The sequence below is a fragment of the Mobula hypostoma genome, chromosome 2, assembly GCF_963921235.1.
Source record: "Mobula hypostoma chromosome 2, sMobHyp1.1, whole genome shotgun sequence".
Lineage (NCBI taxonomy): Eukaryota > Metazoa > Chordata > Chondrichthyes > Myliobatiformes > Myliobatidae > Mobula > Mobula hypostoma.
Window position 1 is genome coordinate 191,283,786 of NC_086098.1, and position 288,358 is coordinate 191,572,143.

The window sequence follows — 288,358 nt, forward strand, 5'->3', positions numbered from 1 at the left end:
CAGGGGAATAAAGAGTCGATGATTTGTGAGGGTCTCAGTCCGAAACATTGACTGTTTATTCCTCTCCACAGATGCTGCCTGACCTGCTGAGTTCTTCCAGCACATTGTTTGTGTTATTCTGGATATCCAGCATCAGCAAAATCTCTTGTGTCCTTTAGTGGTCTTGCTTTCTAGTTTGCACAGCTCTGATCTTTAACACTGTTCAATCAAATGGAGTGCATACAGTCAGTGACTGGGCCCAGAACTATACAGCATTTCCCAAAAGGTTATCATCTTATGGCATCTCACTGAAGTTATTTTTCTGGTTAAGTAGTTTTCTCTTTTAATAGCTCTTCATCTGCTTCTCCATTAGCTCAGCGTTATCTTGATATCACACCTTGTGGAATTAAAAGAAAAACAGCTGCAGACGCAATAAGTTTGAAATAAAAGCTAAAACTGCTTGTAAATACTCAGCACTCAAAGAGCCCTAGATCCCACAACCTATCCTCATAAAAATGCTCTCTAGTCCAGGTAGCATCCTGTTAGATCTCTGCTGCACCCTCTCTAAAGCTTCAACATCCTTCCTACAATGAGGCAACCAGAACTGATCACAATACTCTAAGTATGGTCAAACCAGGATTTTATAGCAGCGCAGCATTACTTCGTGGCTCTTGAATGCAATCCCCTGACCAGCACACCATACGCCACCTTAACAACCCTATCAACTTGCTTGGCAGCTCTGAGGGACCCCAAAACCCCTCTGTTGCTTCACATTCTAGGAACGCTGCCATTAACCCTGTACTCTGCCTTCAAATTCAACCTCCCAAAGTGAATCACCCCACACTTTTCTGGTTTGAACGCCATCTTCCACTTCTCAGCCCAGTTCTGCATCCTATCACTGTCCTGTTGCTACCCACAACAACCTTCTACACCATCCACAACTCCACCAACCTTCATCCAAACTTACTAACCCACCATACCACTTCCTCATCCAAGGCACTTATAAAAATCACAAAGAGTAGGGGTAGCAGAGCACATCACTGACCTCCAGTCTGAATTCGCTCCTTCTACAACCACCCGCAGCCTTCCATGGGCAAGCCATTTCTGAATCCACACAGTCAACTTTCCCCTGATCCCATGCCTCCTGACCTTCTAAATGAGCCTCCCATGGAGAAACTTACAAAAGACCTTACTAAAATCTATATACACCACATCCATTATTCTACCTTCATCAACCTACTTTGTCACATCCTCAAAAAATTCAATCAGGCTCGTGACCTGTCTCTCACAAAGCCATTTCAGTGGCCTTCAGATCACCCATCCTAATTACAAAAGACTAACCAGTTCTTGTCTCAGTATTCTCTTGCTTCATAATTCCTTCATCTACAAATAATTTGGTACTCTCAATTTCTTCTCGTTTCAGATGGTAAATAGGTACATTGGTTTATTATTGTCACATGTACTGAGATGCAGTGAAAAACTTGGTATGGATGTGGTCCATACAGATAATTTCATGACAATTGTCTTAAGGAAAGACAAGGGAAAACAAGAACAAAATGCAAAACAAGGTGTTACAGTTACAGAGAAAGTGTAGTGCAGGTGTGCAATGAGGAGCAAGGCTATTACGAGGGAAACTGAGGGGACAAGAGTCCATTTATCATACTGTTGTTCAATGGTGTGGAATGAGCTGCGAGCACAAGTAGTGCATGCAAGCTTGATTTCAATGTTTGAGAGAAGTCTGGATAGAAACATGGGTAATGGGGATATGGAGGGCTATGGTCCTGGTGCATGTCAGTGTGAGTAGGCAGTTTACATGATTTGGTATGGATAAGATGGGCCGAAGGGCCTATGACCCTATGACAGATCCATCTCATTTTGTTCTCATGATTTTCCTCTTAAGAATATTCTTAATCTTCAGAATATTTTTTAAATTTGTTGTTCTGCACCAGCAGTGCAAAGCAGGACATAAAAAACTACTTAAGTTACTAAAGTAAAAGTGCAAAACACAAGGTCGTTTTCATATGCCTCCTCCCCAATGGTAGTAACATGAAATGGGCACATCCTGGATGCTGAGGGTCTTTAATCATGAATGATTCCTCTTGGATGTCCTCAATGGTGAGGACCATTGTGATTTTCTCAATCTCAATCACCTAAACCCAATGCATGCTTCATTTTTTCTTGACCAGACCCCCAACAGCTCTCTTCAGCCAAGTTTCCCTAAACTTGCCAGGTTTACCTTTCACCCTAACAGGATAGTGACACTTGTCTGGTTCAATCACAACCCATCTATCTATCCTAAATATGAGAAAGTATGATAATCAGGGAAAATGTTAATGGGCACTTGGTAAATTTGAATTAATAAAAGAGTTGAGGTATGTCAGCTATTGAAGGTATCAGATATAAGGTAATGTACAGAATATTTATTGGATGAGTTAAACATACAAACTTAGGAGGTCATATGGAACTGTATGTTATGTTAAACTACAGCTGATGTACTGTCACTCCTCCATAGGAAGGATGTGATTACACTGGAGAGCAAGATTTTAAGATCCAGTTTTTTCTTTGTCTGATCATTGAAAGAGGTAGAATAAGGGGAAATTTGATAGAAGTTTACAAAATTATGAGGAGAATAGATAGACTTCTTTCACTGAGTTTCAAGTTTCAAGTCATGGGTTAAGGGTGAAAGATGAAATGTTTCAGGGGAACGCAAGGGGTATCTTTTTCACTCAGAAGGCGGTGAGAGTGTGGAACAAACTGCCAGTGGAAGTGGTGAATGTGGGTTTGATTTCAACATTTAAGAGAAATTTGGATAGGCACATGGATGGGAGGTGTATTGGGGATTATGGTCTGGGTGCAGGTCAGTAGGACTAGGCAGATTAACCATTTGCCATGGACTAGAATGGCTGAAGGGCCTGTTTCTGTGTTGTAGTGTTCTATGACTCTAATAGTCTTATAACAGCAAGGTAGAAGATGTCCTTGATCCTGGTGGTTCATACTTTCGGGCTTTTTTTCCCCCTTCTGCCCAATGGGAGAGGGAAGAAGAGAAAATGAGTCTTCTGCTTTACTCTCTAACATAAACCTACACCTATATAGTTGTGAAGTTTAAAACCTGTAATTTTTCCTAGTTCAAGGAGAGGAATACTCATTTTTTACTTTTTAATGAAATATTTTATTATCAATTTTAACCTGTTGTAATTAACATCTTTATACTTGCTATGAAATATACACATGACATTGTTTACTAATGTTGCATTTTATCACTTTCTCAGAGCCACAAAAGGCCTGCTGCATTTATTGTCACACAGCACCCTTTACCGAATACTGTGACAGACTTCTGGAGATTAGTGTTTGATTACCATTGCTCGGCAATAGTCATGTTAAATGAAGTTGATGCTGCACAGGTATGGAAGATCGACTAGATTTGTCATAAGTATACATTCTGGTCCTACTGTCTTCTGTTTTATTTTCCTCTTTAAAGCAGAAAGGACTTTTGATAAGATACTATTCAGAACGGAGCAGAAAGGTAGGGTAGTGGAGACTGATACTCTCGTCCATATTCACCTAATAATTATCACACTGACTCTTAATGTTAAATAACCAGCTTCATTTCTATGATGTGGGTAGACTCCAATTTTCCCTCTAATTTTTTTTTTGCAGCTGTGCAGACCAACCATTGCTCTGAACAGGAAATTTTTACGTAACCTGAAAACCGAGCAGCACATTAATAAAACATTACTTAAAAGAAAATTCCAGCTGCGCAGCGACATGGGCTCTATGCACGGAAGCATTTCAGTTACTGCATGGCTACATACCTGCACAGCTTAGAGGGAACAGTGTAGACTCCTGATCTAGAATTGAACCTATATTACCTTGGAAATTGTACATGAAGTTATAGATGAACTTAATGAAAACAACGGCACACAAGGAAGTAAGAGTGTTGGAAGGTATTACTTAAATCATATCTAATTTCCACATAAAATTTCTTTCAGAAATGTCAACCATTTTAAATAGCAGATAAATTATTGGCTAATTTAATTCAGAGTATTAATCTCCCAATTAGTTTAAGGAACTTCACCTTTAATCTGATATAACTAATTGCACCAAACAACTTTCATCCAGAGTTCAGCACAAGAGAAGATCTGTTTGGACCAAGAGGCTGTTCAGAGATTTGCTCATTTAAAAAGTGCTTATTTTTAAACCCAGAAGTAATTCTGTATCCTGACAGTGACTTTAATGAAACTCCATGTAAAACCTTTGAGTCTCAGTTTCTGTGTCAGTCTGCATAACTGATTGTGTCTTTTAACCAGCTCTGTATTCAGTACTGGCCAGAGAAAAGTCTGTGTTGCTATGGTCCTATTCAAGTGGAATTCATCTCAGCAGACTTTGAAGAGGATATCATTGTCCGGGTCTTTCGGATCTACAATATGGCACGAGTAAGGCTCAAATCTCAAGAGTTATAATGTCTATTAATTCTGACCATTTATATAAATCTCATCAGAGACCAAAATATAGCAATTTTTTTATACTGAAGGAGCATTGTGTTGCAAAATAAATCTTTTGGGAACTGCTACTGTTCAATTTTTAATGATGTTCACATCATTATAATGGTGGTAAATATGTGCATTGTTCTTCACTGTTCCAAGAGAATATTCTCAAAGATTTTATACCCAATTTGTGGTGTTGCTGAAAACTGATTAATTATTTTGAAGAGTAAATGTTTGTATAGCTCCATTGTGAAATATTATAGTGAGAGGGCTCAGATCAGGGTCATAATAATGTGACTATTTCCCAATTCTTTCTTTCTTAAAGAACAGAGCAAAGTTTTTATTTATGCCCCAGATAAATATAAAGATGTAGCAGCGTATTTTTGAAAGAAGAAAGACTTGCATTTGTTTGACTTTTGCATGTCCAAAAGTGGTCTACAGACAATAAAGTTTGGTCACTGTTGAAATGTGGAAAATGCAGGAGTTAATTTACTCCAAACAAGTTTCCTGAAACGAATGTGTGAATGACACCAGATCCTAAATTTTTGGTGACGTTAATGAAAGATAGGTATTGTTTCAGTCTCCTGCTCCTTTTTGAAGGAAGGAACCATCTAAGAGAGAGGGCAGTGACTCAGGTGAATATATTCTCTCAAAGATAAGCCTTCTCACAGTGTAGCACTTCTATACTAAATGGAATGTCCTTTTTGATTGTTGTGCAAGATTCTTAAAAAGAATGAAGAGTTATAGGCTATGTAGGAGGGAAGGATTAGACTGATCATGGAGAAGGGTATCTAGGTGGGCACAACATAATGGGCCAAAAAGCCTGTACAATATTATACTGTTATATGTTCTCAGGAGTGAACTTGAACCAATATCTAGGGTAGCAAATGCTATCTGCGGAATTATGGTTGAAAGAATCACCTTAAAGAAATTATGTGAGGCCCAGAACAAAGTGGGATTTTGGCCCGTATTAGAAAAACTGACCATTTTATTTTTTAATGTGAAATTTACTTGGTTAATTCTAAATCCATCAGCACTTTGCTTCACATTAAATGACCGTCTAATCTACCAGTGGTCCATCTGTTAGAGAGTTATCTTCATTATTAATGTGATACCACATTGCCATTCCATGAGAGCAAAAGGTCCACACTCATATCAGTTGAAACATTTTATGATTGTTCGTGAAGTTCACTGTGTATATTTTTTTGCCCCTCTCCTGCAATTGACGCACAACATGACTCTGATGTTTTTGTTTCCCATCTATGCCTAAATGTATTATGATGTGGCCAAATGTCATTGTGATTTTGGTTTTTGGCTGAGCTATATAAAATTTTCAATGTATGTGATTTTCTTCTGTAAACTATTTTAAAATGATTGTCTTAGATAAAGTCATGCATTACATTTTTTCACTCTGCAATTGTCTTCCAGCCTCAGGATGGATATCGCATTGTACAGCAGTTCCAGTTTATTGGGTGGCCTTCATATCGAGATACCCCATTATCAAAGCGTTCTTTTTTGAAACTGATTAAGCGTTTGGAGAAATGGCAAGAAGAATATGATGGAGGAGATGGTCGTACTGTGGTACACTGTTTGTAAGTATCCATAGCATTAAATTAACATCACTATTACTTGATTAAATGATATTTCTATCTATTGATTATCTGTTCAATATTTTCTATCTTTTCTATCTTCTCTTCACTTCAACACATGCATTAGTTCATCTCTGACTTTCCTCTTCAGTCCTCCATTTCCTTCTTCCTTCTTTCACCCCTTCCTCCCCTCCCACCAGCTTGGTGCTTTTGTTTTCATTTTTCCTGCAATTATTCCTATTGGACACAATTGTTCCACTTGATGTTCACTACATTTTGCAAAATGATGAAAGCTCAGCTCCTCATTGCTCATTTTCTTTCTGCAAAGGGAAAGAATTTATACTCTTCAATGTCAGGGTTATCGGACTAAATGGTATAGGACTTAGCGTAAATGAGATGAAAAAATTATTTCCAAACAATGTTAACTCCATTCTCATCTGCACATTATGCATTCCCTGTATCTCTCTTCTCCATAATGTAGTTCTTACACAAAACAGAAAGTAGAATTTATTGACTGATCTAGGTGCTCAGGCATTTACACTAGTGGCACAATAGCATAGTAACAGTTTAGTTTGGACTTTCGCAAGCCCAAAGAGTGAGAAACCTTTGATTTCATATTTAAACATCATCCACAAATGGATGACCTTAAAATATATTATAGTTTCCAAGAGTTCAAAATCTGCTAATGAATTTCATCACCATGTCATTATCCTATGATAAGATGCACTCTTGTTATGATAAGATGGTCTCTTGACTCGCAATCTACCTTGTTATGATCTTGAATCTTATCGTCTACCCAAACTGCACTTTCTCTGTAGCTGTTACATTTATTCTACATTCTGTTTTTGTTTTACCTTGTTCTACCTCAATACACTGTATAATGAATTGATCTTATTGAACAAAATGCAAGACAATTTTTCAGTGTACCTCGGTACCTGTGACAATAACAAACCAATTCCTATATTGGCTGGTACAAGGGGACAAGGTTTTAGGTGGATTGGAGAGTACTGGGGGATATCAAAGGTAAGTTCCTTACAAAGACTGGCGGATGGGACTTCCTGCCAGGGATGGTGGTAGAGGCAGATAAATCAGGGACTTTTAAGAAACATTTGATAGGCACATGTTTGATAGGAAAATGGAGGGATATGTAGGAGGGAATGGTTAGTTTGATTTTAGAGTAGGTTAAAAGATTGGCACAACATTGTGGGCTAAAGTGCTGGTACTGTGCTGTAATGTTCTATGTAATTCCAGTACGGATTGTAAAGGAAACTTACAAATTTCAACTCTTCAGTCGCCACTATGTGGTGAACAAATGAAACACATAGTGTGTTTCAGTAAACAACTATAGGTTTTTAGTTCATAAGTGAGAGACCATTAACATCTACATTTTAAAAATGCCTATGCTTTTGTCTTTCAGTAATGGCGGTGGGCGCAGTGGTACACTTTGTGTAGTTCGCAGTATCTGTGAGATGATTCATCAACAAAATATAATAGATGTTTTTCACACAGTCAAAACTCTACGAAACAACAAATCCAACATGGTAGACACTCTGGTAAGACTCAATATCCTCTGCATCCTGCAATAATGCATTTGGAGTACCCTCAAAGGCTTCGTCTTGGACAGTAAGGATAATGCTATTTGCAATAGTATTGCCACCGAGCAGACTTAATGGCCAAATGACCTAATTCTGCCCCTTATTTTATGGTATTATGGTAATGAAAGTTTTACACTCTTTAATGATTATGGGCTGAGTACAGGTCAGTGGTACTAGGTGAGAGTAAGAGTTCGGCACGGACTAGAAGGGCCGAGATGGCCTGTTTCCGTGCTGTAATTGTTATATGGTTATATGATGTTCCTTCTCTAATGGTCATGCAAAATCTTGTTAAACTGAATAACCTTTTTGCCAAAATAGCACTAAGAACAGCAGTAATTTCTGACCTATTTGTTTCGATAAATGAGATGGAAGAAAGCAGATGTTCTTAATACTCGTTCTTAATATGGGTCAATCATTAATTATTCATTGCTCTTTGGCCTTACAAAAGGTGGTCATTACCCACCATCTTAAACCATTGCAGTGTGTATCTCTATGTCAGGATTTTACCGACTGAGTAATGGGCTTGCACCTACCACTCTTGTCCTTGGTGGGGGACATGAACCTTGAAGAAACTGTCGTAGAAGCACTGGTAGCTTGCTGCATTATGTTCTTTAGGTTGTATACACAACATCCATGCTTCATTAATGATGGAACAAGTAGAAACTTAAGCTAACACATTGCATGCCAATAAAGGGGGCTGCTTTGCGCTGGATGGTACGGGCTTCTTGAGTACTACCGCAACTGCATCCTCCGTCTTATCTGGTAAATATATGAATGTCTATTGGTGAGTTGGTTTCAAGAGTCACTAACACAGCCCAGTTCTAGGAGCCACAGCACTTGCACTTCCAGCCATGATCCAACAATGTTCTGTCAAATATTTTTAACAGCTGCATGGACCAACCATTGCTCTGAGTAGGAATTTTTAACACTTTTTTGTAATATGCATACCATGAATATTTAGAATGAAAATTGAAAAATCACATGCTTGTGACTTTATTTATTAATTTAGAGTATACTGAAATACAGTACAACAAAAAAAATCTTTCACGTTTCGTAAACTTTTTCTAGCTGTGCCCAATTCCAGCCGCATGGCAACAAAGGCTATGTACACGGGAGCATTTCAGTTACTGCATTGCCACGCACCAGCACAACTTAGAGGGATCAGTGCTGATCAATCTCTGGATACTGTTGATTCAATCAGATATTGATGGTGGAGAAACAAGTAATAATAGCATCATTTTATATCTTGGGAAGATCCTTAAGAATTTTCTTTTGGACTTCCACAATACCTGATGGTGTTCTAGCTTGAATGTCAGTTACCACTGAAAACCTCAGTCTTGGATATTGCTGAGGTGTGGTTCAACAGGGACTGCTGAGCTCTTGTTAGATGTGGACAGATGCAACTTTATTCTTCACAGTATAGCAAACTGAGGTGATCAGCAAATAGTTGCACACCTGAATTTATAATGAAAGGAAACAGTGGAGATAAATGGACTTAGGACATACTGCCCAAGTATTTTCTGGATGAAGGTCCTCATGTTGAGATCATTGACTTTCAACAATCACTACTGTTATCCTTGAATCGAGATCTGATTCCTGCCACTAGGTTTCTTCTTTCATTCCTAATTCAGCGTTGTTCAATTCATTCCTCCTAAATCATAAAGTTTTGTATACACATTCATAGAACTACCAGTCATAATCAAAGTTACATGATTAATGGATAATGTTCCCTTTTCCTTTCTAGGAGCAATACAAATTCTGCTATGACGTGGCACTGGAATATTTGAATTCATTTTGAACTTCAATCATGAGAAGAATTGCTATGGTAATGAAGTGACATTTCTTGTCAAAGAAACAGTTTCTGACTTATGTAAAAGAAAAGTATGCATCTAGAAGACCCTTGTACAGATTTTTGCTTTCATACATCTTGGTAAATCCAGGAAAGAAAACAAGCAGAAATCCAGTGCTAATCGCAGCCAATATCCACAAGAAATACCGGGACTAGCTGAAGGACTTATTGGACTAACCCATATTTTATGGGAGTTCTGCTTTTGCTAGAAGTTAATTGATGTAATTGGTCAGGATAGAGATTTTGCCAGCCGTTCATTTTGTTGATTGTCCTTGTATATTACATTCCATGGTGTTAAAATTGTTTAAATGAAGGTATTAGTAAATGCTAACTATGATCTATTAGCTTAGTTTTATTTAGCATTTTCTAATAATTGGTATCAGAATTGCTAAGTGAAACTGAGCAATAATATTCCTGTTAGACGTTGTTCAGCCACCATTCAAAACTGTACAGTTTGGGGTCACCAATTATTTTGTGAGAATAAGGCTTTGAAATGTCAATCTAACCTTCAAGCAACTTTCAACTACTCTTCAGGCAGCTGACCTTTAAACAAAGTAAGCCATTTTTTTATTCCATATAGCTGATGCAGTTGAAAGTATACCACTCCCTGTAATTTTGTTCAGAGGAATTTATAAGTTCAGTAGTTATTCTTGACGCAGTTTACGGAGCTGAGTCCTTACTATAAATGAGAATGGGTGCATGTGAGTGCAGGTGATTTATGTACAAAATTAAAAGCTATATTGTATGAAAACTGAAAATTGGAAATTAAAAAGCAGGGACTATTAAAATGCATAACTCCTAAAGGGGAAATGGATTGACTTCTCTTATGTGATCCTTAATCAGGATTTTAAGTTCTATTTTAATCAAAAGTGTGCAGCAATTACTTTAAATTTTTGTTAATTGAACTCTATGCATTTCCAGCCATATTCAAAGTTTATTTCAATTGAAATGGATTCATCCAGGGCACTGTTTTCACTTCTCTGATAAATACATTACCATTAATTTGTCTGCTATTCTAACAGCGTTATTAATCTGCAATGTAGTAAACAGGTTAGATCTTCAACATTTTAATGGCCTGGATGAAAATTTAACATCAAGAGATTAATCAGTGCTTTAATAATAATATAGAGAAGATTAAGCATCTGCGTGTTTCATGCATGTTCTCTTTAATTGATGCAGTCATTAGTGAGATGCACTGTATTCAGAAGACTGCAATACCTGAGAGCCTTGTAAAAGTGGTTTGCCGTATTTTGGGTGTGATTTAGTCAAATTCATGAAACATTATTACGGGCAGAAAGCAAAATTGTAGTATAAACTAAGTATGTCTTATGTCAGTTTTAACTGAGCTCTTGTCAAAGCATCATTCTTATACTTTTACTAAACTTTATAAACTGTTAATCAACTTACAATTCTTGTAGATAATATGAACTCCATAAATACATACAGTATTTATAAGAGAAATAAAAAAATGAGTTATACTACGTCCTTAAACTTTACGAGGACGTTAAATTTCTACCTCCTATCAGATTGTTTAGTTGCCATTCTTCAATGACTGAAGAATATATGTTTGGTTTGTCTGGTATTTTTCTTTCAAATTTATTTTATATTACATGAGTTATGAATCATATATACATTTCTGCTGAGCATTAAACTATTTTGACTTCCTTTGGCTTTATCTAAAGTAAGTACATGATATTGCACAAACCTTCAAATATTAGTCCCAAGTGTATGAAGTATTCATCAATCCATCGGGCAAAATAGGCCTAATCGCCATGCACAGCCTTGAAATGTTTGCTTTAACCTCCAAGATCAGAGCTGTGTTGCAGTGTTATACCTTTGCAAAGTTTGTGGCATTATTGATATATGGTTATATTAAATCTGAGCATCCAGTTGGCTGGTTGAAGTTAGTAATTGCTTGTATGAGCCTTGACATTGAAGAATGAGCTGCAAATCATGTAATATGATTGAAAACGATCAAAGCAATATTTCTGGATATAACTCATGAAAGATGCAAAAAATAAAAATGGGGCTTTAGAGTAAAAAAGACTGTTCTGAATAGCTGACAGTTAGACACAATTTACTCCATACCAAACCATAAATCAATGGCTGTTATAAACAATCTATCAGGCTTTCTGCTGTAACACTGAGATACAATTGAACTCAAGCAATGTATTTTTACTATGCTTTCTGCAGCTCTATGCCCTCCATACCATTTCCACAAATACCATGTTAAATTACTCACCTGTGGTCTCCCCAATTTAAGTGCTAACTATGTACAATCAGAAAATTAAACCAATGTACAGCAAAGAAAATATTCAGATCAGTTTGTTTCTTCTCCCATGCACACCAGTGTATGTGGATCCCTTTTAAGATCAGTTTTTCTGTGTTTGGTAGTTGAAAGCATGTTTGAATATCTTCATTGTGTAATACTCTGTAGTAGGTTACTTTTCCAGCTTTATAAATCGTGGTAAATTATGTTAAGTCAAATAATATATGAAGTATATTTTTGACAGTACATAAAGTAATGTGACCTTTTTACAATTACAATGCCATTTGATTAATTTATTCTTATATGTTGTAAGGAAATGTTTGTAAAATGGGCAGTGAGCCAAACTGTACTATAAAATAAATGGAATATGTGATGCAACTGTAATAACTTCCTGTGCCAGTTTGAACACAGTAGAGACCAAACTACACAGAATGAGATCTTGAAGGTGAGAAACAGTTGTTGCCCTTCAACACAATGTTTCAAGAATTCTGACCTATTGATGGAAAAAGTCAAGTACTATGTAATTAGTGTTTAGCATTTGGGATATACACTACATCCTGCCCAGGGTAGTAAGGAATCCTGGATTTAATTAAGAAACAGAAATGGTTCTTGCAGGGGAACAGATGGTAAGATTTATCTTGGGGACATGAACTATGATGAAATCAATGGCCTTCCCCATCCACATTTGATTGTGATCTAATCATTCTGTGGCACATTCAGCTTCAATAAAGAGATTATAAAGTAAACAGCATCATTCTCTGATGGCATATTCGTAAACAATATTTTAGTTTAATTTCAAATGGATGTACATCTGTCAAAAATGTTAAAATACATTGAATTTTCGTTTAATTTCTTTGTGCAGGTATCTTCAATAAATCTAGAGATTATATAAGATTTATGGTCCTCTGCTTTGCAGCTCACCGATGTGGTTTCCCTTTCAATGGGAAAGTTGAATAATAACTCGACTTAACCATAACCCAAATTTTAAACTATTTGGGTCAATTCAGAACTTGAAAACTGAAGACTAAAATAGCGGAACCTGCATATAAACTGGAACAAAACAGTTCTGGAAGAACTGAGCAGATCGATCAACAAGTGGAGCAAAAAGTTTTAAGTTAGCATTTTGAGTTGGGATGCCAATCAGGGTGGAGAGAAAAGAGTAGTACGAAAGGGAGTGGTATAGAGGCTGGCAGGTGCTTGGTGAAACCAGCTGGACAGGAGATCATGAGCAGCTGGAACCAGACGGGGGGGGCAGTGGTTGGGGCAGAGATTAGTTGGTGATTAGTAGATGAGGAAGGGATGATGGGCAGTTGGAACCAGGTGGTGGGAAGGATGGGAGGGATAAACAAAGGGAGCAGAAAGCTAAGTGGACAGGTGACTGTGGATAAGAAGAAAGTTCAAGGGGTGATATGAAATCTGAAAATGTAATGTTAATACCATTGGATTGTAAGCTAACCAAGCCGAATATTAAATATCTTCTTCCAATTTGCACTTGGCCTTTCTTCAGTCATGGAGAAGGACTGGTTAGCATGAGAACAGGAAGAGTTTAAGTGACACAAAATAGTTCAAGCTGGCTGCTGTGGAGAGCACAAAGAGGGTTGGGGCACTCTGAGGTGGAAGGCTGTGGAGACCTCCTGATGTGAAGAAGTCTGTATTAGTCCAGAATCTGGTTCCCTGTTACTCATTACTGGGGTTATGGATGGGAGGGATTTATGAGCTGGTGACAGAAAGCTGGGGTCTGGCCTTAGTGCACCAGATGACAAAGGCATCCCTCCTTACCTGCAGGTTTCATGACAGGGATGGGATTGGTCTGAAATGAGCGGAGTGCTGCACATTCAGAGTTGGAGTAGGTGAGGAGATGGAAATCAGAATCCGAGTCAGGTTATTATCATCGACATATGTTGTGGAAGTTGTTGTTTTGCATCAGCAGCACAGTGCAGTGTATAAAAAGTTCTGGTAAATTATAATAAGAAATATATAAAACAAATAAATAATGTAAAAAGGGAGAAAATTAGTGAGGTCAAGGGGACAAATGGCACATTGGGCAATTAGAAATGAAAAAATCAAGACAGGGTAAAAGGCCAGTAGGAGGAGTTCTAGTGGAAGGAGAGTTGTGGTGACATGTAAAATGGTCTTTCGTTGACAGATTCCTTTCTGAAGAAATAGGAATAGAGCGATGGACTAAGAGCTCAACATCATGTCAGGCCTGGGTGCTCACTCAGGTGCAGGCGTAGGAGTGCTGAATGCTCAGGGTTGGAGAAGAGGCCGTCAGGAGAGATGGGAAAGACATCACAGAGACTGGAGCTGGGGTGAGGGAGAGGAACAGAGGAGAGAGTGGGAAGAAAGGGCTCTTTCTGGTGCTGGTGATGCACACTGATGACTTGCTGGCTGCAAACACAACTATTAGCTACCTAATTTCTCACACTTTTTCTCGAAAACGATGACTGCAATCAATAGCCTGTAACTTCCCTTACGGAGTTGTGCTTTTGAACCACTTGTACAGCCTTGTATTTTTTTGTGATGTGAACTGAAGTCTTGAAAGTGTAGGACATTTGCAGCATCGTGTGGATGGGCAGGATCCGCTCTGGCCCAGGCCCAGGCCCGAGAGCAGGGAACGAGCCAGCTTTTGGCTGCTGGAGTGGACTTGGAGACAATTGAAGTGGCAGAATCAAGACAAGACAGAGTCAAGGCAACAGGGTCCAGGCCTGAGAGCAAGGAACAAGCCAATGTTTGACCAATTTAAACACCAAGCCAAATCGAGGTGGCGGGTTCCTGGCCCAAGAACATATGGAAGCAGCAGAGCCCAGGTCCAAGAGCAAGAAATGACCCAATATTTGGCTGATTGAAGCACTGGGCCAGATTAAAAAGGTCAGGGTGTCAGGGCCAGAGGCAAGAGATGGGCCAGTTCAGTTCACTGCTCCACAAGGTTTACTCGTCTCTGCACTGAACTGAGGAGCTCCTGTCGGGCAACTAACCGACTCCTGGATTGGCTGTGACTGGCTTCATGGCTGTGGATTCATTTTCATGAACTTGAGTTCTGAATGTTATTTGCTTACTTTTATTGTTTGCACAGTTTGATTTTTTTTCTCTATTTGTGTGCTTGATCATCTTTTTTTAATGGACTTTAATGGGTTCGGTCTTTGTTTTGTGACTGTCTGTAAGGAGATGAATCTCAAAATTGTATGTAGTATACATGCTTTGATAATAAATGTACTTTGAACTTTAAACGTTTTGAACAGGAGGCTGGAGGGAAAGACATTTGGACAGGAGAGAACAAATACCCATATCGAGCATCAGGGGCCTGGGCAGGGCAACAGAGAGTTGGGGCTTCTGCAGAGTGACATCATCCCCTCCCCATCTGGCGCCACCTGTCACTTACTTCCCTCTGTCCCAACCCTTTTTCCCCTGGTTCCATCTGCCTATACATTGAGCAAATTCCAAGACTGAAAAGATGAGGCACTTTCAATGAATTCCAATGAACAAGATTTGCTGGGTGCTGTTGCAATATTGATCTGCTGAAAATAGGATTTCAAGCAGAGGACAGTCGACAAGAGGAAAAAGCAATTGCACTCTGTGGTTAGAGGTCTGTTCACTATGATTTAATAAGGAACAGAAACAATTATTAATTTCACTGTCCTAATTAAATGGATGTAGCAAAAATCAAGGTTATTGGGAGATTACCTGCTCATTGTTATTAACTGAGCAGCATAGTTAAATCCGCAGCTGGTTTTCATGTATTGCACAAAAGAATTCATTTTTATGGTGCTATAATTCTGATTTTTCCAACGCTGTTCATGCTTGCAACCAAAGGCGCTCTCTATACTTCGTATAGACTAAAGAAAGCTCGCCATAGAATTGATGATACCCTGTTCTCAACGTTCATACTGGAATCTATCCTATGCTTTTTTAAATTTCTCCCATATATTTAGAAAATGCATTTCCTATAAATACAAGTTTTAAATTTATACTAGAGCAAAGTAAGTCAGCCAATAAATATTCCTAGCTTATGCTAAAAGCATGTTAATATTTTCAAATATTTTTGGAACAATAGTGACAAAATACAATATTGTGCAAACATCTTAGGCACATATCTATAGCTGGAGTGCCTAAGACTTTTGCACAGCACTAAAATTTATACACTATTTTTTTTTACAAAAAAAGACCATTTCCTTAACACAAAAAAATACACTCAGTGGCCAATTTATTAGGTACATTAGTACACCTGCTCATTATTGCAAATAGAATACTGTGCACAAGCTTTAGGCACCCTAGCTATATATACATGCCTAAGACTTTTGCGCAGTACTATAATTTAAGTTATTGTCAGTCTTTTCAGTGTTCCTGATTTCCATATTTACATACCACATAGAAGGAGACTATTCAACCCATTACATCAATGCCAGCTCAAGAGCAATCCTATAGTCTCTGTGACCCATTTTCCCATAGTCCCATCCACTTCCCTTGGATTCTACCACTCACCAAAGGAGGGCAATTTAGAGTAGCTAGTTAACCTGCCTGCCAACAGATCTTTAGGATGCCGGAGGAAACCAGAATGCCAGTATTAAACCCACGCAGTCACAGGGAGAAGAGGAACACCCACTTCGACAGTACCAGAGGTCAGATTTGAACCCAGGTAACTGAAGCTGTGAGAAGGTAGTTTCACCAGCTGTGCGACTGAGTGTCACTGTGATCTAAGTTATTTTAAAGTTGCTGGTGAACGCAGCAGGCCAAGCAGCATCTATAGGAAGAGGCGCAGACGTTTCTTAGTCCTGACGAAGGGTCTCGGCCTGAAACGTCGACTGCGCCTCTTCCTATAGATGCTGCTTGGCCTGCTGCGTTCACCAGCAACTTTGATGTATGTTGCTTGAATTTCCAGCATCTGCAGAATTCCTGTTGTCTAAGTTATTTTGGTTGTTTTATGCAAATTCTGTCTCGTGGAGCACACTTTCATGTAATATGAATACATTAGCTGAAGACTTCTCTTTCTTTCTTTTTAAATCTTTTTATTGAGTAAGTATACAAAAAAGGTAAGCCATATAAACATTAATACAATGTTAAAGTATAATAAAATTCCAAAAGGTATCAATACCAAAAAAAAACTACAAACAATGTAATTTAAACATAAGAAACCAAGATAACATAATAGTATACTAAATTTTATATATATCAATGGAAAAAAAAGAAAAAAAAAACCCCAAAAAAAAAACCCACCGTGCAACTAACTAAAAGCAAAGCAAAGCAATGGGCTAACTTGAAACCAAACAGAGTTAAACTTAAAATCACGTCCTCAATCCCGACCTCCATTAAAAACAGTGAAAAAAAAACAAGAAGGGTAAATATTACATTAAATGAAAATATCGAATAAAAGGTCCCCAAATCTGTTCAAATTTAAATGAAGAATCATAAAGGTTACTTCTAATTTTCTCCAAATTCAAACATAAAATCGTCTGAGAAAACCAAAAAAAGGTAGTTGGAGCATTAAGCTCTTTCCAATGTTGTAAAATACATCTTTTCGCCATTAAAGTAAGAAATGCAATCATTCTACGGGCTGAAGGGGAAAGATTACTAGAAATTTTAGGTAGTCCAAAGATAGCAGTAATAGGGTGAGGAGAGATATCTATATTTAATACCTTAGAAATAATATTGAAAATATCTCTCCAAAAAGTTTCCAAAGTAGGGCAAGACCAAAACATATGAGTTAAAGAGGCTATCTGCCCCGAACATCTATCACAGAAAGGATTAATATGCGAGTAAAAACGCGCTAACTTATCTTTGGACATATGTGCTCTATGAACCACTTTAAATTGAATTAGGGAATGTTTAGCACAAATAGAGGAAGTATTAACTAATTGTAAAATCTGCCCCCAATCATCCACGAAGACTTCTCAAAAAGCTACATACAATATGCTTGCAGTAGACAGTCTCTGAATTCTCCAACCCAAGGACCCACTTTGCAGTATTTAAACAGAACATAAAGGCATAGAAGTTTAAATGTAATAAGGAATTTTGGATTCATATCCAGGAAAGTTAATGTATCATATTTTTTGTCTTTGTGCAAGAATCTCTTTCCTTGTGCTATATTTCTGGCTTCTAACTCACTCAAATGATGCCAACATTATTGCAAAGCTTAAAATTCAAGATTTCCATCCACTAATCCCTCATGAACCTTTAATGCTGATCGCTCTCCCACAATGCTGTTCAAAAGTCAGATATATCTCTCCTGCATTTAAAGCAGAGTGTCACAAAACTCTGTAAAATAAATTTGAAGTAGCCTGACCCAAAATGATTCTCAGTCAACAAGCTACCAGGAAGTTTAAGGAACTTGCCCCTCAAAGTCAATGGCCAAAAATGCCAAAAGAAACTCTCTACATAGAAAAGTGCTTCCCTGTTCATCCACTGAAATATGAGTAATGAAACTTGAGAAAGATACTTAATACCTTATCTACAGTATCTGTTAGACTTAACAGACAGCCGTATATGAGCACTTCTAGCAGACCAATTTCTGGGTGTGTTTTTCATCACATTGTCATCACTCACATCTGTGATCTCAGAAAATCTTCAGTTCAAGCTCAGACAAATGTCCACACTACTTTTGAACTCAAACACTTTCACTCTCAGAAACTTGACCTCAGGACCCTACAAGGTTGCCACTTATGATATATGTCAATGTGACTATTTGCTATTTGCTGCTGCTTTGGAGATATCAGAAAGAGCTAATGGATAGCCTTTGACATTTGGTTAATCCACCTTTACCATTCAGAGCTGGCAACACTTAAGGCTAGACTGTAGAATTTCTCAAAGTGCAGGCATTCACAGAAGGCACTCGTGTCCTTACTAGAACTTCCCTGGAAACTTCCTAACAGTGGTGTCCTGTCTCAAACATGCTGCCTTCAGAAGGGACTGTTCTGTGCAGGTTTTTATGCTCTCTTGGGAGGACTTGACCAACAAAGGCCCCAACCTCCCTCGTGCATTTTCCAATTCCTTACCAACACTTCCCAGCAGCCGGAAGAGTTATACTTGCATTCTGGTGTGATAATTTAAAGGCCACCTCCAAAGTGAGATATATCATCAAAGCAGATGAAATTTGAATCGTATCCCATTGCTTCTCAGATTATTTTTACACAAGAGAGTCTACTTGCAGTTTTAATTTGGTTATTTAAGAAAGACTCTAGCAATATTATATTCTTAGCCAGGATATTATAAGCCAGTGATCCTGACATCAGCAATGGGTAAGTTATTGGAACCTATTCTAAGGGACAAGATTGATAAGTATTTGGATAGACAGGGACTGATTAGGGATAGATCATGGCCTTGCGCATGATAAGTCGTGTCTAACCAATCTCCTAGAGTTTGTTAAGAAAGTTGATGAAGGCAAGGTAGTGGATGTCGTCTATATGGACTTTAGCAAGGCTTTCGACATGGGAGGTTGGTCAAGAGGATTCAGTCACTTGGCATTCAAGATGGTATAGTAAATTGGATTAGACACTGGCTTCACAGAAGAAGCCAGAGATGATTGTAGATGGTTGCCTCTCCGACTGGAGGCCTGTGACTAGTGGTGTGCCACAGGGATAAGTGCTGGGTCTACTGTTGTTTGTCATCTATATCAACAATCTGAATGAAAATGTGGTTAATTTGATCAGCAAATTTGCAGATAACACCAAGGCTAGGGTGTGATGGACAGCAAGGAATACTATCAAAGTTTGCAACAGGATCTGGACCAGCTGGTGAAACAAACTGAAAAATGGCAGATGGAATTTAATGAAGACAAGTATGAGGTGTTGCTCTTTGAGAGGGCCAACCAGAGTCGGTCTTACATGGTGAGCAGTAGAGTGTAATAGAACAGAGGGATCTGGGAACACAGATCCATAGTTCATTGAAAGTGGCATAGTCATAGTCATAGTCATAGTCATACTTTATTGATCCCAGGGGAAATTGCTTTTCGTTACAGTTGCACCATGAATAATAAATAGTAATAGAATCATGAATAGTTAAATAGTAATATGTAAATTATGTCAGTAAATTGAAATAAGTCCAGGACCAGCCTCTGGGCTCAGGGTGTCTGACCCTCCAAGGGAGGAGTTGTAAAGTTTCGGGTCCTGACGAAGGGTCTCGGCCTGAAACGTCGACTGTACCTCTTCCTAGAGATGCTGCCTGGCCTGCTGCATTCACCAGCAACTTTGATGTGTGTTGCTTGAATTTCCAGCATCTGCAGAATTCCTGTTGTTAGTTGTAAAGTTTGGTGGCCACAGGCAGGAATGACTTCCTATGACGCTCTGTGCTGCACCTCGGAGGAATGAGTCTCTGGCTGAATGTACTCCTGTGCCCACCCAGTACATTATGTAGTGGATGGGAGACATTGACCAAGATGGCATGCAACTTAGACAGTATCCTCTTTTCAGACACCACCGTCAGAGAGTCCAGTTCCATCCCCACAACATCACTGGCCATATGAATGAGTTTGTTGATTCTGTTGGTGTCTGCTACCCTCAGCCTGCTGCCCCAGTAAACAACAGCAAACATGATAGCACTGGCCACCACAGACTCGTAGAACATCCTCAGCATCGTCCGGCAGATGTTAAAGGACCTCAGTCTCCTCAGGAAATAGAGATGGCTCTGACCCTTCTTGTAGACAGCCTCAGTGTTCTTAGACCAGTCCAGTTTATTGTCAATTCGTATCCCCAGGTATTTGTAATCCTCCACCATGTCCACACTGACCCCCTGGATGGAAACAGGGGTCACCGTACCTTAGCTCTCCTCAGGTCTACCACCAGCTCCTTAGTCTTTTTCACATGAAGCTGCAAATAATTCTGCTCACGCTATGTGACAAAGTTTCCTACCATAGCCCTGTACTCGACCTCATCTCCCTTGCTGATGCATCCAACTATGGCAGAGTCATCCGAAAACTTCTGAAGATGACAAGACTCTGTGCAGTAGTTGAAGTCCGAGGTGTAAATGGTGAAGAGAAAGGTAGACAAGACAGTCCCCTGTGGAGCTCCAGTGCTGCTGATCACTCTGTCGGACACACAGTGTTGCAAGCATACGTACTGTGGTCTGCCAGTCAGGTAATCAAGAATCCATGATACCAGGAAAGCATCCACCTGCATCGCTGTCAGCTTCTCCCCCAGCACAGCAGGGCGGATGGTGTTGAACGCACTGAAGAAGTCAAAAAACATGACCCTCACAGTGCTCGCTGGCTTGTCCAGGTGGGCGTAGACACGGTTTAGCTGGTAGACGATGGCATCCTCAACTCCTAGTCGGGGCTGGTAGGCGAACTGGACGGGATCTAAGTGTGGCCTGACCATAGGCCGGAGCAGCTCCAGAACAAGCCTCTCCAGGGTCTTCATGATGTGGGAGGTCAATGCCACCAGTCTGTAGTCATTGAGGCCGCTGGGGCGCGGCGTCTTCGGCACAGGGCCGAGGCAGGACGTCTTCCACAGTACAGGAACCCTCCAGAGCCTCAGGCTTATGTTGAATACATGGCGAAGTACTCCACATAGCTGAGGGGCACAGGCTTTGAGCAGCCTGGTACTGACACCATCCGGTCCTGCAGCCTTGCTTGGGTTGAGACGTTTCAGCTGTCTTCTCACCTGTTCAACCGTGAAGCCCACTGTGGTGGTTTCATGTGGGGGAGGGGTATAGTCATGAGAGCAGGGTGGGGGGGCTGTGAGGAGGGGTGGGAGGCGAGAGTGGAATATTGAGTAACATATTGTGTTGGTTGGGGGCCGACAACAGATGGCTCATGTGGGGGATGGGCAAGGGCCACAATGTCAAATCTGTTAAAGAGCAGGTTAAGTTCATTGGCCCTGTCCACACTGCCTTCAGCTCCTCTGTTGCTAGTTTGCCGAAACCCAGTGATGGCCCTCATCCCCCTCCAGACCTCTCTCATGTTGTTCTGCTGGAGTTTCCACTCAAGCTTCCTCCTGTACCTGTCTTTAGCCTCCCTGATCCTGGCTTTCAGGTCCCTCTGTATTGCCCTCATCTCCTCTGTCAGCATCTCAGACAGATGGGATCATAAAGTAAGTTTTTTGCGCATTGACCTTCATAAATCAAAGTAATGAGTACAGGAGTTGGGATGTTATGTTGAAATTGTATAAGATGTTGGTGAGACCAAATTTAGAGTATTGTGTCTAGTTTTGGTCACATACCTACAGGAAAGATGTAAATAAGAAAGAGTACACAGAAAATTTACAAGCTTGTTGCTGGGACTTGAGGACGTGAGTTAGAGGGAAAGATTAAGTAGAACATTGAAGATTGAAGGGAGATTTCATAGAGGTATACAAAATTAGGAGAGGGATAGATAGGGTAAATACAAGCAGGCTTTTTCCACTGATGTTGGGTGAGACTACAACTAAAGGTCACGGGTTAAGGGTGAAAGGTGAAATGTTTAAAGGGAACATGAGGGGGAATTTCTTCACTCAGAGGTTAGTGAGAGTGTTCAACAAGCTGCCAGCATGAATGGTGAATGTGTGGTTGATTTCAACATCTAAAAGAAATTTGGATAGGTACATGTATGAGAGAGGTATGGAGGGCTATGGTCCAGGTGCGGGTCACGGGACCAGATGGGCCGAAGGGCCTGTTTTGGTGGTGTAGTGTTCTTTGACTCTATGACTGTCTAAGAGAAACCCTCCAAAGCTAAATCTCAGTGTCCGATGCCAGCACTGCCGCAGCAAAATACCAGCTTTTGTACCTATAAATGCCTGCAAGCTACACTTCATCTAAAGTTCAGACTAAATCCAAAATTCAAATTAAGATGTGTCAAAATTGATGTCAGACTGTAGCAAGTAAGTCTGTCTCATCACTCTGCCATTTGGTATCTGGTGATAGGGATTTCACAGCTGGGGAAATTGCTGATGGAACCTGGGATAGGACTTAATCCAAGGATGAAAGGTAAGAATAAGGTAAATTACATTGTTGTTAATTAATTGTTTATATCTGCAGTAATTATTTAATTATTGATGTGTGTATTAAATTATTTTGTTGCTTTTGTTTTTCAAAGTAATAATTTCTTAAAAATTGTTAATTATTGATTTCATTTGTAATTGTTTTTGAATGTTGTTCTCAGCATAATTATGGGGAGAGTTTATTCTGGCCTGACTGCATGACATCATTACATTAAGACCCTAACAACACATAAAGAATCTCTGATTCAGGATAGAATGCTCTTAGATGGCAGGTTTGGCCTTATAATGTAAATTACGTAGTATGGGGAATGCATGCTATGAGGATGTACAGTGAGTCACAATCAGCAAGGTCTAGACCATTAATGTCAAAAGAGCATATGTTGATTAGAACTCCTCTCAGATTGTTGACTTCTCTAAACAGAGTGGTAACATTACTGAGCAGAGTTCCTCATATCATCTTTTATCTAAAGTTAATTAACAAGGTAAAAGGAAACTGCAGGAAAGAGCTTTGCAATTGGGAGCTGTAGCAACAGACTCTGATGAACGGTAGTATGATACTCCGGCAGAAAACAACTTGAGGTTTATGAGCAACTATTGCCATATCCTCACAGACTACTCAGACCGGCGAAGAAACGTTCATGCTGGCACTCAGAACCTCAAGCTGTAAGACCAAGAAGCTTAACATAAGATACAGATGTAAAACATGGAAGCCCAATGTAAACTATGGAAAGATCATATCAGCCTACAGACTACCAACCCACCCATTCCATGGGAATCTCCTGCACCATCTCTGGGACGATCCGCTGATACCACATTGGCCTCATCAGTCACCTTAGAATTGACAGATCAGGAGTTGAAGCAAATTATCCTTGCTGCCAAAAGACTCCCTAAGAACAAGACAAATTGCCCAAAATGTTGGCTTTTGTTCAAAACTATCACCAAAGAAATATTGTAATTATGCTTCTTTTTTTAATAATGTACTTGGCCTTCTCACTATACTCTGGCTATAAAGATTATATTGGATACAAAACTAAATTACCAGATTAAATCATATTGCAGTGCATGCTGATGAGCATAATTTGTAATTATCTTTTTTGTTGTGTTCTGCTTTGCTGAAATGCTTTTAAATTTTACTTGCCAATTAAAATTTACTTCCCTTTGGCATTCTGCTGTGCTTATTCTTTCCCTCCCTCTGACAGCTAGGCTATTAAGAATGGCTTGCTTTAAGAAAGCATGGCTTTTATTTATATGAAGCAACAGGGGAACAAACTTCTTCGGCATAGTCTCTATTGAAATTTCAATAGCATGAGCAGAAAGCAATTGTCAAAGTTTTATTGAGTATCTTGTTCCACTGTTGAAGTGCTCGATCATTTAAAGAAGGAAATAATGGGAAGGCACTGAAAGAAGTGTTCAAACATCATCTGTGAGAGGAAAGTAATTGTCAATGTTTCAGGTCGAAGCCCTGCAACATTCCTTTGAAGGGCCTCAGCCCAAAATGTCAACCGTTTATTTCTCTCTATAGATGCTGCCTCAAAGGTATTTTGTGTGTGTTGCTCTGAATTTCCAGCATCTGCAGAACCTCTTGTACTTATCAGTCCTGAGCTCCTGCAGCAGATTATTGCCTACTCCACATTCCAGCATCTGCAATCTCTTGTGTTTCCCTTACTGTTGAGAACTAAAGCCACCAAGTTTGTATCAGTTTCTTTTCTCTACACTTTTCAAAGGTGGAAAAACTATAAAGAAACCATTGATTTAGAAGAATCTGGATTTAATAAGAGCATGGGTGAAGTTTTAAACAACAGGTGAGTTAAGCCAAGTGTCAAAATGGGAGTACCAGGATTGGTGACAAAGGATGTGGAATCAGAACTTGACAAAGGTCACATCTGGCATCAAGTTAGCAAATGCTTCGTCCTGAAATGATGTCCAGCTCGAGACTGCAAGAAAATGAATAAGCTGCAGAATCAGGTTTATTATCACCGGCATATGACGTGAAATTTGTTAATTTAGCAGCAGCAGTTCAATGTAATACATAATCTAGCAGAGAGAGAAAAAAAATACTAATAAATAAAATAAAACATAATAATAAATAAACAAGTAAATAAATTATGTATATTGAATAGATTATTTAAAAATGTGCAAGAACAGAAATACTAACAACAGGAATTCTGCAGATGCTGGAAATTCAAGCAACACACATCAAAGTTGCTGGTTGAACGCAGCAGGCCAAGCAGCATCTATAGGAAGAGGCGCAGTCGACGTTTCAGGCCGAGACCCTTCGTCAGGACTAACTGAAGGAAGAGTGAGTAAGAGATTTGAAAGCTGGAGGGGGAGGGGGAGATGCAAAATGATAGGAGAAGACAGGAGGGGGAGGGATAGAGCCGAGAGCTGGACAGTTGATAGGCAAAAGGGGATACGAGAGGATCATGGGACAGGAGGTCCGGGAAGAAAGACGGGGGGGGGATGACCCAGAGGATGGGCAAGAGGTATATTCAGAGGGACAGAGGGAGAAAAAGAAGAGTGAGAGAAAGAATGTGTGCATAAAAATGAGTAACAGATGGGGTACGAGGGGGAGGTGGGGCCTAGCGGAAGTTAGAGAAGTCAATGTTCATGCCATCAGGCTGGAGGCTACCCAGACGGAATATAAGGTGTTGTTCCTCCAACCTGAGTGTGGCTTCATCTTTACAGTAGAGGAGGCCGTGGATAGACATGTCAGAATGGGAATGGGATGTGGAATTAAAATGTGTGGCCACTGGGAGATCCTGCTTTCTCTGGCGGACAGAGCGTAGATGTTCAGCAAAGCGGTCTCCCAGTCTGCGTCGGGTCTCACCAATATATAAAAGGCCACATCGGGAGCACCGGACGCAGTATATCACCCCAGTCGACTCACAGGTGAAGTGATGCCTCACCTGGAAGGACTGTTTGGGGCCCTGAATGGTGGTAAGGGAGGAAGTGTAAGGGCATGTGTAGCACTTGTTCCGCTTACACGGATAAGTGCCAGGAGGGAGATCAGTGGGGAGGGATGGGGGGGACGAATGGACAAGGGAGTTGTGTAGGGAGCGATCCCTGCGGAATGCAGAGAGAGGGGGGGAGGGAAAGATGTGCTTAGTGGTGGGATCCCGTTGGAGGTGGCGGAAGTTACGGAGAATAATATGTTGGACCCGGAGGCTGGTGGGGTGGTAGGTGAGGACCAGGGGAACCCTATTCCTAGTGGGGTGGTGGGAGGATGGAGTGAGAGCAGATGTACGTGAAATGGGGGAGATGCGTTTAAGAGCAGAGTTGATAGTGGAGGAAGGGAAGCCCCTTTCTTTAAAAAATGAAGACATCTCCCTCGTCCTAGAATGAAAAGCCTCATCCTGAGAGCAGATGCGGCGGAGACGGAGGAATTGCGAGAAGGGGATGGCGTTTTTGCAAGAGACAGGGTGAGAAGAGGAATAGTCCAGATAGCTGTGAGAGTCAGTAGGCTTATAGTAGACATCAGTGGATAAGCTGTCTCCAGAGACAGACAGAAAGATCTAGAAAGAGGAGGGAGGTGTCGGAAATGGACCAGGTAAACTTGAGGGCAGGGTGAAAGTTGGAGGCAAAGTTAATAAAGTCAACGAGTTCTGCATGCGTGCAGGAAGCAGCGCCAATGCAGTCGTCGATGTAGCGAAGGAAAAGTGGGGGACAGATACCAGAATAGGCACAGAACATAGATTGTTCCACAAACCCAATAAAAAGGCAGGCATAGCTAGGACCCATACGGGTGCCATAGCTACACCTTTAGTTTGGAGGAAATGGGAGGAGCAAAAGGAGAAATTATTAAGAGTAAGGACTAATTCTGCTAGACGGAGCAGAGTGGTGGTAGAGGGGAACTGATTAGGTCTGGAATCCAAAAAGAAGCGTAGAGCTTTGAGACCTTCCTGATGGGGGATGGAAGTATATAGGGACTGGACATCCATGGTGAAAATAAAGCGGTGGGGGCCAGGGAACTTAAAATCATCGAAAAGTTTAAGAGCGTGAGAAGTGTCACGAACATAGGTCGGAAGGGATTGAACAAGGGGTGATAAAACAGTGTCGAGGTATGCAGAAACGAGTTCGGTGGGGCAGGAGCAAGCTGAGACAATAGGTCGGCCAGGACAGGCAGGTTTGTGGATCTTGGGTAGGAGGTAGAAACGGGAAGTGCGGGGTGTAGGCCCCACCTCCCCCTCGTATCCCATCTGTTACTCATTTTTATGCACACATTCTTTCTCTCACTCTCCTTTTTCGCCCTCTGTCCCTCTGAATATACCTCTTGCCCATCCTCTGGGTCACCCCCCCCCCCCGTCTTTCTTCCCGGACCTCCTGTCCCATGATCCTCTCGTATCCCCTTTTGCCTATCACCTGTCCAGCTCTCGGCTCTATCCCTCCCCCTCCTGTCTTCTCCTATTATTTTGCATCTCCCCCTCCCCCTCCAGCTTTCAAATCTCTTACTCACTCTTCCTTCAGTTAGTCCTGACGAAGGGTCTCGGCCTGAAACGTCGACTGCGCCTTTTCCTATAGAACAGAAATACTGTATATTTTAAAAAGTGAGGTCGTGTCCAAAGCTTTCAAAGTCCATTTGGGAATCGGATGGCAGAGGGGAAGAAGCTGTTCCTGAATGGCTGAGTGTGTGCCTTCAGGCTTCTGTAACTCCTACGTGATGGTAACAGTGAGAAAAGGGCATGCTGTCGGTGCTGGAGGTCTTTAATAATAGACACTGACTTTCTGAGACACCACTCCCTGAAGGTGTCCTGGGTACTTTGTAGGCTAGTACCCAAGATGGAGCTGACTAGATTTACAACCCTCTGCAGCTTCTTTCGGTCCTGTGCAGTAGCCCCTCCATACCAGACAGTGAACCAGCCTGGCAGAATGCTCTCCACGGTACAACTATAGAAGTTTTTGAGTGTATTTGTTGACATGCCAAATCTCTTCAAACTCCTAATAAAAGTATAGCCACTGTCTTGCCTTCTTTATAATTATATCGATATGCTGGGACCAGGTTAGATCCTCAGAGATCTTGACACCCAGGAACTTGAAGCTGCTCACTCTCACCACTTCTGATCCCTCTATGAGGATTGGTATGTGTTCCTTCATCTTACCCTTCCTGAAGTCCACAATCAGCTCTTTTGTCTTACTGATGTTGAGTGCCAGGTTGTTGCTGTGGCACCATTCCACTAGTTAGCATATCTCACTCCTGTACGCCCTGAGATTCTGCCAACAATAGTTGTATCATCAGCAAATTTGTAGATGGTATTTGAGCTATGCCTAGCCACACAGTCATGTGTATACAGAGAGTACAGCAGTGGGCTAAGCACACACCCCTGAGGTGCGCCAGTGTTGCTCGTCAGCAAAGAGAATATGTTATCACAAGTCCGCACAAACTGTGGTCTTCCACAGATGGAAATGTTTGTATTTGAACCTAACAAATTATGGGCGTTAGATCATCTGCAACGGCTTCTCTTCCTATTCCTTTGGAATTATTTCTAGTATCTCTCTGGTATCTATCCTTGGCCCTCTTTTTATTTCTACCTTTGCTGTTGTCGTTTGATGATGTCATTTGAAAACATGAGGAGCCACTTCAATGCCAATGACATTCATTTCAATCTCAGAAGCACCTCCGCCATTTTTCAATACTAGATGAGAAGAAATGTGCCCCAACTTAAGTGTTGGAAAAAACAGTCAAAGAGCACTACAGCCCTTCAGCCTGTCTAGTCCATGCCAAGCTGCTAATCCCATTGACCATCACAAACTCTGTTTGCTGACTATTACTTCCACCTCTAGCAATTTCTGTTTCCATACTGGCCTCCAATTTTCCCAACATTTAATGGGAAGGAAACTGCCGACCATGTGTCACAAGCTGACATCTTTCTGACTTACAGGTTGCTTAATTTAAGCTGCTGAAATGCTGTTTCTTATCCTTCAGCGGATTGGAGTGTTGTGTTAACCACATAAAATCAGCTACACATCCCTAGAACTCTCTTAATCCATTTTCCGTTTTGACTGCTGGACATGAGCATCATCTGACTGTTGGACATGAGCACCATCGGCAAGTCCGGAATTTATTGTCCACTTAATCACCACCAAATTGAGTTGCTTGCTAAAACTTAAAATACACCAATTCAAAATTTGAGTTTGAAATTAAGCCGTACCATTAAGTATGGCAGATTTTCTTCCAAAAGGAAACCAGATATTATTTTTATGATACCTCAGTAGCTTTATCATTACAATTGCTGAAACCATTTTTTAATTCCATGTTTATTTAGTTACTTGAATGTAAAGTTTCCATCTGCCATGTTGTAATTCAGACTTGTGTCTCCTGATCAATACTCTGCTTACTAACACAGTAACTTTATCATTATGCTGCCATAGCCACACCTCTTCCTTATTCTCACTTGGAAAAGTGTGCCACTGTATGAAATGGAAGAGAATTTTAAAACATATCTGTTTAATAAACTTTAGAAAATGTGGCCAGGCTGTGGGACTGCTGAAGAAATGTTGTACATTTTTATTATTTTTCAAGGGATGTGTATTCTCCACTCTGTACTCTGAATTTTGATGTGTGTTGGAACTGGAAGAAAGATAATGTGAATGGAAATACAATGTATTGATTTGTACATATATTCAGTATCCAGTAAAAAATTTCACTGCCTGTTCTGCATTGCAATCTACGGAATCCAGCCTGCTAACAGTGATGGAGCAAGTGTAGTTCTTCAACCTATCAAACAAACCATCAGTTCACTTTCCTGCACCACCTGCTTCATACCTCAGCTGACCTGTTGTCTCACTTCAAAATAGTGCTAGTCATGGCAATCATTGCTTTTTGATGATGATCAAAGTGTCAAATTTGGCATCAAAGATTTTGACATTATGCTTATGGTCGGCTCCAAATTTGCTCCCTGCTGCAGGAATTTCCAGATTGTCCTGGGGAGTTTAACGACAGAGCTCCCACAGGCCATTTGAGAAGCAGGAAATCTTTGTCATAGGAACAGGGTTTGTGGGAGGGTGTGATAGAGAAGTGTGGAGTAGGGGTGCATCGTTATCAGACATTACTTCCAGGAAGTGGTTTCAATTGAATATTCCATAGTTAAGATCTTCCAACAACAGACAGGAGCCTCATTAAAACATATCAAATTCAATAAGATCATGGCTGATACAACTTTCCACAAGTCCGCTTGACTTCCCTATTCCTGTGATCTTTAATTCCATTGGTGATTAAAAATCTATCTTAGTTTTGAATATATTCCAAGCTTCAGTCTCCACAGCCTTTCAGGGCAAAGAGTTTCAAAGGCTCACAGCCATCTAAGAGAAGAAGTTCTTCCTCATCATGATCTGAATTGGAGATGTCAGTAGAGCTAGTTGGCAAAAGAACTAACAGAGATATCTTTGCATAATTAACTTCAAAAAAGGTAATTATTAATCTGAATTGAGTTCATCAAAATTCCTTAGAAATTCTAAATACATATTACAGTGCAAAATTCTTAGGTGTATGAGGGGTGATTGATAAGTTCGTGGCCTAAGGTAGAAGGAGATGAGTTATCAACTTAAAAGTTTCTGCATAATCACTCAAAGAGTTGACCTGCATGTGCATGTAACGAGAGCTGTATAACTTATCTCCTTCTACCATGAACCACGAACTTATCAATCACCCCTGCTGTGGACACTTTCTGGAGGTCCAAGATCCGTATGCTCCACTACTGCTGGACTAGGTGTGTAAATGTAGGAGGGGACTATGTTGAAAAATAAATGTGCTAGGTTTTCTAAAATTGACTCCTACCTCATGCCACGAACTTATCAATCACCCCTCGTATGTGTGTGTGTATATATATATATATGTGCCTGGACTTTTGCACAGTACTGCTGCTGTGAAAAACAAATTTCATGGCATATGTGGAAGATCATAAATCTGGTTCTGATATGGGTCTATGAGTCTCTGTTGTGTTCTGAGAGTGGGAAGAGGCAGGAAGAGGGGAGTCGTGGTTGGGAAAAGGGGAAGGGAGAGGGAAGCGAGAGGGGAGGGAGCAGGAAGCACCAGAAAGACATTCGGTAATGATCGATAAACCAATTGTTTGGAAATAAATTACCTTTCCTGGTGTCTCAGGGCTGGGTGTGGGTGCACCCACTCTACCCTCACCCCTGGCACCCCTTCTCTGCCACCTGTCCCACGCCCCTCCAGTGGCACTTCACCCTCGCCATTCCCAACACCCTATGCTCCCTCCAGATTTACAAACTCACTCTCCTCTCTACGTTGACAAATACAGTAATGTACGGGGCGCCCTAGCTATATATATGAGCCTTAGACTTTTTCACAGTCCTGTATGTCTTCATTCCGTCAACTTACTCTTTTATTCTCCAAATAACTACTTTAATTTCTGTTCCTATTTTGTCCTCACTGTCTTATTGTCTCTCAAGAAGTGACTGCGTGATATACATGTAACTTTCCATGTTACAAGCAACTCAATGCAATTGATTCATTAATTGTTCGATTCCATCAATAATCCATCTCTGTTGATGGTAACAAGTTTTAACAAAAAATAGAATATTAGCTAAGTAAGCACTAGGTTTTAAAAAATGTTAATGAAACAAAATAAGCATTTATGTGTCCAGAGTCTGAAAACCCACTGTCAGACAGACAAATGAGGAATTTAACTTACTTGAGTTTTCTCCATTGCCCCTTCATTTCCATTATCATACATTTAGACATTGCTTCCAAATCATTGGCTTTAGTTGAACATTACATGTTTAAAATCTGCTGACAACAGGCAGGAGCCTAATTAAAACATTAAGCAAGGGCCAGATGAGGCAATTAAAGCCTCATCACAATTTTCATGTCAAGTTGGTGCTGTCACCAGGCCTTCCTTTATCTTGCCAACAAGTCAGGTCAGGATATGACCATTGTGAACAGACAATCAAGGAATACTCAAATGCATTTATTTAAACATTTTGGAAACATTTTGCTGCTATGGTTAATGGTACATTGCATGCTGGCCAATTTTAAATTGTACGTACTGACAAGATAACATTCTTAAATTTTATTTTATTTTAAATTTTAATATGATTAACTTATTACAATTCCATTTTGTGGACGTAAAAAGTAGGAGCTGGAGTAGGCCATCCAGCCCATCGAACCTGCTCTGCCATTCAATAATAGCATAGCTGATCTGCCTGCCTTTTCCCCATAACCCCTAATTCTCCTCTATGCAAAAATCTGTATACATATTTAACTGCTTCCTTGAGCAGGGAATTGCACAGATTCACTATGCTCTGGGAAAAGCAGTTCCTTTTCATATCTATCCTAAATCTATCCCCCAAAACTAGAAGCTAGTTCAGTCTACCTACCAAAGGAAACAACTTTCCTGGCTCCATTTTATCTATTCCTTTCATAATCTTAGATGTTTCTATAAGATCCCCTCTCATTCTCCTGAATTCCAGCAAGTATATTCCCTCATTTCTCCTCATAGGCTGAATCCCTTATCTCCAGAATTAATGCTGGAGAACCACCTCTGCACCACCTCCAAAGCCAGTATATCTTTCCTTAAGTAAGGAGACAAGAATGACATGCACTACTCCAGGTTCAGCGTCACCAGTACCTTGTGTAGTTGCAGCATAACCTTGATGGAGGAGGGAGGGTGTAGGGAAAATAATATTGGTGGTAAGAACCAGTAACTCAATAGCCTCCAGAGTGAGCAACACAACGTAATAGCCACATTTATCAGCTTACATCAGAAACTATAAAATGATAAGGGATTCATGATGAGTCGACTTCAATTCAATTTTTTAATAGATTTTCTTTGCAACCAAGTACCTTGATTAAACCGAATAACTAAAGGTGGGAGGAGAGAGGCAACGCACTGCGCGCGTGCGCATCCCTCCAGTAAAAATGATATCGTATCTGTTAAATAGGGGCCGAGGACAATTCTGATTTGATGGAGATGGACGTGAAAGCACAGAGGAATATCGGGAGTAATTTCTGAAACGCTCATTCGCTGCTGTACTTACTTCGTGGTCGGGAATCTTTCGGAGGGTAGGCCTCAAAATCTCCGGCTTTGCCTGCTGGTGGTGACCGAGGTTGAGGTCAAATCGTTCGGACAGAGATGGCGCTCAGTACTCGGTGTCGGATAGCTGATCAGAGCTCGAAGTTTTCGGATGACTCTGGGTCAGACTGTGGTCAGCATGGCAAGGAGAGTTTTTCCTTCTCCCGTCTGCGTGAGATGTGGGACATTTGAGAGACTTTGAACTTTTACTGCGCTCATGGATTTTTTCATCAAGTTATGGTATTGAAGCACTGTTGTAACTATGTTATAATTATGTGGTTTTGTTAGTTTTTTCAGTCTTGGTCTGTCCTGTGTTTTGTGATATCACACCGGAGGAAATATTGTATCATTTCTTAATGCATGCATTACTAAATGACAATAAAAGAGGACTACGTGTCTTCATAATCTAAAAAAAATCTAACTCCATTAATGCTGTTGATTCATTTGGTCAGCTCCATGCTTTGAAGCCATTTTGCTCTTTCTTTTCAATCTTTATTTCTTCCCCCCTACTTCACAGAAGTAAGTCAGCAGCCTGGGTTGCTGTGCTTGTGAGGCTGCCACTTAAAAGCCCAGGAGGAATGTCTTTGTAAAAATGCAAGTTGCACCCTATCATCTTGCACTGCAAGAGAATGAACTTCCTTTCCTGTGCATAGCTTGTCTATTCTTTGGACAGCATGCATTCCTTCTAGGGAGAGGAAGGGATGGGGATGGACGTTTATGATCCAGGTGTGGTTCGATGGGACAAGACAGAATAACAGTTCAGCACTGTCTTGATGGACCGAAGGGCCGGTTTCTGTGCTGCCACGGTCAATATAGGAAGGATGTGGAAACTGTTTAGAGGGTGCAAAGGAGATTCCCCATGATTCTTCCTGAATGAGAGAACATGCCTTATGTGGAAAGGTTAAGGAGGTAAGGCTTTATCTTTGGAGTAAAGGAGGATGGGAAGCAACTTGATAGAGGTGTGTAAGATTGTAAGAGGCGTAGATAGAGTGGACTGCCAATGCCTTTTGCCTGGGGTGACTGTGGCTAATATGAGAGGACATGTTTCTAGGTGAGTAGAGGAAAGTTTAGGGAAGATACCACAGGTAGATTTTTCACAAAGTGAGTAATAAGTACCTGGACTGCACCTGGAGGTCAATGAGGCTGATACCTTAAGCACATTTAATAGACTCTTAGTAGGCACTTAGGTGAAATAAAATCGGCTATGTAGGAGGGAGATTGATCATGAATTCGGATTGTATAAATTGGGCACAACGTTCTGGACCCATGCTCTACTGTACTGTACTCCGGGTCAGAGGGCCACATGAAGTTATCCAGGCAGCATTATAAATTCTTGTCTCGGAAAGCAATCAGTGCTGCCAGCAGCATCCTGCTATTGTCACGCTTACTAACAGCTTGAAGCTTTTATATTGGCAAAAATAGCTGATTGTTCTGAGGCCGTCAATGGCGAAAATATAGTGGAAGGGGTTCCTCAAAAATTGTATGGAGAGGCCATGATGAGTGTGATTCCACAAGAAGAATACGTTGCCACTGGAAAAGTAAGGATAATTCCAAATTAGTGATTGGACTGACAAATTGCAGAAAATGATGCTAGCCCTTGTGCCTCTAGGTATGAGAAGTGTTTGTCATTGAAAAGTTATTGTTGCTTGAAGAATCACAGAAGGGTAGAGACAGAGCCATCTGTTCAAAGCACTTCGCTGCACAGCTCCAATGTTGTATTTCTTTCTAGAGGCTTTGAGAGAGTATTAGAGTTAGGATGTGGCTGTCAAATTATGGAGTTAGATCTGTAACTGAGTAGATTAATGTTCCAAATGGTCTGCGTGTTTGGAGGTTTAACTGCAGTTTCAAGTAATAAGGCTACTGTGTGCACATCTTAAACTAGGTGAAACGGTGACCATTTGAAGCATCTGCCTGAATATTCTACTCAGTCAAGAGAAGATTATTAAGCATCCATCTTATCTCATTGAATAGAACTGAAGTTTATGCATTAATCTGACCCTAAATATTCATTAGCTTACTTGATTGCAATTGCTCTTAAATTAGTTTACCTGTAAGTTTGGTAAACCGAAGATCGGTCTGCCATGAAGGTTTTGAGATATATTCAAGACATAGCAGATGTTAGGGTTGAATAAAGGAGAACATTCAAATTTTGGCAAGATTCAAGGTTCGAGTCCATTTACCATACATTGAAATGCTTTGCTTATATCAACAGCCAACATACCCAAGGTTGTGCCGGGGGCAGCCCACAAGTGTTGACACACATTCTGGCACTAATACAGCGTGCCCACAATGCTTGGCAGAACAACACAAAACAAAGCCAAACAGAACACAAGAAGAGACAAAACAACAACAGCAAAACAAGCCCTGTTCCTCCCTACCACCCTCCCCTATGTGCACGCACATGCACATGCAAACGCACACACACACACACGCACATGCAAACACATACACACACACACACACACACACACACACACACACACACACACACTCACACTCCTCTAAACCCAAGATTCATTGGCCCCACTCCACCAGCCTCCAGCAGAGTCAGATTCAGATTCCGGTTAGATAATGATAATAAATAGACTCATTCAATTAAAGCTTTAGCTTTAAGTCCCTGTTGCAGAGTCTGACAGACTAAGAACTGAATTGACGGCTCTGATCCCTTGTTTATGGGAGAAAAAGTCTGAATCCATTTTAAGTTAAGAAACTTTCTGGAAATCATTTCTAGTTGCAGTATGGCTGTAATGTAAGCTGAGAGTAATTGATTCTGTCACACTGACAGAAAACTATTCTTAAAATACTGTGGTGACTTAAAGGAACCCTGGGTGTCTCTCAGTGATTTGAGAATTTGTGCAGAGAAGGGATGGAGCAAACAGTAGCTCACAGCAAATACAGAGAGGTGTTCTCTTCAAGCAAGTTTGGCATGGGTCTCCTGTGTCTGAGGCCTGGCTTCCAGCCCTCGCCCTATTTCAGCAGCTTCTTCTGATCATCTTGTTATTACTGTTCATCTCAATTTTACTGGCTGCTGGTTCTCTCTTGCTAATTCTCAGCAGGTAATGACTGAATTCCTCTGGTGGCCAAGATATGCAGCGCACAGGAGCCCAGGACAATGATAGAGATATGGCCAAAGGGCTGCCTAAGTGATTAATACAGTTCAACTTAATTTTCAGCAGCCAAGCTCCATTGTGGTCTCCACTACACTCCTGGAATTGGTATAGCAGTCATTAAAAACAGCTCCAGCAAGCACAAAAACCTTGCCTAAGTATGAGTATAATCTTCATGACAGGGACAATAATATTCCAAAATCCTGTACAAAATTACCACACTTTAACAAATTTTTCTAAGTCTTCTGTTCTTCCTGCTTCGTTAGCCTAGTATGTAAGGCTTGTGGATCAGGTCTTCCGTGCCTGCTTACATCTGCCAAGATTCCAGCTTGCATTTTCCACTGACCAAAATAAAACCTTCAATCCAAATTCAGTGTGCAACCACCGTGAAGATGTTGGTGACTGAGTTACTTCCACTGAAACTGAGAGTGATGGCTAATAGCTGGGGTCAGGTCAAATGTAATAATTTTTAAAAATCTGTCCATCTGCCAACTTACCCAACATAGGGGAGGAGAGGGGGGCAGGGAGAGTGTTAAAATTTCTAGTAATGTAAATATCAATTTGGAATCCCTGTTCAAATTTGTACTTTGACTCCTTTTACTCCACTCCTGTCCATTGTTTTTATTCATAACTCATACTTTTATCGTCCAATGCATTTTCGTCCTCAGATGACAAAAGTAGACATTTGGAAATATTGTAGCCTTTAAGAACCAGAGTGATATCCAGCACACAAGCATAAACTCTTCATCTTTTCCATTTTAAACAGTTTATCATGTGTTAGAACAGCAAAGGAAGAAATATTGTAGAAAAAATATTGCTAAGTGTTGGTGTTTGAATACAAATATATAAAAACAAGAACCAGTTAAAGACCAGCATTGTCAGTGTTATATTTCACAACAGCACATGTGATTCTACAGGGAGGAATTGGGAACACAAGGTTCATGTCCCTTGAGATCTCTGTGCCCAAATGAGAACAGCAAAATTCATCTAATAAAGGGCAGCCAAGCTTAAACATCTGTTGTGGATATGAGTCATACTTGGCTCCTATGATTATCAGTCCATGAACTACTACACATCCACAATGCTGTCAGTGCCCTGAATATAAATCTTATCTGCATATTAATTTCCTAGTGTGAGATGCTTATTAAAAATAGTCATCAGCACAAGTGCAGGGAACATTAAGATCGCTGACCTATGCACAATTCTTTGTCCTTGGCATATTTAATATAAACTATGAATCCTACAAGGACTAGATTGCATGCAAATGTTTATTTCATTTCTGAAGCACTAAAAATGATCTTTATCCACCTTTGAGATGGCCTTCTCAATGTTAATCTTATGTGACTGGAAAAACATACATGATAAAACCTTGAAACACACTATGAGATCTATATCATGGACTTAATGTGTTCATCTCACTCCGAAATTTGCTCATCCTTTTATTCTGAACAAGCCAGTAGCTGTGGCTGGATAGCAGGGAAATAAATTTTAGACAAAAACCTATTGAGTGCTACAGTGTAAAAACAAACGAGAGAGAAAGTTGATCCGGAAAATGTCTGCTGTTCATCAACTCTGCCTCACGTATAGATGGCTGGCACATCGTACTCGAGCTTCCCAAACCAGCCCCACCACCTTTCCATGTACTCTGCCACCTCTTCAGGTAAGGATATGCCCAGAAATACATTAACAATCATTAGTGCTCATTGTAGCAATGTGTGTTTTATTCCGTCTCACAAATTCATTCCAGAGCCTTTAAAAGAATGAAACAAAGTAGAATGTGCAAATTCATTCCAGAGCCTTTAAAAGAATGAAACAAAGTAGAATGTCCGAACGTACATATCTAAATGGACTTCCAGCAAGTAACTATTTGACAGGAAATGCCTCTAACAGAGGTGAAGGAAAAAGCAGAGATAACCCAAGATCCAATAAGGGAAGACAAACCATGTGAAATTTCCTCTCCTTTCCAGCCCCTGAGGCAAACATGAGATCACAATCACAAATGAGTTTTGTTATCTGGTAATCCAGTCATTTCCTCCATGATGACACAGGAAAAAACTTTTTAAAAACTTTTTTAAAAACTTAAAAATCTGGAAGGATAAAGGATTTTTTTTGGAAAGTTTAAAGTATTTAGAGTTTAAGACTGGCCAGAGTTGCAGGTCAGCCTTGTGGTTTATGTTCCCACATGCAATCCTTTAACAAGCCCAATGACATGTGATGTGAGCAGCTAGTGTCACAATGGCTCCCTCCAGAAATACTTCAGGGCCAAACTGACAGTTTTCTCACTGTTGTTGGTTTCACATAGGAGTATCAAACATTTACCTTTGTTTCTCTTTGCCAAGTCACTACATCTGCATCTTTACTGAAACCGTTTCAAGATTTAGATCTTTCTTCTCAATTAACAAGCTGATCATTCCCACTGTTCATTTTAGCCAAGTGTCAACAGGATCTTGCATCTGTCAGAGGGGTCAATTAATCTGATGCCTGTGTAGTGGAAATCAATGCATTCAAGTCAATTACTCATGTCCCTCTTCCTCTAGCTACTGGATGAACAAATCTCAAATCTCAAGCAGCACACACAAAATGCTGGTGGAAAGCAGCAGGCCAGACAGCATCTATAGGAAGAAGTACAGTCGACGTTTCGGGTCGATACCCTTCGTCAAGACTGATGGAAAAAAGAGATAGTAAGAGATTTGAAAGTGGGAGGAGGAGGGATGAAGCCAAGAGCTGGGAAGTTGATTGGCAAAAGGGATACAAGGCCAGAGAAGGGGGAGTATCATAGGATGGAAGGCCTTGGAAGGAAGAAAAGGGGAAGGGAGCACCAGAGGAAGATGGAGAACAGGCAAGGAGTTATTGTGAGAGGGAAAGAGAGAATAAATAAATAGGTAGATAGATAGATAACTAAGGGATGGGGTAAGAAGGGGAAGAGGAGCACTAATGGAAGTTAGCAAAATCAATGTTCATGCCATCAGATTGGAGGCTACCCAGACAGAATATTAGGTGTTGTTCCTCCAACCTGAGTGTGGCTTCATCTCAACAGTAGAGGAGACTGTGGATAGACACATCGGAATGGGAATGGGACTTGGAATTAAAATGTGTGGCCACTGGGAGATCCTGCTTTCTGTGGCGGACAGAGCATAGGTGTTCAGCGAAGCAGTCTCCCAATCTGCGTCAGGTCTCACCAATATATAGAAGGCCACACCAGGAGCACCAGACACAGTATATCACACCAGCAGACTCATAGGTGAAGTGTCGCCTCACCTGGAAGGACTGTCTGGGGCCCTGAATGGTGGTGAGGGAGGAAGTGTAAGGGCAGGTGTAGCACTTGTTCCACTTACAAGGATAAGTGCCAAGAGGGAGATGGTGGGAAGGGATGGGGGGACGAATGGACAAGGGAGTTGCGGAGGGAGCGATCCCTGTGGAAAGCAGAAAGTGGGAGAGAGGGAAAGATGTGCTTGGTGGTGGGATCCCATTGGAGATGGCAAAATCTCAAATCTACTCTTTTGCAAACTGATACAGATCTGACTGAGTTTATTTTTTGAAATTTTATTGAGATTAGGCCCTTCAAGCCCAGCAATCCTCCAGTTTAATCCTAGCCAAATCACGGGACATCTTACAATGACCAATTAATCTACCAATCAACTGTGGGAGGAAACTGGAGCAAACAGAGGAAACCTACCCGGTATTGGATAGAATGTACAAACCCCTTACAGGCAGCTTGGGAATTGAACCTGGGTCGCCTGTACTGTAAAGCGTTGTGCTAACCACTACGCTATGATGCCGCCCAAATGGTCTGCATGTTAATGTAAATTGTTTTATATATGATTGGGCTGAAACACACTTTCATTTTCTCCAAACTTCTCTAGTGATACCTCATAAATTGTACCCCTCCTCACTGTGTGGTAAGAGCAGGCAGGAAAATGAATGCCAGCCATCAGCGGAACAATGCAAGATGATGAATGGCAGCAGATGTTTCATTGTCAACAATCAGCAGAATTGCATGTAAATGGTACATCAGCCCATAATTGCTCAGTAATTCTCACAGTTTGTCTTTTTTATGTCTCAATCTTTTTTACCATGACAAAAAAAAATTAGAAAGGTGTTTGTAAGTTACAGGAAGTCTTTATGGTTTAGCATTGGAACAGATTTTACTAAAACCCAATTGATATTTGTGTCCCTGTAACTGTAGCTGTAACTTTGACCTTACATTGTATTTGTGTTTTAATCATGCAAAGTGAATTCGCAGCAGAAACAGACATCCCACCTGCTGCTAAAGGGCTGCGGGAGTCATTGAAACTGACATGAAAAGGTAGTGCTGCATTCCTCGTGCCATCCTCCCTTCTTTCAAGCTACGTTAACCAGAAAAATTTACGTTCAGAATGCCATCCCATCCAAGCAGACAGAGGCATACTCAACATGCTGAAAGTATGATAGAATGATATCAGCAGAGAAACATTTTCACTTTAATTCTAGAAACAAGAAGGCCTACATGGCTCCAAAGTAACTTAGCAAGATACTTCAGGAAGCCAAGTGGACACAATTCAGAGACCACACTCGTACTTATATCATTTGCAGTGTTAGCACTTCCCTACTTTGTTATCACCCAGTGCACATTATTTATGACAGTTGTTCCTCTCCACACCTTGCAGTGCATCAGGCAGCAATTGCCGTATCTTTAGCATTTGTCTGTTTGTTATGAGACAGAGTTGCTAGCTCGACACTCAACCCAGCATGGATGGAAAGCGTACAAGGAGCCAGCGAGATTCATACCAGGGACCTCTTGCCTCAAAGTCCAGTGCGGATGCCACTACGCCACTGGCCAGCTATGTTTTTGACAGTGCCAGTCATAAATATACAACAATATTGTACTGTTGTATATTTACTGATATATCATATATGCACTTTATGTCAACTTCAGAATATGTTTATTATTGTTAATATTATTGAGTTAATATTACTTCATGTGCTGTATGTGATACACGTATTGTGTTTTGCACCTTGGTCCGAGAGGAATATTGTTTCATTTAGCTGTATAGTTGTGTACTGCTGAATGAAAATAAACTTAAACATGACTTGACTTCCCTCTGTTAATCATTGTGTTTTATTTCCTTTTTTCCTTTCTCTCTATTTTTTCTGGTGTTTAATTCATCTTCTCCATCATACCTAGATTCTGCAAAAAGTAAAACTATCTCCAAGTACAGCCTTTCTTTCCAATGATATCCCCAGTGCTTGTTTCTTGACAAATGTTAAGTGTTCATATTCTATAATGACCTTGAAAGCTCTGCTCTGCATGTATCTTTATGGTTAATTGTGCTGAAGAAGTGGCTTTTCTGTTCCCAGTTTGCTGAAAAAAGGTTATTTATTCATTTGTAGAAATGCACCATGTGGAATATTAATCAGTCCTATGTAAGTATTAACAGAAAATTAACAGAAGGCAAGGGGTCCCTATAGCTGCAAGATACTTTCCGCCCTCCCAGAGGAACGTCTGGGATTGAACTCTAATTTTTGCTGAATTTTCAGAGACATGTCGATGAACTGGCACAATCCTTAACAAAGTCCAGGAACAGAGATGCTTGGTGTATATGCACAAGTGTTGGAAAGTGACAGGGCATGTTTTTAACAGGGAGCAGAGCAGGCATTTAAGTGAGTGTATTTGTAGGGGAGGGAGGAACAGGACAATACAACTGATGGGACTGCTCTACCAAAATTCAGCATGAATTCAGTGGATTAATTAGCTTCCTTATAGGCTGTAATAATTTTATAATACTCAGATTCACTTTCTTTTCTCAAAAACCACTGTCAATAGACGCTTTTGTCAATCTTACCTTAATTTGAATAATGATAACATCATTTGAACAGTCACTATTTATAATTACCCAAATGTTAATTGCTACAGGACATAAGAACTTTATTAAAAGAAAAATTCAATAAATTTTTATGTATCATTATGCATCTGCATTACCGGCTTTTCAGGAATCAGTCCCATCAACAACAGCAGAATTGGTAGAATGTGTGAAAGATGGACATTTATCATTAAAGTGCCTATTGTCAGTTTGATCTGAATCTATGTCAATGCACAGAAATCGAGCCAACCTATCAATTGTATTCATTGTCTTAAAAATTTCAAGTTGCTTTTTGCTTATAGAATAGCAGTCTTTCCCTTGTGATCCTTTTGCACCTTCCACAATGTTCCTGTATCCTCTGTATTCTGTATTCAATATTCTGTATCCTCTGATAGACAATAATTGTCAATTAACTAAGCCATGAAGTAAGTTTAATGTAAATTCACTATTTTTCAATTTTATGGTATTAGGGATCAGTCCCAGTGCACTATTAAAATGCATCACGGTTTACAATGATTTGTGCATCGGCACCCTTCGTTCAAGTTCAAGTTTAATTGTCATTCAACCATACAGGAATACCCATGACTACAGCCGAATGAAAAAGTATTCCTCGGGGGCTAAGGTGAAAATCACAGTATCAACAGTCATACACAGCATAAAAAAACACATAAGATAGTAAGCACATAAAAGCGATCAGTAAATTATAGTCCCTAAGCCCGTGAAAGTTGCAGCAGTCTGCAGTTAAGCATAATATGGCTCGTCTTCTGCCAAGCAAAAACTAGGGTGGGGGGTTGTTGAGGGGGGTGGAGCAGCACCATTCCAGCTTGGACACCGCACCACTCTGCCCTCGGCACTCCGGTGGGCACACCAACTCCAACACCTCTCCCCTGGGCAGCTGCAGACAGACGACACTGCAACTTGAGGCCTTGTCCTTGCTAAGACCAAGGCCACACAGCTCCCCACTCCATCCCCCACACCCCCTCCCCGCAGTCCATCAATAAATCAATGAATAACGTTCCACATTAACAATCTGCAATGGTGCCTTGCAATCTTAAGACTACACGTCGACTTCACACATTGACTCCTCCAATGTCTCTGATCAGCCAGCAGCTCGATCTGCACCATATAACAATTACAGCACAGAAACAGGCCATCTTGGCCCTTCTAGTCCATGCCAAATGCTTACTCTCACCTAGTCCCACCAACCTGCACTCAGCCCATAACCCTCCATTCCTTCTCTGTCCATATAGCAATCCAATTTTACTTAAAATGACAACATCGAACCTGCCTCACCACTTCTGCTGGAAGCTCGTTCCACAGAGCTACCACTCTCTGAGTAAAGAAGAGAATGTTACCCCTAAACTTTTGCCCTTTAACCAAGTCCAGCTCCTTCAGATGCAACCTGGTGCATCAAAAACCCTGCTACGTGCCTCTGGTGAAGAGTAAACCTGCAACCTCGAGGACAGAGAGAAAATGGTCGGAGGAGGCTTATGAGGTGCTCCAGGGTTGTTTTGAGGTGACAGACTGGCAGGCACTCTGTGAGTCACATGGAGAGGATATTGATTGGCTCACAGAATGCATCACTGATTACATCAACTTCTGTGTGGACCGCAATGTTCTGACAAGAACTGTCCTTTGTTATTCAAATAATAAGCCATGGGTGACAAAGGACATTAAGGACATCCTGAACGCTAAAAACAGGGCGTTTAGAGATGGAAACAGGGAGGAGCTGAGGGCAATACAGAGGGACCTGAAAGCCAGGATCAGGGAGGCTAAAGACAGGTACAGGAGGAAGCTTGAGTGGAAACTCCAGCAGAACAACATGAGAGAGGTCTGGAGGGGGATGAGGACCATCACTGGGTTCCGGCAAACTAGCAACAAAGGAGCTGAAGGCAATGTGGACAGGGCTAATGAACTTAACCTGTTCTTTAACAGATTTGACATTGTGGCCCCTGCCCATCCCCCACATGAGCCATCTGTTGTCGGCCCCCAACCAACACATATTCCACTCTCCCCTCCTACCCCTCCTCACAGTCCCCCACCCCTCTCATGACTATACCCCTTCCCCACACGAAACCATCACGGTGGGCTTCACAGCTGAACAGGTGAGAAGACAACTGAAACGTGTCAACCCAAGCAAGGCTGCAGGACCGGATGGTGTCAGTACCAGGGTGCTCAAAGCCTGTGCCCCTCAGCTATGTGGAGTACTTCGCCATGTATTCAACCTGAGGCTCCGGAGGGTTCCTGTACTGTGGAAGACATCCTGCCTTGTCCCTGTGCCGAAAACACCGTGCCCCAGCGGCCACAATGACTACAGACCGGTGGCATTGACCTCCCATATCATGAAGGCCCTGGAGAGACTTGTTCTGGTGCTGCTCCGGCCTATGGTCAAGCCACACTTAGATCCCCTCCAGTTCACCTACCAGCCCCGACTAGGAGTTGAGGATGCCATCGTCTACCTGCTGAACCGTGTCTACGCCCACCTGGACAAGCCAGCGAGCACTGTGAGGGTCATGTTTTTTGACTTCTCCAGTGCGTTCAACACCATCCGCCCTGCTCTGCTGGGGGAGAAGCTGACAGCGATGAAGGTGGATGCTTTCCTGGTATCATGGATTCTTGATTACCTGACTGGCAGACCACAGTACGTGTGCTTGCAACAAAACTGTGTGTCCAACAGAGTGATCAGCAGCACTGGGGCTCCACAGGGAACTGTCTTGTCTCCCTTTCTTTTCACCATTTACACCTCGGACTTCAACTACTGCACAGAGTCTTGTCATCTTCAGAAGTTTTCGGATGACTCTGCCATAGTTGGATGCATCAGCAAGGGAGATGAGGCTGAGTACAGGGCTATGGTAGGAAACTTTGTCACATTGTGTGAGCAGAATTATCTGCAACTTAATGTGAAAAAGACTAAGGAGCTGGTGGTAGACCTGAGGAGAGCTAAGGTACCGGTGACCCCTGTTTCCATCCAGGGGGTCAGTGTGGACCTGGTGGAGGATTACAAGTACCTGGGGATACGAATTGACAATAAACTGGACTGGTCAAAGAACACTGAGGCTGTCTACAAGAAGGGTCAGAGCCATCTCTATTTCCTGAGGAGACTGAGGTCCTTTAACATCTGCCGGACGATGCTGTGGATGTTCTATGAGTCTGTGGTGGCCAGTGCTATCATGTTTGCTGTTGTGTGCTGGGACAGCAGGCTGAGGGTAGCAGACACCAACAGAATCAACAAATTCATTCGTAAGGCCAGTGACGTTATAGGGATGGAACTGGACTCTCTCACGGTGGTGTCTGAAAAGAGGATGCTGTCTAAGTTGCATGCCATCTTGGACAATGTCTCCCATCCACTACGTAATGTACTGAGTGGGCACAGGAGTACATTCAGCCAGAGACTCATTCCTCCGAGGTGCAGCACAGAGCGTCATAGGAAGTCATTCCTACCTGTGGCCATCAAACTTTACAACTCCTCCCTTGGAGGGTCAGACACTCTGAGCCAATAGGCTGCTCCTGGACTTATTTCATAATTTACATATTACTATTTAATTATTTGTTGTTTTATTACTATTTATTACTATTTATTATTTATGGTGCAACTGTAACGAAAACCATTTTCCCCCAGGATCAATAAAGTATGACTTTATTGATCCTGGGGGAAATTGGTTTTCTGCTACTCACGGCAGTGCTACTCATACTGCTACTTCAGTTTCTTCACCAATGAGCAACTCGCTGATAGGGTAGACCTGCGTACTTTAAGTTCTATATGACCAGCATGGTCTTGGGATTGCAAAGAAGTACATTTAAAAAAGACAATAACACCTTTGGTTGGCTCCTAAGAAGCTGGTGTGACCAAGCATATTGCGATCTTACCAGAAGATCTTAGATCCATTTGTTCCTGCAGATCCATCTGTCATTTATTCGAGAAGTATGTAAGTTCTTCATTCTGCCTATCAAAGCACAGTCTCTCGCATCTGTCCATATAAAAATTTATTTCTGAATTACCTGTGCCTTCTGAAAATATATTTTGTTGCATTTATCTTCCGTTAACATGGCTCAGACAGTTGTTTTTTTTAATTCATAGGGGTCATTTGGGATTAGGCACAGTGATGTGGGGAAGTTAGGGGTCAGCTTAGCTCCAGAGATAGGGGTATGGAGGAGTTAGAAGTCAGGCCTCCACTCCATGCTCTGCATTCAAAATCCAGCATTGTGGAAGGGTAACAAAGGATGTCCGGAGACTGGGCCTTTGCTCCACACTCGAAGTCCAATGATATGGGCATCACCGCTGCACTCAGTGGGAGAAAAGGGGCTTGCCTTCTCTTGGTGTATACGGTTTTCCTCTGCTCTTTGTCGTTCTGCTGAGCATTGCTGTCACGCTGTGTTGGCAAGTGTGGTAACACTTGCTGGCTGCCCCCAGCACATCCCCAGGTGTGTTAGTTATTAACACAAATGACATAGTTCACTGTATGTTTCACTGCACATGTGGTCAATGAATCTGAATCTGAATATTATCAAGATGTTTTGAAACTGGGTAGCTGGTTTTTGAGTACATTAAGATAAATTGTAAATACAGTGATTACTTCATTTGATCCTTGAAGAACACCAGTTCTGAGGACAAAATGTTATATCAAACTGATCACAAAGTACCCTATGCTTAAAGGAAATTTAGACCATAAGCTATTGGAGCAAAAGTGGGCCATTTGACCCATCGAGTCTGCACCACCATTCGATCAATCAATTTAAGCCAAGGTGATTTAGGATTTTAAACCACTACTTGTAATATTTCTCTGTGCATCCGAATCCTAAACCTAATGTTGAAGCTATTTAATATTTTGGTTTAGGGAATACACACCCTAAAAAAAGACAGTATCAAATGTTTCTTTGTGAACTCTTGGCCCACTATTTTACCGTGTATTTTGTAATTCAAAGTCTATTCGTGAATCCCCTGTAGATAAACACAAGGTCAAGCTCAATGGAAATAGAAAGAAGGGCTGGAGAGTAAGTAGTGAGGAAGAGAAACAAATTCTGTGAAGTGATATAAACAGGTTAAATGAGTTGGCAAACAGAAAGTACACATATATAACACACATACATATATGTCACTATATACTAACTTGAGATTCATTTTCTTGCAGGCATTCACAAGAAAACAAATAAATCCAATGGAATCAATGAAATATCTACAAACAGGCCATGTGCAAATACATAAATAAAGAATACTGAGAACATGAGATGTAGAGTCCTTGGAAGTGAGTCCAAAGGTTGTGTGAAACTAGTGAAGTGAATCTCAGACTAGCCTTGCATTAGAAACAGACAATGTTAGGAGAAGTAAGAGAGATAAAGAGGATGCTGTCTTTTATCACAAGAGAGATGGAATGCAAAAGTAAGGACATCTAGCTGCTACTGTCCAGGCACTAATAATGCATGCTAGGAATACCACGCATATGTTTTATTTCAGGACAGATATACATACTTGCCTGGGAGATAATGCAAAACATTATCCAAGATTTATGCCCATGCTCTAGAAGTGGTTGGATTGTCTTTTGAAGAAAGTTGGGCATACAGTATATTCTCAGCTCTATTTCTATCTTTGTTATCTCTTTTTCTTTCCTTTTCAAGGTTTTTTGAAGACCCTGACCTGGAGTTACACTCTGACTTTGGTTCTTTGCGTAAATGGGACCCGCTCTCGGGGCCTCACAACTGGCCGCTATTGGATATCCTAAGGACACAGCCTGGAAGACTAGCACGCGTTCAGGGTGCCGGATTTTCGTGGCTGTGGAGACAGGCTGATCCTGGGCTGGTGCCTCTGACTGAGGCATCGCAGAAGAACACGGAACATCGGGAGCAGCAGGTTAGCTGCCGGGGGCTGTGTGTCCAGAGATCTGAGCCTTTCTGTGGCCAACTCTTAGGGTGCAGAGCTCTGAAAAAGCAACGCAACAGACTTTTAACATCATAAATCAGTGAGTTGTTTGTTCTGTCTCCCCTCTCGCTGTGAAATGAGGACATCTCTTTTTCCTTATTAGGGAGAGAGAGAGCCTGTGGTATGTCGAATTACCAGGTGAACGAGTAGTCCTTGGGGTACTGCAAGTCTGTGTCTTTATTGGTGCTTTGCTGCAAGCTTGAGTGCTCGGTGAGGGTGGGCGTGTTGTTGCTTTGTTGCTGCTTGCACATGGGAGGAGGAGCTGGAGGGGCCTTGGGGTTCTAATATTTAACTGTCATTCATTCTTTGGGGCAGCCCTCTGTTTTCATGGATGTTTGCAAAGAAAAGTATTTCAGGATGTATATTGTATCCATTTCTCTGACATTAAATGTACCTGTTGAACCTATTGAGGATTTAGAAGAATGAAGAAAAAAATTGAAACATACGACATTACTAAGAGAGTTTTACAAGGTAGATGATGATATATTTCCTCCTCTGCTGGGGGAAGAGGGAAAAATCTAGAACTAATGAGCATAATATCAGGTTAAGGGACACCCATTTAAGACAGACATGAGGAGGAATTTCTTATTTCAGAGAGTCATAATTTTTTTGAAATTTCCTTCCCAGAGAGCTGTAAATGCTCAGTTATTGAGTGCATTCAAGGAAACCAAAAAGGGTAATCAAGGGTAACGCAGAACAGTCAGCAGATGAAATTGAAAGCAATGATCAGATTGGCAATGATCTCACTGAGATGCAGTGCAGGCACCAGGAGTTATTCCTGCTCCTGGTCCTTGTGTACATGATCAACACAGCTTCCTCAGCTGATGCACGGCCCTAAAATGGCTCCTGTCACCATGGTTACCCAACAACTTCCTGTGTTAAAGGGATGAAGTAAATTGCTGCTTCTGCATGCATAGCCATAATACCATGGAGAATATGTGCACCCCTACCCATAATGTGACTAATATTTTCTGCTGGTTTACTATCAGAGACTCATCTTACCTTACCACACCTCCAACCCCTTTCACTATGCATACATCTGTTTCTCCTATAAAATATTACTCTAGTTTTAAGGCAATGGGACATTTGATTGCAACTCTTTGCAGGCGCTGAGTATAAACCAAGTATAATATGTAAGGCTCAGCAGAAAAAAGGAAAGAAAAGATTTATCGCATCCGGAGTTTCTTCGGTTAGCGGACAATTTCCCTCCACACCTCTGTGACGTAGTGGGGAACCGCGTACGAGGCAAGTTACAGCAGTTGTTTGCTATTGCCTTCTGCCGGGTGAGTTTCCAAAGAGATCACCAGCTCATAACCCAGCACGGATAGAAAGCGTACAGGGGAGCCAGCTGGAGCTGGATTTGAACTCAGGACCTTTCGTCCCACAGTCTGATGCTGATGCCACTACGCCACCAGCCAGGTCAGTAGAAAAAGACATGTCTAATTTTTGGGCTCAGCAATCTTAAAATACGGAGACAAGGAGAGTCACTGGCAAAATCATGCACATGAACATCCATCAACAACGCTGTGTTGACACATGATTTATGTCAGAAAACATGAATGAACAAGAATAGCAATGTTTCTTCAAAAACTTCCAACTTGAAAGCTTGGACAGTTTATTTGACTGCTTAAATCTTGTAAATCTTGCAAAGAAGAAAGAATAATTTATTGGGGTTATCATTACCTTCTGTCATTTCAATGCAGTTAATTGGATGAAATACAGCCTCACAATGGAAAATGGATATTTCATGCCCAGCTGTAGCTCTGTGAAACGCGACACAGGAAAGTCATTCATCTTGCCCATATCAATTTAAATATGAAAGACTGGGAATAAAGCAGATCAAGCCAGAGAGCAGCTCAGCACTTCCGGACTTGGCTGCGTTTTGTTAGAAAGCTCACTGGAACAACAGTTGCAGTTTTGCTTCAGAGCTAACAGCTAAGTGTAAACTATTGAGAATTGAGCTGCTAAATAAAAATGTTGACTTGTCCAGGGTATTAGAAGAATTCCCAAAGTTGGCTTGTAGAGTTAACAGCTGCTATTCTGCAAACAATTGCAAAGTGACAGAAGTAAAAGTAAAATGGAAAAGACGTTCCATACGTACTATATAAAATACCAGAGGGCACAGAGGCGACTATAATCGATCTTCTGTTTCTACTGACTGCCATCAATTTTAAGAGAGCATGACAAAAGCTCTCAGCTGAATTGCAGCAATAAGGCCCACAGCAGTATCCATTATTTGACACAATATTTATATGAATAGTTACAGTGAAGTATGGCATTTCCTAGAAACTAGTTACATGTTTATAAGGATTCAGCAATCATTTATAAAATATTTCGTCCTCAGTAGGTTGGTAAGGCTTTGCTCTCCGAGTCAGAGAATTGCAGTTTCAAACACCAGAATAATGCACATAGGAGTGCTTATTGACCACTGAGTTGCTGGTGCTGCTCTCAAGAAATGTTGTTGCATCTGCCTGCTGGCCCATACAGATTCCAATTCATCCACTTGGAATCTTGGCCAACCTTCCCTCCTGAACCAGGAACATCAGGGAATTTTTGCAGAATAAAGGAAGTTTACTTGAACCATTATGCATCTACTATCTCACATAAAAAATAGTTCCTTACATAATCCCAGTGCCCGAAGCCATTTCAACGCCTTTCTATAACTAGATATTTATCCAGTCCCTTTAAAAGTTATTATAGATTCTTCTTGTTTTTGGTTTTGGCAATAAATTTTACAGCTACTTTCTACAGCACCAACAAACTTTCTGCATACTTTTCTAGGGGCCGCAATGTGCTATCTGCTAAATGGAGCAAAGAGCAGATGGCACTCTGCAAGTTGCTGTTTTACAGGGCTTGTCTCCAAGTGTGATGGATCAACCAGTTTCCTTCGTGCTAAAAATTGTATGTTGTTGGAGATTGAGGCTAGGGTGTTAGTTGGGAAAACTCTCAACTCTCCTGCAGGAGTACTTATTAATTAATGTATGTTGGTGTTAGCGAAGTTTCAGTCTCTGCCCTGCTGTCAGGTCATTGGCTCAAGAGACATGTAAGCAAAAAAAAACATTAGAGAAAACATATGGACTAATAGTAATGCCAACTTTATTGTAAGGCAATAAACCAAGTTCTCATCTGCCCTCTAGGGTGAAAGTAAAAGGTCTTATACTAGTATTTTGAAGATCTGAAGATTCAACTTTATTCACCATATACATTCACATGTATTAGGAAACTGCTGTAGCGTGTTGGCGTGACATGCAATAAAAATGACAGCACTCAACAATTATACAAAATAAAGAACTGTATAAAAATAAAGTCAAAAGTACAGATAGAAGAGGTTGCGGGGGGGGGGGTGGTTAACTAGAAAGGTTGATCAGATTAGCTGCCTGGGGGAAGAAACTTTCAAGATGGCATGAAGTTTTTGTTTTAATAGCACTATAGCTCTTTCCAGAAAGGAGCTTTTGGAAAAGGCATTTTTCTGGGTGATCTTCCTGCACATTTCTTTGTCCTGTCCACATGCAAGACCTGTAGTAAAAATACCTGTAGTAAAAATACCTGTCCCTGTGCGCTGGTTAAAATGTTTAAGCTTCTTTCTTAATGTGCTGTGTGCAAGGGACTTTTATTGGTTGTATTGTGATCTATGACTTACCCCCTACTCTCGATGTGAACTGCTGATTAGCTCAATTGCTGCACATTGCCTGGCTTCCAAAACTGACCTGCACTATTTAGAGTTAACGTGCATCAAAGAGAGTTGCCCTGAGCTTCTCTTGTGAGCTATGTTTCGGATTGCTACAGTGGCGAAAATGATGCTAGCACAGTGAACTTTACAGAATGAATGAATTTCACTGCTGCGGTGATGCACTCCCAGCTGGATGCTGTGAGAATGGAATGCCTTTTGGTTCTGACTGTGACAAGAGTCCACGCACAACATCAGAGATGTGTGCAATAAATGGTGCCCTGCTTAAGGGGAAGACCTGCAGTCCTTGAATTCTCCCTGCCTGCCTCAAGGGAGTGAGAGATGGTAATGCTTTTTCGGTTGAAAGACTCGGTTATTTATTTATCTCCCATGAAACAGGGGAAGGGAAACACTTTCAGCTACAGCCCAGTGCACTGCACAGTAAATATCAATGTGAATGTGATAGCTGACGTTCATTCATGGCTCTAGCAGTTAGGAGATTTCAGTATGGATATCATCATTGAAATGCAGGCATCGCATATATTGAGATTGAGGATACTCCCTAAGTATTTTGGAAGACTTGATGGAACTAGGCAGATAAATAGTTTGGCACAGACTAGATGGGCTGAAGGGCCTATTTCTGTGTTGTAGTGTTCTATGACTCTATGTCCACCTGCCCTTCTCTACATCTTCATTCTCCCTTTTCACTGGCACAACCAGCTCTGTATGCCATCTGTTTATTCTTGCAGAAATATTCTCCTCTGATGCAACAACTAATCTGTGCAGAAACCTTGAAGTCAGCAATAGTTCCTTCTGCACCTGCTGCTCCATTTCCTGTGGACTTATGAAACTTGACATTACTGGGCAAAGCAGTAAGCACTTGTACAGTTTTAGCAACAGCCAGAAGTGATTAATCAAGAACTAGTCTTTAGGTAGTTGATAGTTTCTCCAAATAGCACTTGTCAGGTGTCCATCCAGCTGCTTAACATATATTCGTGTGCTTCAGCTGTGGTAGTTCAAGAGATAGGATCAGTGGGGGTATGTAGTTCTAAATTAATACGTTGGTGTTAAATTATCATTACACATACATTGATGTCATGATATTCCTGCTCTTCATAGTTCTGGCGGCATTTATTCTGCACATAAAGTCACGAATTTGCAGTTATGGGCCAAGTGCGAAGAGAGACACTGAAGCGGATCAACAGTTCACCGACTTTAAGGAGAACTGTGCAGAATTTTTTAAAAGACAATAATATTAGGTCAACAGGGCCATTAACTAAAACTTTCAAACTGCGGCTAGAAGAAATAACTAAATGCTAATTCAACACAGTTCCTTTACAGTGTCAATCGAAATGTTAGTCTTCTTTCCTAGACAAGGATGAGGCTAAGCAGGAAGCGTAGATGTTGCTGTGCTTTTGGTCAAGTCTCATCAAGGCTGGAATGAGAGGAAGGGAATTAAACACCACCACAATGAAACAGCAGAATTAGTATCAGAATTAGTAGTTTTTTTATTTCTTACATCCATCTCACAACGTGAGGGAGTAAAAATCTCTATGTTGCATCTCCATGGCCATGTACAAGTAATAAGGAAGGGAAATGTGGGAGAATATTGCCCAAACACCAAAACTGTATACATAATTGTTTTGTATACATGTATGTAGTCAGATATGTAATCAGACTAATGTGTATCAATAAATCTGATGACCTGGTGATTAGGAATTAGCCGGAACGTGCATACTCACAAGCACGATTGCCGAACCAGTTCCGCAGCCCACCTGCGAGGGCGTACGGACCCTACGAAAGAGTCCATGGTTATGACACATACAGACACCTTTGCGAAGGTGACATCTAGTGGAATTTGTAGTTCATGACCAATAGGTAAACACAAGCAGCAGACATCATTTTGTCCCAAACAACACCCGGCTCATCCGTATCAAAGTTACGACCAAGTCTGGTTTCATGGGTGCATATTGCTCTGCCTTGAAACTGATACTGCACTTTTATTGGCTGTAAAATACTTTTGTACATCTAGAGTTTATGAAAGTTATCAGTTAAATACATTTTTGTCATTACCATAATTTAGCCCCATAACTATTGTCAGCAATTTCTGGATATCTGCATGAATATAAAAGTTTCACAGTTGCAGACAGTAATTTATGGGGATTTTTTTGCAGCCGTTCTTCCACGCCAGCTTCCTCATTGAGTCCAACAATCAAATTGTTGCAATCTCCCCATCATCTACAATGAGAATTGTCATCAACAGCCTGTGTCAAATTGGACCTAGCACAGGGAATCACTTTTAGGGCAGCACGGGAGCATAGCAGTTATGGTGCAACGTAATTATGGTGTCAGCAATCATCATTCAGGGTTAAATTCCCACCATTGCCTGTAAGGAGTTTGTACATTTCCTCTTGCATTCCAAGGATGTATGGTGAGGTGAGTTGTAGGCATTCTATGTTGCTGCTGGAAGCATGGTGCCACTTGTAGGCTGCCCAGCATAACTCTTGCTGATTTGAAACAACACATTTCACTGTATGTTTCGATGTTTTGAAGTACATGTGACAATTAAAGTTAATCTTTTCTTTGATCCTTTCTTGTCAGAGCAAAAGTGTGGCTTGGATGTACTGTGGAGAGTATTCTGACAGGCTGCACCACTGTCTGGTATTGGGGGGTGGGCCTACTGCACAGGACTGAAAGAAGCTGCAAAGGATTATAACTTAGTCAGCTCCATCTCGGGTACTAGCCTACAAAAGTACCCAGGGCATCTTCAGGGAGCAGTGTCTCAGAAAGGCAGTGTCCATTATTAAGGACCTCCAGAACCCAGGCCATGCCCTTTTCTCACTGTTACCATCAGGTAGGGGGTACAGAAGCCTGAAGGCACACACTCAGCGATTCAGGAACAGCTTCTTCCCCTCTGCCATCCGATTCCTAAATGGACATTGATCTCGTGAACACTTCCTCACATTTTAATATATATTATTTCTGTTTTTTTCATGATCTTTAATCTATTCAATATATGTATACTGTAATTGATTGATTTTCTTCTTCTATATTATGTATTGCCTTGAACTGCTGCTGGTAAGTTAACAAATTTCATGACACATGCAGGTGATAATGAACCTAATTCTGATTCTGGATGACTATCAAAATCAATTCAGTTACTCTGCAGGTAAAACTCGTACTGCACAACCATAAGGTGCCACGGCAGCATAGCGGTTAGTGAAATACTATTATAGCTTCCTGTGAACATGTGGGTTTCTTCCGGGTGCTCCGGTTTCCTCCCACAGTCCAAAGACGTACTGGTTATTAGGTTAATAGGTCATTGTAAATTTTCCTGTGATTAGGCAAGGGTTAAATAGGTGGGTTGCTGGGCAGTGTCGCCCGTCAGGCTAGAAGGGCCTGTCCCACGTCGTATCGCTAAACAACTAAATAAATAAAGGACAATATATCACAAATTCCTCTTTTCCTCACACATAGCCACAAGAAGCTGCAGAAAATTGTAAACTCAGTCTGCTTCATCATGTGCTCTAACCTCCCCTGCATCCAAGACATCTTCCAGGAGCAATGCCTCAAAAAGGCAGCATCCATCATTAAGGACCCCATCAATCAGCACATGCCCTCTTCTCATTGCTACCATCAGGGAGGAGGTACAGGAGCCTGAAGACCCACACTCAGCAATTCACGAATGGTTTCCTCCCCCCCCCCCCCCGCCCCGCCATCAGATTTCTGACTGGACACTATTTTTTCGCTCTACTTATTTAATTTAACTATTCCATATATATATATACACACACACACACACACACATATATATATATATATATATATATATATAACATACACACACGCGCACACACACACACACACACACACACACACGAGGAATGATTGATGTTCATGGCCTAAGGTAGAAGGAGATGAGTTATACAGCTCTTGTTACCTGCACGTGCAGTTCAATTCCTTGAGTGATTATTCAGAACATTTGAAGCTGATAACTCATCTTGGTCTACCTTAGGCCACGAATTTATCAATCACCCCTGCTGTGGACCACTTTCTGGAAGTCCAAGATGCCGACTTCTACAAAGAAGGGATCCGTATGCTCCACGACCGCTGGACTAAATGTGTAATGTAGGAGGGGACTATGTTGGAAAATAAATGTGCTAGGTTTTCTAAAATTGACTCCTTCTACCTTAGGCCATGAACTTATTAATCACCCCTCATCTTTACTGTAATTCACAGTTTTTATTATTATTATGCACTGCAATGTACTGCTGTCACAAAAACAACAAATTTGACATATGCTGGTGATATTAAACCTGATTCTGATGGAAGGAATAGAGCCATCTGGGGCTGCAAATTCTAGCATGGAAATTGTGCATGATAGGTCTAACCTTTCTTCAGTGTTCAGCAGCAAGCATGAGTGACTTGTGACAAAGCCTCAAGTCCTGGCTGTAAGAATGCTAGGTGAAGAAAGGTCAGGTTGGATTTCTTCAGGTTCCCAATCCAATATTCCGGCACAGCCAAGAGTAGATAAATGCATCTCTGGCCCAGTGACACAACTGATTTTTTATTTACATTATATTATTCGCAATCTCAAACCTTACCATTCCTCCAAGAGGCAAATGCACAGGCAGGGAATGGAGGGATACAGACCATGTGCAGATAGATATGTAATCTAAATTGGCATCATGGCTGGCACAGTCTTGTTGGGCCAAAGGCCATGTTCCTGGGCTGCACTGATGTGGAACTGCGCACTCTTGTTCTGATGGATAACTTGCTCCCAGCCTATTTCCCATTCTGTGCTTGTCTGCTGCCATCTGGTGGTTTTATGCCACTTTTTCATAGGATAGAAAATATTTGTGTTAGGAATTTCAGATGTACAGTAGATTAAAATGCATCAGACCTCTGTTTACCTACTGGCCATTCAGGATGTGCAAAGCCTATTCTTTGCCACTGGAGACATATGACATAAATAATTATAAAGTCTGATGTACTCTTATACTCGGTATTGTGAAAGAATACCGTAGAACCTCAAAATGATTAAAGTTGTGGAGTGCCATTTCCAAATATATGCAGGTAATACACAGTACCTCTTCATCACCAACTCAATCAATCCTTCAACTATCAGCTAACTGCCTATAATATCACACCTGCTTATCTGGTTACTGGATGACTAGAAATTTACTTCAGTTAAGCAGCTGCTTTTGGTCCCACTGGCAACTACTTCTGATATAATCCATCTCCCTAGTAACTGTCTGATTTGGCTTGAAGGTAAGTTTTATACAACACGCCCACACCTTCCCCAGCTCTCCCTTTTATCACTTCTATGTTCTTTGGATTCTGTCCCTGAATCACTCTACTATCTCTGTGCCCCGGCTGCTAATATGATGAACTGATAGGCAAGGCTTTGTTTGGGCCTACTCCAGGCTGCTCCGGGGTTCGGAGCTGAGGACTCAGTTTGGTTCAGAATGTTGTTGTTTACTTCAATTGTTTGCATGATTTGTGTTTTCTTCCCCTTTCTCTTGTGTTGGCCACTTTTTTTTCTCTAATTGGGTTATTTTGAGTTTCTTACTTTGTGGCTACCTGTAAAGAAACAAATCTCAAGGCTGTATAATTTATATATACTTCGATAATAAATATACTTTGAATCTATGTCTTTGCAAACTCTAGATTTGGCATTTACATTGACATCCTAAATCACACAATGCAGCAATCTCCTACCATGCCTATAGTTCTTCACCTGCTTTTGGATCCCAGTGAAGGTGAAGTTTTAAATTTTTGTCATTGCTTCCAAATCCACGTCCCTCACTATATCTGCAATTTTGTCCGCTCTACAAAGCTCAAAGATATCGAATTCCTCCATTCCTGACCTCTTGAGCTTCTTCAATTTTAACCATTCCTCCATTGTTGTCTGGAATTCAGTCCTTGAACCTCTTCCCTCTGTTATGTTTTGTAACTTTAAAGCATTAAATTAATTCAAAGAGAGTTGAGGGATGCATTTCTTAGTTTGTTCTTTAAGCGAGGCACACACATTAGTTAGTGTCATGACGTATGCAGTTCACGTATTTTTACATATAACCATCATGATTATATAAACAACAAACAATACATTTACAAGATTACACAAATATATCTGCAATATTAAATACACGATCTAGGATGCACCTCTTTTCACCCACTCATTTCTTCCAGCCATTTATATTTTGCTCCATATTCCACATCTGCTGTCATCTGTGGCTGTATTTTAGACTCTATGTGTGTGAAATATTATCAAGTGCTTGGTGGCTTCATATCGTTATGGAATACAACCGCTAGGCACTGTGATGTTGTCCAGACTGAATATATTTTGCTTTCTGAATAACTGTTATCTGTAATAGCTGACGCTCATTCTTAAAGAAATTGTAACAAGCATCCAGTCTGAAAATGAAAGGAAATGAGTGACAAGATTGTATATTGCTTTGTCACAGAATTCGAAGAAATAGCTGCTACCTCAGCTGCAGAAATAGAATCCTGATGTACTCATAAACATTTCATGTCATAATATGGACAAAGAATGAAATTCTAGATTTAGTGGCTTTGCTTTACTGGAACATTTATGCATTTAAATAGGGATTAAAAAGGACTTTTGAAAAAACAATTCTTAGTGTATAGTTGGAATGTAGCATTCTTTGCCACAGGCCATTGCTGATCTTAAACCTATAAACTCATTTAAAATGGAACAGCTCAGAAAAAGGAATATTAAAGAACTTCAGGAGTGTGGCATTTGTTAATATTTGGGCCATTTCTCTGCCGAAAAAAAACACATTGTGTACTCTGGGCAAGAACTGTCTGAAAGGTGTTAACCCTTTGGGAGGGTTGCATCCTGAGTGGCGGATACCTTGGCAGGGAAAGAGCTTTTCAAATACAAGATAAGTAGTGCTGAATGGATCCAAACATTTGGCCAGTTCATTAGCAATTCCTGGCATTTCAGAAACTCTTTTGATTCCTGCAAATCTTTGAAGAAACACTTTGTAAAGAGAAAAAAAAACAACAAATATGTGTAAATGGCAGCATGCTGAAGAGGAAAATATCTACTTGTTTCAGCTTCACATGCAGGAAGGAGTTCACTGAAGTGGATCTTTATTTTCCTAATGGTACAGGAACAAAAATTATGCTAATTATACCAAGTACCTCTCACCCAGTTTTCTGAATGTTTTGCTTAACTCTGTAACGTAAGAGCTTGGATATCAAACCAGACTCATTTTGTCTGTTGTTAGCTACAGAGGGGTGGATTGATCCCCCTTCAATAAGAATATTCTGGGTTTAGCTGCCACTCAAGTGACTGCAGAACAAGAGCACTCTATGACAGAACTGAGGGAGGTTTCCACATTGATCTTCTGCTCAAGATGGCGCCAGCGAACAACGCTACGTCAGGTGACATTATCCAGTTGGTCCACAAACCTGTTTCTTTCACTTCCTTTGTATCTTCTTTTTCTTTTAAATGTGGTCTGGTACTGATGGAGCCTGGGATCTACAGTTTGATGGTGTGTTTTCGAGCCAATTGAACGGTTTGGTGCTTTGCTGTCTCCAAGAAGATTCCAGGAGGTGAACGGCCTCAAGGCCATGATGGACTATTTTTCACCGATCTCACTGAAGGCGAGTGCAGAAGGCCTGCGGGTATTCAGCACCATCTACCAGCCTCTCACTCGCTGCTGCCAGATGAATGTGTCTGTGTGTGGTGGCCTCTCACTCACTGCTCCCGAGGGAAGGACCCTGTGTTCGAATGCTCTCTCTCTCTCTCTCTCCTTCAATGGTGTCAGGTTCTGGGTCTGCAGTTTGCAGATTAGACTGCAGTTCAATTGGACTCTTTCAAATTTATGTTTTATATTCCGTATTTTCACTTGTTCTTTCTTGTTGCTGTTTACACAATTTGTTTTTTGAGCATCAAAGGGCTTGATGTTGAGGCTGTCGTTTGTGTGATTTGTTTTTTTTTTGCACATGAGGGGGTTGATGTTCTTATTGCCATTTGCGAAATTTGTCTTTTTGTGCGTGGGGGGACGGTTGGTGTTTTTCTCTATTTCGTGGCTGTCTGTGGAGAAGACGAATCTCAGGGTTGTATATAGCATATGTACTTTGATAATGAATGTACTTTGAACTTGGAGACACCAAACTGAGATCATGTCTGCTATTTCATGTAGAAAATCCACATCACTATGTCCAAAGTGAACAGAGTGTCATCCCCAGTCGCTTGGCAAATATTTGCTCATCAATCACTATCACCAAAACAGATTAACTGGTTAATATCATATTGTTGTAGGTGGGAGCTTGCTTTGTGTGGTATGTTGCTGTTTCATATTCTACCATCGTAACTATACTTCCAAGGTGCCTCATTTGCCATAAGGCGCATTGGAAATTCCAAGAAAGGATGTGCAAGGCATTATATAAGTCCTTTTTTTCCTTAACTAGGCAGACCATGAACAAAGGACATGAGGGAATTTCTAGGTCCTGCTGCTAACGACAGCTGCTATGTCAAAATTCTTTAAAAGGAGACTGAGAGACATGAAAATTCCTAAACACAAAGAGGTATCTGCAGTGGATATGAATTTGTTTTGAATACAAGCAGAAGTGGTATCAGCCTGGATGACTTCAGAGAAAAATGACAGTGCAGAGTTGATAAGTTAAATTTCTTTTTATCTGAGAGCTAATGCTTTACATTTGCAAGATCTGGATTTAATTAAAAACAATGGATCCTGTAAATTGCAATAGATGTTAAAGAAAGACCTGCATTTTTCCTTGTCAGCACAGGCTTATTCAAGATGGAAATAAGAATATATAGGATTTGGTTGTGGTTGGCATCCATCTGTCTCGAAGGATAATGGGTGATGATGATCATCATCACAAGCCTGGTTGGAAGGTATGGAGATCCTGGGATACCCAGTCGTCAAGATTCCCCTCACGGCCTCACCAGTGCAGTCTAAAGGAAAGCTTATGAAGCAATATGTTTGGCATCAGTTTGGCTGCAGGAGCTGCCAGAAGGAAGTTCAATGACATCCAGCCGCCTTAGGGGCTTCACTCCAGATTTGCTGTCTGGGTTTGCTCCTGTAGCCGTCGTCTCTCCCAAGGCTGCCCACAAGGCAGTGGGGCTACTTACCCATAGCTGGGGACCTGGTTCATGAGCACCAGGGTGTGTCCACACTCCGGTGGGCCTGCATGCTACATGTGCAGGGGCCAGACATCCTCCCTGTCCTCTGTAGTTCAGTCTGAGTCCAAAAGGTGTTCAGTTTTCGTGAGTCTCCAGCAAGGAGACACTACATGAAGCTTGCTGTTGAAGAGGCTATGTACTGACACATTCAGCTCTCCTTTTCACAAGACTGCTAGGCAGTGGTGGAAGCTGAAAGGGAGAGTGCCAAGCGCTACCTACTACACCACCATACTAGATGCATCACAACAACCACTTTGACACAGAGTTTACAACGTGGAAATACATCTCTTTATCCTCTCAATAGTATATTACACTTCCAATCCTGACATGAATTGAAGTACTGCCTCTTGAAGATATCCTCGATGTAGGGGAAGGTTATGCCTGAGATGGAGTTGACTGAGTCTGCATCTTTCTTCTTGACATCAGGAGGAGAAAACCAGAGGTCCATGAGCCAGTCTTCATCGGAGGATCAGAGGTGGAGAGGATCAGCAAATTTAAATTCTTCGGTGTCTTCATTTCAGAGGATCTCTCCTGGGTCCAGCACGTAGGTACAGTTATGAAGAAAGCATGACAATGCCTCTCTTCCTTCAGAGATTGCAAAGATTCAGCATGACATCTAAAACTTTGAGAAACTTCTATAGATATGTGGTGGAGAGTATATTGACCAGCTGCATCACAGCCTGGTATGGAAGTGTCAATGCCCGTAAATGGAAAATCCTACAAAAAGTAGTGGACTCAGCCCAGTCCTTCATGAGTAAAGCCCTCCACACCAATGAGAATATCTACATGGAGCGTTATTGCAGGAAAGCAGCCTCCAGCATCAGGGATCCCCACAACCCAGGTCATACTTTCTTCTCACTGCTGCCATCAAGAAGCAGATACAGGACCCTCGGGACTCATGCCACCAGGTTCAGGAGGAGGAAACCAGAGGTCCATGGGCCGGTCCTCATCGAAGGGATCAGATGTGTAAAGGGTCAGCAACTTTAAATTCCTCAGTGTTACCATTTCGATCGTAACCTTTATTACCCCTCAATCATCAGGCTTTTGAACTAAAGGGGATAACTTCATTTGATGTCACTTGCCCCATCATTGAAATATTCCCACCAACTGTGAACTCACTTTCAAGAACACACTGCAAGTACAGGAAAACAGATTTAGAAACCCTCCATGCAATCCTCCCCGGCTTACATTCACCCAAATCAGAATTAGGTTTATTATCACTGATTTATAGTATGTGAAACTTGTTGTTTAGTGCAGTAGTACAGTGCAAAGACATAAAATTACTATAAGTTGCAAAATAAATAAGTATTCAAAAAAATAAAGTAATGATATACTGTTTATGTGTTCATGGACCTTCAGAAATCTGATGGCAGAGAAGAAGAAACTGTTCCTAAATTGTTGAGTGTGAGTCTTCAGGCTCCTCTACCTCCACCCCAATTGTAGTAACGAGAAGAGGGCTGGTCCTGGATGATGAGCGCCCTCAGTGACGAATGCCGCTTTCTTGAGGTACTGCCTGTTGAAGATCTCCTCGATGTGGGGGAAGGTTTTGCCAATGATGGAGCTGGGTGAATCCGCATCCTTTGGCAGCAACTTGACATCCTGTGCATTGGATGTGATGCAGCCAGTCAGAATGCTCTTCACGTGCAGAACTTTGCTGACATACCAAATCTCAAACTTATAATGAAGCAGATCTGCTGACGTGCCTTCTTCATGATTGTCTAGGATAGATCCTCAAAGATGTTAATGCCCAGCAACTTTTAGCTGCTCATCCTTTCCACCAGTGACCCCTCGATGGGGACTGTTATGTGCTCTCCCAATTTCCCTGTACTGAAGTCAGAATTGGAACCAAAATCAGGTTTACTATCACAGACATATATTGAGAAATTTGCTGTTTTGTGGCTGCAGTATAGTGTACTATTTAGTTATTTATTATAACTTATAGTAATTTTAGATAGGTAGATAAATAGTGTAAAAGAAGAGTCGTGAATTGCTTATGGGTTTCATGGACTATTCAGAAATCTGATGGCAAAGGGGAAGAAGCTAAAATGTTGCGTTCGGGTCTTTAGGCTCCAGTACCTCCTCCCTGATGGCAGTAATGAGAAGAGGGTATACCTGAGATGGTGAAGTTCCTTAATGATGGATTCCACCTTCTTGATGCACTGCCTGTTGAAGATGTCCTGGATGGTGGGGAGGGTTGTGCCTGTGATGGAGTTGGCTAATTCTACAACCCTCTGCAACCTCTTTTGATCTTGCATAATGGAGCCGTCATAGCAGGCAGTGATGCAATCAGTCAGAATGCTGTCCACAGTATATCTGTTGAAAGTTGCTAGTCTTTGGTGATGTATCAAATCCCCTTAAACTCTGAATGAAGTATAGCTGCTGGCATGCTTTCTTCGTGACTGTATCAATGTGTTGGGCACATGATAGATCGTCTGAGATGCTGACACCCATCAATTTGAACCTGCTCACTCTTTCCACTCACTCATGACCCGTCGACAAGACCTGGTGTGTGTTTTCCAGATCTCCCCTTCCCAAAGTCCACAATCAATTCCTTGGTCCTGCTGACACTGGGCACGAGGTTGTTGCTGAACAGGCTGTACGTATGAGGGAGCATTTGGGAGAAAGGCTGGATGGATTTGCTGACTGCAGGCACCTTCTGGCAGGTAGGAGCTCAGTTCATTCCTGCATTTCTGACTTGTGAACTGTTCAGGTTGCAAACAGTTCCCAGGAATGGAACCCTGGCACAACTTGGGGAGCACTTGTACATTCAAATAGCAATTGGAGGAAAACTGACGTGTTGAAAGCTACAGGTTGGGAAGTGATATTAGTCAGGTCTGCTCTTCCACCTGCTCATTAGTGCATAATCTTTGCCTCAAAAGTAAACTTTATTCATAAGAAATATATACATACAAGCAGTACAAAAAACATAGTGCATGACTCTCTTAACATTCATACTGTTATTCAGTCTATACAATCATTTTGTTATCAGTACTATGCATTGGTATTGTTAGGACTTTTTGAGCACAGGGTACCATTCCCACTCCTAAGATGATACAAACTTCAAGTAGCTGAGAGACTTCTACCTGCACTAGGGTTAGTCCTTGATGTTGTTGGCAATGACTAGAGGAGAGAGATTTAAAAGGGGTATATCAGTGGCAGCTTCTTCATGTAAATGGCTGTCTGTTCTTGGAATGAAATAGAAATAGTTCATTAGTTCAATAGTTCCATTTAATATCAGAGAATGTATTCAATATACAACCTGAAACCTTTGCTCCTTGCAGACACCCACAAAAACAGAACAATGCCCCAAAGACTGAGTGACAGTAAAAATGTTAGAACCCCAAAGCCCCTCCCACTTCCCTTCTTACACACAAGAAGCAGCAAAGTATTAACCCTCCCTCACTTAGTTCAGCAAAATGCATGAGCAGCCAGCAGCCACCAAGCAAGCAATAGCAAATAGTGGTTGAGGCAGCCACATCAGTGACCTTTAAGAGACATCGAGATAAGTACATGGGTAGGGGAGGTTTAGAAAGCTATGGGCCAAACGTGGGCTGACGGGACTGATTTGCTGGGGAACCCAGTCAGCATGGAAAATTTGGGCCAGGGAGCCTGCTTCCATGCTGTATGACTGTCATGGAGTTTGCAGGCTCCCACTGAGAAGCATCCTTCTATCAGGAAATCTCTTTGACAATAATGCCTCTCTCTGCTTGTGGCATGAGGAGCCTTTGCACAGTGCAGGGTGGGGCTATGCTCAGACGCACAGTTCACTGCCTCCTCTGCCCACACTTCTCCTTACGTCCATGGCAGACTCTCACTCTGAGACTGCAGTGAGCTGTGTTTTTAAGCTCTGATTCACTTCCCATTGAGGTATCGACGCCACAGCAAAGAGCTCTGCAGGCAGCAGCCATAAGGAGGTGCACAGCTCAAACTTTTGTATAGGATTCAGAGTGAAAAATAGCCCAACAATTTTCACCAGTTTCACAAGGTTTTTTTAGGTCAATCAATTGGGCGCGACTGCTGTGTGATCAGCTCTCGGGGAAAAAGGTGAACTCCTATTTCTTAGCATTCAGTCTCCAAGATATTTTTTTGTCAGCTAATGTGAAATGAATTTTGTGAACATAGTAGTTTTTATTTCAAACGTCTCATATATTCTTACTGAAAGCTCAGCTAAGTTATATCCATTGGATAACCCCAAATCCCTGACTGCCTTAACTCTTCAGAAATCTCATTTCAGAAACGTTCAGTCATTTATCACTTGCACTTTCTAAGGCATGCTGATTCCTTCTGACAGTGTTCTATACAACAACTATTAAACATTTTTTGCAGAAATTATGTTCGGCTACCATAATTTCTATATTTTTTCTCTTTCTTGTGCTTGATACTCTTTGTAAATCTGACAAAGACAAGATCAATATTTGTTTCTATTATCATAAATAAGTCCCATCCTCCTGTTGCTGTAACTGAATCACTTTTACAAGATGAATTTTTATTCCACATTTAGAGGACATAATTGACAAATATTATTTTCCGTTAAATTGTCACGTCTTTTTGTTGATCCCTGGAGTCATTTCAACTTCTAACTGTACTTACCTCCAAAGACAAATCAACATAATTTTAAATGATTTGTTATTTCTGTGAATTAAATGGGATGGAGGCTAAGACAAACTTAGAGAACTAACTCTTCTTACATCACTGTTATATAGAGAAAAATTGATATTTCCTGAAGGTAAATGGAATTACAGATCACCTTGGAGTCAAATAATCAGTCAAGAAATTGAACTGGTCATGACTTGCACTCAGGCTGAAGAAATGTTTTCTGTTTTCATAAGTTCACATTATGATGACATTACTGTCCAAAGTTCCTGGCAGAGAAATTCATCTCCATAGCTCTGACAAGTGGCTGTCACTGGGCTCTCCTTGAACAATGCAATACTGGGAGCATTGCTGGATCTGCAGTATTCCAGTTTAAGAGTGATCTCCTCTGGCAGCTCCAGGTAGATAATCTTCAATGTATTTGCTTACCTGGTCTCCTTGTGTCCCCCACCTACATCTCCAATTTATCATCCTGATCACCCTCTCTGTAAATGTAACACTATATTCTGCGACACACACAAAATGCTGGAGGAACTCAGCAGGTCAGGCAACATTTATGGAAAAGAGTCAACAGTCAACGTTTTGGGCCGAGTCTCTGCATCAGGACTGATGAAGAGTCTTGGCCCAAAGCGTCGACTGTTTACTCATTGCCTGACCTGCTGAGTTCCTCCAGCATTTTGTGTGTGTTGCTTGGATTTCCAGCATCTGCAGATTTTCTCTTGTTTGTGATTGGACTATATTTTGCATTCTGTTAATCCATTCTTCTTGTACTCCCTGAACGCAATTATATTTTGAAATGATCAGTAGCAATGGCATGCTAAACAAATTTTTTCACTATCGAAAGTCATATGACAATAAGAAATCAATGACTATTTACCTGCAATCCACAACTCCCATTAGGCATTGAGGATTGAGTCTGAGATTGTATCAGAGGATTAGACTCTGGGAAAAACTCAAGCCCTGTTCCTCCAACCCCAAGGCTTAAGCCCCTTGATATAAGGACCATCAGCCCTCGGGCCATGTACCTCTGATATCCAAGTCAAATTCTCCAACTTGAACCTTCCTTTGTGGCCCAATCCTTTGACATACAGCAGGTTCAATCCATGACTTCAAGCCCTAACACTCAAATACAACCACCCTATCCACTTTTTCATTCCTACCCCATCACCTCCCTGGCACAAATCTGCAATTGCCCTTGACTTTCAAGCTTAAATTGATAGCCACAATTCATGTCCTGATCAAACTATCTCACAGCTCCTGGCCTTCAGCCAGCAAGTATCTCTGTTCTGTGATAGACAGCCACATCTGGCCTCACTCCAAGATTTACCTGCTGTCTTCCATTATTGAACAGTACAGAAGGAATATGTGCAAGGGACCAAACATGTAAAGAACGTTTCTTGCAGTTGGCACTTGGGCACCACTGAAATTTTGAGAGGTAGGATCACTGGTAGACTCTGCACCTCTCAAGTCAATGATGAATTTCTCTGCCATTACATTTATAAAGCAACCTTAATTCACCAGAAAGGCTAATGGGAAACATATGTCAATCTAAGGAAGGATTTAAAAAATGCTTATTTCTACAGGTGAAGAGTTGGGTTTCTTCAGAGGATTTAAAGAAGGGCACCATCTTGGTGAGATAAAGGCATTAAGGACAAAATTTTGGAGGATATGTCAGAAAAGGTGCTTCCATCAGATGGAGACTGAAAGTTTGAGGATGGAAATTTAACTAATGTTACTCTCTAGTACCATCATCTCTGGACTTTCCCAATCCAATGGGATTTATATAGAAAAGAGTCTTCTTCCTCATGGTCACTCAAGTAGAGTATGATGTTCTGCTAAGGGGTTGGCTGTTGGTGGGTCCTCAAGTGGCTGTAGAGACCTCTTTGAGATCCACATATTCTGGTGCAGCTTAGGCATCTTTTCAAGCTCCTTCCCTGAGTGGGATGAGCAGAGTGGATTCTAAATAAGACTGCTGAGTCATGGGTTCAGCTGCCAAAAGGGTTCTTTCTGCCTCTATTCAAGAGCCCAGCAAATGAATCATTAACCCACTGCTCAACGAGCTAGCTCATGACTAGGCTTCCAAACATCACAATTCTGTCTCCTTAACCACTTGCTGATTGTCACGGGACTTAAACTCAGATGTTAGTTAGAATGGATCCCCTTAACGGAGTATGTCTGTGTGTGACTTTGTTTAATGTGGGGAGCTTAATGCACCGGCAGCGACCACATAGTCCTTGACAGATTGGGGTCAGTATCCAGTGGCATGGAGTGCAAGACCACAAGGGACCGTTCACTGCCACAGCCTTCTGCCGCCTTCTCTGCCATTGTGATGTGTTATCATCTTCCGCCAGCTGCACTGCTAAGATCTTTGTTGAAAAGAGTAGAGGAAAAGGGGAAGGTGGAAGATGTTCCAGAATTAGAAGAAGGCAGCTTTTGAGGTGTAGTTGATGTCAGCAAAAGAAAATGATTTGAGAATCTCAATGGATTTGGGAGGTTCAGGAACCTTAGAGATGAGGAGATGGTGAATTTCCTCAGAGCAGAAGAATAAAGATTGCATGCAACCAGGAAGAGATGTAGGATTGAGAGAATAAGAAGTTCTGAATAGCAATGTTAAGGTAATTGGAATGGTCACGTCATCTCTGTAACAAAGATTCACCGACTCCATCTACTTACCAATATTTATCAATGCACCATAGAAAGCACCCCATTCAGTTGCATCATTTCTTGGCATGGCATCTGCTTAGCCCATCACCACCAGGAACTGCGGAGAATGAAAACCATCTTCTCCTCCATGGACTCTGTCTATATTTTATCCCGCCTCAGTAAAGTATCCTCCACAGACCAACCCATGGGGCAAAAGATATAAATGCCTGAAAACATGCACTGCCATATTATGTTTTGTGACTCCAAAACATAAAACTAATTCAAATAAAAACATGCAGCTGGGAATAAAGTGTTTAACTTCGTTTTTACCTTAAACCAGATGTGCAAATAATAATGTGATGGCGTGAGGACATATGCCACTCACATACTGTTACATATACCTGTAATGAATTATTGAAATGAACAAGAATGTTTAAACAATATAGTCACAATAATACTCATTGAAACATTAAATACACAACACACCAGATTCAAGGACAGTTCCTAACCTGCTGTTATAAGACTATGGAACAGTTACCAGGACCCTTTCCCTCAAAATCTACATCATTATGGCCTTGCAACATATTGTCTGTCTGCACAGCACTTTCTCTGTAACTGTAACACTTTATTTTGCATTCTGTTGTTGTTTTACCTTGTAGTACACCAACTCACTGCTGTAATGAATTGATCTAAATGGACGACAAGCTTTTCACTGTATCTCAGTCAGTACACGTGACAATAACAAACCAATTTACCAATTTATCATCTATCTCAAGAGAAAGGTCCATTATTGGATACACACATGTAATTTATGGTAAAGAAGATAGCGGGGAGAAATTTAACTTTAGCTTGATTGGAGCAGCTTAAGTAAATACAGTTGTGAAAGGAGACTTGTAACAAAATGAACAATGTAGGGTTATATACATGGATAGAAATATACTGTATGTGAGCAATGATTGAGGATTCAGGTATATGGGGTTGGGAGGAAGGCATAATTCAACAGAATTTTGGAAAAGTAAAGCAACAGCAGCAGGGGCTATATGAATAACCAATTTTATGATAATCATTTCTGAACTCTATTAACACTTTGCATTGCGTTTCAGCTAAGGATGCAGTTTCTAAAAGCAGTTTGAACAGGAATTTCAAAGCAAAAGTAGCTGCAATGTTTATTCTCCAAGGTAATCTATTTTATAGTATCTTAGTGATAAGTTTAAATCTGTCCTCCTTTGTCTAGGAACAAACCAATAAAGGAATTTTGGGAGTACAAAATAAATCACAATGGTGGATTTATTTTAGCAGCTGATTCGATTGATAGACACCAAAAGATATCTTCACACTGAAGTAACATGGAGAAAGAGCACCTCCTAGGAAAATACAGAGGCTAAAATGGAGTAAGAAAAGTGGAATATAAATAGAATTCAGTTCAAGGAAGAGTTTGGTCATGAGGCAGTGTGATGTCACAAAAAGTGGCCATAAATAAAATTTAGGTTGCTGAAGTATCGAGGTTTAAAAAGGAACCAATAATCTTTGAACATTGGCACACTGCGAAAGGAAATCAAATCCACAATTCCTGCTTGATTTGGGCAATGCATCGCTGGAAAACCAACAAAAGTAAAGGAACCTCACACTTTGTTTATTGTTGTTTATGTTGCTCCTTTCAACGTGATTTCTTGTGTTTAAATGCAATGTGTTAAAAATTACATGGAGGGTTGAAGATCTCTCCAATTAAAGCAAGCAACACAGTAGGGAAAACTGAAGAGATCAAACACCACATGCTGCCATTTTCCTGGACTTTTTTCAAGGTTTTTTCTACTGACTAGCCCAGGTTTCAGGCTGGAAACTTGTGAATAAAGCAAGTTGCAGTGTGCCTCAGAGCCAGACTCAGCAGACTGGGCAACGTGCTCAATGTGAACAGCATCTCAATCCGATATGTGGAATAACACCATTTCCTTCCACAGCTGCTGCTTGACCCATTGGGTTCTTCCAGCATTCTGTTTTTCCTTCAGTATAAATGGTCTTCAGTGTTCATTGCAGTCAACAAGTGCTGAAACTGGAAACAAAATTATTTTGAATGTACTGGTATACTGTATCCATTCATCTGAACCTGACCGTCTTTTGATCCAGTTCTGACAAAGTCTAAAGTGTTAATTCTGTTTCTCTCTACCCCACTCTGCCTGATCTATTGAGTGTTTCCAGAACTTTAATACTAACTTGTTGCTTTTGAAGTTGTATTTGGCGAGAGTTGACAACTAAAGACGTATGTACATAAGGGGGGGGAGGGGAATGTCGACTCAGACCATGAGAGGCCTGCGTCGGGCATTTTCATGCCTTACAAGGCACAGATTGGAAGTCTGTGTGGGTCTGTATGTACATAAAGCGTCTCACACACGTTTCATTTCACCGGAAAACATGGTACAATTGATGAAATACGTTTGGAAGTATATACAACCCTCCTCCTCTTCATGGACACCCCGCTCTGGTCTTCTGCACACTCTGGATCTCTTTATTGCTAACTGCCAACGGGACATCAACCGTCTCGACTTCACGACACCTTGTTCCAATTCCAACCTCACTCCTTCCAAACGCTCTGCTCTCCACTCCCTCCGCACTAATCCTAACCTTACTATAAAACCCGCTGATAAGGGTGGGGCGCGTTGTTGTTGTCTGGCGTACTGACCTCTACCTTGCCGAGGCACAGAGGCAGCTCGCTAGTACCTCTTCTTATCTACCCTTCAATCGTGACCCCACTAAGGAGCACCAGGCCATTCTCTCCCACACCATCACCAACCTTATCAGCTCTGGGGATCTCCCATCCACCGCCACCAACCTCATAGTTCCCACACCCCGCACTTCCCCCTTCTATCTCCTACCTAAGATCCACAAACCTGCCTGTCCAGTTAGACCCATTGTCTCAGCTTGCTCCTGCCCCACTGAACTCATTTCTGCATGCATTGACACTGTTTTATCTCCCCTTGTTCAATCCCTTCCCACCTATGTTCATGACACCCCTCACGCACTGAATTTTTTGATGATTTTAAGTTCCCTGGCCCCTACTGCATTATTTTCACCATGGATGTCCAGTCCCTATATACCTCCATCCCCCACCAGGAAGGTCTCAAAGCTCTCCGCTTCTTTTTGGATTCCAGACCTAACCAATTCCCATCTACCACCACTCTCCTCCGTCTAGCAGAATTCGTCCTTACCCTTAATAATTTCTCCTTTGGCTCCTCCTCCAAACTAAAGGTGTAGCCATGGGCTCCCGTATGGGTCCCAGCTATGCCTGCTTTATTGTTGGCTTTGTGGAACAGTCCATGTTCCAAGCCTATATTGGTATTCGTCCCCCAACTTTCCTTCGCTACATCAACGACTGCATTGGCGCTGCTTCCTGCATGCACGTTGAGCTCATTGACTTCATTAACTTTGCCTCCAACTTTCACCCTGCCCTCAAATTTACCTAGTCCGTTTCTGACATATCCCTCCCCTTTCTAGATCTTTCTGTCTCTATCTCTGGAGACAGCTTATCCACTGATGTCTACTATAAGCCTACTGACTCTCACAGCTATCTGGACTATTCCTCTTCCCACCCTGTCTCTTGCAAAAATGCCATTCCCTTCTCGCAATTCCTTCATCTCCGCCGCCTCTGCTCTCAGGATGAGGCTTTTCATTCCAGGACAAAGGAGATGTCTTCTTTTTTTAAAGAAAAGGGGCTTCCCTTCCTCCTCCATCAACTCTGCTCTCAAACACAGCTCTCCCATTTCACGCACATCTGCTCTCACCCCATCCTCCCGCCACCCCACTAGGGATAGGGTTCCCCTTGCCCTCACCAACCACCCCACCAGTCTCCAGGTCCAACATATAATTCTCCGTAAATTCCACCACCTCTAACGGGCACATATTCCCCCCCCCCCAACTTTCTGCTTTCTGCAGGGATCGCTCCCTACGTGACTCCCTTGTCCATTCGTTTCCCCCCACCCCCATCCCTTCCCACCGATCTCCCTCCCGGCACTTATCCTTGTAAGCAGAACAAGTGCTACACCTGCCCTTACACTTCTTCCCTCACCACCATTCAGGGCTCCAGACAGTCCTTCCAGGTGAAACAACACTTCAACTGTGAGTCGACTGGGGTGATATACTGCCTCCGGTGCTCCCAGTGTGGCCTTCTATATATTGGTGAGACCCGACGCAGACTGGGAGATCGTTTCGCTGAACACCTACGCTCTGTCCACCAGAGAAAGCAGGATCTCCCAGTGGCCACCCATTTTAATTCCACGTCCCATTCCCATTCTGATATGTCAATTCTCCTCTACTGTCAAGATGAAGCCACATTCAGGTTGGAGGAACAACACCTTATATTCCATCTGGGCAGCCTCCAACCTGATGACATGAACATTGATTTCTCTAACTTCTGTAATGAACCTCCTCCCCTGCCTACCTCATCCCTTATTTATTTTTATTCCCCCTTTTTTTTCTTCTCTCACTGTCCCTCTCACAATCACTCCTTCCTCTGGGCTCCCTTCCCCCTTTCTTTCTCCCCAGGCCTCCTGTCCCATGATCCTCCCCCTTCTCCATCTCTATATCCCTTTTGCCAATCAACTTTCCAGCTCTTAGCTTCTTCCCTCCCCTCCTGTCTTCTCCTATCATTTTGGATCTCCCTTCCCCCTCCCACTTTCAAATCTCTTACTATCTCTTCTTTCAGTTAGTCCTGACGAAGGGTCTAGGCCCAAAACATCAACTGTACTTCTTCCTATAGATGCTGACTGGCTGCCGCATTACACCAGCATTTTGGGTGTGTTGCTTGGAAGTATAGACACTGTTTTAATGTCAGAAACCCAACAGCCTATTTCCACACAACAAGATCTTACGATCTTGGCTGGATAGCTCAATTTGTAACGTTTAGCTAAGGGATAAATACTGCTCAGGATACAGTGGACAGTTCTCATCTCTTCTTCAATATAGAACTTCAAAAACTAAGACCAGGCATAGGCCATTTTCTCCTCAAACTTGTTCCACCATTCTGTACAATGTTGGCCAATCAACCATCTCCATACCTTATTCCCATTCTCTTCCCAACTCCCTGATGCTTTTAGAACATAGAACATAGAATTCTATAGCTCATTAGAGGCCTTTAGGCCCACAATATTGTGCCAGCCATGTAACCTATGCTAGAAACTGCCTAGAATTTTCCTACTGCATAGCCCTCTATTTTTTGTAAGTTCCATCTACTTATCTAAGGCTACATCCACACTCAACCAGATAAATCCATAACCGCAGTTTTTTCTCTTTGTTTTGACCCTCCGTCCACACTGAAATGGCGTTTTCCTACCCCGAAAATGGAGTTTTTCTAAAACGCTCTCCAGAGTGTCTGAATCTGAAAACGTCGGTTGGGCGTTGTAGTGTGTACCGGGTAACTGGAGGTTTTAAAAAACCTGTCGTCCCTTTCATCAGTGAAGAGACTATGGCTGTAGGAAATGTTTCCAGGGTGACCCCTCTGTGGGAGTGGGGAAGGTGTTGGTGGGGCCACCCGGGGGTCTGTGTGTCTGTATGTGCAGCTATCGTAGTGGCTGTGAGGCTAGTATTGTGACGGTGAAAAGTACTGGGGGGGAGCCATCATATTCCTCATCATTGCAAATCCCTCTGCAACAGAGTTAGCCAGTTTTTCAATGTCCGTCATCAGCCGGGTCATACTGTCCGTGAACTCCCTGTCAGTTGCCTCCATTCGCTCCAGTATTTGTTTTTTTAGTTTTAAGTCCTCCTGCATGAGAGTCTGTCATTTGGCAATTTCCTTTTAAGTTTTTCTAGTCTACAACTGGACAAATGCGCACCAAGTATACCGTTTCCTCTTCTCTTGTTTTCTGTAGATGTGTCCTGCGCATGACCAGTAGGAGGAGATTTGCCCAAATACCCGTTTTAATGTGGACGGAGGTATTTTCAAAAACGCCTGTGTGGACGCCTATCGTTTTTATGCAAAACCACCGTTTTCAAAATGATCCGGTCTAGTGTGGACATAGCTTAAGAGTCTCTTAGTCTCTTGGAGATCCTATTGTATCTGCCTCCACGCACCCACCGCTCTCTGTGTAAAAAAAATTTACCTCTGACATTCCCGTTGTACCTACTTCCAAGCACCTTAAAACTATGCTCCCTTGTGTTAGCTATTTCAGCCCTGGGAAAAGCCTCTGGCTAGCCACACGATCAACGCCTGTCATCATCTTATCGTCTTTTGTGTCTAGAAATATACTTGGTTCCTTTCAAATATATTTAGCAAGTTAGCGTCTACCACTTTCTCTGGTAAAGAACTCCGCAAATTCACCACCCAATTAGTGATTGTTTAGAACACTAACAATACTACTACAGGACTGTAAAACTGTGTATTAGTTCCTGATAGTTATTGACAGAGGAATTTACCCAGTGTATGTTGCCATGTTCTTTTGATTGACTGTAAATGAATAAAATTAGTGCAGTCACCTAGTGTAGAGAATGGACTGTCTTCATATAATGCTTTTGACAATTGCATCCACCAAATCTTCATTTTCATTGTTGTTTTCAAGATCATTGTTCAATACTTCCAAATTCTTTATAGTGCCTAACTTATTGTAATAGTGAAATTGTTTCATTTTCTCTCCTAACCATTTCTGGCATCTCCAAGCCTGAATGCTTGAAACCGCAGTGAGCAAAATTATTCTGAGTTGTTTTGCTGCTTATTTCTCACCGATGGCTTTTTGAACACACACACATACACACACATACAACTGATGCTACTTAAAAACCGTTCGCTCAAAGTCTAGTGTCGAATGGCCAACCAAGTGCATGAGATGATCAATAGTTAGAAGTTGTTTGTCAACAGTGTCCTATCCAAATTAAACAGTATAGCGTCCCAAATATATGAAGGAAATTCTGAAGCAACTCACACAAAATGCTAGAGGAACTCAGCAGCTCAGTCAATCTCTACGGAAATGAATAAATAGTCAACATTTTGGGCCGAGACCCTTCTTTGGGACTGTGAAGGAAGGGGGAAGGCACCTTAATAAAAAGGGAGGAGGGGAAGGAGGCTAGCTGCAAGGTTATAGGTGAAGCCAGATGGGTGGAAAAGGTCAAGGGTTGGAGAAGAAGGAATTTGATAGCAGAGGAGAGTGGACTGTAGGAGGAAGGGGAGGAGGAGGGGACCCAGGGGAAGTGATAGGCAGAAAGAGGTAAAAAGTCGGGGGGGGGGGAAGATTTTTTAAACAGAAGAAAAAAATCAATATTCATGGAATCGGGTTGAAGGGTAACCAGATGAAATATGAGATGTTGTTCCTCCAGCCTGAGGGTGGCCTCATCTTGACACATGGACTGACATGTTGGAACAGGAATGGGAAAGGAACTCGGCTATTTTCGATTAGTTTTTGTTCTTTTAGGGTTGCTCCAAACAAGTGGCTGCTCTGTCAAACTGATAGCCATTTAAATGGAATCCATTGTATTTACTGGCTCTTGCTGCCCCTGGTAACCAACAAGAGTTTTACATTTACTGTGCAAATCTATTCCATGGGGGTAGGAGGAATAGCTGCATTTCTTGGTGCTGCCACATGTACCTTGCATGCTTAGAAATCACCTGATGAGTCCTCCCTAAATTAAGCTCTCACACTTTTTATGTTAAATCTTCAGTGACAACTTCAGTCACCACTTAATGAATGTATGTGTCACAGTTGTACTGGCTGCGAGAAATCTGAGCTTCGGGATTCACCTGATAAAAATCAAAATGAGATCAGTGTTATAGGTTGAAAACTGCGTCAGTGCAGATCAAGAAGAATTTAAATGTTATGATTATCTGGGAATAGAAGATAAAATTTTAAGTAACCAACATCAAATTGAGGGAGGTTTTAGAAGGGAGTTAGCCATCTGTTACATTGTGGCCAATGTGTAAATGCAAATAATTATGAAATCCTCCCCGTCTCTTCTTTCATTGTTTTAGGGCGGCACGGTAGCGTAGTGGTTGGCACAACACTTTACACTGCCAGTGACCAGGGTTCATTTCTCGCCGCTGTCTGTAAGGAGTTCGTATGTTCTCCCTGTGACCTCGTGGGCTCCCTTCCGGTGCTCCTGTTTCTTCCCACTGTCCAAAGATGTCACTGTCGGTAGATTAAATGTCATCGTAAATTGTCCCGTGATTAGGCTGGGGTTAAATCCAGGATTACTGGTCGGCGTGGCTCAAACTGCCGGAAGGTCCTATTCTGTGCTGTATCTCAAATAAATATTAATATGTCACCCTTAACCCAAATATGAGAAGGCTAATGTAGGTGAGGCAGACTTTAAATTATTTTTTAGGAATGAGTTGACTGGTTGGTATTTTATTTAATATGGAAGAGCAAGTACAAATAAACACATGAAACAATTAAATACTTAAGTTAACCGACTTAAATCAAAAAAAAAGCTTCACCTACTTTTCTCTGGAGAGCCGATTGCTTCCATTGCCTTCAATGATTCACTATATTTGTATCAAATTTACCACCACACCCAAGCCCCCAGGGCCCCCTGCAAGCCAGGCATGAGTTCAGTGGGTGGATTCTCAGTCTGAGAAGTGGAAAATCTGCAGAGGTTTCCCAACCCATCCCACCCCACCCCACTAAAATCAGGATGAACTCCACAACAATCCCATGGAGACACAGGAGACTGCAGATGCTGCACCAAAAAAAAACTGCTGGGAAGCTTCAGAAGGTCAGGCAGCATCTGAGAAGGCAAAGGGATGAATCAATGTCTCAGGTCTCATCAGGGTTGAGGCAGTCTCGACCCAAAGTGTCAAACTTCCCTTTGCCTCCACAATAATCCAATGACTGGCCCTGTTAAGGAGGATGCTGCACAACGGCTTCCCATCAGAAACTATCCAATTATGGGCATATCACCAGGCAAATCTGAACTGGGTCTCAATAGATGATCTGCCCAAATAAAACCCAACAATCTGTGCTAGAGACATTGATCTAGGATAAATATTACCACTAGGTATATATGTCCTGCTCTTAATCAACACAATCTGGCAGGAATTCTAAGCCCTAAAATAACAGATGGAACCTGTGTGAGAATGCACATCAGCTTTCCATGAGTGAATCTCTTACAGTGTATAAAAATTCCATTTCTTGTGTGGCTCTTGGATTGAATGAACCGATGACACCCTGAAGGTGTGGGTAACCAGTCTGAAATGGTAAATAAATTACCTGCAGACTCTCTATTGTCAGAAGGGCAATTTTTTAAATAAAAATATGTCCCATTAACTACCTTGTTTTCTTCCAGCCTTTGCATAAATAAGATAGCACTGAGTAGCCATTTTGATGCCTCCAATTCTGTCAACAGAGTAATTATGGCTACTAGATCAAATTGGCTACTGTAGATTGCGACAGCTTACTGGTAAATCATACGGCAAGATATTTGATTAAAAACATTACTTATATCATCTTTTCCAAAACAGATTGTGGGGAACTATCGCCACAGACGGTGAGGAGGCAGACAGAGGCGAGGCAGGTTCAGGGAATGAGCTGTGCTTGGCGCAACGTGTTCAAGCTGGGATAGCAGGTGGAGTTCATATCGCTGTCGAAGATGGAGTGAGTGATCTGGAGAGGAGTCGATGCAGAAGAGCTTCAATGTCTGTCTACCTAATCCAGGAGCGAGGATGGATCGCTCCAAGCACCAAGCTAGTTTGGTGAGATCGAGTACAGCTTCAGGCTGGGCAGCTCAAGCTTATCAGGGCGCCTGGATCTGGGTCCTGGAACGTGACACTATCCAGTGCTTGGACAATTTAAACACCAACACTGATAGACTGGAAGCCCAAGTGTCAGGTACGGAGGCAAGGGTTGGGCTGATGTCACTCGTAGTCCTGCGAAGGTTTATTCCTTTCTCCACGGTGCCGAGGCTGTGAACTGATCTGGCAGCTGTGTGTTTCTGCCCCTCTGGCGTGATTAACTGGAGACCAAGGATTGGCCCTACTCCCCCTGCTCCAGGAGCAGATCTGGGACTCAGTCTGTTTTGCAATGCTGTTGGCTTGCTTCTATTGTTTGCTCGATATGTGTGTGTTTTTTTCTCTCTTTCTCTTTATTTTAATTGCATTATTTGTGTTTCTTGCTCTGTGGCTGCCTGTAAGCAGACAAATTTCAAGGTGTATCATTTGTACATTCTTTGATAATAAATGTGCTTTGAATTTTAAAACAGGTTAATCCTTCAAGTGACTGCAAATTCCTGTAACTGCCAGTCACTTTAATCTGAACGTGTGTAGAGACACTGACAGAAATCTTAACCTCCATCTGTGGACATTCTCACCTGTGTAGTTGTCATCATCATTATGCATCATGTCATACAACGTGGGCGATCATAGTCTATCCATGACCATGATTGTTCTTGGCAAATCTTTCAACAGAAGTAGTTTGTGATTGCCTTCTCTAGGCAGTGTATTTACAAGATAGTTGACCTCTACCATTATCAATACTCTTCAGAGATTACCTGCCTGGCATCAGTAGCTGCAGAACCAGGACTTGTAACATGCATCAGCTGCTCCTGTGACCATCCACCACCTGCTCCCAAGGCTTCACGTGACCCTGATTGGTTGGGGGGGGTGGGGGGGCTAAGCAGATACTACACCTTGCCCAAGGGTGACCTGCAGGCTAGTGAAGGGACAGATAATTATTTGTTTCTTTGAAAATACAATGGTGACAGAGGATAGTAATTCACAGCAACCTTAACACCAGTTGGGTGCACTAGATGGCACCACAGCTTTAATATCTTGCTATATTGAAAATCACAAAAAGTACAGACAAAAAATAAAGTAGTCCTTCACATTTAGCACAGATGTTACAATTACACTCAACAGACAGCAACTATATTTTTCAACAATTATTTCCCAATCAATTAACACTTTACAAAGCATTGCTCCTGTAGATCCATTCACTGTACACAGCAGAATGTCTTGAATGTTACATTATAAATTGCTAAGCAAAATAGGGCACTTGATGCACACTACTTATAGGATACTAATTTGGCCTCCCTTCTATTGTGTATGTTACGCTTGCACGGACACACAGTCTTCAGCATACGCATCAAATGCTAATCAATGCTATTTTGTCATTATTTGTTTCACATGCATTTTCCTCATAATTGATGCATAATTAGTTTACCGCATAATTGTTGCAGGCAACTCCAGCAGAAGGCTTGCTTTTGCAGCACTTAAGGGGACACTGACTTATCTGGGCAGTCACTACGGAGGTCAAAAGAAATAATTATATAGCCTCAAATAAATTAATCTTCCCAAAAGTGTACAGTACTGTGCAAAAGACTTGTACATATGTATATAGCTAGGATGCATAAGATTTTTGTCACACTACTGTATTTGTCAGTATGGAACAGAAGGTGAGTTTGCAAATCTGGTGGAAGCAAAGGATATTGGGAAGGGCGAGGTAGAGTGCATGGGAGGAACGTAGGACGGGTGGGAAAGAAGGAATGCCAGGGGCAGGGGTTGGCGCAGGTGCAGACACACCCAGCCCTGGGACACCAGTCAAGGTCATTTGATTCCAAATATTTGTCTTATTCATCATTACAGAATATCTCTCCGGTGCTTCCTGCTCCCTCCCCTCTCCCTTCCCCTTTTCCCAATCATGATTCCCCTCTCCCTGCTCCCTTCACACTCTCAGTCCACAATAGAGACCCATATCAGAATCAGCTTTATCATCACTCACATATGTCATGAAATTTGTGGTTTTTTTTCTGTGACATAGTACAGTGCAAAACATAAAATTACTACAGTACTGTGCAAAAGTCTTAGGCACCCTAGCTATGTGCCTAAGACTTTTGCACAGTATTGTATACCTAATGCGAACGTAAGTTGAAAATATCTCTAAAAGTACTCTCACAAGTGGCAGTTATAGTAATATGATGATCATCTAGTGAAACAAAACTGTGCCAGGGCTACAAAGGAAGGTATGCACTTGAGACATACATTTAACAGACAAGATAGATGAAAGGGCAGGTAGCTTTGAGGAGGCAGAGGGGCCATAGAAGGACTTAAACAGATTAGGAGAATGGGAAAAGAAATGGCCTCCCCTCTCCCTGGCACTCCTTCTTTCCCACCTGTCCCACATTCCTTCCACGCACTCCACCCTCACCCTTCCCAACATCCTTTGCTTTCACCAGATTTACAAACTCACTGTCTGCTCCACATTGACAAATACAGCACTGTGGCAAAAGTCTTCGGCACCCTAGCTAGTGTCGGGAAGAGTTTGGTCATGCACTTCTGTAGAAGAAATGGAAGTGTTGACTATTTTCTAAATTGAAAGATAACACAAAAGAACTGAAATGCAAAGGGACTTGGGAGTCCTTGTGCAGGATGCCCTAAAGGTTAATTTGCAGGTTGAGTCTGTGGTGATGAAGGCAAGTGCAATGTTAGCATTCATTTCAAGAGGATTAGAATATAAAAGCAAAAATGTGATGTTAAGAATTTACAAAGCAGTGGTGAGGCCTCACTTGGAGTATTATGAACAGTTTTGAGATCCTATTTTTAGAAAGGATATGCTGAGACCGGAGAGGGTTCGAAGGAAGTTCACAAAAATGATTCCTGGATTGAATGGTTTGTCAAATAAAGACCGTTTGATGGCTCTGGTCCTGTATTCACTAGAATTCAGAAGAATGTGGGATGACCTAATTGAAACCTATGAATGGTGCAAGGCCTTGATAGGGAGTATGTGGAGAGGATGTTTTCTGCAGTGGGAGAGTCTAAGACCAGAGGACACAACCTCAGAATTGAGGGGCATCCTTATAGAACGAAGATGAGGAAGAATTTCTTTAGCCAGAGAGTGGTGAATCTGTGGAATTCTTTGCCACAGACAGCTGTGGAGGCCAAAACGTTATGCATATTTAAGGCTGAGGTTGAAAGATTCTTGAATGGTCAGGGCATGAAGGGATATGGGGAGAAGGAGGGGGATTGGGGCAGAGTAAAAAATTGGATCATCCATGATGAAATGGCAGAGCAGACTTGATGGGCCAAATGGCCTAATTCTGCTCCTATATTTTATGGTCTAAAATCCCTGTCTGTTACTTCAATGCAACTACAGAGCAGTTTGGGTTAGCAGCTCTATTAAAAGAATGGTCTTATAAACCTTGGCTTTGGTCATGCTGTTAATATGTTTTTCAGGACAGACCCTGACTGAAAACAGATCAGATTTCAGGGAATCCAATGTATTCTGTATATAAATGTTTATGGGCTTTCCCTGAATTTTCAGTATTTAATTTTTAACATGTAAGATCATTATGTATGTAACCAGGTGACCGTCGAATCTTATCCATTATCGTTAAAGGTGTACTTAGGCATCCATCCGGGTAATGCTAGAATAATTGCCTGTGTCTTTAAGTGGAGATGGTGATGTCATTACGCACATGCGGGATAGTGGGGAGACCATTTTTGTTTTCAGCAGAAGAAGCTGGTGGGGCTTTGGGATTAAGTTCCTCCCAGAGATACTGGGCACGGGGAGGAAAGTTGAGTGTTAATTAATGATATCCATGTGAATTCGTTTATGCTTGTTGTCAAAGCGAGAATATCGGTAATTTGACATGTTTTACATGTGGATGCTTTAGATTTTCATGAGTGAAGGCATCGGCGCTGGACAGCGTGGCTTGTGCAAAGTTCTTTACCGGCCAAGTAGGTCAGTCTTCCTGTAATTTAACTACCAGGCAATATCTTGTAAAAGTTGTGCCAAAGTGTACCTTTTGTCTAACTTTATAGTATCATGACTGATTGTGAATGTAACAGCGTAACGTGAATGTTTAGTCTGTGTTTGGAAGTTCAGCACGTGTGTACTAAAAAGTAGTAGACATTTTAGATGAGATGTATTCGCTTACATTTTCGCTGCTATGTATAAGGTACAGGTTATGTATAAGGTTGGTTGGATTCTAATGTTGTTTGTACTGTGTTCCTTCAGAATTGCCACTATTGTATTAGTTCCGTATTATGTAAGGGGATCCAGGAGTGCCCCTATTAACCGTTTGGAGAGAGACATTTATCACTGATGGTTTGTTTGGAAAGGAGAGAGAGACAGAGGTATTTACCACCGATGTGTTGCTTTTGGAAAAGAGAGAGAGAGAGATGAAGATTAACAGTGGACTGTCACTTTAAGGCATTGGAAGTAACTTTGGATTTTTACTGAGTTTGGAGTTGGAGACAGCACCGAGCAGCTCGAAGGTTGCTATGGTGACCGAAGGCAGTGTTAGTTAATGGACACTCGATGTTATGATTTTCAGCAGGTTGTTGATATTACTTCCAAGGACAGGTTGCCTGCTTGTGCACTCCTTTACAGACAAAGAAGGGAGGGACTCTGAATGACAGGTGATGCTCAGCCTGGTGAAATAAATGGGAGGTCAGATGATACAGACCTCAGGACACATGATCTAGACGCTGAAGGAGCATTGTTGTGCCCGCAGAGAAAGTGGGGTTTGGAGGATCGATCAGGCGGATCGATCCAAATTGCTATTCCATCGGTGAAGAAGGGGTTGACTGGTGGGGAGTTGTCTATGTGTCCACCCTCGCCTGGGTGATAGCTCCACCACAGAAAACCGGTCCCCCTGGTTAAAGTCACAGTCGGTGACTTGTAAAGGATTTCGGAGGACAACGAGAAGATCGACGGCATCAGCTCACCTGAAGACTCAACTCACTCTCTCTCTCTCTCTCCATCACTACTCAATTAAATACCACGAACTGAACTGAACTGAACTTTACTCAACATCGTAAGACTGTATCTTTTTACCCCTAGACTTAAAGAAGATTGGTTTTCATACATATATATTCCACACTTACTTTTATATATAATCATTGCTAACCTGTTTGATTTATTTACATTTATATTACGTATTGCGTAGTTACTAATAAATATTAGTAGTTTATAGCAATACGAGACTCCAAAGTGTTTTTCTGCTGGTTATTTATCCCCGTCACGGGGTACGTGACAATTAGTTCTGTATTAGTTTTGTATTAGTTCTGTATCAGTTTTGTGCGGTTTGCTTTATGTATCTTTATACTGCATACGCAATTCATCAATACACAAGGGTGTGGATTGAAAGTTAAAATGAGATTGTAACGGCAAGAACCGGTTGTAGCTTCGTTCGTTTTGTTTTGAGACACTCTTCCAGCACTAAAACATCTAAAACAGATAAAGGAATTAAAACCCGAAGAAGTATTTGTTGTCCTGAGTGTGTACTTTTGCCCAGGCTACATGTATAATATCAACTGCTGGATTGTTCATATTTTCATTAATTAGTGAGTGAAACTTTCACAACACAGTTCATTGACACCCCCTGTAGGAAAGATTGGATGGGTGGCTTGCAGTATTATTGACATCAGAGGAGATTGCCTTTTGTGTTTCAGCTTGAAACTGAGAATATATACATCCATGTTAGATCCATCCCATTCTTGGATATGCCCTATTCTTGAAAAACTCAGTCAGAATGAAGCGCCAGATTATTTTGTTTTAGTCATTTTCAGCATGTTGCTGTATAAGTTCTCCATGAGGTGGCAGTGGTTGGCCTTACATGAATCACTGCCATCTGTGAGACGTAGGAATTCTCACAAAGCTGTTAGGGCGTTCCTGGGTGATGTCAAGTATTTCCGACAATGCAAGTTTTGGTGAAAGTACACCATGTTAAATTTGCAATTGCATATCAAAAGAAAAGATTCAAAATGATGTCATTCCTCTTTTCAGTATATGAATCCACGTCCTTGAAAAAAATCTATGTATGTGAAATTTTAAATTTATAAATGTCATACTAATAGTATGCATTCAAATGTTAATTGAAGGCATTAGAGCATTACATCAGATTTAGTACATTACAACACCAGTAAAACACTTAACCCATAATAACACCAGTATTATACTTTACACAGCAACCACAAATAAACATGCAGAACAGTAAGTGCTATGTGAAATCAGTTGATGTATCATGCAGTTCCTTTGTAGCTCCGAATTAAAAACAAATCTTAAATGAAACAAACGCCTTTTATAAAATTGTTTGATTTTAAATTGCTGCGGTTAACATATGAAATTCATTCTTTGATTTCCAGAAACCAGAGAAATTCCATATTTTGTTATTTAAGTGCAGATAACAGAAGTCTGCATATGTCATACTAATGAGACTAAGAGCCAGCAAAGCATAATACAAGGATTATTAGGCTCAGTGGATCTTATTTACTTCAAATTACTTTCATAGGTCAAATAAAAGGTGGTGATGAATCTGTGTAAAGGCTGGAGATTGAAAATCTGGCTGAGTGGTGCCACAACAACAACCTCCTCTTCAATGTCAAGGAGCTGATGATTGACTTCAGGGGAAGGAAACCAGAACTTCATGAGCCAATGCTCATCAGAGGATCAGAAGTGGAGAAGATCAGCAACTTTGAATTCATCATTATCATTTCAGAGGACCTGTCCTGGGCCCAGCACATAAGTGCAATTACGAAGAAAGCACAGTAGCGCCTCTTCTTAGGAGTTTGCGGAGATTTGGCATAACACCTAAAACTTTGACAAACTTCAATAGATGTGTAGTGGAGAGTATACTGACTGGCTATATCACAATCTGGTATGGAAACACCAATGCCCTTGTACAAAAATCCTCTATAATGTAATGGATAAGGCTCAGTCTATCAAGGGTAAAGCCCTCCCCGCCATTGAGCACAACTACATGAAACACTGTCGCAGGAAAGCAGCATCCATTATCAGAGACCTCCACCACCCAAGACATGGTCTCTTCTCACTGTTGCCATCAGGAGCCTCAAGACTCATACCACCAGGTTCAGGAAGAGCTACTACCCCTCAACCATCATGCTCTTGAACCAAAGGGGATAACATGGTCTTATACACGGCATCAAAGGTTACGGGGAGAAGGCTGGGGAGTGGGGCTGAGAAGGGGATAAAAGGATCAGCCATGATTGAATGGCGGAACAGACTCAATGGACCAAATGACCTAATTCTACTTCTATGTCTTAAGGGTACGAGGCTCGTTGGCTACCCGCACCTGGTTTAGCTGCCAGCTGAAGCGGCGTAACAGGTGTGGTCACTGTCACATACAAAGAGCCACCTGGGGCTCAGGTGAGAGCTGAGAGACCAGTGGGGGTCACGGGTGAGTGATCTGTCCCAGACTGGACACGACAAGCCTCTTCACCAGAGGTGCTACTCCTCCCTGCACACCCTACACTCAGCAGTGTATACTGTTGATAACTATTATGAATTAATGCAGTTTTATAGTGTTGTGGTAGCATTGGTTGTGTTCTAATTTGTTCAGTATTTCATTTAAATACATAATTTGTTACTCGGTTAAATGCTTCTATATCTTATGGTCTTATGGTCTAACTTCATTCAATTTCACTTGCCTCATCATTGAAATGTTCCCACAACCACAACACACTTTCAAGGACTCTTCATCTCATGCTCTCAATAATTATTCCTTAATTATTTATGATTATTATTATTTCTTTCTTTCTGTGTTTGCACTGCTTGCTGTCTTTTGCACACTGATTGAATGCCCAAGTTGGTGTGGTCTTTCATTGATCCTGTTATGGTTATTAATCTATAGTTTTATTGAGTATGCCCACAAGAAAATGAATCTCAGGGTGATGTACACGTAGCTTGATTAAAAATTGACCTTGAACTTTGAACTTGGAATACACTGGTGTTAAGTCATGTTCAATGCAAGGTCAGATGTCAAGGCAAGAAGTATCATAGGAAAGGCCAATAATAGTGCTGAAAATGAGATAGCTGGTTTACAAACAGAGGCAATGTGTAATGAGGAGAGGCAAATGATAGGGCAACATTGCAGTCAAGAGGATGAGTTGCAACATAAAAGGTGGATAAAATCAAAAAGGGTAAATACAGGACTGAACATCTTATATTTGAATGTGCGCAGTAGATGGAATAAGGTAGATTAACTTGCAGCACAGTTGCAGATTGGCAGGTATGATGTTGCAGGCATCACTGAATCATGGCTGAAAGAAGATTATTGCTGGGAGCTTTATGTCCAAGACACATGGCCAAGTGGTTAAGGTGTTCGACCAGCGATCTGAAGGTCGTGAGTTCGAGCCCCAGCCGAGGGAACATGTGGTGTCCTTCAGCAAGGCACTTAATCACACAGCGCTCTGCGACGACACTGGTGCCAAGCTGTATGGGTCCTAATGCCCTTCCCTTGGACAACATCGGTGTCGTGGAGAGGGGAGACTTGCAACATGGGCAACTGCCAGTCTTCCATACAACCTTGCCCAGGCGTGCGCCTTGGAGAGTGAAGACTTTCCAGGCACAGATCCATGGTCTCGCAAGACTAATGGATGCCTTTAATTATGTCCAAGGACACACATTGTATCAAAAGGATAAGCAGGATGGCAGAGGGGGCAGTGTTGTTCTGTTAGTAAAAAAATGGAATTAAATCATTGGAAAAAGGTGACATAGGGTTGGAAGGTGTCGAATTATTGTGGAAAGAACTAAGGAACTGCAAGGGTAAAAAGACCTTGCAGGAAGTTGTTTACAGCCCACAAACAGTAGTAAGAATATGGTCTACAAGTTACAATGAGAAATATACAATGTATGCCAATAGTCATGGTGGATTTCAATATGCAGATAGTTTGGGAGAAGCAGGTTAGTGCTGGATTCCAGAAGGGGGGGATGTCTAGAGTGCCTACATGAAGGCTTTTTAGAGCAGCTTGTGGTTGAGCCCACCAGGAGGTCAGATATTCTGGATTGTGTGTTGTGCAATGAACCAGAAATGATCAGAGAGTTTAAGGTAAAGGAACCATTAGGAGAAGTGATCATAATGTGATCAAATTCACCCTGAAATTTGAGAGGAGAAGTTAAAGTCAAGTTACAGTAGAGTAGAGGGAATTACAGAGACATGAGAGAGGAATTGGACAGATTTGATTGGAAAGGGACACCAGCAGAGATGGCAGTACAGCAGCAATGGCTGGAATTTCTGGAAGTAATTTAGAAGGGACAGGATATATACATCCAAAGGGGAGGAAGTATTCTAAAGGAAAGATGACACAACCGTGGCTAACAAGAGTAGTCAAAGCCAACATAAAAGTCAAAGATAGGGCATACAATAGATCCAAAATTAATTGGAAGTGAGAGGATTGGGAAGCTTCTTAAAAACAGAAAGCAACTAAAAAAGTCATTAAGAGGGTAAAGGTGAAATATGAAATTAAGCTAGCCAATAATATTAAAGAGGATACCAACAATTTCTTCAGATACATAAAGTGTAAAGGAGAGGTGAGAGTGGATATCACACCACCAAAAAACAATGCTGGAGAGGTAGTAATGGGAGGGACAATGAGATGGCAAATGAACTGAATGAGTATTTTGCATCAGTCTTCATTGTGGAAGATATTAGCAGTATAGAGGAAGTTCCAGCTGTCAGGGATCATGAAGTGTGTGAAGTTACCATAACAAGAGAGGTGGTTCTTGGGAATCTGAAAGGTCTGAAGGTTGATAAGCCAACTGTACCAGATGGTCTACAGCCCAGGATTCTGAAAGAGGCAGGTGAAGAGATTGTGGAGACATTAGTAATGATCTTCCAAGAATCACTAGATTCTGGAATGGTTCTGGAATTGCTAGAAATCCAAAGCAACACACAAAATGCTGAAGGAACTCAGCAGATCAGGCAGCATCTATGGGGAAGAATAAACAGTCAACGTTTCAAGCCAAGACCCTCCTTCAATTATTTCAGCCCATTTGGACCATTTTGTGTTCTCCTATATTGTACTCCATTTGACATACCTTTCCCCACTTGTATATGTCACTCCACTCTTCAAGAAGGGAGAGATGCAAAAGAAAGGAAACTATAAGCCAGCTAATCTGACCTCAGTGGTTGGGAAGATGTTGAAGTCAGTTATTAAGGATGAGGTCTCAGGATACTTGGAGGCACATGATAAAAAAGGCCAAAGTCAGCATGGTTTCCTCAAGGGAAAATCATGCCTGACAAATCTGTTGGAACTCTTTGAAGAAATAACAAACAGAATAGACAAAAGAGAATAGGTTAATGTGTGTACTTGGATTTTCAGAAGGCCTTTGACAAGGTGCCACACATGAGGCTGCTTAGCAAGCTACGAACTCATCATATTACAGAAAAGATTCTATCATGGATAAAGCAGTGGCTAATTAGCCAGAGGCAAAGAGTGGGAATAAAAGGAGGCTTTCCTGTTGGCTGCCAGTGACTAGTGGTGTTCCCCAGGGGTCTGTTGGGACTGATCCTTTTCTACATTGTATGTCAATGATTTGGAAAATGGAATTGATGGCTTTGTTGCTAACTTTGCAGACGATATGAAGTTAAGTGGAGAGGCAAGTGGTTTTCAGGAAGTAAAGAGACTACAGACAAATTAAGAGAATAGACAAAGAATTGGCAGATGGAATACAGTATCAGGTAGTGTTGGTTAGGCACTTTGGTAGAGGAAATGAAAGGGGTGTCTATTTTCTAAATGCAGAAAAAATACAAAAAAAAATTAGATGCAAAGGGACTTCGGAGTCCTTGTGCAGGATTCCCTAAAGGTTCATTTGCAGGTTAAATTTGTGGTGAGGAAGGCAAATGCAATGTTAACATTCATTTCAAGAAGATTAGAATATAAACAGAAGGATGTGATGTTAAGACATTATAAAGCACTGGTGAGGCCTATCTTGCAATATTGTGAGCAGGTTTGGGCCCTTTATCTTAAGAAGGATGTGCTGAAACTGGAGAGGATTCAAAGGAGATTCACGAAAATGATTCCAGGATTGAATGGCTTGTCGTATGAAGAGCATTTGATGGCTCTGGCTCTGTATTCAGTAGATTTCAGAAGACTGAGGGGTGCCCTCATTGAAACTTATCAAATGGTGTAAGGCCTTGATAGACTGGATGTGGAGAGGATGCTTCCAATGGTGGAAGAGTCTAAGACCAGAGGACACAGCCTCAAAATAGAGGGCCTCCTTTTAGAACAGAGATAAGGAGGAATTTCTTTAGCCAGAGAGTGGTGAATCTGTGGAATTCTTTTGCCACAGGCAGCTGTGGAAGCGAAGTCTTTATGTATATTTAAGGCTGAGGTTGATGGATTCTTGATTGGTCAGGGCATAAAGGGATACGGGGAGAAACAGGAGACTGGGGCAGAGAGGAAAATTGGATCAGCCATGATAAAATGGTGGATCTGACTGGATGGGCCAAATGGCCTAATTCTGCTCCTATATCTTATGGTCAGTTCATACAATAGGGGTTTGGATATTAGTACCACTCAGATGACCCAAGCATCACCACCCATGAATGAATGCAGCAAATGTTCACCATTCCTAGCAGACTAACAGTCTTTGCACATTTCCAATGTAAAGGGCTGGGTATTTGATTTGTTAAATGTGATAACAACAATTTACTTCTTGCCTTGAGCAGATTCCATCAAAAGTCCACAAGTCTTTCTTCTGCTGTTAAGCCTGACAGATGTTGTGCTGGTAGATGCCTCTGAACATACACATGATCAGGCATAAGTAATTTGATCTTTTGAGCCTACTGTGACATCTAATAAGATTATGCTGATCTAACCGTCTCTCAAGTCCACATTTCCATTAATCTGCAATAACATTTGCCCCCTTACTTATCAAGTAACTATACTGTATAATTCTGCCTTAAAATATTCAAAGATTCTGCTGAATTTTGAGGAAGCTCTGGATTCTACTTCAAGAGGAAAGACTCCATATATATCCAACTCGTCAAGATGCCTTGGGATTTTACATATTTTCAACAAGTGCCCTCTCACTTTTCTGCATTCCAGTGGATGCACTCCTTGCCTATCCAACCTTGTCTTGAGAATCAGATTGCTAATTCTTTTTGAATTGTTTCCAGAGTATTAACATCCACCCTTAAATAATGATGCCTAAATGTACATGAATCTTCAGATGCACAGACCTTCAGAACCTCATTGTTGTCAAATACCATATAACTACATTCATATCCATTTCCATTTACAATAAATTATAACATTCTACGAGGTTTCCTAATTACTTGCAGTACTGTACCGGTATTATAAACTTTTTTTTCAAATCATGCACTAGGACTCCAAGATTTCTCACTTTTTCAGAATCTGCAATCCCTTATAACATGTTTCTTTTTTCATTTATTTCAGCCTAATTGGACCATTCTGGGTTCTCCTATATTGTACTCCATTTGCTATACCTTTCCCCACTTGTTTAACCTATCTATACCACTGTAGACTCCTTGACTTTCTCTTCACAACTTAGTTCGGAGGAAAATAAAACAAGGAATATTCTTCCAGATATCTATGTTGCTAGTGAACGCAGCAGGCCAAGCAGCATCTCTAGGAAGAGGTGCAGTCGACGTTTCAGGCCGAGACCCTTCGTCAGGACTAACTGAAGGAAGAGTGAGTAAGAGATTTGAAAGTGGGAGGGGGAGGAGGAGATCCAAAATGATAGGAGAAGACAGGAGGGGGAGGGATGGAGCCAAGAACTGGATAGGTGATTGGCAAAGGGGCACGTTCCAAGAAAGGAAATATGGCTGTGATAGCAAGTCTGAGTCAAAATGTGATTGAAAAGTTGAAGAGCCGAAGAAATTACAGATGGGGAGCAGTGGGAGATGGTTTCACTGAACTCCCGACGAAGAGAGGATCTAAACTTCTTCGGTGTAGGCATCACCAGAAGAGGCTTCGCAGTAGTGAATTTTAAAAATGCAAACAACAGAAATTCTGCAGATGCTGGAAATTCAAGCAACACACATCAAAGTTGCTGGTGAACGCAGCAGGAGTTCTGCAGATGCTGGAAATCGACTGTAACTTGCTATCACAGCCATATTTCCTTTCTTGGAACGTGCCCCTTTGCCAATCACCTGTCCAGCTCTTGGCTCCATCCCTCCCCCTCCTGTCTTCTCCTATCATTTTGGATCTCCCCCTCCCCCTCCCACTTTCAAATCTCTTACTAACTCTTCCTTCAGTTAGTCCTGACGAAAGGTCTCAGCCTGAAACATCGACTGTACCTCTTCCTAGAGATACTGCCTGGCCTGCTGTGTTCACCAGCAACTTTGATGTGTGTTGCTTGAATTTCCAGCATCTGCAGAATTCCTGTTGTTTGTGATATTCTTCCAGAGTCCTGAAGGAGGGTCTCGGCCTGAAACGTTGACTGTTTATTCTTCCCCATAGGTGCTGCCTGATCTGCTGAGTTCCTCCAGCATTTTGTGTGTTGCTTTAGATTTCTAGCATCTGCAGATTTTCTCGCGTCTGTGATTGTTCTTCCCTTATTGACTGTTTTCCAAGTTTCCGTCAAAAACTTAATCTGTAGCTAACTAATTCTTTGTAAGTCTGTTATCCAATAATATACATTAGTTTCTTTTGATCTTTGTAAATAAATTTCTGGGGATAACTACCTGTATATTTCTTACAGCAAATGTGACACATTGGTCTCTCCTGTGATACTGGTGTGATAGGCAGTAATCATGCCATATTGCTCTGCAGAGCTATGTAGAAGAACCTTTGGCTTTACAGGTTTAACAGATGATCAAGTCTTTCATTGTTTACCTCATGCTTTGTTCTTTTTAAAAAAACACATTAGTGGTCAATGTTGGTTCAGCTGTTTGGTCATAGAGAAGTACAGACCCTTCAGCCCATCTAGTCAATGCCATCTAGTCCGACCCATCTGGTCCTAAGCTCTGAAATCCCATTCCTAAATATTTCTTTTTCTACTTAGTTTAAGACATTTCCTAGAACTTACTTCTTCTTGCTCCTCTATTCTCATGGCTTTGTTGATGGCTCATTGCCAACTTTTCAAGCAATCTGATAAATCCATTAAGCTGGGATCACACTAGTATTTGCCTGGCTTGTGGACAATTGTGATGGCAGCTGATGTTTTGAGCATCTTGGATGAAGCCCAGCATAAATAACTCGATGAAAGCCTCAACAGTCATTTCCACTACTTCTGCAGAGACCATGCTGAGTGCCTTTCAAACTATCATCCTGGATTTTTATATCAGAAATGAATTCCTTCTCTGTATTCAGCTTAGCATTCCATTTTTACGCCGAGCAGTTAGATATTTTCTCTGTTATTCTTCATGTGAGAGACTAGGTAATGAGTGTTGAAAAGATAATTATTTATAGACAGTTCATTCTTCTCTCTACTATTTTCTTTCTCATACACTTTGAACATTGATTACCAGAAAGGAATTAAGAACATGCTGTCTTTCACGTTAACCACTCCCTAATTCACAATATCCTCCCTGAAGTCATTAACATCAAGTTTGCGAAATACTTAAAACTAAAACAAAAAGTACTGGAAATTCTCAACAGGCCAGACATTTTATGTTCTGTTTCAGAATTCCAGAAACTTGATTATAGTGTGACATTCCAGTGTCATTATTAGAACATGTTCCAGATACAGCATATGATATGTCATTCCAATGCTCATACAAAGCAAATGCATGGTTTTAGTTAATACATCACTTTTATGTTCGTTTTAATAACGCAGAGTGAGGCAAAGCAATCTTGCCAAGAGGTTAGTAATAACTCTTCTTTGGTGTTGTTCAAAACAACTGAACAACACCTAATCCCAATTGCAAAGTTAATGAGATACTGGGGAAGCACTATGCATCCAGCTTTCATTACTTTCACTACATGAACAATTTAAGGATACAAAATGTACCCCAACAGAACCCAGCAATAGTTTCCATTTACCTCAGAAGCAGAACAGCTTAAAATGGGACATATAATATTTGCTGAAGTTTTATATGATGCTTTCTTTATATATATTACATTGTATATTGAAGTTAATTGATATTAACTATTTGTCAAATAATTGAATATAAATACAACTGACCTAAGCTCTGAGATTTCAAGAATATCTAAAGCATGTACAGAAGAGATGACTTGCAATGTTTGGCAATTACAGTAAGAGTAAGATTAAGAAAGTTAGTTTTCATTTACAAATGATACGATCTTACCACACTTATAGGATTATAATGTGCAATGAACAGCTATATAAATATACTGGGTCAAAAAGCCTCATTTTATGCTTCAATTTCTATGTTTAGTACATTACCAATACTATTTAATTCCATATGTGTCTGAACACTCTCCCAGTTTTTGTTGCTTTTATACTTGACCATTCTAATGCTTCCTAGGCCAGCCTTCCATCTACTACTTTATGTAACCTTGAACAAATCCAAATAATTTGATCTTAAAATCCTCTTCTCTGTTTACAAGCCCTTCCATAACACTTCCCCCTCCATGTTTGTGTAACCTTCCCTGGCCCTAAAACCTCCGGAGATTTTTGCATTCCTCCATTTCCGGTCTGTTGATCATCTCCCATTTCAATGACTTCATTATTAACAGCTGTATCTTCAGCTGCCTAGACCCTAAGCTTTCAAATTCCTTCCCTAAATTGATCCACAGCTCTTTTTTCCTTCTCTCCTCTCAGGGACTCCCTAAAAGATAACGCCCATCTCTCCTACTGTCTTCCTAAATGCTTCATTCTCAAATTTTGTTTGCAAAAGCTTCTGAGCAGCCCTTCAAACATTTTATTGCGTCAAGGGCACACTCTGAGTAACAGCTATAATTACTGCTGTATCTGGGACTCATGGAGCAGACTTGCTGGGGTTTTCTTTCTTGAACCAACTGCTCCTGCTGTTTCTAAATTGCACCCTGGACCTCCGATTCTGAATAACAGTACCACCGATTCATTAATCTCACTTTTACAAAGAAGCCTTCTTTTCCTAGTCAGTCTTGCCTTTTTGTGCCTTTCCGTACCAGCTTTCCTGATTTTTAACAACTGTCTGAATTGGCCAAGTGAATTACTTACCTGTATACAGTTTATTAAAAAAATGTTCATCAGCATTCTTCCAGGACAACTAGGGATGACTGATATAATTTGCCAGTGATGCATACAATGCAATAGGGAACATAAAGAGAAAACTTAGCAGGGGTAGTGTTATGTTTTGTAGCTTTAAAACATTAGACCAATTCAAAGAATGACACTGAAGTCCAAAATATGCGTGTTACTCTATCTTTATACATATAACCCATTATCAATTATTTAAATGAATGAGAATGTTTAATTAACCAATAGACAGTATATACAAGATTACTCAAATATAACTGAGATATGAAATACACAACAGATAGGGAGGGCTCACAAACACAAGAAATTCTGCAGATGCTAGAAATCCAAAGCAACACACACAAAGTGCTGGAGGAACTCAGCAGGCCAGGCAGCATCTGTGGAAAAGAGGACATAGTCAACGTTTTGGGCCAAGCCCCTTTATCAAGACTCAAGTAGTGGGGACTACGGTACAGATGTGGTTCGATAGAACTGGGCAGAATAATATTTTGGCATGAACTAGATGGGCTGAAGGGTCTGTATCTGCACTGTAGTGTTCTATGATTATGTTCTATTGAGGAAACTGCTGCAAATTATTTTATCATGCATTTACTTTCTTCCTCCCTTCCCTTCTTCGATTCCTTTTTAAGGTTGTACATCTGTAATATCCTTCAGCACAAAGAGACTCATAACCTGATTTTACACAGATGTTAGCTGACATGCTGATACTTCTGATCTGTCTGTTCTTCAACAACATATATTCCGGAATATATACAAAATCTGACAAGTAAGTATACTGTAATCATTTCATGCTTCTCTAACTTACCTAATGACAATAATGACTGATGAAAGCCAAAGAATCACGAAATATACTGCCTTTCTGTTCCTTGGAATGAAGCTCACATGACTAGATCTCATATGACTTGCTTTGAAACATTGTTATATGAAACAAATGTGGCTTTAGTGCTCCCATTGAGTCTATGTAGAAAAACGGCTCCATTTGGTTGTTGGTTAGGTACTGCTGCCTTGACAAGGCCCCCTTCTGCTTAGGAGTTATGATGCTTGGAATTTTCACCATAACTGTGTCTGCAAAGTTTCTTCCCCAAAAGTTTGTTGTAAGAGACTATAGATGCTGGAATTGGTGCCAAAATACCGCTGAAAGGCCATCCAGGAAACAAGCCTCAAAGTCTCATCCTTGTTTCCACCTATTACATCACGCTCCCACTGAAATTATAGCCAAAGTAGCTGTAGACTTTCAGTCCTAGATTTTACTTATTCTCTCTCTCCTTTAAAACACTCTAACATGGGTTAGCTTCCTAACCCAAATAGCTTTAAGCAAAGTAATTATATTTGGCATACTTACTGATTCACTATGGTGTTTGCCTCCACCGAGCCATTATGGAATGCTGTTGATATTTTAAGATTGGAGCATGATCAAAAACCTTGTGATCATCTCATGGGTTTACAACAACCCAAAATACTGCAATACGCAAACTGCAGTAGGCACGGTATAGTACTGGCATTTGTGCATCAATTCATCTAAGCTACTGCTCCAAATAGCAATAAAGGAAGCTTTAAAATGTACTTTATTATCAAGCATTTTCCATTTTTATTTCTGATTTCCAACACATCTGCAGATATTTTGGATTTTTAATTACTGTATTTTTAAAACCATTCTATGCTCATAGAATTCAGAGGTCAGCTGAAGGGTTAGCCAGTCAGGACCAGGGCAAGAGAACAGGGGCCTATATAAACGCAAGCACTCCCGGAGAGAAACACCAACAACTGTGCACTGAGGATGTCCCTGCAAGCTCGGGGGACGCTGCAACATCGAAACCTTTCTATGCTTTGAACCTGCCAAAAACTATGGTGTAAACATTGCCTTTCACATGATTAAACCTCTGGTCCTGAATCCATAAAAACTCACTGTAAAACACACAATCACTGAACAGGACAGAAATGTACAAATCCAAAAGTTATCAAGAGTGTAATTTTGATCTACTTTGGTATAGTACATGATCTGCACCATGTTAACTGTAAGAAGTCAGTTAGTTGACCACCAGATTTATTCAAACCATTAACCTGATCACCAAAAAGCAATAAGTAAAGCAGAAATGACCTTTTCAGGAATGTTGCTCTACATGTTATTGTATATTGCAACTTAAACGCTCCAAAAATGATACTTCCTTTCTGACAGAAGCAGATCTATGGATGGTGCTTTATTGATAACAACAGTCTGCACAAATCTTCTTTCAAAACCAGTCGTTGAATCATTGGTGGTCAACATGGACCGAGGGAATTAACAGATAGCCTTGTAACCTCCTGTTTGCCACAATCTAGGATGAAGTTAGAAGTTGTGATTTTGTATTTTGTTGTATGCTATCACTCTGATTCAATTTGATTCCCATTCATACTTCTATTCCAGCAAAAGTACATCCTACCCTTAGAATTAGCAGCAAAGTTAAAAATTAAATAAGATTGGAGCAATTTTTTTCTGTAAGAGATCAGAAATCCTGCCCAATATTCATTTAATACTTTTTCCTAAAGGATGGGAGATTATGACCAATTTGTAAATACAAGAGATTCTGCAGATGCCGGAAATCCAGAGTAACATACACAAAATGTTGGAGGAACTCGACAGGTCAGGCAGCATCTATAGAAATAAATAAACAGTCAATGTTTCGGACTGAGATGCTTCATCAGCGTAAACTCTGTTTTAGTCTGGTTTGTTTCAGAGATAAGTAATGAGCAGATTTCCTGTTCTTCTTTGAATTCATACCTTTTAGTCTTTTATCTGAGAGATCTGGTGAGGTATTCCACCACAAAAATGGTACTTCTGATCCCATTGCACCTACTCAGTACCACTCTGCATAGTCAGCCTGGCCTTTGGTGCTCCAATCTCCAAACTATAAATCTTTTTCAAGTAGCAAGAAAGCTAAAAGTAAAATCTGAAGGAAAAATAATATGCCAAGTATCTGAAATAAAACAAAAATTACAGGAAATACTCAACAAATTAAGCAACATACTTGGAATAAGAAACAGAATTAGTTAGTTAATTAGTTAAATTTATTGTCATATACACCAGGGTGCAATGATATTCCTTGCTAGTGTGAATAAACAGTATACATGATAATAATAAATGCAACAATAAATACAGTGACAAGCGCAAAATCAATCGAATGATGCAAAGTATAGCAGTGCAAACTGAGGTAGTGTGAAATGAAGTGCTAAAGTGACAATAATTGAAGAGGTAGAGTTAAGGGTTCAAGAATATGACAGCACCACCGGGAAGGGGATGTGGACAAGGTGGTTGGTTCAGAAGCCTGATGACAGGAGTGTAGAAGCTGTTCTTGAGTTTTGTCCTCTGGGCTTTCAAACTTCTGTACCTTCACCTGGTAGAACAGAGAAAAGGGCCAGGGTGACAAGCATCTTTGATGGTACTGTTAGCCCTCCTGATGCAATGTACTATAAAGATAGACGGGATGGAGGATGTAATGAGCTTGTGATGGACCAGGCAGTGCTTACAATGCTTGCAGGTTGTAATGGTCCAGAGCAGAGCAGCCTGAAATGCGACCTGTCAGGAGACATTCTATAGTGCACCTGTAGAAGTCAAGAGGATCCTCTTATCAGAACGGGTATTAAAACCTATCACAGACCTTCCCTATGATCTGTCTGCCTCCCACTGGATTTTCTGTAACCTAAAATACGTTTACTTTACAATTTTTCTCAGTCCTGGTAGACAAACAGCTGAAATGTTAATTCTGCTGTTCTTTCTGCAGATGCCGCCTGATCTGCTAAACAACTCGGTTTTCTCTACTTATACTCCAGATCACATCATTCAGAATTTCCTGAGCTTTTAGCAACCACTTAGATATAGTAATACTGTTTCTGACTTTAACACCATTACATTTAATTGCAAACTAAATAATTACTAAACTCGTCGAGAAAGGACAATTTAAGTCATCAGAATCCACAAAAACAAAATTTAATGCAGCATGACTAACTCCCACATTAAACTACATGATGCGACATGTAACAGATCTTCAGTAATAAGATCTGCAGCTTAATCTGCAGTTTCATTTTGTGACCTTGAAACTAGCTGAAATAGTCAATCTTGCTCTCCTTCCTTTCTCTTCTCCTTGCTGTACCAGAAGGTAACGACATAGGGGATCTAGCATCAACTGAAGGTAGACCGGTCACCTATCTACTAGATGGACTACATCTCAGGGTTCTGAAAGAAGTGGCTGAAGTGATTGTGGAGGCATTAGTAATGATCTTTCAAGACTTATTAGATTCTGGAATAGTTTTGGAGGACTAAAAAATTGGAAATATCACTCCACTCTTTAAGAAGCACAGCTGTGCAGCACAACTGACAAGTGTGTTTACTGACATGTTTAATCTCTCCTTCTCCCGGTGTAGAGTGCCCTCCTGCTTCAAACTATCCACCATTGTCCCTGTGCTAAAAAAGACCAAGATAACATGCTTGAGCAACTGGTGTCCTGTCGCACTCACCTCAATAATAAGCAAATGATTCGAGAGGCTGGTCAGGGACTACATCTGCAGCTTGCTACCACCCAGGCTGGACCTCCTACAATACGCCTACCGACACCACCGATCAACAGATGATGTAATAGTCACTGCTCTACACACTGTCCTTACACATCTGGAGAAGAAGGATGCTTATGTGAGAATGCTGTTCTTGGACTACAGTTCAGCATTCAACACCATAATTCACTCCAGGCTTGACAAGAAGCTCAGAGACCTCGGCCTTCACCCTGCCCTGTGCAGCTGGATCCTGGACTTCCTGTCAGATTGTTAGCAGGTGGTAGGAGTGGGCTCCCTCACCTCCACCCCTCTGACTCTCAACACAGGAGCCCCTCAGGGCTGTGTACTGTCCCCCTCCTTTATCCCCTGTATACCTATGACTGTGTCACCACCCATAGCTCTAATCTGCTAATTAAATTTGCCAACGACACTACATTGATTGGCCCTTATCTCAAACAATAACGAGGTGGCCTACAGGGATGAAATCCTCTCTCTGACACAGTGGTGTCAAGAAAACAACCTCTCCCTCAATGTCGCAAAAACAGAGGAGCTGGTTGTGGATTACAGGAGGAATGGAGATGGGCTAACCCTTATTGACAACAATGGATCTGGGGTTGAGAGGGTAAACAAGTTTAAGTTCCTCGGCATCCACATCACTGAGGATCTCACGTGGTATGTACACATCAGCTATGCAGTGAAAAAGGCACAATAGCATCTCTTTCACCTCAGACGGTTGAGGAAGTTTGGTATGGGCCCACAAATCCTAAGAACTTTCTACAAGGGCACAATTGAGAGCATCCTGACTGGCTGCATCACTGCCTGGTATGGGAACTGTATCTCCCTTAATCATAGGATTCTGTAGAGAGTGGTGCAGACAGCCCAGTGCATCTGTAGTTGGGAACTTCCCATGATTCAGGACATTTACAAAGGCAGGTATGTAAAAAGGGCCCGTAGGATCATTGGGGACCCAAGTCACCCCAACCACAATCTATTCCAGCTTCTACCCTCCAGGAAATGGTACAGCAGCATAAAAGCCAGGACCAACAGCCTCCGGGACAGCTTCTTCCACCAGGCCATCAGACTGATTAACTCACAATGATGTGAGTGTATTTCTATGTTACATTGACTGTTCTATTTGTTATAAATTATTATCAATTACTATGATTGTACGTTGCACATTTAGTTGGGGATGTAACATAAAGATTTTTACTCCTCATGTATGTGAAGGATGTAAGAAATAAAGTCAACTCAATTCAATTCAGAAGGGAGGGAGGCAGAAGAAAGGAAATTACAGACCAGTTAGTCTGACCAGTGGTTGGGAAAATTTCAGAGTCCATTATTAAGGATGAAGTTTCAGGTACTTGGAGGCTCATGGTAAAAAAGGCCAAAATCCACATTGTTTCCTTAAGGAAGAATCTTGCTGACAAATTTGCTGGAAAAACAAGCAGGATGGACAAAGGAGAGTCAGTGGATGTAGTTTACCTGGGTTTTCAAATGGCCATTGACAAAGTGCCACACATGAAACTGCTTAACAAGATAAGTGCCCATGGTATTACAGGAAAGATACTAGCATGGAAATTCAAGCAACACACATCAAAGTTGCTGGGAACTCAGCAGGCCGGGCAGCATCTAAAGGAAGAGGTACGGTCGACATTTTGGGCTGAGACCCTTCGTCAGGACTAACTGAAGGAAGAGTTAGTAAGAGATTTGAAAGTGGGAGGGGGAGGGGGAGATCCAAAATGCTAGGAGAAGACAGGAGGGGGAGGGATGGAGCCACGAGCTGGACAGTTGATTGACAAAAGAGACGTGAGAGGATAATGGGACGGGAGGCCTAGGGAGAAAGAAAGGGGAGGGGGGAAGCCCAGAGAACATAGATTGGCTGACTGACAGAAGGCAAAGTGAAGGAATAAGGGGTGCCTTTTTTGGTTGGCTGTCAGTGACTGGAGATGTTTCTCAGGGGTCGGTGTTGGAACTGCTTCTTTTCAGGTTATATGCCAATGATTTGGATGATAAAATTGATGGCTTTGTGGCCAAGGTTGCAGACCATAGAAGATTAGGTGGAGGAGCAGAGGAGCTGAGGAAGTAGGGGGTCTGCAGAAGGACAGATTGGGAAAATGGGAAAGAAGTGGAAGTGTATAGTCATGCACTTTAGTAGAAGGAATAAAGGCATAGACTATTTTCTAAATGGGCAGAAAACTCAAAGATCAGAGGTGCTATAGGACTTGGTAGTCCTCGTGTAGGATTCCCTGAAGGCTAACTTGTAAGTTGATTTAGTGATAAGGAAGGCAAATGCAATGTTAGTATTCATTTCAAGAGGACTAGAATATAAAAGCAAGGGTGTAATTTCATTTCAAGAGGACTAGAATACAAAAGCAAGGATGTAATGCTGAGCCTTTTGAAGACATTGGTGAGACTGTTCCTGGAGTATCCTGAACAGTTTTGGGCCTTTTATCTAATAAAATACGTGCTGGTATTACAGAGGGTGCAGAGGGTCCAGAGGAGGTTTGCTAGCATGATTCTGCCAGAGGATGTTTCCTGTAGTAGGGAAGTCTAAGACCAGATGGTACAGCCTCAGAACAGAGAGATATCCATTTAGAACAGAGGTAAGGAGGAATTTCTTTAGCCAGACGTTAGTGAAACTGTGGAATTCATTGCCACAGACAGCTGCAGAGGCCAAGTCATTGGGTATATTTAAAGTGGAGGCTGCTAGGCTACAGGGAGAAGGCAGGGGAATGGGGTTGAGAGTGATAATAAATCAGCTATGATGAAATGGCAGAGTAGACTCAATGGGCTGAATGGTCTAATTCTGCTCCTATATCCTATGGTCTTAAGAAACAACTTCTGAAAATGTGGACCTTAGTTATCACTGGACAAAGGTAACTTGTTGCTTAAGATCACATTTTCAAAAAACATAACATTAACAATAAAAATACTGTTTTTTCCAATACTTACAGTAAGAGTACACCAGATTAAAATTCTGAGCAAATCCAAAGAGCAATCATATCACAAAAAAATTATAGAAAACACTGGCCTCTATTATTTTTCATTCACATAATACTTATTTTGTAGAAAAAGTCCATGTTTTTTTTTACTGAAACTTTGTGAATACAGCGAGAATGTTATATCTTTATTTTCTTTTCTCTCTTACTTCTCCCTTATATGCTCATGAAATTTAAGCTGTACTTTATTATTAAGGTATAATATTCAGCATGTTTTTACACTTGATCTTGAATGGAAAAGTAAGTGAAAATGTAAAATAGAATTTAACTAAGCCTATTGTAATATCCTCTTGTTTTTCTGTAGTTGTTCCACGAAAATACAATCAACATAAATTATACATTTTCTTCATACCAAATCCAGCACTGCTGGGAACAATTTCTCAAATGTGCTATCCTGTATATACAAAAGTAGAATGAGAATAATGCAGTATTTCCATTTACTTCATCAATAATTTCCAATATGGAAATAAACTGACATCAGAGAGAACACAGATGGCTTAAAGATGTCATGAAGGACTCTGTCTGTATAACATAAAGTTCTCCACTGTACAACAACTCTCAGCATACGGAATGAAAAGTTATAGTATCATGGTATTGAAATTATTGCCAATATTGAAGAAGGTTAATCTGTAGAAGGAGTTTAAACTATAAAAAATCTTATCCACATATCTAAATTGGAATTATACTGTCCTGACTAGTACTGACTAATAGACTAATAAAAAATACTAAATTTTTTAGGAATGTTGAGATTGCCTTTTTAAATTTAATCTCTGACAAGCTCTAATACCCAAAGAGATGTTGCATAAGTAAGCTTCAATGTATTGCCACCTGTATTAATTTGAAATAAAATATTTCGAATTGATGCTTATTATTTATCATGTAGAATTCTGTGCACAGTTAACAATGAAAGGACTTGCAATAATATGTCTCTTAGAAGCAATTCAAAGGGAATTGGTATTTATAAGTTACTTTGAAAACAATTAATTATTATTTATTAAATTTATTTTTGAAAAATTATTCCATAGGCCACAGTTTGTTGCGGAACAGTTTCAGTCATTCCTGAAAGTGAATGGAATAAGAAATATTACATCTCTACTATACCACCCAGCTACAAATGGCTTGGTGGAAAGGTTTATCCTGAGTGCAAAGGAACACACTTCGAGCAATGTCAGCAGAACACACTACACTAACACTGAATCAGAAGCTCGCCATATGCTCCTCCTTGCATATTGCAATGCGGCACACTCCACAACTAACAACTCACCAGCTATGCTATCCCTGGGCCACCCCTTGTGCTCAACCTTGTACCTACTCAAACCCAATCTCAAGAGGAGTATGTAGAACAAACAGCTGAGACAAATTGAGGGCTCTTCACACAAGAGGGTTCACTGTTTCACTCCTAGACAGGTAGTCATGGCGAGGGACTACAGAGGTAATCAAGAGTGGGTACTTGGAAAGATTAAGGACAGAACTGGACCACTCTCCTACACAAGGAAGCATGGATTTGTGAAAGGAAGATCATGTCTGACGAATCTCATAGAATTTTTTGAGGATGTAACTAGTAGAGTGGATAGGGAAGAACCAGTGGATGTGGTATATTTGGATTTTCAAAAGGCTTTTGACAAGGTCCCACACAGGAGATTAGTGTGCAAACTTAAAGCACACAGTATTGGGGGTAAGGTATTGATGTGGATAGACAATTGGTTGGCAGACAGGAAGCAAAGAGTGGGAATAAACGGGACCTTTTCAAAATGGCAGGCAGTGACTAGTGGGGTACCGCAAGGCTCAGTGCTGGGACCCTAGTTGTTTACAATATATATTAATGACTTGGATGAGGGAATTAAATGCAGCATCTCCAAGTTTGCAGATGACACGAAGCTGGGAGGCAGTGTTAGCTGTGAGGAGGATGCAGGGTGACTTGGATAGGTTAGGTGAGTGGGCAAATTCATGGCAGATGCAATTTAATGTGGATAAATGTGAAGTTATCCACTTTGGTGGCAAAAACAGGAAAACAGATTATTATCTGAATTGTGGCCGATTAGGAAAAGGGGAGGTGCAACGAGACCTGGGTGTCATTATACACCAGACATTGAAAGTGGGCATGCAGGTACAGCAGGCAATGAAAAAGGCGAATGGTATGCTGGCATTCATAGCAAGAGGATTCGAGTACAGGAGCAGGGAGGTACTACTGCAGATGTACAAGGCCTTGGTGAGACCACACCTGGAGTATTGTGTGCAGTTTTGGTCCCCTAATCTGAGGAAAGACATCCTTGCCATGGAGGGAGTACAAAGAAGGTTCACCAGATTGATTCCTGGGATGGCAGGACTTTCATATGATGAAAGACTGGATGAACTAGGCTTATACTCATTGGAATTTAGAAGATTGAGGGGGGATCTGATTGAAACGTATAAAATCCTAAAGGGATTAGACAGGCTAGATGCAGGAAGATTGTTCCCAATGTTGGGGAAGTCCAGAACCAGGGGTCACAGTTTGAGGATAAAGGGGAAGCCTTTTAGTACAAAGATTAGGAAAAACTTCTTCATACAGAGAGTGGTGAATCTGTGGAATTCTCTGCCACAGGAAACAGTTGAGGCCAGTTCATTGGCTATATTTAAGAGGGAGTTAAATATGGCCCTTGTGGCTACGGGGATCAGGGGGTATGGAGGGAAGGCTGGTGCAGGGTTCTGAGTTGGATGATCAGCCATGATCATACTGAATGGCGGTGCAGGCTCGTAGGGCCGAATGGCCTACTCCTGCACCTATTTTCTATGTTTCTATGTTTCTATGTCATCTGGAGATGACATGTCGATCAGTTGAGGAGAGCAGAGTCAATTGCTGGAGAAGAAAGGTGTCCAGAGCTGTCAGAACCACTTCCTGTAGTCACAGAGTCAACTCCTACAACCGCCATGGAGGAGGATCTTTTGGCTTGAACGGGACAATTTAAAGTTTACTATGCTGTGGATCAATGCTGAAAATATCATATAGAGATAGGGTAACTAATGAGACAGTACTCCAACATGCCCATACAAAAGTATCTTTAATGAGAACATTAAATGAGAGGAAACTTAAATTCCTGGGCCATGTCATCAGAAAGAGAGAAATAGAATGCCTTACATTACAAGGCCATATGCCTGGGAAATGCAGAAGAGGAAGTCAAAGAAGAAAATATATGGGCACTGTGAAAGAACTAACAGATCTAAGTGTGTGAGATATCATTGATGCTGCTTGGGATCGTTCAATGTGGAAAGCCATGATCACCCAAGCGTGAAGTGTCTATATAGTACCTGTAGTTGTATTATAGAGTATTCTGTATATACATAGTATAAAAGAATACAAGTTGAGATGCATTCTCTATTGAGTTGGAGTTTATAGCTAAGCAGGGAAGAGTGTTGTTTATTCAATGGTTAGGTAATGTTGTAAATATATCATTTGATTAAGCATTCTTTGTTTATGTAATTCATTATGGGTTATATGTAAAAGTACGTAAATGGCATACGTCATTAAACCACCACGTCATAAGTGCACGCCTTACTAAAGTAAAAAACGAAGTAGACTCACATTTAGCAACTCTGCATTTTTCTTTCAATTAGTTTTATGTTTTTGAGTTACAAAACATAACAGGTAATGTTAAAGTCCCAAAATATAACTGTTCATTTCCCTCCGCAGATGCTGCCTAGTCCTTTGAGTTCCTCCAGCATCTTGCTTGTTCCAAAATATTTTTAACATAAGATAAAGTAAGATAAAACTTTATTTATCCCAAAGGAAATTATTGTAAGCATTGAGGTACAAAAAAATACAAAATGTGCATTAAAAAGTAATGGTACAAAATGCAGATGTATAATGAAACTATATACTTATATGCTTAAGGAGGAGGAGTTGTAGAGTCTTATAGCCACAGGGAGAAAGGATCTCCAGTGGCGTTCAGTGGTGAACCTCGCTGGAATGAGTCTGTTACTAAAGGTGCTCCTCTGTTTGTCCAGTATGTCATGGAAAGGGTGAGAGGGATTGTCCATAGAGCTCCATAGCTTTTGCAGCATTCTCTCAGACACAACCACCAGGGAATCCAATTCCACCCCCAGAACAGAACCAACCTTCCTGACGAGCTTATCAATCTTCTTGGCATCAGCTGCTCTCACCCAGCTGCCCCAGCAGACTACAGCGTAGAACTGAGTGCTGGCCACCACTGAGTCGTAGAACATCTGCAGCATAGTACTGCAGATGTTGAATGGCTGGAGCCTCCTCAAGAAGTACAGTCAGCTCTGTCCTTCTTGTACAGAATCCCTGTATTTTTAGTCCAGTTCAGTTTATTGTCCAGGTGAGTTCCCGGGTATTTGTAGTCCAAACAACTACAAACATCTCTCTGAATTGTTAAACAGTAGTTACCTGAAGAACTACGATCAGTCAGCATGACGCTAACCTTCTCAGCATTGCGTATTGTCAGTAGGTAGTAACATTAATATCTTATCCAAGTCACTAGCAACAACCATAAGAATCTACGGTTGGCAATGCATTGAATAAACCGAATAGTAACATAATTGGTATCAATGTTGCATCATCTCATTCTGTTTGACCTCAGGCACAAAAGAATCATGATGAGTGGAATGACATTCATCTCATGAACACTTTATATTTAAGGCAGCGACTATTAATTGGTCTGGAGGCAACATAAATTATTGATTACAAACAAACGTTTAATGTTTGGTACAACAGTTTGTGTGAGTTTTTTTATTAGGTTTGTTGGAAGACATATGATGTAGTTTATCACAGAGAAATGTACAGTTTTCTACAAGGTGAGGAAGGACATAATAATAAACACTGTATTGATTGGCTAAAGCTTGACATATTGCTTAATATAAGTAATGCATGTACAAAAACTGTGATGTCAAAGGACAAGTCCTTAAAATAGAAGCCTTTGATGGAAGACACAGTTGCTTATTGATAGAACATATGTTTAACATACATTGATATACTGATTTCAATTGAAGTTGGATTTAATCTTTCAGGATATACCTTTTTCTCAAATGGGAATAATAAATAATGAACAAATTCAGTAAAGATCAGCACAATATTCATTGATATATATTTATTGATAAAGATATTATCAAATTAACATATGCAAGTATAGGTATAACTATTATTTTCATAATGACATCTTGATCAGGATTTTGTTCTGTGTCAAGTCCCACATCCTTTGTAATAACAGTACATTTTTACCTTAACTACCTATCAGTTTGGAAAATGATTGATCATAATTCACAGGGTCAGTTATAAATATTAAAACACATATAATAAAACATTTAAGATCAAGGAGAACACTTGAGAGTTAAAGATTGAAAGTCAGGGTTTTTGAAGCTTGGACAAGCATGGTATCAGTTTGACTATGATGTGTCACACCTCCTTCGAGCAATTTGTTTTTCTCAGTTACATGTGAAAATGTCCTCAGGCCCAAGACAGGTCAAATCTGTACTGCTGTTATTGATTGACCTTGCACCAAGTCCTATTGCCTGCATGGTTGAGTTTGAAATAGGAAGATGGTTCATTTGAAGCTTTCCACAACCAGTTGGCATCACTGAACCTGCTGTCTTTATCAACATAGGAAACCAAACCTGCTGAAAGATCATTGAACCAGAATAATAGTTGTGTTCATTGCTCCGAAGATGTCGCCTGCCCTGCTGAGTATTTCCAGCATTTTCGATCTCAAATTCCCAATATCCATTCTTTTACATTGGTTGGTTTCATTCTAACACCTTACTTATTCTAATTTCATCTGGCTACCTGTATCACTGCTGCACCTCTACTGGTGGCATCCAACTGAGTTATAAGAATGACCAGTGGGGGAAGAAAAAGCAAAGATCAGATTCGTGCTTTTATTTTTATTTTGAAGCAACACACACAAAATACTGGTGAGAAACTCAGCAGGCCAGGCAGCATCTGTGGAAAAGAGTAAACAGGCAGAGATCCTTCATCATTTTGAACCAAGGGCTCGACTTATTTGGTTCTCAATTCATTCTAAGAGCAAATATTAATGTATTACTATATTTGGCTGTCCAAATGGTTCAAATTCTCATAGTAACATGTGAAGAGCAGAAAGTGTTGGAAAATCACAGTATTTGAATAAAAATGGACTAATATGTAAAACTGCAGACGAAACAGATCCTCCCACTTCCAACTGTTTTAGCCTTACGGCCGTTGAGATATCTGTCCCATTTTTTAAAAATCTCTAATTTGCGTCATTTGTTTTTAAAATGTGACCGTTATTTCTTTAATTTTTTAGCCTGGATGGAGATAGAAATGGAATCAATGACGATTTTTTAAAAAAAAACGACGGCTGCTGTAAAAAGAACAGCAACAGTGATTCTGTGCGTGTTTGGGCTTTGGAGGATTCTGAACAGCAATTCCTGCGAAGGACGTCTGATGCAAGGGGGGAGCAAGTTGGCTCTTGGTAGCTATCATGCGTCACCACATCAGGAGCTTGGGCGGAGTAGTATGTTATTTCTCCAGTAGCTGAGTGGTGCATTAGATAGGCAGCGTGTTTCAGTGACAACAGAGATTGCTAGAAATATATAGATTTATCGCAAGTAAAAAAAAATACAAGGGTTCGATACTATTTTGATCGTGTTTTGCAATTGCTTTGAATGGGTCAGCGGGCAGCCGTGAACTCGGAAGGGATGGGATGAACACCGTGGCTCAGACAAGGACTGCTGGCTCTTGTTTGTTCTACAAGATTCCGCTCACTGAGCAGTGGATGGGCGAAGGATGGAGGCGGTGAATGGGACTCCTGAAATTCGCCAGCAACAGCCGGCGGAGAAGAAGAAAGTGCATCGAGCGCCGTCTCCGGCCAGACCCAAAGCGCTGATCCGCGGCTGGTCGGTGGCGAAGTCCAAGTGTAGCCCAGGGGGCTCGAAGCAGGGGCTCGCCCAGTGCCGCCTGTCCCGGCACAGCCCCGGCCTCAAGGACATCAAGCTGGGCAAGTCGCCGGCAAGCAAGGCGGTGGGGGTAGGGTCGGCCGGGGCGTCGCCAGGGTCCCGAGCCGGGAAGGGGGAGCCGCGGAGCAAGAAGTCGGAGCGGGCAGGGGGCGCGGGCGGCACTACGGGCAAGAGGAAGAACCCTCGGGCCGGCGATGGGCCGCGAGCCCCGGGCAAGCGCTCGCCCGCCACCGACAGTAGCTCGGAGCTGTCCGATTGCCCGTCCGAACCGCTGTCCGAGGACAACAAGCCGCCGTCCGCCGCCGACACCAGCGACAGCGAGTCGGCCAGGGGCGCCGGCGGCTCCGAGCCCCCACTATCCCGCCGAGGAGCTTGCTCGCCGAATCAGGACGATCGGAGCTGGCCCGGTGAGGACGGCTCATTGGCTTCGGCCAGCGGCCAGTCAGACGGACCATGCGGGACCAAATCACCGTCGCTGGATAGTCGGCTCCATGTCAGCAACTCGTTGGGCTTTTCTGATTTCAGCGAAGAATTTGTTGACAGCATCCAGGAGGAATTCGTGAAGGAAATCGACGAGTTGCGGTCTGAGAACGATTACCTGAAGGTGGGCGAGGCCTTTTGTACAACATTTCATTCTTAGATTCAGAATATTGTCACCAGGGTGCAATGAAATTTGTTGCTCGAATGAAGCCCAAAGCATAAACAAGATATATGGTCAAATTAATACGTGGACCGTGCAAAGATTGCAGGTTGTGGAAAATAAATCTCGTTAGAGGTGGGTGGGTAGAAGACCAGTTTTGTTTCTCATTCACACATGGTGAATTTCATTCAGCTGGGTGAAAATTGAATGCAAGGCTTGTGTTTTATTGGGTGCAGACTGCCTTCAGGTGCATTGTATTGCGGAGGAATGACTGGTGTAACAGCTGCCTTCCCTTTTTGGGTTTAGTCGTATTTGTACAGATGTCCTTGCATCGATATCCTGGCGATTGCCCAGACCTGAATGTGTGATGAATAATTGTTACTGTTTGCTGGTTGTGAGGCTGCTGCAACATTACAATACACTCTCTCACACACTCTCACTACTGTTCCAGAGCTGATCCCCTTCTAGAAATTGCTTTGTTGATGGAAGCCAACAGGAGATGATTTTCCAGAATTTTCAGAGGATCCAAACATAACTGCAATTTCTCAATTTTCAAGGAATTTAGTTAGAGCATTTTTTAAAAAATGTTTTTTGCATAAACATGCCTTACATGTAATATTTGGGAAGTGAGCAACTGGGCAAAGTCTACATGTGCAAATGCTATACTATCAAATGTTAATGTACATCTGTGGAATTGGTTGAAATTTTGAATGAGTAATTATTTCAGCATGCTTGCAAAAGTAATTGTATTGGCAGAGAGAAGTGGCTACTTGCAGACTATGTAGGCCGAGAGACTAGAGGAAATACTGTTGATACACATGCAAAATGCTAAACTTCAGTCTCACACTTCACGTCTGTTGAAATATTTACTCATAACAGCACACTCAGAAAGCTGGAGGAACTCAGCAGATCCTATCCAGATCCTACTTTATCCATAATTTTGCCACCATCCGAAAGTGTTTTCATATGTTTTTACCCAGTTACTAGATACACTGTAGTGGCTTGCATTCTTGCCTCTTGAGTCAAAATGTTTGGTGTTAATCCATTTCCAAACACTTGAGCACATCAAATTAGATTCAAGTTTATTTATCACACGTACATCAAAACATAGAGTGAACTGTACCACTTGCGTTAACAGCCTGAGGGTGTGCTAGGGGCAGCCCACAAGTGTCGCCACATATTCCAGCGTGCCCACATGCTTGGCAGGACAACACAGAACTAAACAAAACAAAACAGAACACAAGCAACAAAGCAAGCCCTGTTCCTCCCTACCTCCCACCTACCCACTAAGATGCGTACACAGTCCTCTGACCCCAGGACAAGCCACTTCTGCCATCACCAGACTTGTACATTGGGCGTCAACTTCCCGAACGGACTTGCAGAGATTCACAGAGTAGTCTTGATACTGCAGTGCTCATCTATCAGATGTGCCACTTTCAGGGGAGACAAATTGGAAACTTGGTTTGGAAAAAGAGAGATATCTACAATAAATATAGGCAGTAAATGAGGTGCTTGAGGAATATTAAGAATGTAAAAAGAATCTTAAGAAAGAAATTAGAAAAGCTAAAAGAAGATACGAGGTTGCTTTGGCAAGTAAGGTGAAAATAAATCCAAAGGGTTTCTACAGTTATATTAATAGTAAAAGGATAGTGAGGGATAAAATTGGTCTCTTAGAGAATCAGAGTGGACAGCTATGTGTGGAACCAAAAGAGATGGGGGAGATTTTGTACAATTTCTTCGGTATTTAAGGAGAATGATATTGAATTGTGTAACATAAGGGAAACAGGTAGGGAAGTTATGGAAACTATGATGATTAAAGAAGAGGAAGTATTGGTGCTTTTAAAGAATGTAAAAGTGGATAAGTCTCCGGGTCCTGACAGGATATTCGCTGTGACCTTGAGGGAAGTTAGTGTAAAAATAGCAGGGGCTCTGACAGAAATATTTCAAAGTTATTAGAAATGGGGATGGTGCCTGAGGATTGGCATATTGCTCGTGTTGTTCCATTGTTTAAAAAGGGTCCTAAGAGTAAACCTAGCAATTATCAGCCTGTCAATTTGACGTCAGTGGTGGTTAAATTAATGGAAAGTATTCTTAGAGATGGTATATGTAATTATCTGAATAGACAGGGTCTGATTAGGAACAGTTAACATGGATTTGTGCATGGAAGATCATGTTTGACAAATCTTACTGAATTTTTTGAAGAGGTTACTAGGAAAGTTGACAAGGGTAAAGTGGTGGATTTTGTCTATATGGACTTCAGTAAGGCCTTTGACAAGGTTCCACATGGAAGGTTAGTTAGGAAGGTTCAGTCGTTAGGTATTAATATTGAAGTAGTAAAATGGATTCAACAGTGGCTGGATGGGAGACGCCAGAGAGTAGTGGTGGATAAGTGTTTGTCAGGTTGGAGGCGGTGACTAGTGGTGTGCCTCAGGGATTTGTACTGGGTCCAGTGTTGTTTGTCATGTACATTAATGATCTGGATGATGGGGTGGTAAATTGGATTAGTAAGTATGCAGATGATACTAAGATAGGTGGTGTTGTGGATAATGAAGTAAGTTTTCAAAGCTTGCAGAGAGATTTAGGCCAGTTAGAAGAGTGGGCTGAAAGATGGCAAATGGAGTTTAATGCTGATAAGTGTGAGGTGCTACATTTTGGTAGGAATAATCAAAATAGGACATACATGCTAAATGGTAGGGCATTGAAGAATGCAATAGAACAGAGGGATCTAGGAATAATGGTGCATAGTTCCCTGAAGGTGGAATCTCATGTTGATAGGGTGGTGAAGAAAGCTTTTGGTATGCTGGCCTTTATAAATCAGAGCATTGAGTATAAGAGTTGGGATGTAGTGTTAAAGTTGTACAAGGCATTGATAAATTTGGAGTATTGTGTACAGTTCTGGTCACCGAATTATAGGAAAGATGTCAACAAAATAGAGAGAGTACAGAGAAGATTTACTAGAATGTTATCTGGGTTTCAGCACCTAAGTTACAGAGAAAGGTTGAACAAGTTGGGTCTTTATTCTTTGGAGCGTAGAAGGTTAAGGGGGGACTTGATAAAGGTATTTAGAATTATGAGGGGGATAGATAGAGTTGACGTGGATAGGCTTTTTCCATTGAGAATAGGGGAGATTCAAACAAGAGGGCATGAGTTGAGAGTTAGGGAGCAAAAGTTTAGGGGTAACACGAGGGGGAACTTCTTTACTCAGAGAGTGGTAGCTGTGTGGAACAAGCTTTTAGTAGAAGTTGTAGAGGCAGGCTCGATATCGTCAGTTAAAGTAAAATTGGATAGCGATGGAATGGAGGGTTATGGGCTGAGTGCAGGTCGGTGGGACTAGGTGAGAGTAAGAGTTCAGCATGGACTAGAAGGGCCAAGATGGCCTGTTTCCGTGCTGTAGTTGTTATATGGTTATATGATACTGAAACCCAGTCCACTCTTCCAGTTAGAAAAATCCCATGGCATAGTTTTGAAAAGCAACAGTGAGATATCTCCAATATTTGTACCTAAACCAACATACCAACACATTTATCATCTTGCTGCTATCACGATAGTGGTGGCAGGTCCGGTTGCAAGCTGGTTGCCAAATTTTTGACATAAGAATAGTGACTGGACTTCAACTCTATCCCAAGGTCATGAAATAAGCTGCATAAACAGTAAGCTTTCCTCCCTGCCTACGATCACAAATTCTCTCACCAGCAGTTAACTTTTTGCCATATCCCATTCATCCATCATTCTTCTTCCAGGAGTACTTTGATGACAGACATAGAAATGTCAAATTTAGGATCCTTATCACTGTGTTCAACTTCTTGGCAACCTAGTCCAATACTTTGTAATCAAATCACAAACACGAGAAAATCTGCAGATGCTGGAAATCCAAGCACCACACACAAAATGCTAGAGGAACTCGGTAGGCCAGGCAGCATCTGTGGAAAAGAGTACAGTTGACTTTGCGGGCTGAGACCCTTCAGCAGGATAATGAGCTATCAGGGCACAGCAGCAAAAGCCAGGCCAGTGGCATTGTGGCTGGCTGTGAACCTCAGTGAGGAAGGATAAAGTCAGACAGAGCAGTAGGGGTATGAACAGGAGATTCTGTGGCCACGTAACAGATGTCAGGAGGATGTGTTGCCTCCAAGGTGCTAGGGTCTGGATTGTCTCAGAGTTGCTGCAGAAGATTCTCAAGAAGGAGGGTGAACAGCCAGACATAGTTAGTAAGGGGAAGAGGTCCTGTGCAGTGAGAACAGGGAGTTAGGAAAATGACTGAAGAGCAATACCTGCAAGGTAGTCATCTCTGGATTTCTCCCAGTACCATGTGCTTGGCAGGTTTGCTGGAGCATTTGGGGAGCTTTTAAACAAATTTGACAGGGGAATGGGAACCAGAGAGATTAGGTAGTTGGCATACAGGACAGTCTGTTATGTAGTGAGACTGTGAGGAAGGACAGGCAGATCATAGGGCAAAATTTCAATCAGTGAATGAGCTGAAGTGTAACATGGGGGGGTTGGAATTGAAATGGGTGATGAATACAGGACTGACGGTATTATATTTGAAGCCATGCAGTATGTGGAATAAGGTAGCTGATCTTGTAGCACAGTCAAAGATTGGCAGGTGTGATGGCATCACTGAGCAGTTGCTGAAAGAAGATTATAGTTGGGAGTTTAACATCCAAGGATACACTTTGTATTGAAAAGACAGACATAGGCAGAGGGGGTGGGGTGGCTCTGTAGGTAAAAAATGAAATCAAATTCTTAGAAAGAGATGACATAGGATCAGAAGATAGGATCCTTCTGGGTAGAGTTAAGAAACTGCAAGGATCAAAGATCCTGATGGGAGTTATATACAAGCCTATAAACAGTAGCCAGGATGTGGGATACAAATTACAACAGGAAATGGAAAAGGCATGTCAAAAGGACAACATTGCAATAGTCAAAGGGGATTTCAATATGCAGGTATATTGGGAAAATCAGGTTGGTGCTGGATCCCATGAAAGGTAATTTGTAGAATACCTATGAAATGGTTCTTTAGAGCAACTTGTGGTTGAAAGCCAGGGGAAAGACAATTATGGAATTGGCATTGTGTAATGAACCAGATTTGATTAGGGAGCTTAAGGTAAAGAAACCCTTAGGAGACAGTGATTTTACCATCCATTTTGAGAGAGAGATGATAAAGTCAGATGTATCAGTAATACAGTGAAGTAAAGGGAATTACAGAGGCATGTGAGAGAAACTGGCCAAAGTTGATTTGAAGGGGACACTCACAGGGATGATGGGAGAACAGCAATGGCTGGAGTTTCTGGGGGCAATTTAGAAGGTGCTGGATAGATACACCCCGAAGATGAAGAATATTCTAAAGGGGCGATGACCCAACAGTGGCTGACAGCATAAAAGGAAAAGAGAGGATATATTACAAAATATTATGGAAAGTTAGAGGATTGGGAAGCTTTTAGAAATCAACAGAAGGCAACTAAAATAGTCATAAGGAGAGAAAAGATGAAATATGAAGGTGAGCTAAGCAATAATAACAAAGAGGATACCAGAAGCTTTTTTCAGATATATAAAGAGTAAAAGAGCGGTGAGAGTAGATATTGGAGAACTGAGCGGAGAAGTAAAAATGGAAGATGGGGAAATGGCAGACAAACTTAATAAATATCTTGCGTCAGTCTTCACTGTGGAAGTCACTCACAGTATGCCAGAAATTCAAGCATTTCAGAGGGCTGAGGTAAGTGTAGTTACCATTACTAAGCTGAAGGTGCTTGGGAAGCTGAAAGGTGTGAAGGTAGATAAGTCACCCAGACAAGATGGACTACATCCCAGGGTTCTGAAAGAGGTACCTGAAGAGATGGTGGAGACATTAGTAATCACTAGCTTCTGTAATGGTTCTGGAGGGCTAGAAAATTGCAAATGTCACTCCGCTCTTTAAGAAAGGAAATTATAGGCTAGTTAGCCTGACTTCAGTGGTTAGGAAGGTGTTGGAGTTCATTATTACAGATGTGGTTTCAGGGTACTTGGAGGCACATGGTAAAGTAGGCCAAAGCCAGCTTGGTTTCCTTAAGGGGAAATTTTGCCTGACAATTCTGTTGGCATTCTTTGGGGAAGTAACAGGAAGGAGAGACAAAGGAGAATAAGTGGATGTTGTTTATTTGGTTTTTCAAATAGCCTTTGACAAGTGCTGCACATGAGGCTGCTAAACAAGATAAGAGCCTAGGTATTTCAAGAAAGGTACTCATATAGATAGAAGATTGGCTGATTGGCAGGAGATAGAGCAGGGAAAAAAGCCTATTCTGGGTGACTACTGGTGTTCCACAGGGGTTGGTGTTGGGACCACTTCTTTTCACGTTATATGCTAACGATTTGGATGGCAGAATTTATGGCTTTGTGGCCAAGTTTGAAGAGGATATGAAGATAACTGGAGGGGCAGGTAGTGTAGAGGAAGCAGAGAGTATGCAGTAGGACTTATACAGGTTGGGAGAATGGGTAATTAAGTGACAGATGGAATAATAGTGTAGGGGAGATGTATAGTTATGCACTTTGGTAAAAGAAATAAAGTAATAAACTATTTTCTGAACAAGATGAAAATTCAAAAATGAGAGCTGTAAGAGGACTTGGGAGACCTTGTGCAGGATTTGCTGTAGTTTTATTGCAGGTTGAGTTGGTGATAAGGAAGGCAAATAAAATGTTGGCATTTATTTCAAGAGAGACTAGAATATAAGAGCAGGGATGTAATGCTGAGGCTTTATAAAGCGTTGGTTAGACCACACTTGGAGTATCACGAATAGTATCTAAAAGATGTGCCGGCATTGAAGAGGATCCAGAGGAGGTTCATGAGAATGATTACAGGAATGAAAGGGTTAATGTGTGAGGAGCATTTGATGGTACTGGGCCTTTATTCGCTGCAGTTTAGAAGAAGGGGGAGAGGAAATCTCATTGAAACCTATCAAATATTGAAAGGCCTAGATAGAGTGGATGTGGACAAGATGTTTCCTAATATGGAGGAGTCTTGAACCTGAGGGCATACCCTCAGAATTGAAGCCATGGGTGGTGAATCTGATTTAATTCATTGCCATGGGTAGCTGTGGAAGCCAAGTTGATGAGTTAATTTCAAAGCGGAATTTGAGAGGCTCTTGGTGAATCAGGGCGTCAGAAGGTTACAGGGAGAAGGCAGGAGAATGGGGTTGAGAGGGATAATAAATCAGCCATGATGGAATGGCAGAGCAGCTCAATAACCTGAATGGCCTAATTGTGCTCCGATGTCTCGTGGTCAAACCTATGGCTGGAGAATATTTCCTCTCCTATGTTAAAATGGTTCTAAAATATCTCTTTATGAGGCTTTTGATTGCCTATATAAGAACCTTTCTATGTGGCTTAGTATTATGCATTTTTTTGGAATATATCCATGAAGCTTTTCATTTATTCTGTCATGTTAAAGACAAATTATCTTATATGGCTCATTTAGAAGTGCCAAAAACAACAGACGTTTGGAATAAGATGCCAGTAGCAGGAAATACTAATGGTACAACAGCACTGGCTCTTCAGTTAATTCACCAGTTTCCCTTTACTCTGTATTGATTAACTGTGCGCAGTCAAAAAATATATTAGAGTCTGTTGTGAGTGGGGAAATAAAGTGTACCTTTCACACTTACTGGAGTAAAATACAGACATATAGTTTACAGGGCAGTTGCAGAAAGGTGGAGAAGTAAGAAAGCTCCATATCAGATGGGAGAGATTAAATGAAAAAAGGGATGATGCTGCAAGAGAAATTGCAATGATAATGGAACAACTTAAGAAAAAAACCGCAAAAATGGAAACAGCAGAATCATTATGTAAAAGTGTTGACTCATTCTTGTGTCCAGAAAATTGTAAAGATGAACTTGCTCTTCCAACTATTGGAACATGTGTGGGAAGTCAGACTAGGAGTAGCCTGGAAAATTTGAAGTGATGACGTGAACATTTTGGACAGTTTCATCAGCTGGGGCCCTGAAATAAAAGCAGGAAATGCTGGGACAACTGCAGGACTAGCAGTATCTGTTGAAAGACAAATAGAGTTAATGCTTTGGTCGGAGACTCTTCGTGAAAGTGGCAGTCCTCCAGAAGCTCAGGGTCGAGCTTGTGAATTAAATGGAGCTGTCACACAAAGTGATAACCTGGCAAGCAGTTCGACTTCCCAGAGTAGAGGAGATCATCTCATGAGCCGTGATCATAGTGTGTGTACCAACCTGGAAAAAGTACAAGTTATTTCCTCTTTGGCCTGGAAGAAATTGGAGTACTGGATAGAAAGAAGGAGATCTTGTTTGGAGAGGGCAATGTTCTCTCTTTGGCTTTGTGCTCCAAAGTCAATCACATTGGTAAATTCTGAGCCTCTACCTTGACTTCAATCCGGTGACTTGCTGTTTCCTCATAGTGACAACATGGTGAAATGCCCAGGGTGTCATCAAGGAAGCACGAGTAGAAAGTTTAGTCATTTTCACCGAATTAGACCCTGATATGGCAGAAGAAAGGCTTAAAATGTGTCCAAATCACAGTGGTGAATGGAGGCTAACAGGGACCAGCCATACCGTGGCTTCAGGATGCATCACTTCACTGGGCCACTCTTGGCTTTGGTTTTGCTTTTAACCAGAGGTGAATGTGTTCAATGGTATAACTACAATGCAATATTTTAATAAAGCAAGTAATTGGTTTTGGTTAAAAGCAATAACAAAGCCAGAAGGTAATGACACATAATCAAAATTGATACTTCATTTGTCAAAATCTGGCTCATTCTGACCCCTCTGTGCAGACATAATTTTTTTGGTACCTTTATGGCCCTATCAGAGCAGGCTGAGTAGCCAACCTCTGAGGTATATATCCCAACCTAAAAATTCTCGTTAACACAAAAATAATTAGCCTCTGTCAGGTTTTCTCATGTTTGCTTAACAACTAAAAGGCTCCAAACAGAATAATACTGTATTATAGTGCTCTTGCTGTAAAAAACCATAGGAGAGCCAGTATTCTTAAAATAGCATGCTTATTTAAAATGGTTAAAATCTCAAATATATGTACTGTGGAGAGCATTCTAATAGGCTGTATCACTGTCAGGTATGGGGTGGGGGGGGTGGGGTTCTACTGCACAGGACCAAAAGAAGCTGCAGAGAGTCATAAATTTACTTGGCTCCATCTTGGGTACTAGCCTACAAAGTACCCAGAACATCTTCAAGGAGCTGTGTCTCAGAAAGGCAGCATTCATTATTAAGGAGCTCCAACATCCATGGCATGCCCTTTTCTCACTGGTAGGAGGTGGAGCAGCCAGCCTGAGGGCACACACTCTGATTCAGGAACAGCTTCTTCCCCTCTGCCATCCGATTCTGAATGAGCATTGAACCTGTGAACACTACCTCACTTTTTTTAATATATACTTCTGTTTTTGCTCTATTTTTAATCAATTTGATATACATATACAGTAATTTATTTATCTTTCATCTATACTATGTATTGCATTGAAGTGCTGCTGCTAAGTTAACAAATTTCTCGACACATGCCGGTGATAATAAACCTGATTCTGATCTCCTTTCATTTTCTTTCATATTAAGAATGGGAATATCCTTTCCTGCATATTTCATGCTAGAAAAATTATTAGATGATGCACACATTGTTGCCCCATTTAAAAAGTATATTATTTGAGACCTGCTGAGCTGTGTTTTAAATTTACCTAATGTAAATATACAATTTTAAGACATGGGTAATTGTAAAATATCATGTACCAACAATGGGGGGTTATGTAAAAAAAAATGTGTGTGTGTGTATATACAGAAGAAGGATTTTGTCTTCAATGCAAGATTTAGAGCTTATAGCCTTGTTACTTTAACAGTTAAGATTAAGATTTAATCAACAACCGTAACAAAAGCAAAGTGAACGATGTCTTCAGAGAATTACAAATAACTGATTATTATGGCATTCGGCATTAGTGGCAACACATTTGTATTGTCAGATAAAATTTAATGACACCTTTGCAAAGCTCATTCATGTGGCTTTTGCATCTCACATCAAACCCTTTAAATTGCAAAATTGTTGTAGTGGAGGCACAAAGTTAATTCGATAGGAAGAAACTGGGGAAGGAAGAAGCCCAACCTTGGCAACCTCTGTGACTTTTGAGTGTTAATATCCAGTCAGCAACTGAATGGATAGCTACACTCTCCAACCTCTTGTGCTTAATTAGTTATCACAGCCAACCTTGTTCTCAAATATGCTTAAGTGAAGGAAGAGGAAGTGTTGACTTCAGAAGGAGCCAGCAGATAAAATGGCAACACAAAAGTTAATCCTTCAAATATGATTTTTTTGTATGTGGAACTGAGTCAGAGGGGCCTTGACTATGTTCATCATCACAATGAGTTTGTATTTTTGGCTCACTACTTGTACTAGATGTGTTACATTTTATTTTATTGCTTTATACTTTAAATGGAGTATGTTACTTTTATTTGGTTACCTTGATTTCCCCTTCATAGTTAACTGTTCAGTAGATAACCAATTGTTGTATCTATTTAAAATCAAAACGAAAGAAAGAATCCATATCAATATTCCTTTGAACCAAAATGACATCCATTAACATGTTTGATTCTCAGAAGTGAAATTTAATCTTGGCACTTGAGCTGCATTTAACATAAAGTTTCAATACCAACCCTACAGCTTACTAGACAAAATTTGTTTTTACTCTGGTCTGTTAAGGTTGTCATAGCCAAGTGAGGTAGTGGTGATAAGCTCCTATTAAATGCTCCCAATGGTGTGCATCTCAAATACCCTCTGACAACCAAGTTCAGCTCCTGGCCTTCATGTGTGGCTTAGCTACTAGCCCGGCAGAACTGTTTTTACTGACGGGGAAGGGGGCAAAAGCAGGTTACTGGCACCTTAAAACCAGACACTTCAGGCAGATGGGGCTCGTCAGCTGTAGTTAGCCGCTCAGCTGTAGTTGATCTCAAACCTCCGCTGCCTTGCAGCTATACCCACTCATGGGGAAGGCTTCAGGAGGAAAGCCTGAGGGAAAAAATTTAGAGCTGGCGTCTCTAAGGCAGTCCCACATTGAGTTCAACCCTGACTGGCAACAACTGTATCGGTCTCTGCCGTTCCTTTGCCGTTCCTTTGGTTTCATCAGCTCTGTGGAGTGGGGGAGCCTGCTACATTTTACATTTTTCAAGTACCCTTGTATCAAATGATGGAGTTGTAATGTTTAACAATTAAACAGCGTTATTTATTCCAAACTGAATTTGATACAAGGTATTGGTCAGTGTTCTGAGCTGTTTACTGATATGCTGTAGCTACAGGTGGGACTGCTCTTACCTCTTTTCCAGAATTTAATTGGTCTGATGAACACCATCAATACCAATGACCTTACACTGTTGGCTCATACATCATTTTATCAATGTCAAGGTTTTAATTTGTTTGTAATGAAGTAGATAATTTTTATTACAAGCTGCATTGCTTATCTGCCCGTGCCCCTGAGTGGGTGGTGGGGGGCTGGGGTCAGTGAACAGCCTACATTCTGACTGGTTCCTTGATTAAGTTCTTCACCTACACACAGCTACAGTGCATCGAGGCTTTTCAGCGCCCTGATCCCTTGACGGCAAGAGGTCCCTGTGATAAAGTTTAAGGGAATGGGGGATTCTCAGATTCCTGTAAACAATGGATTCAGTACTGACTATGTCTGTGACTGCAGTGTGTTTAAATAATGTCTCACAGTTGCTTTCTTTGGAGCAAGATAAGGGTTAAAGTTCACCCAGATCCACATAAGATGTCTCTAGGCTTTTCACACCTTTTGATTTTGACAAAAAGCAGTACCTGATGGAAATTAGACAGAACATTCCTTTCTTAATTCAAGCATAAATTTGACAGATGTTCTTATCTTTGTAATTAAGTTGTGGCTTCAGTAAACCAGGCAGGACATACTTTTAGCAACACACATCAAAGTTGCTGGTGAACACAGCAGACCAGGCAGCATCTCTAGGAAGAGGTACGGTTGACGTTTCAGGCCAAGACCCTTCGTCAGGACTAACTGAAGGAAGAGCTAGTAAGAGATTTGAAAGTGGGAGGGGGAGATGCGAAATGATAAGAGAAGACAGGAGGGGGAGATGGAGCCAAGAGCTGGACGGTTAATTGGCAAAAGGGATATGAAAGGATCATGGGACAGGAGGCCCAGGGAGAAAGAAAAGAGGGGGGGGAGAACCCAGAGGATGGGCAAGGGGTATAGTGAGAGGGACAGAGGGAGAAAAAGGAGAGTGAGAGAAAGAATGTGTGTATATAAATAAATAACGGATGGGGTATGAGGGGCAGGTGGGGCATTAGCGGAAGTTTGAGAAGTCAGTGTTCATGCCATCAGGTTGGAGGCTACCCAGACGGAATATAAGGTGTTGTTCCTCCAACCTGAGTGTGGCTTCATCTTTACAGTAGAGGAGGCTGTGGGTGGACATATCTTTAATTAAGGTGGCTGGAGTGTCTAACAAATTGATTGTACTTTTGTATCAATAGTCCATTGTCTTGGCCAGAATGGTTATCAAACTGATTGTTCTTTGTATCAATAGTCCATTGACTTGGCCGGAATGGTTATCAAATTGATTGTTCTTTTGTATCGGTGGCCTTATAACTTCTAACAATTCTGACATCAGGCAGTGAACTTGTAGAACTGCCAGAGAGATGAGCAAGGTTCTCCCTGATGCTGGGTCCAAGTTCACTTGCCGGCTGAGCTCGAAGAAATAAACAGGTGAAAAGAGAAGTAACGATCTTTTTGTGCTGTCGTTATTTGATCCAGCAAAGTTACGTTTACACCTGAATGGAGTCTCCAGCTAAGTCTAGGTTGTGGGTGGGGACTTACAAGGTGGCATGAGGTGTTTGAGGAAGGAAAGTGATTTAGAAGGAGTACAATGTGCAAGAGGGTGGTAGGGTGCTGGGAAGACCTCTAAACTTTGGTTTCATGGTGAGATGAATAATGTGTTGCTGTAAAGGAAGATATAGGATGCTGCAAGGTTAATTTTGTTTTTTTTAAATGTGCTTCCTCCAGTGGTAAAACTGATTGGCATTTCTTAGCTTGGTTCTTGTTTGGTTCATGAGGTGGTTCTGAGGACCCACAATGATCAACATATGGTGGCTGGTTGCCTGCTGAACTTGTTTGGGAGTCCTGCTCACGAGAGTTTAAGGACCAGCGCACTGTGGGTGAGTATAGGTAGCCATCCCTTTACACAATCCACCCCATGATAGCCAGGAGCTAGGAAATTCAAGGGTCAATTCCAGCATTTCAGATTTATTCCCTCCATCAGTGTTAGTCCAGACAAACCAGCTCACAAAGTTAAAGCCCTCCATGCATGAGTGTATATTTCTTATTGTTTCTCCTAGTTTAAATTCACTGAGAATTTCCATTCTGATGTGCCACTGGTGGGTGCTCTGACACACTGCTGATGGATTTCTGATTAAGTTCCTTGGCTATTTCCCTTCATAAATGCTCCCTGATCTGCTGAGTTCCTCCAACGTTTTGAATGTGTTACTGGAGCAAAAATATTTTTATGCAGTCTTTCATGATCTCTGGACATCCGAAAGTCCTTTTGATAGCTAGTAGTCACTGATCTGAAGTAAGAAACAAAGAAATCTTAACCTAGAAGATCAAGGAAATGATTGTGGACTTCAGGAAGGTGCAGATGAAACACCCCCCTCTGCAAATACATGGCTCCTTCATAGGGAGAGTTAAGTGCACCAAGCACCTGGAAATTTACATCACGCATTACCTCAGCTGGTCCCTCAATATCACCTCCCTAAATAAGAAGGCACAGCAACGCTTCCACTTCCTGAGGAGATTGAGGCAAACAAGGCTCCCCACTGCCCCCCGCCCCCCCCCATTTTAACTGAATTTTACAGGAGTACCATTGAGAGTGTCCTGACAAGCTGCATCCCTATCTGGTATAGGAGCAGCAGAGCATCAGACTGGAAGCCCCAACAAAGGACTGAGAGAATGGCCAAGAGGATCATTGGGATCTGTCTACCATCCATCGGGGACACTTATCAGGAGCGCTGTTTACACAGGGCCCTTGGTGTTATTAGCAATCCCACCCATCCGCCCAGTATCCTCTTTCACTTTGTACCATCAGGCAGGAGGCTGATGCATAAAGACAAGGAAGGTCAGGATTGGAGCAGCTTCTTCCCATGGGCCATTAGGCTTCTGAACTCCCTGCCACATCCCATTCAAAATCACTGATTAATCTACAATATTTAATTTATGCAGTTTACTTTGTGCATAATTCATTTGTAGATTTAATTCTTGCTTTCCCAAATTATTGTGTTATGTGTGTGTTATCTGTACTACTGTACTTTACACCCTGGTCCGAAATGTCTCGTTTGATGGTATACATGAATATATTTAAATGACAATAAACTTGATTTGAACTGCAAATTGTGCACAGCTGTCTTCCTTTGGAAACAAGGTGATAATGACCAGATAATCCATTCTAGTGATGTTAGCTGTGGAATAAATATATTCCAGTACACCAGGAATAACCTCTGCTATTTAAAGTACTGCCATGGGATCTCTTCCCTTCACTTCTCGCTCAAGAAGTACGCCTTTGACTCGTTCACTCCTTCAGAAGAATCTTAACCTAGATTTATGCAGTTAAATTTCTGGGATGGGCATGAACCCTCCTGACCTATGCAAAGGTGCTCCTATCTGAGTCACAGCTCACTTAATAAAACTGCTTATTAGGCACGGCACAGCAGAGGTACTTAAAAAAAAAACTTTGTGCTGAATTTGTCAGTTATTTAGAAGATCACTTCAGCCCAAATTTTGATGGAAGCTTAACTCCATGTAAATGATACATGATCTACACAAGTTGCAAATCAGACAGCTGCTTTTAATGGAAAAGTTTACAATTTTGCAGTAATCCATTTTGGGTTGCTGTAGTTCTGTTAGCTTCTCATTTTGAATTGGAATTGTCCATTAAGTTCACTACAGGATATCTCCCAGTAATGAGTAAAATAAGTATACATTTAAGATTGTTTTGCTAATTACTAGTGGACTAAAATAGCGGGGGGATAGGATCCATAACAGCAGGTTAATAAATGGTAGGGTTAAGGGTAAGTGAGATGGCTTGTCAAGTTAAACTCAAAGCATAGTAAGTTCAATGCTAATAAACGTATTTCAACTCAGGGGTTCATGTATTTATTTCACCATTTGGAGTGTTATGGGTAAGGAAGACCAATTTAGAGCCTGGATCGGTACATCGAATTATGACGTTGTTACCATTACAAAGATCTGGTTGCACGAGGGACAGAAGCTCAACACTCCTGAGTTTTGTTTTGGATATGATGTGGGGAGGGAGGGTAAAAGAGGTGGAGGGGCTGCACTACTGATCAGGACAAATGTCACTGCAGTACCCAGAGAGGACCACATACATGAGAAAATCTGCAGATGCTCGAAATCCAAAGCAACACACAGACAGTGCTGTAGGAACTCAGCAGGCCACGCAGTATCTTGGAAAGGAGTAAACAGTCAACGTTTCAGGCCGAGATCCTTCATCAGCGCTCACGGTGAAGGGTCTCGGCCTGACATGTAGCCTATTTATTCATTTCCATAGATGCTACCTGGCCTGCTGAGTTCCTCCAGCATTTTGAGTGTGTTACCCAGAGAGTATGCACTGGAGGGATCATCCACAGAGACAGTTTGGTTAATGATATACAGGCAGAGGACATTTGATATAATTTGATATCTAGATTGGCCTAACATTATGGGCTGAATGGCCTATCCTGTGTTCTAATATAGAAATTATTGATGATGGTCAGTTTAATTTTGCCTGCAACTGTGTGGAGAATTATTTTGTTGTAAATTTTTTTCTGAATCTGAGTAAATATTTCTTCCTATTTTTTTCCTTTTTTTGCTCCTCAATCTAATATTTCTCTTGCTAATATTTCTACAGCTCATTTAAATCCATTCTAATCAGTTCTTTGTTTATTTTCTTAACCATCAAATCTCACCAGTTAAGTAGATGCACTTGTTTTCGTTATTGTACAGCAGCGTTTCAGAAACTTAGTTATTCTTACTGCATCATTATCATCTTTCACTAAAGTCAACTTTGGGTGAAATCCAAGATGCTGTCATCCCAGTCGGGATACAATTCCACCAGCAGAAACGGGACTTTTGTGGCTGCATCAGGGAGCATACCAAATGGTCAAGCTCTCAGTGGTCACCTTTGGCCAAAAGATTAGTTGGGCCAGCCTCAAATGCAATGGCTGGAAGACGAAATCAAAAGACTGAGGCCTTGCATTAAGTGACTTGCCTCATGATTTCCCCAAAGCTTGTCTGTCAGTTACGAGGCAGAAATTCAAAGTGAGATGGAATGCCGTCCATTTTCCTGGGACACTTTCCACTTGCGGAAATGCGAACAAATCCAATGGGGGAAAAACACGCAATCTCTACCACCCCAAACATTTAACACAATACACTGCAGTGACTTCCCATTGTTTCCTTGCCAGTGTTTTCCAAACCCAAGGGCAAGGGACACATAACTTGCTAGTGCCCTTCCTAGTCACACACTGCCCTGCCTTAAACATATATCCTCAATGATACATGGATAATGGAAAATTTTGGATTATCTTTATTAGTTTTATTTGTCACATGTACATTAAAACATGCAGTGAAATGCATCAATGACCAAAGCAGTCCAAGGATTGAGCTTGGGGCAGCTCACAAATGTCGCTCTGTTAACCAGCGCTAATATAGCCGCAACTCACTAACCCTAACCCTTACCCCAACCATACGTCTTGGAATGTAGGAGAGAACCAGAGTGTCTGGGGGAAAGACACGTGGTCACGGGGAGAACATGTAAACTGCTTACAGGCAGTGATGGGAATTGAACCCCGATCATTGATTGCGAGCGATGTAAAATGACTACACTACTGTGCTGCCCTAATGAAAAGGAAAGAGTGACCGTAATGTTGAGAGGATTCTGCATTGTCTGAAAATGTTCAGTCAAAAATTAGGGTTTGCAGTCTAAACAGAGAAAACTATGAAGGTATGATGGTCAGGTTGGCTGGAGTAATGCATCTGCCTAACTCATGAATGTATGTCGAATGACGTGATAGTGCACAAGTCACAGTGCTTAAAGAAATAATGCATAACTTGTAGCCTGTCTACATTTTTTGAGGCACAAAACAGAAAATGAAAAGTGGTTTAACTGTATATGACAGGAGAGGTTAAAGGTGGTATTAAATCAAAGGAAAACACTTGTGTATTTGCAAGAAAAAAAGGCAAGCTTCCATTTAAAGTAAAGAAGGTATTCAGCCCTTGGCACTGTAGTGATTGTCAGAAGCGAAAATCCCATAAGTCCCGTTTTACAGCTATGTCTTCCCCTGAGGTCCTGCAGCATCCTCTATTTTGCCTGCCGATCAACTGTGATTTTTTTTACCACTAACCTCCACTGAGGGATAATTTACAGTAGTCAGTTAAATTGCTAGCACATCTTTGGAATGTGGGAGGAAATTGGAGAACCCGGCAGAAATCCGTGTGATCATTTTAAAACATGTTTGTGAAATAGTCTGCATTCTTTTAAGTGTAAATCTTACTCCTGGTGTTTACACCGTTTATAGGAGCATTGTTTAATTTCCGTAAAGTTGAAGAATAGACCTGAATATATCTGCTAATCCTTACCAAAAATGTAGCCCTCATCAATTAACCCCACACAGTTTGGCATTGAAGTTCCACCTTGCACTCACAGGAAGCGGTATGTTTGAGGTTATTTGATCATTCTGCCTGTGATCATTTAAATTCTGTCTATTCCAACACAAAGCCCAAATGTATGTGCATCTGGTATTGCTAGGCAGCCAGAAAACCTGCACTCAAACTTGGTTGCTCAGTATCTAAAAATGATATGTTGTCCCTGGGAAGATTCCAGTGCTCAATAACTTGATGTTGTGTAGAATTAATTTTCAAAACCAGTAAAAATCATGAGCTCAAGTGTGGGAGCAATAGTTAGATTATGATTCTAGTTTCTTTACCTTTAGTGAATGGTTAATTTGGATAGAACTTTTTCCCAATAAATTGTGGAGTGTTACTGTAAAATAGCATATTGAGTTGCTTGCTGACTACAGCTGGGCTAATCACAGGAGGCAGTGACGTCTGTTCTCACCCAGTCCCACTTCTTTGTGGGATTCATGGATGTGAAGCTCCTATTTTTGTGATGCTCGTCGCTGCTCAGTGCACTGATGACATTTCATAAAAGACACACCTCACACGATCATTTAATTGCATTTCAAGCAGCCAGGACATCTCAAAGTTATTAGCATGCTTTATTAAATCTGCTATTTATTACATTGCCATTCATCTTCCCATCCAATCTGGAGAAATTTACTGTCCATCCAGTGGCTTAATTATTTTAAAAGTTTTTAAAATGTAAATATTTGTTTATTTTTTTCAATCGGTCCTTTCTAAGAGATACTGGAGTACCAACAAATCACTTTATGCAAGTTTTCCCTTCTTTGCATTATTGTGGTTGGGTATACAATTGTTTAATAAGTGTTTGGTGCAGCGGCCACAACTTTTCATCCAAAGAGCAGCTAGGCAATTTAAATTCAAGTAATCAAGTAAATCTGGAATTATAAATCATCGCAGTAACAGCAGCAAAGGAACTAGAATTTTGTAGTTAAAATTCCATCTGGTTCAACAATGTCTTCAAGGAGAGAAGTCTACTATCCTTGCCTCATCTGATCTATATGTGGCTCTAGATCTACCAATATGGTGACACTGAACTCAGTCAACGGGTTAGGGGCAGTTAGGAATGGACAGCTAACACTGGCGCTGCTGGAGGTATCCACTTTCTCTGAATAAGTAACAAAAAAAATTACGAGTGAAAAGATATAGAATGATGGAGAAAAAAAAGCTTAATACTTTATGATGATATCCCATAAGCTTCTGATCCAATCCCCTCATGATGGTTTACATGACAGAATATTGTGGGAAAGCTAAGAATCATGAGTTAAGTGTGAAGAAAAGTAAAATTGTAATTAAGTCTTTTACATACATATCTCAATCAATTGAACATATGGTTCAGTTTTTTTCTCTATAGTTAAATAATGGTTAATGCTCTTAATATTGCTTATTTCATTCCTGTTCACAGATGGACTGATAAAAGATGCAATTACAACATTAAAATTATCAACAGCCTTTGAGGATTGAAGCATAACATGTAAAATATTATTATACTGCACTGAATTAATTGTTCTTTGGATTATTACAGTATTTATTTTTCTGCCTTGTGTTAGATTTTTTTGTGCCAGTTAGTTTTTAAAACAAAATTTACTGATGTTTCCTGATGTTAGGATGAAATTGAAGAACTTCGAGCTGAGATGTTGGAAATGAGGGATATCTATTTGGAAGAAGATGTGTATCAGCTGCAGGAACTGCGTCAAGAACTAGACAGAGCGAATAAAACATGTCGGATCCTTCAATATAGACTACGAAAGACTGAGCGAAGAAGCCTCAGAGCAGCTCAAACAGGCCAAGTTGATGGAGAACTAATCCGAAGTTTAGAACAAGATGTAAAGGTATTTATTATAATTTATTGAGTACTATTCCCAGAAAAATGATAGGAGCATATCAAAAGGGAGCATGCGGTTCTTTATTCAAGTTGTTTTTTATTTGCATAATTTAAATATCTCATCTTTAATTAAGTAAAAATCTTTCTATATATTTTCCTGTTCAGTGTTTGTTGACAGGGTGTGGCTGAATGAATTTGTCAAGGAAACTTTATTGCAATAAGTAAGCTCACAGAAGAGTTTACTGGGTGTGAACGCTAATACTGTGTAATGAATTGTTTAGACATACTTTTAAAAATCTTGCTGTTGTAATCTCAATGAGAGTACATTATTTACTTGATTTTTCAGTGGTCAGGTTTGCTTTCTTCTTGGGAACCAAATTCAAAAATCAACGCCATTGCTAGAGACTAAGCATGGGGAGTTATCCTGTACGATGGGCCCCCTAATCTGAAACAATATTAATGTTACAAAAGTTTAAGAAATGTATTTGATTTTCTATTACTAACTAGCAAAACAACCAATCATGAAGTGATGGAACTAATGAAACTAAAACTAACAATATTAAACATACTTAAGCAGACTTAAACAAAGTTAAGTTAAGCAATTTCAAATGTAATTAAGCGGTCAACAAAGTTAACACACCTGGCGGTCCCCAGCTCTAAACTGCACAAAACAAAGCATGAATACTCTTCTCTTTACCATGCCCCCACCCACATGACTAGCTATCATAATAAACGTGCAAACGGACTACAATGCAGATACAAGTAACTTATTGTGTTTACTAGTAAATAAGTATCTAATCCGGCCTGCAAGAGAGCCCAATATCTTAAAAACAACAATGAAATCGAGTTTTTAATTCTACAGTGCTGCAGGTCCTTGGCAATATTGCCCAATATTTCAGGTTTTCATTAAGGTGACATACCTTCTAAATATACCCTGAAAAGGATCTGAATGAAGTATAGTTACATGCTGGTTATCAGACAGCCGAGGATTTGGTTCTCCTTAGTTCTAAGTGAGTTAGTGAGTTAGTTGTATGATGGGACATAAAGCTCATCAAAAGCAAAACACATTGATCATTGTCACTAATCTCCCAAGCACAAAAGTCATAAACAACATATGCTATCGCCAACTGGGGTTTAAGAGCTTTTAGTAGCAACCATTTATCTTGTAGCCTCTCAAAGTAGACATCAACCTCTGTATTAATAAGCTAATTTTCACAAACTGGATATCCAAATGATGCCTTACAACAGTTAGTCCTTCCTCAACAAATACCATGCAGTGTACATTGTGAGGGAAACATCTATTCAGCACAGATTGAGACATTCTAGCTTCATTGATGTATTGGATTTAATTGAGAACAACTGCTCCTTTCATACCCCTCATCCCCTCAATGTGCCAGGCAACAGGCTAGTGCAGGCTGGAGCTTTTGGTCTCTTGCTCTTTCTCCTATTCCTGACAAAGTTTGGTTCTCAGACTTACTCATGGAGCTAAAGGAATGCCACCTTTGGATGGCAAAGAAGCTTGAGAGAGAATTGATGGTATGTGTAACTAAAGATGCTGAAAGCTCAAGATATTTTCAAATGTATTGTTGAATTTGAAGAAGGTACAGAATGGTCTTCACTCTTCCCAGTGCAGATTCAAAGAGTCATAGTCCAGTTAGAAATCATTTGTGTCATTAGGAAATAACAATTGCTGCAGAGGTCTTCTAGTAAATATCTCCTTTTTGAGTTGCACAGAGATTTGTGAGATTTGGGATTACCACAACTGTATTCCTATCCTGGTTCACTTCTTATGTCAAATTGGCATTTAACCAGGTTGGATTTGCAGACACATGCTAGTTTTGAATATTAAAATGTGAAAAGGATTCTCTTTAATTTTAAGGACCTTTTCTTAGACTGGAATAATTATAAAAATGTGAAAGTTTTTAAATCACCAAGTTCAAAGCTTTAAGCAAATAATTCAATTGCTTAACTTGTCATTCTGCTCTGAGGTATGGTTTCTGTGGAATAACTTGAGCCCAATCTATGTAGGCAGTGGTCCCACTGTTAAATTTTTGGGATCCTTTAGTTATACTGAACTGACTGTTGAGAAATACAGTGGGCAACTTACTTGCATTAATGAAGACCAAAACTACTGCTGAAGGCACTTTCCAAATAAGATTTTGATGATTGAGACAGGCGTGAGCACTGATCTGCTTTGATTCTTCAACGCCTAACAAAATAGAAACCTTGAAGTTCTCCAAATAGCGCTTCCTGCATAGGCAGTGGGAGCTGGTGTGTTGTCATGTCACTAAGTTGCTTTTTCCCCTCATTAGACAATCTGTAGCCACTACTGCCACCTCCTATTTACAAAAGACTGAACTGTATTCTTGCCTGGGTCTCTTGGTTTGAGGATGTGCAATTTATACATTGGTGGTTGCTCAATCTTAGGAGCACTGCTAGCCATTAAAGGAATTTGTGGTTATTAGCTTTTGAAGCAGTTGTATGCAAATCCTTTCCATACATAGTGATTATTACTGTAAATGTTGAAATGATAATTTATTTCATACTTCAGTTTGGTAATAATTACCAAGAAATATGCCGGGGAAGTTGCTTCTAATCTAAAGTTCATTACTGTTTTTGTACATTGCATTTCATGCTTGCTCATTGACACCGCAGAAAACAAAAGTAAGATTCAAAGAGCCCAAAGATGTTTAAGAATGACGGTTGAGGAACTCATGAATTTCGCTGAGGGACACTGTGTGGTACTCACTGAACCTTGCCCATTTTAATTTAGTTTTGTAAAGATAATGCAATGTGAAGTGAGTGGTAGCTCGCCAAGGAGTAATTATCAAGGATAAGCTATACCAGTTTCACCAGTTTTACTGCGAGCAGGATAAACAACAAAAATAAATAGTTTTTGCAGCAGCTTATTCTTATATCAGTCTTGCTAATGCAAATTTCTTTCAAATTTAACTAATTGAATTAAACAGCTTTCTAATGAATAAATTCTCTCTCTTCTAATGACGCTCCTGCTGGAAATAAGTTTAGATTAGGTGATTGTATTAGAAGCAAAAATGAGTTACTGGATTTAATTTCTACAGTGGCAGCTCCAAGCATCAAATAAGTGTGTGTAAATTTGCATATCAGAATGTACATATTATTTAACTTAACATCAAACCAAACTCCTACCCTTCACAGTGTTATTGATTTTTTTTTAATAAATCAGCTTGTTGAAAGGTTCATTTTCTAATTGAAGTATGTATACAGAATAGAACTGTGAGATCCGTCTTCTCCAGATAGCCATGAAACAGAAAAACCATGGAAGTTGTTGGAAGAAAAGACATCAACTCCACCCCCTGCTCAAAAAGTCAAAGTAACAAAAACTTGCAAACTTCAAGCTCCCAGCCCTCTCCCTCGCAAAAATATGAACGCCCACATGGGCGATAAAAAACAGCATCAATAACATCAAACCCCCAATCCCCTCTCTCACACAAAAAAACTAACAGATCGTCCACATGATAAAACACCGACAAGAACATCAACCCCCAAATCCCAAACCACTCCCTCGAACAAAAACCCAACATATCACCCATCTGGAAAGTGGTAACAGTAGTGTTAAACACCCAACCCCCAACTTGCCAATCGGCGACAAAAACGAAAACAGAAAACCAAAGGAGACCAATATGGTCATAGTTTGGGGTAAAATTTTCACCTCCTGGAAGTATTGTGTATTATTTTAACAAAACTATTTTGTTTCATAGTAAAATGTATACATAGCCAATGCAAAGGAAGAATTGCAGAGTCCTAACTAATAGATGCTAGTTATATGTTATGCAATCTCATTTTACTTCTGACTTTTTTGAACTAATTATTAGTCTCTAATGGGGACCAATATTGTAGTGAAGTCGTTTCTACACCGACTACACTGAGTTGTGTTAAATCTATTAGCCACATTTAAGAGCCAATAAATAGGTGCTAGAAATAAACTTTAAAATCAATGTTTATTCGTCTTAGCAAAAATACACTTCTAAGTAAATCAAAGTTCAGATGGACTAAAATTTATGTCATTATCCACAATGGCAGGTTGTGGAATGACAGTTAACCACTTGTCATAGTGGAGAGCACATTGAACAACCAGTTTTTCCTCATTTCCAGTGAAAAGTTCCAAATAGCACACTAAAGACCCAACTGTTCAAATTAAAATAATTTATTTATGCAGAAGCAAGGAAACGATGATAAATGTGTACATTAGTTGGAAAGCAAGATCAATCCACTGTTTCAAGTGGGGATTCTTGGTTAAAATAACAGAGCCCCATAAATTATCAATCTGTTAGATTTCTTTATAAAACCTTGACCATGTAATATTGGAGATACACAGACTGTATTTGCAGTCTGTGGTATTGAGTTCTCCAGACTGAATTAAAATCTGGGAGAGTTCCATGTCATAAATTCAAAGTTTCAGTTTGATTCTGAGGTCAGCTGCTTTGTGATGGTGTGATGTGAGGTAAATTAAATCCATAGCAACTTAGAGCAGAGAGTGGGTGTTCTAAATGTTAATGTATGTAGATGATCAAGTATTACAAAGTGACCCGTTGGGTCATTCATTTTAATTCTTTCCTGAGAAGACCAGCAAACATTACCAGTCCAGGAGTGCCTTTGAAGATGCAATGGTGATCTGTCTTATTGCTTGCTTAATTTATTTTATTTATTTGGAGCAGGGGCTCCCAACCTGGGGTCCACAGACCCCTCAGTTAATGTTAAAGCTCCGTGGCATAAAAAAAGTTGGTACCCCTGATTTAAAGATGCAGCGAGGAACAGGCCTATCTGGGACTGCCTGCAACCCACCTGTTTAACCCCAGCCTAATCACAGGACAATTTACAATGACCAGTTAACCTACTAAGTTGTACATCTTTGGAATATAGGAGGAAACTGGAGCACCTGAGGAAGCCCACAAGGGCTAAGGGAAAGTGTACAAACTCCTTACAGAGAGCGCTGGAACTGAACTCCTAACTCTGCTATCTCGAGTAGTAAAAGCATCATGCTAACCATGATACCGTCTTATTGACAGTCTGTACTGACTGGGGTCTGCTGTGCTACCGTGGTACCTATGCTGCTAAAGCAGCCCCTTGTGTTGCTGTTTTAATCTGGGATTTGAAGGCACTGACACAATAACAAAAGAGTTCCAATATATTTCTAAACCATGTTGATGTATCTCTTGGAACCCAATCTACATGTGTACCTAACCTACTTATTCCCGCTGCCACTGCCCTAAGCCATAGAGAATGTAAGTTTGGACTATTCTGTTGAAGAAGTTTTGGCAGGTTCTTACAGGGTGCATTGTAGCTTATACATAAATCTTATAGGAATCTATAAGCACAGTTTACCAGTGGTAGAGCAGATGATGTTCATGACAGTGGATAAGGTGCCAGCTTTGCTCTATATGACATTGAGCTTCAGCATTCAACAAAGCTGCACTCTTCAAGGTTGAGAATTTTCCAAGACAGTCGGATTTATTATTTGTAGATGGTGGAAATGGTTTGGAAAATAAAGGGCTGGGTTACTCTGCACAAAATACCCAGCTTCAATAGCTATTGTATTTATCTCCATAGTCTATATAAGCATCTGGCCATTGTTATCCTCTATGATATTGGAGGGACTTTGGGAATGATGATGCTGTTGAATTTTGAAGGAGAGGTCTCTCTCTCTTTCTCTCTCTCTTTCTCTATCTCTTCTCTCTCTTCTCTCTTCTCTCCTCTCTTCTCTCCTCTCTCTCCCCTCTCTCCCCTCTCTCCCCTCCTCCCCTCTCTCCCCTCTCTCTCCCCTCTCTCTCCCCTCTCTCTCCCCTCTCTCTCCCCTCTCTCTCCCCTCTCTCTCCCTCTCTCTCCCCTCTCTCTCCCCTCTCTCTCTCTCCCCCCTCTCTCCCCCCTCTCTCCCCTCTCTCTCCCCTCTCTCTCCCCTCTCTCTCTCCCCTCTCTCTCCCCTCTCTCTCCCCTCTCTCTCCCCTCTCTCTCCCCCCCCCCTTATTCATTCAGTCATTGTTGGCCTCACAAATGTTATCTGCCACTTTTATCAGCTCAAGCCTGAATATGTTTTAGACAATGGACTGTTTCATTATCTGACGAGAAGAGAATTGAGTTGAACATTTTGCAGGCATCGTTGAACCTTACCATATACTAATGCAAGATAGTTCACTGATGGAATGTTTAAAGGTTGTTGGGCCAAGGATAGTGCCATAAAAGATTGTACAGCCATACCTTGGGACTGTTATTACTGTCCACCGAAACTAATCTCTGTCATTCTAGTCACTGGAGAGTTTTCTTTCTAATTTCTATTTACTGGGATTGCTTGATGTACACTTTGTCAAATGCCAGTTTGCATCTCTTCTGCCCATTGGCAAAGGCCATGACGGCTGTACTGGAGTGTAAGTTATGGTGGTATAGAATCTTGGAAAGGTATAGCACAGAAGAAAGTCCTTCCTTCCACCAAGTCCATGCTGACCAAGAAGCACACCCATTTTTTTAATATACTAATCTCGTGACAGTGAGACAAAACCAGAGCACCCTGGTGAAATCCATCTCATCACAGGGAGAACATGTGAACGCCACGTAGTTAGTTAACCAGAGTCAAGATTGATCCTAGGCTGCTGAAGCTGTGAGGAAGCAGCTCTTTTGGCACCTCAACATCACCCTTCGTTGGACAGTACGATGGTATGAGGTCAATAGCCTTTTCAATCTTTCTTGAAGTCACATTGGGTGAATATGTTTGCTTGAAGTCTAACTTCTGTGGTAGTGGGCTGTTGGAAGCATACTGAGTGGGATCATCTGCTTAACCACATCTGCTTGACAATGGATTTATGCATTTCATTCAGCCTTGTCACCCCTGTAGCATATTGGATTGTAACGATATTGGGGATGTTCATGATACTCCCTGATGTGTGCCTACCATCACTCACAGCTGCAAAGCTTTGACCTAAATCGAGTTATTATGGGATTGGTCAGTTTATTCCTGATTAGTTCATTATTGGCAGCTTTCACTTGCATAGTTATGTATTTCCAAAGTCGTGTTTACTTGGGTTAAATGGTCTGCCTTATCACTTTATGTATTAAATGTGTTGGAAAAGAGAACCCAAAATATATGCATTCCTCTTCACAACATTGATTCAGATCAGGAGCTGTGAAATGGCTGTTCTTCTATTAAACATATTATAACTTGTTTCACACCTGGATATTAGCAATAATGCAGGGTAACAACAGCTGCAGTTCTGAAAATTTAATTTGGAATGGAACAACCAGAATTCTCACAGATTTGAGTATTCTGGGAGAGAGCCAAATTGTTTATTCATAATTGCAAGAATATTAGCACTACAATCCCTATGAAACTTGTACTTTACTAACTATTTTATTGTCTGCATGGGTGTTTTTTATTGCCTTTTATTGTTTTAATCTATTTTAATATTACTAGGCTTTTTCTTAACTTCTAGATTACACCACTCCATCTCAAACTATTCCCCTTGGAAGGTTATGGTTGTTCTGCCTGGATTACTCTATGACAGCTGTATTTATGCTCCACGATCAGTTGAGGAGAAATATGTCATGCCTTCTGTCCCAAGAACATTTCCTTTTTGTTCTTGACTGCAGAATTTTCAACCCATGATAACTGACCAGGATGATGTTCAAAATCTGTACTTGGGTGGCAGCAAAGTTTAGCTCAGAAGGTCTGAATAACACAGAGATAGATTAACTATGTGTTTACTGACCTTTCAAATGGCACAGTCTCGGCTTTTTTATATGCCAGTATTGTCACTCAGCTTTGTCAAGCGATGCGGTTAGAATGATTGTGAACCTACACAGATTCCCTGATGCCTCAGTATTTCATTGAAGTCAGTCTTTCAATCTATATCTTTGTAATATTTAAATTTAACTTCCCACCTTAAACAATAGATCATACATTGTTCACCAAATTTTGGCAGTGGAGTAAAACAAAATATTTTGGAACTAATAGATGTAGTCTGTGTGTGTGAAATTCAAAATGCCTGCCCTGACTGCGCTTAGTGAAATTCAGTTGGGGGTTCAAAAAGAATTTATGACTAATTGTATTTCAGTAGACAAGTGGGGCTTTATGAGGCTTTATTAAATAAAAACGGCAGCCTGCCAGTGCATGTTCTGAGTACTGTACTTTCTGTGTACAGGTTTCAAAAGACGTTTCTGTAAGGCTTCACAATGAGCTGGAAGCTATTGAGAAGAAAAGAGTAAAGCTGGAAGGAGAAAATGAAGATCTTCGACAGAAACTAATTGAAATGGACATTTCCAAGCAGGTGTTGCAGAGTGAAATGGACAAAATGAAAGAGGTAATGTGTTTACACTTGCCATTTTGACTTGATTATCATATTGGTGTGAAGGGCAAGTTTATTTTAGGCAATGCAAACTTGGATCCTTACCCACTGGGAGCATCTTGATAGAAATCTGAGGAGCATTCTCAATGATCTTTATTCCACCCTCAAGATGGAGGAGCAAGACCTTGTATTCCGTCTGGGCATTCTCCAACCTGAAGGCATGAATATCGATTTCTCCTTCCGGTGAACAAACTTCCCCCCCACCCACCCCCTTCTGTTCCCCACTCTGACCTTTAATTCTTCTCACCTGCCAGTGAATTCCCCCTGGGTCCCCTCCTCCTTCCCTTTCTCCTATGGTCCACTCTCCTCTCCTATCAGATTCTTTCTTCTGCCCTTGACCTTTCCCACCCACCTGGCTTCACCTATCACCTTCCAGTCTCTCTCTTTCCCTTCCCCTCACCTTATTTTATTTTGGCATCTTCCCCCTTTTCTTCTCAGTCCTGACGAAGGGTCTCAGCCTGAAAGTTTGACTGCTCTTTTCCGTAGATGCTGCCTGACCTGCTGAGCTCCACCAGCATTTGTGTGTCTGTCTTTACTCCAGTCTCTTCTTTCCAGTGGCTCTTCCAGAAAAACTCACTTTGATTTGAAATATAGTTGTTAGAATTAGATGTGTGTGAATGTAAGCCTCATGAACATATGTGACAGAAGGAGTACAAAATTATGCTCTCAGTTGAAAGAGTATGGGAGGAGGTTCAAGTGGAGTATGAACACCAGCATAGACTTTTTGGTCAAATGACCTGTTTCTGTACTGTATGTAATGCTATGTTTTAAAGAAGCAAACTTTAAATATCTATAAAGAAACCAGAAGGAAAGCTGTGATTACAACTTGGACAAAGTATATGTATTATTTATAAAATAGGTGGATTTAATTATATAATTAACCTTTAAAAAACTACTGTTATCTTCTGGTCAATTGACCAGTTTAGATAAATGAGCAATTGTGTTTATCAGTTTTCAGCTCTTGTAATACTTGAAGGAAATATGTATTGCTTGATTCACAAATGGAATACATTCCAAGAATTTTTTCTGTTTGGCAAAATTTTGTAAAGGGAAAAGGCTGGGTGAAGTGAATTTTGATCTAGTATATGTATTCTTCCAGGCAGAAGGTGGCACGCCATTTATAAACCAATGACACCTGTGTTTATTTAAGAAGGGCTGCAAGGACAAGCCAGTGAACTACAGGCTGGTGAATATAAAATCAGTGAAAAAATTACTGGAGGGGATTATAAGAGATGGGATACACCTGCTTTCGAAAGGCAGGGACTGATTTAGTGATACTCAGCATAGCTTTGTCCCATTTATCTTTCAACTCAGTGTTTTCTGACCTACATTACTTCAAGATCAAACAATTTTGTATATTCAAATCCCTTCTTAGCTTAGCCCTTATTTTCTCCTTAAATTTCTGTAGACTTGGTATCTTGGACAATGATCGTCCTGCTTCAGTATTGATTCCTAATCCATTCCTGATTTTCTTTGTGCTAACATTGTGGCCTAAACCACAAACGCTAGAATTTTTTTCCAATACTTCTCTTTCAAGGCCTACAGATCTATCAAGGTAAGCCTTCTTGAATACGTTAGATGTACAGAAACTGTGCCGGCTAGTGGTGTAGAGGTATCTGCACCAGACTTCGAGGTGAGTGGTCCTGGGTTCGAATCCAGCCAGCTCCTTGCATGCTTTCCATCTGGGCTGAGCGTTAAGCTAGCAACTTGGCCTTGTAAAAAAAAAAAGACATGCTAAATAAATGGCAAGGTTGCCACCCGATGTGCCACAAGGCATGGAGAGGAACAACAGAAACTCTGTTATTTGTCTTCCTATTCTCCAAATTTTCTCAGTGAAATAAAGCTGAGGTTACAAAATAAGGTCAGGGACTGTAGTGGTGTGCCCATCTCCACTTTCATCTTGACTCGGGATGCTCCTGTCAATCATTCTGAGCACTGGCTTGACATTTAATTCCAAAGTAGTTAAATATTTCCAGACAAAAATCTTCAATTCTCAGTGAATCTTTTGTTATACTATTTAACATCAGCCAGCCACATGGGTATGACAGCTGTTGTTGTCTGGAGCTTCATTCTCAAGAGGCTTGTACAAAACGATGCACTTCACTTATGAGTGATTGTAGTTGAACAAATGCTGCAAACCTCTTGCAGTTATGAGTAACAAGGGGCAGATTTTCCAGATCAGCAGCTAGCTCTCTCCTTCTAATAACGTTTAATCTTGGTGTCCCCTGCAAAGAATTGTATATTGAGTTTTCTGTTATTAACTAAATATTCAAGGTTGATTCTGCCCTGCAATGTTACCACTCTGTGTATTCTTAGAGATAAGCCCATAAGGCATAGGAGCAGAATTGGCCCATTTGGCCCATTGAGTCTGCTCTGCCATTTTATCATGGCTGATCTATTTTTCCTATCAACCCCAATCTCCTACATTCTCCCCATATCCCTTCAGCCCTGACCAATCAAGAGTCTATCAAGCTCTGCCTTAAATATACATACAGACTTGGCCTCCACAGCTGCCTGTGGCAGCAAATTCCACAGATTCACTACTCGCTGGCTAAAGAATTTCCTCCTCATCTCTGTTCTGAAAGGAACCCCCTCTATTCTGAAGCTGTGTCCTCAGAAGTTCTTCCTGGTGTGAGAAACCAAACTTGGGTTCCACTGGCCAGGTGCAATGAAGGTTACATGAGACTTTGTACACTTAATGGTGTTTAGCATACATTACAATCAGCGGGACTTTATTAGGTACCTTCTGTACCCAATAAAGTGACCACTGATTGTATGTTCCTGGTCTTCAGCTGTAGCCCACCACTTAAAAGTTTGAAGTGTTGTGCATTCAGAGATGCTGATGGTTATTTTAGTTATGTTGCCTCGTGCCATCTTGAACCAATCTGGCCATTCTCCTCTGACCATTCTCATTGACTGGGCTTTTTTGCCCACTGAACTGCCACTCACTGTTCTTTTCCTTTGATTTTCACACCAAGCCCGTTGTGCATGAAAATCCCAGGAAATCAGCAATTCCTGAGATACTCAAACTACCCTCTCTGGTACCAGCAATCATTCCATAGTCAAAGTCACTTAGGAAACATTTCCTCCCCATTCTGATGTTCGGTCTGAACAGCTGAAACTCTGAGCATGCCTGCATGCTTTTATGCATTGAGTTGCTGCTACATGATTGGCCGATTAGATATTTGTATTAACCAGAGGCTGTACCTAATAAAGAGACTACTGAGTGTACTTCTAACATAACTTTCCCTTCCAGTTCCTCTTATTAATTTTCTGTTCTCTCCCCCCCCCCCCCTGGCTCTAGCATCGCTTTCATGTTCTCTTTCCGTCATGTTTAGTTTTTCACATTTCCTTAATTTTGTTTCATTCCCTATCCTTTACTTTTCTCAATATTTCTTGTACACCCTTTCTGTTTGTTGCAACACAGATGCTGCCTGACCTCCTGAGTTCATCCAGCATTTTTTGGGTGTTGCTCTGGATTTCCAGCATCTGCAGAATCTCTTGTGTTTATATTTTCTGTTCATTTACCCCATGTGGGCAGCAACATTGCCGAACCAGCAATCAATTCTTGCTTCTCGAGAAGATGCTGGCGAGCTAATTCTTGAACAGCCGTAATCCTGTTAGATCAAGAGCTCTGAAACTTACAGTAAGTACTGTGCAAAAGTCTTTGGCACATGTATGTAGCTAGGGTGCTTAAGACTTTGCACAGTACTATCTTTCCAGTTACCAAATAACACCTAATATAAAGCTAAGTACTCTTAATTCCGTTTCCTAACCACCTTCCTATTTTAACCAATATGCAGCACTGTGCAAAAGCCTTGGGCACCCTACCTATATATATGAGCCTAAGACTCTAGTAACAGTACTGTAGGTCAGTGACGCTGATCAAATGGCTGAATAATTCCAAGCCAGGGTGGCGTGCATCTATGAGAACAACTTGCAGACTGTGGCATTCTCATGCGTCCACTGCCCTTGCTGGTGGTACAGGTCATTGTTTGGAGCTGGCTGATGGAGTAGCCTTGACAAATGTCAGCAGAACATTTTATAGTTGGTACACACTGTAAGTACACAGTGGTGGAGAAACTAAATGTTTAAGATCTGGATGTGGTGCCATTTGAACTAGTTACATTATCCTCGATGTTAAGCTTCTCAATTGTTGGAGCTACATTCATTGCATCACCCTCTACAAACCTCTTTCAGCTCAGCATTTTTTACATCCTCTTTTTTTTGTGTTTTTTTTTACTGAAGTAAACTATAAATGCTGTAGTATTATTATCAAAGACAGAAGAGATTCTGCTGGTGCTGGAAATCCAGAGTAGACACAACATTGATTTCTCTAACTTCCAGTAATTTCTCCCATCTTTCCCTGCTCTCTTTTTCCATTTCCCATTCTGGCTCCCCTCTTACCTCTTCCCTTTAGAACATAGAATAGTACAGCACAGTACAGGCCCTTCGGCCCACATAGTTGTGCCGACCCTCAAACTCTGCCTCCCATATAATCCCCAACTTAAATTCCTCCATATACCTATCTAGTAGTCTCTTAAACTTCACTAGTGTATCTGCCTCCACCACTGACTCAGGCAGTCTATTCCACGCACCAACCACTCTCTGAGTGAAAAAACCTTCCTCTAAAATCCTCCTTGAACTTCCCACCCCTTACCTTAAAGTCATGTCCCCTTGTATTGAGCAGTGGTGCCCTGGGGAAGAGGCGATGGCTATCCACTCTATCAATTCCTCTTAATATGTTGTATACCTCTATCATGTCTTCTCTCATCCTCCTTCTCTCCAAAGAGTAAAGCCCTAGCTCCCTTAATCCCTAATCATAATGCATACTCTCTAAACCAGGCAGCATCCTGATAAATCTCCTCCTGTACCCTTTCCAGTGGTTCCACATCCTTCCTATAGTGAGGCAACCAGAACTGGACACAGTACTCCCAAGTGTGGCCTAACCAGAGTTTTATAGAGCTGCATCATTACATCGTGACTCTTAAACTCTATCCCTCGATTTATGAAAGCTAACACCCCATAAGCTTTCTTAACTACCCTATCTACCTGTGAGGCAACTTTCAGGGGGGCTGTGGACATGTACCCCCAGATCCCTCTGCTCCTCCACACTACCAAGTATCCTGCCATTTACTTTGTACTCTGTCTTGGAGTTTGTCCTTCCAAAGTGTACCACCTCACACTTCTCCGGGTTGAACTCCACTTCAGCAACCTATCAATGTCTCTCTGCAATCTTTGGCAATCCTCTACACTATCTACAACACCACCAACCTTTGTGTCGTCTGCAAACTTGCCAACCCACCCTTCTACCCCCACATCCAGGTTGTTAATAAAAATCGCGGAAAAGTAGAGGTCCCAGAACCGATCCTTGTGGAACATCACTAGTCAGAACCCTCCAATCTGAATGTACTCCCTCCACCACCACCCTCTGCCTTCTGCAGGCAAGCCAACTCTGAAACCACCTGGCCAAACTTCCCTGGATCCCATGCCTTCTGACTTTCTGAATAAGCCTACTGTCTGGAACCTTGTCAAATGCCTTACTAAAATTCATATAGGTCACATCCACTTTACCTACCCATCTCTCCCCTGCTGGCGCTCTCCTCCTTCCATTTCTCCCATGGTCTATTCTCATTTCCTATCAGATTCCTTCTTTTTCAGCCCTTTACCTTCGCCACCTATCACCTCACAGTTTCTCATTTCATCCTCCCTACCCCACCCACCTACCTCTCCCTCACCTGGTTTCAACTATCACCTTCTGGCTTGTACTCTTCTCCCCACCCCCCCACTTTCTTATTCTGGCCTCTTACTGGTCAAAACATCACCTCTTTTTTCCTTTCCATAGATGCTGTCTGGCCTGCTGAGTTTATCCAGTAATTTGTGAGGATTATTATCAGGACTCAATTATCTGTCAGAGTTTAGTGGCTTTCTGGCATGCTTCCATTCACCTTCAGATCTATGAAGTGAATGCAGAATGCAAACATTGTGAAATTTTACAGGACTGTACATGCAATCAAAGTTTAATAAGCTCTTGATTAGCTAGGAGCCTAATTGTGTGTTTGAACTAGGAATTCTGTAAACAGATAAAAATAGCCAATTGCAAAAGTTTCTTCCAAATCTGTATACTTAGCCACTCAGCAGTTCTGTCTAGACACTAATGATCAGGTATTCTCAGATGTCAAGTGTCAAAGTTTTAGCAAGCTAGAGTTTTATTATAAAAGTATAAATTGAAGTTTCTACTACTGGCCATATTATCATGTGCAACCTTAACATGCATGCTGTCTTAGCAAAGCCATAAGTTTATTGTGGCACTAGGGGGCATGGTCAACAGCTCGGCCGGGCATTCTTAGCGGCCAGCACTACTTATTGTTCATGTTTTAAAATGCATTCATGGGATTATGGTGAGACGTTCAAGTTCATTTATTAAATTTTAGCTCGGGTTATACAGTTGTTCGCTTGTGTTTTTGTGAGCCACCCTGACTGTAACCAGGGTGTATAATCACCTCCCCTGTCTGTTTTGCGCTTGTTGCGATAAAACCGGCAGTTGAGATAAACAAGCTCTTCTCAACTGTCATCATGGACCAAATGCTCGCCACAGTACACAAAATGAGCGAGTTGACACTAAAAGCAGGAATTGAGCCCAAATAATGAGACATTGTGGGATAAGACTGATAACATCAACCTCTGTAGGTTGACTATTGATGGAATCATGAGCTCCCAAATCTTCCAGATCTTCTAAAGGGGCACCATTGAGAGCCTCCTGACTGGCTGTATCATCTGCCAAAGGGTTTTGGCCCGAAGTGTCGACTGTACTATTTTCCTAGATGCTGCCTGGCCTGCTGAGTTCCTCCAGCATTTTGTGTTTGTTGGATGTTTCACCGTCTGGTATGGGAATTGCATCAACCTTGATCGCTGGGCACTGCCGAGGGGTACGGACAGCCCAGCACATCTGTGAATGTGAACTTCCCTCCATTGGGGACATTTACAGCAGCAGGTGCAGAAAGAAGGCCTGGAAGATCGTCAGGGACAGCAGTCGCCCTGACCACAAACTGTTTTCAGCTACTTCAATCTGACAAACAGTACCGCAGCATTAAAGCTAGGACCTACAGGCTACGGAACACACTCTTTCTACAAGCCATGAGACTTATAAAGTCACACATCTGTACATTGCAATGGAGTCATAATGCCAAGATTTTTACTCCCTCACGTTGTGGGATGGATGACAAATTTAAATAACTTCAAATTCAAAATTTTTGATTGTTGTTGGAAATGTTCTTGAATAAGTAAATGACAATTTAGTGAATGAAAAGAAAATCAAAACAAAACTGCAGAAGCAGTGGGATGGGAACCGGAGTGGCAGAACAGAAAGTGGGGAAGTTGTGGAGACAGATGTTGTTAAGACCTCAAAGTCAGGACTCAAAAGGTGGGAGAAATGGTCAGAGTTGCATATATTTCAATGCAAGAGGTATTGTAGGAGAGGCAAATGAGCTCAGGGCATGGATCAGCTCATGGAATTATGACATTGTAGCCATTAGTATTGTTGCAGAAGGGGCAGGACTGGCAGCTCAATATTCCAGGGTTCTGTTGTTTCAGACATGATAGATGGGATGGATGAAAGGATGAGGCATGGCATTACTAATCAGGGAAAATGTCACAGCAGTGCTCAGTCAGGACAGACCAGAGAACTTGTCTAGTGAGGCTTTAGGAGTGGAACTGAGGAATAAGAAAGGTATAACGACCCGACAGTCCATGGGACTTAGAGGAAAAAAACTGTTGCAAGAAACAAAAGATGGTAACTTTTGGATCGGAAGGTGTGGACTCTGTATGGGTTGAATTAAGAAATGGCAAGGGTAAAAGGACCCTAATGGCAGTTGTATACAGGCCTCCATACAGCAGCCAGGATGTGGATTACAAATTACAGCAGGAGGTAGAAAAGGCGTGTCCGAATGGCAATCGCAGCAGGCCAGGCAGCATCTCTAGGAAGAGGTGCAGTCGACGCTGAATTTCCAGCACCTGCAGATTTCCTCGTGTTTACATCAGAATGGCAATGTCATGATAAATGTTGGGGATTTTAACATGAAAGTGGATTGGGAAAACCAGGTCAGTACTGGACCTCAAGAGAGAGAATTTGTAGAATGTCTAAGGGATGGCTTTTTAGAACAACTTGTTGCCAAGCCCACTAGGGCAGGGGTCCCTATTTTGCATTGCGGACCGGTTTCATATTGACAATATTCTTGCGGACCGGGGGGGGGGGTGCGGGGGCAGTAGGGTTGCCAGTGGACAAGAATAGCAGTCAAATACGTTGCGTTTACCCTGAGAAAGACTACAATGACCATGAAGCCTTGCGCAGGCACCAGTGCGCATGCGTGACTGTAGTCGGGGGTGTGTTAATCACGACCGGAATATAGGTGATAAGTGGCTAATACACTCAACTTCATTTCTAAAAGGGTTTATCTGACGAATTTAATATTAAACACACACCGCATATTTTCCTCGCATGAATATAGTGATATGTCAATTATCGGGAGGACAGGGGAGCTTGAAGTAAGTGTTGAACGAACTTCCAGTAGAAGTGGTAGAAGCAGGTTCGATATTATCATTTAAAAAAAAATATTGGATAGGTATATGGACAGGAAAGGAATGGAGGGTTATGGGCTGAGTGCAGGTCGGTGGGACTAGGTGAGAGTAGTGTTCGGCACGGACTAGAAGGGCAGAGATCGCCTGTTTCCGTGCTGTAATTGTTATATGGTTATATAAGTCAATAGCATCATAACATTTCAAGTAATGTTTGGATATTAAACACACAGCACATATTTTCCCCGTATGAACATATAAAATCATTGCAACACACCAATATCACTGAATCAGTAAGAGCCTTGGGCTTGTTTCCCTGCAACGAGACGGTGCCATCGAAGGGTGATGGGAGACAGCGATACTCGAACGGAGTTCCTTATGTCCAGTCTATTCCGCAATTTGGTTTTCGTTGCATTCATTGCAGAGATACGTTGGAAATGGAAGCAACGTTTTCAGTGCTTTCGTGGCTATCTCAGGATATTTAGCCTTGACTTTGATCCAGAATGCCGGTAGGAATGTTATGTCAAACATACTTCTCAGCCCACCATCATTTGCAAACTCGAGGAGTTGATCTCCTTCCCGCGCTGACATGGATGACGCGCGGGTAACGACCTCACGTGCGTTTAAGTTTAACAGGGCGTGACAGGGAATGAGGAAAGGTGCAGCTGACTCATATCGCCAAATCATATCATTTCCTCGTGGCCCGGTAGCACATGCTTTGCGGCCCGGTGGTTGGGGACCGCTGCACTAGGGGATCAGCTGTGCTGGATTGGGTGTTGTGCAGTGATCTAGAGCATAAAGTTAAAGAACCCTTAATAAACAGTGATCACAAAATGATTGAGTTCACTTTGAAATTTGAGGAGGAGAAACTAAATTCCAGTACGTCGGTATTTCAGTGGAATAAAGGAAATTACAATGGCACGAGAGGGGAACTGGCCAAGGTTAATTGGAAAGGGACACTAGCAGGAAGGACAGCAGAGCAACAATGGCTGGAGTTTCTGTGAAAAATGAGGGAGGTGCAAGACAAATATATTCCAAAGAAGAAGAAATTTTCGAATGGAGGAAAGACACTACCTTGGCTGACAAGTGAAGTCAGAGCCAAAGTAAAAGCAAAAGAGAGGGCATACAAGAAAGCCAAAGCTAGTGGGAAGATGGAGGATTGGGAAGCTTTAAAAACTTGCAGAAGAAAACTAAGAAGATCATTAGGAAGGAAAAGATGAATTATGAAAGGAAGTTGGCGACTAATATCAAAGAAGATATTGAAAGCTTTTTTAAGTATATAAAGGGTGAAAGAGAGTTGAGGGTAGATATAGAACTAATAGAAAATGACACTGGAGATATTGAAATGAGAGATACAGAGATGGCAGAGGAACTGAATGCGTATTTTGCATCATTCTTCACAGTGGAAGGCATCTGAAGTATACCAGACATTCAAGAGTGTCAGGGAAATGAAGTATGTGCAAAGAAAATTACAGTTGAAAAGGTGCTCAGGAAGCTTAATGGTCTAAGGGTGGATAAATCTCCTGGACCTGATGGAATGCACCCTCAGGTTCTGAAGGAAGTAGCTGGAGAGATTGTGGAGGCATTAACAATGATCTTTCAAGAATCGATAGATTCTGGCATTGCACCGGATGACTGAAAAATTGCAAATGTTAATCCACTATTTAAGAAGGGTGGGAAGCAGCAGAAAGGAAACTATAGACCTGTTAGCCTGACATCAGTGGTTGGGAAGTTGTTGGAATTGATTGTTAGGGATGAGATTATGGAGTATCTGGAGGCACATGACAAGATAGGCCAAAGCCAGCATGGTTTCTTGAAACGAAAATCCTGCCTAACTAACCTACTGCAATTTTTTGAGGAAATTACAAGCAGGGTAGACGAAGGAAATGCAGTGGATGTGGTATACTTGGATTTTCAGAAGGCCTTTGACAAGGTGCCGCACATGAGGCTGCTTAGCAAGATAAGAGCCCATGGAATTACAGGGGAGCTACTAGCTTGGGTAGAGCATTGGCTGATCAGTAGAAAACAGAGTGGGAATAAAGGGATCCTATTCTGGCTGTTAGAACTGCCGCTTTTTACGATATATGTCAGTGATTTGGACTATGGGATTACTGGATTTCTGGCTAAATTTGCTGATGATACAAAGATAGGTGGAGGTGCGAGCGGCGTTGAGAAACTGAGAGTCTAAAAAGAGAGACTTGGATAGTTTAGGGGAATGGGCAAAGAACTGGCAAATGAAATACAATGTTGGGAAGTGTACGGTCATGCACTTTGGTGGAAGAAATAAATGGGCAGACTATTATTTAGCTGGGAAGAGAATTCAAAATGCAGAGATGCAAAGGGACTTGGGAGTCCTTGTGCAGGATACCCTAAAGGTTAACCTCCAGGTTGAGTCATTGGTGAAGAAGGCGAATGCAATGTTGGCAATCATTTGTAGAGGTATAGCATATAAGCAGGGATGTGATGTTGAGGCTCTATAAGGTACTCGTGAGACCACACAAAGTATTGTGTGCAGTTTTGGACTCCTTATTTTAGAAGGATATACTGACATTGGAGAAGGTTCAGAGAAGATTCACGAGAATAATTCCAGGAGTGAAAGGGTTACCGTATGAGGAACGTCTGGCAGCTCTTGGGCTGTATTCCCTGGAGTTCAGCAGTATGGGGGAGATCTCATAGAAACATTCTGAATGTTAAAAGGGCTGAACAGATTAGATATGGCAAAGTTATTCCCATGGTAGAGGAGTCTAGGACAAGAGGGCATGACTTCAGGATTGAAAGATGTCCATTTAGAACAGAGATGCGGAGAAATTACTTTAGTCAGAGGGTGGTAAATCTGTGGAATTTGTTGCCATGAGCAGCTGTGGAGGCCAAGTCATTGGGTGCATTTAAGGCAGAGATAGACAGGTTCTTGATTAGCCAGGGCATCAAAGGGTATGGGGAGAAATCAGGGGAGTGGGGATGACTGGAAAAATTGGATCAGCCATGATTGAATGGCAGAGCAGACTCAATGAGCCGAATTGCCTACTTTTGCTCATATATATTATGGTGTTATGGTCTTTCCACATATTCACTGAGATTTTCATATTCTAAAAGGACTGAATGGAAAAGAGTTTGTCAGACATATTCAAGAAAGTCCTTATTCAGTACATGAAGTCCCAACAAGAGAATATGCAATTCTTGATCTCCTATTAGTGAATGAGACAGGGCAGATGGCAGATATTTGTGTAAGGGAGCACTTTGCATCCTGTTTCAAGATAATTATGGAAAAGGATAGATCTGTTCTGTGGACAGGGGTTTGAGATTGTAAATTGGAGAATGGCCAATCCTGATGGTATCAGAAAGGATCTGGCAAGGGTAGATTGGGGCAGGCTGTTTTCTGGCAAAGGAACACTTGATAAGTGCAGGAAAACACCCAGGAAGAGATCAGGAGGCTAAAAGAAGGCATGGGGTTGCTCTAGAGAACAAAATGAAGGAAAATCTCTCAGTGCTTCTACAGATGTTTTAAGTGCAAAGAATTGCAAGGGACAAAATTGGTCCTCTGGAAGATCAGAATGGTAACCTATGCAGTGAAGCCAAAAAGGATGGATATTTTGCATCTTTATTTATTTGAAGACAGATACAGAATCTATAGAAGTGAAGCAATGCAGCATCAACTTCATGAACCTAATTTTTACAGATTACAGAGGAGGAGATGTTTGCTGTCATGAGGCAAATTAGGGTGGATAAATCCCCAGGGCCTGACAAGGTGTCCCCTCGGACCCTATGGGAGGCAAGTGCAGAAATTGCAGTAGCTCTAGCAGAGATATTTAAATCATCCTTTGCGACAGATGAGGAACTGAAGGATTAGAAGTTGGCTAATGTTATTCCATTGTTTAAGAAAGGCTCTGAGGATAAACCAGGAAATTATAGGCTGGTAAGCTTGACATCAGTAGTGGGAAATTTATTGGAAGGTATTCTAAGAGATCAGATACGTGAGTATTTGGAGAGACAAGGACAATTAGGGATAGTCGGCATGCCTCATACCTCTGTGTATGATAGGTCGTGTCTAATCAATCTTGTAAACTTTTTTGAGGAAGTTACCAGGAAATTTGGTGGAGGTAAGGCAGTGGATGTTGTCTACATAGACTTCAAGGCATGTGACAAGATCCCACAAGGGAGGTTGGTCAAGAATGTTCAGTTGCTTGTCATTCAAGATGAGGTAGTAAATTGGATTAGATATTGGTTTTGCACGAGAAGCCAGAGAGTGGTAGTAAATAGTTGCCTCTCTGACTGGAGATCTGTGACTAGTGGAGTGCCGCAGGGATCGGTGCTGGGTCCATTGTTGTATGTTATCAATAGCAACATTCTAGATAATAGAATGGTAAACTGGATCAGCAAATTTGCAGATGACACGAAGATTGGGTGTGTAGTGAACAGTGAGGAAGACCACCAAAGCTTGCAGCAAGATTAGACCAGCTGGAAAAATGGGCTGAAAAATGACAGATGGAATTTAATTCAGACAAGTGTGAGGTGTTGCACTTTGGGAGGACCAACCAATGTAGGTCTTACACAATGAACGGTAGGGTACTGAGGAGTGTGGTAGAACAAAGGGATCTGGGAATGCAGGTCCATAATTTATCGAAAGTGGCATCACAGCTAGATAGGATTGTAAAGAAAGCTTTTGGTACTTTGGCCTTCATAGATCAAACTACTGAGTGCAGGAGATGGGATATTGAGGTTATCTAAGACGTTGTTGAGGTCTAATTTCAAGTATTGTGTTCAGTTTTGGTCACATCTCTACAGGAAAGATGGAAATAAGATTGAAAGAGTACAGAGAAAATTTATAATAATATTGCTGGGACTCGAGGAGCTGAGGTATGAGGAAAGATTGAATAGGTTAGAACTTTATTCCCTAGAACATCAAAGATTGGGGGAAAATTTGAAAGAGATATAGATAGGGTAAATGCAAGCAGGCTTTTTCCACTGAGGTTGGGCAAGACTACAACTAGAGGTCATGGGTTAAGGGTGAAAGATGAAATGTTTAAGGAGAACATGAGGGGAAACTTCTTCACTCAGAGGGTGGTGAGAGTGTGGAATGAGTTGCCAGCACAAGTGGTAGATGCAATTTTGGTTTAAACATTTAGGAAAAGTTTAGATAGGTACATGTGTGGGAGGGGTATGGAGGGCTGTGGTCCTGGTGCAGGTCGATGGGACGAGGCAGTTTCAATAGTTTGGCCAAAGGGCCTTTTTCTGTGCTGTAGTTTTCTATGACTCTTAAGCTGGAAATCTAAAATGAAAAAAGTGCTGGAGAAACTGAGTAGGTTATGCAGCTTCTTTGTAAAGAGAAAATCGGTTGATATTTTAGGACAGAGATCTTCTATTAGAACTCATTGTCAAAGCAAATGTTTCCTTAATGTTTTGCAGTTGTTGCCTGACCTGATGAATGTTTCTAGTGATTACTTTAGTACTGAATCAATTATGAGCTCTGCTCTTACAATTAAAATTCTCAAATTTTATTATAACAAGATATTGTGCCCTCCCTTAACTGCCTTTGCTCCTGTTAAACAAATTAACCTCTCATCAAATAGTTTGTTTTCCAACACTTCATCCCCATCAAAGGGGGGCATTATTATAACTTCTTGTTGCAATTGGATTGCCTTAATATTGTGCTGAGTAGAAGGACTATTGTTTAGTGATGCTTATACAAAGTACTGTTATTGATCTTTTCTGCATTAGAAGAAGTACATGATTGTCTGAACACTTGAAGGAATGAGGCAGGTAAATGCCAATTCCTGAAGTATTTTGCATCTTCTTTGGAGCCATCCAAGAACTTGAGTTGGTTGTACATTTGTTCCCATCTCATGCAACAGACAAATGAATTACTATACAGTTTTTATTGTTATGATTTGCTGTACAAAATAAAAGAAAACTTTGTTCAGCGCAGACTGAGGTCCAGATGGGACGTGTTTTCAGGCCATTTTTCCATTGTTTGAAATTCTTGGGTAACATTATTTCCACTAGAAAGCTTCATGTGCATGCCATTGTAGATTTTATTTTCATTTTTGTGTAGCTGTACCCTCCCGATTCAGCCAACACCTGACATGTCAGTCACCTCTATGTATTGTCCATATCCACCACTATCCCACCCTCACAGCAGCATGACTTTCCCCATTGTTCCCATTTCCTATTCCTCCAAACATTTACCTCTCAGAAACTAGTTGGCAAGGCAGTTTGCCAGTTCCCCACCCACCGTTAATGTTGCCTTTGGCCATTTAACAGAAACGACCCAAAACAACACTGCTCCCTGCTTTTTCTTCCTCCACCCTTCCCCTTTACAACAATGCCTAATGCCTGTTTTGGGAGGCTTGTACAAATGCAGCCATCTGCCAACTTTGAGAGTTCAAGGGAGTATGAGAAGTGCTAAAATGACATAGAGTAACATCCTGTCACCTTGAAGACATTTGTGTCACTCCATGCTGTTGTTGAAACGAAGGCACTTCGTTAAATATTATCTGTTTCTTTTCATGCTTTTTTAAAGTCAAATACGTGATATGGACATCGCTGTCAAAGTAAGCATTTCCTGTTTAATATGCTGACACCTATGAATTGACAGCCTACACAGTACTGTAGGAAAGATTTAGGCACAGGTATAGTGCCTATAAAAAGAATTTGAAAACCTATCCACGCAGGCTTGTAGCTGTAATTGCTGGAAAAGGTGCATCTCCCAAATACTGACTTGAAGGGGGTGAATACTCATGCAATCAATCATTTTGTGTTTTATATTTGAAATTAATTTAGATCACTTTGTAGAGATCTGTTTTCACTTTGACACGAGTCTTTGTCTGTTGTTCAGTGTCAAAAACAAGCCAAATTTAATCCACTGTGTTTTAGTGTTATAAAAGAATAAAACATGAAAATTTCCAAGGGGGGTGGGAGTGAATACTTTTTTATTGGCATTGTATGCAGCTAATGTGCTTAAGACGTTTGCTCAGTACTGTATTGTTGATATGGAGGGGAGAGCGAGTTTATAAATCTGGCGGGATCAAAGGATGTTGGGAATGGCAAGGGTGGAGCACTGCAGGAGTGGTGTGGGAAGGGTGGCAGAGAAGGTGTGCCGGGGCAAGGGGAGACGCAGGTGTAGACATACCAATCCCTGAGACACCAGGCAAGATGAATTGATTCCAAACAATTGGGTTATTGATCATTACAGAATATCTCTCTGGTGCGTCCTGCTCCTTCCCCTCTCCCCTCCCCTTTTCCCAACCATGATTCCCCTCTACTGGCCTCCTTCCCACTCTTAGTCCACAATGGAGACCCATATCAGAATCAGGTTTAAGATCACTCACGTCTGTCATGAATTTTTTTTTTGTGGCAGCAGTACAGTGCATACATAGAATTACTACAGTACTGTGCAGAAGTCTTAGGCACCCTAGCTCTATCTATCTATCTATCTATCTATCTATCTAACTATCTATATGTGTGTGTGTGTGTGTGTATATATATATATATATATACACACATATAAAAAACATTTTTTGTGTTTAGTTTGATTGGTTTGTATATAATGTCTTGCGCACGAAGTTTCTTTAGAAATCATTTGTAATCTACAGCGAACCTAATGTGACAACTGTAAATACTTTGCTGGAGTTAAATGGTTTTCTAAGACCATCCCTATTATAAATGCTGGGAACTAGGAAATGGGAAAGTTAAAGAATGAAATAAAGGATTTTTTTCCAATTGTATATTTTGTGCGGTAATCTGTCACTGGTGGTGGTCTCCTGTCGTCCAGTTCTAATGACATGAATACAGGTCTCATTCTAGTGTCCCTACTTTGAGAAAGTAGAAACACTACTTTTTTCTGTTTTCGACTCCTCCACATTTTCGTGATCTCCTTTTACCCACTTTCCTTATGCCTCTATGGACAGCTTCCTTTTTGCAGCACTTGAAAGTTGAGATAGATTACCCTTACATTTACAAAGGAAATATGTCATAATGCACAATGTAACATCAATTATTATTATTAAACTATCACAATATTGCCACAAAATGTTAGTAAATTGGCATTCTGGGCACAAATTTATATGGTCTGGTGGGATAGTTTTCTGCACACAATATTGTTTAAGGTAGTAAATGTGAAGTGGTATATTCATTTTTGTATCAAAATAAGACTTTTCCACAAAAGGATGTTTATAATATTTACTTTAAAAAATTATGTAGCTGTCATCTAAGCAACAGTGTTAAATTGGCAGCAACAATTTTGTGACAGGAAATGACCCCTTCAGTTTAAGGAAATCTCCTGTGTTCAATATACAAACTGCAAATCAATAGAACTTCCTCAAACTTTCCAGCCCAATACTCACTCTGGCTGGCTACTCTATTTTAACAAAGCTTGCTTGATTAACACCACTTCCTGGCTCAATTCAGAGCAATTTTGATAATATTAACCAAACTTTTAAGGAGATTTTCTCAGAGAGCTTTCACAGACCTTATCTCATTTACATCTTTCTGTATTTAAGGGATTTCTTTTCTTGTTTCGTTGATAAAACCATGACTTGGCAAAGCCTTAACATTTGAACAGTAGGAACTTTACCATAGTCTTTCAGAAGGGCATATTGTTAGTGTATTAAATGAGCGATTCAGCAAAAGCCAGCGACTGGTGGATAGCCGAGATGCTCAGGAAGTTGAAATCCTCACTTCCAATTTTTATTGCTACCCTTTGTATTGGTTACTGATCTCTTAAGAAAAATTATAAAGTGCTGTCCATTGCATGTACTGTTACTTGTGTAACTATGGGATTATGTGTTGATTGTAGCAAGTCTGCCAGCATGAGGTGTGCTCATAGGAATGTGCAGCAGCCCAACCTGGTTTATTGCCCATAAGACAAATTAATTTTAAAAGTTTGTTAACATTTCTTCAAACCCACTTTGTAGCTCTCATGGATGAACTGAGTGGCTTGTGGGCCCTTGAAGTATGCCGGCATGTTATTTGTGGTTGGTGGTATATATCTCAGCTACCGAAACTGCCCATTTCTTTGCCATTAACATTACACAAATACAGTGTACCTGGAATTCAGTGAATGTCTTCATCAAAAGTGGATTCAAACTCAACATGAACAGTGCTTTACTTCACCAGGGAAGTGACTTGAAGTTTTTGATTCCTTAGCTGGGAAATAGGAAGTTGAACTGTTGTGGAAATGGTAGTAATGAGGTCAATGAAGCAACCTGGGGTAGAGACCCTCTACTTTGCACCTCTGTGATTTATATCCCATGATGATGCTCTTCCCCAAATGTCATCACCACTCTCTGGTTTGCCTATTTAAAAACACATGAGTTGTTGGGACATTATTTACAATCAAGTTCGTAATGTGAACCAAATAAAGGTGGAAGGGGGCAGGGAGGGCATTTGGTTGAATCGGTGGTTGTTCTATTTTCTGAGTTTAATTCTGATGACAATAATAAAGGCTTTGACAAAAAGTCCAGTCTTTCAGAAGTTACGCAATATCAAGAAAAAAAAACAGCTAAATTTTACACTGTTGTTTGGATTTCCAGCAACTGCAGATTCTCTCTTGTTTGAAGTAAATTTATTTTCAAAGTATGTATATGTTGGCATATACTATCTTAAGATTCATTTTCTTACAAGCATTTACAGGAAAAATACAATAGAATTTACCCAAAAACATGTATATAAACAGATAAAGACTGCCAGCCGAAGTGGAATAGAAGACAAATTGTGCACAGAAAAATAACACTGAGAACATGAGCTCTAAAGAGTCCTTGAAAGAGAGCCAGTAGGTTGTAGAATCAGTTCCGAGTAGTGGTTTGAATAAAACTAGAATTAAAGGCAAATTGTCAGAGAAGAACATTGAATATTATTTGTATTCCTCTGAGTATCTCAGCCATGGTATTAAAAAATCCTGCCCCTGGCATACAACCTACCCACCTGGCATTTAATTTAAGTGGCTATCTTCACTAACGTTGGGTGAGAGGGCATGCATATTATGTGAGGCATCTCTCATTGAGTCTCATATGAATTCTGTTCATGCACCAGTGTATAAGCTATAATTTTAAATTGGCTGTCATTCTCATTATGTTTTGAAGATAGCAATGATTCACGTTCTTTCAAACAACCTTATCACAAGGGCACAATTCGCTCTCAATGTCAGCGTTATAGTTCTCCTTAAGTGAACCAAACATCTAGGTTTTAGGGTGATCATTTGAAAACCTTTAGTTAGATGACAAAGTGCATTAGAGCTAAAGCTTTTTGGCAGCAGTGGCTTACTGTAAGGATAAGAAAGGAATAAGTTACATCTGCAAGGCACCACATCTTGTCGTTATATACATCCTAGAACACAATATATGTTATGTTTGAAGTGAAGCTAAACTGCTATGTAGCAGAATTTATACATCAAATGAAGTTTATGCATTATCCTTTCTGTAGAGCATATGACAATTCCATTAACCATAAGACTTGGAGCAGAATTAGGCCGTTCAGCCCATTGAGTCTGCTCCATGAGGTACTCTCGAGATTCTAACTCAAAATGTAAAGAGGAATGATGCTGTAATTCAGTTTTTAAGCCTTGTTTTATTTTACAGAATTCCTTTTTTAAAAAAATGGGGGACATGGAGGCATATATCACATTTGAGAACTTAAAATTGCATGACTCAGTAAGGAATATTGGCTCCAGTTTGACGGGCAATTTACAAAGAATAATATAACATATAGTTCCACACACAAGGTCACAGGAAGCAGGAGGGAGTATTTTTGCAGCTGCAGGGTGGAAAAAGAAGCTATTTATCTCTGGTGTTCACTTACCAAGTTCATTAAAGTATTTGTTTTGGTCTCTTCTTGCTATAATTTGAATTGATAGTTAAATGCTGTTTCCTGTTCAAGTTGTGAAATTATAATTGGTGATGGATTCTGATGGTGTTATGAAAAGACCCTGTTTAAAATAACACCCATATCTTTAAGTCCAAGGTCAGTGTATTGGTTCTCCTGATCCTGAGTGACTTAGCCTAAAGCTAATCCAAACCTGTGGAGATGTTGTTTTTATCTACAACCAGAAGCTTTGTCCAGCACGTGGGGAGGATCATGCGGTCCATTACCATTGGCTGGCCCTGTAGCCTCACAAGATCTACTTTGGTGCTGTCTTTCATCATGCTAGTTCCCACAAATCACTAGGATAGCTGCAAATCCTGATGACATCGTCAGCAAAAGGTTACGGGTATGAGGGACAACTCTGGAGGCTGCAGCTGCAGGTTGATGGTAGAGCTTAGTGTCCTCTGGACTCCAACTAGTCTTGAAGTCAGGTGCATAGGGTTGAAATGCCCAGGGACCATGTTGGACTTGGTCCAGGCACCTCTGCCCAAGTTAAGATCTAGGTCTGCACCTACGTCAAAACATGGATGTACTGCACTGGCAGGTACAGGTCTGTCCCTGTATAACTACTCCGTGCTAGTGGGTATGTTTAGTTTACTGTATAAACGGTGCTTGAAAATGTTGGGAAATCTAAAATAAAAACAGAAAATATTGAAAACACTCAACAGGTCTGGCAGCATCTCTTTCTATAGTTGCTTCCTGAATTGCTCAGTGTTTCCAGATTGTTTTGTTTTTATTTTAGAGATACAGTACAGGTAGACATGGACATTTTTCCACTTGACACTAGAATGACGGTTGATATGATAGAGAAAGGATAAGTTGACCACTGTATGGTAGGGATACAGTACTGGTGAGACAGTGTATAATTCTGAGGCACACTGTTGAGTGCAGGTTTCACTGTGGGTCTACAGAGTTAATTTAGTAGTGTAGGTTTGGGGTTGAAAGATTGCTTCAAATATCAGTCCCTTGTTTTACTCTTATTGTAAACAGGTGTGAGTTTGTGAAAAAGGGATCCTGTGGTGGGTTTGGGGGGACTGATGCAGATTCAAAATCAGGTTTGAACTGCAGAGGGTGGGCAGGAAGGAAATGGGTACCACTTCCTAAATCTCGGGAATGGGAAACATCAGCCCCCCGAGAGCAGGCTGTGAACAACCAATTTAACACCAAGTTAACTTTTAATTAGTTTGAACTGTTTACTTTCGCAATGTAGAGTTATTTCTGCTTCCGTAGTTCCACATATGCCGGCTGGTGGTGTAGTGGCATCAGCCCTGGACTTTGAGGCAAGTGGTCCTGAGTTCAAATCTGGCTCCTTGCATGCTTTCCATCCGTGCTGGGTTGAGCATTGAGCTCACAACTCGGCCTCATTTAAAAAACAGTCAAATGCTATAGAAACAGCGAAAATGCCCTGATGCACCACAAGGTGTGAAAAGGAACAACAGTAGTTCCACAGAATCAAGTTTGAACAAAGGCAAAACAAAATGCTGAAAATACTCAGTACGTCAGATCACTTCCACACTGAAAGTTTCTGATGGATGGCCACTTGTTTGTTCTCTTGCTAAGACATTGATCTGAATCTTTACCCCGTACTTCTTTCTTCAAATACTCCCTGACCTGCTGACTATTTGCTGACTTTTGTTCTTGTTTTTCTGGGATATGTTGAAGTCACATGAAGGAGCACAAGAGATGTAGAGGTTTGTGGTGACAGCATGAAACCAACAAAACAGCAGTGAGGAGACTGAAATTAGCTTCCAGGACAGTGGAGCTGGTGTCTTTAAAAGTGTCTAAAAATATCAGAATTATGTATAATTAAAATATTTTTCTCTTGTCTTACTTTGGGAGGTGGTTTGGATTATAAATCTGGCCTTCCACAAAAATGTTGCCCATCGCTGATATAGAAAGTACTAAATCTCTAAGTTGTTATTTAATCGGAATTGTAAACATTGTGGTCTAGGTACATGATATTGGCCAAATTTGAAAAACTGCTGCTATTTTTACTTGGATAAGAAACCCTTGGTTTATGGGTACTTGATAGTCTATTAGATTGTTAGGCCACTTTCATGTTACCATGTGAACAGACATAACAACATGTATTCAACCAGAAAGACACTATACCTAACATTTACTGAAATTGCTGACCGAACTGCAAACTGAAGTATAGTAAATTTACAGAGATACATCTACACAATGCCATTTTCTTGCTTAGTCCTGGGGAATATTGTGATACTATTGGGCATAAATTCCAGCACGTGAATGGAATATGCAACTGATCTGAACATTATCATTGATCTCTGTGGAGAGAATTTCTAAAGCAGCGTCTCTGGAATCTGATAATCTTTGTGATTATCAAAGAGCTCGAAGAAAGCGACGTAATGGACTTTAACATCATACCTCTTCCTAGAAATGCTGCCTGGCCTACTGCGTTCACCGGCAACTTTTATGTGTGTTAGTTGTTTGTTATGTCTCCCCGCTCGCTGGGAAAACGGATACACTTCCTTCTCCCTTATTAGGGAAAGAGAGAGCCTGTGGTATGTTGTATACCGGGTGAAACGTGAAGTCTTTGGGGTAACTGCGAGTTTGTGCCTTTGCTCAAGCTTGAGTGCTTGGTGGCGGGTGCCGATGCTTTTTTTTTGCTTCTGGGGGGAGGGGGGATTGTTGCTTGCTGCTGCTTACACGCGGGAGGGAGGAGAGCTGGGGGAAACTTTGGAGTTCTAGCATTCAACTGTCATTCATTCTTTGGGGCACTCCTCTTCGTGGATGTTTGTGAAGAAAAAGCATTTCAGGATGTATATTATATACATTTCTCTGACATTAAATTGAACCTTTGATATTTTAGCATCTGAACTTTGATTTTATTCAAACAAAGTTGAATTGACTGGACTCCAAGATCCAGGTGGTAAATGGGGAGCGTTTCATTGTTACTTCTCAAATCTGTATCTATGAATGATGCATTTGATTATTGCTGGTTAGTAGACTTGCCCTCAAATAATTGGTTTGGAATTCTAAAGTTCAGAGTTCAAAAAGTTCAAAGTAAATGTTATTATCAGAATACATATATGTCACCACATACAACCCTGAGATTCATTTTCTGCAGGCATGCTCAGCAAATCTATAGAATAGAGGCTATAACAGGACCAATGGAAGATCAACCAGAGTGCAGAAGATAATATACTGTACAAATGCAAATATAAATAAATAGCAATGAATAATAAAAAATTAAAATACAAAATAAATAGTCCTTAAAGTGAGATCATTGGTTGTGGGAACATTTCAGTGGATGGGCAAGTGAGTGTAGTTATCCCCTTTAGTCTGAGAGCCTGATGGTTGAGGAGTAGTAACTGTTCTTGAACGTGGTGGTATGAGTCCTGAGGCTCTTGTACCTTCTACCTGATGGCAGCAGCGAGTAAAGAGCAGTACCTTGGTGGTGAGGATCTCTGATGATGGCTGCTGCCTTCCTGTGACAATGTTTCATGTAGATGTGCTCAATGGTTGGGACGGCTTTACCCTTGATGTACTGGGCTGGAACTGCTACCTTTTGTAGGATTTTCCCTTCCAATGCATTGGTGTTTCCATACCAGGCTGTGCTGCAGCCAGTTAATTATCTACACATCTATACAAGTTTGATGTCATGCTAAATCTCCGCAGGCTCATAAGCACCACAAATCTTTAATGATGCAGCCAATCATTATTTTCTTAAGAGTACTACATGCATAAAGAAAATGTCTGACTGCACAGTTGTGAATGTTTCTGATACTGGATAAGATATTTAGTTCAGCTGCCTTGTGCAGATTTTTATAACTTGTATTAAATTTCTCATCGGCGTTTGGTGGTGATTGATATTTCAGGAATATGTGTGTCATTTGGAGCTGTATGTGTTTGTTTGCAATTTCCCATCTATAGTCTAGTTCATTGAATGAGCATTTTGATGATTATGTGAGTAGATTTTGGTTTTAAGTTGAAATCTTTTAACATCATCGCACAAGAATGTATGGAGAAAATTGAGCAATTTTCTGAGGTCTGAGCCAAGCTGACATCTCAAAGCTGTTGCTATGTAACTAGGGAGATGAAATCCTCATTTAACATATAGCAAGATGCACCAGTGTTATGCTTATTATAAATTGTTAAAGATTTCATCACGTATTTCTCAGGGAACAAAGATATTTATGCTTATAAATTCCCAAGTGTTCTGTTGGTTATTTTTATTTCTTTTAGTTGCTGTTGAAACTTTAAAGTAACACTGAAAAAATGGAACAGCTTGGTGATAATCCCTTTTTAGACTGGTCAATTAATGGTATGATTCCCATTATCAATTGTCTGATCATTAACAGTTTACTATTTTGGGCACCTTTAACATAGCAAAATAATCCAAAGCACTTTGCATTAGTGTAGTCAGACAAAATGGCCAAAGGAAAAGGCAGCATGGGTTTCACACAGCAGCTTGAAGTTGAAGAGGGGGTAAGCTTTGACATGAGAGATTTTTGGGTAATATGCTGGAATGGATTAAGACTTTGTTGACTGGTAGGTAATGGAGAGAGCAAATATATGGGACTTCCAAATATCGACAATGTGACTATTGTGATACCACAGTGTGTGGGCTCTGGTTCCTCACAATATACATCATGGACTTGAATAAGGAGCCAAATATTCTCCAATTTGTTGATAAACCATAATTCATAGGGGTGTGAGTTGTGAGGAGAAATCAAAGAGGCTAGCTTAGGCAGGTATAAGTATAATGGTTACAAAACACAGTACTGTACAAGGATAAATGTGAAACTATCCACTTTGAAAAGAAATAAAGAATAGGAGAGTATTATTTAAAAGGTGAGAATTTGAAGAATGTTGATGCACGGAGGGACCTAAATGTCATTGTACTTCAATCTCTGAAAGCAATTTGTTGCAGAGGCAAATAGTATATTGGCGACAGTTAGAGTCAGAATCAGGTTTAACATCACTGGCGTATGTCGTGAAATTTGATGTTTTGTATCGGCAGTACATTGCTATACATAATATCGAAGAACAACTATGAATTTCAATAAGAAACAAATAAAAAATTAAATTCTATAAGTAGTGCAAAAAGAGAGCAAAAAAAAGGGAAAAGATATATTGAGTAAAAAATACATAGGTTCATTGTCCGTTCAGATAACTGATGGGCAGAGGGGAAGAAGCTGTTCCTAAAATATTAAATTTGTGTTTACAGGCTCCTGTACCACTTCCTTGACGGTAGCAGTGAGAAGAGGGAATGTCCTTAGTTATGGAGCTCCTTATTGATAGATGCAGCCTTTTTGAGGCATCGCCTTTTGAAGTAGTAACTTTCTGCAGCTTTTTTCAATCCTGTCAGTGGCCCTTCCAAACCAGAGAGCGATGCAACTAGTTAGAATGCTCGCCATGATACATCTGTAGAAATTTGCGAGAGTCTTTGGTGGCATACCAAGTCTCCTCAAAATCCTAATGAAATATAGCCACTTGCCAGTCAACAAAATCTCAAAATCATTCCAGCATATTACCCAAATCGCTCTTCCCAAAACCTCTTCCCCTCTTTGTAATTGCATCAATATTTTGGGCCCAGATAGGTCTTTGGAGATATCGCCGCCCAGGAATTTGAAACTGCTCGCTCTTTCTACTGCTAATCCCACGATGTGGACTGGTGTGTTTTCCCTTTCTGAAGTCTACAATCAATTCCCTAGTCTTACTGGCTTTGAGTGCAAGGTTGTTTTTGCAACATCACTCAACAAGCTGATATATAAAATAGTGAGCAGTGGGCTAAGCACACATCCTTGAGCTGAGCCAGTGTTGATTGTCAACAGGGAGATGATATTTCTAACCTGCACTGACAATGGATCACCTGGTGAGGAACTCAAGGATCCAGTTGCAGAATCCCAGGTTTTAGAACTTGTTGATTAGTACTGAGAGTATGATTGTGCTGAACGCTGAGCTGTAATCAATAAACAGCAGCCTGACCTAGGTACTTCTATTGTCCAAGTGATACAAAGCCGGGTGGAGAGCCAGTGAGATTACATCTGCTGTAGACCGTTTGTGACGATAAGCAAATTGCAGCTGGACCAGGTCCTTGCTTGGGCAGAAGTTGATTCTCGCAATGACCAATCTCTCAAAGCACTTTGTCATAGTAGATGTGAGTGCCACTGGATGAAAGACATTGAGGCAGCTCACCCTGCTTGGAGCCTCCAAATGCAACAGTGAGAGATTGAAGATGTCCTTGAATACTCCTACCATTTGGTTGGCAGAGGTTTTCAGTGCCAAGAACACCCATCAGGGCTTGACACCTTGTGAGGGTTTACCCTCATGAAAGATGTTCTGACATCAGCTTCCAAGACAGGGATTACAGAGTTAACCGATGCTGCAAGAGTTCACACAGTTGTAGTTTTATTCTCCCTTTCCGGAAGCTTTGATGAAAAGGACAAAGTTGTTTTGCTACAGATGACACATGAATAGTGTGTACAGTTTCATTCTCCTTATCTAGGTAATGGTATATGTGTCATAGAGGAAGTATAATGCAGTTTCAGTAGAATGAATCCTGGAATGTTGGGACTATAGTACAAATGGAAAATGGGTTAACTTAACTGGGTTAGAGGAATGAGAGGTGATCTCATTGAAGTAAATAAAACATTAGAAGGACAGTTTCCTTTGTCAGGATGTTTAAAGCAAGAGCTCATTGTCTCCAGATATTGGTGAAGATATAATTAATCACTTGGGGAGTGATGAATTTTCTACCAATAAAAGGCTATGGAAGCAAAATCACTGAATATTATTTAAGAAGGTTTGTTTGTTATGTGCCGTGTCGTATGACGTGGGTGATCATGGTCTTTCCATGACGATGATTGTTCTTAGCATTTTTTTTCTACAGAAGTAGTTTGCCATTGCCGCCTTCTGGGCAGTGGTTTTACAAGATGGCTGACCCCAGCCATTATCGAGAGATTATCTGCCTGGCATCAGTAGTCACATAACTAGGACTTGTGATCTGCACCAGCTGGTAATACAGCCATCTACCACCATCTACCACTATGGTTTCATGTGACCCTAATTGGGGTGGCTAGGCAGGTATTACACCTTGCCCAAGTGTGACCTGCAGGCAGACAGAGGGGAGGAGCGCTTTATACCTCCTTTGGTAGAGAAGAATCTCTACCCCGCCACTCAAATTCAAGAAGGAGGTAAACAAATTTCTAAACACAAGGTGTCATACGTACATGAAGAGAGCACAATGTGACATTGAGAGAGAAGCTAATCCAGAATTGTCTTGAATATTTTGAAGACCAGATGGCCTGCTGTTGCCTATTTTTTTTTTTGGCTTTTGTCTGAAAGAATTTCCAGAGCTAGGGGTCTGGTCATTGAATGCAGTGATGACAAAGAAATTGATAAGTTGAAAGTAGGTGAAAAGGAATATAAAGTAAACAGCACCAACAAGGTGAAGAAAACAAGTAGCAGCAAAATAATGCTGTGATTTGAACTTGAAAGATTTCTTTGAAAAAGACATTTGGTAAACCAAGAACCATTGTCTGTCATCAGACACAAAGATGATAGACAATGTAATGAGAAAAAAATACCTTGAATCTTCTTTTGACCCATGTAACAATAAAGCACTGCCCATTGATATCTGTCAGAAGCATTTTCTTATGTGCACCTTAATTTATTGATCAAAACCAATGATTGATGTTCTTTTTGCAGTAATAGGCATAAAACATTCAATACTGTCCTAATAAATGAATCGTCTCAGTAGGAAAGAATTAAAAGTTTAAATAAATATTGGCTGTAACATTAGAAATGAAAGGGAGGAGCCTATATGTGATGAAAGTATTTCTTCCATTACAAACCAGTAAAACGTTGAGTTGATGGAATGATAACAAACCAAAAGGGCAAAAGGGATGTCTTAGTGTTTTCAGAACAGAGTATAATACAGTTAATCAGGCACAATGGGGACTTTCCAAATTATTATTACCAAAAACTGGATTTTAGTCCTATCACACATGAACACACTTGATTCCCTTTTTTTTTAAAGATGTTACACTGCAGCATAACAAATTTTCCACTAAACCCTGTGAGTTCCAGGGATTGTGGGAACAGGTCCCTAGTGAGTTTAAGGGAAATGTAGAAAACAGAACTGCATGAATCAAATGCCTAACAATCAGGATTTCCAAACAATAAGACAGCAAATTATAAGAATTTTACACTGCTGCTCATTTTGTTTCAAAATAAGTGTATCATCATCAAAGTGTTAGGCATTACCTGGTTGTGCTTCTGAACATCACTAATTACTTGCACTGCATTGTCTCTGTAGCTTTTGTGCTTTATTCTGCAGCATTATTGTTTTAGCTTGTTCTACCTCAATGCACAGTGATTTGATCTGTATGAAGCTTTTCACTGTATCTCAGTGCATGTGACAATAATAAACGAATACCAATGTATTTTTGGTTATAAAGTCACTTTCTTATATGATTAGAATTATGAAGATGCGCTTTTAGTCACTGGCTCTTTCCTGAAGTACCAAAGCAGCTGTTACTACTCAATAACACCATGTGGATTTCAGTGGGAATTGACAACTCAGATTAATTTATGAACAAATCAAAGAAACTTGTTTATCCAAGTTCAAGTGCATCTTGATTGACAAATATTTAGTCCAATTTTGTATTCTATCCATGCTTACAGATGCCCGTGGCCAGTTAGAAAACTAAATGAATTATTATATTACATTCAACCAGAAATAAATGGTGATGATTTTCTTCCTCTAAAACAGGGGTTCCCAACCTTTTGAATGCCATGGGCCAATACCATTAAGAAGGTGTCTGTGGACCCCAGGTTGGGAACCCCCGCTCTGCAAGAACCTGATGAGCTAATACTTACCCTTTCAGCCTTTTTATCTTCTCCCTGTTCAGTGAGTGTACACAGTGTAGCTTGTGTCTGGCTGGTATCCCTAATTAAGTGATCTGCCTGTTACAGATAACCGTATGCTCAGATGATTTTGATTTCATGAAAGCAGGGGACATAGTTTGTGGAAAGTGAGCAGTGGACAATTGATTTGGTGACTTTTGTGACATTAAATCCATTGATATTAAGCATTTACAAATATAATGAAGCATCCTTTTTTTAAAATCTTCTTTCCAGAATTCTTTGAAGAAGAGAAATAGCCGTGTCACCACAAAACAAGAAAAGAAACCCTTGCCACAGGTACAGTTTCACAGACAGAAATGGCATTTTACATATTTTTTCCAGTTGTACAAGCTGTACGTGGGACTCTTTCTTTACCCTCCAAGTAGACGAGACAGCAGCAGTTATTTACAGTCTGCATGTATGTAAGCTAGTTAGGGTGCTCATTGAATTTATCTGTTAAAATACATGTAAAGAAAACTGGAATAAAAGTGATGCCACGGACTTGTAATTAGAAGGGTAATTGAAGGGATTATCTTTAATAGTGGTGTAATATTTCAAGAAGTTCATTGCCATGTCATCCTGGTAAAGTGACTGCGCAAACTGAAATGGACAGATGTGATTAAGTGTGTACTCATGTCCATATCTGGAAATATTCTTGTGCATACCACATTACAAAGGTTTTCACTGCCAGTAGTACAGCTGTTGCTGGAGTTCAGAACCTGCTAGCAGCTGGTCAACTGGTTCCGAAGGTACTATGTTTCGACAAGCTACTTGAAAATTTCATTAAAATACAACAATGGCATGTTGCCAACAGTTTTGCAGTTTAACAAAATTATCAAATCTTCTAATTACAAGAATGCTTAGGTTGCAACATAAGAAGTTCATTTGCCCAAATGGTAAGAATTGTTGGTTGAGGTTAGGAAACCATAGAAAAATGCCTGAGAACTTTTGCTGCAGTTTTTGCAAATGAGCTGTTTCACACTTATAATGAGATGGATAGTCTGTAACTTGTTGGCAGTGCTTGTATACTCCTTTTGTTACATTCAGCAGGTTAAGACAAGCTCATGATCTCAGTTTTCTGTTGCTTGCTTACACAATAGTACAGATTTTATTTTTTGAATCTTTTTCAACAATACTTCAATTAAGGCCTTGCATAAGTCACCTTTCATGTTTTTATATATGAAGATGACAAGAGAGTGCTGTCTTTCTCTCCCTATTCTGTTTTTCCTAACTATCTTGTCAATGCAGGTTTGAAGCCAATTAGCAGATGAATGGTCTGAGGAGCTGTTTTCTTATCCTCTCCTCAGCTAGCCTGCCCCTATTTGTCCATGATAGGACATTGGCAATATTAAGATGTCAGTGATGCACTTTATTTTGCAATATATTGTTCTTCTTAAATGCATTCAATTTGTTTGACAATTGAAATGCTGAAGGATTTGGCAGCCTGCTTTGAACTGTTAAGCCTTATTTCCTGGTTCATGTGAATATTGATATTTATCTTTATAATTTATAACAGGAGGATAGTGCTGACCTGAAGTGCCAGCTCCATTTTGCGAAGGAAGAAGCTGCTGTGATGTGTAAAAAGCTGACCAAATTAGTAAAGGAGAATGAAAACATGAGAGAGGAACTGGTGAAGTACAACTCTCTCTATGGTGATTTAGATAACTCAGTGTCTGTTGCTGATATTGGGGAGTCTCCTCATGTGAGAGAAGCCGAACTAAAGCTCCATCTAAAGTTGGTTGAGGAGGAAGCCAACATTTTAAGCCGAAGGATAGTTGAACTTGAGGTGGAAAATCGTGGACTCAAAGCTGAAATGGATGAGATGAAAGGTCACTGTGAGAAAGAACCCTTAGGCCAGGACATTAGACTGGGAATCACCTGCACAAGCTATGGCGAGTTTGGGGAGAACATTGGAGAACTTCGGCGTCAACTTCAGTTTGTTGAAGAGGAGGCAGAACTCCTGAGGCGATCCTTGATTGAGTTAGAAGACCAAAATAAACACCTCATGAATGAACTAAACCATTACAAAAGTGAGTGTAATCAAGAGTCAGCGTGGTCAGACAGTTGTCCATCATTGAACGAGCCTTCCCAAGAAGAGCTCGTATCAGCAAGACACCAGATCACTGACCTCAACGGGAAAGTAAAAAAACTGGAATATGAAAATCGTGTGCTCGTTTCAAACCTTCAGCGTTACGACCTGGCATCTTACCAGTGCCAAAAGTGCTGCAAAGAATTTGATACAGAGGCTAGTGACTCTTTAAATATCTCTTCATCGCAGCCCAGAAGAGAAGTACCAGTAGGAGGAGAAAATGATTTGAAGGAAACTCAAGAGAGAACCTCTGGAAGTGGGAGCAGCAGAACTGCTGATAATGATGACTTCACTGGTCGACTGGGAACAAAAGATCTTGAAATTCTGTTTGGTATTAAAGATCAAGCTGAACTTGTTAGCGAGGTAATTGATCTATTAATCTCAGACACAAGTGGAATTGTTTCTGATGCCAGGCTTAGTTCAGCCATTGATACACCAACACAGTCCTTCAAGGAGAACAGCGAGGAAGCTACCAACATCAGCGATCCTAATTTAATGAGCAGCATTAACTCAAGGCTTCTTGGCTTAAAGACCGAGTTGGCGTCTGTTACAGAGAAAATTGATAGGCTCAGTGAAAACATCAGAGAAGAAAGTAGGAGTTTGTCCCCTTTACCCCATCTGACAGAGTCAGCGAGTTTCTTGTCTACTTTGACTTCAATGTCTCAGGACTTGCCCATGGATTCTGTAGGAAAAGAATTTTCGGCTGATCTAAAGGTAAAAATATTTTTTTTGCTCTTAATACCTGTGGCAACATCTTGGTTTGTCATGTTACGTGGTGTAGTGACCAATTAAGAGAAGTTTTCTAATACTGTTCCTTAATTTAAACTTTGGTGGCATTAACAGAAAAAACTAACAACACATTGCATGCAACAAACACCTTGAATCAGCATAGAGCTTTGTACCAATGAAGTGTGCATGGTACAGGAAGAGGATGCATGTATACGAATAGGAGATGTATAAATTTGTAATGAGTTGCCAGGAATCGTTAGTAAAATCTGTTTTAGATTTTAATAACTGTGTTGGCAAAAGTAACTCTTGAGGTGCATTACTACTGTTGCTAAATTAAGTATTGTTTGTGGATTAGATCTTTTGTTTTAGACGGTCATTTCTTTTAGTTACCAGCAGTTTGATTTCAAATGGATTGGTCTCAGTGCTCTGAAACCTGTTGCTGTAATCTTCAGTGTAAGTTTCTGGATCGTAGAATGTGCTCATGTCATTTTACAAATTTGTGCTCATGTTGTGGACTTCTGCTAGCTAAGCATGCAGATTTGGAATTTGGGAAAATTGGCATTTTTAACCAAATTCCCAATTTATGCTTTCAGCAGGCAGAGTTCAATGAGTAGACCTCAAGTTTGCAAAATGACCCTATGTTTGTACATCAGAGCCTGACTTCCCTTGACGTACATTCTGCTTATCTCATGCCCACGTACATCTTGCATTTAAGTTTGTGTTTTCTTAAATTCAGCACTGAAGCTTCCCCATCAATCTAGAAAATAACAAATGGGATACAGACCCATGCATAATGCCTGACATGTGATTAGAATTGTTTCAGCCAGTGCTTGACTTCGAACACAAATGTTCAGATTTAACTATTTGCATTTTTCAAACTCTCATGCAAGCCCGATGCAAATACAACTGGCTTCCTACATTAATCCTTTGATTAAAGCAATTTATTAATTACTCAAAATGGCAACTGAAAATACATAAAATTTTTATTCTTTCATCAATATGTTGAGGTTCAGCCTCAAAATTTTGCATTAATTACAATTAGTTGTAATATAAACAGGATCAGATGAAGCAAAGATTTAACTTTGGGAAGGCCTGCACTGGCCAGTATAGTGGAATGAAAAGTTTTTCTGTAATTAACAAATAAGGGCAACAAGAAAACCAGATATTTTTCATTTTTCTCCGTGAATATGACTCAATTAACAAACAAAAGCCAGTTAAGAGACACTCCTGTCATAGTAGTTAAAAGACAATATCCATCTCCTGTGAAAGTATGATGCCTCTATTATTGAGATTACATAACTCAGCATAGACCAGGGACCTTACTTTATTGATGGCTTTTCTTAGGAGACATGGCACTCAGCCTTAACTACACGTTAAGGACGCGACAAATATCAGTACGGTTAAAGATTCTATGTCTCTTCATTAGCTCGCATAGACCCTGAATTGAAACCTGAACTTTATTTTATTCTGTCAAAAGGTACAGCTGAAATACCAGCAAAATTTAGTAGCATTTCAGCTGTTAAAAAAAAATCCAAGATCTTGTCATTTTGTGTCATGTATGACGGGGGCAATCATGGTCTTTCCATGACCATGATTATTCTTGGCAATTTTTTCTACAGAAGTGGTTGCCTTTGCTGCCTTATGAGCAGTGTCTTTACAAGACAGGTGATCCTAGCCTCTACCAGTACTCTTCAGAGATTGCCTTGTGATATGCACCAGCTGCTCATATGACCATCCACCTGTTCCCATGGTTTCACGTGACCCCGATCGGGGGCTAGCAGCAGCCAAACAGAGGAAAAGAGTGCTTTACACCTCCTTTGGTAAAGACGCATCTCTACCCCACGATCCAGGGCCTGACTAAATTAATTACAGAAAAATTCAGTAATGTTTGATCAGCAATTACTCCAGTTCATGCATTTGATCACAGTTAGATGATTTATATAAATAATGTTCGCATGAACATTATATGATGACAGACTCAGTTACTCCTGTGCTCAAGTAAACTTAACATTTACTGTCGAGCTGCATTTGAATGATAGCCATTTATTTAAGGTGGTTCAGAGTGAATGGCACTCTTGGAATTGTTTCACAGCATACAGTCAATACCTTCAAGAGAACAATTAATGAAGATAAAAGAAATAGTGGATGACGCTTTTTGATTTTAGTTAAAGACAGCCTAAAATCAATCATTAGAATTGAATGAAACTGGTATTCTTGCTACATTCCCTGGCTGACCGAAATATATACTGGCATTTCAAAATCCTATCTTAGTCATTACATTTTCTATGTGCTTATTTTGGATTTTATGTTCTAAAGTAAAAATACTAACAGGTTCTAGCTCTACACACAAAATGCTGGTGGACGAACTGAGCAGGTCAGGCAGCATCCATGGAGAGGAATAAACAGGTTGTTTCAGACCAAGATCCTTCATCAGGGCTAGCTGATAATTTTAATGCAGAGAGAAAAATTTTGCCATTTACTTTGTAAAGTAACAGAATTCAAATCTGTTTTCGCTTTTTTTAGCTAATTTTAAATGCCATTGAGTTACTTTTGATAGATAGATAGATAGATATACTTTGTTAATCCCGAGGGAAATTTGTTTTCGTTACAGCCACACCAACCAAGAATAGAGCGTAAATATAGCAATACAAAAAAACCCAACAACCAAACACCAAAATGCAAACTATGCCAGATGGAAAATAAGTCCAGGACCAAGCTATTGGCTCAGTGTGTCTGACCCTCCACAGGAGGAGCTGCACGTTCGATGGCCACAGGCAGGAACGACCTCCTGTGCCGCTAAGTGTTGTATCACGGTGGAATGTGGCCGAAGTCCAACAGTAAAAAGTTCAATATCCAGTCTGCAACACGTTCCTCAATCGTAATACACCCCGGATTCCACCATCCGTTGTTAGCCAGAACTGTAAGCACCCAACTCCTTTACGCTTACCGCTCTCAGTGCACTTCCGGTCAGCCGGAACGGTATTACCCACCGAACTCCTCTTCTCCAAAAGTCTCTGTTGTCTCGACCCGGCTCTCTTTCCTCGGTTTTGTGATCCCCCTCTGCACCCTCTGTGTGTTTTCCTCTGGATTTCAGCAGGGGTGTCTACCGCTCTGTTTGCTAAGCCGGCCGGTATTTGCTGGTCCGTGGAATACACAATGCGACCTTGCTTCTGTCCCACATATCAGGATGTAACCATTTCCAGCGCTAAAGAAAACCCAAATAAAACACTCTCTACCAGTATGTTAGAGAGGGTGCAGCTTCGACATGTTACCGTGAGAAAAAAAATACAAAAAATAACGTAAATTAAAAAGTAACAAGAAGAAAGTAAGAATAGATCGGAACGGCTGTACCAGGCTGCATGCACGACCGACGCATGCGCACTTCGGTGTAATTTCTCCTCTGTTACATGTCCAACATCCCGGGACCAAATTAGTGAACCGTTCCAAGTCTATTCATCATTAGATTGGGAGACCAGGCCTGTACACATTGTTCCAAATGCAGTCTTAAGGTTTTCCTTCATTTTTGTACTCAAATTCTCTTGCAATAAAAGTCAATGTGTTGTTCGTGTTCTTAATGACTCGCTAAACCTACATGTTAACGTTAATAATTTGTGTACAGTGACACCAATATCTAAACACCTGAATCTTTTAAACCCATTGTTTAAAAGTACTACCTTCTAAGTTTTCTACCGTGCAAAATATCATATTTTTCCCATATACTATTCCACCTGCCAGATCTTTGCCCATTCTCTTAAGCTTGACTATGAAGCATCTCTGTGCCCTCCTGATAATCACTCAGTATTATTAGCATGCTGTCTTGATGGGCTCATGCAGTTCGTTGATATAGATTATAATAATAAGGTCTGATTCATTTTGTACCCCACTGGTCACCTGAAACATGAAAGTGACTAGTCTATTCCTTGTGTTTTCTATAAATTGACCAATCCTCAAACCACAACGAAATGTTACCCTCAGTGCCATGATTTCTATTTTTCTTAATAATAGATTTTTCTATAAGTCCAAATACTCATCATCCTTTGTCCCCATGAATTTTCAATTGACCTGTTAAACATGATTTCCTTTTAATAAATTTAAGTTAGTTTTGTCTAGTCCTATTATTTTCCATATGCCCTTTTACACTTGCTCAGTAGAGTCCGGCATTTTCCCTGCTATTAACACAGGAGCAAATGAAACTTACAGTGGAATGCACTGTAAATTAGATTTGTTTTCAACCTGACCATCAGACAAATAGTGTAACAAGTAGGGTAAGCTGGGTATTGGCCTTTCTTTCTAATCAGTCTGCTGCTTTTGTAGTTTAGTCCTGAACTTGGGTCAAGTTCAACCTTTTATTGATTTATAATCAATCTATTATTGATTGAGCAAATAATTGGTAGAAGTGCATGCACACTCTTGATTTGAATCAGAGCTCTATTGCCTGCATGTTGCTGCTTTAGTCCCTGCATCATTCACTGCATGAGCACCGTAACTGGTGTTTGCACACCTTTTCTTCTCTTTTCTCTTTTTTTTCAAACAAATCAGCCCATAATTTTCCTCATTGTCTTTTTGATTTTGTTTACAACACTTTCATATGCCACTGTAATAAAGATGTTTTTCCTTTTCATACTTTTCTTTGTCTTGTAGTTTTTTCAATGTTTACTATACCCAGTTTTTGTTTCTTTGTTCCTTCCCTATCCTTTGTTTTGTTTTCATTAACTTGCCCATGCATGCAGCAACCTGAATTTAGGGACCAAGTGGACTGGCAGCAAGACGAGAGTCAAACCTTGGAGAACTGTGGAACTAACACTAAGGAATATCGGGAAAGCAACAAGGATTATAACATCTATAGCCGTGAAGAAAGCGACTCTTATGCTACAGAGGTAAATTCGTAATATTATTTATCTCGTTAGTAAAATGAGTTAATTGTGGAAGCTTTCATAGTCCTGTTGCAAGCATATAAAAGAGGTAAGAAGATGCAATGTTTTTATAAGGAATATTACTGCATGTGGTACGTTATTCTCAAAATGTTTTTTTTGGTTTAAAAGATCCAATTCCCTGGAAATAAACAATACCTTTCTACTCAAAGTACTGGAAAAATGCTCAGGCATTGAATTTATTTTTGTTTGTGATACATACTTATGAAATTAAAATGCAAGTAAGTCAGTGTGACAGCTGGTTTAGGAGGAAATGCAATTCAGCTCTCTCATCAAATACTGGTCTCTCGTGTAGCTGACTCGTTAGGATGATGCTGGTCTTCCAGCTGGAACATTCACAGGTACACACCCTGCTGTATTTTAAGGAGGGAAGCTACCAGATCTGAGTGCTGCTATGAATTTGGACAAATCAAACAATTTGTTGCCCTGTGGCTCAGTATGGAGAGCCTGCTTCTGAGGATTGTGGTTAGGCTGCTGGGCTGGGCAGTGTGGAGACTCATTGCAAGCAGACAGCATTTTTGGTTTTAATTTCTTCTAACTTGGTCTTGTAAGGTTAACTGATGTAAATGAGGACTGGCAGCGCAGGTTGGAGCGTGAAGGGTTCATACGTGAAGAGTGAGTTAAGGCAGTTTAATTGCGACTGCCTGCAAGCAAACAAATTTCAAGGTTGTATATAATTTATATATTCCTTAATAAAAAATGCACCTTGAATCTTTGAATCATGAATCAGGTTTGTAATTATATTCTAATATGATATGAAATTTGTAGTTTTATGGCAGCAATACAGGGCAAAGACATAAAAAAAATTACAAAATATATTAATGTTACAGTAAATTTCCCTGTATTAAAATATATTTCCATATGATTATGCATGTGTTAGATAAGATGTGCACTTACATTATCATATGTGTTGATGCACACAGACAAGCAAGAGTCAAGTTCGCTCTTCTAGTGGTCATACTGTTTCTGTAGATGTAAAACATTCTGGCCGATAAAACAGAATTCCAGTCAGTTGATAGCAACGGTATTTCGTTAGGAGGTTGAGGAGATTTGGTACGTAGCCAAAGACACTCGCAAGTTTTTACAGAAGTACCGTGGAGAGTGTTTTAACTGGAATGGGGGTGGAGGGTGGGGTGGCTACTGCACAGGGTCAAAATAAGCTGCAGAGCATTGTAAACTCAGTCAGCTCCATCATGGGCGCTAGCCTCCATAGTATCCAGGACATCTTCAAAGAGCGATGCCTCAAAAAGGTGGCATCCATCATCAAGGACCTCCATCACCCAGGACATGCCTTGTTCTCATTGCTGCCATCAGGAAGGAAGTACAGAAGCCTGAAGGCATACACTCAATGATTCAGGAACGGCTTCTTACCCTCTGCCATTTGATTTCTAAGTGGACATTGAGCCTATGAACACTATGTTACAATTTTTTATTTCTATTTTTGCACTACTTGTTTAATTTAACTGTCTTGAATATAATACTTTTGGCCAGCTGGTGGCATAGTGGCATCAGCTCCGGACTTTGGAGCGAAGGCTCCCGAGTTCGAATCCAGCCAGCTCCCTTGCACACTTTCCATCCGTGCTGGGTTGAGCATCGAGCTAGCAACTCGGCCTTGTAAAAATAAGAAAGCTTGCTAAAAAAAAACATTGTCATGATGGCGTCCCAATGATTACTCTCGGAGTTAAGGACTTTCTTCGATGTAATACATTTTTTCCTCACCCCTTATGGGTAGTGTGTATCTGTATTTTCCCCTCAATTTTGGATCCTCTACCAGAGGCCTGGGAGCTTGAGGGTTCGGTGCAGTCTATCCCTGCTGTTCCCTAATCATGCGCTCTTCTGGGCCAAGATCTCAGATGTTGTTCCCAGGATTTGTTGGAGCCACTCTCCCAGTCCAGGTGTCACAGCTCTAAGTGCTTCTATCACCACGGGGATTACTCTGGTTTTAGCCTTTCTCATCCTTTCTATCTGTTCTTTCAAGCTTCTCATATTCTTTCTTCCTGATGTTACTGTCATACAGGATTGCCACATCATTATGATTGCTTTCTTCTGTTCCTTGTCCAATACTACTACGTCTGGTTGGTACCTGCTTATCAGTCTGTATCTGGAGGTCCCACCAGATCTTAGCTCTGTCATTCTCCACTACTTTCTCAGGTGTTTGCCCTTTGGACTGGGAATGTCCAATCCCATACTCAGCGCAGATGTTCCTCTACACAATTCCGGCAACTTGGTTGTGCCGTTCAGTGTGTGCTGTCCCTGCCTGCAGCTTGCACCCTGCTACTCGGTGCAGCATGGTTTCAGTGGATTTCTTGCACAGTCTACACCTTGAGTCTTGTCTGGTGTGCTCTTCTGGACGACGCCTGTTCTTGTGCAGCCATGAGCAGCACCTCCATGCTATCCCTCAGCCCTGCCATTTCCAGCCATTGGTAGGACTTCCTTATGTCAGCCATCTCTGATATCTGGCAGTGGTACATCCCATGTAGTGGCTTGTCCTGCCATGGCCTCTAGTCCTCTGGCTGTGCTTCACCCACTTCCTTTTCCATATCTCCTGCCTGCTGTCTGTGGTATTCTCCTAGCAGGTCATCCTTAGGAGCCATCTTCCTGATATACTCATGGATGTTTTGCATTTCTTCCAGAACTGCGGCCTTGACACTTCCAAGTCCCCGTCCTCTTTTATTTGGTGTATGGTCGCTCAACATTGGACTTTGGATGCAATATTGTTAATAGTTCCTGGGTCTTGATGTCAGTGGCTTCCAGTTCATTCCTTGGCCAGCACACTATTTCGGCTGGGTATCAGATGACTGGTAGGGCGAATGTGTTGGTGGCCCTGATCTTGTTCTTCCCATTCAGCTGGCCTTTTAGGACCTGTCTCATTCTTTGTAGGTACTTGGATCTTGCAGCCTTCCTTGTGTCCTTATCGTGGCTTCCATGCGCGTGCAAGATCCCAGGTATTTGTAGTTGTCCTGTTTATCTGGTATGTGGCCTTCAAGTAACTCAACTCCTTCAGTCTTGATGAGTTTGCCTCTTTTCACTATCATCCGGCTGCATGTTTCCAGTCCAAATGACATCCTGATGTCTTTGCTGTCCACCCTTGTTAGGTGGATTAGTGGGTCAATGTCCTTTTTATTTCTGGCATACAGCTTGATGTCATCCATGTGCAGGAGGTGGCTGATGGCCACTCCACTCTTGACCCTCTACCCATATCCACTCTTTGAGATGATCTGGCTGAGGGGATTCAAGCCTATGCAGAACAGCAGTGGGGACAGTGCATCACCCTGGTATATTCCACATCTGATGGTCACTTGTACTATTGGCTCCAAGTACCAACTACTGGTAAACAAAGCAGTCGTATGAGACTCCAAGACCAGGCAGACCAAATCACAACCTGGATCGACTACCAGTAAGCATATGACTCAGTGCCCCACACATGGATCCTGAAATGCCTGTCTTGCACAAGGTAAACAAGACATTAAGGGCCTTCATCAAGAACTCAAGGGGTTGTTGGATGACAATGCTAGAAAAGTAAAGAAAATGAAATGCAGAATTTTGAAATTAGAAGTTAATCAAAGCTATCAAAAGGTATGTTTCATTTTCTGACATTGTTCAGTTACACGTTTATGATGGGGGGTATATAGAGAATGGCCCTCAGCTGTCAGGATTGTCAGAATCTGTGCCATTCAGACTTCATATATCCCAGTTACATCTACTGTCCAAAGACAATTACAGTCAACCTAACTGCTCCAGGAGAAAGGTATAAAATTTTCATTTGCACTTTATTATATAGGCTGTCCTGAGGAATATGTTGGAGTTCCACTCATTGTAGAATTAAGAGAAAGTGGATATTTGGAGAAAAGTCTGAAAGACTGCCAGCAAACAGTGAACCTTTAAGGAGGTGTGACACATGATGGTTGCTGGGCCTACATATGAGAAAAGATTTTTCACTCCAGGCCTGTAGCCTATTGGAGCTCATTGACATTTGTATTTGTCCATTGGCTGATTTTGCACAAACCTCTGACATTTTTAAGTAAGTGCACACTATTTCCCTGTGTAGACTGATGCTGAACTTGGGATCTTGGGCGACAACATTTCCTGCTTGTCAGATATTCCTAAAGGTGGATTATTTTCATCTCAGCAGCTACAACGTCTGATGCAGCAAATCTTGGTATTTACTCAGTTCCACAAACAAAATGAAAATGACTGAGCCATTTTTGGATGCAGCTCCTGAGACGCTAGAACAGGGGCAGAGAAAATGGTTTGCAAAGAGACTGGAGAATATGGTCCCCTAACATCCGCAGCCTTGGAGCGAATAAGGATCATGTTCGGCAGCCTCAAGTGAACCACCATCATGATTCAAGTTCAAATTCAAGTTTAATTGTCATCCAACCATACATAAATACCCATAAGTACAGTCAAGTGAAAGGACGTTACTCTAGCTCCAAGGTGCAAAGCACGGCACTAACAGGCACACACAACACAAGGCACCTGCAGCACATATAAGGTTGCATAAATTATAGTCACACACACACAAAAAATATAGTCCGGGTCCCTGAGTCCATGAACGTTGCAGCAGTTTGGCAGTTGTACACAATACAGCTTGTCTTCTGCCAAGCGAACATTGGGGTACAGCACCGACTCCAGCTTGGACGCTGCACCATGCCACCTCCGGTGGAGCACTCTGACTCCGCCTCTCTCCTGGGCGTCTGTAAACAGGCGATACAGTGGCTTGAGATTTACTCCTCACTACGACTGAGGCCACGCCACTCCCCAGCCATCCGCCAAGGAACCCGTAAATCGAACTTGCAGCATCCCACAATAACAATGTCCAATGGGGTGTTGTAATCACAAATAATACATGTAAAACGATAACTAGCTGTTAGACTGCACCCCGCCTTCATGCACTGACTCCTCTGATGCAGGCAGCAGCTCGATCTGCACCAAGTCCAGCTCCTTCAGTTTCTCCACCAATGAGCAACTCGATGATAGGATAGACCTGCAGTACTTAAAGTTCTTAATGTCCATCAGGGTCTTGCAGTCGTAAAAAAATAAGTTTAGAAAGGACATTAACACCTTTGGTTCACTCCATGGAAGCCACTGCATCCTAGTGCATTGCCATTTTTCTGGAAGTAGCCAGAATGCAGTGTATAAACGTGTAACATGTACTTGCCACAAAGTACTTCCTGTTACCAGGTCGCTGTATGATGAAGGCTGCAAGCAAATCATTCCGGTGATCCCAGTTATTCCATATGTATGTGTAAAAGGAAAATTTTACAAATGCCTGTGTGAAAACTGAAGCATCATCAATCAAGTATTTATAGAATTCTCGCCCCGAAATGAGCTTCCAACAAATGTTAGTTGTATCATTCTGTGTGACTCCTAAAAAGTCATACAGCATGGAAACGGTTCCCTTGGCTCACCTAGTCCATGCCGACCTTGAAATGCCCATCTATACTCATCCTACTTTTTTGTTCTCCTCATGATTTCATCAACTCACCTAGATTTACCCCTCATCCTCACACTATGGGCAATTTATAGTGATCCTTTGTGATGTAGTAGGAACCAGAGCATCTTACTTCCAGTGGAATAGTGGCGCGTTCAGTCGCTGTGGCTTCTATGGGGCCAACCATAGATACTATTGTATTTTATACATATCTTTTAAGATCGCAAGACCGCACTGCACATTAAGAACTTAAAGTACTGCAGATCTACCCCATCAGTGAGTTGCTAGCTCACTGAAACTGAAGGAGCTGAGCTTGTTGCAGATGGTGCTGCTGCCTGCGACGGCGCAGTCAGTGCACGAAGGCAGTGTGCAGTCTAACGGCAATTGATCGTCTTAGTCGCTTTTCCTGTGATCTCAAGACCCTGTTGGCGATTGTTAATGTAGAATGCTGCAAGTCCGATTCACTGATTTATTGGCGGAAGGCTGGGAGCTGTGTGGCCTCGGCCGTAGTGAGGAGTAGGCCTCAAACCGTGGTGTTGCCTGTTTGCAGCCACCGAGGAGAGAGGGGTCGTAGTCGGTGGGTTTCACCGGAGGCAGTGTGGCACAGTGTCCAAGCTGGAGTCAGTGCTGCACCTCAGTGTTCACTCAGCAGAAGACAAGCTGTGTTGTGTACCACTGCAGACTGCTGCAACGTTCATGAACTCAGGGTCTTGGACTATATTTCTTTTGTGTGAATGCTTTACTGATATTTTATTACGTTCTCACTATATTATATGTGCTTGCTATCTTGTATATGTCTTGTGCTGTGTGTGACTGTTGGTACTGTGGTTTGCATCTTGGTCCCAGAGTAACACTATTTCATTTGGCTGTACTCCTGTATGGCTGAATGTCAATTAAGCTTAAACTTGAACCAAAGAGAATTGCACGTGATCGCAGGAAGAATATGCAAACTCCATACAGAAGTGCATCCTTATCAGCTAACTGTGAACATCTAGAGTGTATCTTGGGTTTTCCAAAAATAAGTTATGTCGTAGATGTTAAAATTAATTATTCTCATAAACGTGCCAGGTTTACCCTTTCTTCCATGTATTGGATCCCTGTCCAACCAAATGATTCAAAGATTCATAGAACATTTATTATCAAAGTGTGTATAAATTATACAACCTTGGGATTTGTCTGGTTACAGGCAGCCACAAAACAAGAAACCCGAAAGAACCCGGTTTAAAAAAAAAAGACCAACACCCAGTGCACAGAGAGAGGAAAAAAAAAACACAAATCATGCAAACAGTAAAGCAGGCATCAGCATTCAGAACAAAATTGAGTCCATAAAGCCGAAGCCTGGAGCAGATGGAGTAGGCCCATAGCCTCGGTCTCAGTTCATCATACCCAGTGGCAAATCACCACAAAGCTCACAGACACTAAGCCTGGAGCAGCCAGAGCACAACACAACCTCAGCTTCACTGCTGAGGAGAGCGCAGTAAAACATCAGGAGCGGAACCAGCCCTGACCCTCACCTCTGCTCCCAACACCCTGCCTTTTCAGTCAATTTGGCCTGGCTTATTAATTGCTGAAGCTCCAGTTTGTCCCCTGCCTTAGGACCCGGGCCCCACCGTGGCACTTACCACAATTTTCCACATCTCCCTGCTGAAGCAGAGCAACTGAAACATTATCATCTTGCATGGCCTCCTCGACATCAGTGAGACCCAGTGGAAATTGTGAGATTATTTTGTCGAGCCCGTTCGCTCTGCCCACCGTTAGAGCCGTAATCTCCCAATGGCCAGCCAACTTAATTCCGCTTCCCATTCCTACAGCGACATTTCTGTGCACAGCCTCTTTTACAGCTAAGGTGAGGTCAGACACATATGCAAGGATCAGCAACAGCTCAGATTCTGCCTTGGTAGTCTCCAACCTGATTATATCAACATAGATTTATCCAACCTGGTAGTTTCTTCCCTCTGTCTCTCCCCACCCAATGTTGTTTACCCTTATTCCTCTTGTCCTTTCAACACTTCTGTTTCTCTTCTCCCATTCTCATGACCCGCCCATCACCCACACCTTCCTACTTTTTGTTCCTCACCTCCTTCTCCTTTTTCCCTTTGTCCAATCAGATTCCATTTTCTTCAGCATTTTGTCTCTTCCACACTTCACCTCTCAGCTTCTCACTCCGTTTCCTCTTTCCCCCACCCACCTTCCTACTTCCCTTTGTCACCTACATTCACCTATCATTCTCCCGCCCCGAGGCTTTTATTTTGCCTTACTTTTTCCTTCCAGTCCTGATGAAGGTTCTCAGCCCAGAATGTGGGTTGTTTGTTTCCCTCCACACCGAGTTCCTCCAGCATTTTGTGTGTCGCTCCAGAGTTGCAGCATCTGCAGTCTCTCATGTCTGCAATCATGTTGTGTGTACCCAGATTTAATGTCTTGAGTGGTAATGAGGCAGCATCCCCCATGAGCAGCCTGGATGTATTGTCATTCAATCATATAAATTGATTAATTCCGTCATTCAATCCACCAAACAAAACATCATTCCTCCAGCCCTACACTGCACATGTAACTTTCGCACAACACGTAAAGCAATATTACCACAAATATATTAACAAGTGATAAAATATATTCCAGAAGATTGACATTTGCCATTTATGACACAGGTTAAAAAGTAAACAGAATAATGCCAGTGGCGCCTCATATGTGACGAGACCGGGATGATGGCCAGGAAGTCAGTAGTCTCACGACCTGGAGGAAGAAGCTGTTTCCCGTCCTAAACATCCTTGTCCAAATGCTGCAGAACTTCCTGCCTAATGTTAGGAGATTAAAAAAATTGAGGGACAGCTTGTCGAGATTCTTGACAATGCTAAGGACCCTGCATATGCAGCATTCCAGATAAATATCTCAGATGAGTGGAAGAAGGACCCTGATAATCCTCAACAGTCCTCACTGTCTTTTTGTAGGGTCTTGTAGTTAGATGCATTGCAACTCCCCACCCCCCACCCCCATGCCATATAGTGATGCAGCTGGTCAGGATGCTCTCAATGCTGCTCTTGTAGTTCTAGGTGATGATGGTATTGGTTGTGAATTACAGCTATTGGTCATAAATAATGTAGAAACTGTGGCACAGAGCAGTTGGAAAGTAATTTGAGTGTAATGGCATTTCCATAATGCTGCTGTTGTAGTGTTTTGCAGTTGTAAAACAGATAATGTCACAATACACTTGGCTGGTTGCTTCACTTCATATGTAGATAATACATACCCCGATATATCTCTGTCCTTGATGCTGTCAAGCATCTGACTATGTTGCAACTGTACTCCAGAGAAGTTGGGAGTATTGAATTGCACTACTGTGTAATCAGACCTGCTCTCATCTGTCCTCAAATCCTCATTACACCCCACTAATAGATGCTGTCAGGGAAGAAAAGCTGAGAGATTTAAATTATCATTGTAGAAATGCAGATTGAAGAAATGGATAGAAGCAAAAAGAACACAAACCTATCAAGTCAACTTCCCCATTCCATCAACTCCATTCTCCTGCCTTCTCCCCGTAACCTTCGGCTGTCTTACTACTCAAGAACTTATCAGCCTCCCTTTAAATATATCCAATGACCTAGCCTCCACAGCCGTCTGTGGCAATGAATTCCACAGATGCACCACCCTCTGGCTAAAGAAATTCCTTCTCATCTATATTTTAAATGGATGTCCTTGAATTCTGAGGCTGTGTCCTCTGTGCTTGGAAAATTCCCACCCTCCACTATTGGAAATATCCTCTCTACATCCACTCTATCTAGGCCTTTCAATAGTCAATAGGTTTCAATGAGATCCTCCCTTTATTCATCTAAACTCCAGCAAGTACAGGCCCAGAGCCATCAGTACACTCTTCATACATGAAAGAATAGATCCTTACTAAATCAGAATCAAAACTGAAAAAACATTAACATTTCAAAGCAAAAATCAAAGAAATGAACATGTAGCAGAAGTGCCGTTTCATGACCTTTTGCAGGAGATTAAGTGTATTTTGTTTTGCATTCTTCATCACACCGAACGTGTATAGATTCACAGTGAAAATTTTTTATCTACCTTTGCTGCAGGAGCATTGGTTTTCAGCTGGTCATTAACTGGGAAAGTTCCCTCAGCACAAGCAATTCCATTTTCATTATCTCAGAACCTCGCTGCAGTGCCTGCGACAATATTACAGCTAACATTAGCCTGCCTAGTCTGCTAGAAGAAGTGACAGTGTCATATAATTGGAGACATAAGGAAGACTATTGAAAAAAAAATCTCTGCAGCCATACTCATTCACCTCAACTTTTTATTTAACAAGGTTAAAGAACTCCAACTTGATCTATCTGAAGCTAAGGAAACCATCCGAGGACTGCAGGGGCAGCTTGCTCAGGAAAGGGAGCTTCGAAATGAGGATGCAGAAAGATTTCAACAGAAAATGTCACAGGTCAGTTTGAGAAGAGCTCTTTGAACTGTCTGTGATAGAATTTTTGATTTATAAGGTGACTCATAAGAGACACTGAAGAAAATCATTTTTTGCCAAGTTTATTACGCAGTTCAAATTCTAGAGGAGTTAAGTAATTCACTTTAATTTCACATGGAAACAAATGAGTAACACAATGTGTTCAGGAAAATTGTCCTGTTATAAAGCATTGAAATATCTATCCAAGACAATGTTGTCCTCACAGGAGTTCACTTGCAGAATGGGCAAAAGCATAAATTCAATGCTTTCCAACCATCAATCTCTAGCGGTCCTGCAGGAGCAAGAGAGGGGGACTGAAATGGGAATATATAGAACACTGTAACCAACAGTGGGAATGTACACTCGGTGGCCACTTTGTTAGTTACCCTCCTATACCTAATAAAGTGGCCATTGTGTGTGTGTTTATTGCCATCTGCCACCGTAGCCCATTTACTTCAAGGTTCGAAGTGTTGTGCATTTCGAGAAGTATCTCTGCACACCATTGCTGTAAGGCATGGTTATTTGAATTACTGTTGCCTTCCTGTCAGCTTGAACCAGTCTGGACATTCTCCTCTGACCTCTCTCATTAACACGCCGTTTTTGCTCACAGAACAGCTGCTCACTAGATTTTTTTTCACACCTTTCTTTGTAAAGTATAGAGACTATTGTGCATGAAAACCCCAGGAAATCAGCAACTTCTGAGACACTCAAGCCACCCCAGTATGGCACCATCAATCCACAGTTGAAGTCACTTAGATCACACTTCTCCCCCATTCTGATGTTTGGTCCCCTCTTGACCACGTCTGCATGCTTTTATGCATTGAATTGTGGCCATGTGATTGGCTGAATGGGTATTTGAGCAGTACTGCAGGTGTACCTAATAAAGTGGCCACAGAGTGTAAGTTAGGGAATTCAAGAGGGAAAAACCCTTATCCCAAGTAGAGAATGGGAGGCAAATGGGCTTATATCTGTTTATAGTTGTAGATCATCTCATACAGATACAGTAGATTCCAGTTATTTGACACGCATCAGGACTATTACATTTTGGCCCAGTTAAGCAACTGCCCCAATTAGCTGAAGTTTCATGGAAATGTTTAAAGAGGTATAGAAAAGACAGACTAGCATTTAACTGAGTAACAAATTATGTACTTAAATGAAATTCTGAACAAATTAGAACACAACCAATGCTACCACAACACTATAAAACTGCCTTAGTTCATAATAGTTATCGACAGTGTACGATAGTAACAGTGTGCTGTGTGTGGGGTGTGCAGGGAGGAGTAGCAGCTCTGGTGAAGGGGCTTGTCATGTCCAGACTGGGACAGATCACTCACCCGTGACCCCCACTGGACTCTCAGCTCTCACCTGAGCCCCAGGTGGCTCTTTGTATGTGACAGTGACCACACCCATTACGCCGCTTCAGCTGGCAGCTAAACCAGGTGCAGGTAGCCAACAGACTTCATACCCTGGTAAAATAAGACCATAAGACATAGAAGCAGAATTAGGCCATCTGGCCCATCGAGTGTACTCTGCCACTCAATTATGGCTGATCCTTTTTTTCCCAACTCCTCCTCAACCCCACTCCCCGGCTTTCTCCCCTTAACATTTGATGCCATGTCCAATCAAGACCTATCAATTTCTGCCTTAAATACACCTAATGACCTGGCCTCCACAGCTGCATGTGGCAACAAATTCCACAAATTCACCACCCTCTGGCTAAAGAAATTTCTCCGCATCTCTGTTTTGAAAGGACGCCCCTCTATCCTGTGGCTGTGGCTGTGCCCTCTTGTCCTACCTAGACTCTCCCACCATGGGAAACATGCTTTCCACATCTACTCTGTCTAGGCCTTTCAATATTTGAAAGGTTTCAGTGAGATCCCCCCTCATCCTTCTGAATTCCAACAACATCAAACCCAGAGCCATCAAATGTTCCTCGTATTATAACCCTTTCATTCCTGGAATCATCCTTGTGAACCTCCTCTGGACCCTCTCCAATGCCAGCACATCTCTTCTAAGATGAAGGGCCCAAAACTGTTCATGGTACTCAAGATGAGGCTTCACCAGTGCCTTATAAAGCCTCAACATCATAATGTAATGATAATTTCCAGCAAATGGAGCCAGAGCACAGATGGCTAGGTGGAGAATCTTTGAGTGTTTGAACCAAAATATATCTTAGCACTCGAGACATTTCTTTTATCAATTCAGATCTGTGTATGTTAAGCATTTAGTTTAGGAATTTGGACTGCACTCTGAGAAAACTTGACCTAATTTTGTTAATGGACTGGAAGGTCGTTAATATCCAGTGATCATAGTTTGAGCTCTTCAGTACTTTTGTAAAGTAAAAGTCAAATGGCTCATGTTTACTTAAAAATCAACTCTGCCCATCATATCAAATTGCTCAAGTACTTTGTCTTGCTTTCTATGACTTCGTCAAATTTTTGCTCCAAAAACTGGATAGTTTTGCTTCCATATACAAGCTTATTGTCTTATCAGTTTGCTGATACTCCTTTTGTTCCGCTGTCACGTCCTAATACCTCATTCTTTTTTCTGTTCTATTTCATATCCTGCAAAATCCTCATCAAATGATCTGAGCTTCATTATAACCACAGTATTACTTTTGTTAGAAATCTAGAATAAAAATGGAAATTAATAGAACTATTCACCATATCACAAGGCGGTCATGCAGAGAACAGACAATGCTTCAGGTTACTGAAGGGTCATCAAATCTATTTCTAATATGTTGTTAATTGGGCTACTCAGAACTGTAACAGATGTGACAACTGAGTGGCCTCCTGGATTATATTATCCCATGATTCTATCTTTTAAAAAATGAAAATCAATTTTGCACTGGCTATTTGGGACAATGTAGGCAAGTTCAATATCTGATTTCTGAAAATGTAATTACTCTGTTATAGAATCATAGAGGCTGAACTAGTTTTTGATTGTTGTCCTTGATGCTGCATTCCCACAAATGGATTTGGGCACTTAAATTTCTCATGGTAAAGGTCCACTTATAAGAATGGGCATTTAATTAAAGTTCCATTGGGTTACCAGAATCCATCAAACAATAAGACGAGAAAGAAAATCAGGAAAACAAATGTCATTCCTCTGTTTTCAGGTTTTGGGCAATCATATGATTGGGGAAAGCAATGACAATGGTGGTCTTTAAGATACTGAGTAATGTACCTCAACTAAATCATCCCATCATTGATAGGGATCAGTCACCACACTTCCAGTATTTCAGAAACCACTTAAGAAATCATTTTCCAATTGCTGTACTAATTTCCCAATTATGCAATTACATAGAGCCTTTCTGTCCTATTGTGAGCAGCTGGAATCAGACCTGTATTTTTTTTTAGGAGTTTACAGAAATAAGGGATGCTCTTGTTGAAACATGCAAAATCCTAACTGAGCATGACAGGACAGACTATTAGGTGAGTCTTGAGCAAGGATACATTACGACAAGATAAAGAGGTTGTCATTTAAAACTGAGATGCATAAGAATTTCTTTTTGCAAGAATCTTCAGTATTCTCCCCCTGTAGAATTGTGAAGGCTAGATCAATTGAAGTATTTAAAGGGAAGCTGGATGCATTTTTTCTCAAAGAGCCAAATTAAGATACCCATTTCTATGGAAAACTGACATAGAAGAAGAACTGTGGCCTGGGCAGATCAGCTATAATCTCCTTAAATGGCAGACAGGCATGAGGATTCATTTTCTGGTGAAGTTGCATTCAGATAGGGCAATGTTGTTAGATTATGGACTAGCTGACAAGAGTTGAAAACCCCAATGTGACTTGAGGAATATTTAGACTCAAGCAGATAAATCTGGAAGAATTTTTTTTTAAGTCTCATCAATATTAATTGCTGTGCAGTACTAGATTATTTATTAATGTTCTTAAGGGAGGAAAACTTACAGTCTTTTCTCGACCTGGTTATTACTTGTCTTCAGGTGCCAACAGTGTGGTTGACTTAACAGTTCTTGGAAATAGCCCAACTTCGCTAGTTAAGGATGGCAATTAAAAAGTGCATGTCCTATAAATAAAGGAAAATGACATCTCACGACTGTAAAATTCAACTGTATAGAATCATGGAAATTTGTAGCACAGAGAACCCCATTTATAGTTCATTTTTCTCCTATCCAAATAAGAGGTCTACACTAATCTCTGTTTTAAGGATATCCAAAATGTGAAACAGGACAGGTATGTTTATGCTTTTTCTTTTCTGCTTGAACTTCAGGAATTCAATGAGACTACTGGTTCTCAATAGTGATAAAACCTGTTTTATATGAACCATGATACAACAAAGTGAGCTGTTGATAAGGAATACCTAGATGGTTGCTTTCACTGCTAATCTGATTAAAGCTTTTCTGTTTGCCACGATTCCTTCCATAGCTTAAGGAGGAGCAACAAAAGGCACTTGTGCGAAGAGATTTTGAGCTGCAGAGCCTGAATTTACAGACCAAACTTGAGCAGAAATTCTGGAGCCAAGAGAAAAACATGTTTGTGAAAGAAGCTGATCAGTTCAAGCAAAACCTCTTCCTGCTTTATATGAAGCTGAAATGGTTCTTGAAACACTGGAAATGTGGCAAGAAGATGGATAATGATGGGGATGATTTACTAGAGGTGCATAATTTCAGTTCTTAAAAATAACTAACAATCTTTTTCAAAATCTCAATCCAATGGCACAATGTCAATCCAATAAAATACATGAAATTACAACTTCCAAAAATACCACAACCTTGTCATTGGGTTTGGAGGCTTGTGCACCTCAATGATCTGGAGACCTGTGTTGGCTGGAGGCAGGGCCTTGTGCTTTGACTCTTGGTAGAGTCGCCCATGCCAAACAGGTTAAAGTGTAGAAGCCAAGCTAAGATCCGGGTTCAGGGGTTCAGCTCAGGGCTAACAACCCCTGGCTGGTCAAGGAATTTGTTACAGAATCAGCAATGAGGAATCCTATCCCTGTGTGTGACAGTATTCCTGAGTCTCACAATAGAGAAGATAGCCAAGGACAGACAGATTGGAAGACCTTCACTGCTTCCCTAAATGCCAGTGGCGTAGCAGGCAATAACTAACTAACTGATTAATACAAGTGTAACTTCCTATCCGCTTGTTAATTCATCTATTTATCAGAAATAAATGGGTGCACAAATTAAATTTTAGTGAAATACAGGTATAAGATTGAACTCATGGTCTGCATGTAGCACAAGGAACAAACACTAATAAGTGGAGGGAACTGGGACTTCTGCTGAAAGAGACAAATGAAAAGTTCTGTGAACACAATGAACAGATTCCTGATCAAAATGGGTAACTAACTTTGTGCGTTAAAATTCTTCATTAATTTTGGCAGAGGATTTTTGTCACTAAGGAGCAGAAAGTTGGAAGTATTTCCTCTTTTCAAGCTCCATTCATTTTAAAATTGATCATTAGTATATCTGTACGCTATGGCAAAAGATTCACTGCCATTGTTGATGTGTCACAGTGCACTGTGCTGTGAGATTCATGTCCTTTGTTGAAGTTATGTCAAACAGTCTCCGTGGTTCAATGTGCTTGGCAGGTTAACAGTGTAAAGGATTTATATTTGCTGATTGAAGAAGAGGAGCTGACCCCTCGCCAAGTGGACAATAAGACAGTGACAACGAATGATCAGTCTCAGAAAACCTTGGAGGGAGCTTTGACTCTCCCAGTGGAAAAATCTGTCCTTGCATCACATCCAAAGCAGGTACAACAGTAATGGTCAATAATCTCAATTCCAAGGAATGTTTGCTATCATGTACACTAACCAATATCAAATTTTAAGTACATACTTGGTTCATCTCAATTATAAACTCAAGTAGGTTTGACACTCTTTTTTAAATTTTGATAGCAATTATGTGTTACTGTTATTCTAATTGTGATATAGTATATAAGCATTAACTTTTTAAAAAGATTTTTGAAACCACAGAGTGCAGGAATTATTCCAGCATATGTACTCAGAGGCCACTTTGTTAGGTACAACTGTACACTTGCTTGTTAATGCAAATACCTAATTATCCAATCAACTCAATGCATAAATGCACGCAGACATGATCAAGAGATTCAGTTGTTGTTCAGACCAAATGTCAGAATGGGGAAGAAATGTGATGTGACTTTCATCGTGGAATGATTGTTGGTGCCAGACAGGATGGTTTGAGTATCTTAGAAACGCCTGATTGCTTGGGATTTTCACACCCAGCAGTCTCCAGAGTTTACAGAGAATAGTGCAGGAAACAAAGACATCCAGTGAGCAGCGTTTCTGTGGGCGAAAATGCTTTGTTATGATAGAGATCAGAGGAGAATGGCCAGACTGGTTCAAGCTGACAGGAAGGTGACAGTAACTCAAATAACTATGCATTACAACAGTGGTGTGTAGAAGAGTATCTCTGAACAAACAACATGTTGAACTTCAAAGTGGATGGATTACAGCAGCAGAAGACAACACCGGGTTCCACTCCTGTACCTAATAAAGTGGCCACTGAGTGTGTATGATTTCATTATAGTCGGATGACTAATCTGTTGACGATCTTCCTTTGTCACTTAATAAAAGATTCAATTCTCTTAGGTATCTCATAGCACTGCCTGTTTGTCCCACTTATTAATGTTATTAACAAGCTTATTTATTTATATTATCTGTGTGGTTTAGGAAGTGCAGGAGATGAGCCGTTGATTCCTGGGTGTTGTTGATTCACTGATGCTTTGGAAGTAGTCCATGATATTTACTAGATTTTTTAAAATTTGAATTCCGTGAGCTAGTTTCTGACCTTCACACAGTGAAGTTCAGTTCCTGTTGTAATATACTAGTAAATACAGTTTTGTTGTTCTGCCTTCCAGTATCCTGCTTATTACAGCTTCTAGGATGCTTTAGATTTGTAAAGTTTTTTTTAAAGAGATCTTCATGGTAGCAGGCCTTATGAGCCTGCACCTCACAATTCCTCCCTTATGACCACTTAGTATACTAACTGATATGCCTTTGGGATGTGGGAAGAAACCAGAGCACCCAAAGGAAATCCATATAGTAATGGGAAGAACACACAGACTGCAGCAGAATTATGCCAGGATCAGTAGCATTAAGCTAACCACTATGCTACGATGTCCATAAAAAAAGCAGGGAAGCTTTGGAATTTTGTCTGTAATGTTTTTATATTAAGATCCCTATCCATGCTATCCATTGCTTATTAAGTTTTATTTTCCCAATATTGAATATGCTTGTCGGGTCATTAAGTTTGATAAAGGCAGCCTAATATTGGTACTTGTTCAGCTATCATGCAGTTCGGCTATAGGTTTTTCTATTTTATTCAGTTGAATGGTATTTGTAATTCTGAGTGTTGTGAGCTTTAAATATTATATACATTATAGCCATGCTGTTTACTTTAGCAGGAATAATATTTTGGGCTGATTTTATATTTTCCAGTCAAATGAATACAGCAGAGTTGTCGGAGACATTAAAATGATTTTAAAGGACCTGTGCACAGAATTGAAAGAGGAAAGAAGGAGAACCAATGAGCTTCAGCTTCAATTTGCAAATGCCAAATCAGCCTGGGAAGTAGAAAGGGTGGAACTCAAGAGTCGTGTTGCACAGGTAGGCAGAGATTGAGAATAAACTACTTGTACTACGTTAACAGCCGGCCACAATTATTGTTGCACTCGTTGTCAATAAACGCAAGATGACTGCATGCTTATTTTAAAATAATGCAAATCAAGGAACATTTGTCCTTGAAATTGTTTTGATTTAAATCAGTTACTTTCCTAATTTGCTTATTAGAGGCTTTATTCTGATGACCGGGAATTAGCATGGTGGAAAAGAGAAGCAGTGTCTGTCTTAATTGAGCAAGGGTTCTTTCAAATAAACATAATTCTGAATATCAAGTATGTCATAATTATTTTTAAGTGGGTTAAAAAAGGGGTTGAGATGGTAAGAAGAGATTTGCGATCAAGTTATATGTTGTAGGTGTGCCATTGTTTGTCCAACCCAATGATCTATTCAGCAAAGGCTTTACAGATTTAAGCATCTTGTAATTAGTGTTATGGATCTGAATTGAAATGTATCCTTGCAAGTGAAACATGTGCGATAACGGTCCCCGCACCACCTCCCTCACTATCATTCAGGGCCCCAAACAGTCCTTCCAGGTGGAGCGACACTTCACCTGTGAGTCTTCTACTGTACCCAGTGCTCCCAGTGTGGCCTCCTGTATATCGGTGAGACCTGACATAGATTAGGAGACTGTTTCATCGAGCACCTACCAGGAGGTGCCAGAAAGAAGTAGGATCTCCCAGTGGCCACCCATTTCAATTCTGCTTCCCATTCCCATTCCAATGTGTCAGCCCATCGTCTCCTCTACTGACACGATGAGACCACACTCAGGAACTACACCTTGTATTTTGTCTGGGTAGCATCCAACCTGATGGCATGAACATTGATTTCTCGAACTTCTAATAATTGCTCCTCCCTGCCCCTCCCCCCATTACACAAGTCCCCATTCCTGTTTCCCTCTCTCACCTTATCTCCTTACCTGCCCATCACCTTCCTCTGGTGATCCTTCCCTTCTCTTCCCTTTCTTCCATGGTCCTCTACCCTCTCCTATCAGATTCCCCCTTCTCCAGCCCTTTATCTCTTTCACTATCAGTTTCCCAGCTCTTTACTTCATCCGTCCCCCTCTCCCGGTTTCACCTATCACCTACTGCTTTGTACTGCTTCTTCCCCTCCCGGTGCTTCTAGCTCTGACTCCTCAACGTTTTTTTCATTCCTGATGAAGGGCCTTGGCCCGAAATGTTGACGGCCTACTCTTTTCCACAGATGCTCCCTGGCCACCTGAGTTCTTCCAGCATTTTGTGTGTATTGCTTGGACAAAATGTAACCAAGTTTTTCATATGGCATCACTGTTTAAACTGTGTTTCATGTAGCAATTTGGGTTAAAATTTTAAAAGTTTAACAAGTTGCTGGTGGAATAACTGAGAGCAAATGGAACAGTATAATAAAGTATGTAAATTTCTCAGCCACTGCTGGAGTTCCTCAAGGTCAGGAAATTTCCAGCTCTATATCCTCTTGAAGAGTAACTTAGATTGTCTGTGTTAAAAGAAACTGCCCATATTATCATACGTGTAGTTTTTGGGTACTGCAATTCTGTGTCCTTAATGATGCTTTGCTGCATGCTTGAGAACTCGGTGGAAGGTGCTGATGCTTTTTTGCTGGTGGGGGTGGGAGGGGGTTGTTGCCTTACTGCTGCTTGTGCGTGGAAGGGGGAGCTGGAGGGGGTCTTTGGGTTTAACGCTTTAACTGTCATTCAGTCTTTGGGGCACTCCTGTTTTCGTGGATGTCTGTGAAGAAAAAGAATTTCAGGTTGTGTATTGTATACATTTCTCTGACATTAAATGCACCTATTGACCTGTTGAAACCTATTGATTGTTGTTTCCCAGCTTTATTTTTATGATAACAGATTATCAGTTTCTGTGCCAAAGATTTATGGCACTTGTCCAGGGTCTCTGTTGGCGACCAGAATGATCCTATTTATAGTCATAAAAATACGATAACACCAAAACGGGCCCTTTGACCCATTAATCTGCCTCGTCCCATCAACCTGCACCCAGGCCATCGCCCTCCATGTACCTATCCAAATTTCTCTTCCAATTTTGAAATCAACCCCGCATCCACCACTTGCACTGGCAGGCTCTCATCATGCCTCTCTGAGTGAAGAAGTTCCCTCTCATATTCACCTTACACATTTTACCTTTCACCCTCAACCAATGACCTCCAGTTCAAGTCTCACCCAGTCTCTGCGGAAAAGGCTTACTTGTATTTACCCTATCTATACCCCTCATAATTTTGTATACCTCTAACAAATCTTCCCTCAATCTTCTACATTCTCGGGAATTAAGTCCTATTCAACATTTCCCTATGTCTCAGGCCCTCAAGTCCCAGTAACATTTTCTCTGTACTCTGTCAGTCTTTCTTACACCTGCACAGAGGTGACCAAAACTGGACATAATACTCCAAATTAGGCCTCGCCAACGTCTTACACAATTTCAACTCCGTATTCAATACATGATTTATGAAGACCAACTTTCCAAAAGCTTCCTTTATGACCTTATCTAACAATGATGCTACTTTCAAGGAATTACGGATCTGTATTCCCAGATCCCCGTTTCACTGCACTCTTCAGTGCCCTACTGCACACCGTGTAAGACCTACCCTGGTTGGTCCTCCCAGAGTACATCACCTCACATGTATCTGCATTAAATTCCATTTGCCATTTTTCCACCAGCTGGCCCAAATCCTGCTGCAAGCTTTGATAGTCTTCCTCGCTGTCCACCACACTCCCAATCTTGGTGCCGTCCACAAATCCAGTTAACCACATTAGCATCCAGGTCGTTTATATTGATGACAAACAACAATGGACCCAGTATCGATCCCTGCAGCATACCACAAGTCACAGATCTCCAGTCAGAAAGACAACCATCTGCAACCACTCTCCGGCTTCTTTCGTGAAGCCAACTTCCAATCGAATTTAATAACTCACCTTCAATGCCTAGCGTCTGAATCTACTTGACCAACCTCACATGGGAGACCTTACCAAAGACAATATCCCACAGTCTTCCCTTTGTTAACTTTCCTGGTAACTTCCTAGAACAACTCTAGATCCAGAGTTCATCCAGTTCTAATTCCATTTCCTTAACAGGATCTATTAGAAGCTGCAGCTGGATGTTCTTCTTGAGGATGTAGTCTTCAGGAATACCAAAGGTTTCCCTACCTTCCCACATCCTGCAAGAGGAGCATCCCCACTGCTCTGAATGTGCAATAAGAAATAAAGAATAACAAAAATAAATTGTCATCAATAGAGAGGAATCAGTAAATGTGTTTTTAGTAAAAGGGTTGGTGGCCTGGTGTGTAGAGCTCATAGGCAGGCTTTGCCTGCTTTAGCATGAGCTTGGAAAATTACCCACTAGGTGTCGAGTCACTCCAGTTCCAATTTGACTAATTGTAATTGGAAAAGACACCGAACTCAAACTAGGGAATAACAGGCAGATATGATTACTGATAATAGATCTTCGAATCTCAAGGCTTTAGAGTAGAGATAAATCTCTGTTCATTATATCTCTTTGTACTTTAATCATAAAAAATGTACTTTAATCATAGAATCACCTCTTATTCTCACTTACATTGCTTCCTCCTCTCAAGATGCCACATGCAGAATAGTGTGGTCTGCACTATTTCCCGACTGCAGAAAATGAATACTGACGATTCCTGTCAGTGAACCTGAGATACTGCTTTACTGTAAGCAGTCATTTCCACTTTGATAAATTATCTGCAAGGCATTTTCTTGTCTCTTCATTCTCAAAGTAAATGTTGCACATCTCTAATTTCCCTAGCATAATAAATTAACTTAGGAAATTATTTTATGAAAGTTATATTGGACTAGACTCATTTGTGCATGTGATTAAGTAGATTTCCAGTTTTCCTTTTCTAAACAACTATTTAATTAATGTTCAGTTCAGATGTATTTTCTAAATTATTACTTCAGTCAGTGATTCATATCAACTATCACATTTTATAAGTTTGTTCTGCAGTTGTAATTTTATTGTTTAGTTTGGGGTAATACTTCAAATTCAGATCAATTTTTAATAAGTGTTCAAGTAGATTCATTATTCAACTAATTCCTTTTAATGAGCAATATCTTTAATTAAAAATATCTTGCAGACTTTAGTGGATGAATTTACAGTGATTTGTACAAGATTCCATTCTTCCCTACATAGCAAGTAGGCAAATGTTGCACAATGTTGTTTAATACTGTTTACTAATATTGCCGGAAGTTATTTCTGGAAGAAGATTCCGAATCTACAAAATGACTCATCATATCCTCGGAGCATCCCAAAGCACTTCAGAGCAAGGAATTCCTGCTTGACCGTACTTTTCAATGTAGGCAAAATTTGGTACATTGAGCATTTACAAAGCAACCAAAAAAGACGTTACTTTGCAACTAAGTATTGCAGGATTAATCAGTTTAAAAGGAATATAAAGAAAGTAGCCGTATCAGGCTAATGAACATTTAGCTTAAAATCACATCACAAGCGAAAAATGTGAAATTACATAAAACTGATGTTAATCGATAGTAATGTTAAAGTGCAATTTAGCCGAGTCTTTTCTGGTGGCATTGTGGACCATTTAGAATAATGAATGTGAATATCCTCCTGTTGCTGTTATATCATAGTGTTGCTGATTCATGAGGTTTGCTATGGCAAGGCATCCAATGGTGGTTCCAGTTAATTAGAATTTTTAAACTTTTGTTTGGCAAATTTCTAAAATACAACTGGATAGTGATTTGAGTCATCTGAGAACTGAGCAAACTCAGCTATCAACTGTGCATGCATTTAAGCAATCAGATTGAAGGGACTGCCAAACAAACCCCTCAGCTGCTGCAGTGGTGGTGTTGATTCATTGTTGAATTCAATGACAAATCAAATGTGGGAAGAGAAACAAAGAGAAGGGAAAATGTAGATTCAGAGAGGGAGAGTGCAAAGAACAAATTCAAAAATAATTTGCATTGTATTTTTGTGTTACAGATCTGCAGATGCTGAAATCTAGGTGTAAAACTAAACTACTGGAGGAACTCAGCAGGTCAGGCAGCACCTACAGAAGCGGAAAGATGGCCGACAGTTTGGATCAAAACCCTGCATAGGTCCTGATGCAGGATCTTGACACAAGACAATGACTGTCTTTGCCTCTCCAATGCTGCCTGACGCACTGAGTTCCTCCAGTAGTTTTTGCTCTATTTTGTATTTGACATGCTGAAATGCTTCACCAACAATTAAGATCTGAACAAATGGTTTTCCACACTCATATTTAACTGGTTTCCAGTTAACTAGGTAGTTTAATTTGGAGAGAATCAACAGTTATCCCTTAATTAAAAGGGAGTTTAGTATATCTGCCAGTAAGTGTGTAGCAACTTCAAATTGTTCAAGTATTTATTTGGCAGTAAGATGTTGTGTTGGTAAAAATCAGAGAGGCAAAAGTTGGGCAGCAGTGTTTTAGATCTCTGGGTTTAGCCAAGCAGCTGTCTTTGTTTGCAATTACTCTACTGTTTGTGCCAACTTACTGTGACCTTCCTTTGTGTCTGACATAAAATATTAAATAGAGTTCTTGTTTCTTGCTAAAGCCTAACATGTGGTGATTTAACCGGCCAAACCATAGCAAAGTAATGGGAAATCTGGGATGCCGATTTTGTGGCTAGTTTAAAGCTGCAAAGGACTTGTGTACTGTATTTATCCAAGCTAGTAACTTTAAGTGAAATGGTGGATTTTTCCAGCTTTATTGCTCATGGAATCATCTCCCTCATTCATTTTCCCACTAATAACTGCACTGATTTATAAAATGACATACATGTGTTGACTGATATAACTAAACCATACTATTACAAGGGTTTATTTCAGTAAACCGCAGTTTCCTTCATTAGCCTGACCCAGAGGCACAGCTGCATGTAACAGCACGGGGAATGGAAATGCTGTGATTCAGATGGAAATTTGTATGCCATGTATTGTCTGGCAAGCCTTGTGAGAAATCTATCCCTCAAGACAGGTTGTTCATTTTGTTGTAGAAATACAATCCATTTGGGATTTTCCGACCAGAAATTGGGTAGAAATTAAAAAAAGACTAGTCTTACATATTAGAACTTGCCACTGTTCTCTTTCCATTAGCAAAGTTCACACAGTAAATGTCAGTGCTGGAAGCACTAATTTAAATCATTTATTCTACATTATGTCTTTCTTCAATGCTCCAGGGCGTCCAACAGCACTTACAGGTCAGCTAGTTTTGACCTTGCGTGTTTAATTTTTTATAGTGGCAGTTTTCTGTGTAATCTGCTAATGGAACAGCAAAGAAAACACTCCATTTGATACCATAGTGAACACCCAAGTAACTGCATAGTTCTATACCTGCTCTGGTCAAAGGATTGTGAAATTAACAGCACAAGAATTCAGAAGGAAATGTAAAGTAGAACAGTTCAGTGGTACCATTTAATTTCAGAGAATGTATACAGTATGCAACCTGAAATTCTTACTCTCCGGAGACATCCACAAAACAAAAGGAGAAAAAAACAAAGAATGAATGACAGGAAAACACTAGAACCCCAAAGCCCCCCATCCCCCTCCCACGCACAAGCAGCAACAAAGCATTCACCCTCCCCCTCCCCCACCTGCCTCAGCAAAACATCACCCCCACCACCCAGCATGCAAGCAATAGCAAAGCCCCCAGAGAGCATGATCGAGAGTCCATCAAAAACCTCTGTTTGCCCAACAGTTTGACATGCCACAGGCTCTCTCACTCTCACTCTCTAACAAGGGGGAGAGAGGTATCATGCCAGCCTCGATAGCTCACTGATTCGATGTTACAGTCTGCAGCATCGCTACTTCAAGCTTCTCCGACTTGAGAAAATCGGCAGAAAGCTCAATTTTGCTGTTATCATGTAGTCAGGCTTCTGACTGTTGTGTTCAATATCATATGTGGAAAAGAATTGGTGATGGAAATGACACGTGGATTAAGAAAACCAAAGAGATTGAAAAAATAAAAGAATATTATTCCTAAACTCTCCAAATACTTAAAACCTGAATGAATTGTAATAGTGGTAACAGGATAATCACTGCTAACCATCTAAAAGGGGACTTGGACAGAGACTCATCTTTTCTGTACTGTATAGATTTTCCATGTTGCACAAGTAGAGCATAGGTGGTGTCGTGGCATCGGCAACGAACTTCGAGGCAAATAGTCGAGAGTTCAATTCCGGCCAGCTCCTTATACACTTTCCATCTATGCTGGGTTGAGTGATGAGCTAGCAACTCTGCCTTGCAAAGAAACAGTCAAATGCTACACAAAATGGTGAGGATCAGAATCAGGTTTACTATCAACGTGACATGAAATTTGTTAACTTAGCAGCAGCAGTTCAATGCAATACATAATCTAGCAGAGAGAGAGAAAGAAATAATAAATTAAATAAACAAGTAAATCAAATATGTATATTGAATAGATTATTTTTTTAAATGTGCAAAAACAGAAATACTGTATATTTTAAAAAAGTGAGGTAGTGTCCAAAGCTTCAAAGTCCATTTAGGAATCGGATGGCAGAGGAAAAGAAACTGTTCCTGAATCACTGAATGTGTGCTTTCAGGCTTCTCTACCTCCTACCTGATGGTAACAGTGAGAAAAGTGCTTGCCCTGGGTGCTGGAGGTCCCTAATTATGGATGCTGCCTTTCTGAGACACCGCTTCCTAAAGATGTCCTGGGTACTTTATAGGCTAGTGCCCAAGATGGAGCTGACTAGATTTACAACCTTCTGCAGCTTCTTCTGGTCCTGTGCATTAGCCCCTCCATACCAGACAGTGATACAGCCTGTCAGAATGCTCTCCACGGTGCAACTATAGAAGTTTTTGAGTGTATTTGTTGGCATGCCAAATTGCTTCAAACCCCTAATAAAGTATAGCCGCTGTACTTTGCTGCTCAATTCTGCTCAATGTGCCAAAAGGTGCGAAAAGGAACAACGGAACAAGTACAAGTTCAGATCGTATGTTGTGCTTTAGTTCGGAGGCAAGTAGCAGCATGGCAGATCAGCTTTTAACAGTTGCCGATTGATCTGCCCACAATTGCATTGGGTGCAGATTAACAATGAGTCCCACTTGCCTCCATGTCATGTGACACCAGACTCTGTCTTCATTATCCACACTGTAATTTAATGGCGATGAGGGTAAAATGCAATTATCTGATCAATTTCAGTTACCCTGGCAACCAAGTGTTGTACCACTGCATCATTGTGAAAACAATTAATTCCTTTTATTGTTTTGTATCAAGGTAGCTTCAATTTTGAATGCATTTGTGTAGAGCTAGGCCTGGGCATTAATATTATGCTTCAATCAGGGGTTCCCAGCCTGGGATTCACAGACCGCTCAGTTAATGTTAAGGCTCCATGGCATAAAAGAAGTTGGGAGCCCTGGTTTAAACCATGTAAAAACTCTTTGCTTAGCTGGTTTGCATTAGGTGTGGGAGTATGTTCTGCATTAGAAGTACCAGTGAAGGCCCAAAACATCAGCTATTTACTCTTTTCCATAGATGTTGCCTGAGCTGCTGAGATCCTCCAGCATTTTATGTTGTTGCTTGGATTTCCAGCATCTCGTGTTGGTGAAGTACTGGTCTGCTGATATTCAGTGAAGACTCTAGGCAATAGTTTGTTGATATGTGGACTATGTTGGTGTTCATTCCCATTCCTTAATTGTTCTTGAGAAGGTGATGGTGAACTGCCAGTGTGAATCACTAGAAGCTTTCTAGTGAAGGTACTCCTGCATTGTGGTTGGGAGGGGAGTTCCAAATTTAGAGCCAACACCAGCAACGTGGAGGTGAAGCTGAAGGTGGTGGTGTTCCTATGTGCCTGCTGCACTAATGTAATTGGAGTCACCAACAAAAGTGCTTTTAGTGCCCGCTGTAGCCAATGAGCACTGATAAGGGAATGGGTCATTTGGATAATGGAGGAGATACCGACTATGTGGGCTGCTTTTCCAGCTTCTGAGTGTTGTTAGATCTGGTCTAATGGAGAACATTCCAGCATCCTCTTGACTCACGCCTGCAGGGCATGTTTCAGGAAGTGAATCACTCACCACAGGATACACAGCCTCTGTCTTTTCTTATGGCTAGTTTGCTGAGTTTTGGTCAGTGATGACTCTTGGGATGCTGCTGGTGAAGGGCTCAACAGTGATAATACTGCTGAACAGTAAGGGTCGGATTCTTTGTGGTTGGAGGTGGTCATTGTCTGGCAATTCAGTGGTACGTAAGTTTCTTAACCTAAAGTGCATCAGCTTCAGCTTATTTCTGAGCAATGTCCAAGATTGTGGGCATGGTATGAAACATTTTCCAGTCAGAGTTGCACAGCAAAGGAACAGGCCCATTGGCCCATTTCATCCATGTCAACCTTGATGCCTCCCTAAGCTAATTCCATTTCCTGAAGTTTGACGGATATTCATCTGAGCCATTCCTATCGATATATCTCTCTAAATATCTTTTAGACTTTGTAATTGGAGCTGCTTCTAAAGCTTCCTCTAGCAGCTTGTACCATTCACCCACCACCCTCAGTGTGGAAAAAGTCACCCCTCAGGTCCCTTTTAAGTCTTTTCCCTCTCACCTTAAACTTATGCCTCTAGTTTAGACTCCCTTACCCAGGAAATAGACAATGACCATTCACTTTCTCTATGTCCCGCAGCAGTGGACATTCTCACGCTGGCCTTATGAAGACTGGAAAGTCAGCTGATGGTATGTGGCTGGGCTCAGGACAATCCTGTGAGGAACTCCTTCAGTGATATCATGTGGCTGCAAGTATCAACCACTAACAACAACCAGCTTACTTTGTCTGAGATATGACCTCAACAACAAAAGTGTTTTGTCTTGGTGCTCTTTTTCATTGGCAATCTATAACACCACATTGCTGCCTTGATGTTAAAGCAGTCATTCCCACTTCTACTGCCGAGATTCAGCTCTTTAATCCATCTTTGGCAGCATCAGCCTGTTTGTGCTTGAACGTAGAGAGATTGGACCATAAATAGCTGGACTGAATTTGGCCTTTTTGTGAATAGGAGATAACCAGTTAATTTTCCATATTGCCAGGCATTTGCTAGTTTTGTAAATCGATTCGAACAATTTGATTTTAGATCATTGAGTTCCAGCAAGTTAGTTGATCTCTTTTATGATTACTAAACTGTTTTTTATCAAAGTTCAAAGACTCAAAGTACATTTATTAACAGAGTATATATGCAATATACAGTCCTAAGATTTTTCCTCCCACAGACAGCCAAGAAACAAAAGAAACCACAAAGTCATTGAAACAATCTAGGACTGTTCATTATTTTCTGTGAGAAGATTTATAATATTAAGATTCTGATGCTGGAAATAAATGCAGAATTAAATTTGCATTAACATTCGGACTTTCCTGGTATAAATTGTGGTGCAAGCATTTATCTTTATGACTTGCAGCCTTTGAAATAGGTTTTTTTTGGTTGGTCCAAATGTGACAAACCAGGCAAACAAGTTATTGTGTGTTAAACTAACAAGACTGTAAACAATTACATGCCTGCATTTCCATTCTGCCTAAGATGGTGTATTTTTCATATACCCAAAATCATAGATTGTTTGCACCTTCTCCCTCACTCCATTCCCACAAAGAACATTTCAATCTGAAACAAATAATTATCAATCCATTTTGCTACATGATAGCTAATATGATATGGTTATAGCATCTACTCACAGATCCATTGGTAGCATTCTCACCTTTGAAAATCTAGTTTTCAAGTCATGATAGAAATCTAGGTCAACACTTCAGAGCAGTATTGAAGAAGTCCTATCAGTCTTGCCATCTCTCAGATGAGATCTTAAGCACAGACCCATCAGCTATCTCTGCTGGTCTTGAAAGATCCCTTGCCGTGGTTGTGAAGAGGAGGAAAGGAAATATTTCCAGTATACTGGCCAAAGTTTCATCCTCTGTCTACATTGCTAAAAGGAAATTAGATTCTTATTATCACACTGTTCTCCAGAAGAACTCCTTATAGGCAAATTGACTTTCATAGATAGACAGGTACTTTATTGATCCCAAAGGAAATTACAATGTCATAGTAGTATTACAAGTGCACAGATATACAAATATTAGAAGAGAAGAAAGAATGAAAAATAAGTTACCTCAATCTGTCTAACAGATGGTCATCACTTCCCTGACTCATTATAGAGCCTAATGGCCGAGGGGAAGAATGACCTCATACGGTGCTCTTTGGAGCAGTGAAGTTGGCTTGGTCCTGAAACAGACACTATGTCGCAAGCTCTGCTCTGGGAAGAGATTTGAAATGAAAAAGGCTCAAAGGTGTTGACTTTTGTAAATCTCTAGCCCATGATCTCTAAAAGTGAAGAAGGAGTATTCACCATGATATCTAGAGTCCTTGAATCCATGCATTAGGAGGACAAGCAAACACTGTGTTATTGGACCAATTACAGTCACTTCTTTCAGGGTACAGAAAACCAGAATAGTAGATCTTTGATCCTGAGAGACTGCCTATGACGAACATGGTGACTACACATCAAGTACATTTCATTGCAATCTAAAGGATTTTGTGATGTCCTGAATTCATGTAAAGCACCACGCATCTGTCTTTTAGTCTGTCCTCTTGTAGTTCAGGGTTAAAAGTCAAAACCATTCCATTTCTTGGATGACTTCATCAGGGATTTTCGTAGCAATAAAGCATGAGTCAGAAGGAAACAGATGTCATCCAAGACTTGTTCATGGTTAGAAATGGATAAAGCATGCATTCTCTCGAGAGCAGTTTCTCTGAGATAAAAAAAATTGAGTCTAAATATTGAAACAGAATGTGGTATGATGCAAGATGCATTCTTTCAATTAATTTTGGGTTTGTGTCGATGTGGATGTAGAAAATCCTCCTGGCCTCTGTGCTTACCACGTCAGCTGAGAATTTCTCCACCTGTTTGTGGTAGGGGGTCACTTCTGTGAGTGAGGAAATATCTCAGATTTGTTCTGAAAATGTCCAAGGCAGATTTCAGTTATTCACCATTTTATTCTTTGTGAAGTTATTCATTTAATTTAATTTGTTCTTAAGGTAATTTTCTGACGTCAGAAAATATCCTGCAGTCAGTGAATAATCAAGTTGGTTTACATATCACAGGCCCCGCTTCCAAATACAGGGACTTGTGCACTGAAGGTTAACAGATTTTACTCTGTCCTCTGGGATGTGGTGAGCCAAAAATCTAATCCTGGAATTAGTTTTTATCAGGGACACTGTATTTCTCATAGATTCATACAGCCCAGAAACAATCCCTTTGCCCCACTGAGAGTGTGCTGACCATCGACCCACTTGTGCTAATCCTATTTAATTTTCTCCATGTTCACATCAACCCCCCACTGGACTCTACCACTCACATACTCAAGAGGTAATTACAGTGGCCAGATACCTATCACATCTTTGGGATGATGGAAGGAAACCGAGTACCCAGAGGAAACCCATGAATATCACAGGGAGAATGTTTAAGTCATGGTAACTGTAGCAGCAGGAACCAGATCAATTGGATTATAGAAGCCCCTCTTCTTTATTGCTGTTCCCTGCTTCTAGCAATGCGGCTCCAGGGTTTACTCTGGAATAATCAAGTAAGTAAGAATCAGTAAATGTTGGAAGTGCATAGGTTTATTTTATAGTAGTAAACAAAGTTATTTTAAGTAGTAAAGCAAGAAATGTGTTTCAGTCAATCCATTTTATTTAAGTGACAGAAGTACAAAAAAGCACTGGAACTCACCAGGGATAGAATATTTTCCATCAAATCACAAGAACCAAACGGTTTACATGTCATTAGACTGTTAAGGTTTAGAAGTAGGGAGCTATTTGAAAAAAAAACGAAGTATAATTGCGAGGGATTCAGAGTAAGGAACTGAATGTTTAACTGTCCCTAAACAGCTGGAAGGTAGGGCTGGGAAACTGGCTTCTGAGAAGGCTCCTAGTGATCTGAAGGCCACCCTGAAGTGGGAGAGGGAAGAACATCAGCAGCTACTTGCGGAGTCGTACAGTGCAGTCATGGACCTAACGCAGCAGCTTCAAATCAGTGAGAAGAACTGGAGTCAGGAAAAGTTGGAGCTTCTTGATCGATTTAACAATGAACGGAGCCACAGTGAACAGCGTCTGAAGGAAATGCAACACAAGATCAATCAGGTAAGTACAAAGGAGTTTCTGATTGATTTAAAAATCTTATTGCTTTCAGATGGTTTCTGGATGTGTGTTAATGTTTTCAGTAAGAAACGTGAGTTTCCAGTATCACAGCCCCCAAAATAGATATGGGGGTGCTGGTTCTGACAGCAGCATCAGTTGCAAACTCAAGATTGCTGCTTTTTGCCAAGGTTCTCTGATTTCCCATCATGTATAAACCTATGTTGTTAAGTGGAACAGCGCAGCAACGAATGGGAATTCCCATTTCCCAATTACACCAAGGACCCCATGTGCTGCAGTAGAAGAGCTGTTGCCTTTGGTGAGGTGTATCCAGTAGATAATAAACATTATTTTATTTTATGGTCATGAGAGGCTGTCTCACTGTGGATTTTAATTTAGTTTTTAAAATTTATGCAACTTATGGGTGGATTTTGCAAATTTGTTTTCCTGGCAGTGAATCGCACAAAGGGAACAAACCAGAAAAGACGCTGCTGTCTGCAAGAATTTGTCTCCTAGTAAATTTATAAAAAATGGACTACACATGCTTTAGGAAAGCACTACAATATTGTAAAGCTGTCCCAAGATCCTAGCCTTCCCCCACACTGTTGGCATCACTAAACTCTGTTCTCTGGAGAGTTTTCATGGGAGAAGCAGTACTAAATTGAGTTGTCTCATTATGGTGCATTTATCCTAATATTTATCTGCAATTAATATCACTAAATATAAGCATTACCACAATGTCTAGCCAAGTGCTGATGCAGCATCATTACTGAATAATGGAACGTGTACATGTTGCTTAGCAAAATGCAGAAGTGCTGCTGGAAGCCAGACATAAATACTGGTCACCACCTTTTTAGGAAAATGTGTTGGTGACACAAGAAGAGCCACTCAAATGCTCTGCATGGTGAAAGTTTGGCATCCAAATCATTGTATCTACTGCTGAGGTGTATGAAAGATCAAGGCCACTAAAATACCAAGTGAGGTCCTGCAGCCAGATAATGTATTGACAAGGAATTAATTATAAGTGATGGGTTAGATTTGACATGTCTGAGACCAAGTCACAAAAAGACAGCACTTTATTATATCAAGCTGTCAGCACTTACCCGTCACAAAATGGATGAACTTGCCACATTACCACTTAATCCAATATTGTGCAGCATACATATTCATAATTCTTTAATATAAAAAGGGCCAAAGTAACTCAGTCTTTTTGCTTGTTGTCATGGCATCATAGGTGCCATTTCACCAATCCAAATATAAATAACACACAGCTTTATTTGCCCATTTTTATTTCCCTATCAGTTATTTGTATCATGGCATAGTAAGACCCGATGTATTTTGCCACAGCATAAGCAAAGCACTCCTACTCTGTGGAAATTCTTGCTCAGTCTCCTAATTTAATGGGAATGCATTGAATCGGCACACATACCAGTCAGGATGGAAGCAGAAATGCACCTGTTGTTCTTGGCTATTGCAGTCGTTCTCTCCAGCTGCTCCGGGAAATGGCAATTAAATGGTCCTGAGATTTTAAAGATTGTAAGGGAGGCAGTCTTAGAAAACTAACTCTTGGAAATCAGAGTCTAATTTTCAATGTTCAGTCTGCTCCTGTATTTTGATTTTCTCAGGAGCCTGGTCCTTTCTCCTTCAGCATTAAAGATCAAAGTACATTCATTATCAAAATATGTATACGTTATGTAATTGTGGGATGCCTCTCCTTATAGGCAGACACAAAACAGAGAAACCCAAAATAACCTTTTTTTAAAAAATCATCAAACACACAATGTGCAGAGAGAGAGAAAAAAAAACCAAATCATGCAAAAAATTAACGCAGGCGCATAGAGTTCGGAACTGAAGTCCACAAAGAGAGTCTGTCCACAGACCTTTAGTTCAGCACAGAGCGGAGAACCAAGCTGAACCAGCCCATCTCTCACCTCCGTTCCTAACACCCTGACCTTTTCAATTTGGCCCAACGCCCAAATTGTCAACCAGACATCAAGTTCACTCACTTCAGTACACTCTGGGGCCTGGGGCCCGGACCCTGCCACCTGGATTCAGCCTGTACCCGATTGTTCCAATTCGGCTGACTCTTAAATCAATCAAACCTCAGGTCTTCCTTGCTGTCAGCGAGGAGTCAGCTGCCCCACCTTAATTCAGTCCTGCCGCATTGAATTGCTTCCAAGTCCAAAGTGAAGTTGCAGGCTATTGTTTACGATGATTTTTTTTACTAGAAAAAGAGTGATTAACAAAGTACTTATTTCACTGACCACCAGCCAGAAGTTACTGAGATTCAACAGCAGTAGCAGTTAGATTGGAGACTGGCAGTGTTCCCCCTGCCTTCAATTCATAGATTACTGAATCTTCATCTTGTCTAGGCATGTCTCACCATGTTGCATTTATGGCAATGCATAGGAGATCCCAATGAAGTGGAGTTTCTTCTCTCTAGAAATTGAGCATTGCAATAAATCTACTAAAAGGAAACTCTCTTCTCCAAAGGAGGAAAAAAAAATTGACTGTGTCATCTTGGAAATATCCAGTGTTCAACACACTAATACAATGATACTTTTGTTTTAGAAATAGTTAGAATATACAAGATTGCGGCATAGAAGACGAGAACAAGATGTTGGTTTCCATGGTACAATGCAATGAATATTTTCTTATTTATTGGGAGGTTGGGGATGGAATCTCACATTTATTATCTGTAATAGTTCACTTTGAATTTTGAGATATATGAAAATGCTAAATTCATTGCAGATTATCAATTATTTAGGAAAAGCTTTGCCATTTTAATATTGGCATGGCACAATAGCGTAGTGGTTAGCACAATGCTTTAAAGTACCAGCGACTGGGGCTTAATTCCCACCACTGTCTGTAAGGAGTTTGTACATTCTCCTGGTGACCAGGTGGGCATCCTCCAGATGCTCTAGTTTCGACCCGCAGTCTAAAGACATACCGGTTGGTAGGTTAATGGGTAATTATAAATTGCCCCGTGATTAGGCTACAATTGGGCAGCGCAGCTCAAAGGACCGGACGGGTCAACTCCACACTGTATCTCAATAAATAAATATTATTAAAAGAGGAACAAATCCATCACCACGCCAAATCGCATTGTCTTGTTTACATTTAATTCCCATAGGTCATAAGACAGAACATCACGGATCTTCTTTCCCTATTAAATTAGATTTTTTAAATAAAGAGTATAGTGGAAAATTTCCTCTGCGCTGTTTGCAAATGAGCTTAGACAGTGTTGAAAAATGATACAGCATTTGGGGGGATATCCTCCCCCTCCTCACTCAGCTCTGCTGTGTGTAATTGCTGCATTTAAGTCATCCTCGACCCTGAGGTGAATGTCTTAGAAGAATAATTGCCGCATCGGTTGAATAAAGCAGAGATCAAAGACCTGCAGGAGCCCTGTGGCATTGGTACTTGTTGTCAGCCTAGTGTAAGGATCAGGTGGGTTTTGCACGTGCTCAGTGACCTTCAAATGTAGTCTCTGCAGTCTTGAGGAAATCAAAATAGCTTAACCAGAACCTGCAAGCAGCCATTTTATAATTTCTAAGTCACATTACTTGCTTGTAATTTTTTTCAGATGTTGCAGCATAAAAACAGCATAAAGGAAACTTCTGATGCATTGGAGGCAAAGGGAACTAATTTACAACGGTAAATATTGTAGATCAAGAAATTAGATTGTAAGCATATAAATGTTCATCATAAAATCAGCACCATCAAGCAGTTTCTTTGCTCACCCTAAGTTTAATACTTGGCCACAATCCAGATCACTTGCATTTTCTTTGCATTGAGCCAATCTTCATAAAAATTTAAAAATTCTGGTCCATAGGAAAATAGTAGCAGAAGTAGATCATGCAGTCACTCCTGGGTGATCAGTAGGTCAACCCCGCTTATTCTCCAACTTCCATTTCTCTTTTGAATATGACAGTCCTTGATTTAAAATTTTCAGTTAACGCAGCATTCCACACTCTCTCGAGGCACTGTGGTTCAGATCTCCACTATCTCTTGGGTGAAATTCTGCTGACCATTATTTTACAATTATACTTGCAGATTCGCCATGAAAGGAATTTGTTTCCGCATCTACCCACTGGAATCACTTTATCGTTTTAACAACCAATTATAACAATGCTTAACTTTTTACAGGAATGACAAAACCCCTTTATGTAATCCAAATACTGAGTCAGTAACTATAATGAATGTGGGAGTGATGCTAAGTACATTGAAAGAACCACAGCAGATTTCCCTGTAGCTTAATCTCTCCGTCACCATATAACATTAGCATCACCCTCTGTTTCTATTCTCCACATACCTACACTGTCAGTTCATTTACATCCAGACTTTAGTGGCATAGGAAGTCCACCCTTGCAAAAGATTTGGAGTTAACAGGATTGCTTGTAATTTTCTTTACAAAAGCGGTGCAATATAGGGAAGTACAGCACAGAAGAAGGCTCTTCGGCCCATCTAGTCCATGCTGAAACCATTTAAACTGCCTGTTCCCATCAACCAGCACTGGGACCATGCCCTCCATACTTCGGTCGGTGGTGGGGAAACTGCTGGAGTCAGTTATCAAGGATGTGATAACAGCACATTTGGAAAGCGGTGAAATGATCGGACAAAGTCAGCATGGATTTGTGAAAGGAAAATCATGTCTGACAAATCTCATAGAATTTTTTGAGGATGTAACTAGTAGAGTGGATAGGGGAGAACCAGTGGATGTGGTATATTTGGATTTTCAAAAGGCTTTTGACAAGGTCCCACACAGGAGATTAGTGTGCAAACTTAAAGCACACGGTATTGAGGGTAAGGTATTGGTGTGGGTGGAGAATTGGTTAGCAGACAGGAAGCAAAGAGTGGGAATAAACGGGACCTTTTCAGAATGGCAGGCGGTGACTAGTGGGGTACCGCAAGGCTCAGTGCTGGGACCCCAGTTGTTTACAATATATATTAATGACTTGGATGAGGGAATTAAATGCAGCATCTCCAAGTTTGCGGATGACACGAAGCTGGGTGGCAGTGTTAGCAGTGAGGAGGATGCTAAGAGGATGCAGGGTGACTTGGATAGGTTGGGTGAGTGGGCAAATTCATGGCAGATGCAATTTAATGTGGATAAATGTGAAGTTATCCACTTTGGTGGCAAAAATAGGAAAACAGATTATTATCTGAATGGTGGCCGATTAGGAAAAGGGGAGGTGCAACGAGACCTGGGTGTCATTATACACCAGTCATTGAAAGTGGGCATGCAGGTACAGCAGGCGGTGAAAAAGGCGAATGGTATGCTGGCATTTATAGCGAGAGGATTCGAGTACAGGAGCAGGGAGGTACTACTGCAGTTGTACAAGGCCTTGGTGAGACCACACCTGGAGTATTGTGTGCAGTTTTGGTCCCCTAATCTGAGGAAAGACATCTTTGCCATAGAGGGAGTACAAAGAAGGTTCACCAGATTGATTCCTGCGATGGCAGGACTTTCATATGAAGAAAAACTGGGTGAACTGGGCTTGTACTCGTTGGAATTTAGAAGATTGAGGGGGGATCTGATTGAAACGTATAAGATCCTAAAGGGATTGGACAGGCTAGATGCAGGAAGATTGTTCCCGATGTTGGGGAAGTCCAGAACGAGGGGTCACAGTTTGAGGATAGAGGGGAAGCCTTTTAGGACCGAGATTAGGAAAAACTTCTTCACACAGAGAGTGGTGAATCTGTGGAATTCTCTGCCACAGGAAACAGTTGAGGCCAGTTCATTGGCTATATTTAAGAGGGAGTTAGATATGGCCCTTGTGGCTACAGGGGTCAGGGGGTATGGAGGGAAGGCTGGGGCGGGGTTCTGAATTGGATGATCAGCCATGATCATAATAAATGGCGGTGCAGGCTCGAAGGGCCGAATGGCCTGCTCCTGCACCTATTTTCTATGTTTCTATACCCCTATCATCCATGTACCTGTCCAAACTTTTCTTAGTAGAGAGAAGTTATGCTTTCATTTGTAAATCACATAATTCCCTGGTAACTTAACCTTGCCAAATCCAAAATAAAGTAGATTTGCACTATAATTTATTCATTATCCTATGCTTTTGTACAAGGAAAAGTAATTCATTTTTAAATGCATTATTTTTAGAGCCAAGTCAGTTTCGTCAATGTCTGAGTTTGAGAGCTTGCTCGATTCATCTCCATATTTACCACCCACACCAAAAAGCTTAAAGAATCTGGAGGAGTTGAACAAAAAGAATCGGAAGCACACAACTAGTGATGGCGATTCCTTATATGAGAAATCGGAGGTCAAGCTAATAAAGCAATCAAAAACAGAAATGCCTGTAATTTCATCCTGGGACTTCACCACAGCTAGCAACCTGGTTAATCCACAACTCAACAAAAAACAGATGCAGAGGAGTTACACAGCACCAGACAGAACAGGCATTCGGATTTACTACAGTCCACCGGTCGTGCGCAGGATGGATGGCTCTTTGGTTCAAAACAATGAAGGGAAAATTATGATTGAGCCCGGTTTCCTGTTCACCATGGCAAAACCCAGACAAACGGGTAGTTCAGACCTCGGCTCAGAGAATGTGTGCAAAAAGTGGTTTAACAACTTTTCCAAGCACCAGGACCTCCTGAAAAATGGCTGCGGAGAGCAACCAGTTTCGGTTCCTGCTGCTGCAGCTTCTGGGCTTTCATCTGCCTTGCGTGATCTGCAAATATCAGGGAACATGAGTGACGACATGAAGGAGGTGGCCAACTGCGTCAGGAACGTTATGTGCACAAAACCACTAGAGAGGAAGGTTAACGATACTGCATGCCAGACCGTTGGAGTTGTCAGTGTGGGTACTCAGACCACCCGGACGATTAGCATCGGGCTGCAAACGGAGAGTCCAAGATCACTCTCTAGCAGTCTTCACCGATCCTGGGCGTCGAGAGGCTCCTTACTAATGCCAACCCAGAGTTCCCGTAGCAAACAACTCTCTTCGTCTCTGGAAAAGGTGCCAGCTAAGTTCGAGCGTCCTTGCTGTTCACCAAAATACGGCTCTCCCAAGCTGCAGCGAAGAAGCTCGTCAAAAATAGATCACGCAAGGGAGAGAAGTCCGTGGGCCATGTCCCACAGAGGGCAGAATGAGTCAGCCTGGGCCAGGTCAACAACCACCAGGGATAGTCCCGTGCTTAGTTCCATCAACGATGGTCTCTCCAGTTTGTTCAATGTTGTTGAGCACCCATCTGGAAGTGTTGACTCAATTTGGAAATCAAGCCAGCATGAAGCGAAAACAAAAGGGGATACATCGAGGTATGGGATTGTTCAGGAGTTTTTCAGGAATGTGTGTGGCAGATCCCAGAGTCCAGCAAATGGAGCGGACAAACCAATAAAAGTCCCAGTCTCTGATGAAAGTGTCAGAAAGCCTGATTTGACCACTCCATCAGGCCATACACAAGTAGAAAATGGGTCCCGTGGCATTAACAAAAGGCTTCCCAAGCAACCAAGCAAAGAGGACCAAAAACCGCCAACACCCACTCCAGCCCAGGGACCTAAAGATCCAGATGCACGGGATACTGGAGCTTCTGGTCTGTTTGAGGTAAAGTCTCACTTGCAATTCTATCGCCTTTAAAATGTCCATTTCTTAAAGCTACTCTACATCCATCAGAATTTCAACGGATGTATTTCTGCTTTTTCTATTTAATATTCCTGAACCAGGATATGACTACAACATATAATAGCATTGAGGTACCATTCAGCCTGTCGTGACTGTGCTATCTGTTTTTTTAAAAAACATTTAATAGGCTGGCAAAGTCCTAACTGTGTCAGGTTATCAGAGCTTTACTGCATATACCTTTTGTAAGCCCCATGCAGGTTAATGAATTTTGGAATAAAGTGAGTGGGGTCTGTTGTTGGAGGTGCACTTCTAGAACAATGCTGGAAAAATTCTCCAGCTTAATAACATAGTTTTTTTTTCCTGATAATGAGATTGCCCTTGCCAAAATTAATGTCAGTTAGGTAATGGCATTTCTCTGTTGGTTTAGTGCAAGGAGGGGTTACATTTATTTCACATGGGCTGATGTCTCTGATAAACTGAAATAGCAACATCTTGTCATCTTGTTAAAATGCTTGCCAATCATCAACATAAACACAAGAGATTCTACAGATGCTAGAAATCCAGAGCAACACACACAAAATGCTGGAGGAGCGTAGCAGGTCAGGCAGCAACTATGGAAATGAGACAGCAGAGCAGCAATGGCTGGAGTTTCTGTGAAAAATGAGGCAAGTATATTCCAAATAAGAAGAAATTTTCAAATGGCAGATGGACACTACTGTGGCTGACAAATGAAGTCAGAGCTAAAGTAAAAGCAAAAGAGAGAACATACAAGGAAACCAAAGTTAGTGGGAAGATAGAGGATTGGGAAGCTTTTAGAAACTTGCAGGAGGAAACTAAGGTCATTAGGAAGGAAAAGATGAATTATGAAAGGAAGCTGGCGACTAATATCAAAGAAGATATTGAAAGCTTTTTTAAGTATATAAAGGATAAAAGAGAGTTGAGGGTAGATATAGGACCAATAGGAAAAACGCTGGAGATATTGTAATGTGAGATGGCAGAGGACCTGAATGGGTATTTTGCATCAGTCTTCACAGTGGAAGATATCTGCAGTATACCGGACATTCAAGAGTGTCAGGGAAGTGAAGTATGTGCAGTGAAAATTACAACTGAGAAGGTGCTCAGGAAGCTTTATAGTCTGAGGGTGGATAAATCTCCTGGACCTGATAGAATGCACCCTTGGGTTCAGAAGGAAGTAGCTGGCGAGATTGCGGAGGCATTAACAATGATCTTTCAAGAATCAATAGGTTCTAGCATTGCACCGGATGACTGGAAAATTGCAAATGTTACTGCACTATTTAAGAAGGGTGGGAGGCAGCAGAAAGGAAACTATAGACCTGTTAGCCTGGTTGGGAAGTCGTTGGAATCGATTGTAGGAATGAAATTACGGAGTACGTGGAGGCACATGACAAGATAGGCCAAAGCCAGCATAGTTTGCTGAAAGGAAAATCCTGCCTGACTAACCTACTGCAATTTTTTGAGGAAACTACAAGCAGGGTAGACAAAGGAGATGCAGTAGATGTGGTGTACTCGGATTTTCAGAAGGCCTTTGACAAGGTGCCGCACATGAGACTGCTTAGCAAGATAAGAGCCCATGGAATTACAGGGGAGTTACTAGCATGGGTGGGGCATTGGCTGATCGGCAGAAAACAGAGAGTGGGAATAAAGAGATCATATTCTGGCTGGCTTCCGGTTACCAGTGGAGTTCCACAGGGGTCGGTGTTGGGACTGCTGCTTTTTACTATATATGTCCATGACTTGGACTATGGGATAAATGGATTTGTGGTTAAATTGGCCAATGATACAAAGATAGGTGGAAGAGCGGGTCGTGTTGAGGAAACAGAGAGCCTGCAGAGAGACTTAGATAGTTTAGAGGAATGGGCAAAGAAGTGGCAAATGAAATACAATGTTGGAAAGTGTATGGTCATGCACTTTGTTGGAAGAAATAAATGGGCAGACTGTTATTTAGATGGGGAGAGAATTCAACATGCAGAGATGCAAAGGGACTTGGGAGTCCTTGTGCAAGATACACTAAAAGTTGACCTCCAGGTTGAGTTGGTGGTGATGAAGGCGAATGCAATGTTAGCATTCATTTCTAGAGGTGTAGAATATAAGAGAAGGGATGTAATGTTGAGGCTCTATAAGGCACTCGTGAGCTCACACTTGGAGTATTGTGTGCAGTTTTAGGCTCCTTATTTTAGAAAGGATATACTGACATTGGAGAGGGTTCAGAGAAGATTCACGAGAATGATTCCAGGAATGAAAGGGTATGAGGAATGTCTGGCAGCTCTTGGGCTGTATTCTCTGGAGTTCAGCAGAATGGGTGGGGGGGGGGGGGATCTCATAGAAACATTCCAAATGTTAAAAGGCCTGAACAGATTAGATATGGCAAAGTTATTTCCCATGGCAGAGGAGTCTAGGACAAGAGGGCATGACTTCAGGATTGAAGGACGTCCATTTAGAACAGAGATGCAGAGAAATTACTTTAGACAAAGGGTGGTAAATCTGTGGAATTTGTTGCCATGAGTGGCTGTGGAGGCCCAAGTCACTGGGTGCATTTAAGGCAGAGATAGATAGGTTCTTGATTAGTCAGGGCATAAAAGGGTATGGGGAGAGGCAGGGGAGTGGGGATGACTGGAAGAATTGGATCAGCCCGTGATTGAATGGCGGAGCAGACTCGATGAGCCAAATGGCCTACTTCTGCTCCTATGTCTTATGGAATGAATAAATAGTCGGATGTTTCAGGCTGAGACACTTCATCAGGACTGGAAAGGAAGGCGGAAGATGCCAGGTTAAAAAAGTGTGGGGAGAGGACGGAGGACAAGCTCGAAGTTGATAGGTGAAGCCAGGTGATAAAGTTAACGGGCTGGAGAAGAAGGAATCTAATAGGAGAGGAGAATGAACATGTGAGAAAGGGAAGAAGGAGGGGCACCAGGGGAAGGTGATAGGCAGAGGAGGAGAAGAGGTAAGAGGCCAATGTGGAGAGTTGAAGAAGGAGGAGTAAAAAAAAAGTTACCAGGGGGAATTGATGTTCATACCATTAGGCTGGAGGCTACCAAGACGGAATATGAAGTGTTGCTCCTCCATCCAGAGAGTGGCTAATCACCAACAGTAGTTTCTCAGCTTAGATATTGAATTAACATTAAAGCTCTTTTCTGATTTTGAACATGTTTGTAAGGTAAAATTTTTCTCGCTTAACATTGACATTGAATCTCATTCGTGTTCTTGTACAGGAAGCATCATGTGATTGTACATCCCAGTCACTCACCTCCTGCTTTCCGTCCAGATCATCAGCACGACATTCGTTATCGCAGTGTAAATCACGCTCTTTGCCTTCAGATCCAAATGCCTCGGATGAAAAATCAGGCTGAGTAGTGAATTGTGCCACGTAGCTGGGCAGTGACATGGATCCATGTTCTGAAGCTATTGTTGCACCTTGCGCTTTATCTGACAGCCTAGGTGAAATTTGAGGAGATGTGTAGAAGATATTCAGGTTGTATTGTCGAGTTCACTGTAGACTGCAAAATTGAAACTATAGAACAGAAGCAAACTATTTGTTTTAAATCTCAAAAAAAACCTTAGAGATCTGGGGTTGCACTGTTTCGGTGGTTGAATCATTTTTACAATAGCACTGCCGAGTTATTCATACAATAGCAAATGTTAAATCATGTAATGACATGTAAATCCTTCACTTCTATTGGCAAACATTCTCCCAACAGCATTGCTGTCAAACGACTCTCCTCTGTGACCTACAGATGTGCATGGAGCAAGAGGTGCATAGAACCGAAATCGCTTGTGCCACTGCACAAATGTATCCAACCAAGAAATGATTAATTGCTGACGAAGTGTGTTCCAGATTCCCTGTTCTGAAATCTGGCAGAGTTTCCACCCACCAATTGGACTGGACATGAGTGCAGTTCGCATAAGGATTATTATAAATGCCTGTGTATGTCACCCCTGGCACCATTGCTACTGAGTCAGAGAACATAGAAGATGAATTGGAAGGGAAAACTAAGCAGGAGTGATGTTATGTGGGTCTCCTGTTACACCTGCTATTTATTGGAGTCAGCGCGACCGGATATCAATACATAACAAGTGGCCTGTTTTATTCCACTGGCTTTGGCCTAGTGCTCAGCGTTTTTCTACCCCACAGTGTTTTTGTAAGGTAATGGTCAACTCTTTTAAAGAAACAGATTTTTAAACATTCATTAAAGACAGAGTGCAGTTCTGGTTCAATAGAAAACTTTTCATGACTGAAAGAACTTGTAAATTGCAGGCTTCAGTCATAGATAAGCTCTTCACACATTTTCTGAACAAAGTATTTCATCTAGAGGTGATAAATTGATTGTGTTCAAAGAATAAACACCCACATTTCTTTTGTTTCAGAGTGTGGTAAACAATTAGGAGTGATAATCCATTGTTGTTTCTGCAGATGTTACTCATTTAAATTGGCCTTTATGAGCTCACATGAGCCAGAAATGGGTTGCGACTGGTATTGGCAAAACAAGCACATAACAAGTAGGAGTTGAGTTCTATATATGTTCAAATAAGGTGCCCCTAATATCCCCGTAGATTATTGTGTTACCCTAAAAATGTTAAGGAAAACCTTTGCGGTCTAACATTAACATCAGAGATTCTGCAAATACTGTAAATACAGAGCAGCACACACAAAAGTGCCGGAGGAAATCAGTAGGTGAGTTACATCTGAGTTGCTGTGGTCTAACATTGGTTCTTACAGAAGCTACCACAGACTGCCACCTGAAAGATAGGCTTTCAATGTATCGATTTCATTGCAAAATCTAGTCCCCAAACCATACCAAAATAGTATGGGCGACTCCTGGCCACTGTTGAGTCGTCTTCTCCTGTGAGTTGACTAAGATCCGTAGCTCTTGCCTGTGTTCCACTCCTGGTCTCTGATGATTGCTTTCACATGTAATGTCCACCATTTATAGAAAGTTCCAGTTTGTAGGTCATTGCTGCTTTTCTGGTTTCTTGTAACTTCTTGGGAGCCGCAGAGCTTCCAAATAGCATTGATGTGATGGAACAGCTTTTCTGGCCACTGTCTCACCACATCAACGTTTCTGAGCGACTGAAGCCTCCAGTGAAGTTTACCAGAGTTCTGCCATGGGGGAGGGGAGGGAAGGGGTTTTCAATGGGTGCACTCCAGAATTCATGCGGTGAAGGGGGAGATCAGTCCAGCCCTCCCGGAGTGTAGGGAGAAGTTGTGGGGAGACAGGTATGGTAGTTGCTAATATAAAGCAGGTTTCTGCAATGATGCCAGAGGGCTGTGGCTTGGGGAGATGGGTCTTTGAGGAAATAATAGCTGCACATCAGGGAATGGAGGGGACTAATTGTTTATTGTTTGGATCAGGTAAGAGAAATTCAGGAGAGTGTCTGGACATTTGTAAGGTGGGGGGGGGGCAGTAGTACTCTTCAGTGGACCAGCTATACATGGGGGAGTGATAGGGATTGTTTCATGGGACCATTTATACACTGGGGAAAATGTGGTAGCATTCAGTGGACCAGCTATATTTCTGGGAGGGAGGGGTGGACAAGAGGTGCTGCAGTGAAGATTTGCAAGGCTCCAAGCAAGTTTACTTGCCAAAGGGTCTCTTTGCTGGCAGGATCGTTTTGTCCCAGGAAACATGTGAAGGGCATATTAAGGATAACATGGTCCACGTGAGGGGGAAAAACATCATCCCTTAAAGGAAAATCAAATTGGGGTCACAAGGGTTTCTCACAATAATAGTAATTTACTCTGTGTTAAATTGATTTTCAATCACAGAATATTTTTACCAGTCAGGTTTATGTGATCAAATTTCAGCCAAACTTAACTCATTCCAATCAACCTCACCTTCCGATTGGCACCATTAAAATTTCCTATATTATTTTATTTTTCTCTTTTCCAATGCAATCAAATTTTGGCCTAGTTTAACTCATTCCAATCAACCTCCCCTTTTGGCACCATTTAAAGTTTCCTATTTGTCTTATTTTCCAGTAGAATTTCTAACCTTTCATTCTTATTATCATCTCCGGGTCTCATTTACGTCCACTTTGCAGTTCCCTTCTTTGACATTAACATTAATTTAGCTAATCTAATTCACCCCATAATTGTTCCTTGTTTTTCTGTTGTTCTTTGTTGTTTGAAAATCGGTATAGTTTAAAATGCAGATAGAGAGAACAAAGGGAATGTCTTTGATTCAGTGGGGACCGAGAGAGGAAATTGAAAACTTATAGCAGCTATTTTGGTTGGTGGAGATGTAAATGAAGACAGGTAGAAGGAGAATACATAGAGCTGGAACTGTAGAAGGCAGTATTTAGCAGCTATTGGAAATCAGAAAGAAAGAATATCCCAGTGATTCTCTCCTCCGTCCTCATCTTCTCCCATTGTTTGCAGTCTGCACCAACAATATAGCTGTCCTTAATAAGTGTTGGTTTTAAAGAAGGAATATCCCAGTGATTCTCTCCTCCGTCCTCATCTTCTCCCATTGTTTGCAGTCTGCACCAACAATATAACTGTCCTTAATAAGTGTTGGTTTTAAAGAAGGAATATCCCAGTGATTCTCTCCTCCGTCCTCATCTTCTCCCATTGTTTGCAGTCTGCACCAACAATATAGCTGTCCTTAATAAGTGTTGGTTTTAAAGAAGGAATATCCCAGTGATTCTCTCCTCCGTCCTCATCTTCTCCCATTGTTTGCAGTCTCCACCAACAATATAACTGTCCTTAATAAGTGTTGGTTTTATTTTTTTCTTTTTGTCTTATTGAGGCACAGCACAGAATAGGTTCTTCCGGCCTTTTCAGCTGGACCACCCAGCAACCCTCAATTTAACCCTCGCCTAATCACGGAATAAACCTACCAACTGCTACGTCTTTGCACTATGGGAGTACACGGAGGATTCCCACGCAGTCCTGGGGGAGAATGTAAAACTCCGGACAGATAGTGGCAGGAATTGAACCCGGGTCGCCGGTACTGTAAAGCGTGGTACTAGCCACTATGCTCCCCCACACAATTACTGACATTCCCTTATTTCTCACAACCTGTTCTTTACTTTGGAATTTGGAACATAGCTGTTTTCTAACTTTTCCTTGTTCTGATGAGGGATCATTAAGCTTCTCTCTCTCGGTACTTGTTTTAATTTCAGCATTCATGCATTTCAGATTTTATTGTGGCCACTGTTCATTTTCTTTTTGGTTTCTCCCACTCTGTCTCTTTGTTTGCTGCTTTTGCCCACTATATTTTCTACTTTGTCTCTCCAGTGTTTGGCTGACCTTCAGAATGTTTTCCTATTCATCCATTTTCATTAGCCCTCCTGGTTGGTGCCTCTGTTGTTTGAATATACAAGTCGTTCTCTACTGCTTCCCTGCCCCATCCCCAACTTACACTAACACATCCCCGTTCTTCTCCTTTTCACAGAACTGTCTCCCTACCAGCATTGTCAGCAGCTGCCTTGGTGTTGTCCCGCTGTTTGATTTTCTCTTTTGTTGACTTCGTTTAGGTCACTTCGACAGTTTTCTTTTCACTCTGAGTTACTCGAGTTGTTGTCATTCTAATCATCTGTGTTTTTTTTTTGGTTGGCTTTCCATTATGGTTTCCTTTTATTTCTTTCTCTAAATTACTTCATATTAAATTGTCTGCCTTTCTTAACTCATCTACGTTGGATTTCTCTTTGTTTCCTCTACTGTAGCCCTCCCCCCACCCAGTCTCTTATTGATTATCCTTCTGATCTGACCCCCTTGCCACTATCTTCTCATTCTCTGTATTCCCCTCGTCTTTCCACTGCTTTGTTTCTAGTTGTTTTACAAAGCTGGCTTCATTTATCTTAGTTCTTATGGAATGACCTCTGCTGGTTTTCTGAACTGTTCACACTGAACTAGCTTTTTCTCCAAGCTTTCTATAAAGCTCAGTTCTGTCAATGCATTTTACATGTTTGTTCATTGTCTTCACTTGCTACTGTTTCTCCCGTTGATAATCCTTGCCATTATCTTCACCACTCTGCTTTGTGAGCATCTCTTAAACAGACTAACTGGAAATTGTCTGGTTCTTCCTTAAGTACTTGCTTCCCCTTGCACTGTATGCTGTCATTGGGACCAATTGTCACCTCACCCTTGAGCTCTTGGAAGGAAGTGGTAAAGGCATGGTATCTGGGTTGCAGAAGCAATTGTGGAACAACTTTCCTGGCAGATTTGAAACAAGGGGATTGCTTCTCCAAACCTAGAATGAAATGAAATGTTTACAGATCAGTCCTCCCACAACAAGGGTTCTGAAAACTCTGTAGAGCAATAATTTCCTTTCATTTTCAATAATTGTATTCCCATTATCCTGTCACTTGTCACTTCCCAAAAAATCTCCCAGGTTTCATACCACCTGTAATGAATCTTGTCTCTTATCCAAGTTACTATCAGAGCTCCCTTCTACCCAGCGCGTATCCCACACATTTTTCTCCATTCTATTAATATTAATCCTTCCAATTTTACTCTTTCTTGCATCTTCCCCTTTTCTCCTCTTTGCCCGGATTTTTCATTGCCCATTAACATTTTATTGTCTTCATTATCCTTTTCTACCTCGTTCTCCCTGCTTGCTTTCCTTTGCAAAAGGATCTCGCATCTCAATACTCCGGTCTCTACCTTCTAGCTGCCAGTGTAGGTAATTAATATCAGATAGGTTACTGGTTATTCTCTTCAATTTAATATGTGATTTTAATGTAGTATGTAACCTAGCCAGTGATTAAAATATTCATTTTGTTCCCTACTTTACACAAATAAATGACTTATCATAATACTATAATTTCACAATGATGCTTGGCACTGCCTAATCTAGATCTAGTTATCACATTAAATATTTTAAAAATATCATGCATGAAGATAACATGGACATTTACTATTGTTCATAAGTATGTTCACTAATAAATCAAAGGCTGATCTTTCAGTTGGATGGTGCTACATCCAATTGAGAATGGACTTATTTCAACTAGTCACACAAACTAGTCATTCAAATTTTATTTCAGAGTATCAGATCGCTTTTAAGGCCAAGTGTTCAAAGCTTAATGTAAAAGAGCAGTTAATTTTGACAACCACTGTAATTTAAAACAATTTCACCTCAATAAATCAGAGTTAACAATCCAACAGTATTTACTAATCAGTTTTTTAAAAATCAATTTCAAATTTGTCCCTTTGTAAATTTTACATTATACAGTGATTCCATGTTTTCCGATTGAGATTGATCAGGATTCAGAAATGTAGTTGGATTAGACAGCTGTGATTTGAGTGACTGTAGGAAGAGTACAAACACAAATACTCTTCTCAAAGCAGTAAGACATTGTTACCTGCTCTTACCATTCTTTATTTACTTGATAAAAGGTTATTAATGTATATCAGTTTTATAAGCTTCAATGTTTTCTAAGTCTTTGTCATGTGTACATATGAAAACTATTTTAAACTCCAGAAAACCTGATTATCATTTACAATCGTCGATGTATTTATGTTTTTTTAATATTAGTTTTTAATTTTTTGTAATGTAAGACTAGATTTTTAAATGTTTGTTTTTAGGTGATCTTTTAATATAAGAAAGTTCAGCATATGTTTGTAAAAAAATGCCTTTTAATTATTTATACTGTTCATAGGAAAATAAATTGTGTATAATAATTGAAAGAAAAACATATCTAGGTATTTGTACTTCATATATCCATTATTCAATACAGGGGAAGAAGTGGACATGTTGGTATAACCAAAATGGCTTTTGAGTGGACTCTTCAGGTTTTACATCATTGCAAATGTGTATTGAGATGCATACCAATTATTATTTATGTAGCATTTACTGGGAGATCAGAAACTGAAATGCTGTTCTGTACATTTGAGTTTACATTCTGTACACAATTTTGTATTTTTTGAAACTGTATAGTACAAACTGTGACTTTTAATATGAAATAGAAACTGTTTTACGAGCTTAACATCTTTGTATATCTTGAAATGAAGAGAAAGGTTTATAGGACCATTTTGTTTGTAATAGTATTTATCCCAAAAGGACAAATAAGTGGCATTGGTTACAAATGTGGAGGAGTCATTGCTATAATTGGTCAAAGGTAATACCAAAAAAATCTTAATTTACTGTCAGGTGTATTTCATTGAAGACCTACTCAATGGCCATTCTGGGACGCCAGTGTTTTAACAGTCTTTGTATGATGGTATAACAATTTACCTGCATGTTTTTGCTTGCAATGTCCAGAATACTGAAACCCTGTCATCTCCTTGAAACAACATTGAACTCAACAATATGGACAATATGGAGAGCTGTTGTTAAAATAACTTCCAAAATCTGTCAATTTGTGGTAAATTATTTAAACAGAAAGGGGCTTGTTTACAGAAACAAGTTAAAACTAATTTAACAGCTTAGTGTAAGTTCAAAAAGCATTGTGACATAACATTGTTATGTATTAATTGTTGTATTCTCTGTGAAATTTGTGGTTAATGTTATTTTGATGTCTTGGAGAAAACATCAAATAAGCATTCTTTAAAAAGGAAAGATAACTTTTAATCCACATATTTTGGAATAGAATTTGAAGATGATTGCTTTGTAGCCATTGATAATTTTGGTCACAAAGAGAATGCTAAAGTCAAGGAGTTCACAGTGCAAAACTTATGTAATGTGTTTTCTTAATAAAATTATTTCTGTTGAAAAGCTGTTTTACAATGACTCTTAAAATTAAAAGTGCATTTTTCCCTCTACTATACATATTTCCAGAGCATGTTCTATCAGCCAAATTTTGTACATTCCTGGTTGCAGTCTCAATAATATAAATGTAGTACCAACATTTAAACCCATCTTAGTGTAGTTTGGTTTTGATAAATATAATTTTAATAAATACACTATTTAAATAACATTCTCTCTGAAAATCTAAATATTCTCACTGTACTGTCAGGACCATTTTGGATGCACGGTTTGTATCTAATATCAAACACAACCCATTGCTTCTTTTACCACAGTTCACTAATTCAGGAGGCAATAAAGCCTAGAAATTTAATACCAAAATCATTGAGAAATATGCCCAGTTGCCTTTTCGTTCCCTAGCCCTTGTCCCTGATTCTTTTACTTACTATTTGCAACCAATTAAATAAATATAATTGCAGAAATAACCCCAATTTTGTGTAATTGAAATTGGTTACTTGCTTCTACCAACCTTAACCAATCAACTTGTGCCATCCAGGGATGTGGAACAAGACCCTTAGTGCATTATTTAAAATCTGTGATAGAATCAAAAGATGACACACGCTTCCTTATAAAATGGTGCCCCTATAAACGGATCTTGTGATTTGCAATGGAGGGTGCCATGAAACTGAACTGCTTCGAGGATTTGAATAAAAGCACATTTTTTAAAATGAAGAACGCTAGTGTGTTGAGGATGATGCAATTACTGCTGCTGTTGGTAAAAGGAGCTTTACAACAAAGGGATTATTTCATGCAGCCCAATCAACAAATGCAGGGCTTCAGCACATTTCTGAAAATGATCCAAAGTGGCCTTCAACTCAGAAATAGAAATGAAGGCAAAGATACAGCTGACTCCTCGGGAAATGAACTCATCCAGATGAGGTCACTCAAGCAACCCACAAACTGACTCTTCTAAATAGTCCCGTGTTTCTTCCTGTTCTTTTGGCATTGTAAGTGGTGCATTCAAATTGTATTAACCATTTACTAACAGAATAACTTTAAGAGCTAGGATGAAATGCTGACTTAAGCTAGTGTCTGACATACATCCCAGTTAATCAGCAGACAGATTTGTGGTTTCCTGAAAGAACATTTTTTGCTGCCTTGTTCTCCTTTTGTATTTAAATAAGTATCAGCGATGAAAGAACTGGAAATCTTTGAGGAAGTAGCAGGCTGGATAGACAAAGGAGAGTCTGTGTATGTTGTTTACTTGAATTTTAAGAAGGCCTTTGACAAGGTGTCACATATGAGGTCGCTAAACGAGGTAAAACCACAAGACATAGGAGCAGTATTGGGCCATTCGGCTCATTGAGTTGCTCTGGTATTCCATCATATCTATCTTTCTATCTTTTTCCCTTTCTACCCTTCCTATCTTTATAATTCAGAACCTAACCAACTTCTTCCTTAACTATATGCAATGATTTGGCCTCCGCAGCTGCTTGTGGCAATGAATTTGAGAGATTCGCCACCCTGTGGAGTCTCCCACAATAGGAATCATCCTCTCCACATCCATGCTATCTTGGACATTTCAATACTCGGACCTCCCCATTCTTGCAAACTCCAACAAGTACAGGCCCAGAGCCATCAAATGCTTCCAATAGGTTAACCCTTTACTTCCCAGAATCATTCTCATGAACCTCCTCTGGTAAGATTCAGATTTATTTATTACATGTACATGAAAACTTACAGTGGTATTACAGGATGGATGGAAGACTGGCTGACTGCCAGAGGGCAAAGAGTGGGAATAAAGGGGGCCTTTTCTGGTTGGCCACTGGTGTTCCACAGGGGTCATTGTCAAGACCACTTCTTTTCATGTTATATGTTGATGATCTGAATGACAAAATTGATGCCTTTGTGGCCAGGTTTGTGGATGATACAAAGATAGGTGGTGTTGAGGAAGAGTGAGTTTGCAGAAGGAGATGGACAGGTTAGGAGAATGGCAAAGAAGTGGCCGATGGAATGAAGTTTAGGGAAGTATATGGTCATGCACTTTAGTAGAAGGAATAAAGGCATAGACTGCTTTTTGAATGGTGAGTGAATTTGGAAATCGGAAGTGCAGAGGGGCTTGTTTTAGTCCCTTTAACTTGCAGGATGAGTTGGTAGTAAGGAAGGCTTTTATTTTCAAGAGTATTAGATTGTAAAAGCAAAGATACAATACTGAGGTTTTATAGAACATTTGTCAGACCACATTTGGAGTATTGTGAGCAGTTTTGGACTGCACATCTAAGACAGGATGTGCTATCATTGGAAGAGGCCCAGAGGAGGTTTACACGAATGATCTAGGGAATGAAAGGGTTAATAAATGAGCATTTGGTGGTACTGACCCTGTATTCATTGGAGTTTAGGAGAATGAGGTGGGATCTTATTGAAACATACCAAATAATAGAAGGCTTAGATAGTGTGGTCGTGCAAAGGATGTTCCCAATAGTGGGAGAGTCTCGGACCAGAGGGCCCAGCCCCAGAATAGCAAGATGTCCCTTTAGAACAGAGGAGAGAAGGAATTTCTTTAGCCAGAGGGTGATGAATCTTTGGAGGTTATTGCCACAGATGGCTGTAGAGGACAAGTTACTGGATATATTTAAGGCAGAGATTGATAGGTACTTAATTTTTACTCTTTATTTTATTGAGATACAGTGTAAAATAGGCCCTTCCAGCTACTTGAGCCACACCACCTAGCAACCACTGATCTAATCCTAATCATGGGAAAATTTACAATGACCAATTAACCTACCAATGGATACATCATTGGACTGTGAGAGGAAACCAGAGTACCCGGAGGAAACCCATGCAGTCACAGGGAGAAAATACAAATTCCTTGCGGGCAGTGGCAGGAATTGAACCCAGGTCGCCTGCACTGTAAAGTGTTGTGCTAAACACTATGCTACCATGCTGCCCTTGTAATGGTTTCAACAGCTATAAGGAGGAGGCATGAGAATGGAGCTGAGAGAGAAAATAAATCTGCCATGATTGAACACAAGTGGAACAGACTCAATGGGCTGAATGGCCTAATTCTCCTCCTGTGTCCTAACTCAGTTATAAATAGCTGATAGTTTGAGCACTAAATTAGGGAATTAGGGTTTATATGAAAAATCATCATAAAGAAACTTCACATTTTCAGCTGCGATCCAGGATGCAAAATGGCCAAGTAAGGTAACTCTAAAAATAGCTGGGTAAAATTTCCCAATTTAGACCACTTTGTTGTATAGAGCTTGAAATTGTGTCTTTATATAGAAATAGACATTGAAATTTCTTTTCCACTCAGAATTCAGAAGTCACTATTAAATGCAAATCAGCGAAGAACAAGATATTGTGTGAAAAGACCTCAGCAATTTAAGCTTTCTATGTGCAATTATACTATTACTGTGTTCCTGAACACAGTTTTGCATAACAACTACATTCAGATAAGTCAACTGAATTTAAAAGCAGAAAAACAGTCAGGAAGATTTATTATACAAAGAAAACAGTAGTTGGGTGTAGCAAATCTGAAGCTTATTTTGGAATTGATTTCAAATGCCTAAGGTTCAAGCACTGGAAATTGGCAATACAAGACTAGTGGAAATATTTTATAAGCAATAGAAGCAGAAAGAGGACCTTCATCGGCTCATGCCTGCTCCATTGTTCAATAACACTGCTACACTGTTCACTGTTCTGGGCAACGGTAGCATAGTGGTTATTATTACGCTATTACAACAGCAGCAGACGAGTTCAATTCTTGCCTCTGTCTGTAAGAATTTTATACGGTGTCCCCGTGACCCTCATGGGTTTCTTCTGGGTGCTCTGGTTTCCTTCCAAACTCCTATGATGTATGGGTTAGGTTTAGTACGTTGTGGGCATGCTATGTTGCATTGAAACATGGCAAAACTCGCAGACTGCCCCCAGCACATCTCGGAATGTGTTGGTCATTGTCGTAAATGGTGCACTTCACAGTATGTTTCAATGTACGCATGACAAACAAAGCTGATATTTTCAATAAGATCACTGGAGACGTTTTCTCTCAATGCCATTTTTCTTGCTCTTACAGAAATCTTTTTACTATTTAAAAATCCATCAATCTCTGTCCTGAATGTGTTCAGCAACTGAGCTTTCAGTCTTTCTGCCCAGTGAATTCCAAAGATATGTTACCTCACTTAAGAAATTTATTCCCATATGTTCTGAATGGCAGACCTCTCATTTTGTGACTAATTCTAGAATATTTCATTCTCAGTATCACAGACAAAGGAAACAACTCCACATCTACACTGTCAGGTCTTAAGAATTTTGTGCATTTCAATGATCTCCACACCTTAAGTACAAACCTAGTTTGATTAATCTTCCATATAACAAATCCATCATCCCAGGAATCAAAATGATGGCCCTTTATTGCACTGCCTCTCTCTTTCAGGGTCATTTGTAACTGGAACACAATGTCTCTTCTGTAGTCACAACAGATGGCAGATGCTGGAATCTAAAACAGCAAACAAAAATCTGGAGGAACTCAGATAATCCAACACCATCCATGGAGGGAGATAGCAATGTTTTAAATTGAAACCCTTTATCTGGACTGAAAGAGGTGAGATTATATGGAAAGATGGAGCTTTTGCTCTGTCAAGTGAAAACATGGGTCCAGGTGAGGAAGGACAATAGAGAGATGAGTGGAAAAAGTGACAAAGGTTGGGACATGATAGGTAGAGGCGATAAAAAGCTGCAGAAGATGGAATCAAATAAAGAGATGGGGCGGGCAGGTGGAGGATGGAAAAGAAACAGCACAATGGGAGTGCTGGGGCATGTGTTTGAGGAACAAGGTACATGAGAAAAGGCTCAGAGAAGGTGCAGTCTTGATGAAAGGTCTCAATCCAAAGTGTCTAATGTCCATTTTCCTCCACAAATACTTTCTAACCCGATGAGTTCCTCAAATCCTCAGGCGCTAAAGGCCAATGCACAATTTGCCTTCAGAATTCCTTGTTGATCCTGCACATTAACTTCCATTAAACATAGGAGCAGAATTAGGCCATTCAGGCTATCAATCCTGTTCTGCCATTCCATCATGGGTGACGTACTATCCATCTCAATCCCATTCTCCTGCTCTGATGCAATGTATAAAATGACACTAAGTTTCCTGTGAAAACCCAACACATTTCAGTGTTCCACCATTTCTACAAAAGTGATCTCACATTCTTCCACATTATATCCCACGTCATGCCTTTGCCCATTCACCTCTGTCAATATCCCTCAATGCCTCTCCACATCCTTCTCACAGCCAATACTGCCACCTGGTGTTGTGCCATTATCACTGAGATAAACTTGCGGGTGGGTAATTGTAGGTACCATTCTACATTAAAAGAACATATGGCGTCATAATTCAAAATTTAGCTGTAGAAATTCAACTGAAAGCTGCCAACCCTCAGATTCTGGGGCATGGACGGCAATGTAAAGGGATGGAGTGGAGTGGATAATTGAAGAGTGCATGATGTGGATGGTACAGTAACACAGTGGTTAATGTAACACCATTACATCAGCAGCAAGCTGGGTTCAATTCCTACCTGTGATGAGTTTGTATGTTCTCCCCACGACCATGCTCCAGTTTCATCCTACACTTCAAAGACGTAGGTTAATTGGACACATAGGTATAACTGGGTGGTGCTGGCTCATGGTCCATAAAGGCTTGTTATGATGCTGTATCTCTAAATAAAAATGAGTAAAAACATTTAAAAATGAGTGCTAACACTTTCATAGCCTTGAAGCATTGGGGATTACATGTGATTAGCTCGCAGAGGATTGAACTTTGGAAGAGCTAAGGAAGACGTTGCTTGAACTTGCTGGACCTTGTTTCACGGAGTATTCTTCGAAAGAGGGCCTCAGAGGTGTCAAGTTTCTAGTCTGCACAATGAAAAACACAGACGCAGCATCCATTTCAGAAAGAGGATATGCAATTCAAGAAAAATGTGTCCTCTACCAATTTTGTGTAAAACTCCACACAGGCCAGTGCAATTCCACCACCAGCCACCATTTGAGAGAGCTGATGTCAGAATCATCAAACATCCCTGTAGGCTTTCTAAGATGTTACAATTAGGCATGCTACCTAGTTAGATCAAGCCAAGAGAGCTTCTCTATACATTCAATCACAGCTGATCCAAATTGGTCCCAAATTTGAAAACCCAAAATGTTAGCTAACTGTACCCCCAATCTGTCGGTTCATTTTCTCACAAATCCTTATCAGTTAGAAGACAATAACTGGACACTCCACAGAATCACAGATAAGAACTGGGATTTATTCAATTTAGCTAAATCCTTTGGATGATCTTTGGTGCTTTATGAGATACTACAAATAACCTGGGAATTGTGAAAACTGTAAAACTGAGCTTAATGACCCTGACCTTCCAAAAGGAAAATTGAGGCAGCACATTCTGCTCCTGAAAAGCTCCAGGTATGCGGATTAAGAATTTGATTGGGTTTAAAACTTGAGCTGCAAAGCTAATAGTCACCAATGGTCTCATTAAGTTTTACACATCCCAAGTAACATTTATGGTGAAAATAGGATGAGAGGTGACCTGATAGAGATGTACAAGATGATGAGAGGCATTGATCGTGTGGATGGTAGCTTGCCTCCCAGGTGCCAGGGTCCTGGATGTTTCTGATCATGTCCACAATATCCTGAAGTGGGAAGGAGAACAGCCAGAGGTTAATTTTACATATTGGTACCAACAACATAGGTTGGAAAAGGGAGGAAGTCCTGAAAACAGACTACAGGGAGTTAGGAAGGAAGCTGAGAAGCAGGACTTCAAAGGTAGTCATCTCAGGATTACTGCCTATGCCACGTGTCAGTGAGTATCGGAATAGAATGAGGTGCAGGATAAATGTATGGCTGAGGGATTGGAGCGGGGGCAGGAATTCAGATTTCTTGATCATTGGGACCTCTTTTGAAGCAGGTGGGACCTGTACAAAAAGGACGGGTTGTACTTGAATCCAAGGGGGACCAATATCCTGGCGGGGAGGTTTGCTATGGCTATTAGGGAGAGTTTAAACTAGAATTGCTGGGGGGTGGGAACTGAACTGAAGAGGCGGTTGGCTCACAAAGCGAGAAAGCTTGGAGACAGTGCGAGAGGGAGGATAGGCAAATGATAGAGAAGGGACATGCTCAGACCAATGGTTTGAGATGTGTCTATTGTAATGCAAAGAGTACTATGAACAAAGCAGATGAGCTTAAAGCGTGGATCAATACTTGGAGCTATGATGTTGTGGCCATTACAAAGACTTGGATGGCTCAGGGGCAGGGATGGTTACTTCGAGTGCTAGGCTTTAGATGTTTCAGAAAGGACAGGGAGGGAGGCAAAAGTGGTGGGAGCGTGCAACTGTTGATCAGAGATAGTGTCATGGCTGCAGAAAAGGAGGAAGTCATGGAGGGATTGTCTACTGAGTCTCTGTGATTGGAAGTTAGGAACAGGAAAAGGTCAATAACTCTACTGGGTGTTTTTTATAGACCTCCCAATAGTAACAGGGACATCGAGGAGCAGATAGGGAGACATATTCTGGAAAGGTGTAATAATAACAGGGTTGTCATGGTGGGTGATTGGAATCTCCCTAGAGCAGGGGGGTTAGATGGGGTGGAGTTTGTTAGGTGTGTTCAGGAAGGTTTCTTGACACAATATGTAGATAAACCTACAAGAGGAGAGGCTGTATTTGATCTGGTATTGGGAAATTAACCTGGTCAGGTGTCAGGTCTCTCAGTGGGAGAGCATTTTGGAGATAGTGATCATAAATCTTTCTCTTTTACTATAGCATTGGAGAGGGATAGGAACAGACAAGTTAGCAAAGCATTTAATTGGAGTAAGGGGAAATATGATGGTATCAGGCAGGAACTTGGAAGCATAAATTCGGAACAGGTGTTCTCAGGGAAATGTACGGAGGAAATGTGGCAAATATTCAGGGGATATTTGTGCTGAGTTCTGCGTAGGTACATTCCAATGAGACAGGGAAAGGATGGTAGGGTACAGGATCCATGGTGTACAAAGGCTGTTGTAAATCTAGACAAGAAGAAAAGAAAAGCTTACGAAAGGTTCAAAAAAACTAAGTAATGATAGAGATCTAGAAGATTATAAGGCTGGCAGGAAGGAACTTAAGAATGAAATTAGGAGAACCAGAACGGGCCATGAGAAGGCCTTAGTGGACAGGAGTAAGGAAAATCCCAAGGCATTCTACAAGTATGTGAAGAGCAAGAGGATAAGACATGAGAGAATAGCACCAATCAAATGTGACAGTGGAAAAGTGTGTATGGAACTAGAGGATATAGCAGAGGTACTTAATGAGTACTTTGCTTCAGTATTCACTATGGAAAAGGATCTTGGTGATTGTAGGGTTGACTTACAGCGGACTGAAAAGCTTGAGTGTATAGATATTAAGAAAGAGGATGTGCTGGACCTTTGAGAAAGCATCAAGTTGGATAAGTCACTGGGACCACACGAGATGTACTCCAGGCTACTGTGGGAGGCGAGGGAGGAGATTACTGAGACTCTGGCGATGATCTTTGCATCATCAATGGAGAAGGGAAAGGTTCCAGAGGATTGGAGGGTTGTGGATGTCGTTCCCATATTCAAGAAAGAGAGTAGAGATAGTCCAGGAAATTATAGACCAGTGTGGTCAATGGTTGGTAAATTGATGGAGATGATCCTGAGAGACAGGATTTATGAACACTTGGAGAGGCATAATATGACTAGGAATAGTCAGCATGGCTTTGTCAAAAGCAGGTCATGCCTAACGAGCCTGATTGAATTTTTTAAGGACGTGACTAACCACATTGATGGAGGTAGAGCAGTAGGCGTAGTGTATATGGATTTCAGCAAGGCATTTGATAAGGTACCCCATGCAACGCTTATTGAGAAAATAAGGAAGCATGGGATGCAAGGGGACATTGTTTTGTGGATCCAGAATTAGCTTGCCCACAGAAGGTAAAGAGAGGTTGTAGACAGGTCATATTTAGTATGGAGGTCGGTGACCAGTTGTGTGCCTCAGGGATTTGTTCTGGGACACCTACACTTCGTGATTTTTATAAATGACCTGGATGAGGAAATGGAGGGATGGGTTAGTAAATTTGCTGATGACGCAAAAGTTGGGGGTGTTGTGGATAGTGTGGAGGGCTGTCAGAGGTTACAATGGGACATTGATAGGATGCAAAACTGGGCTGAGAAGTGGCAGATGGAGTTCAAACCAAATGAGTGTGAGGTGGTTCATTTTGGTCGGTCAAATACAATGACAGAAAATAGTATTAATAATAAGACTCTTGGCAGTGTGGAGGATCAGAGGGATCTCGATGTCCGAGTCCATAGGACACTCAAAGCTACTGCGTAGGTTGACTGTGTGGTTAAGAATGCATAAGGTGCATTGGCTTTCATCAACCATGGGATTGAGTTCAAGAGCCGAGAGGTAATGTTGCAGCTATATAGGACCCTGGTCAGACCCAACTTGGAGTACTGTGCTCAGTTCCGGTCACTTCACTACAGGAAGGATGTGGAAACCACAGAAAGGGTGCAGAGGAGATTTATAAGGATGTTGCCTGGATCGGGGGCATGCCTTATGAGAATAGTCTGAGTGAACTCAGCCTTTTCTCCTTGGAGTGATGAAGGATGAGAGGTGACCTGACAGAGGTGTATAAGATGATGACAAGCATTGATCATGTGGATAGCCAAAGGCTTTTTCCCCAGGGCTGAAATGGCTAACACAAGAGGGCACAGTTTTAAGATGCTTGGAAGTAGGTACAGAGGAGATGTCAGGGGTAAGTTTTTTTTTTGGCAGAGAGTGGTGAGTGTGTGGAATAGGAGCTGGCGACGTTGGTGGAGGCAGATATGATAAAGTCTTTTAAGAGACTCCTGGATAGGTACATGGAGCTTAGAGAAATAAAGGGCTATGGGTAACCCTAGGTAATTTCTAAGGCAAGGACATATTCAGCATAACTTTGTGGGCTGAAGGGCCTGTATTGTGCTGTAAGTTTTCTCTGTTTCTGTGTTCCTAATTGGGAACTGGCAATTTAAAAAAAATCCGAAATTATTTTCCAGTGTGTTAAGTTTTGGATCCCAGAAACTTTAGCATAAATTACAGACAGGTGTTTCAGTACAGTAATGCTCCTATTAGATATCTGCAGCCCCTCTTCCATGAACAAGAGGACACACTTAATCTTCCATTAGTTAAAACTAATAGACAATACCTAGATTAGAGACAAGTTCCCACCTACCAAACGCAGGTGCAAATTTCACTTTTTATGTATACTTCCACTTAAAAGCAAAAGCGGTTTTGTGTTTTGCAATAACTATTACTATTCAACATACCACAATTCATGTTATTTATGCATTACATTGATGCATCATTATTGGCAGCCATGTAGAAATTACAGTTTATGTGGCTAAGTTTAGCTTGTACCAGTAAATGGGCTAAGGAATTGCTAGTCTTGATTAATCCCAATCCATTTGATCCAGACCATGCAGTACAAATTTACCCTTTCAATTATCATGATTCCAGCATCTATACTCAGTGCCTACTTTATTAGGTAGACCTGTACACTTGCTCATTAAAGCAAGTAAAGCAATTATTTGGCAGCAACTCAATGCGTAAAAGAGGTTTAGTTGTTGATCAGACCAAATATCAGAATTGGGAAGAAATGTGATCTAAGTGACGAGGACCATGTTTGTTGGTGCCAAATGGAGTGGTTTGAGTATCTCATAAACTCATGGGGTTTCCATACACAACAGTCTCTAGAGCTTACAGAAAATGGTGCAAAAACAGCAAGTGAGCAGCAGTTTGCTAATGGTCAGAGGAGAATAGTCAAACTGATTTAAGCTGAGAGGAAAGTTACAGTAACTCAGATAACCACACATTACAACAGAAGACCAAAGTCTGAATGCATAACACATCAAACCTTGAAGCAAGTGGGCCGCAGAAGACCACAAACATACTCTCATTGAGTGATTTACCACTCATCTAATGTCATTTGCCTCATCACTTAACAAGGAGCCTAAACTTAGCAAGAGTCCTGTGCCTGTGCATATTGGCATATACAGCACAAGGTTAGTCTGGAATTCTAAAATATATATAAATAAAAACACATTAATGTAGTTGGAAAACTGAATAAAATGAGTGGGAAAATACTAGACGATACAAATGAGGTATCAAAACAGCTTTGTGTGGGTGTGTGTGTGTGTGTGTGTGTGTGTGTGTGTGTGTGTGGGGGGGGGGGGGGTGTGCAGTACATTAATCATTATCTCTGCTCCTGTTTGACCACACACAAGTCACCATTCACGCCCTGCAGGGTGGCCCTCTGAGCCCCGCTCCACATCCAGACTGGGTGGGGCTGTCCACAGCAAGGCCAAACAGCGAGTACGCAGCGGGAGACTGCTTCTGTTTGCCTGCCACTGACCCCTGTGTGTTATATTACTTATAAAACGTGACGTGAAGGCTGCAGTTACTGCAGTGGGGTTATCTGCCTGAAATGGCTAAACTGCAGACAAGCAAGAATGCATGAAGTCCACCACTGCAAAACTGCCTACCATTGCAACTTTCATTAAATCCCTGATACTTATAAAAGTTCAATTCACTTTTCTTGATAGTATAGTGACATTTCAAAGTTAAATTTGTTATCAAAGTACATATATGTCACCATCATGAGAAAATCTGCAGACACTGGAAATGAAAGCAACAAACAAAATGCTGGATGAACTCAGCCAGCCAGGCAGCGTCTATGGAAAAGAGTGAACAGTCAAAATTTCGGGCCAAGACCCTTTATCAGGACCGAGAAAAAGATGAGAAGTCAAAGCAAGAAGGTGGGGGGGAGGGGAGGAAGATGTACAAGGTGGTAGGTGGTAAGTGAAACCGAGAAAGAGGAAGGGTTGAAAAAAGAGCTAAGTATTGATTGGGGAAAGATATAAAGGGCTGGAGAAGAGGAAATCCATTTGGAGAGGGTGGAAGACCATGTAAGTAAGTGAAGGGGAACGAACACCAGAGGGAGGTGATGGGCAGGTGATTAGATCTGCTTGCTCTGATTTCTCATTTTTTTTGCCCCAGTCTGATGAAGCATTTTAGCCCAAAACAACGATACCTGGCCTGCTGAGTTCCTCCAGCATTTCATGTGTGTTGTTTATAGAGATTGTCATCAGTAACAACCCTGAGATTCACTTTCTTATGGGCATACGCAACAAATCCATAATAGAATTATAACCATAATCAATGAACTTGAGCATTCAGCCAATGTGCAAATGTTAACCAACTGTGCAAATACTAAAAGAAAGAAATAATAAGTAAATAGGCAATGAATATTGAGAATATGAGATGAAGAGTCCTTGAAAGCAAGTCCATTGGTTGTGGGAACAAATGAAATGAGTGAAGTTATCCCTTTTGGTTCAAGAACGTGATGTTTGAGGGGTAATAACTGTTCCTGAACCTGACGATGTGAATCCTGAGTCTCCTTCTTCCTGATGGTAGCAGCGAGAAGAGAGTATGAACTAGGTGGTGGGGTCCCTGATGTGGGATGCCGTTTTCCTGCGACATCACTTCGTGTAGATGTGCTCAGTGGTGGGGAGGGCTTTATCCGTGATGGACTAGGCCTCATCCATTACCTTTTGTAGGATTTTTTGTTCAAGGCCATTGCTGTTTCTATACCAGGCCATGATACAGCCAGTCAATACGTTCTCACCACACATTCAAAGTTTAAGATGTCATGCCGAACCTTCGCAAAGTCCTTTCTTTCTTTTTAAATCTTTTTATTGAGTAAGTATACAAAAAAGGTAAGCCATATAAACATTAATACAATGTTAAAGTATAATAAAATTCCAAAAGATAACAATACCAAAAAGAAAATACTACAATGTAATTTAAGCATAAGAAACCAAGATAACATAATAGTATACTAAATTTTATATATATCAATGGAAAAAAAGAAAAAAAAAAACCCCAAAAAAAAACCCACCGTGCAACTAACTAAAAGCAAGGCAAAGCAATGGGCTAACTTGAAACCAAACAGAGTTAAACTTAAAATCACGTCCTCAATCCCGACCTCCATTAAAACAGTGAAAAGAAAACAAGAAGGGTAAATATTACATTAAATGAAAATATCGAATAAAAGGTCCTCAAATCTGTTCAAATTTAAATGAAGAATCATAAAGGTTACTTCTAATTTTCTCCAAATTCAAACATAGAATCGTCTGAGAAAACCAAAAAAAGGTAGTTGGAGCATTAAGCTCTTTCCAATGTTGTAAAATACATCTTTTCGCCATTAAAGTAAGAAATGCAATCATTCTACGGGCTGAAGGGGAAAGATTACTAGAAATTTTAGGTAGTCCAAAGATAGCAGTAATAGGGTGAGGAGAGATATCTATATTTAATACCTTAGAAATAATATTGAAAATATCTCTCCAAAAAGTTTCCAAAGTAGGGCAAGACCAAAACATATGAGTTAAAGAGGCTATCTGCCCCGAACATCTATCACAGAAAGGATTAATATGCGAGTAAAAACGCGCTAACTTATCTTTGGACATATGTGCTCTATGAACCACTTTAAATTGAATTAGGGAATGTTTAGCACAAATAGAGGAAGTATTAACTAATTGTAAAATCTGCCCCCAATCATCCACAGAAATGGTAAGCCCCAATTCCTGTTCCCAATCTACCCTAATCTTATCAAATGGAGCTTTCCTAAGTTTCATAATAATATTATAAATCATAGCCGATGCACCTTTCTGACATGGATTAAGGTTAATTATCGAATCTAAAATATATATAGGAGGAAGCATTGGAAAGGAAGAAAGTATAGTACTTAGGAAATTTCTAACTTGTAAATATCTAAAAAAATGTATTCTTGATAAGTTATATTTATTAGATAATTGTTCAAAAGACATAAGGGAACCATCTAAAAATAAATCCAAAAACCGTAAAATACCCTTAGTCTTCCAAGTTTGAAAAGCGCGATCCGTAAAAGAGGGAGGAAAAAATATGTTACCTAAAATAGGAATCGCTAACCCGAATTGATTAAGATCAAAAAATTTTCTGAATTGAAACCAAATACGCAAAGCATATTTAACGATCGGGTTAGAGACCTGCTTAAGGCGTTTCGAATCAAAAGGAAGAGATGAACCTAAAATAGAACCAAGTGTATAACCCTGAACAGATTGTAATTCCAATGCTACCCATTTAGGAATAGATAGTATGTCCCGGTCAAGTAACCAAAATTTCATATGTCGAATATTAATAGCCCAATAATAAAATCTAAAATTAGGTAATGCTAAACCTCCATCTCTCTTAGCTTTCTGTAAATGTATTTTACCCAGTCTCGGATTCTTATTCTGCCAAATAAATGAAGAAATTTTAGAGTCAACTTTATCAAAAAAAGATTTAGGAACGAAAATTGGTAATGCCTGAAACACATATAAAAATTTTGGCAAAAAAAAATCTTAACTGCATTAATACGACCAATCAAAGTTAAATATAAGGGAAACCATTTAGATGAAAGTTGAGTAATATGGTCTATTAATGGTAAAAAGTTAGTCTTAAATAAATCTTTATGTTTACAAGTAATTTTAATCCCAAGATATGAAAAGTAATTATTAATCAATTTAAATGGAAATTTATAATATAAGGGAAGATGTTTATTAATCGGAAAAAGTTCACTCTTACTAAGATTTAATTTATAACCTGAGAAAAGACCAAATTGTGCTAATAACTCTAAAACAGCAGGAATGGATCTCTCAGGATTAGAAATATATAAAAGTAAATCATCAGCATAGAGTGATAATTTATGGGACTTTAATCCCCGAGTTATCCCAGTAATATTTGAAGATTCTCGAATAGCAATTGCAAGAGGTTCTAATGCAATATCAAATAATAGGGGACTAAGAGGACAGCCTTGTCGAGTACCACGAAAGAGAGGAAAAAAAGGTGAGTTTAAAGAGTTAGTACGAACCGAGGCTACAGGGGAGTAATATAACAGTTTAATCCAGGATATAAATTTCAAGCTAAAATTAAACATTTCAAGCACCTTAAATAAATAAGGCCATTCTACTCTATCAAAAGCTTTCTCGGCATCTAAAGAAATAACACACTCAGGAACATTTTGTGAGGGAGTATAAACGATATTTAACAATGTACGAATATTATAAAAAGAGTAACGACCTTTAATAAAACCCGTTTGGTCTTCCGAAATAATAGAAGGAAGTACTTTTTCTAGTCTATTTGCTAATAACTTAGAAAAAACTTTAGAATCAACATTTAATAAAGATATTGGTCTATAAGATGCACATTGAGCAGGGTCTTTATCCTTCTTTAGTATTAAAGAAATTGATGCTCTATTAAAAGATTCCGGAAGTTTACCAAGTTTCAAAGAAGCCTCAAAAACCTTATAGAGCCAAGGAATCAATAAAGAAGCAAAACATTTATAAAATTCAACGGTAAACCCATCAGGGCCAGGAGCTTTCCCCAGATTCATAGAAAAAATAACATTCTTAATCTCATCCATTGTAATGGAAGTATCTAATAAAGAAGACATATCCCGTGAAATCTGAGGGAAGTCTAACTTATCTAAAAAATCATTCATATATTTAGAATCTCGAGGAGACTCTGATTGATATAAAGAAGAATAAAAATCACAAAAGGTTTGATTAATCCCCACATGATCCAATATCAATCGATCATTTTGGTTATAAATCTGATTGATTTGAGATTTAACATAATTAGATTTCAATTGATTAGCCAGCAGCTTGCCAATTTTATCACTGTGAACATAAAAATCACTTCTTGTTTTCTTTAATTGGTTTACAATCGAGGACGAGAGTAGTAAACTGTGTTCCATTTGAAGTTCAGTTCTTTGTTTGTATAGCTCCTCAGAAGGAGCCATAACATATTTCTTATCAATTTCTTTAATCTTGTCCACAATTGCCATCTCCTCCTGCTTCTGTTTCTTCCTCAAAGCAACGGAATACGAAATAATCTGACCCCGAATATAGGCTTTAAAAGTGTCCCAAAGAGTGTTAACCGAAATATCTTCTGTATAGTTAATTGTAAAAAAAAGCTCAATCTGTTCATTCATAAAATTAACAAAGTCCGAGTCCTGAAGCAACAGCGAATTAAAACGCCATTGTCTATTGTTTGGTATATTGGCCATAATTTTAATAGAAAGCTTAAGTGGAGCATGATCCGAAATGGTTATAGAATCATAATCACATTTAATCACTGAAGGAATGAGACGAGAATCAATGAAAAAATAATCAATTCTTGAATAGGATGTGAAGGAAAAATCTTTTTCCTGAGGATGCAGAAAACGCCAAATGTCCGTCGACCCAGAATCAGAATGGAAAAAATTAATCAAATTTGCAGATTTATTAGGTAAAGTCCGTAAAGGAGCCGAACGGTCCAAAGCTGGAGATAAACAGGTATTAAGATCTCCGCCCCAAATCAATGAAAACTCGTTCAAATTCGGAAACTGATCAAACAATGATTTATAAAATTCCGGACAATCCATATTAGGAGCATAAACATTAACCAAAACTACTTTTTTATTAAATAGTAAACCACTAACCAATAAAAATCTACCATTCGGATCAGAGATAATATCCTGTTGTATAAAAGTAACTGAGGAATCTATAAAAATAGAGACGCCTCGAATCTTAGCATTAGAGTTCGAATGAAATTGTTGTCCCTTCCAGAATTTGAAAAAACGTAGTCTGTCCCCCCTCCGTACATGGGTCTCTTGTAAAAATAAAATTTGTGCTTTAAGTCTCCGGAACACTTTAAAAACTTTTTTCCTTTTAATAGGATGATTAAGACCATTAGTATTCCAGGAGACAAAATTAATAATAGACTCCATAAATCCTAAAGTCAACCCACAACAAGGAGGATTGACAATAGGCGCGACCCACAAACCCGGAGAGGAAACAGAACATACAAAAGATACCGGGGAAAAGGACGCAACCAGTACTTCAATAATGTATATAGCCCAAAGAGAAACAAACTAAAACGTGAAGCCCCTCCCACCACCCACCACCCCAAGACCCCAAGGCAAAATCTAAAGCAGACCCGCCAGAAAGAAGCAAGCGCTAAAACTACCCCCATGACTTCCGGTATACGCTCCCTAAAAAAAAGGTATAAATATGAAAAAGATCAGCTAATTGTAAAACAGTAAAAAAATAAGTAAAAAAAGTTAGCTCAATTAAGATACATACAGAACAGAACAAAAGCCGGAAAATATATATTAAAAAAAAACCACAATAAACCTCAAACTCATGAATAGACACAGCAACAAAAAAAATAGAATTATTAACATAAAGTGATTATAAAAAGCAAAACAGAATAAAATTTTAAAAAAACTACAAAATTTAAGGCCGCACAGGAAATACGTAAGATGACAAAAGGGAAGTAACCACCCAGAATCCCCTGGGAAAAGGAAGAAATGACGCAGTTAAAAAGAAAGTTTAGCAGCCATATTAAGAAATCAAAAGTAAACTTTTCTGCCCAAATAGGGCACAGAAAAGTTGAAACCAACCAATTCACAGCCTCCGATCAACGGAGATAATTAAAAAAAGGCAATTAAGATGTTGAAGATGAAAGTTGATCCAGATAACTCTGGGCATCCGATGGAGAATCAAAAAAACGAAGGGCTCCATCTAACATGCGAATCCTTAGACGTGCAGGGTACAGCAGCGCTGGTCTTAAATCCATCTTATAGAATTCCGACATCACGGATCTGTAACGGACCCGTTGGTCCCAGATTGGTTTACTGAAATCTTCCACGAATCGGAACTTAAGATCCGAAAAATCAACGAAACCTTTAGATCGAGCGAATCGAAACAGTCTCTCCTTGTCTTGAAAATAATGAAAACGTAAAATAACATGCCTAGGTCTATCTGACCTAGACGAGTATGATGGGATTCTGTGAACACGATCCAGTAGCGGTGGTTGGTCAGGAAATACAGTAGGGAATGCATCTTTTAAAAGTTGAGAGAAATATTTCATGGGGTTGTTGGCTTCAACGGCTTCCCTCACGCCGATCATTCGTAAATTCTGCCGTCGCATTCTAGATTCCAAGTCAGAGTTTTTAAAAGTCAAAAAGTCCAGTTTCTTCTTCATTACATTAATTGTTTCTTCGATTTTCCCCATCTTAAGCTCACTTTGTTGCGCGAATTTTTGAAGATCAGATATAGCCGACTGATGTTCCGCAATACATGTTTGCATCTTATCAATTAAATCGGCAATTTTCTGGAAATTAGTTGAGATTTCCGTATGAATCAGGTCTTTAACAGGGCCTGCAATTTCCGTACGAATCATCTCCCTAACAGAGGTTGAAATTTCCCTCTGAATTAACTCCGATATCACTTTCAAAGTCACCGGTGATTCAGTCGGGGGGAGATCCGTAGCTTTTGGTTTAACCGGAGGTTTACCATCCTTGCCGTCTTTCCCGTTCTTAGACATAGGAGATCTAAGTATCATCCAATTGTCAGAGAATTCAGTTTAATTCAAAGTATTATAAAAATTGATGCCTTAATGGTTAATTAAAGTATAGCTGACCATAGAGAAAAAAAACTCAGAGGTAATGGAGAGAGTCAAGAACGCGACTTCACTCCATGAGCGCTACCGGAAGTCCCCACCTTCGCAAAGTCCTAAGGAAGTAGAGACGCTGCCGTGCTTTCTTCATGATTGGTCTTATGTGCTGGATCCAGAATAGGTCCTCCAAAATGATAACAATGAGGAGTTTAAAGTTGCTAACCCTCTGATCCTCCAATGAGGACTGGCTTATGGATCTCTGATTTCCTCCTCGAGAAGGCAGTAGTCAGCTCCTTGGTCTTGCTGACATTGATTAAGAGGTTTTTGTTATGGCACCACTCAGGCAGATTTTCAATCTCCCTCCTATATGCTGATTCATCACCACCTTTGATTCGGCCTATGATAGTGGTGTTGTCAGCAGACTTGAATGCGACATTGGAGCTGTGCTCAGCCAGACAGTCGTAAATGTAAAGTGAGTAGAGCTGGGGACTAAGCACACAGCCTTGTGGTTCACCTGTGCTGATGGTGAATGTGGAAGGGATGTTGCCAATTTGAATTGACTGAGGTCTGCAAGTGAGGAAATTGAGGATCCAATTCCACAAGGAGGTACTGAGGCCAAAGTCTTGAAGTTTATTGATTAGTTTTTGTTGTGTCGGATATTGGGGGAGAGTGCAGAGCAGGATATTCGATCACACTGCTCGTGCAATATGTGAACCTCTTCCATGTGGGTGTGGCTAACTGAGTGATATAGAAATAGTCATAGTCATAATCATACTTTATTGATCCCGGGGGAAATTGGTTTTTGTTACAGTTGCACCATAAATAATAAATAGTAATAAAACCATAAATAGTTAAATAGTAATATGTAAATTATGCCAATAAATTGTGAAATAAGTCCAGGACCAACTTATTGGCTCAGGGTGTCTGACCCTCCAAGGGAGGAGTTGTAAAGTTTGATGGCCACAGGCAGGAATGACTTCCTATGACGCTCTGTGTTGCATCTCGGTGGAATGAGTCTCTGGCTGAATGTACTCCTGTGCCCACCTAGTACATTACGTAGTGGATGGGAGACATTGTCCAAGATGGCATGCAACTTAGACAGCATCCTCTTTTCAGACACCACCGTGAGAGAGTCCAGTTCCATCCCCACAACATCACTGGCCTTACGAATGAGTTTGTTGATTCTGTTGGTGTCTGCTACCCTCAGCCTGCTGCCCCAGTACAGAACAGCAAACATGATCACACTGGCCACCACAGACTCATAGAACATCCTCAGCATCGTCCAGCAGATGTTAAAGGACCTCAGTCACCTCAGGAAATAGAGACAGCTCTGACCCTTCTTGTAGACAGCCTCAGTGTTCTTTGACCAGTCCAGTTTATTGTCAATTCGTATCCCCAGGTATTTATAATCCTCCACCATGTCCACACTGACCCCCTGGATGGAAACAGGGGTCACTAGTACTTTAGCTCTCCTCAGGTCTACCACCAGCTCCTTAGTCTTTTTCACATTAAGCTGCACATAATTCTGCTCACACCATGTGACAAAGTTTCCTACCGTAGCCCTGTACTCAGCCTCATCTCCCTTGCTCCCATGCATCCGAAAACTTCTGAAGATGACAAGACTCTGTGCAGTAGTTGAAGTCCGAGGTGTAAGTGGTGAAGAGAAAGGGAGACAAGACAGTCCCCTGTGGAGCCCCAGTGCTGCTGATCACTCTGTCGGACACACAGTGTTGCAAGCACACGTACTGTGGTCTGCCAGTCAGGTAATCAAGAATTCATGACACCAGGGAAGCATCCACCTGCATCGCTGTCAGCTTCTCCCTCAGCACAACAGGGCGGATGGTGTTGAACGCACTGGAGAAATCAAAAAACATGACCCTCATAGTGCTCGCTGGTTTGTCGAGGTGGGCGTAGGCATGGTTCAGCAGGTAGACGATGGCATCCTCAACTCCTAGTCGGGGCTGGTAGGTGAACTGGACAGGATCTAAGTGTGGCCTGACCATAGGCCGGAGCAGCTCCAGAATAAGTCTCTCCAGGGTCTTCATGATATGGGAGGTCAATGCCACCAGTCTGTAGTCATTGAAGCCGCTGGGGCGCGGCGTCTTCAGCACAGGGACGAGGCAGGACGTCTTCCACAGTACAGAAACCCTCCGGAGCCTCAGGCTCAGGTTGAATACATGGCGAAGTACTCCACATAGCTGAGGGGCACAGGCTTTGAGCACCCTGGTACTGGCACCGTCCAGTCCTGCAGCCTTGCTTGAGTTGAGACGTCTCAGCTGTCTTCTCACCTGTTCAGCCGTGAAGCCCACTGTGGTGGTTTCGTGTGAGGGAGGGGTATAGTCATGAGTGCAGGGTGGGGGTCTGTGAGGAGGGGTAGGAGGGGAGAGTGGAATATGTGTTGGTTGGGGGCCGACAACAGATGGCTCATGTGGGGGATGGGCAGGGGCCACAATGTCAAATCTGTTAAAGAACAGATTAAGTTCATTGGCCCTGTCCACATTGCCTTCAGCTCCTCTGTTGCTGGTTTGCCAGAACCCAGTGATGGTCCTCATCCCCCTCCAGACCTCTCTCATGTTGTTCTGCTGAAGTTTCCACTCAAGCTTCCTCCTGTACCTGTCTTTGGCCTCCCTGATCCTGGCTTTCAGGTCCCTCTGTATTGCCCTCAGCTCCTGCCTGTTTCCATCTCTAAACGCCCTCTTTTTAGTGTTCAGGATGTCCTTAATGTCCTTTGTCACCCATGGCTTGTTATTTGAATAACAAAGAACAGTTCTTGTCAGAACATTGCAGTCCACACAGAAGTTGATGTAATCAGTGATGCATTCTGTGAGCCCATCAATATCCTCTCCATGTGGCTCACAGAGTGCCTGCCAGTCTGTCACCTCAAAACAACCCTGGAGCACCTCATAAGCCTCCTCCGACCATTTTCTCTCTGTCCTCGAGGTTGCAGGTTTGCTCTTCACCAGAGGCACATAGCAGGGCTTTAGATGCACCAGGTTGTGATCTGACCTTCCCAGTGGGGGGAGGGGAGAGGAGCTGTATGCATCCTTAACGTTAGCGTACATCAAATCCAGAGTCCTCTCCCCTCTGGTTGTACAGCTCACATACTGCGTGAAGTTGGGCAGTGTTCTAGCCATGGTAACGTGGTTGAAGTCACCCGAGATGGTAATGAGGGCACTCGGGTGCTGGGTTTGTAATCTGGCTATGACGGTGTAAATGATGTTACACGTCAACGTTGGGTTGGCAGAGGGAGGGATGTACACAACAACCACAATTGCATGCGAGATTTCCCTTGGCAAATAATATGGCCGGAGTCCAACAGCAAAAAGTTCAATATCCGGGCTACAAACACGTTCCTTGATCGTAATATGCCCAGGATTACACCATCTTTTGTTTACCAGAACCGCAAGCCCCCCTCCTTTATGCTTACCGCTCTCAGTGCAATTCCGGTCAGCTCGAACGGTCTGGAAGCCCTCTATGGAAACGCTTTGATCGGGTATGTCCTCCTGCAGCCACATCTCAGTAAAGCACATGACACTGCTCTCCCGAAATGTTCCCTGACTCCTGACAAGCGCCGTCAATTCGTCCATTTTATTCCCCAGCGATCTCACATTTCCCATGATAAGAGAGGGGAGACACGACTTATAACTTCTCTTCTCCATAAGCCTCTGTTGTCTCGACCCGGTCCTCTTCTCTCACCTTTTTGATCCCCCTCAGCATCCTCTGTGTGTTTTCCTCCAGATTTCAGCCAGGGTGTCCGCTGCTCTGTTCGATAAACCGGTGGGCATGAGCGCAATCAGCTGGTCCCTGGAATACACAATGCGGCCATCCTGCTGCCACACTAACGAGACGTGTCCGAATGTAACTAATTCCAGCACTAAAAAAACAAGCAAAACTCTCTCCACCAGCATGTTAGAGAGGGTGCAGCTTCAACGTGTTACCGTGAGAAAAAAAATACAAAAAATAACTAAGTCAAAAAGTTTAAAAGTAAGAAACTACGGAGCAACTGTAATAGGCTGCATGCACGACCGGTGCAATAACCCTATTAACAATCACAACATCACCCCTTTTTGGAAAAAAAGGAAAAACTAGGCATGTACTTCTTGTTGATAGAACTATTTTGAAATTACAGTCACTGAAATTGAGTGATTTGGTTCACTTTAACCATAGCATGTAATTTACATTCCTTATATAAACATAAAAAAGAATTGCCAACATCATAATTCTTTCTCTGTTCTTGATGGTCTCCTACTCTTCATTTTCCTCCTTTTTTCCACTAATTCCTTTTTTAATGAACAGTCTCATTTGTGAAATGCTTTCAATATTAGATCTCTTTTTAAAAAACAGGGTAGACTACCTGAACACTCTGGCAAAGTGAGAGGAACATTCTGCCTCTTTAGTCACTTGCCCTAAGCTATTAGGCTATGGAGTGTATCTCTGTGGTGGAACAGATGAACGACCATATCTGGTATAGGTTCCTGGAAGTGCTGCAGTGGACGGAGGTCCTTGCATCCACCGCAGGTAAGTGGGCCTCGTCATAAGGATCAAGCCATTCTATTACTTCCTCGCAAACAACAGGAATTCTGCAGATGCTGGAAATTCAAGCAACATACATCAAAGTTGCTGGTGAACGCAGCAGGCCAAGCAGCATCTATAGGAAGAGGCTCAGTCGACGTTTCAGGCCGAGACCCTTCGTCAGGACTAACTGAAGGAAGTCCTGACGAAGGGTCTCGGCCTGAAACGTCGACTGCACCTCTTCCTATAGATGCTGCTTGGCCTGCTGCGTTCACCAGCAACTTTGATGTATGTTGCTATTACTTCCTCTACCTTTTGTGGACTTTGAAGACACACAGTGCACACCTGTCCCACCGGATTTCACCTCATGTTGTTCTGATCGTAAACGATCATGGTGCCCACTGCCGGACTATTGTTCCTTTGGTGGATTGATCTGAAACCTAAAACAGCTTCACCACTCCTGAGTGGTGACAAAGGTTTTGCTCTGTGTCTAAGATCATGCACACTCTTCATTTTCTCACGCTGTGTTGTCTCAGAATTTCTCACTTTGTCCACGTTGGGTAAGTGAGCTTTGGAGAAGGGAATGAAGAACAGGCAGTCTTGTTCTCAGTCTCCAGCCCACTGACAGCTCTGGTGGACTGTAGCCATTCGCAAGAGGTGTGGAGCAATAAGCTTGTAGTTCTTTCTAGGGGTCTTTTGCCTTCAGTAGGAGACTCTTAACAGTTTACACAGCTCTTTACACTTCTCCATTTGCCTGTGGGTACCAATGGACTGCTTGTTTGATGTTTAACCTCATAGTCCCTGGCCAAGGCTTTGAATTCTGAGCAGTTGAACTGTGGACCGTTGTTTGACACAAGTGATTCTGGTTTTCCATGGTAAGTGAATACGGCTTTCAGGTGCTGTATAACTGCTGCTGAGGATGTAGAGGACAGCTCAAGATTCTGTGAGTAGTAATCCACAATGAGTGATTAGTTCAATAGTTCCATTTAATGTCAGAGAATATATATATGCAATATACATCCTGAAATTCTTGTTCTTCGCAGACATTCATGAAAACAGAAGAGCGCACCAAAGAATGACTGACAGTTAAAATGCTAGAACCCCAAAGCCCCCCTACTCCCCCCCTCCCACGCACAAGCAGCAGCAAAGCAATGATTCCCACCCACTTCGGCAAAAAAGCCATCAGTATCCTCCACCAACCAACCATGCAATAGCAAGGTCCCCAATGAAGACCGTGATCTGTAGTACAGCAAAAACTAATTGTTCACCTAACAATTCGACATGCCACAGTCTCTCACTCTCTCTCCCTAATAAAGGGTGAAAGAGATGTCCCCTTTTACAGCAAGAGGTGAGACATAACAAAACAACTCACTGATTTACCGTGTTAGAAGTCTGTTGCGTGGGGGGGAGGAGGGGAGAGAGGGGGAGGGAGAGGGGGAGGAGGGGAGAGAGGGGGAGGGAGAGGGGGAGGGGGGAGAGGGAGGGTGAGGGGGAGGGGAGAGGGAGGGAGAGGGGGAGGGGAGAGAGGGGAGGGGGGGGAGATTGATTGAGATTGAGATTTGTCAAGCACAGAGCCTCTGACAGCTGATCCACTGTTCCCGATGTTCCATTCTCTTCCGTGTCACTTCAGTCAGTGGCACTGGCTTAGAATCAGCCTGTCCACAGGGCCACAAAACCATAGAACCCCAAAGGCGCACTCGTCTCCTAGGCCGCGTCCTTGGGAAATCGAAAAGTATCCATCCTTGAGCCCCCAGGAGCGCATCCCGCCACCACAAAGAACCGAAGTCCAAGTGCAACTCCAGGTGAGGGTCTTCAACTCGAAAGTTGCCTGCAACTTGCCATGGAAGGTCTGGGAATTCTGTGGGGCAGAGAGGTTCAGCGTGACTTTTGTGCAGTTTCCACACGCTTCACATTGCTTTACGTAATCTCCTAGCTGTGTGCTCAGATAGACTGCCTTGCCCTTAGGTGGCACTTTTCAATGCCTTGATGTCCTTGGTGGATTTGACTGATGATCCCGGCATGCGTAGCAGCAGAAATAATGAGTCTGGAGCTCCTTAGCAGCAAACCATCGAGGATGGTGATTGTGTCTCTTTCAAGCCAATAAGGTCTGAGTTCGATAGCTCCTTTTGGAACAGTTGGCCATCCATGCTCACAGTATTACAGGACCTTGCTGCAGGTTTCGTCCTTTTTCAACTCAGCATGAATTTTGTCCAGTTTACTCTGTGATGTACGAAAGCTTTCATGTACCTGAGCTAAGTAGATGTTGGTATCTTCCATGAGGGTGGAGTCAGCTTCTGCCAACTCACTTTTGCATGGAATTCTCAACTGGGAGTTTGGTGTTGTGAAAGATTTTCCGGGTTCATGTTAAATCTCATAACGGTAACACATCAGCCTCTTTCTGAATCTTTGCAGACGTGGCGGTAAGTCATCCAAGAGTTTCGAGCTAAGGAGACTGACAAGTAGCTTGTGCTCTGTTTCAGGTAGGAATGCGATGCCTATCAAAAAGCATCTGAAGCATTCACAAGTCCACACAAGAACCAGTGTCTTCGTTTTGATTTGGGCGTCACGCTGTTCAATAGGAGTTAGTGCTCTTGATGCATATGCCACCAGTTTCCATACCCCACTGCAGTTTTGCAGGAGTATTTCCCCTAGGCCAATGGAAAAGGCATCTGCTGAGGCCCTTGGTTGGTTTGTCCAGATCAAAGAATACCAAAGTTGGCAGAGAGTTGAGATCTGCTTTAAGTGATGAGAATTAGTTATCCTGTGGTGTGTCCCAGGTTCAGCTGTTTCTCTGAGAGAAGAGGTCAAGTAGTGGCCTTGTTTTCTCTGCCAAATCTGGAATAAACTTCCATCAAAGTTGCTGGTGAACGCAGCAGGCCAGGCGGCATCTCTAGGAAGAGGTACAGTCGATGTTTCGGGCCACACAGCATACCCAATTTGTGCTCAACGGAGGGCAGAATAATCTTCTACTGCCTCACTGCATTATTTAATTTTGTTGGATCAACACAGATCCTCAGTGTGCCATCTGGCTTGAGAACAGTAACAATGCCTGTACACCAGTCAGTAGGTTTATTCACTCTAGTTACGATGTTAAGTGCCTCCATTCCCTCCAGTTCTGCTTTGACTTTTTCCATCAATGGGACAGGTATGTTCCTCACTGTGGTGAGAGAGTATAGCATCGCTCCTGTTCTCAACTGAATAAGGTACTCTTGTTTTAGTATGTTCAAGCATGTGAACAACTCTGGGTACTTCTCCTGCCGCTAAACATTGTTTACTGAATCTAAACCTGTAATGAGGTTCAGCCTCTCGATGGCATGTCTTCCCAGCAGTGGTGAGAAGAGATTCTGAACATCATAAGTATCTGCTTCAGATATCAGAATTCCCAGCTTTTAACTGCTTCTCGTTTTTACAGGTGGAAGCAGTAAACATTCCTTTCACACTGAGCTTGTGTTTCTCTGGCCCCACGAGCATTTTCTTTGTCTGGTTTAGCATTGTGCCTGTTTCCTTCACCAGTTTTGTGAACAGACATTCGGGGATGGCTCTGATGTCTGCCCCAGTGCCCATTTTTAAAGTCACTGCCTCATTTTGCAACTGAACTGTAGTACACCAGCATTGTCTATTTGGATCTAGAACATTGAGAACAACTTTCTCTTCGTCTGAATCATGGTCTTCTTTGACCTCCTGAAGAACTGGTTTAGAATGGCACTGGCTTTTATAATGGCCAACTGTATTGCACTGGTGACATTTCAATTCTTTTGCTGGACAGAGCTCTTTGACGTGGAATGGAGACTTGCTGCATCTCCTGCTGTTTGTCATTTTACCTGCTCTTTGTTTTGCTTGTCCGTGTTTTTTGAGCTGAGCTCTACTGTTCCCTCTTTCTGTAGTCTTTCTGACTGCACCTTGTTTCCTCTCATATATATCATATTTCACCTTCTTGTGAAATATTCTTTGAATTTGTCCTGCACTGTTTTGTATTCCTTTTCCTGAGCATCTGTCAGTCCTAATCCACCCATGATATCATCTGCTTTGTAACCCATGCACTATATCAGTGTGTTTACTTGCTGCTCTTCTGAAGCCTGAGTAAGATTGCTTTCCAACACTAAATCTTTCAAAGCATCTGAGCCATCTCTCAAAGTCCCCTGGTTTAGAGAAATCAAATGTCTTGTGGGCATTATTAGGCAAATAGATGTAGGGACTGCAAGGTATGCATGACATTTTCCTGTTTGTTTGTTTGTTTGTTTACTTACTATTTTATTTACTTGGACTACAAAAGTCTTGAGGCAGAGAGGCCTACCTGTCTGCCACAGCATGCCACAAAGCAATAGGCTGCTTACAGATTCCTTCTCTAACAGCTGAACTTCCACTCGCCTTCCATATTCGCCTCGATGTCTCAATCTTCCTCGACGCTTTAACCGGTGATTAATGGACTGGAATGCTTTAACAGGGGAAATGAAGTCTAACATTGGCTTGCATCCCAGCTCAAAGTTCCTTCACACTGAGGCTGTATGAGCACGCACTTGCTTCCCAGGATCTCTTCGGAGACAGCAAAGCGCTGGATCACTGAAACGATCTCCAGGCTCTAAACCATATGTAAAAGAAGTAAAAAAAGAAGACATTTTCATAAGCAATCTGGAAGATGTCAGCCAAGGGAGTATTGTACGCTGGCGCCATCTTGGAAAGACAAGACAGGCACTAAGAAGATCCTATCTTCTTAGGCACTGGTATAATGAAAGCCTGCTTGTAATAGGTGGGTACCTCAGATTGCCAAAGTGAGAAGTTAAAGGTCTCAATGAACACACCAGCCAGTTGATCAGCACAGGACTTTAGTAGTTGGTCGGGTACCCCGTATGGGCCGGATGCTTTTCGTGGGTTCACCCTCCTGAAAGCTGCTCGCATATGGGCCTCAGAGACTGAAATCACAGGATCATCGGGGCTGCAGGACTTTGTGATGGTTCCTCCATGTTTTGATGGTCAAAGTGAGCATAGAAAGCATTCGGCTCATCTGGAATGAAATCCTGTATCACCCAATTTAACTTTATAAGAGACGACAGTATTCAAGACCTGCAACAATTGTTGAACATCCTTCGTTGGTTCCAGTTAAGTCCAGAATTTTTAAGTGATAAGCACGTTGAAGAACAATTTGTTACTGCTAAGTGTGACATATTTTACCTGTCAGACTGAATTTATTAAACACACAGTTACAGGAAAAAACTGCAAAGAGGTTATTACTGCTTGCCTTGGAAAATTCTAACTTTTCAGCAGCAATATTGGACATTGCAATATTTTGTGCAATTTCCTTTGGTGGTCACTCTTAAAATAGAATTGCAAGATAATAATCTGATAGTGTATCTGGATCTTTTAGAACAACTGCACACTGATATGGAATTTCAGTTCAGAGACCTGCTGGAGATGCATATTCTGGCTTGGGGTGAACGTGAATAATGTTGACACCACATCGTAAATGCATCTTATTGAGCTGCAGAGCGATGCAAAAGCTCAGGCAAAATTCAAACACAGCAAGCAAAATATCTGGACAACTAGCAATATTCAAAATAAGCTTCCATAGCTCTGGGAGAGAGCCAAGTTGTTTTTAATTCAATTTCCCACCTCTTATCTAGTTGAATGTGGCTTTAGTCAAGCTCTTCACCTGCTATCAAAAGCTCGTAGCTTTCTTGATGTTGTCAGAAGAGGTGATCTTCAATTATCCTTAACCAAGTTGCAACCAGATATTCAAAAACTCACTAGTTTTCATCAGTCGTAAGCATCTCGTTAAGGACCCAAAGTAACAATATTAATCACTTGTTTGTTGCTGGTTGGACAAATATTATTTATATTATAAATAAAGCATCCTATGCAGAGCCTTGTAATAGTTTTATTTTTCATATACACCTGTAACATTTTATTTAACATATACCTATAACCTGTTAAAACAAATATTGATTGTATATTACAATAATTAATACAGTTGACCAAGAAAACCTTTAGCAATGATGGGTGGTGGGGGTCACAGAGTTAAATGAAAGTCACAAATGAGCCATGAGCAGCGGAATTGAATTGACTTTATTTCTTACAGCATTCATGCACATAAGGAGTAAAAATCTTTATGTTACGTCTCTGTCTAAATGTGCAATTTATAGTAACTTGTAATAAATAGCATGTACAACAGTACAGTCAATTTAATATAGAAATACAATTGTATTAGCATGAATTAATCAGTCTGGTGGCCTGGTGGAAGAAGATGGCCCGGAACCTGTTGGTTCTGGCTTTAATGCTGAAGTACCATTTCCCAGATGGTAGCAGCTGGAACAGTTTGTGGTTGGGGTAACTTGGGTCCCCAATGATTATTCAGGCCCTTTTTATGTACCTGTCTTTGTAAATGTCCTGAACAGTGGGAAGTTCACAACTACAGATGTGCTGGGCTGTCCACACCACTCTCTGCAGAGTCCTGCGATTGAGGGAGGTACAGTTCCCATACCAGACATTGATGCTCCCAGTCAGGATGCTCTCAATTTTGCCCCTGTAGAAAGTTCTTAGGATTTAGGGACTCATGCCAAATTTCTTCAACTGTCTGAGGTGAAAGAGGTGCTGTTGTGCTTTTTTCACCACATAGCCAGTATGTGCAGACCATGTGAGGTCCTCGGTGACGCATATGCCAAGGAACTCAAAGCTGGTCACACTCTCAACCCCAGATTCATTGACGTCAATAGGGATTTCCCGACTCCATTTCTCCTGCAGTTCACAACCAGCTCCTTTGTTTTTGCGACTTTGAGGGAGAGGTTATTTTCATGACACCACTGTGTCAGGGTGATGACTTCTTCTCTGTAGGCTGCCTCGTTATTATTTGAGATAAGGCCAATCAATGTAGTGTCGTCATCAAATTTAATTAGCAGATTGGAGCTGTGGGTGGCGACACAGTCATGGGTATACAGAGAGTAAAGGAGGGGGCTTAGGACACAGCCCGGAGGGGCACCTGTGTTGAGGGTCAGAGGGGCAGAGGTGAGGGATCCCACTCTTACCACCTATCATTGAGATTGAGAAGCACTGCAATAGGCCATGTAAATGTGCGTGTTTGGTGTGTGGGGGGTGGGGGGTGGCGATGGCTTGGCAGAAAATGTGGCAAAACACAGGAGGAGGCAAGTACTGTCATTTTTGGACACTGCACCAGAGGCAGAGTGGGTGTGGTGGAAAAGATGAAGGCCCTTCTGAAATGCAGACTGAATACACAGGAGAAGGAGAAGCTGAGGAGTTTGGTTCAAGTCTTGAGAAATTAGCTAAGGTATTACAAGTTCAATGATCACACAGAAGTGGTCAAGATCAGTAAATGCATTAGATTTGCCACAGACCCCGGTCAATATCCTATATCCTTATTACTAGCTTGCCAATAACTGTAGTCAAGGAAGACTCAGACCTAACTGGTGCTCCAATGTATCAATACCCCAGACCTCACATTTTATTCTCACACTTTCAGGTATTTGATATGAAAGGAAAACGGCATGAAAGTCACTAACACAATTACAATACTTAGCATGGTTTGATATACAAACCTGATCTGAAATTTTCACCTTTATTTTAGCATTGCAAGGAAGAAGATGATGGGACACACTTAGAAGAGTTAATGAATTACGAATGGGAGATGTTTATTATTAGAGTAATCTTGAGTAGTCAGTAGACAGCCTAAACAGAAAGGGACTCTGAATATTGTATGCCCTCCTTCAGCACCTCACAGTTGAATCATATTTGATGCCTCCAGATTGGGTGGAACACCGGTCTTAAGTCTCATCTCTGCTGGGCATTGGAGGGTTATCTCAGAGTAAACCTGGTAGTGGAATCATTGCTTCAGTATGCCAAAGGAGCAGACTGTCAGACTTCATGGCATGTACTGTATTTCAGTTGTGCAAAGGATAGAGACTAGAATCAAGATCACATTATCAACAGGTTCTCATTGTCCCCCAGCATCCACACACTCTGTGAAGGATCAAACATAGACAAAACAAGCCACAGGAGTGATGACAATGAACTGCTTGACACATTGTGGTTGGTCATCTACCAACGTGCATTATAACCAGATCACAACTCATGTAATCAACAGTGGCTGCATCATTCAAAGTCCACAATATTCAAAGCTGTCTCTACCATCACAGTAACATTTTTTAAGCAGGTCCAAATACGGTCTAGAACAAGACTAACACTTTTGGTTGGCATTGTGGAATTACCCGTCACTTGAACGGTTGAACGGAACAAAGCGGTTCATCGGCTGGAGTTGTGGCTCAGGTCTTGATGAACTATGGACACTCCACATGCTGTTCTCACTGTCAAGTTGAAGTTCTCAGAAAACCCTAAGTGGAGATGGCAGCTTACACCCCCACCCTCCTTCTTCCTTCTGTAGCAGGCTGTCATGCAACGTGCTCCCCCTGCTCACGTTGAGGAGTGATTGCTCTGAACCTTGGAGCAATGCTTATGGCAAGTGCTTTGAAGACAAGACAAACTGTCAGCCCCAGACGCACCATTCCTTCAAAATACCAACAATTCTAAAATCTAGAGCTCTTCACTCCTTGACCCAAAACGATACTTGGCACAAAATCCAGTCACAGTCAACTAGCATGTACCCAATTATGAGCTCCCTGCAAAGCACTTTTGCTCAACGTCTGATTGCCCAAGTACAATACACGACTCCTCAACTGTTACCAGCTCCATCCTAATGCTGCTGTTATAAGTGCAACATTGCATGCCATAATAATTATCCTGCATGTGTTAGATGGGATTTAGGATCAAGTACACAAGTGCCCTTCCCAATATGGTGCCTGGCTCCAGTCAATGCTTCCAAACAATGCCTTGGGCACTTCAACCACTAAATTGAATGCAAATTCCATCCAAAACAACATATACTGATCATAATGTGATGAATGTTACATAATCCCTGTCAATAACTCAACAGAAACAGCACTCTCAAGAACATAATACTGGGGCATTATAAGTTTCATATACAAAATCTTGCCAATGCAAATTTCTCCCTTAGCAACAAAACTGCTTAAGGCAAAAGGAAAACGAGAACAGAATCCATTTGCTTTTTTGACAAAATTAAATTCGCAACGTTCAGCAAACTGTCAAAGGAACCAGAAAAGCTTACTTGTCTCCTTGTCACACATGATTTCTCCCAGAGAGGTTACTATCTCCACGTCATTGGCTCCCATTAATGAGCTTCTGCACTCTGGTAGAACAGCGGTAGAAATTTATAGGGAGACTGAGAGAATAAAAGATACAGCGTGCAATACGTATAGACTTTACAGATGGAGAAAATATACTCAATTCTGTGAAGGTAAATTATCTATAGTCTTACACATGTATTTTTTTAGTCTGGATTCAGGAATTAGAATTCCTTTATCTGTTATCTTTGATCAAGGTGCTAAAATTCTAAAGATATAAGATTAGGTTTTTTTTAAAAAAAAAGCAATCACAGAAACAGTTTGTATCTTGGGGGCATTTTTTTTATATGAAATCAGCAATATTAGCAAAGATAATTTCGTTAGAATGACCACAAATAAAATAACATAACTGTCATCCAAGCAGTGTTTTACAGGCGATCAATCCCATTCATAGATCACGTTTTCACATTTAAATTTATACAGCAGTCTTCATTTGAAATTCCAGTTTGTTTCTGAGAACTTCCATCGGCAATAAAAAATGTGAATTATTGAAAGGAAAAATAAGTAGTATTTTCAATCACATAGTTAATAAGCAATGACTAGTGAAATATGTGAAGTAAGCCAGAATACATACATGTGCATAAATAGGCCCTGTACCCACAGCATCAAATATCCATTTATATTAGCCCTGCACTAACCACATTTTATTCTCCCCACATTCAAATCAGCTTCCCCCATTTGTAGCACTGATCCGCATAGCAAATTTATCCACCCGCCAACATCTTTGGAAAGTCTGATGTCAATGGGAGAAGGTACAAGCAGAAAATATTAGGGGTCACAATTTCAACTGGGTCGCAGGAGCAGAAAGAAATAACTTGCTAGCTGCAAGATTGTGCCGTCACTATGTGAGACCCTGGCAAACGTTCCATTAGGAGGTTCAGGAGCCGAAAAGGGGGAAAGTGTTTTGGCAATACATCTCCTCCCCAATTTACACCCACCCAACTTGCACACAGCCCAAACATGTGAATGAGCATTTGGAAGACTGGTGGGATGAACTTGCCAGCTGCTTCGAAGCTGCAAGCATTTTCTGCCAAGTGGGAACCCTGCAGAAATATTGCTGCACCTTGGAGAGAAACCTGAATGGTTGAGTGGAACTCCCCAGTTTAATTACACTTGGCCCTTGCTTGCCTCGATATTTTCATTTAAATATATTGCCAGGCGACTACATTTCCTACATGAGTTATGAATAGTCCTCTGGAATAGAACCCTGTCGTAACCTGGGGTGGATCCTGTTTTGGTTTCATGTCTGTGAAAGAGCTAATGAATCTGCAGACAGGTTACTGAATGGAACAGTGGAGATGAGAAAGCTGGAAAAGTTCTGAGAGTATTGCCACGTGGGACCAACTAGATGAACTAGTAGGTTCAAGCCCAATATTTTTTTAAGTACTGGTCATTTTTGCAAAAATAACCCTCAAAGTCACTGCATTACTACCAAATTAGCACATTAATTATTCATTATCAGTGCTTTGGGAGTTCTGACAAAAAAAACCTGGACCTGAAATGTTAACTGTTTCTCTTTCCACAAATGCCGCCTAACTTGCTGAGTGTTTCCAGAATTTTATGTTTTATTTCTGACATCTAGCATCTGTAGTTCATTTTTTACTTTCATTGTAAGAGTTCAACTGTCAATATTGCCAAATAAGATCATTCAGTTTCTGGAAACTGGAATACAGAATTGCATTAGTAAAACACAAGAAACTCTGCAGATACTGGAAATCCACAGCAACATACAGAAAATGCCAGAGGGTCAGTCGAAATGTTGACTCTTTGTACATTCCATAGATGCCGCCTGACCTATTGTACGGGTAAGTCTATTATTCAAAGTGAAGATAACAACAATAAGCAGCAGACAAATAAGAAACTAATTTGTGATACAACTTAGCAATATTAATAAGCCCAGTGGTTTCTACCGCCTCACAATAGATGGTATATTTTTATATCAAACCTTGTAGGCCAGAGGCTGCATCAGTCAGTAGCATTGTGTTGTCAAGTGTGATTAATGGCTTTTAAAATTTTAAACTGATCACTTCTGTTTTAATAGATAAGGAGTGTCTGCCAATAGAAGACTATGACTGAAAACAAGCTGAGAAATCATTCTCACAAATGGGCTGGAAATTACCCTTAATGATAATAATCTTCTTAGACTGTCCCTCGGGATCGAGGATAACTGGCTTCCACTCCATTTTTGTGGTTTCTGAGGTGACTGATGAGGACATTACAGTCTGTTCCATGAGCCCAGAGGTGGCTGGGTAATTTGTGAGGTGATGCGCTCTCTCATCCATATAAACTGGGCTACTGTGTGCTTAGAATCAAGAGTCACAATACCATGCCTAATGCCCTTGTTCAACTGTGTGCAGTCATGGAGCAGGGAACCCCCAAGAGTGAGTGGGGATATTGCATTGTTCCAATAAGGAGGATTTAAACATATCCTTAAATAGTGGCAATAATAAAGATTACCAGTTAATATGTTTGTTTCAATGAGTTCTAATCAATTTAAGATAGGTGAATTGAGAACACAGGAACAGAGAAGATTGTTTGAAAGTGCTTGAACTGGCAATCATTTCCTTGTTACCCTTTCAGTTCTAGAGACAAAATATCTGATATGTATATCAAGAATCATTCTGAGAAGAAGTTGATTTATCAGCATTCAGTCCAAGAGGACTAGAATACAAAAGCAAGGATGTAATGTTGAGACTTTATAAAGCACTGGAGAGCCTTAATTTGGAGTATCGTGAGCAGTTTTGGGCCCCTTATCTTAGAATAGGGAACGTCGACTCAGACCATGAGAGGCCTGCGTCGGGCATTTTCATGCCTTACAAGGCGCAGATTGGAAGTCTGTGTGGGGCGCCATTCCTCGCACAGACACTAGAGCAATGTGTGGTTAGGTGCCTTGCTCAAAGACACAAACACGGTGCCACAGCTGAGGCTCGAACTAGCAACCTTCAGATCACTAGACGAACGCCACTTGGCCACGTGCCCAACATGAATCTTATAATAGATGTGCTGAAACAGGAGAGGGTTCAAAGGAGGTTCAAGAAAATGCTTCCAGGATTGAACAGCTTGTCATATGAAGAACGTTTGATGGCTCTGGCCCTGTATTCACTGGAACTCTGAAGAATGAGGTTTAACCTAATTGAAATCTATCGCATGGTGAAAGGCCTTGATAGAGTGGATGTGGAGAGGATGTTTCCTGTTGTGGGGGTGTCAAAGACCAGAGGACACAGCCTCAGAATAGAATGGAAATGAGGAAGGATTTCCTTAGCCAGAGAATGGTGAATCTGTGGAATTCTTTGCTACAGGCAGCTATGGAAGCCACATCTTTATGTATATTTAAGGCTGAGGCTGCTAGGTACTTGATTGGTCAGGGCATGAAGGGATACTGGGGGAAGGCAGGAGATTGAGGCTAAGAGGAAAAATGAATCAGCCATGATGAAATGCTGGGACAGACTCGATGGGTAGGGCTGCCAACTGTCCTGTATTAGCCGGGACATCCCATATATTGGGTTAAATTGGTTTGTCCCATACAGGAACGCCCTTGTCCCATATTTCCCCTGCTAAGGTAGAGCGTTCCTATGAAACCATTCGTAAACCAAAATGGCGTAAAGCGCAGAAGCAATTACCATTAATTTTTATGGGAAAAATTTTTCAGTGTTCCCAGACCCCAAAAATAACCTACCGAATCATACCAATAACACATAAAACCTAAAATAACACTAACATATAGTAAAAGCAGAAATGATATGATAAATACACAGCCTATATAAAGTAGAAATAATGTATGTACAGTGTATCAAAATCTGGAAGATTAAGCCAAAACCGATTTGTAGAGAAAAAAAATCGGCATGTACACGTATGCGCACGTCACGTATGCGCACACAGGTGTCCACGCTGGGCTTCATGGTCATGAGAGTCTTTCTCGGGATAAACACAAGTGTCCCGTATTTGACTGCTACTTTTGTCCCTTATTTGGGAGTGAGAAAGTTGGCAACCCTATTGATGGGCCAAATGGCTTAATTCTGCTCCTTTTTTTACGGTTTTATGGAAGTGCCAGGGCATGAAAGGTTCTGGACCTAAATTGGTAAGTGGGATTAGTACAGATGTGTTCAGTAGTTGGTGTAGATGTGGTAGGCCCCAAGGCCTGTTTCTGCACTGAATTTATATGATGCTATTTAAACCCCAATTTTTCCCCACTGGCTTTTCTAACCTGTTTATATAGCAGCATTAGTATCTTATGTACAATCAGCAGAGTGGAAACAATTTTAACAACATATTAATTTTAATTCATAAGATAGCAAAGAATATAATTAATACATTGTTTATACCGACCTCATAAAAATCAAGCCCCCTAAAATCTTCTAAAAGTAGCATGTGCTGTGAGGTAAGACAGAATAAAAACTAACAATGCAGATGGCTGGTTGAATGAACCAGAGATATGAGTTCAAATTTCACCATAGCAGATGGGGAATTGAAATTAAAGTAGTTAATTATCTGGAATTAACAGTAACAATAATAATGACCAGATTGTTCAGCTGGTTTGGGGAAGAAAATATGCCATCCCTGCCCAGATAGCATTTATGAAATTCCAGACCCACATTAATGTGGCTGCTTCTTGGCTGCCGTCTGCAATGGCTTTGTTGCACCGTTCAAGGGTAATTAGAAGTCTGCAATAAATGCTGTCTTTAGTGATGATACCATGATAAATAATTGCTTTTGAGGCTAATCACAGTCAGTGGTTCTGTCCTGAAATCAATTCCTATACAGCTTAAGTATAGTGTGAGAGAGACCACCAAAGACAGACACAGAGACAGAGAAAGTCAGACAGATAGATAGACAGAGAAAGACAGACAGATAGATAGACAGAGAAAGACAGACAGGTATGAGATTGGATTACAGGAGGAAAAATACAACTTACTGATGACATTAACCTTGTCAAACAATGCAGGTGCCAAACAACTACAATAGGACTGGCCTACAGAATGGGTAGACTAGTTGCAGATGCAATTAACACAGAGAGGTGCTAGATGATGGTTGTAGTTACGTATGGGGAGAGGGAATATGGACTTAATAACACAATTCTAGGGTGTGTGCAGAAACAGATGGGCCTGGGGTTTCATGCGCATTGCTCTTTAAAGCTGCCAGAACATACCAAGGGAGTAGTCAAAGCACATGGGAACTGGATGTTACTTTTATGTATAAAAGTAGAGACTTGATGAAGAACATTTATAAAGGTCTGGTTCTGATACAACTTGAGCACCACGTCAACTTGTTTTAGAAAGGATACGAAAATCTGGAAAGAGGGTGCAGAGGAGTTTTACTGGAACTATTCCAGAGATGATGGACCTTAGGTTGGAAAAGTTGTGAGGGTTGTTCTCCTGAGGCAAATAAGGATGCGGAGAGACTTGATATGGATGTGCAAAGGTCATCAGTGCTAGCATTAGCTGACAGTACAAAGAGAAAATGTATGGAAGAATTTTTAAACACAGCATGTGACTATAAACTTGAACTCGTTACCAAAGAGGATGGTAGTGGCAAAGATTTTCAAAAGGAAACTGAAAAAGCATTTGAAGGAAATAAACAGATACAGAGCAGATAAATGGGGCAGGCTGGATTGGTATACAGAGAGCCATTCAAAGTAATTTTATTATCTAAGTACATAATGTCTCCAGATACAACCCTGAGATTCATTTTCTTGTGGGTATACTCAATAAATCCATAGAATAGTAACCATAACAGAATCAATGAAAGACTGCACCAACTTGAGTGCTCAACCAGAATGCAAATACAAAAAGAAAGAAGTAAGAATAAATAAATGATAAATATTGAGAACATAAGATGAAGAGTCCTTGAAAGTGAGTCCACAGGTTGTGGGAACATTTCAATGAAGGGGCAAGTGAAGTTGACTGAAGTTTTAGACTATTGGTCCAATGGCCTCTTTCTATGGTGTTATGATGTATGATTAATATTTCCTATCAAGTCCAAATATTCTAAGATTGAGGATAATCCTGACATTAGTAAGCTACCTTACAGAGATATACTGTGCTTTTCTAAGAAGGAGTCATTCTGAATCATTGCTTCTCCATACTTACCCCTGCAAGTGTAACAAGTGCTACACCTGCCCCTACACCTCCTCCCTTACTACCATTCAGGGCCCCAAGCAGTCCTTCCAGGTGAGGCAACATTTCACCTGTGAGTCTGTTGAGGTCATATACTGTGTCCGGTGCTCCCGGTGTGGACTTTTGTATATCGGTGAGACCCAATGTAGATTGAGAGATCGCTTCACCGAGCACCTACGCTCTGTCCACCAGAAAAAGCAGAATCTCCTGGTGTCCTGACATTTTAATTCCATTTCCCATTCACATTCTGACATGTCCATGCATGGCCCCCTCTACTGTCGCGATGAGTCCGCACTCAGGTTGGAGCAGAACCACTTTATATTCCCACTGGGCAGCCTCCAACCTGATGGAATGAACATAGATTTCTGAAACCTCATGTAATGTCCCCCTTCTCTATTCCCCATCCCCTTTTTCCTCTCTCACCTTATCTCCTTGCCTGCCCTTCACCTCTCTCTGGTGCTCCTCCCCCTTTTTCTTTCTTCCATGGACTTCTGTCCTGTCCTATCTGATTCCCCCTTCTCCAGCCCTGTTTTTCTTTCACCAATTTCCCAATTCTTTACTTCATTCCTTCCCTCCACCACCCCCAGTTTCACCTATCACCTTGTGTTTCTCCCTCCCTTCCCCACACCCCCATCTCTGACTCCTCATCCTTTTTTTCCTGTCCTGCTGAAGGATCTCAGCCAGAAAGGTTGACTATACTCTTTCCCATAGATGCTGCCTGGCCTGCAGAGTTCGTTCAGAATTTTGTGTGTGTTGCTCCAGCTGTAATGCTTTTGATTAAATGTGATAAAAATGATACTGCATAATTCTAGTTCTAAAAACAATATAGGTAAAATCATAGAAAAACACAGCACAGAAAGAGACCCTTTGGCCCATCTAATCTGTGTTGAACCATTTAAACTGTCTACTCTCATCAACTTGCACCCAGACCATAGCCCTCCGTACCCTTACCATCCATGTACCTCTCCAAACTTCTCCTCAAAGTTGAAATTGAGCTTGCATACACGACTTGCACTGGCAGCTTCTTTCACATTCTCGCCAGCTTCTGGAGTAAAGAAGTTTCCCCTCATATTCCCCTTAAACTTTTCACCTTTCACCCTTAGTCCATGAGCTCTAATTTAGTCCCACCCAATCTCAGTGGTAAAAGCCCGCTTGCATTTACTCATCATTTTGTATACCACCATCAAATCTCCCCTCAGTCTTCTATGCTCCAAGGAATACAGTCCTAACCTACTCGATCTTTCCTTATCACTCAGGTCCTCCAGTTCCGCAACATCCTTGTAAATTTTCTCTGTACTTTCACCCTTACTTACATATTTCCTGTAGGTAGGTGACCAAAGCTACATACAACACCCCAAATTAGGGCTCTAAACATCTTATACAACTTCAATATAACATCCCATTTTCAGTACTCAAAACTTTGATTTATGAAGGCCAAAATGGCAAAAGCTTTCTTTGTGACCCTATCTACCTGTGCCACCAATTATGGACCTGTATTCCCAGATCTTTTTGCTCAACCATGCTCCTCAGTGCCTCACTATTCGCTGTGTAAGACCTACCCTGGTTGGTCCTCCCAAAATGCAACACCTCACACTTGATGTATTAAATTCCACCTGCCATTTTTCAGCCTATTTTTCCAGCTGCAAGCTCTGATAGTCTTCCTCACTATCCACTACATCCCAATCTGGTGTTAATTGCAAATTTGCTGATCTAGTTAACCACATTATCATCCAGATCTTTTATATAGATGACAATCAACAATAGATCCAGCACCAGTTGCTGTGGCACTCCACTAGTCACAGGTGTCCAGTCAGAAAGGCAACCATCTATCACTTTCTGGTTTCTCCCACAAAGCCAATGTCAAATCCAGTTTAATACCTCACCTTGAATGCCAAGCAACTAAACCTTCTTGATCAGCCACCCCTGAGGGACCTTGTCAAATGCCTTGTAGGTAAGGCAGTGAATGTTGGCTTCATCCACTTTCCTTGTAACTTCCTCAAAAAACTCAGTAATATTGGTTAGACATGAACTACCATGCACAAAACCATGCTGATTTTCCCTAATCAGTCCATGTCTATCCAAATACTGATATATCTTGTCCCTTAGAACACTTTCAATAACTGTCCTGTCACTGATGTCACACTCACTGGCAATAATGATGCAAAATAAAGCAAAATTCCTTCATATTGTTGTTTACTCTGAAAGCATCGCAATTTCTGACGAAACCATCTCAATGGCTCACAAAATTCATTCATTCTAACTGCTGTAACTATTATTAGTAAATGTAGTGGCTGGTCTGCAATAGGAATATTCTGTACTCCACTACAATGAAGGAAGCCAGCATAATCTTTTTAGCTGCTGGAGTTAAATTTTGTCCATTGCTTTGGAAACTTCCCCAAACCTCCCTAAAGAGCCCCATTGATATTTTCAAATCCATCTAAGTCATAAATCACAGTTAACTCAAGCAACACACACACAAAATGCAGGAGGAACTCAGCAGGCCAGGAAGCAGCTATGGAAGCGTATCGCCAACATTTCAGGCGGAAACCCTTCAGCAGGACAGACCAAGGGGTTTCGGCCCAAAACATTGACAATACTCTTTTCCATAGATGCTGCCTGGCCTGCTGAGTTCCTCCAGCATTTTGTGTGTATTGCTTGTATTTCTGGTATCTGCAGACTTTCTCTTGTTTGTGATTGAGTCAGATTTAATTGCTGCTGTGACATTATTGAATTTTATAGTTAAAAGACATTCACTGCCTTAGTGCTGTAATAACGTACATGTACCATGCTGTTATCAATCTCCTCTTTATTGCTCAAAGGTCAAATGAAATCCAGTGTGGGACAACTCATCGTGTGATAATCCAAATCAAACAACAACCTTGTACTCAAGGCAGCTGCTCCTATTTTGCCCAGTGAAGAACAGAGGCTTAATACAGGGTCAGACTGTAATGTCTCCATACCGATCCTGCGCCAGTATAAAAGGATGCTACCCTTTGTATCTTTAGGACCAGTTTTGGTTATATTTCTTCTAACCATGAAAAGGATTGCTGGATTTCCTTTTGTTTTGAGAGCCATCTAAAGTTATTACACTACTTGATGGAGGTCAGATCCACACAATATGATGTGATCTTTGAACCATATATTGTGCTGATCAATCATCCTATGGCAGCTCATAATTAAACTACATATCCAGCCAACTGCAAAGTCCATACAAAATTGTGTATTGCTTATTGTTAGTGCCCTTAAGATATAAGCACATGTATACACTTTGAAATGGGGTATTGTTGATCGAATTCTGCAACTTCTAATGCTATGCTAATGAATCACTCGAGTTGCGTACGATGTTCTACTAAAGGGTTGTCCTGGGATGTTAGAGTGGATCCCCTAATGGAGAACACCCGTGTGTGATTTTGTTTAACGTGGGGAGGCTGATGCATGGGCTGCCACCACATAGACATTGACAGATTGAGATCAGAGTCCAGTGACATGGAATGCAAGTTAACTGGTGAGCCTTCACTGGTGCAGCCTTCCTCCATCGTTACCGCCATGGTGATATGTCAGCATCTACCACCAGCTCCACTGTTGAGGTCATGGTTGGATCACTCTGGAACCTCCCCTTTGTACCTACCGTTAAGGGGGACCCTATTAAGCGCCAGATGGCATTGCTTTTGGGATCTTACGAGCTCACTATCATCTCCACCACGACAGGGTGACGATCCTCAGAGAAGTTTTTCTGAAATTAATTATATGACCAGAATCAGAATCAGGTTTAATATCACTGGCATATTTTGTGAAATTTGTTAACTTTACAGCAGTAGTACAATGAAATACATGAATAAATATATAGAGAGAAATAAATATAGAGAAAGCAAAACTGAATTACTGTAAGTATATGTACATCTATGAAATAGTGAAGTTAAAATTAGTAGTGCATAAAGAAACAAATAAAAAGTAGTGAGGTTGTGTTCATGGGTTCAATGTCTATTTAAAAATCAGGTGGCAAAGGGGAAGAATCTGTTCCTGAGTCACTGAGTGTGTGCCTTCAGGCTGATGGAGCTGACTAATTTTACAAGTTTCTGCAACTTACTTCAATCTTGTGCAGTAGCACCCCTCCCCCCCCATAATAGATAGTGGTGCAGCCAGTCAGAATTATCTCCGTGGTACATTTGTACATTTCAAACTACAAGATTACAAGATTGACAAACCCCAAATCTCCTCAACCACTGATGAAATACAGCAAGTGTCTTGCCTTCTTTATAGCTGCATCAATATGTTGTATCCAGGTTAGGTCCCCAGAGAGTCTGACCCCCAAGAACTTGAAATAGCTCACTGATCCTTCTATGGTTTGGTCTGTGTTCCCTCGTCCTATCCTTTCTGAAGTCCACAATCAGCTCTTTGGTCTAACTGATGTTGAGTGCATAGCAGATTTTACACAAATGCACAGAATAAAAATAAGTATACATAATATTACACTATATGGGTGGAATAGTAACTAGATTGGAGATAACTAAATATGGTTCAAATGGTGGTAATTCAAAGGAGGCCTTTAAGATTATGAAGATACTTGCCACAAGTGCAATAAATCAAGAATGCTTCTGTTCACCCTTGTAGTCAAGTTAAGCAGTGCTGACCTGATTACTTAATAGAATGACTACTTTACATCTGATGAATTCATTAAATAGAGTGGGGATTGTTGTCAGCTCTCCTTTAATTCAGTCCCTCATACCGCACAAGTTGTCCCATCTTTCTACATTGGGCAAAGCTCTTTAATACAGATTAAGTACTAATAAAATTAATAAGGTTGCTTGTCTGACCTACAGATTATTTTTAAACCATGGGTTAAGTGTTTAGTGCAAATAACAACTCCAGCTACAATGTGGTTAATTGAAAGACTGCAGCATTGAAAGACAACCCACTATTAGAGTTGTGTCCTGGACAGCTGTTTCTAATGTGGTACTGGAGACTGCAAGGTGGTTATCTTAATGAGCCTTTCAAGCTACAAGTACAGTTTCAATCCATGTTCTCAATTGTAAAGATCATATATTCCGAAACTAAGCCTCAGGATAGAAATCTGTCCTCTCAGCAACAATCTGAACACGGGTGGTAGTAACTTACATATGCCAAACTCCCTCTCTAATACTTGTATCAATTGTGTTCGAATATATTTCCAAAAATGAGTTTAACATCCATGTTGTTAAACATGAGAGAAGATGGCTATCTGTGTTTGGTTCATAAAAATCCATTATTGAAGCAACAGCACTAAAACACGCTGCTAAAATTCAAGCTATGCAAAATTTAAACAGAAAAATGCAGTAAATTAAATATAAACACAAATAGCTCCAAGCTCCTGTAGGACAGAATGGTTGCCAGTCCTTGGGGTCTCAAACATGATCTAGAAGAATCCTTATTACATTGTTTTTGGAAAAAGAACACCCAGAATCATCTTGGGAGAGATATAAATGTCATGTTTGATAAAAATCATTTATTTGTTTCAAAGATTGCATTTTAAAAATAAACCATAAGTTGGTTTTATATATGGAGAATGCCATTGGTTGGGCAAAGAAATACAGAGGCATTGGTAATTGGATATTAAATACAGAAATGTGAAATAAAGCTTAAATTGGTTGATATTTTATATCAATGGCCTAGATTTTACAGGGATATGTTGGCTTTTGTTGACATAAAAATAAAGAATATTGTAGCTTACCAGTGAACACAAGTCTCTTGAAGTTATGTGCTGTGGCTCCTGCAGTATTACTTCCAAATTCTCTCTGTCACTGTTCCTCACATAAAGGGGTATGATGTTCTAGTAACTCCCTACCACAGTGGGGAATCAGAGAGAACAGTCTGCTGCACATTGCGTCTCTGCAAGGACAGCTTCTACGTTCATTTCAAACACCTCAAGGGATAATGACAGTTATTAATTATTAGGAGTATTCAAATTAAATTGAATGCTTTTAAATATTCTTTTTAAAAGGTTAAGTTGTTAATCTATCTTTGGATCATTTATAAATGTTTTCCTGATATTTGAGACATCCGGTGTGTTTCAATTATTTGACAGTTCTGGCCAGGAGATAGGTAGAAAAGAGGAAAAGTAAAATTCAATGGACATCAGTTTTGGAAGAGCAGGGGTCAAATGCATATTGAAGAAAGACATGGAGCGGAAATGGCTGAGGCCACCATTACTTCAGAATTGACAGAAGTAAGTCACTATGCTGAGTGAATTGTGAAGGAAGAGTTGAGCCGAGGGCCAAACTGTACACAGGTTACTGCACATCTGAGCTTAGCTAAAATGAGGCAGCTGGGTGAATGGGCAAGTGCTTTCTTCGATTTATGAAGTGTTTTCTTCTATGTACCCCAGGCTACTGTGAGAAGCGAGGGAGGAGATTGCTGAGTCTCTGGCATCATCAATGAGGACGGGAGGGGTTATGAACATTTATGAACATTTGGAGAGTCATAATATGATTAGGAATAGTCAGCATGGCTTTGCCTTATGAGCCTGATTGAATTTTTTGAGGATCTGACTAAACACATTGATGAAGGTAGAGCTGTAGATGTAGTGTATATGGATTTTAGCAAGGTATTTGATAAGGTACCCCATGCAAGGCTTATTGAGAAAGTAAGGAGGCATGGGACATTGCTTTGTGGATCCAGAACTGGCTTGCCCACAGAAGGCAAAGAGCGGTTGAAGATAGGTCATATTCTGCATGGAGGTCGGTAACCAGTGGTGTGCCTCAGGGATCTGTTCTGGGGCCCCTACTCTTTGTGATTTTTATAAATGACCTGGATGAGGAAGTGGAGGGATGGGTTAGTAAATTTGCTGATGACACAAAGCTTGGGGGTGTTGTGGACAGTGTGGAGGGCTGTCAGAGGTTACAATGGGACATTGATATGATGCAAAACTGGGCTGAGAAGTGGCAGATGGATTTCAACCCAGATAAATGTGAGATGGTTAATTTTGGTAGGTCAAATATGATGGCAGAATATAGTATTAATGTAAGACTCTTGGCAGTGTGGAGGATCAGAGGGATCTTAGGGGTCTGAGTCCATAGGACACGCAAAGCTGCTACGCAGGTTGACTCTGTGGTTAAGAAGGCATACGGAGCATTGGCCTTCATCAATCATGGTATTGAGTACAAGAGCCAAGAGGTAATATTGCAGCTATATAGGACCCTGGTCAGACCCCACTTGGAGCACAGTGCTCAATTCTAATCACCTCACTACAGGAAGGATGTGGAAACCATAGAAAGGGTGCAGAGGAGATTTACAAGGATGTAGCCTGGAATGGGGAGCATGCTTTATGAGAATAGGTTGAGTGAACTCGGCCTTTTCTCCTTGGAGCGATGGAGGATGAGAGGTGACCTGAGTCGCAGTTTTCTTGCAGACTGCATCAGGTTTTCCTCAAGGATTTCCCGGTGGCTTGCTACCTTCATTTTACCCTCTACCTTCACAAGCCTTCCAAGGCCTGCTGCAGTGAAGCATTGACACAGCATGATGCAGCCACCACCATGCTTCACGGTAGGCATAGTATGTTTTTTCGATGATGTACAGTGTTTGGCTTATGCCAAACATAGAACTTAGTCTGATGGCCAAAAGGCTCAATTTTGGTTTCATCAGACAATAGAACCTTCTTCCAGCTGACTTCAGAGTCTCCCATATGCCTTCTGGCAAACTCTAGCCAAGATTTCATATGAGATTTTTCTCCAACAGTGACTTTCTCTTTGCCACTCTCCCTTAAAACTGTGACTGATGAAGCATCTGGACAACAGTTGTTATATGCGCAGTCTCTCCCATTTCAGCTACTGAAGCTTGCAACTCCTCCACAGAATTGTGATAGGTCTCTTGCTGACCTCCCTCACTACTCTCCTTCTTGCATGGTCACTTAGTTTCAAAGGACTGCCTACTCTCAGCAGATTTATAGCTGTGCCATATTTTTTTCCATTTCTTGATGATTGACTTAACTGTACTCCAAGGGATATTCAGTGACTTGGAAATTTTCTTGTATCCATCTCCTGACTTATGCTTTTCAATAACCTTTTCACAGAGTTGCTTGAAGCGTTCTTTAGTCTCCATGGTGTCGTTTTTGCCAGGATACTGACTCACTGGCAGTTGGACCTTCCAGATACAAATGTATTTTTACTACAATCAATTGAAACACCCTGTCTGTATACAAGTGATCTGCATTTAACTAATTGTATATCTTCTAAAACCAATTGGCTGCACCAGTGATGATTTGGTGTTTCATATTAAAGGGGGGAAATACTTATGCAATCAGTTATTTAATGTTTTACATCTGTAATTAAATTACTTTATAGAGAGCTGTTTACACTTTGACACTTTTTCTGTTGGTCCATATCAAAAAAGAGCCAAATTAAATCTTCTGTGATTCAATGTTGGAAAACAATAAAACATGAAATCTTCCAAGGGGATGAACTTCTTATAGGCACTGTAGTTCGTAAAGTGGCAGTTCAGAAACTAAAACAACAGGAATTCTGCAGATGCTGGAAATTTAAGCAACACTCATAAAAGTTGCTGGTGAACGCAGCAGGCCAGGCAGCATCTCTAGGAAGAGGTGCAGTCGACGTTTCAGGCCGAGACCCTTTGTCAGGACCCAGGCAGCATCTCTAGGAAGAGGTGCAGTTGACGTTTCAGGCCGAGACCCTTCGTCAGGATGATACCTTTCCTTATTGTGTTTGACTCTGAACTATTCTTGAAAGTACGTTTGTAGTAAAATTAGTAGTGAAGGAAATTCTTTTATCTGTGCCTGATTCATACATGCAAAGTCAGCCTTAACTTAGAGCCATAATTTAAAATTAACTTCAACGGTAAATATGTTTTTCCCCAAGATCCTAATTACTGAACTAATTGTAGCACAGCTGAATAAACACTATTTATATTTTCCATTTGTTACATACCTCCCGGGTATCTTGTGACTGTCTTATGAGTGTGATGTAATGGTCTTGTGGAGGACACATGATGTAATTTTCCCGCCAGTGTGAGGTCATGTGATGATGTGTTCACCACAGGTATAAAAGGGAGACCCCTGTGGTAAAGCAATTAGTTTTTCCAGTTGAGTTTTAAGTTCAGTTTGTTACTTAATTCGTCAGATACTCCGTTATGCTGCGTATTCCTCTTATGACACAGTTTCGTTTTAAAGTGGAGTTCTACTTTCTATTGTAAGTAGTATTGGAGAGTGAAGACCTTACTAAAGTACAGGAACTCGCAGAGTCGAGTAAAGCTGATATCGTTCGGCAGTTTTAGAGACGATCGAAATTTATTGAATCTTCGTTCAAGAAATAGTGACCTGCATTTTGAGATATCCTCTGCTAAAGCAGGAAGGATTGCGCAGTGTCTTTTCTTCAGTGGAAAAGGTCAGTTCCTTTAAGCCGTTTTATTTCTGTCGTCGTGAATCCTACAGACAAGGCAGGTTCCGGCTGGGATCAGCAGTAACGTCACGTCTTCGAGGAATACTCTACTTCAAGAAAGTCTCTCCTAATTGACTGTATAAATCTCTTGGACCTTCGAATTTACTGCTCTAAGAACTGTGTTCAAATTTACCACTTTAAGAACTGTTTTCGCATTTACCCTTTGAAGAACTGTTCCAGAGTTGCCATATAGCAATTATCTTCCGGTTAAGTTAGTTTTTTAAATACATTTTGCTATTTTTGAGCAGAATTTAATAAATGTTTGTTGGTTTTTATAAAACCTGACTCAATTCTATATTCATTGTTGCCGGTCAAGTGACACATTCCATAGGCAGCTTCAAAGAGGGAAAACTCCAGTAAGTGAACGTAAATCTCCATAACCTTATTGATGGAATTGCTTTGCTCAGAAGCTCTCATCTGCATTGGAGTGCTGAGGAACTGTTATAGAAATAGTTTAACTATGTTTCAAAGGCAAAAGTGTAGTGTGTTTAATACTCCAACACTTTCAATTACTACATGACCATTATTTCCTATTTAATTGAGACCAGGATCATCTTGGGTGCATTTTACAATCAAAATACAGTACTGTGCAAAAGTCAGTGTCTATCTCTGTCTCTCTCTCTCCATAATGATACGTCAATGCCTAGGAATAGAAAAGGCTACAGAAAGTGGTGAAAGAAGCCCAGTTTGTTACAGGAAAAGCCCTCCCAACCATTGAGTACATGTATAGGGCACCATCCAGGATATGCTCTCTTATCGCTATGCAGTAAGAACTGAAGACTTAGGACTCACACCACTAGGCTCAGGAGCAACTATTACCTTACAACCATCAGTGCCCTGAACAAGCATGGATGACTTCACTGACCCCAACTCTGGACTGATGTTACGACGTACAGACTCACTTTCAAGGATTATTTTGCAACTTGTGTTCTCTGTATTACTTTTTCATTTGCACAGTTTATCGTTTTTTTTGTGGATTCTAATGTATTTCTTTATTTTCCCTGTAAATGCCTGCAAGACAATGAATCAGAGACACGGGTTGAAATCTGCAGAATTTAAATTCACTTAATCAACTAAATAAATTTAAAATAGAAAGCTAGTTTTGATACTTACTGACAACGGATTTTCATAAAAACCTGTTTCTGATGAACTTGGAGAAAGGAATGTGCAGTTCCCACATGGTCTTTGGCTCTAATCCATAGTTTAACTTCTAACTGTCCTCTGAAATGGTCAAGTAAGACATATCATTGCCAGAAATATGCTTAACACTGATCATTTCAAGGACAAACATAGATGGACAATAAAAACACATGAACACGTTAAACTGTCATGCTACAACACATACAAATTGCTGGAGGAACTCAACTGGTCAGGTGGAATCTATGGAGAAAACTGAATAATCGACTTTTCGTGTCAGGACCTTTCATTAGGACTGGAAAAGAAAGGGACACAAGCCAAAGTTCAAAAGTTTAAAGTCTGAAGTACATTTATTATCAAAGTATGTATATAATATACAACCTTGAGAGTCATCTCCTTATAGACAACCACAAAACAAAGAAACCCAATAGAACTTATTAAAAAAGATTATCAAACACTTAATGTGCAAAAAAAAACAACAAATCATGCAAATAATAAAAAGTAAGCAAATGACATTCAAACTAAAGTTCATGAAAGTGAGTCCACAGCCATGAAGCCAGTCACAGCTGATCCAGGAACCCATTAGTTGCAGGGCACAGGCTTAGTTCAGTACAGAGATAAGTAAACCTCAGAGCTGTGAGCTGAACACTGGCCCAATCCTCACCTCCAGCCCTAACACCCTGGCCTGGCACTTAAAATGGCCAAACATCCTTGTTCTTGGACCCAAGCTGCGCCACTTCAATATGCTCATGGGCCCAAGACCCACCGCCTCGATTTGGCCTGCACTCGACCTTTCCAATCTGGCCTGGCACTTAAATTTGACAAACACTGGTTTATTCCTCGATCCCTGGCCTGAGCCCCACCATCTCAATTCTACCTCACTTTAGTTCTGCTACTTAGAATCAGCTCCAATTCTGCTCCAGCAATAGCCATACAATTTCCTGTTTCCCACTCTTGGGTCTGAGCCCCAGTGCCTTGATTCAGCCCGTAAAACCTTCGGATCTAGCTCACACTGCAAAATTGCCAGATCAGACAGGCGGTTCAAAAGCTCACCTTCAAAAGGGTATTGATTGCAGTGATTGATTTCCAGAAAAAAAGTGTGATTAATAAAGTAGATAGTAGTTTTGTTTGCTGCCAGTAAGTTGTCACTGTGTTTCACCAACACCATCTTAAATCGGGCAAAAGAGTAGAGAAACATGGAAACATTGAAAAAAGGTGCAGGAGTAGGCCATTCGGCCCTTTGAGCCTGCACCACCATTCAGTATGATCATGGCTGATCATCCAACTCAGAACCCTGTATCTGCCTTCTCTCCATACCCCCTGATCCCTTTAGCCACAAGGGCCATATCTTACTCCCTCTTAAATATAGCCAATGAACTGGCCTCAACTGTTTCCTGTGGCAGAGAATTCCACAGATTCACCACTCTCTGTGTGAAGAGGTTTTTCCTCTTCTCGGTCCTAAAAGGCTTCCTCTTTATCCTCAAACTGTGACCCCTCGTTCTGGGCTTCCCCAACATCAGGAACAATCTTCCTGCATCTAGCCTGTCCAACCCATTTAGAATTTTATACTTTTCAATAAGATCCCCCCTCAATCTTCTAAATTCCAGCAAGTATAAGCCTAGTCGATCCAGTCTTTCATTATATGAAAGTCCTGCCATCCCAGGAATCAACCTAGTGAACCTTCTTTGTACTCCCTCTATGGCAAGAATGTCTTTCCTCAGATTACGGGGACCAAAACTGCACACAATACTCCAGGTGTGGTCTCACCAAGGCCTTGTACAACTGCAGTAGTACCTCCCTGCTCCTGTACTCGAATCCTCTTGCTATGAATGCCAGCATACCATTCGCCTTTTTCATTGCCTGCTGTACCTGCATGCCCACTTTCAATGACTGGTGTATAATGACACCCAGGTCTCGTTGCTCCTCCCCTTTTCCTAATCGGTCACCATTCAGATAATAATCTGTTTTCCTGTTTTTGCCACCAAAGTGGATAACCTCACATTTACCTACATTAAATTGCATCTGCCATGAATTTGCCCACTCACTTAACCTATCCAAGTCACCCTGCATCCTCTTAGCATCCTCCTCACAGCTAACACTGCCGCCCAGCTTCATGTCATCTGCAAACTTGGAGATGCTGCATTTAATTCACCCGTCTAAGTCATTAATATATATTGTAAACAACTGGGGTCCCAGTACTGAGCCTTGCGGTACCCCACTAGTCACTGCCTGCCATTCTGAAAAGGTCCCGTTTATTCCCACTCTTTGCTTCCTGTCTGCCAACCAATTCTCTGTCCACATCAATACCATACCCCCAATACCATGTGCTTTAAGTTTGCACACTAATCTCCTGTGTGGGACCTTGTCAAAAGCCTTTTGAAAATCCAAATATACCACATCCACTGGTTCTCCCCTATCCACTCTACTAGTTACATCCTCAAAAAATTCTGAGATTCGTCAGACATGATTTTCCTTTCACAAATCCATGCTGACTTTGTCCGATGATTTCACCACTTTCCAAATGTGCTGTTATCACGTTTTTAATAACTGACTCTAGCATTTTCCCCACCACCGATGTTAGGCTAACCGGTCTATAATTCCCCGGTTTCTCTCTCCTTTTTTAAAAAGCAGTGTTACATTAGCCACCCTCTAATCCTCAGGAACTAATCCAGAATCTAAAGAGTTTTGAAAAATTATCACTAATGTATCCACTATTTCTTGGGCTACTTCCTTAAGCACTCTGGGAAGCAGACCATTTGGCCCTGGGGATTTATCTACCTTTAATCCCTTCAATTTACCTAACACCCCTTCCCTAGTAACATGTATTTCCCTCAGTTCCTCCATCTCACGAGACCCTCTGTCCCCTACTACTTCCGGAAGATTATTTATGTCCTCCTTAGTGAAGACAGAACCAAAGTAGTTATTCAGTTGGTCTGCCATGTCCTTGTTCCCCATGATCAATTCACCTGTTTCTGACTGTAAGGGACCTACATTTGTCTTAACCAATCTTTTTCTTTTCACATATCTATAAAAGCTTTTACAGTCAGTTTTTATGTTCCCTGCCAGTTTTCTCTCATAATCTTTTTTCCCTTTCCTAATTAAGCCCTTTGTCCTCCTCTGCTGGACTCTGAATTTCTCCCAGTCCTCAGTTGAGCCACTTTTTCTGGCTAATTTGTATGCTTCTTCTTTGGAATTGATACTATCCCTAATTTCCCTCGTCAGCCACGGGTGCACTACCTTCCCTGGTTTATTCTTTTGCCAAACTGGGATGAACAATTGTTGTAGTTCATCCATGCGATCTTTAAATGCTTTCCATTGTATATCCACCGTAAACCCTTTAAGTATCATTTGCCAGTCTATCTTAGCTAATTCACATCTCATACCTCCAAAGTTACCCTTCTTTAAGTTCAGAACCTTTGTTTCTGAATTAACTATGTCACTCTCCATCTTAATGAAAAATTCCACCATATTATTGTCACTCTTACCCAAGGGGCCTCTCATGACAAGATTGCTAATTAACCCTTCCTCATTGCTCAATACCCAGTCTAGAATAGCCTGCTCTCTAGTTGGTTCCTCAACATGTTGGTTCAGAAAACCATCCCGCATACATTCCAAGAAATCCTCTTCCTCAGCACCTTTACCAATTTGGTTCACCCAATCTATACTTAGATTGAAGTCACCCATTATAACTGCTGTTCTTTTATTGCATGCATTTCTAATGTCCTGGTTAATGCCATCCCCAACCTCACTACTACTGTTAGAGGGAAGAGAGGAGCAGAAGGTGAAGGTAAATTGTCATGATTGATTTATTGGGTTTACCATTATAAAAATTCTGTTCCCAATTATTTCCTGTTTTCTTGATTTGGGATTTTTAGATTATTATTCTAATTACTTTCTCTTCAAAGTCAAAAACTGAAGAATCTGGAAATCTGAAATAAAGGATAGAACATGATGAAGATATACAACAGGTCAGGCAGCCTCTGTGGATGGAGAAATAAAGTTAATGTTTCAGATCAGTGACCTTAAAGGTTCTAATGACATTTGTTTATTTCAAATTTAACTAAATAAGTGAGTTTACTTTATGAACAATTTAATTTCAAATTAAACAAATTATATGTCTAATAACATTGGACAACATTCTTTTTCAAAAGTGTTGTTTTCTCAGAAATGCTGTTTTTTTATGATAGACCACTTGAAGCTGAACACAAATACAATTCCAGACTACATGTATCACTTAGGAATTTGGAGAAACAAAAATTAACTTTTATTGAATATAATGCATTTAATTGCATAATGGTGCTGATACCTTGCAATAGTTCAACCAAGCCAAGAATGTTTTATTGATGATTTTCATCTGTACTCAGTGTCTGAGGCTTCTCACTTAAGTATCCAACAATAATCAGCCAGCATTGATGGATTCCAGTTGCCCTGATACAGTTTCTCCATGATCACCATGTCCTGGTGAAACCTTTCGCCATGCTCATCACTGACAGCGCCAAGATTTGCAGGGAAGAAGTCTAACTGGGAATGCAGAAAATGAATCTTTAGTGACATGTTGCATTTCATGGTTTTGTATGTTTGAAGCATGTTGTCAACCAGCTGTACATAGTTGGTGCACTGTAGATGCCAAGAAAATTTCAGCAACATCCTCGAATACCTTCCACACGATTGCCTCTGGTCTCACTAGAAGTTCTTCTAATTGCCTGTCGTTTATCACCTGTTTGATTTGTGGACCAACAAAAATGCCTTCCTTCATCTTGGGGATTTCAAAAAGATAGTGCATGATAGGGAAATTTCATGGTGATTTTCCTGATCAGCAGCCCAAAATCCATAAGATACAGCCAAAAGTATTCAGGAAGCAAAATCGTTGTTGTCCAGTGTAACCAGAGATAATTTAATGGCTATGAACTGGAACCTTACCCAACCTCAATCCTTAATTCTGACTTTCTATTCAGTTGTTTGATCTTAGTATTCAATATTCAATATTCTTAAATGGATGCACATCTAAATTATTACTTTATTCCAATATCATAAATGTGGAATGTACCGAGCATTGTTGCCCTGAATACCAAAGCAATTAATGTGCTGAAGTGTTCATTTTTCATAAATAAATGGAAATAATGAACGTATTTAGTTCTCTATCTCCCAATCAGAACCAATGCTGCTCCTTTTATGCAATCCAACATGGATCTCAGAGTTTGGAAGGTTTAGAAATATATTTAAATGTGATAGAGATTTAATGAAAGCTTTATTAAAGATAGACATGGTTCATTTAATGCCAAGCAGATTCTAATTATATTCTTGCTGGTTCTTAATTATTTTTCATTTACCAGATGGTTACCAAACTGAAAATTAATACCTCTGAGCATGAGTGTGAAATAAGAACGACACCAGCGGGAAGTTCCACCAGTAAGAGACACTGAATAATTCTGTGGTATTTTGGCAAACAGTTGACAGGATTGTTTAACATTTTCATGAATGTAGACACTGAGGAAGTGATATGTGCTCTACCAATCATTCGGATCAGCTGATTAATTTTGGAGAATTAAATAGTTTACAGTGCTAAATAAATGTGGTTTTTAGTGCCACTGATAATCACGTCAGAAGCAGCAATAATAATAACACAACTTACATTTGTTGGCTCCCTCAGGTGAAAGAGCTAAAATTGGATTTACATGTTCTCTCTTTCAATATCATAAATGCAGTTTCAAATTTAATATTATATTACAATGATTATAAAGTACTGTACATTTCAAGCCCTGCTTGGCTGATTTCGTAAACTGCTGAGTGAAATCATGCTGACCAACGGGTAGTGGTTTCAGCGCCCACCGAGTCCAATAGCAGAGCTGAGGCTCCGAATAGAGTTAAGTGACATTCAACTCTGGTTTTAGTTTTTATTTAGAGTTGCAGCACAGTAACAGGTCCTTCCAGCCCAATGACCCTGCACCACTCAATTACACCGTACTAACTCATACGTCTTGGGAATGTGGAAGGAATCCAGAACACTCAGAGGAAACCCACATGGTCATGGGGAAAAAGTACAAACTCCTTACAGACAGTGGTGGAGTCGGTCATGGGTCACTGGCACTGTAATGGCATCACACTGTTTCCTGGAAGCTGTCAGATGAATGAGTAAGTATAGATACGTTTCAGGCTTTTAAATTAATTATTAGTGTATCGATATGCTTTTTTAGGACTTCAATGTACTTGAATAATTTTTAAACATTTCTATCAGACTCATTTGAAAATGATTAAGGTCATCAAAAGCCAGCAAGATGTCTGTCACAATTTGGCAGAGGGATGGAAAGCTCTTTTGAAGAGCCAGTGCAGAGGTACTGAGATGAGTGCCTCTTTGTGTAGGCGGGTTATTATATTGTGGTAATTGCTTATTACATAATTTGCAATTGTTATTGGATTGGAAGGAGAGGGAATAATCTAACCTGTACATACGTACAACCAAATAAAACAACGTTCCTCTGCACCACGGTACACCCATAAAACATATCACACAGTGCATAAAACAAAATATTACCATAATTAAGTTAATTAAATATAATTCAAAGCACACGTAGTGTGCAGCAGGTAAACAGTAAGCAGCACAGTAAACAGCTCACTGACTTAGTGATGAGACCTCGGTGGTGACAGGGTATTAATTAGTCTCACAGCCTGAGGGAAGAAGCTGTTACCCTGTCTGGCAATCCTCATCCTGATATTCCAGTACCTCCCTTCTGATGGTAGTGGGTCGAAGAGATTGTGGGATGGGTGGTAGGAATCTTCAACAATGCCTCGTGTCCTTCATAAACAATGCTCCAAGTAAATCTCACAAATAGGGGGTGGGGGAGGGAGGCTCTGTGATCAAATCTATGCCTTACACAGAGAAAACTCAAAACATTATATACCCTACATTAGGATATATATCCTAGGGTCTATATAGCAAATTCATATGCAAATTTTATTCCAATTCATTATATTTTTAACTAATTTGCATGTGAATAAATGAAATGCATGTAATAATCAGGAAGTATAACCCTCAATTAAAGAGGCTAATTTGCCTGTATAAGCTACAATAAGAGGAAGGATTTCTCTCTGACTTCTATCAACTGTGACAGAGTTGTGGGAACCCATAACCAGATACCAAACCTACTTTCTACTGAAAGAGATTGATACATAGAATGAGGTAGGCTCAAATGGAGTCATTAAAATAGTGTCATACCACACATTTTACACGATCAACTCATTGCTAACAGCTCCAGATGTCAAGTAATGCAGTATTGTCAGGTGATGGAACATGTTAAAACAATGTTTTTTTAAGTACATTGTTCTGAGGCCACCAGTAAATAAAAATAGGTAGGGGGATGTATTACAAGGGTAGCACCAACCAACTATAAAAGGATGAAGCGAGGTGAAGTGAGGAGGGAATAAAGGTGGGATGAAATTGGAAAATGTGATGTTATATTATCTTTGATAGGAAGAATGGAAAAGCAGTTTTTAAATGATGTGAAAGTAACCGTTGGCATTCAGTAAGATTAGGCACTCTCCATAAATCAGATTGGGAAGTTAGCAGGAAGGTATCGCAAATAATTGAGAAAATTATTGTCCTTCTTAATTAAGAAAATATATACCAGCATTGAAGGCAGTCCAGAATAGGTTCACTAAGCTAACTCCAAGAACAAGAGGGTTGCTCTTTCACAAGTGGCTGAAGAAAACTCAAAACATTATATACCCTACATTAGGATATATTTCCTAGGGTCTTTATTCTTTGGAATTTGGAAGAAAGTGATCTTACTGAAACAAATAAGATCCAAAGGACATTACATTGGATTGTCATAAGTTAGTTGTTTGTTTGTTTGTTTATTTTTTTTGTACGCAGAGAGCGGTGGGTGTGTGGAATGCCCTGCCATTGGTGGTGATAGAGGCAGATATTTCGGGACTTTTATAAGCTCTTAGATAGGCAAATGGATGATAAGAAAATGGAGGGCTATATGAGAGGAAAGGGTTAGATTGATCTTAGAGAAGGTTATTAGGTCGGCACAATGTCATGGTCTGAAGGGCCAGTACAGTTCTATGCTCTCTATTCAAAGCAGGCGTGACACAGCCAAAACTGAGATAGTTCCACAGATGGGAAGAGTCCTAAACAAGGGGACTGAGGATTGTAGAAAAATCTTCTCACAGAGGGTTGTGAATCTCTGAAATCCTCAGTATAGGAGGACTGTGGAGTCTAGACCACTGGAGACATTTAATAGAGGTAACTAAATAAGGAATTTAGACCAAGGTATAGAAGAGGAGATGAAACTCAGGCAGTCAGCACTAATCATATTGAAAGGTAGTATGGCTTGATGGGCCAGGCGGCCTCGAGCTGCTATTAATTTCCTGTCTATTCCTGCTGATTACGAATATTTATTATAAAGAAGAGGATAATGAATAAAAGTAAAACAAAATTGCTGCAATCATCCAAGATTTTAATAAGATTATAAGTGGAGTACAGTGTATAGTTTTGATTGTCTTATTTGGAATGTTATATTTGCTGTGAAATCAATGACAGGTGTCTCCAAACTAATGCCCAGATGGAAGTATTGTCTTATCAGGAATGGTTAAACAAATTAGGACTATTTTCTTGGAGTTTGAATGAATGAGAAGAAAAAATTTTTTAAGGGGATTTGACAAAGTAGAGGACAAGAAACAATAAAACGCCATAATGAGGTAATGCATCCGGCTGTTCCAGATGAATGCATTAACACAGTCCTAAACAACTGCCAGTCTTTTGTACAAAAAGTTTTATATTTATAAGCAGCTCTTTACAAATATTACCTTTAATTTCTGAGAAATCCTCCTTAACAGTTTCCTTATGCGGTCCATGATAAAATTTAAGAAAATAAATTTGCGCAAAATGTGTAGTCTACTCAGGGCAGACTAGCAATCCCCCTCAAAAACCACTACTTGAGTTTTCCTATTTCACTTAGCGTTTGTAAAAATAGAAATTGGGCATCAAAAAAACAAAAGTGCAGTCATATCTTACAAAATTTCCTTTTGGTATACTTTACCTATATATAGACAGATAGGTAGATTTAATTAACACTCCCTTTGTTAAAAAGCTCAGGAATTCACTCAGAGGCTAGTGCACTAGTAAATCTGGTTCATCACACAAATGATTTTGCAGGCTTTAAGGCAATGCAAAAATTGTAGACTCTTCGGGTTACCTTTTGAACACAAAGTGCTAATATGTTCGGAAATAACTCAGAAATATGTTTTCTATGTTATGAAAGTTCTCTGTGACTGCAGTTCATTTGTAAATTTGCTGTAAAATCCTCTATTACTTTTGCAAATCGTAGTACACTTTTTCAGGTATAGCAAAATATTTGATCAGAATGTCCAAACATCTTAAAAAAAAGACTATTAATTAATCACAAAATATTCTACGTTGTCAAATCTGTATATATTGTTCTAAAATTCTTTATTTAGTTATCATATTCCAGTTTAAGTATCCTCAAAATATCTTGTAGAGTGTTATTCTGAAGCATGATAATGAAGTGTATCATTATTTCCCTCATTCAGATCAGGCAGAATGCCTGCATCTCATAGAAGAATGTGGAAATAGACAACATGTTTTTAATTAATTTTAAATTCTCAGGCTAAATCTGTATTGAATGGATGTGCTGAGCAGAGTGCCAGAAACTTGACTCATCACCATGGTAACCTCCTCACAGTGGTGGATAAGTGGGCACATCTAATATTTTATCCTGACTTAAAATGTTTACATCAGTGAAATGTTGCCATGGTGAAATATGGAATTGGACGAGGATGAGTGAGAGGTGGGCAGGGAAATTATGAGACTTAATTTGTGAAGTCAACAGGATCAACTGAACACATGCTTTAATAGAAATTTTAAAAATATGTAATTGAGATATTTGAAGGTGAATTGCTTTGCAGTGCTGCATGAGTGGTCATGAAGAAAGTAGATTACCCTTGAACTGATACTATTTCCCAGTCATCACAGGCTCGAGCAGCATCACTGAGGTGCAAAAGGTATCTTAAGGAGCCATCAGAGCTTTTAAGCATCTTCAAATCCCCTCCCCCAGCACCAAATGAATAAATCCCTTGCTTTCCATCACCATAACAACACACACACAAGTACCAACTGGCATGTGATCGCACCGCAGCAGTTATGTGCAAAAATAACGCTGTTGAAAATGCAGAATATGCTCCTTTAATGCATTTCTTTGTGCCATTGTCCCTAAAAGATATTTGAACAAAACAGACAGGAGGATCCCGATGGTTTTCACACCAGTCTTCCTGTAACAATGATCTCCTTTTATCTGAAAGATAGATAAATGTAAAATGATCATTTTGCTTTAAGAACTTGTACAGGGAATTCATTCTGAATCATTGTAATTGCTGCTGGTCTTTCTGGGACAGGTACATAAGCTGCCTTCTGAAGAGCAAGCTTAGATGCTGAGGGTATAACCACATCATCACACATTTATATTCAGTGTTTGGGTGTTGCTGGTAACATCAGAATGATTTTCCCTTTGAGAAGGTGGAGATAATTCATTTTAATAAATTGCCTAAGTGCTTCTGATGAAGGTACCCCACACAGCCGTTGACAAGGGGGTTTATGGAAATCCCTCCATGTTGCATCTGCCACTGTTTCTCTTCAACTTCATGTCACTGTTGTCATGGTATTCTGCCTTCAAATAGTCACACTGGACAGAACACCTTTGCTAGTCAGTACATGAATGGTGCAGCCAGTCTGCACAGTGTAGCTGATTTATGGGAAGACAGTTGAAAAGTGATTGCAGGTAAAGTGGTGCAGTTCCCAAGGACATATTCCCCAAGGATCCACAGAATTATCTGAGCACAAAACCTGGGCACTGCAATTCCCAGGCTTTAATTTGCAGTAAATCCACAATGTCCCTGTGTGCTTCAAGATAAATTTTCTCCTTTTTTTTAAGTTTTTACTGCTGTTATTTTGAAGGATTTTGGTCTTGGTAGACAGCCTTAGATATATTGTTTCAAATTGAGTTTAGTTATCTGATCCCTTTAAAATCGTTAGTTACTGACTGTTATGCCGCTGGCGTTTAGGGCAGCAATAAAGGTCCTCCATCACTGTCCTTGGCCAACTTCTCTATTGTGCACCAGGTGTGGTTTAGAGTCCTCATTCCTGTCTCTACTGTATGGCACCAGAATGTCTTTGGTATCCCTTTAATATAAGTTCAAAGTCAAAAGCTGTGAGATAATAATCAAACCATTCCAACGTTACGCCCTTCTCTACCTTTACATTGCTTAGTTCATGACCCTTCAAGTTGGTTGGCTAAGGGAGTGGACAACAACTTTTCCTGGGTCTCAGCCTGAACGAGCAACTGTTTATTCCTCTCCATAGATGCTGCCTGGCTCACTGAGTTCCTCCGGCATTTATTTATTGATTGATTGATTGAGATACAGCATGGAATAGGCCCTTCTAACCCTTCAAGCCACGTCCCCCAGCAACCCATTGATTTAATCCTAGCCTAATCACTGGACGATTTGCAATGACCAACTAGCCTATCACCTGGTACGTCTTTTGACTGTGGGAAGAAACCAGAGCACCTGAAGTAAACCCACATGGTCACAAGGAGAATGTACAAGCTCCTTACAGACAGCGTTGGGTGTGTTGCTGTGGAATTGCAGCATTTGCAGAATCTCATGTTCCAAACTTATGTATCTCACTGTACCACTAGCAGCTCGAACTTTTAGCAAGTTGCCACATGCCATCTTTACCACCTGAAAATCTGCTAAACTGTGATCAATAGTAAGTCAAGGGTCCCTTTAGGAGTAAATATAGCCGTCACGTTTGTACAATTGCATAGGAATGCATGTATGTTAACAAACTGCAGGTGAAATAATTTAATTTGACACTTGTGCAAGTCAGACCTTACTACTGGTATTGATGTCTAAATAGCTGGGAATATTAAACACATTCAGATTTATTAAGTGTTCATCAGTTAACAGGCTGAACCATTTGGAAAATGACAGCTGCTAAGCATGATAAGAACAGCTTGCAGCTTCAGCAGATGAAGTCCTTGCCATTACTGAATAACTAAACCATAGCCTAAAAAGTCTTTAAAGAATAATTGAGAAGCCCTCCAGCCCCCAATCTTCCATCAATATGCATAAAACTTAAAGCATTTAATTGTTCATTAAGTTCAAAACAGTGTAACACCGGCCCTGACTTTATTTGCTCCTGGCTGCGGTTAGTCATTATGCCATCAATTACACAAAAATAAAAGATCGAAAATTACTGTTAGAAATATTAATGGCCAGACATTCATAGTGCATAATTCACATTCCATTATACCCTACTTTAATCCTAGTCAGCAGAAGCAAATTGGTTAATACTTTATCCAAATGATGCAACCTTTGGTCCTCAATAATACTAAATCCTACGATGTACGTTTGTACATTTTGCAATAATATTCTGTTTGAGTGTCTACTGAAAAGGCCTGATCATGCAGTACAAGTACTAGCAGTACTTTGCTAAATCACCTGCATTTTTCCATGTAAGTGCTACTAAATTCAGGATCCCTCTCTGAATGACAAAGTCATGAATACATTTCTTGATGCTACTCTGATTCTAATGTCAGAGTGAAAATGGTGACAACTCCCTGCACTTACATTAGGGAATCTCCCCACCGAACCTTTTCAAGATGCACAACACACAAAAAGAGCAAATCCATTCATTTGAATAAAGAGGAGCTCTTGCTAGGAAAAGAGGAGGCACAAGAGACTACGGAATCTGGAGCAACAAGCAATCTGCTTAAGGAGGTCAATGGGTCAAGAAGCATCTGGGGGTGGGGAGGAATTTTTGACATTTTGGGTCAAAAGTGCAACAATCCTTTCCCCCACAGATGCTGTTTCACTTGTTGAGTTCCTCCAGCAGACTGTTGTATTAGATAAGCAAGTTTATTTTAAATTAATTTAGTGATTTTTTAAAAAAAATGTTTACAACTTCTTAAGAGTTTTAGCATTGTTTTAATTTAAATCATCATTGATTTAACTTGATTAATAGTCATAAATTTTCAGCACCAGTCACTTTCACAAACATGAAATGTTTTTGATTCATCTGACAGTCATCCATACAGGGTTGCTGATTTGGCTGGCTATCGAAGATGGTTTTTCCGATGCTTCATGAGTACAGCTTTTCTGTTCCCTGTATTAATGAAATAAGTCAGAAAATGGCCCTGCAGCCATGAACAATCTCACCGATGAAAATCAGGCCTGTTAGGAAGTGTGTTTTTTTTTACAGCTGCAAAGGCACAGAATACAAGTTTTCTCACGGGTCAGACTTAAGCATGTGGGTGTCAAAACAAGCAGCTAGTTCAGAAACACGAGGAAATCTGCAGATGCTGGAAATTCAAGCAACAGTAAGTTCTGACTCTGTTACTTACACAACTTTTAAACAAAACTCACTGAAGACAGGAGATTGAAGTTGAAGATTTTTGAAAAACGCCATTATGAAATCATAGTGATACAGCAACTCAAAACGCTGGCTCTTTATTCCTCTCCAAGGATACTGCCTGACATGCTGAGTTCCTCCAGCATTTTGCATTGTGTTACAAGTGATACAGCACTCAGATTTTGTGATTCAGCAAGTTTTTTTGTAAGGCTCTCCAAGCAGGTCAGTCACTTGATCTTTCCCATAGCCTTTAAAAAAATACAACCTGTTTCCTACAAGAATACACAGGCAAAAATAAAATCTTAATCCTCTACAAGGGCACTATTTGGTAAATTAACAACAAGGAATTTGATAGACTAAGTATAAGTGAAATTTCCAAGTTCAAAGTACATTTATTATCAAAGTATATATATGCATTTTATAACCTTGAGATTCACCTCCATACAGGCAGCCACAAGACAAAAAAAACCTAGAAGAACCCATAATAAAAAAAGACAGTCAAACACCCAATGAATAGAGAAAAAAAAAACAAATAATACAAACAAAAATAAGCAAAAAGCATTCAGAACAGAAGTAAGTCCATAGACACAAAGCCCAGTATAGCCAGTGCAGGCCAGAGCCTCAGCCTCAGTTCAGTGCAGAGCTTGGAGCAGGCAGAGCAGGCCACAGCTTCAGTTCAGTGCAGAACTTAGACCAGGCGGAGCAGGCCATAGCTTTAGCCTCAGTTCAGTGAAGAGCTTGGAGCAGGCAGAGTAGGCCACAGCTTCAGTTCAGTGCAGAGCCTGTAGCAGTCAGAGCAAGCCTCACCCTCAGCTGGCCCGACCCTCGCATCTGGAACTAACACCCTGCCTTTTCAATCTCAAAGAGTGGTGAATCTGTGGAATTTATTTCTTTAGCTTTCCCAGCACCTTTACTTCCTGAGAAAGCTAAAGAAATTTGGCCTGTCCCCTAAAACCCTCACTAATTTTTATAGATGTACCGTAGAAAGCATTCTTCTAGGGTGTATCACAGTCATCCCACCTCTCCCGGAAGTTCCGGGAGTCTCCCGCATATTAATAGCGGCTCCCTGATGCCTGCAAATTATATACAATATCATGGAAATCAATTTTTTGAGAGCGAGTGAGCAAGAAAGAGAGAGAGAGAGAGGGAGAGAGAGAGCGTGCGCGAGAGAGAGAGCAAGAGAGAGCAAGTAAGCGCAAGAGAGAGAGAGAGAGAGCGACCACAAGAGAGATAGCACGTGAGAGAGACAGTGAGCGAGAGAGCGAGCGCAAGAGAGCAAGAGAGAGTGACTGAGTGCGAGAGAGAGCAAGAGAGAGAGAGCAACCACGAGAGAGAGATCGAGCGTGAGAGAGAGCGAAAGCAAGCGAGCGAGAAAGAGAGAGCGCGAGAGAGAGATAAAGAGAGAGCGCGTGTGAGAGAGAGAGCAAGAGAGAGAGAGAGAGCAAGAGAGTGCGCGTGAGAGAGAGAGAGAAAAATAGAGATTGAGAGCGCGCCATGGGAGAGTGTTCCAAAAAAAGAAAATATAAAACGTACGTCACCCCAGACTACACTAAAGTGTACCCCTGCCTAACAGGGGTCAAAAATAATGACAGTGTTGCTCGCTGCTGTTGGAGCAGTGCTGCCAGGATAATCAAGGACACGACCCACCCAGTCAACACACTTTTTGTCCCTCTTCCCTCTGGGAGAAGGCTCAGGAGCTTGAAGACTTGTACGGCCAGGTTTGGGAACAGCTTCTTTCCAACTGCGAAAAGACTGCTGAACGGATCCTGACCCGGATCTGGGCCGTACCCTCCAAATATCCAGACCTGCTTCTCGGCTTTTTTTTGCACTACCTTACTTTCCATTTTCTATTTTCCATTTATGATTTATAATTTAATTTTTTTAATATTTACTATCGATTTGAATTCCAGGGAGCGTGAAGCGCAGAATCAAATATCGTTGTGATGATTGTACGTTCTAGCATCAATTGTTTGGCAACAATAAAGCATAAAGTATACCACAGAGGGCTGTGAAGCCCTCAAATCAAAGGGTGTTTTCAGATGAACTTTGATATGTTCTTGACTGATAAATGGGTTAAGTGTTTTAGGGAGAAGGCAGGAGAATGGAGTTGAGAAAAAAAAAAATCAGCAGCGCATACTCAATGAGACGAATAACCTAATTCTGCTCCTATATCATAATGATTTGGGTTCCTATTAATAAAAATTCAGAAGGTATAAATGAGGAAAATAAATTCACAAGATTAATTATATCCTTAGCTTCTCATTTGGAGTCATTACTTGCAGAGAGAATGGAAGGGAGAGAAACTTCTACCTGGAACTTCATCCCTGCCTTTATCAATACATCATATTCTGCCTCTGATTTATTACACTGAATGATATACAATGAATTTTGAAAGCAAGGTGTATGGTACTATATAATGATCTACAACCAATAATGAAGTTCTAGCCAATATTTATTATTCTATGGAACCACAACACACTGTTCACCATCATATTGCATCTCACATTACAAAGCGTTTTTGTGACCTAGAAATTCTATATTTGCAAAAAACTAAATGGAACAGTGACAGATAACTGTTGACCCAAACCTCAATTCCAGCAGTTCTTCCAGGGTCAGACTTCTGGTATTAATTCTAATTCCCATGGATACCCCATTTAGTATTAAAATAAAAGATCAATCGCAGTGGCACTTGTTACAGAATGATGGGTATGATAGAGTCAAAACAAAACTTTAATTTACAGAGGCACTGAAATTTTATTTCTTCCGTTGGCTACTTTAATCACATTTTCTTGATACACAATTTGTTAAGTCTGTAACCAAGTCACATGTCAATTATTATATTTCTTATTTTTCTATTTGTACTTCATTGTATTAATAGAAAAAATTTTGATTTGCATTTTGACCAGAAAAAAAAATTTCAAAATGCATTTGAGCTTCTGAAATGTTTGCGAGCAATGCCGCAAGAAATCTATTAGAAAACAATTAATTATATCAACATAAATCTCTCATTCATGTAGTTTAGTGGTAACACGTACACACAGATCAGTATTGGAACCTTTGATGGATTGTGTTGAAAGAAAAGATCGCCAGAGGTATTACCTAAACTGAAAGTAACAAGGATATTTGGTAATTTTCAATCATGGAAAATCATGGGGCATTTTAGCTCTGCATAAATATAATTTATATAAGAATGTAGGATGATGTCAAATTTATTAACTTTCAAAGGTCCAGAGCAATAGATCATTCAGTTAGAATATTCTCTGCAATTAGTAGACAGTGAAGCTTATAAGCACTCAGGTAATTTGCTTTAAATAAGATACATTCTGTAATTGCCATAAGAAATAAAATCAATAACATCAATATTTTCTAGCACCCGGTGCTAACCAGCAATCAGTGTTTCTGACCACTAAACTAATTAACTTGAGCAACAACAGAAGTACAAAATAAACTCATTTTAATTCCTGTAGCCCGAGGTTTCTACATTAAAGAGCCTATTAATGAATAATAGTAGCTGCCCACAAGTGAAATAGTGCATGATATCTTGAACAATGTGTGCAATACGGAATTTCCAAAGCGAGCAAGCAAGCTTTCAAATAACCCGGCTTTATTAGCACAGATCATATCCATATTAATTTCAAAACACAATGTAATAAAGGTGGTCTACTTAAACCCAATCACAATAATAGTAGTGATTTAATTTCTCATCAGGTGGCAATCTGTGAGTTCTTTCTCAAAATGATTTATTAAATCCATTCCTCTCAGGAGCTGTTTTTTAAGTAAAGCAACTGTTGCTCACATTAGGAACCTTAAGAAGTGGCAGTTAGACTTGAATCTATCAATGCCTGGCTGCAATGGCTGCTTTGATAATAATCCCTCCCATTCATCCAATAATTTCTTCACGGCGCCCCCCCCCCCCGCCACCATGAGGCTGAAGGTACCTGTAGCATTAGGACAAGAACTGTTAAGATAGGTAATAGCTTCCTTCCCAGGTCATGAGACTACTGAACTTCTGGGCACCACCCGGGTCTCTTCACAATCCCAGTAGCATATACTGTTTACTCTTTGACTTGTGTCATAAATGCACCTTACTATTTGTAAATTTATATGTGGGGTAGTATTACCATACGTGTTGAGTATGAGTTATACTTACTGTGTTGTGCACCTTGATCTACAGGAACATTGTTTCATTTGACAGTAAACATGCATATGGTTGAATGACAGTAAATTTGAAGTTGAATCTGAAACTGATTTTCTGGCACCATTGTTGGAAGACTGATAGAATATAGTCAATTTCCAGGAGCTATTTTCTACTCTGTTTCAGACATTGATACCTCCTCCTACCTGGTGGTGTTGAATGCTTCATCTCACCACTCTAGTTCACTCACCTAGGATGCCAGTCACTGTGATGACACATGGGATGCTTTCCTTAGAGGACTAGCTGCCGAGGAGGACCACCGAGAAGCAGGACTTTACCAAGCAGCGAGCTTCAGCTTGAGGTCATCATTTGACTGAATGTCTACTGACATAAATAGTGTAACTATAACACCCAGATCTCCTGCACCAAAAAAAAAATGACAAACCTCATTCCCAGCTCTTGCAGTACCCATGCCTCATGCCCCCCACAACTCCACCAAAGTTCTTGTCTGCAAATCTCCAGGGTTTGCTTGGAT

General features: G+C 40.8%; 2 protein-coding genes across 8 annotated transcripts in view; both read left to right on the forward strand.

Annotated features, from left to right (window-relative positions):
• The window catches only part of LOC134342756 (receptor-type tyrosine-protein phosphatase T-like), a 1,640,095-nt gene extending 1,627,475 nt beyond the window's left edge, over window positions 1-12,620 (forward strand). For all 7 annotated transcript variants that reach the window (XM_063041291.1, XM_063041286.1, XM_063041287.1 and 4 more), the window contains 5 exons: window positions 3,249-3,380; window positions 4,287-4,412; window positions 5,892-6,055; window positions 7,470-7,605; window positions 9,392-12,620. In XM_063041291.1, the coding sequence (XP_062897361.1) occupies window positions 3,249-3,380; window positions 4,287-4,412; window positions 5,892-6,055; window positions 7,470-7,605; window positions 9,392-9,445 (612 nt within the window). In that variant the 3' untranslated portion in view covers window positions 9,446-12,620. The remainder of the gene's footprint in view (window positions 1-3,248; window positions 3,381-4,286; window positions 4,413-5,891; window positions 6,056-7,469; window positions 7,606-9,391) is intronic.
• A 94,864-nt stretch (window positions 12,621-107,484) lies between these two features.
• Window positions 107,485-221,334, forward strand: LOC134342759 (microtubule cross-linking factor 2-like). Its single transcript, XM_063041293.1, has 14 exons — window positions 107,485-108,513; window positions 127,852-128,076; window positions 136,238-136,396; window positions 164,981-165,043; window positions 166,263-167,549; window positions 172,295-172,441; window positions 182,239-182,364; window positions 186,772-187,002; window positions 187,934-188,098; window positions 189,806-189,973; window positions 202,864-203,115; window positions 206,696-206,766; window positions 209,225-210,668; window positions 213,917-221,334. The coding sequence occupies exons 1-14, from the start codon at window positions 107,740-107,742 to the stop codon at window positions 214,052-214,054; spliced, it is 5,250 nt and encodes a 1,749-aa protein (XP_062897363.1). The 5' UTR covers window positions 107,485-107,739; the 3' UTR covers window positions 214,055-221,334.
• The last annotated feature ends 67,024 nt before the right edge of the window (window positions 221,335-288,358 follow it).

Coding starts and splice junctions, on each gene's coding strand:
- LOC134342759 (XM_063041293.1), top strand. CDS start 107,740: ATGGAGGCGGTGAATGGGACTCCTGAAATTCGCCAGCAACAGCCGGCG. Junction 108,514..127,851: donor CTGAGAACGATTACCTGAAG/GTGGGCGAGGCC, acceptor TCCTGATGTTAG/GATGAAATTGAAGAACTTCG. Junction 203,116..206,695: donor TGCAACACAAGATCAATCAG/GTAAGTACAAAG, acceptor AATTTTTTTCAG/ATGTTGCAGCATAAAAACAG.